This window comes from Neopsephotus bourkii, unplaced genomic scaffold, assembly GCF_033783945.1.
Source record: "Neopsephotus bourkii isolate Nb327-2 ecotype Australia unplaced genomic scaffold, CSIRO-AGI_Nbou_v1 NB_107, whole genome shotgun sequence".
In the NCBI taxonomy this organism is placed as follows: domain Eukaryota; kingdom Metazoa; phylum Chordata; class Aves; order Psittaciformes; family Psittacidae; genus Neopsephotus; species Neopsephotus bourkii.
In genome coordinates, this window is record NW_026900624.1 from 5,498,282 (window position 1) to 5,742,074 (window position 243,793).

Genomic DNA, 243,793 nt, shown 5'->3' on the forward strand with positions numbered 1-243,793 from the left:
GCTCTCTGATCTTAAACTGGCAGGCTTGCAGAGAACTCGTGCTTTTAACTAAAAAATGAAACAATTCACTGGTTTCATCAGTTCTTTGCAGCAAATATTAATACAGCTAACTTAGCAATGCCTGTGCATAAAATAGAATGAAGAAAATCAATTGATGATCTAACAGTCATGCAACTTCTTTGAGCCAATATCCAAATTTTTGAGTGGTCATGTGAATACCCTTCCCTCCACGTCTCAGCTGAAAATGAGACATCTGTCATATGCAATTACATTACCAAACACAAGACAGGACCAAAGAATGTAGGGCACAGCAAATGAAATAACATTAGTCATTTAGTTTGAGTGCAACAGGCAGAAGTATTTGGGTCGGGGATATTAAACACACATGACCAAAATTAACATAAATAATAAAATTATTAAGTAGTATGGCAAATTTTTCAAAATTATAGTTTGAAAATTAAAAAAAAAAAACAACAAAAAAACCCAAAAGGTTTCAAAACATGCAATCATTTGCAGCAGATTCCAGCACTATGTCGCATATAATAAACTAAATATTTTGTAGACTACACTTGGTTTTAAACTCTATAGTCCACAGTCTAAGAAAAACACACACAAGCTGCAAATAAGTTAACACAAAAAAATGCATATTGCATGGAGGTTTTCCTGTTTGTGCGAATATTGCACACCAGGAGTTAGTACTATTATTTCTTATAGAAATAAAATAAAATATACAATCCCAAGAAGCCATTTCACACTAACCATTGTATATCTTTTTCCCTAAGAAACCTCAGAGAGAAAGTAGTGAAACAGTGACTGAAAGATTCCAGGATGCTGGCAGAACTCCCTCATCTCAGAAAGGTCAATTAGACACTTGCTAGTAGGAAAGGCATGCTGTAAATAGAGCGATGATTTGATAAGAGATTGCAGTTAGGTTTGTACAGAAGTGGAAGGCAAAATCCCCAAGGGATATGTTGGCAACTTCAGCCTATCAATCCAAAATTGCTAAAGATCTTTTTTGTCAAAGAGGAAAAGTGATAGCTCATTTCATCTTGGGTTTCTAGGTTTTGAGTGTTGTTAACTATCAGTCTTGATTATGCTTATATACTGTTTGTGATGATTGATATACCATAGTCTCTGCTCTCTGATGTTACGCCAAATTTCAATTTAAAGCTAAAGCAACCGAACACGAGTAAAGACTTCATGGGGATCTCAAACTCTTCAAACAAAAACCTTTGAAGAAAACACAGACGAACTCAAATACCGGGCAAATTGTTCCTTTTTAGTGTTTTCATAATCACAATATTGATTTTATAGATTTATTCAGAAAACTAATATAAATGGTCATGAACACCAAAGCAAATTCTCAGTTTTTACTTAAGCAAATGTTGGTTGATTCTTCATGTCATATTCACCCAGCTGCAATTAGAAATATCTGCAGCAAAGGCCACACCAAATCCCTTGCTGACTAAGTTTTCTCTATAGAGGAATATATATAATAATATTACATATAATCTGCATCTATGGCAATACCCGTCTGTTTATAACAAGCAATATAAAAAGGATTAAGTAGGATCTGTGATAAGGATTTGTTCCAGTTTAGCACTTCTTAGGTGATATGACATCATAGTTAATTCCAAATCTCTTGATGTAGTTAACCTGATTTATAAGAGTATCATATTCCCACTTGGGTACAAGAGAAACAACATACTAAATATGACAGCTGGCACCCCTCCCAAAGAAACCATCAAATATTCCATTCAAGATCTTAAACTGTAATTACCCATTTAAAAAAAAAACCTCACACACGAACATACCCATTTGCTGTTTCAACAAAGCACTTCTAATATTAGAGTTACAGCTCTCCCATACAAATCAATTCCTTGTTTCACTTTGTCATCATGTATGTAATAAGAGATATTAAATTTGAATGTAACAAAAATCAACCATTATTAACAGATTGCATTAATTACCTTAGTAATGACTTTCATTCTGCAAAATAAGGCACACTTAAGATTTTAGGATAGAATCAAACTTTCATTGTGTCAGTGCAGCCAACTCACTCATACATATTGTTCCCTAAGTAAGAACCTAAACCTAAATTATTTCAGAACAATTGGTGCAATTTCTTGTAACTGTTGCAAAATGTAGCCTCTTCTATCAGCTCACTTTATCCCATATTTTCAAGTATTCCTCCACAGAAGCGTCTACCATTGACTGCAGCCTCTAAGTAAAGAAATAAAATTTCCTTCTCTCAATTTGTGCCTCAGTAGAACAGATAGCATGGCCAACCTGCACAAAAATAATAATAATAATCCAGTGAAGCACTGCACTATTGTTTCAGTAGGCATACTGCAGAAGGAAAACTGTATCAGACAAGTTTTACATAAAATCCCAAATGCAAGACATTATAGAAAAAAAAAAAAGTTATTTTAGCTTGTTCAGAATAGAACAGAAAGAATATGAAACATGTCTCTACTCAATACCTAAAAAGCAGACAAAAATATACTTACTAAATTCACTGCATAAACTCTCCATGTACCAGTGCTGTTTCAACACTGCTACACTCCCTTTACACCCAAAACATGAAAACAGAAATAGCTTAGTATTCAGATGTCTGCAACTGTGAGGACTGGAATTCCAGTCACTTGCTCTGTTAAATCTAAGCAAAGCTTGATGATCTTATGCAATACTTGTTTCTTGGATTGCATCAAACATCTATTTTGCGAAAGATTTAGATGATTTTAAGTAGAGATTTTATCTTTCCAGATCCTAGTCAGAATTAGCAGTACAAATGTGCAGGGTGTTTGGCTGCTACTGAACTGGTTTGGTTATGTAACATACTTCTTCAACTGAAAGCAGGGAGTTTGTACTGGTGACACCAATAATGAAATATGATCTTTTTGTTGAGAGGTGTAGGACATAACTAAAGCCATAAATCATTAATCTTTCTGAATGCAAACTCAAAAGCATGCTTTTCTTTCCCTCGGCTTGCCACCAAACATCCATCCTCAGTAGGTCCAAAGCACACAGTTCTTCCAATCGATACTTCCAAAATATCTTTTTCCACAGGATCTGCTGTGGTGATTTAGTGCTGTCCCTGGACCCTATATCATTTTCTCCTTTCACCATTTTTTATTTATTTTTTCCCTTCTCTCTCAACTCAATACCCCCACAGCAGCACTACAATTACACTTCCTCACACTGCAAAATGGGATTTAATCACCTTAATGGACATATGAGAAGGAGAACGTGAAAACTCTATGGAGTAAGATTGTACTGTCTCTAGAAAGATGATTAGGCCCACATAGAATGCACCTTTTGACATACATGACAAATCTTGTTCTTCACGAGACAATCTACACCCCTTAGAAGGCAGACTCATTCAAATTCAACTGTATTATCCCTGAAGAGGCTATAGTGACCTCCACTTCTAGTACCATATTAACACTTTGGATTAAAATATGGAATTTGTGGGAAGTGAGAAATGAATTGCAGGGGTTGGAAGAGAATCCATTCTGTAAATAGAAAGAGGGTCAGGGTAAACACTGTCAGTGAGCTGTCATTAAAACCATTTTTCTGTTGTTATTGATAGCTATTTTTTCGAACAAAAAATTATAAAATTGGGCTGATGTGTGGCAGCACATAAAATGGACATTAATTTTAGTTAGTGCTAAGAGTAGCCTATATCTTCAAGAAATTAGAATTTGTCTTTTTTTTTTTTTCTTAGTATTACTCAAGAAAACCCTTACAAAAATCTGTAACTTGCAGGTGGTATGAATTTCAGAAATTCCAGTAAAATTTGTTTCCTTAGCGACACAGGTTATGGAACCCAGCCATCCACATGTGATCTGGAATGGAACTTGGCACAAACATATTTTAGCAGACAGCATTTTGTCTCTGAAAGAGACACTCCAAAAATTTATTTTAGCAATGTCTACATGGGTGGTTTTCACCAATGAAGTGAGGCAGCAGCATGAACAAAACCCTTTACAGACACCAAAGAAATGTCCAGGAGAAATGATACAGCCACAAGAAAGATTTTTTTGCTGTCTGATAGGGGCTGACCTCACCCATTATGAAGATAACAATGCAAGTTCTTTTGTTTATTCAGACATTCCTTCTTCCAAACTGCTGTTAAAAACTTGGTTAACTAAGCCAAGCTTCTCTTCCCCACAATAAAATATTCCTCGTATACTTCCAATAATCCCTATGCTTCCACCACCACCAATTATTTTTGCCTTGCGTACCTGCTGGGAAAGTGCTGGCCTATGTCATAGCTGTAGAATCATAGAAAAGAATCAAAGAATAGTTAGGGTTGGAAAGGACCTTAAGATCATCACGTTCCAACCTGCCTGCCATGGGCAGGGACACCTCACACTAAACCATATCCTCCCAAGGCCTTGTCCAACCTAGCCTTGAACACTGCCAGGGATGGAGCATTCACAACTTCTCTGGCCAACCCATTCCAGTGCCTCACCACCCTTACAGGAGAGAACTTCCTCCTTATATTCAATCTAAACTTCCCCTCTTTAAGTTTTAATGCGTTACCCCTTGTCCTATCACTACAGTCCCTAATGAAGAGTCCCTCCCCAGCATCCCTATAACACCCCTTCAGATACTGGAAGGCTGCTATGAGGTCTCCATGTAGCCTTCTCTTCTCCAGGCTGAACAGCCCCAGCTTTCTCAGCCTATCTTCATACGACAGATATGCCTTGCACTAACAGGAGGCACTGAATACCCACAACCATGTCCCAGCTGAGGCATTCACTCTATCACCCTCTGGGAAGGAGGTGTGTACCCTCCAGTGGGGTAAGACCTGTGGATTGCCTCGAGATGGTTAGACCATGGGATCTGATTTGCAAAAAAGCAGGTGTGGAATGTGTTCTTTGGAAGTCTTCTGCGTTCATTCAGTTGGGCTGGGTTTCCACATCTCTGACACTAGCAAGGCTGGAAGCCCCAGTCTGAAGCAGGACGTGCTCCTCAACCAAATGGGTCCAAATCTTTTTGAGGTGAGCAATTCAGTTCCCTATGAACCTGGTTTTATTTCCTCGTGCTCGTTTCTAGAAACGCCTGAGCTGTTTCCCTTGGGAAAACATGCTGAAACATGAGAGCCTGAGAACAAGAGCACTCTGTCAGAGAGAAGATCCATCCGGCCCAGTGCTCTTGTCCCCAAAGTGGCCATCCATCAGTGTCTAAAGGAGAGCCTATGAGCAGAGCAGGTCTACTTCTGCCAGGGATCTGGGGGTGTTCTAAGGCCTCAGTGGCTGGGACCCATCTCTTCTGGGACCCCCCCCTCACCACTTCCTGCCAAGGGGCCATAAGATGTGTCTCAGCTCAGACCGTGGCCTTCAGTCCCTGCCTGAGCCATGTTGTAGCTGTGCCTTTCCCTGTCTCCTGAACGGCTCTGGGACCTGCACTGCAGAGAGCTGCTCTCCTGGGTGGATGCCCTAGACCTAGGGCATCACTTGTCATACATAATTGTAGGCATAACAATGTACCAATTCTAGCCCAGTCTAGCCTAGTGTAATCCATTTCATTCTCTTCCATTCCATTCCGTTCCATTCCATTCTATTCCCTACGCTCACCCTGAGCTGAATAACAGTGACACTGATTTCTCTGCAATGGCAGGGATTTCCAGCTCCAAAAACACTTTCAAGAACACAAATCACAAAGCTTTCATGTGGAAACAAGTTTTTATTTTATTATTCCATTTGATTTTGGTTTGGTCTCTTATAGTTTATGTTCTTTTAGAATCATTACATCCTAGAATCAGAGAATAGTTAGGCTTACACAGAACCTCAAGAGCACCTTGTTCCAACCACACTGCCATTTTCAGGGACACCTCACATGAGAAATATGTCGCCCAAGACTGAGTGCAGCCTGGTCTTATAGCATGACAGGCAGTGGTGTTATACGTGGCCATAAGCTGACACCGAAGGGTCTGTACAGCACAGTGGTACTGTACATCGCCATAGGAAGAGCACAAACAGCTTCTTTAGGCAACCTGTTCCAGTGCTCAGCATCCTCACAGCACCCTGACACTTCTTCCTTATATCCAACGTGAAAGTTTGATATTATTATTTAAGAGCATCGTCACCAACCACACACAAATATGTAAGAAGAAGTAGAAGAAGAAGGCATGTGGTAGCACAGGGCATTTCCCAAAGCATGACACCTATTGGTGATAAGCACCCAATTGCCACTCGGTCATTTGTTGTGCTTCCTGGCTAGGGCACATGGAAAGTGCTCTCATGCCTGCCCGGCATTGGTGGTGCACACAGGAAGAGTTGAAGAGTGACAACTGCTGATGCTCTTGAGGTCCTCTCCAAGCAAGGCTGGAGCCCTTCCAAGCACAAGCTGCTGTGCAGAACCCCCAGGGAGATGAAGCTAAGGGAAGAGGAGAGCTCGCTCCCACTCCAAACTTGCACTGAGCAATGGAGCCAAAGAGAGCCAGGGCATCTTGGAGGTGCAAGAGCAGCAGGCAAAAACCAAGTTCAGAGGGGAACCCTGACATGGGGACGTGCTCAAATGCTACAGAGGACAAGCAGCAACTCCCACACAATACCCTGGGAGGCCAGAAAGCTTCCTCCTGCCAGATGCGGGCCACGAGGGCCACCTGCACGGAGCACAAGCAGCAGGCTTTGGGCCACAGTAGCCCAAAGGAGCCCCATGAAGGGGCTGTGTTTGGCTTTGGAGGAGGCAAAAAAACCCTGGGGACACTCTCAGGTTCTCCGTGGGAAAAAAAAAGCCTTCCCCCGCCAGCTGCAGGCCATGAGGGGCCACCTTCATCATGCATGAGCAGCAGGCAGTAACCCAGCAGAATGGACCAGCGGAGCCCTGACAAGTGGTCCTGCTCAATGCTCAGAGGAAGGCAAAAACCCTCGGGGACCAGTGCCAATTTGCCCTGGAGGAAAATTCCTTCCTGACCCCATCACTGGCGATTGGCTACTCCCTGAGCATGTGAGCAGAACCTGCTCCTGGTCCACAGGCTGCTCATGCCTCTCAGGAGATATCCAAGCCCTATTCTTCCTCAACCTGGAGCCACCGCAGGGGCTTCTGACAGAAGTACTGGGATCCCTGAAAACACCTCTGCATCCTATTGCTTACGCCTGCTGCCCCTGGCTCAGTGGGGGATGAGGATGCTGAACTCTATAGTGCTCCTCAAGAAGACGTTCCTATGCTCTGGCCATTGCTACCAAGCTGGAAAGGACCGCTCTTCCTCCCATGAGCTAAGAAGCTGTTCCCACTACAATCTGGCCTTGCTGCTGAGAGCCTCCAGCAGCCTTGACCAGCCACTGCTCTTTCTACCTGAGCCCGCTGTAGCTGACTCCAGAAGTTCAAGGCCTTCCTCTGGGATGTCTTAGGGCTGCCCCATGCCACCTCTGCCAGGGGACACAGCAGGCTGCTCCCTTTTATCCTGTCCTGGGGCATTATGACACGTGCGTTGCCAGGTGATGGCATGGAATGCAACAGAATGCAATAGAATGCAATGGAGCGGGTCATAATGGAATGGAATAGAGTGGAGTGGAATGAAATAGAATAGTCATGGAATGGAATAGAATAGAAATGGAATACCCCAAGAACTCATTATGGGATTCAGGGAGAAGGGAAGAGAACAGTGCAATCAAAGCTCAGATGTGTGGCTATCCCTGAACCGATTCTTCTGAAGAGCTCTCCATCTCTTTGCAAGCCCATTTGTGAGAGACTGATCCAAAATCAGACTCCACTGTCCTCTGTTGCAAAGATTGCTATGAGAAGCTGAGATGGAATTCCAACTATCTCTTTTCTGCAAATTTTGCTTAATGGAAAACTAAAACTGGAAAAAAAGGATGGTTTTCACCTGTAAATTCTAAATCTAAGTGCTAAAATGTACCAATATTAAGAAATATATTGCCTGCATGGAAATGCGCAGAAAAGGTCTCACCAGAAAAGAGTTCCCACCAAACAGAATTACAACTTTAAAAATGAAAAAAATGAGAACTTCAGGTTTTGATTATAAAAATAATCTTAGTTGCTCTAGGGTCCTGGTTTCCTACCTGGATTATATTGCAGGAAAGCATCCAAAAGCAGATACTTTTCATAAAAAGAAAGTTTTAGTGAAAACCTGTTTCACTGCTGAGGAGCAGCTTCCATGGAAAAAAATTTGCCTTGGTCTCTATCAGACACAGAAAACAGAAACCTATTCATGTTTATTCATGAAGCATCCAGAGTTAGGTATTTGATCTTTCTGAAATCATCAATATACATAACTTGAAAGCAGTCAATATAATAGATTTCCTGTACGGAGTCCAATCTGTATGTTAATCTTGGATCTGTTGGATAACCCACAGTGTATTTAATAATAAAGCCTGCCAATTCTGTTCCCCTCTCGGCACATTACCAGATTTATGTTTGATTTCTTGGATCTTTTTGTTAACTTTTTTTGGCAAAGAATTTGCTCTGATTGAACTCACTGGAAAGAAGAAAAAGCTGAAGAATGAGTTTCATGCTCCTCTTTGTCATTAACAGTTATAGTATTCTCTGCTTAAGGCAGTAACGACTGTGCAGTATTGCATTACTTGTACTTAACATCGACTATTCCAGAGGGGGGTGCAGTGTTTCAGAGACCTGGTATGGATGACATAGGACACCAAGCTGTAGTGGGTTCCAACCACAGCAATGCCTTCTCCTTATCTGTTTTTCTAGGTTAAATCCAAGTGTGACGGTAATAATTCTGTCCAAAGAGAATGTGTTATACATTCTTTTAGGTAAAGGGTGAGGTGTCTCAGTAAAAGATAGTGCAGTGAATTATGGCACTAGTGACAGAGTCAGAACTAATAGTGTGCTTACCATTTGGTCTTGAAGTCTTTTCTAGGCTTCCAAACATAAATGACATTTTACATATTATTTCATATTTTTTGTCAAAAAAAATCGAGAGGAGTAATATCTTGCAGTAGACCTGCTAATGAGACTGCAAGGGAGATTTTGGACACACCAGGTTTTTTTTAGGTCTGAAATAGAAGCCGTTGTGTGCTTGAAATATTTCTCTTTTGGGGTTGTATATGTTTGCCTGCTAAGAGCTGTTACAGATCTCTGCAAATTTGTCTATCCTGTGTTGTTAAACCACAGTGGTTACAGTAACCCTATTGCTGTGATATATGCAGTGTGGTCTCCCAAGTAGGCCTGCCTGCATTGTAATTCTACAGGACGTTCCCCCTACCTCCCCCCCCCCTTGCCTTGTTGAATAGAAACCTTTTCTTGTAAACTTAACAACAACAACAACAAGACAAAAGAGGGCTTTTGAGACAATCTGCAGGCCTGTACACTGCAGTCTTCCAGGAGGCGCTTTGCCAGCTATGAGTTGCTCCTTTGTGTTGTCTTTAAAGCAGGGTACACATGCTCTACCAGACTTCAGGTTGGGAAGCAAAAGGATGATTTGTTTCCCTGCCTGCCTTTCCAGTGCCCAAACTAGAGTTTGCTTGTCTGTCTTTGCTATTATAAACAGGAATGGATGAACATGTTTTGCCTGATTTCAAATCCACTTAAAGTTCATGGGTTTGAAATTAAAAACAGAACTCAAATCTTACGAGGTTTGTGTTCTGTTAGGAGCTGGCCTTTTGCCAGTACATGTCTATTCATTTAACTTTTGTCCCTGGAATCGAATACATATCAGTTTGCTATACTAGCTTATTTGTACTTCTTTATAATCTCTTCCTTACCTTTTTTACATCTGTTCCACTGGCATGAATTTATGGTTGTTAGAAAGTTGCTAGCATAAGTATTTGATTTCTCTCTCATAAGACTTTTTCTTTGCCTCTGGATCTTGGGGTTTTTGCTGTTTCAATGTTCATAATGTGTGCCGTCTGGCCTCTTCCTCCATACATCCAAGTTAAGTAAACAAATGAAACCCACTCTGAGAAGACTGTATTTTAGATGCTATATGCTTTGAATATAGAATGAGAGAAAACACTGACAACCCATGCCATGTAGTGAAGTTTGTTTTGCCTGTTATGGTAGTTGCTGTATAGTAGCTTCAACTGAGAGGTGAAATAATCCCAGAAGCTCTACAAAACACTGAGGAACAGGATCCTTCTATTTTTATTTTTGTTTCCTTTAAGACTTTCTTGCCTATAGTGCTGTTCTCATCTGTGCTGACTTGTGTTATGCAGGTGTGTGGAACCCCATGCAGCCCTGATACAGAACATAATAGACAGCCTGCAAATTGTTTTACAGTCAATTACTCTGCAGTATTATATATTACAGGTTAACATAGTAGCAGTCTATTGATTCCATATAGGTTCATTTGCTGATTTTTTTTCCCATTTCTTTTCCTTTCAATATTTATACCTATAAAAAAATTAAACCCGGAGGGGTTTAATTAAACTCCAGGCAGAGTGTGTACAAATAGCACACACATATACATATAATTATTTGTTGTTACCGGCTTATTGTATTTTTGTGTTAGCAGGCGTTCTTAACAGGCAATGTGTGGATTCGGTAAATTATATCCATGCTTTCCTTTGGTGAGCAGAAAAGTGTTTATTTTTCAGTATTTTATACTGTGAGGTGATTATGGGAGCCTGCTGTGATCCGAGTCGTTCACTTAAATAATCTCTTTGATCAAGATTATCTGTGAATCAGATGCAATTTTCTTAAGTTTATTTGTTTTTTACAGGCATCTGATCAAAAGCCTGTAAATAGCTCTTGGTCTGTCACTTCTGATGCTATGTGAAATGGAGGTTATTTGAATTGCAGTGTAAATTTCATGATACATATATGTTCCTTGAGTCTGAGTGCAGGAATAGGATTTTTAACATTGATGCTTGTGATTATGGTCTTTGAATATGTTTCCAGTGTATATTCTGTGCTATTTACTTAGCTATTGCTGCTGGAATTTATAAGCTTGCTATAACTCACTGACACTTTTCAGAAAATATTGCCCAGCACATACATATGAGCTCAACTTTTAAATTAGTATGCTAATTATAAATACATTTTAATGATATATTTCTAGATTTAAAAAAGAGCTCTAATGCTGTTAACTTTTTATACTGTATCCTCACATTAGGCAAGAAGTCTTGTTGATACAATTCTCTTTTTAAAAAGGGATCATAATACACTATTTTACTTCAAACTGAGAAAGTAATGAAAGGCAATTCTGCTTTTAAAAAAAATTACAAAGGGTGTTGTTATACAGTATATATTTCAGCATTAAATGTTTCATTTGAATACCTTTGCTGAAGACTTAAGCAAAACTTTGTCAATTCTGCGTACAACCACTTAAGAGCAGCATCAAAGCATGCTGAAGTTTTAAATAACAGAACTGGTCAATATTCAGATGTTTATTAAGATTTCCACTGGGATTTTCAGTGGCTGCATTAAAGATGAAAAATAAGTGATTGCAGATAATCTTACCAACTTACCTTGATTTTTCTCAAATTTCAATACTTCAGGACAAAGAAACTGTGGTGGCAAGAGGCAGTTTTAGAAAAACTATGTTAACACTTCGTTTTGGAAGGGCAGTGTATTTCTTGAGGGGGTCTGTAATCACAAATTCCACTTTAAATTTTAGAGAGGGGTTAAACTGAGTGTCAAAGTTTATTTTATTGCCTTTCCACCTCACCCCCCTCAATGCTTTAGAATTTCACCATTTTTCCTCTAGGGCCTTTGCATCACAATTTGGATATAGTTACTGAGTTTAAATAGCAGAACACTAATAAGAGCTATTCATCGCTATCCTGCCAGCTGTTCTGTACTGCCATCTGTGCAACTGACTGTAGTCAGTTGATGTTATAAATCATGTTGTTTGTCCTTTGCCAACTTTGCCCCCTTCTCAAGAAAGAAGCTGCCAGTCTGGATCTTAAAAGATCTTCTGTGGAGAGCAGAGAACTTATGGTAGCCTGAAAACAGGCTTCTTTTTCTCTTTTAGGGGTGAGGGGATCAGCAAATAATCTATGAAGGTAGGGGGAGTGAAGAGACACTGGTGAAGTTGGAGGCTTTCAGCAGCTGCTGGTTATTTTGAAAATCGTTCTTGGTTTGATGTGCAAGTATGAGAATGATGGATATGGAACTGGGATGAAGTTCATCTCTTTTTAAATTACAATTAAGCAAGCAATTTTAATCACAAATTATGTGTCAGCCTGGCTATAATCTACCCATTCACTTTACAAAATAAAGGAGGCAGCTGATTAAATTTAGCCAGCATGTTTTTTTGCCTGCTGTCTAGACAATTGGCTTGGTTCCCATTCCTCCAGCCTTAGCTTGCTTTCTTGGTTGTAGGCCCACTAGGCCACTTAACCATTCTGCTGTCATTTGAACAGTGTGTTCAGAAGGTTAATAAAGACTATGCAGGGATGGGCTTTTTTTAACACTTAGGTCTTTAACAGAGAATGCGGTCGTCATAAATAAGCACACAGAGGGTTTCTGCTAATGCTGAATGAGTCCTGTTGATGTGAAAAAAATTCAGCTCTGGATTCAGCTCTCTTTGGTGCTTCTAGAACTTGGATGAGCCCTTTCACCTTGTATTACTGCAGAAGTGGTGCATGTATTATGATATTGTGCTTTCCAGCTGTAGTTTGTATGTATATTAGAAGTCAGTGAAACAAAGGAAAAAAAAACTTGAAAATAACCCCCTAAATGACCCCCACATGAAGCTACAGAGACCTCCAAGTTCTTTGGGTGCAATTGTCCTCTCCATTTACAGATACAAAGTGTATATAGACAGTTCTTACTAGTCTGTATTGCAGCAATATACTCCCACTTTAAAATAGTGTGCATACCACAGTCTTGTGACTGGGTTTATAGTATCCTGAAGATTCAAGCTATTTGTATTGTACTGACTAGTGTATTATTTCCAGGTTAGAGCTGAAGAGTAACATATTTATTCATGGGATAAATTGGAGTTCAGTTTTGAGTAATGTCTGGAATTTAAGCTGAAAATTTATCAAAAAAAGCACTTAAAAATTTCATATGCTCCTATATGCAGTCTTTTGTGAACGGGGTTAGCCTTCTGCCTGGAGACAATTGAATGCAAAATGTTTGAGATTTGCTTCAAAACAGTACATCTTTGTCAGTGCAGCACTAAGCCTGAGCTGCATTAGAACTTGACTTGCACCCAGCCAACCTGGAGAGCAAGCAAGAGTGTGTGCACATTTGCTTGCAGAAGGCTCTATTGATACACATTTAACAACACCTCACAGCTCCTACAGCCACAGCATAGTGAATGATTGTGCTGGCTGGTGCATTTTCATAATGCACTGCTAGACTTCAGCTACAGTTCATTAAGGGATGTTACAGTGCAACCAGGAAGCAGGACTTCCTTTGTAGAATGGATACATGAGAGACTTCAAATTAAATTTTCACAAGATACTGTGATGATTCACATGAAGCAGAGCTTCAAAAGCCTGATTTTCCTTCTGGAAACCTAGGCATCCTAGTGGATATTTTTTACCAGCTATATCATCAGCTTCCATTGTGATCTTTTTTTTAAAGAGCTTTGTCTTTCTTTTGAAAGTCTACATTAGTCCAAAACACTGTATGATCTTTACCCTTGTAACTTCATGTATTCTTTGAGATGGCTTTAGCAAGCTGCATCTCATGCAAATACTTGTGTATTGAGGATCCAAATGGATGATGTAGCGTCCCATCTTTTTAAAATTACAGGGATTTGTTAAATAATCTGTAGCAGCCAACTGTTTCATCCTTTCTGGGTCTACGTGCCTGATTGTCTGTGTGGTGTGTGAAGTTTTTGGGGTTTTTAGTTTTGACTGCTTAGCTGTTTTGTTTTGCGTTGGTTTATTCACATGATCAGCACAAGGCTGATGCCATCTGTTTTGTATCTAAATTTACTGTACCTGCTACATTTTCCTTTCTTAACATGGCAGCCTGAAATGTCAATGTCCTGAAACTTTTCTCAGATTTAGTTTTTTCCTTTTCACCTTTCCCTCATGCCCCTCTGCCTTGTTGTTTCTAGTAGGCTCCTACTATCCTGATGGATGATTTGTATTTTCGCTTGCTCAGACTAGTGTGCCATTTTGCCCCACGTTTCAAAGTGAGTTCATATTGCAGTTCCTGTGAAAACCAGGTGTTTAAGCCCTCAATGATTTGGTGGTATTTTCAGTGTTTTTCCTTACGGTTACCCAGGTTTCTAGCATTTGGCTTCACAAACATTTTTGCACCCTTCCCAAAGTCTACTTTTTTTCTCTAATTGGGATTTAAATTGTTTTTAATTCAAGTGTCAGAGTTATTCTTTAGTTTCTTCAGAAAGTTATTTTTTTCAGTTGCAGTTTGCACTACTTACATGAGATAGATAGCCTCTCTTTTTCCATTTTTTTGTTTCTGAGTTAGGCGTGCTTCTGCATAGGTAGTTCTTTGATTCTTGTTAATAAATAGAAGGCATTGTGTGGATTCTGGATATTTTCTGGAAATTATATAGGTTTATTTTATATGATGGAAAGGAAATACTGAATAGTTAACTTCTAATTCCAAACAAGGATTAATGCAGTAAGGAAGACAATATCCTCTTTAAAAGCTATTTTTGTCTTTCCCTCCACGTTTGCTATACAGCTTCCAGACCTTCCCCCAGACCCATCCTGCCTGGCTTCCTGTTGCAAATGTGAGGAAACATTTGCACGTATCCTTGCAGAGGAGCTTTACTTATTTGTTGGTCACTGCACATCGTTTTCACAGCATTATTTGCAGGTTAGACCCTCCAAAGAAAAAATAAATCAGTTTTGCTGCAATAAAATTTTTTTTTTTAATGAATTGGGACTTTTTTTGACTTAGAGGCGAGCACAGACTTACTTCCAGTGAAAATGTTTAAAACTGTGTATCATGAGGGAGAAGGAAAAAAAGGCTACACTTGAACCAAATTTCATATTGTGTTGTGTGAAAGATTCCACATGTTGTTATTCCATACAAATGTTTTCTCCCAAGAAGCAGAACAAAGTATGATATTCAAAAGAACATAACAATAAAACATATGGATTAGAAAAAAATATCTGACCGCTTAAATGAGCAATATCATTCTTTAGCTCGCCTCCAGTGGGTCTGAGATGTTCATAGGCTGTTTTAAAATATGAGAGGTTCATTCTAGGACAAAGAGAGTTTTCTGTTTTTTACGTTTTCCTGTGTAAATCATTGGGGGGTGGGGGTTGGGGAGAGAGAGAAAAGGGTGGAATTATGCTCTGGCCGCTGATGCCTTTGCATTTTTGGCATTATGCCTTCTTACTGTTTTATTGTCTATTTTGGCTGAACTTGAAGTTCCAACCATGCTCCCTGCCAAAAAGAAAAAAAGAAAAAGTTAGGTCCTTTAAGGATACTGAAAAATGAAGCCAGTTTTTGAATCCGCCACGTCCTGTAAGCAAATAAAAATGAATCTCTATGGAGCTCAGACGTTACTTCCTGTTCTCCTTTGGATTCCAAGCAGGAATGGAGCAATTTTGCTCTGCATCCAAAAAAAAAAAAACAAAAAAAACGGGAGGATGGTGGAATAGAGGACTTCAAAGCAACACCAAGAAATCTTAGAAAGGCTTCTATGCAGCTAACTTTTAAAATACGTGTAAAATGTTTTACACTTTAAGTAATATATGGCTGCACTTGGAAAAATGTGCAGCAACATCCCCTCTTCCCCCCAGCACTCATATTTTGTAAGGCAGTGAACATAATAAGGGTAGAATTTTTTTTTTTTGTGGTATATTTCCCTTTCTACTGGTTTTGTAAATATACTAAGCTTGCAAATGTTTCAGTATTGATAGTATATACTAATTTTTTAAGACATGTGAAAGTGATCAAAAAGATCTTACTTGAGGTTTCCTGAGGAGACCAAAATGAGAGGAGAAGCTAAGAGGGAGGGAGAAAGATGCTTTTCCAGACAAACTAACTAGGATTTTGGTACAGTAACCTGTATATTGTGATAAGTGGTTCCACAGATAAAGTAGAGATTGTAGGTTTAGGTGCTGCTGCTGTCCTAACTTTTGAATGAATGATTACATTTTTTCTGACATAAAAGATAAACTGCTAACACAAAATTGACTTCTGGATTTTTGCCACTGTAAAATTAGGAGTAACTGTAACCCAAGCAGACTAGCCAAGCTTGAAATTCACTGTGGACAAATGTTCTTTGTGCATAATTCTAGAGGAAACTATTTTTGGTAGTGAATGAATATATGTAATCATTAACACATGACGGGGCTGCTGTAAAGGCATAAGGCTAAAGCATGAATGCTTCCAGCACCCAAGAAGTGCTTTTGTATTTTACTTAATAAACTGTCTGGAATGTGCTATTACTTTTACTTTTCTGTTTTCTTGTTTTAAAGTTTACATTAATAAAGTAACTTTAAAATTACTTTTAGGAGAAAATACTTGATTTCTTTTCCTCAAAAGAGGCAAAATGATGTAGCTCAAAAAAAAAGTCAGTTGTTCTGTTGCAAGGAAACAGAGAAAAGAAGACAATCTACTGAGATCCTTGAGCATCCTTCTACAGGCAGTTTTCAGTGTGTATATTTACTTGTGCTTGTCTGGAAAGGGTGAATTACCTGAGAGGCACTTTGGATTTACATGTAATAGTAGAAGCTATTATTACTGGTTTTGCAGAGAGTTAAGTTGTGGAGATCACATCATGCTTCTTGCCTCTCTAAAAGGCTTCATTTGGTTTCTCATCTTGGCATACAAAGCGACACAGAAGATCTGTCAGCATTGTAGACCTGGTTACAGCAGTTTTCTGAAAGTAGCTTTTAAGCACAGCCATGTCTGTTATCTTGCTGAGCTCCTGTCCTGAGTTGCAAGGAAGGTTTAGAAATGGTAAGAAAACCCAGAAATAACTGAATTGATGTCCTAAATATTCCTAGGTGGCATGGAAAGCAATCTACTGTACTGCATGAAACTGAAGGCTAGCTCCACGTTGTGAGCCAGTGAAAGAATGCTGTAGGAAAATCTGCTCTCCTTTTTCTGTTACATGCGCGATTGGGTAAAAGATTTATTCTGTCCCTTTAACGTCTGTGGGCTATTTATTAACAATAGGATGGTAGGTAATGCACAGTGGTATAGACTAAGCATCTAAGAGTGCACTAGTTCCATGGGGCAGTGGAAAGATTCAGGAGATTGTCACTCTATATCCCACACTCCCCTTCTCAGCGGTCCTGATTCAGACTGTCAATAACCTGGATGAGATCCCAACTTCCATGGATGTCAGAGGGAATTTTACCTTACTAAAACGGATGACCTGCATACCTTTATTGATGGTCTAGGTCTGTGTTCCTTTATCTCTGACAGGGAATAAGGAAGTTAATAACTTTGTAATGGATTTGGACTCTTTTTATTTTATTTTTCTTTTTAAAGGTTGAACTCAGAAGGGTTATACAAACAGTAACTAGTGGGAATAAGATTTATTTCTAGGTGGAGTATTAAACATGAGCTATACATCTGGAAGCATTTATTTGATCAGACCCTATCTGGGATTGCAAGTCAACCAAGAAACACAACAGGAAACAAAGAAAATGGCACTAGTAACTCAGAATATTTAATTTTTAAAAAATATTTTTAATAAAGAAAATGAATTATAAATTTCATTCATGTAGTTTAATGCTTGTCATTTTGCACAAAATGCTTATTTTTCCACATTACAGTCTTCACCTGTAATCATTTTAGCTGTTCCGTTGTCTTAAATCTTTTTGGCCAATGTTACTTAACTGCTTTCATAAATGCACAAAACCAGAGTTTAAATATGTCCAATCTTCCATGCACCACAGAAATTTTGTGGTAGTTCTGTCTCTTATTTTAAAACTCAAACTTTCAGACTATAAATTGTAGTGCTGTTGTATTAGATTTCCATCTTAGTTTTGTAATTTCAGAGGAAAACTTCTTTGAAACTAACAGTACCCCAAACTTCTATTTTAACCTGATTTCCTAAGGAGAAAAGGATTAGTTAAGAGTGCCCTGTCTGTCTTCCATGTACCTGTTTAAAAACCTCTGAACTGATACCAGTTTTAACCAGGTTTGACAGAGGGGTTGCTGTTCTGGTACTGCATTTTACACAATATACATTTTGCTCAATATACTAAGGCCTTGTGCAGCCCTGAAACATCAGAAATGCAAACTACTCTGTTTGATCTCACTTTCAGAACAGGTACAACTGTCAGCCACTTTGCAAGCGCAGCCTTAACAACCTTACAGCTTTAAAAGGGTGGTGTCATAGTCAGGGGTTTGGGTGTCTTGAACATGGGACCCAAGTTTGTAGGCCAGGTCTAGCGGCGGCTGGTGGAGCTGAAGAGGTTTTGGTAGGAGGCTTGCCAGACTGGTCATGGAGGCTTTAAACTAGATGTGTTGGGGGAGGGGGGCATCATTCCATCCCAACACACCCAGTCAGTTGCCAGCACCTATAATACATGCTTGGAGCAATGTAGAGATATTCCACCCGCTCCAGCCAATGAGCCGGCTTCATTAGGAACTCGGCTCAGATGCCTCTATACAAATGCCTGTAGCATGGGGAACAAAGAAGAGGAATCAGAGATGTGTGCACGTCTATTGGGGTATGATATAATAGGCATCACAGAAACATGGTGGGATGGCTCCTATGACTGGAGTGTTGGAATGGAAGGTTACAGACTAGAAAAGACAGGCCTGGCAGGCGAGGAGGGGGAGTTGTCCTTTATGTTAGGGATAAGCTGGAGGGTATGGAACTTTGTCTGGGGACAGGTGAGCAGTTAACAGAGAGTTTGTGGGTCAGGGTTAAAGGGAAAACAGCTATGGGAGATATTACTGTAGGGATCTGCTACAGGATGCCGGATCGAGGAGAACCTGTGGATGAAGCACTCTATAGACAGGTATGAAAAGCCTCATGCTCACAGGCCCTTGTTCTCATGGGTGCGTTCAACCACCCTCACATCTGTTGGAATGACGGTCCAGCCCAGCACAAGAAATCCAGGAGGTTCCTTGATTGTGTGGAAGACAACTTCCTTCTGCAAGTAATAGAGGAGCTGACAAGGAGAGGTGCCATGCTTGACCTTGTGCTCACCAACAGGGAAGGGCTCATTGGAAATGTGATGCTCCAGGGCAGCCTTGGATGCAGCAATCATGAGATGGTGGAATTTGAGATCCTTAGGACAGTGAGAAGAGCGTGCAGCAAGCTCACTGCCCTGGACTTCAAAAGAGCAGACTTTGGCCTCTTCAAGAGCCTGCTTAGTAAGGTTCCATGGGATATAGCCCTTGAGGGCAGGGGGGCCCAAGACTCTTGGTTGATATTCAAGGATCACCTGCTACAAGCTCAGGAGTGTTGCATCCCAACTAGAAGGAAGTGCAGCAGGAGGGCCAGGAGACCTCCTTGGATGGGTAAGGAGCTGCTTTCAAGAAGGGGAAAATGGATGACCTGGGGAATTACAGACCAGTCAGTCTCACCTCTGTGCCTGGCAAAATCTTGGAGCCGATTCTCCTGGAATGCATGCTAAGGCACATGGAAAACAACAGGGTGCTTGGTGATAGCCAGCATGGTTTCACTAAGGGGAAATCCTGCCTGACCAATTTGGTGGCCTTCTATGATGGGGCTACGGAACTGAGGGACAGGGGTAGAGCAGTTGATGTCATCTACCTGCACTTGTGTAAAGCGTTCGACACTGTCCCACACATCCTTGTCTCTAAATTGGAGAGACATCAATTTGATGAATGGACCACTTGGTGGATAAAGAACTGGCTGGATGGCCGCACACAAAGAGTTGTGGTCAATGGCTCAATGTCCGGCTGGAGACCAGTAACGAGTGGTGTCCCTCAGGGATCGGTGTTGGGACCAGTCTTGTTCAACATCTTCGTCGCTGACATGGACAGTGGGATTGAGTGCGCCCTCACCAGGTTTGCCGATGACACCAAGCTGTGTAGTTTGGTTGATATGCTGGAGGGAAAGAATGCCATCCAGAGCAACCTCGACACGCTTGTGAGGTGGGCTGATGCCAACTTCATGAAGCTTAACCATGAGAAGTGCAAGGTCCTCCACCTGGATCGGAGCAATCCCAGGCACAGCTACAGATTGGGCAGAGAAGAGATTCAGAGCAGCCCTGCGGAGAAGGACTTGGGGGTGCTGGTGGATGAGAAAATGAACATGAGCCGGCAGTGTGCACTTGCAGCCCAGAAAGCCAACCGTATCCTGGGCTGCATCAAAAGGAGTGTGACCAGCAGGTCGAAGAAGGTGATCCTGCCCCTCTACTCTGCTCTTGTGAGACCTCACTTGGAGTATTGTGTGCAGTTCTGGTGTCCTCAACATAAAAAGGACATGGAACTGTTGGAACAAGTCCAGAGGAGGGCCACGAGGATGATCAGGGGGCTGGAGTACCTCCCGTATGAAGATAGGCTGAGAAAGCTGGGGCTGTTCAGCCTGGAGAAGAGAAGGCTACATGGAGACCTCATAGCAGCCTTCCAGTAGCTGAAGGGGGAGGGTATAGGGATGCTAGGGAGGGACTCTTCATTAGGGACTGCAGCAACAGGACAAGGGGTAACGGGTTAAAACTTAAACAGGGGAAGTTTAGGTTGGATATAAGGAGGAAATTCTTTCCTGTGAGGGTGGTGAGGCACTGGAATGGGTTGCCCAGGGAGGTTGTGAATGCGTCATCCCTGGCAGTGTTCAAGGCCAGGTTGGACAAGGCCTTGGGATGACATGGTTTAGAGTGAGGTGTCCCTGCCCATGGCAGGCGCGTTGGAACTTAATGAATTTGCAGAAAAACACTAATCCCATGACAACCACAATCTGTTCTAACCTTGTTCAGAGCTGAGCATGACAGGTACTTGTGGACTTCCTGCATCAGTCATTGGCCTTCCTGTTCAAATGGAGGTCAGAACACCATGGGTTCTGAATATGGGACCACGCTATCTTCCCCTTACAATTGGCTGCATCTCACTGCACTGTTCTTCTTGAATCAACAAAAACCTGCAGAAAAGGGGCTTTCATTGACAGGGTGACTTAATATTTTTAAACGCTGTTAAACACTGAGGTTGTTTGGCTGGAAGGCCTTAGACTTTTTACCACCAGATGCTTCAAAACTAACACTGACAAACTTCCTCTACAGAAAGTTATCCTGAGCTGGGTGACACCTAAAAGGCAGTTCAGGTGATTCCTCAGCCATGCTTTCCATAATTCTACAACTTGCTCCAACTGACTGTAATGGAAATTGGACAATGACTTCCTATCCTAAACTTTAAAAGTAGTGTTTAAAATTCTTTTTAAAAGTGTTTGAACTATAAAAAGGTCATGTTTGGTTTAATCCCTTGCCAATTAAAATTGGATTATATTTAAAATAAAGAATAAATGTTAATACTGATTAATCTCTCCATTTTCAAAATCAATAAAATCTTAAATTAAGGTCTTTTAACCTGCAAGACTCTTCTGTGTAATTTTGAGAAGCCTCCTTTTTATTATTTTAGCAGGTAACAAGTGCCCCTAGACAGAAACCATGGTACCAATCTGCAATCAGACCTATGTGTTTCTGGGAAAAGTTATAATCCCTGAAAACAACTGTCTGATAAGTGAACTGCTGCCACAAACTGCTTTGTAGCTAGAGGAACAAAATAACTTGGAACCAAGCAAATTGCTATAGACTTGAGAAAAATCGGTGCCTAGAAAATCTACATCTAATAAATAAATTGACTTTTAAACCTTTTACGTAAATATTGCAAGATTCAATGCTAAGAAGCAAGCCATTGTAACAACTGACTTTTCAAAGTAATTTTTTTCTATTTTTTGACATTTTTTATTAAATAAGCAGCCCTTATATGCCAGGCTTTTTGAATTTAATTAATTTCAGAGATATTTTGATTAATTTTCTCCTTTGGAAAATACTTTCAAGATACTGGTCAACAGATTTCTAAGATTAAGTTAAGAGTTACATTAATCATAAGGACTTCGTATCTGTTATGCACAATTATGAAAAATAAATACATGGTGTACAAATATTTTTTTCTTTCTCCCCTCCCTAAACTTTTTAAGATTGTAATCATGACAATTCATGATTCTATGATTCTGTTCTATGATCTTGTTCTGTGAGACGGCACTGATTAATTTTAAAAGGACTCCTTACATGATCAGGTTTATTTGGCTGTGCTACAGAAGCACATACAGTTCCAACAAGCACTATCTATTCAGTTTAACATGCTTCATATATAATTATAAAATAGATAACCACACTGGTTCCATAGTAATAAACTTTTAAAAATGCCTTTTATGTCCCATAAAGCAGATCTATGTGTTTCCAAACCTGCAGCTGAGTACTAAGGGGGATTCACAAGTAGCTTCTTGTTTTGTGACATAATAAACTCTGTTTCATGACATAGTGAGAAAATGGCTCTCAAAGCAGTTTCAATCATGGCATCACAACTCAAAGAGCTTTAGAATAAGTGGCTCCAGCTAATTGTATTCCCCACTTTCTAAACCATCCATATAATGGAATTATCTTCTAGCCATCTCTACCCAGCAACACTGTTAGTTTCTCTGTTATCTCAGGACAAAATTCCACCCATGCAGCCATCTTTTCTTTTTCAGGAATACTGCACTTCTTCCCATCTACAACCTATCCACATCCTTCAAATTTTACAGCCTAGAAAGTATCCCCTGTTTTCACCTTGTTTGTAATGTTCTCCTTCTCTTCCACTCACCAATGATTTTCTTTTCTGTGCCCTTTTCCTCACTATGCTTACACACTTAAAGTCTGGAAAAACTACAAGGACAAAATGATTAGTAGTACAAATAAAAGTGGATCTACAGGATAAAAAAGGTATCAGAACAGATGACAATGTAATCGCTACACCGAAAGACAAAAGAGAAACAGGGTTTGCCCAAGCTGAAAATAGAAACAAATTGCCAGAAAAGTCCACAACTGAAGCGGGAATACAGTCTACACCTTTTAACAGTCAAACCAAGGTCCTACTGCACACCATCTCTTCCAGACGGCATGGGAAATTACTGCAGACACAGAGAACTACAGAATTTAGTTCAGCTTTTCATACTTACTTAGCCATGGGATTTACGTGTAATTAAGCATCATCTTAACTATATACCTACTAATAGAATTGAATGCCATCCTGCATACTGGAGGACTCTTTAGTACATCACTCCTTGGTCATACAACATATATGCAACTAGAACTGTGCAGAAACTGGTGAACTGGAAGAACAGGTAACAACTGTAACTAAATAACAATGTCATACTTAATAATCTCATAAAATCGTCCAAAGTTCCAGCAAAAAACACAAAAACCACAAACATTTTCCTTATGTAAAAACTAGCACTATTCTTTTTTCTGTCATCTCAACCTCCAACATTTTGAAAAAGCACCAATCATAGGCCAACAAGGAGATTAATTTAAATTTGAACAATGCATAGATCAAGTCCTTTTTATAACAGATGATGCCATTCAAATTGGAAAAACAGCCATATTATTTTCCATTAATTTACTTTAATAAAAGTATAATACACTACAAACATCATTTCTGCAACAGCAAAAAATTAGAACAAATATACAAAGGTTTCCTAGGGAAAGGGTGGATGCAGGGGGGATGACCAATACACACAGCTCAAAAGGCAAAGCCATTAAATCCAGCTTACAAGAATCATGTGTCTGGAATTAAAGAGAAAGTATAGGATTTCGGCATGGTTTTCACTAAAGAGAAAAAAAGCCCTTCTCTCAACTCTCCCTCACTTTCCCAAACACTGAAAAAGCACACTATAGAAGACATTTAGAAAATGTGTAGCCCACTGTTTGAATTGCATTCTACACAGCTTGTGATGAACCTGTGTGTCACATTTCTTAGGTGCCACTCAAATATCTCGTTTTGTTGCTTGTGTGCTGCATTCTTCATTACTATACAGAAGTATAATTTGAACCCCAAAACATTCAATATTTTTGAATTTAGAAGAAAAATGTGGATACTGTCAAGTTGAAATGTTTGTTCTTGATTTCATTAAATATCAATGCAGATTGATATTTGATAAAAGGTGTACATTGCAGAAGAAAACACTGCATTTTAACTGTGAACATTTCAGATAAAATTTGCTTTGGATTAAAAATACTTAATTTGGACTAGAAAATGTTGAAGGGAAATGTTCAAATTTATTCTCAGTTGTAAAAGTTCAAAGTCATTGTTATTATTTGCTAAATTGCTTCAAAAATTAAATCTGTCACATCTTAATGTTGCTAAATCTGCATTAATATCACTAAATACTTAGGTGGAAGAATTTTACTTGGAAATAAAAAACAGTATTGAAGCATCTTTCAAATTAAATGAAGTATAGTCTTTGTTGGAAATGTAACAGGTAGCATTTCGAAAAGCTTATGTTTTTGCCCCCATATGGAACAGAATTTGGTTACCTATGGGCTTCCTTTTGTCCTTCTGACTTTCTCCCTTTGTTATTGTGCTCAGAAATGAACTTGGACGTTGGCAGTAGTTACAAATTGCATGTTTGTTACAACACTCCAAATTGATTGAAAGAGACAAGGAATAATACAAGGTAAAATTAAAAACATAGCAAAGCCACATAAAAAGCAAAATCAAATTTGTTTAACCCACGGGACTTCCAGAAGCCAGGAAAATGGGTCAAACTCCCATCCTTTCCAGGTTTGGACTGAAACATGAGCCAATTTTTGGTTTCTGGATGTGATTTATTTTACTAATTTACCTTTTTGTGATTACCTTTCCTCCTTTTATAATGAGCTGGGGGGAGTACCTCTGCTCTTCATGTCCCGTCTTACATGTTCCTGGTGGACCAGATTTCCCCCCCTAACAGCCACCTCTTCAGCTGCATCTGTCTGCAGAAATTTCTGGAATGGGAAATCATGGGCAGGAATTCCTCACACCATTCCTCCAGATAATGGACGGAAGAGTTATAGCTCTTTCCCACTCACGCTTCAGGCAATGGTGAGCGGAGTCACATTTCACCTCCTCACACCCTTCTCCCAGGCAATGGATATTGCAGTCTCAACTCCTCCAATCCATCTCTAAGAAAACAAATAGGTGGAATTCCATCTCAGCTTCTTATAGCAATCTTTGTGACAGTGGACAGTGGAGTTTGATTTTGGATCAGTCTCTCACAAATAGGCTTGCAAAGAGATTGAGAGCTGTTCAAAAGAATCAGCTCAGGGATAGCCACATATCTGAGCATTGATTGCACTGTTCTCTTCCCTTCTCCCTGAATCCCATAATGAGTTCTTGGGGTATTCCATTTCTATTCTATTCCATTCCATGACTATTCTATTTCATTCCACTCCACTCTATTCCATTCCATTATGACCCGCTCCATTGCATTCTATTGCATTCTGTTGCATTCCATGCCATCACCTGGCAATGCACGTGTCATAATGCCTCAGGACAGGATAAAAGGGAGCAGCCTGCTGTGTCCCCTGGCAGAGGTGGCACGGGGCAGCCCTAAGACATCCCAGAGGAAGGCCTTGAACTTCTGGAGTCAGCTACAGCGGGCTCAGGTAGAAAGAGCAGTGGCTGGTCAAGGCTGCTGGAGGCTCTCAGCAGCAAGGCCAGATTGTAGTGGGAACAGCCTCTTAGCTCATGGGAGGAAGAGCGGTCCTTTCCAGCTTGATAGCAATGGCCAGAGCATAGGAATGTCTTCTTGAGGAGCACTATAGAGTTCAGCATCCTCATCCCCCACTGAGCCAGGGGCAGCAGGCGTAAGCAATAGGATGCAGAGGTGTTTTCAGGGATCCCAGTACTTCTGTCAGAAGCCCCTGCGGTGGCTCCAGGTTGAGGAAGAATAGGGCTTGGGTATCTCCTGAGAGGCATGAGCAGCCTGTGGACCAGGAGCAGGTTCTGCTCACATGCTCAGGGAGTAGCCAATCGCCAGTGATGGGGTCAGGAAGGAATTTTCCTCCGGGGCAAATTGGCACTGGTCCCCGAGGTTTTTTGCCTTCCTCTGAGCATTGAGCAGGACCACTTGTCAGGGCTCCTCTGGTCCATTCTGCTGGGTTACTGCCTGCTGCACATGCATGATGAAGGTGGCCCCTCATGGCCTGCAGCTGGCGGGGGAAGGCTTTTTTTTTCCCACGGAGAACCTGAGAGTGTCCCCAGGGTTTTTTTGCCTCCTCCAAAGCCAAACACAGCCCCTTCATGGGGCTCCTTTGGGCTACTGTGGCCCAAAGCCTGCTGCTTCTGCTCCGTGCAGGTGGCCCTCGTGGCCCGCATCTGGCAGGAGGAAGCTTTCTGGCCTCCCAGGGTATTGTGTGGGAGTTGCTGCTTGTCCTCTGTAGCATTTGAGCACGTCCCCATGTCAGGGTTCCCCTCTGAACTTGGTTTTTGCCTGCTGCTCTTGCACCTCCAAGATGCCCTGGCTCTCTTTGGCTCCATTGCTCAGTGCAAGTTTGGAGTGGGAGCCAGCTCTGCTCTTCCCTTAGCTTCATCTCCCTGGGGGTTCTGCACAGCAGCTTGTGCTTGGAAGGGCTCCAGCCTTGCTTGGAGAGGACCTCAAGAGCATCAGCAGTTGTCACTCTTCAACTCTCCCTGTGTGCACCACCAATGCCGGGCAGGCATGAGAGCACTTTCCATGTGCCCTAGCCAGGAAGCACAACAAATGACCGAGTGGCAATTGGATGGTTAACACCAATAGGTGTCATGCTTTGGGAAATGCCCTGTGCTACCACATGCCTTCTTCTTCTACTTCTTCTTACATATTTGTGTGTGGTCGGTGACGATGCTCTTAAATAATAATATCAAACTTTCACGTTGGATATAAGGAAGAAGTGTCAGGGTGCTGTGAGGATGCTGAGCACTGGAACAGGTTGCCTAAAGAAGCTGTTTGTGCTCTTCCTATGGCGATGTATAGCACCACTGTGCTGTACAGACCCTTCGGTGTCAGCTTATGGCCACGTATGACACCACGTTGTACAAAGCCTTAGATGACACTGCCTGGCATGCTATAAGACCAAGGCTGCACTAAGCCTTGGCTGAGATGTTTCTCGTGTGAGGTGTCCCTGAAAATGGCAGTGTGGTTGGAACAAGGTGCTCTTGAGGTTCTGTGTAAGCCTAACTATTCTCTGATTCTAGGATGTAATGATTCTAAAAGAACATAAACTATAAGAGAGCAAATCAAAATCAAATGGAATAATAAAATAAAAACTTGTTTCCACATGAAAGCTTTGTGATTTGTGTTCTTGAAAGAGTTTTGGAGCTGGAAATCCCTGCCATTGCAGAGAAATCAGTGTCACTGTTATTCAGCTCAGGGTGAGCGTAGGGAATAGAATGGAATGGAACGGAATGGAATGGAAGAGAATGAAATAGATTACACTAGGCTAGACTGGGCTAGAATTGGTACAGGTTATGTTATGCCTACAATTATGTATGACAAGTGATGCCCTAGGTCTAGGGCATCCACCCAGGAGAGCAGCTCTCTGCAGTGCAGGTCCCAGAGCCGTTCAGGAGACAGGGAAAGGCACAGCTACAACATGGCTCAGGCAGGGACTGAAGGCCACGGTCTGAGCTGAGACACATCTTATGGCCCCTTGGCAGGAAGTGGTGAGGGGGGGGTCCCAGAAGAGATGGGTCCCAGCCACTGAGGCCTTAGAACACCCCCAGAACCCTGGCAGAAGCAGACCTGCTCTGCTCATAGGCTCTCCTTTAGACACTGATGGATGGCCACTTTGGGGACAAGAGCACTGGGCCGGATGGATCTTCTCTCTGACAGAGTGCTCTTGTTCTCAGGCTCTCATGTTTCAGCATGTTTTCCCAAGGGAAACAGCTCAGGCGTTTCTAGAAACGAGCACGAGGAAATAAAACCAGGTTCATAGGGAACTGAACAGGTATTGCTCACCTCAAAAAGATTTGGACCCATTTGGTTGAGGAGCACGTCCTGCTTCAGACTGGGGCTTCCAGCCTTGCTAGTGTCAGAGATGTGGAAACACAGCCCAACTGAATGAACGCAGAAGACTTCCAAAGAACACGTTCCACACCTGCTTTTTTGCAAATCAGATCCCATGGTCTAACCATCTCGAGGCAATCCACAGGTCTTACCCCACTGGAAGGTACACACCTCCTTCCCAGAGGGTGATAGAGTGAATGCCTCAGCTGGGACATGGTTGTGGGTATTCAGTGCCTCCTGCTAGTGCAAGGCATATCTGCCGTATGAAGATAGGCTGAGAAAGTTGAGGCTGTTTAGCCTGGAGAAGAGAAGGCTGCGTGGAGACCTCCTAGCAGCCTTTCAGTATCTGAAGGGGGGCTATAAGAATGCCGGGGAGGGACTCTTCATTAGGGACTGTAGTGATAGGACAAGGGGTAACGCATTAAAACTTAAAGAGGGGAAGTTTAGATTGAATATAAGGAGGAAGTTCTCTCCTGTAAGGGTGGTGAGGCACTGGAATGGGTTGGCCAGAGAAGATGTGAATGCTCCATCCCTGGTAGTGTCTAAGACCAGGTTGGACAGAGCCTTGTGTGGCATGGTTTAGTGTGAGGTGTCCCTGCTCATGGCAGGGGGGTTGGAACTAGATTATCTTTAGGTCCTTTCGAACCCTAACTGTTCTATGATTGTAAGTGTACAAACAAGGTCATACATAGACATTATCCGACTATAGTAAAAGTTTTGATGCAACATTTGTTGCCCAGGTATGTTCCTGAAAGAGGTTCTGCCACTCCCCCACAGGATTGCATGTCTATTTCATTGATTATTCGAATGACTTATGGCTAGAGACCACTTAAAGGAAATACAGTTTTATCTTTATACACCAGCAAAATAAATAACAGTGCTATCTGCTATTTCAGAATCTTAAAGTTATTCTGAAATGTTACAGAATGAGAACAAAAATATAGAAGCTGCCTTTCTCTATTCACAATGTACTCCTAAGAACTACACTCTCAGCTTCTCTAAACCATTTCAACACTTCAACACTTTTACTGTTGCACAGCAAAAACCGGGCCTGTCAATGGAGAGTATGTACCCACTTTATCTCTCTCTGTATGCTTCCTCACAGTATCACCAGTAGGGTATAGGTAATTCTGCTTCTATCCATGTTATCTAAGCAGAAAACAGCCTTCACTCTAGGCACATTACTCAAATGCAGTGTTTTCATAACCTCATTAGCTTTCATGCTTCTCAAAAGTGAAAAATTTTATATAAATAAGACAACAGGGTGCTGGATTACAGCAGAACTTTGTCAGTATATATTGTTAAGTAATCATTCATCACTAGGCAATGACATTCTTGCTGCAAGAATTTTTTGCTTTAGTTTATTCAAGGCTACACAGAGAAAATGAGAGGAGACAAACACCTGAAATTACCAGCACTGATCTCCACTGAGGATGGGACAATGACTGGTTAACAGAGTCATGCTATACAATATAAGCAACTATTCTAAGCTCATGAGAGTGATGATTCGGAACAGTTTAAAAGAATTTTACATAACCCTGGAATGTAAGAACAACTTTTTCTCGTGTACCATGTAGAAAGCAAGAAGTATTTGTTGCTTGTTTCTACACGTAGAGTGGCTTTGCTAATAATAATGTGGTACCATTTCCACATACAGGTTTTGAATAAACCACATGGGCAGCCAAAGCATGCTTGCTGAACTAGTTCATGTAAAATGTCAATACATTTCTGTCCATAGCTAAAACAAACTTTGATACTAGTTTTTTTTGTTGCACAAGGAAGCAGCAATAAATTAACACATTTCGGTCCCAGAAACACACACACCCCACACCCCCCCCCAATAGCAACAAACACAAGGAAAAAAAAAAAAGAGAAAAGGAACTCCAACAAAGCAAAAAAAAAAAAAAACAACAAATGAACGGCCTCACCCTCCCAAGAAACCCCCAAAACAAACAAACAAAATAAAACAAAAATACAAACACCACAACAAATAAAAACCCAGACAGGATTTGGGCTTAAGAACATGGATTGAACTACTATTCACTATCAAAGTATCGCAAAAAAAGGGCACTGTCTGAGTCTTCATAATTGTATGACTCAGAAAATTAACAGTAGGTGTTAGTCTTATAGAAAGTTTTACTATTAACATTTAAGCTAGCAAAGAGAATTTTAACTTAGCCAGGCCAGAGCAGCTACACCTAAAGGTATGTTAGCAGAACAAAGACTTCAACAAAGCCAAACCAAACCAAACCAGAACAAAATAAGGCAACTAACTGACACTAAGTTAATATACACTTAACTCCAAAAAGAGTTGCAGCCAAGAGCATGCCTGACCATACCTTACATCCCTAAGATACTGGGAGATCTACTGGGAGATCCTTCCTCTTCTCCAGTACTGAAAATGTACTTCTTAGATTTTAAAAGAAATCTGGTGAATGAAGCTTCCCTTTTACTTCTGTCCCAGTACAGAAACTGATATCTGGCTATATTCTGAAGGAAGACAGTGAGAAATCTGAGCAGAAACTACAATACTTACCTGATTTTTCTTAATTTATTAGAAAAATATTCAATTCCATTCTTAATGCATATACAAACATTTTCTTTATGAACTAAAGGAGGTATATGACTAATAAAAAGAGACTAGCAAACTGGTAGCTGGATCTTTAATGCATATTCCATTGTATTCATTTACTCAGATACTGTGTTTTTGTCACAGGCAGCATGATGGACAGCTGCCAGCAAATACAGGTGGCATTAACAGCAATTAGGCTGCTGTTTTGCTGTAGTCATGAATACATGATAGCCAGGTGAATTCTTTTTATTTACAAGCCAACCAACACTCAGTATTGAATTTTTTTTCTCCTAAGCTTCTGTGTGCTATGTTAAAATACCAACAAATGATAAGAAATAAAAAGAGAAACAGTTATGAAAGTAAATTTATTTGTTTGCATTTTTAAATTCAATTTAGAAGTTAGACCTTTCAGCATTCCCTCTTCCATCCTCACTTTAAAATACCTTGGATAAAATTTTTAAGGTTTATTTTACTGGAAGTATCAGGAAGTATTAGCAGATATTAAGAATTATTTACAGAGTCACACAACCTCTAATCTTGTTCGGCTCTGCACTCATCTTTTAGTACTGAACTTGTGAATCAGTTGTTTTACAAAAGACAAGCTATTATGTGGTAGAATAATGCAACAAGCCGCAGTGGATCTTCTGGTAATGATGCCATCTGACCACAAGTTACTTTTTATCATTACTAATATTAATAGAAGTAATGACTTAGACCAGCATTTCTCATACCCGAGTTGCAACTCTCAATGAACTAACAGGAAAATGCAAAGGGTGGGAGGCACAGAAAGGTAGGGGAAAATTTACTAAAAAATTAAGCTATTTAAAAAACAACAAGAAAAACAATAAAACCAAATTACCCTGATTTACAGCTGGAAGTAGCTCTTTTCCTCCAGGGGAGTCAGAAGCAGCTATAATTATCAGCTGCACATATTTACACTAGCTAGGGAACTACCAGCTCTCCTCAACTGCTGGCAACAACTCCAGTTTCTCCCAGGCAGTATAGAGAGTATTTACACCTGCAGCTGATAATTACAGCTGATTTCCATGCCTTTTTCCCCCCAAACACCCTGAGGAACTTAGCTGCTGCCAGCAATTAAAGTAGTACAGTAGTGGTTTTTTACTTGGGGATTGCATAAAAGCAGATGAGCTTAGTGTTCACATTTGCAAGAAAATCTGGGAAACATCTAGCCTTATCCACTATTTCATCAGTGAAGAAAATCTATGTTGGTTAATACAATTAAATATGCCTGAAACTAGGACCATGCTACTTCTCAAGGCTTGTAGAAAAATTTTCCATCTAGATATAACAGTCATACAGTAATTCAGGGCTAGAATTAACACAGATATACAAACACTAACTTCAAACACATACTACAGAAGATTTTTAGTTCTTATTGCTCTAGCTTGTTCTACTTTAGCATTTGATCTAGTAAAACCATTCTGGCTCTCTCCTCAAGCCATGGCTGTTTCCAAGAAACCATCCAAATCACAAAGGTGGTATAATACAACCACACAGTAGGGACATAGGGTATTCCTAGAAGATTTCCCTACAGGCACATGGGTCACAGTATTACAAAAATCATTAAGCTTCTAAAAATGTGCTCTCCATCCACACTTGGCTTAGCTCACTAAAATGGGAAAACATTCTGTGCTGGCTGCTGCCTGCTTTACCAAGCAGAGTGGCAAAATTTCAGATGGTGCCTTTATGTAGGGGGTAATCCTTGTCATTTGTGAATGATAATATTACTACCTTAATATAATAAAAGTACATGCAGCAGTAAGAGACTTTTGGAAGAGTGGACTGTTTTATGCTGCCTAGTAATGCTTTGTGTCCTATTTTTATGCTATGAATCTATCAAGGTGTCTATGTGAATTTAGATTCTTCTTCCTCTCTGCCCACCAGACCAACTCATCATGAAGTTATGTTTGCTCCTTAAGACTGACTTTATATTTTTTAATTAAAATATATATTTCTGATGCATTCTTTTAACTGAAAAAAAAGAGACATTTCCCAGGGGATCGCTTATCATAAAGTGGGCAAAGGTGTATAGCATTGCTGTATGGTCTTAGACTTATTTTTTTGTTTGATTGCTGTTGTTTTTTTCCTGTGAACAGAGAAACACAGTATTAGTCTGACAGTTTTCAGTTCTTCTCTGAATTTATATTATATAATGTAAAGCAGACCATTTAAAAGAATCACCCATGTACAGTCTCAATATGAAAATTCTGAAAGTCTAGTGAAAAAAATAATGGCAGAGTAGTTTTATTTTTTAAAACCATTGGTTATTTTCAGGTAATTTAATTTCATAGCTTCACCAATTCAATATTTGGAAAGCCTATAGATTTCAAAACACATACACCACATCTTCCAGTTTCTATGTACTTACAACTATATTCAACTAGGAATGTGCATCTGTGCCAGAAATAAACCTCCTTCATAATCTAGTATTTCCCCCAACTGATTTTTAAATTAAAATTATTTCATTTCACAATTAAAATAGGCTCTTTGTTATTCTTTTTACATTATAACACACTGAATAGCTTCCAGTGGATAATTGCACAAACATAACTACTCCAGAGTGGACACTGATGTAGCGGAGGCTGTAACTTCACATTCCTCACAAGCAGCCCTGTCCTCCAAGCTGTCATGGCTACATTTGTCATAGCTACATTCCCTTAACCACTGCAGGTCTCTCAGCCCCAAGGACCACCCTCTACCTTCACTGACAGATAGGTGGGGGTGTTTTTTTATAGTCATTTTGTCATAAAATCCTACCTGGATGCAAGGTTTCATTAAACTACCTTCCAGCAGGTACCGTAAGCCTTAAAACTGTCTTGTGAAGGGATACCTAATGTGTACTTTGTTGAAGCAGCTGTACCTTACAGGCTAGAGGACAATCAATTAAAATTAAAGGCCTTACAGACAGTAACATGTTTATCTGTGATCAGGTACTAATTAGAATTCTAGTTAACTGAACTAGGAATGTTTGATCAGGACATATGGAAAATATCTGCAAAGTCTGAGAGTACTTCTGAGTCATATTTAAGGTCCTTAAAAATTTAGCACTACAGCGAAAACGTTTTAAAGTTGTATATACGTAATATATATGTCATTACTACTATTGTAATGCGTATGAACGTATAAGTAATTAAATGTCACTAAGTCCATAGAGTTTTACAAAGTAGTAAGTTGTCATTATTTTGCACTTATTTCTTCATTACATATGACTAAATAAATAAAGACTGGTCACCCATATAGTGCCCATACTCAGGCTAGTTCAGTAATGGGTATTAACAATAGCTTGTGAGAGACATCATTAATGAGCCCTGCAGAACTAAATGAGTGTTTGTCATTACTGAATCTACTTTGTGAGAAGGAAAATCAAAAACAGCCTTCAAATGCAAAGTGAAATCGCATTTGAAGGGAAGGGGGGGAATAAAGAAAATGAAAAGAGGAAAAATTAAAAGAATGAATGAATAAAAAAATAATTACTCCTACACTGCTGGCAGCTACTAGGGATTTACAACTGTGTTTAGATTTATTAATAAGGGCTTCCTGAAGAGGGAGAGATTAAGAAAAGAGTGAAATGTAAACGTCATTGACAGTTAATTCTCTCCTTTTCCCTTTCCACCCCACCTGACCAAGTTAAGTCTCAGAAAGAAGGTCCTACTTATGATCAGCTAGCGTATGACAATCTTAATTTACCCAGGGCAGGTAACCAGGCCATCCAGAAGATGAAAATGACTACTGCCCTTCAACCTTGTCACTCCCCAAATTCCCTAGTGAAGGATGCCACAAACATCTATTTCATCACGTGTGTCAACCAGCCTACACTCCTACATGTACCCACTCTCACCACCACACAGCCACCTTCTAGCACCCTTTCCCCTTCCTTCAAGCAGAGACCCTTCCTCAAGCCTTTCCCACTCTTCTTCCCAGTCACTTTACCCCAATTAATGGGGAGAGAGGACACCTTAGGACAGAGCCTCCCTCCCATCCATCAGGTCTGTCCCACTGCTTGCTTGCTGTTTCCAGCTCCTTTCTTCTGTTAGGCCTCCTGAGCAGCCAGGCTGAGCTGGAGATGTTCCCTTCAGTCGCAGTCATGCCTCTCTAGGGAACAGACACCTTCCTCTTAATACCTTTAGGGTTTTAAGGGCTCGTTGGCCTGAAGGAGAGTACTTTTTTTGCTGGGTTTGGGAATGGTTCTCCGAAATCACTCTAACCCTGTGCCCTCCACACACCACCTCCACAGGCAGCTCCAGCGGGACGCAAAGGACCTTCCCCACCTCAGCTGGGCCCGTTCGCACCCCGCCTCCCCTGCGGCGGGTGGGGAGCTACCGCCACCCCTCTGCCTGCGCCAGCTTCCCTTCCCACCCTCCACAGCGGGCAGGGACCACGACACCTGGACAGACCCCTGAGGGGAAGTACCACCATCCCCGAGCGCCGGAACCCTGAGGGGAAGTGTCGCCATCCCGGACACCCGGACTCCTCAGCCACGGCTCGGGACTCCCCCGCCCAGCCGGTGTGCCAGCGTCCTGACCAAGCTCCCGCAGCCCCATTCACCTCGGGCCCAGCCCTATGCTGGGGAGCAGCGAGCACCGCCGCTGTGCACCTGCTGCTGCTGCCGGCGGCGGGAGACGGTGGTGCAGGGGGGGAGCGGGCGGGATGAGCGCTTGGGAAAGCGAAATTACATCTGAGAGAGCTGAATGCGGCAGCTCAGTGTAAGACCGAGTTTGGCTGCAAGGAACTTCGCACGCCGGTGGAGTGGCTTCCCGCTAGTGGGGACCCCTCACAGCAACCGCAGCCCTCTGGGAGCTGAGGGAGGGCGGGCGGGAGCGCGGCAGGAGCGGTGGTGCGGCTTGCAGCGAGGAACTCGGTGAGGTGATTCAGTCACCACAACACAGTACTCGTTTCGATGGTTTGGGGGGAGTGGGGGGGTGTCGTATTTTGCTGCACACTGAAGAGACAGAATCACAGAATGGTTTGGGTTGGAAGGGACCTTAAAGCTCACCTAGTTCCGATCCCCTGCCATTGGCAGGGACACCTTCCACTCGAGCAGGTTGCTCAAAGCCCCATTCAACCTGGCCTTGAACACTGTCAGGGATGGGGGAAATACTGCCAAGGATGGTCCTCCGCGAGCACCCACCAAGTAGAAAACTCACCATCTTTTGCAGAAATTGTCACAAAAGGAGAGGGTATTAAAGGAAGAGTGAGAAATTCAACACAAACGAGACATAAATATCCATATGACTTTGCAAGGCTGAATTAGCTGGATTAGAGACTGAAGGCTCGTTAATGCATTTCATACTAAATAAAACTCATCTGGAAAATAGTGTATTTATTCCTATGCTACTTTACAAGACATAGCCCTGACTTTGAGCTTCTGAGAAACCCAGCATAGTTCCCACAGTCTTCAGGTATTTACAAGGTCTGAGTTTATGTCACCTCCAAGACAGCCACTCTGGGATAGAGAACAGCAGCACAACAGCGAATGTGGAAAGAAGTGGTTTGGTCAGGGTGCCCTGGTCTAACTTGGAAACACAGAATTTAAGAAAAAACAAGAAAGTATTTCCTACACCAATTCTGAATGTATCATAAAAAGAATGGTCAAATTACTTTATTCGAAGCTGCATAAAGATGTCAAGTGATGGTTATTTTCTTGTGTGTCTCACTTACATTTGCATCCAGAGTCGCAAAGAGGTGAAATTTAGGTGAAGATCCTTATATTTGGAATGAAACCTGTATTTTTTTAAAAAAAGATCTTTTATTTATTCCTAAATTCTAATAATAATAATATATTTAATAATTTGTTTTTACAATTATTTTTTCATATATGCTAAACTTCTAAAAGAATTTATCTGAAATCAGTTAACATAAAGTTAACGAAGTTAAAGTGAAGAAAAACAAAATGTGGATGTCATAGTTTATAAATTGGGGCATAGTTGTAGCTTGCTGGTATGGCATCCTTAAAATAATCTGCAGTCTTCCAAACTATGATGATCTGGGTGAAATGTAGCTCTTGCCTCTTCTAACCAAGCTTTAGTCTCTGTTTTCAGACAGCTTACTTCCTATTTCATTTAGTAAGTATGTAATTTATGCAACGTCTCAGTACTTAATTTGGAGTGATCAAATGCTAGGAGTAAAATCTTCTAGTGTACAGGGAAGACTTAATTCCCAATTCACAAAGGAAAATTGTTCAAGTGGGTTTAGGTTTCCACACATAGAAAAAACTATATAAATGAGGCTTTCACTTATGACTGGGAAATACTGATATACTGAAAAATTTTTAAAGCATGGATATATTGGAAATTCTACAGTCTTTATAAATAAATTATCAATGTTTTGTGTTAACTTTTGTGTCCAGTTTCTGTGGATTAGATGCTCCTGTGCATGTTATGTGTACAGATAAAAGAATTATTCACCACTCGTGTATCAATCTGAAACCCTAAGATATTCATTGTTATACCCTAGGATACTTACTTTATTAAACTTGAAAGCATTAGAGAAAAAGAAAATATAGTAGATCACACTTTTTTTTTTTTTTTTATAAAGAGCCAAGAGAAAGAGGCTTTCACCTTTTAACCCATTTCTACAGATAGCAGAGTATTTTATCATATGCTCATTTATGGTAAAACAGAAGCTGCTCTCTGACCACCAACTAGAACACAGACCTCCCCCTCAGTGCCTTAAACACCATATTATGAGGTCATTCTTAGTCTTGGTTTTTCCATCTGTGGTTCAGGGAGCCCCTAATTCCCTATGTACCTGACAGTGTTTCCAAGGAGACTGAACAAGCGAAATACTGCTAATTTCTGAAGCAGCAATCAGGGCAAGTGCTACATTTGTTTGGAACTTGACCTGGTGTCACCTGACACTGAAAAATGGCCCAGAAAACTCTTGAGTTTCTGCCTTTTTCTTGTTTTGCTGTGTTTCTGTTTTTCCTGACTTGCTGTCTGTTTCAGGACTGAGATGAATTCTCATCTATTCATTTTTGGAAAGGATCAGTCCTTAATCCCCAAAATGAAGCAGAACAGAATGTAGTCTGTTTATACCATTTCCTAACTTCCATAAGAATTTCTGCAAATATATGTATATGTGCTACTCTCTTAGGACCATTGGAAAGCTGAGCCAAGCAGGTGGATTTCTACACCTCTGTGAAAAACCACAGATATCAAGGGGCTTCAGCAGGCTTTGGAGATCCACCTGAGTGGATCTGACTGCACAGCTGGGGGTCATAGCTCCAGCCTATATAGACTTCTGCAGCACTGCTTTCATTCAGCCTCAAAGGGTTGCACCACTTTGAAACCCATTAATGCAAATAACGGCAAAATCTCCATACAAGATCTTGATAGGTTTACAATAAACCCCATGCTCAGGCTTTTTAATCTTCCTTCTGAGTTGGCTATGTAGATTAGCCACAGAGCAAAATATCCCAATTGAGCTCACAATCTATCAAGATTTTTGGAGACAAAACCGGAACTGAAAAACTTCTGTTTAAAATTAAACACCTCCAATTAGAAACAAGTAAATAGAAACGCTAAAAAGAAGTTACCAAAAAAACTTCAAAAAAAATCAAGAAGCATCAGTGTTCTGTGGCTGCTACAGTCATTAACTGCTATGCTTTTGGCATGATTCACAACAGTTAGTGCACTGCTAAACTGGTTATTACTGGATCCATTTCAATGTATAGTGTGTCACAAGAGGGACTAGAATATCGTGACCATAGGAAGATCGTTGTTTGGGAGCACTGAGACTAAGTGTATGCCAAAAGCATTAGATTTTCTAACTGCTGTATTAGTAAAGGTCTGTATTATCTTTGTCAGTGTTGACATGGAATTAAAGGGAACCAGAAGATTAAAACCAAGCATGAGTATGATTAAAAATCTACACACAAAAATTGCTGGTTTATTTTTAATGCAAGAGGACAGTAATATAGTTACTGCTGGCTAATAATTGTACAGCTTACACAAATACTGAAATTCCTGGGTTAATTTAGTATTTTACAGGTCCAACCCAAGCACAGTTTTCAGCTCTTCAGGATATCACTGCTCATTAGGGAAATTATAAAATTACTGCTTAGAGAATAGAATGCCAAAGGCTGCAGCTTGATAAAAAAAGAAACACACAAAAAAAAAAAAATCCAAAAAAAACCCCAACAAACCATTGCTTAACTGCTTAAGCAAATAAAATAATTATACATATTAAAATGGCAATTAATTTTTGCTTCTATATCATGGCTTAAGGCACCACCACAGCAGTTAAGTCAGAACCCAGAACAAAGCATTGTACAATTGGTTAGATGTGATGCAGTAAAAGGTTGCCTCATCAGGTAGTATTTTTCATTTGGTAGACCAAATCTATACCATGTTGTAGCAAATACTGTATTGTCAGTTTCCTAGTTAATGGGCTCCACAATCAAAACCAGCATAAGCACAGGGGTGTGTATTAGATTCTTTAGCATTCTTCCATTTTAACATGCCAAAACAGTGCTACTAATGCATATACAAGAAACTTTACAAACATGGTATTTTTAACCTGGCACTGTCAATTTAATGGCTGAACAACAAGGAGAGGTGGAGAAGGGAATAATTGACTCTACTATGAATTATATAGCACTAATCAACAATATCCACCAAACTGTAACATGAGATGGCCTGCTGCACTAGACTGAAATCTGCTGCAAACATATTCTAGGCACCTGTGGGATATATCTATAATGAGAATGATGGAAACCACAAATTTAACAGGTTTTATTTAGTACTATCATATTTCACTGCACTATAAAGCATGAGTGCTTTGAGCAGGTGACTTTACCAGGTAAGCACATTGTCAAAACTCGTTTCAATAATATATTTGTTTTTAACAATGCATTAGTCTATAATAACTTACAATAGTAACTCAAACTGACATTATCTATAAAGTGTAAGATCCAATATAATTCAATTATATACCAGTCTAACATTTTTTATGCAAATTACTTTACTCCATCTTGTACATTCTTGTATCTCTGGGGATCATTCTCAATTTCCTTTTCTGTAGCTTTTCTAGCGCTACACTGCATTCTGGTAATATCACCACTGAAGCTGAAGACAATATTTCAACTATTAAGCCTACCAGAAAATTATAGTTAGATTTATATCCAGTTTAGTCATACAACTTTACTTTCCAATGATTTTTCAAAGTATGTTTCCATAAAGACTAGAAAGTTCAGACAGGACACCAACATAGTTTTCAGTCTATTCTGACTTTCAAACTAGTTTTCAAGTATATTAATAGCCTTGGTACAAGCATGTTCATTAGAAAGGAGGCTGTTAGCACACCCTAGATTGCCAGACTCTTCCCATTTAAGTCCCAGTTGCTTATAATGTTGCCAAACATTATAAGCTTGGGCTGAAATTTTCCATGCAATGCCTGTGCCTCAAGCTGAGATGTGTTGGAAAATTTCAGCTAAAAAAAATACAACTGTTTCCAAGAATGAGGGTAGGGAAAAAACATTCTGTTTCACTTGTGGAGAAAAAAAAAAAGGGAAAGAAGCAGAGACATTTTCACTGCAAAGCTCACTTGCTGTGATGCACTGCCCTGAAATTGGCAGGAAAGAATAATTTTGTTAAGAATTACACTTTTTTTACTTTCCCCATGAAAATCAACCCAGTATGGGCTACTTACAAGCCTTTGAAAAATTGTGGCCCGTGTGAATTTACTACAAGATGGGATTGGAAGGAACTGCCTAAGGGGCTGAAATCAGTCCCATGCAGTCATGAGAAATGTACAGTAGATGTCCAGGTCCCAGAGCTGCGCAGACAATCTTGGCATGGGCTCCTGCAAGTCCTTGGCCTCAAAACATTCTTATTAGACTCCTCTGTTACAACACACTGAAAACATGAAGCATGAGGCTAAAGCCATTATGCCAGTTGGGTACAGGAAGAAAGCAGCAGAAACTGGAGAAAGAGATGGGAAAGAATTGCTAATACAGTCGCTTGAACTTTCAGGGTGACCTGAGGACCAAACTGCTGAGCAAACTGCAAGGCTACACAGGAGGGCAATTGTCCCTTGCAGCTTGGGGGGGGATTGGGGCAGGGGGGGGAATTCCTTTTGACCCCAGATCTGGACTTCAGTTCCAGTAGCAGCCATAAGTGGCAATTACATGCATGCTGACAAGATTTTCATCTCTGGTCTTAGCATTCCTGGGGTGTATTTGTGAACAAAAAACATGGCATCTCTCTCCAGTACTTTTAGTGACTGACTGCTGCTGACACAGAGGAAGAATATGGTTAATTCAGAAAACAGAACAACAAGACCTAGCCCTGCAGCAGCTGCTGCAATACTTACGAAGGAAGTCAGATGGGAAGAGAAACCTGGATTGGACTGATATTGGTTGAGTCTGTAGGAGCAAAGGAAGACTGCAGTGCCTAACAATCCACATATGGCACACACATGCCATTTTCAACTTTGATATCCAAATCATTTCAAGAGACAAGGCTGTCCTGCCACCAGCTTTTCAAATATACAAGCCAGCACTTTTCTGTAACCACAAAAGAGCAGTTTGCTAAGGCTGTGACTTCTCTAGGATATTCAGCTTCACAAGCCATTACAAAAAGACGGTCAGGATCCACAGCATCTTTATGGGGACCAAACTTCTTATAAGGGCTGGTCATAAAGAAAGAACAAAATTCCAGCTTATCTGATCTTGCTTTTTGAATTGTATAACTTGCAATTGCTTCTTGTTTTGGTATTCTTAGCTGATTCTGCCCTTGTTCCACAAAGCTGTGGTACAGTCATGCTAAAAAAGTACTAAAAAAGTACCTTTCATGGTTTCTTCTGGTTTCTTCATAGAAGCAACACACAATCACTCCAACAGAGTCTAGAACATTACTCTGTTATTTTACAAAAACATCTGATGTGAACAAAAAGTCTTTGTTGTGTCATAAATATCTAGCTGCATCAGCCCAAACTTTGAATTGCAAGCATCAAATGAACTTGCTGGAGATCTAGTGAAGACTGTGAGAACCAGCTCCTAGGTAACGATTATGGCTCATTTACATACCAGCTCAGATATTGCAATAAATGCTGCGGTTCAAGAGATTTGGGATGAGTTTCCATACAAGTTCATGAGAACTTAATTTTTACATGCGGAAATTCTAGAACCTTTGCTGTTCAAAATTAAAAAATTATATAAACCCATTTTCTCCTCATATGCATCCTACAGATATGCCACATGCATTTAAAGAGAGATACAATTATAGTATGGATCACATAAGCCTCATGCTTGTTTTCTCCAGATTCAAAGCTTCACAGCGCTGCTCTGAGTGACGGCCCATCATGAACACTTGTGGTGCAAGAACAAAATGCTCCTCTGATAAATTCACAGCTGTTTCGTTCTGCCACAAATAGATAAAAATGAGTATCCTGTTGAGCCATTGAAGACAGACATTATACCACATATCAGTGCTCATTCACGTTCAACTTTGGATGGCGCTAGGACAACTGGGATATATCCCTGCCTGCTGTAGCATCACTCACATGTATTCAACAACTGAAGATATCTGGTATGTTGTGGTGATAGAAAATGGTGAATGGAGAGGGATAGTTTGTAGGCCTTGAGTTCAGGGCAGAGCCTTCAAGTCTACTTGCTATAGAGGAGTGCTGCAGAAATTACAGAAATCAGAGGATAAAGAGCTACATCTGCTTCTGCTGTGTAGGTCCTATATGGTGGAAATAAAATAATGGTAATCTTCTCCACAGGTTCAAGAACATGATCTGAGGAAATGCAGAACTGTCACAGCTGGAACTAAAGTAATAGAGAATTGCAGCTTAGGCATATAAAGTGCACTAATAAAGCTACGAACCCTTGAAGCTCAGGAACTTTGAATTCAGCATCTGGCATTTGTGAATGCTTTTAGTCTCATAATTCCTATGAAAGACTAGGAAACTGTTTGGCAGACCAAGTAGCTTAAGGATGATTTTGTTGTAAAGGAGGGATACCCTTTGTTACTTATGACTGCCATCCCATTTTATTAATCAGTTGTGTATGGGTATGTATATTTGGACCCCATGTGTGAAAATACATCACAAATTATCACAAGAAAACCCCACAAAATAATAAATTGAAGAAAGGAGAAAAGTTATTGTTCTACATCTTCCACGAAATGCTACCTCAGAAATAATTTGTCCTCCCTTTCTACAAAGGCTATCTTGAATAAAGAAGAATGAGTGCAGGCTTTTTAGTGTGTGGCAACTGTAACAGCGTTTGCATATATCAGAGCATCTTTGAAAATAATCCTACTATTACTTTCCATTATGGGATAGATAGATCCTCTCTGGAGGAACTGCTAGTGAATCATACTGGTAATTCCACTTCTGTTTTATCCATTAAGAGTAGAATCAGAATTTTTTAATTGAAAAAAAAAAAACAATTCTAAGTCTGAATGGACACAAATCAATGTTATATTTTAACACTTGTACCACAAAGCTATCCCTCTAGTAACACATAAAAGTAACATTCCCGTCAGATATCTACATCATGCTACCATATCAATATGATCTCTATGTTTATTAAATCCTTAATGTGATTTTAGTTTAAGAGTCAAGGTGTTTCATTTAGGATGAAAGGGCAATAGACTTCATCACATACGTTGCTGCTCTTCAAGTCCACTTTCTTCTGCATCTTATTTTGCTCCATTCTTACCTGTACTGGACACCTAGAAACAATAAGAGGTCTTTGTTCAGAAAAAAAAAGTTGTAGGATGAGGACCTTAATTTGGTTTGTGAACCTGCTACTGCCTACAGTCTGCATTTCAACCAGAGAACAACTGAAGAGAAATCAAAGCAGAGAACAGTATAAAAATCGTAAGTCCTGCTCTCCTAGGGGTAAGGCCTCAATTCTTTATTTGTTTTTGTTTCTCTCCTTTTGTAAGTGCATGAAATATCTGCACACTTGAGGCATTACAGTCTTTAGTTTTGCATATGGACAATTTGAAAGAAACTTTTATGATTAACTTAACAAACCACCCTAAAATAGAAGAGAAAGATCTCAGAGCCATTGAGCAGTCCGTCCTAACTTAAGTCTCTTTCATCCAAAGGCTTTATTGACCTGTGTAAAAGTTAGCATGTGCTAGTGATTTATCAACACAGAAGAGTTAACTCTGTCATACCTTGAACCACTTGAGGAGGTTTCTGTTCCACAAAGAAAATGTTGCACGCCGTCATCATTCCTGAACTAATTTCAAGGCTAACTTCACTTCTTGAATTTCTTGAGTAAAAGCTTGATCTGTCAAATTCATTTTGCACAGTTCTTTGCATTGATTTTGTTTAGATAGAACTCAAGAAGGAAATCAGGATCAACTACAGGACATGTAAGCTTTGTTAAATATTTAAGGAACCTTAGCACAGTTTTTTTAATGTGGGAAGAAATCTCAACTATGCTAAGGCCCTATAAACACTTAAGTCTCTCTATGAATTTAGAGAAGCCCAGCTACACTAGGACAATGTAAGAGCTTAAAGAAATTTTAATTGGTTAATAAGCCATAAATTCTTAACCAATCTTAAAAGATTTAAGGGCTGTAATCCCAAATGCTTGATTCTTTAACCAGTCAAAACAATCAATGAGGAAAAAACTATAAGCCTCTGAAGTTCAGTATATTTTTCCTTTGTATCACTAGGCCAAAGTCTGCATCCATGCTCAGCCAAACCTTCAGTGATCAGAGAGCTCAGTCTGCTCTGAATTAATTATCTCTTTGCTATTTGAATGAATTTGAACTAAGAGCTCAATCCAAAATACTGGTTACCTGAAATGTTACCACAATCTTGCCCCAAGCTTCCTGAGATACTCACCAGATCTGTTTACTTAGGGTCAACCTAATACACCTGCAGTCAAGCACTGAGTTGTCTGCCAGTCTCTCAGATCCCAAGCCAGTGCCTAACTAGTGATGTGTCCTGTGATCTAGGAAGTCTATGAGTCTTCATTAAAAAGATGTATTTGTTGTATGCCTGAAACCTATTTCTAAATGAAGCTGAATTATCTTGTTGGGAAAACACAAGAAATTATAGCACTTCCTAAGAAAAATGCAGCAAGCAGTTAATGATCACTTTCAAAATGAGTGCTCCACGTATGTTAGTGAGTTGCATATCAAAAGGCTAAAATAAAGTTCCTATGCCCTACATGGTACAGAGTTGTAACTACCATGTTGCTACATATATTTACAATTAAACTATCTATATCCTTGTTCACCCCACCCCCTAATATGCTATTGTTAAATAACACTTATTTAAAAATTTAGGCATAGCCTAATTATTACTTTTTTTAATGGTTGGCTGATGACTTCTTTTTTTTTTTTTTTTTTTCTGATGGTAGTTGATACTAGTAAAATAATTTACTGACCCTTCCTGGTTAAATATTGTTAGGCCAAAACCTCAATTTAAGATCATTTAATAGGGCAGTCACTATAGACAGAAAGCTGTGCAATCAGCAAGCCAAAATGGGTGCAAGGATTAAAGCAATGCTCCAGGAAAATTTATAAAATTACATTAACCAGGTTTATTTAAAATATTATATCAGAGTGTAATGGCTCAGAAAAAGACATATTTTGCAATTTTAATAATTATTTCAGGACAGAGGGAGCTTTTAAAAACACCTAATAAATTTGGGCATATTGATCTTATACATTGCTGCTTATAAGTCCTGCAGATAGAGAAAGATCCCCCCACAAACCTCAACATTTCATTAGTGGTAATGCTATGTGTATGTCTTCTGACTTCTTGCAGAAAACTGGTTTATGACTATTGAGAGAGTCTTATGAATAAGTAGTAAATTCTGGCCACTGTTTGTAAGATGGAATCCTACTGGCTCCTTGATATAGAAGGGCTCGATATACCAAGGTCTTAAACCGGTAGGTTGGAATAACCTCTCAGAAGAGATATGGTTATATTGTGCCAGTGAAAGGTTAAACTGCATTTTTTTCAGCTTTGAAATGAATCAGAGGATGTTACTGAAGAGCAGTTATGCTTCTTATGAACCACTAAATTACATTTGAAGGGGGTTTTTGCTTGTTTTTGTTTGCTGTGGAATCACTTTAAGCAGCAGCAGCTCATAACTAGATGTTATAAAGACTGGCTCAGTTGTTGGGTGTGACATAATGCAGGTGAAAAAACAAACAGCAGGTACCACAGTTTTTGCAGCACTGAATGAAAGTGGAATAGACAAAGCCTTAAAAGAATAAAAGGCCTTAAAAGAATAAAGGCCTTTAAGGCCTAAAAAGAATTAAAAAAAAAAAAAAAGATGAAAGAAATCCTTGCCTGTCTAAGGCAATTATCAGCTGAAAAGTTGTGAGGTACACAGACAGTGAATGAAAGAGTGTGTCCAGAGACAGCAATATGGTTCTGAAGCCACATCGAAGGCTCACAATGAGGAAGAAATACAAGGAGGCCAGGAACTGTACATCCTGGATGAGATATGGTTATAATACATGTGTATTAGGCTTACTGAAGTGGCTCCACGTGTCCTCAGAGTTTTCTGGCGTTACCAACCATAAGTAATCAAAAGTGCAAGTCAGTCTTCAAAATATGGTGACTTAAAAATAACTAGATTTATAAACATAAATGTCTTACCTTTTTTTGATTACTGCCTCTGTTCAGAAACAAAAATTTGTTTCAACTTTTTTCTCTGCAAAACTATAAATCATCATTAAAAATACATTGTTTAAAGAGACAACACTTGTGTCTTCTATTACATAAATTTAAGGGCTGGGACAAATACGCAGCTTCCATACGTATGAGCTAATCTGCCTAGCTTCTTCCTGTATCAGCCAGTTTTACTGGAACAATCTGTAATTATGCCCTTCATTTAATGTTTGCTGTTGCCTCAGTGTAACTCATTTTAATAGTGCAACTGCCATATATCTAACAAATCATTACTGCCCGAACAAAGGCTGGTCCCAGGACTACCTAAAGCAGGAGAAGAATCATTATTACTTTTTATTATTATTCATAACCAGAATATTGCTTCTTTTTATCTAGCAAGTTAATTCCTAAAGCAATTGAGATCTAAGAAACCATTGTGATCTATAAAATACCTACTTATTACAAGTTTTGTGGATTTTGAACAAAAATATTTAGAAATTTTAAAATTGCAAATTAAATGCTATGTTAAATGGGATAAATACATTTGGGAAAAGCTTACTTGTATAAAGGCTAATTCTCTCCAGCTTGTAAAGGTGCATATTTTATCTATCTGTAGATATTTTTGAAGGACAAGTTATGTTTTTAGGTAGGAGGATAGACAAATTTTTCTATCCTTCATTATTGCCATAATCAGATTAAATTGAACTCCAAAACTGAAGTCATTGAAGTTATATATATTATGTATGTAAATGTCACATACACACATAGAGACATTCTATATTTCAAGATTCTCTTGCCTGGCATGAGGAAAAGGGTGGAAGATGGACTGGCAAAACGATTGTAGTGATCTGAGCTATCAGCCACTCAGCCAACCCTCCTACCAAACCCAGGAAGGCTTCTGCTTAGCCTTATTCCAGCCTGTTTGGTTTGAGCATGGCTCAAACTCCTTTTAGCTAATTCTTTCTAGCCAATTTTGCCATGTTCTGGTTTAGCTGCATGCTTGCTTTTCTGAAGCTGGATTAATCCAGGCCACTCAGAAATGTTTTGATATTTATTTTTTTTTATGCTGCTCATGGCATCAATTTGAAGTCATATTTCTGATTACCTTTCTTTCTATATGCTTATTACCACTACAGATCCTAGAGCTATTGGTCTTTTGGACACTTAGCAATTGCAGCTATTATAGTATTTGTCCTACAACTTTGGGGAAAAGATATTGGAGATGAACAGATCCTGCTAGACTGGAATGTTTCCCTTTTCTTCCAGCTTGTATTACCAAAGGAATAGATTCTCCCAGATAAATCAGATACTATATTTTCTGATGTGTTTGGATATTTGTAATTAATAAAAGAAGGTTGTGGCCTGATATTTACTGAATCAGCGTTGATGCCAAATTACTTGTTTAACAGTAAAAGCTACCCAACAGGTGCCAAGGTTGAAACTAGTAAAAGCCTGTGAAGGTTATATTGTTAAAATGAGTTGGTAACTCTGCGTTTAACGATTTCCAATTAAATATCAGAGTGGCTGTTTCTAGAAACCCACTACACATTTAATTTCTGTTTGTGCTCAGTAGGTCTCATTTACATCATTATTGTTGCCTGTGTTCAGTAACAAGAGACAAATAAAGAGCTTCTTTCTTTTCAGAAAGGTCACTGGTTGTGTTTCTACTTCCTATACAAAAGTTTGTACTGTGAATTCTTGATCTGTGTTCATTATTTTGACAGCTTTGATACCTCCCAAAAGCTATTTATAAAATAAAGGTGGGGATTTTTGTCATGGCTTGGTGACTTTTCCCAGCTATTTGCTACTTATCTGATGCCACAAGGAAAATAATTAATAAATAGTCTAGAGATCTAGTGAATTTGAATGCATATTTACATTCTAATGAAGTCCATAGGTCTTAGGCACACAGTTGAGCGCTTGGCTGTGTATCTAAGTAAAAGAAAATCCACAATACAAAAAGAATGCAAGCTTGAAACTTAAATATGCTCACAATACACATTTTCAGAAGTGATCTCTGTAAAGATGTATTTCTTTTCCTGGGATACTGTCTTTACTTAATGGTTATATTTAATTCTGAACTTATCTGCTCGTGAAATATTAGAGAACCAACAACAACATGCCACCTTCTCTCTCCTATTCCATATATGTTTGGAAAGGAAGTTATCTGTTGATAGACCAACATATATAATAAGGTTTGCAATACTTTTCCAACAGTAGACATGCTTTATAGCTTCTGTAACAGGACAACAATGGTAGCCTATTGTATTTTTTTTTTCCAGTAGATTTATGTTAAAGAAACGAATCTCCATTTGTGCAATTTGCACAGGAAAAAGGCAAGTGGAACTAATTATAAAATCTTGTGCAGGTGTTAAAATAACTAAGTAGTATTGCACCTATTCCAAAAATGCTACAGTAAATACATCATAGCAGTACAGTGTAGTACACTGCTGGGTCCACTGGGATGTGCCCCCATTTGCTTGCTGTCACCAGCCAGCCCAGAGAGTTGCCTTTGGGTGGTCAACACTTACACAAATAAAGTTGGAAAAACCTGAAAAGAAATTATGGGGTTTTATATGCAGTGTTGTCTGGACTCTAACCCACTCTTCTGGCTCAACCTGCGGTTGGGACTCCAACCCACTCCTCTGGCTCAACCTGTCCCACTTTGCCCTTCTTCTGTGGTTTGCAGCTGAGAGGCAAGATAGAATGTAGCCCCGATACAGCTCTCATAAAACTGGATTGCTGCAGGCGGCCAGGTCTGTAAATAAATTGGAGTAAGTTCAAATTATGGATAACATGGCCCTTGTTTCTCCTCAGAATGCTTTCCTTGCAACTCCAGTTCCTGCTGTGCTGCTGCCATGCCTCACATATCCACCAAAGGTCAGTGCTCCTACATGCCTGCCTGGCTTCTGTTTGCCCTCAGAGAGCAGGTTGCCTGAAGTTGCTAGTGTGTGTCTTTCTATGCTGGGCAGACAACCCTCAGGCTTGGTGGAGGCTGACCTAGAAGAACCAGAGTCACCCTTCTTCAGTGAAGATTTACAGTTCTGCACCATGATGACAATGAGTTTGTGCTCTGTCTGTGGGCTATTTGGAAAAGCAGCTTTGTAGGCACATCAAGTGTCCGTGCTGCGGGAGAAGAAAGAGTAAGATCCCAGAAATATCCTATAAAACAAAATGGCCATTAAGAATCTTTGTTAATTAAAGATCAGCTATGTTGTACATTATTTATCCATTCTGCTCTATAAGTGCTGTGAAGAGCATGACCAATCAGTTAATTCATATAACGGTGCTTATATAATCTGGTTTGTAAATACAACCAAGCAGAGAGAATGTCATTCCTGGAGCTAGAGTATTTCAGGAATGATGTCAGCCAGTTCTATTTATATTACCCAGCAAAACTATTTTCTCAAAGTACAGCAAGAGGCAGTGAGAGCCACCCAGACATACAAGCCTGAGATGAACATAGACCCCATCTGGAATATTGTGTCCAGTTCTGGGCCCCTCAGTTTAAGAAGGACAGAGACCTGCTGGAGAGAGTCCAGTGCAGGGCAACTAAGATGATTAAGGGAGTGGAGCATCTCCCTTATGAGGAAAGACTGAGGGAGCTGGGTCTCTATAGTTTGGAGGAGACTGAGGGGTGACCTTATTAGTGAATATAAATATATAAAGGGGGAGTGTCACGAGGATGGAGCCAGGCTCTTCTCAGTGGCAAACAATGATAGGACAAGGGGCAATGGGTACAAACTGGAACACAAGAGGTTCCACTTAAACTTGAGAAGAAACTTCTTCTCAGTGAGGGTGACGGAACACTGGAACAGGCTGCCCAGGGAGGTTGTGGAGTCTCCTTCTCTGGAGACATTCAAAACCCGCCTGGACACGTTCCTGTGTAACCTTATCTAGGTGTTCCTGCTCCGGCAGGGGGATTGGACTAGATGATCTTTTGAGGTCCCTTCCAATCTCTAACATACTGTGATACTGTGATATCTGCCCATTAGGTCCTCAGCCTTTAAACTGGTGAAACAGGTTTAGATTGCCTTGCTTAAATTGCATCTTTAACTTTGTTTTCAATATTTGGAGACTACTACAGAAACCATTATCCAGATTAATATGTAACAGAGGGGCTAATCTCAGTTCTCTGAATTTAACACCAATATTGAAGCAATTAGAGTAAGGGAAAACTGTGTCTGGAAAAGAAAAAATTACACATATGAGGACTTCGGGTGTATCAAATATACTAATTTTAATCTAAAGAGGAATTTTATATAATGAAAATTCAAAACCCAATAATAAAACTCTTGTAGCATCTCTGTTAGCTAAATAAACAACATTTTCGCTTCTAAAAGTCCAGTATCATTCCTCTGACTTTACTTAAGTGTATATGTGTATGGCCTTACATCTTTCATTAGTTTTCAGTACGAATATGGAGCTGGAGACAAATGGGGGCGTCACCTTCAGTCAGGGCTGCAAAAAAATCCAACCAAACCACACCACCAACAAAAAAAATACTACCAAAAACTCCACACGACACCAAAACACCTTTTCAAAAGTGAGATTGCATGAATGTGGCAAGTCATCAGACCTTTATAGTCTTTTCAACTGCACTGGAGGTGTGGAAAACAATCCCTTTAAGACAATATCCCAAACAAAGACTTGTGGTGATGTGGGGGTTAATTACAAACAACAGAGGCTCATTATACATTCCACAATGTTGTCCTCTTACACAAAAGGCTCTCTCACTTGTTAAATGTCTAGCCTAGACTATCAGAAATTGCATTACACTGCTGCCCCTCCCCTTATTCCCGGACTTTCTTACCCTGGCCTTTATTCCCCCCCTTCCTCCCATCTCTATTGAAAGATAGTAATTAAACACTAAAGCCTCTCAGTTTCTGCAGCACTGCAGGGGAACTCCTCCCTGTAATAAGCACCAATTACTGGCTGAGACTGCAGCTGATGAAGGATTATCCTCTCACTCGGTTACGGCAAGCTCTAGAGTATAATCTTCAATTAGTTCAATTCATGTAGCACACTGGCAGGCAGGCCACTACGTTTCCCACGACTTACACAAACAGCCTTTCTTTGACACCCCCCATCTCTGCACAGATGGTCCCAGGACTGTCTGTTGCAAAGTTCAGTGCATCTGGCCCCTAAACCCACCTAATGCAGGCAGCAAAACAAAGACTGGGACTCAAGTGCTCTACAGTACCTATTTGTTTCAGTAACAGCAGGCTTTTTTTTTTTTTGCCTTTTTTTTTAAATAAAAGAAAGAGAAATTATTCAAGGAGTCAGAAAACAGGTGGATAAACAAAAAACAACCAACAAATCTTCTGGACCCACGCTATAAATCACTTCTAGTCATTTTCAACTGTGTTTAAATGTTTAAAAATCCGATCGTATATTAATATGAATGATAGGGCTGCAAAAGGCAGAAGTTAAGGAAGGCAAAATTAAAACTACAAGTCTATTTTTAGCTCTTGCTCTTTGTGCTCAGGTATTGCAGATATCCTCTAGAAGTAGTTGGGGGTTTGGGTTTGCTTTTTTTGTATCGTATCTGTTCAGTACTTGTAACAAAGGCTGTTTCGAACTCAGACTTATTCTGGGCTCTGATGTCTTGTTTCTGCATCCTGATATTTTGTACGGTCTACGTATTAACTTTCTTTAATTGCTGACTCTAAAAAGAAATGCAGTGTTACTTGTTTAAAGAAAACATTTAAAAGCAGGTAAAGTTTAATTAGCTGTTGGCCTGCCTTTATCTGTTTGTGATACTGGAAGGTTTTGCTGTCTGACAGCTAACAATAATAATTAAATAGACAAAAATAGATTAGTTCCACTGATGTCATCTCATACACCAACTAATTCTGTTGCCCCTGCCTTCGTTTCGGAGGAGCTGCCAGGACTGTAAGGAAGGCTGCACCTAAAGGCACCCTGCTTGTAACACCTGCTTTTATGACCTAACATTTGCATCCAACAGATGCAATTTCCACTGCTGCCTCCATGCGGCTGCCTACCAGAAAAGGATTTTTTTTCCAAAATGGAGGCTTGTCTTCACCTGCAGTGAGGTTGTGTACTCTTACAGAATTAATTACAGCAGATAGTTAGGCATATTATGAAAAAAAAGGAACAGCAAACCAATACCGTAGTGCTAACTGCATTGATTCTGCATTTCTATATAGACCAGATGCAGAGGCCTCCAGTCCCAAGCCTATCGGTCAAAGAAATGTAGCAATATAAAGACAGTCTTTCAAAAAATCCACCTTACCATAGTAATAAACATCAAATGTGCATTATTAAAATTATTCCTTATCTCAGGACATCCATTTTCAGGAACCTGAAGGGAAGTATCTTACTCCATACCTCATCCCACTCAGCAGAGGAGCTGGAAGCCCTTGGGTAGGGACCCTGTTCAACATGTCAAGTGCTACAGACCACATCATAAGCTGACTGCACCTGTCTGAGTACCCAGACTTCTAGGACAGCTGCAGTACAGTTATATAGAGTAGGACAGAGCTTATGAACACTTAACTTTTCTTCTATTTTTTTTAACCAGAGCACAGTAACTTCTTCTCCAACCTAACAAGTTTTATGCCTTTATGTACTTAAGGTGTATGGGCTCTTATATGTCACCAGACCTGGGAAAGCGCTCCTATGCCTGAAAGTGTATCTGATTTAATTCATTGTTTTGGTGTTTTTTTCCCCAACTACACTCATTGCGATTTAATAAAAGAGATTAATTTGTAAAGCTTGCCTCAGTCACGTCCTTATACTATCATTTACATCATCCTGTTGAGGATACAACCATCTACATTTCAACCTCCCAAAAAAAACCCAAAACAAAATAGACAGACAAAACCCCCAGATTTGTTTTAGCTGGGCTGTTTATTTCAGGTAGTGTGGAAAGAAAGCCAGAAATAAAATGTAGGTCCCCGTTTATGAAATGCCACATACCTCATACAACTTTCAAGTGAACACCTTCTAGCCATTCTTCACTCTACCTCTCTTCTAATTCCTCAAATTATATAGTGCTGAGGTGTTTTCACAGAGAATCAAAATAGAATCAGTCATTTCCCTAAGGAACATCTAGTTTCTAAGTGATAAGATAGAAGTTGTATTTGCAGTAATTCAGACTTCTAGACTTCAAACACCCTAGGTTAGTATTGTGTAAACACATGCACGGCTTCCAGACAGAGGCAGAATACTAATAAAGAGGATATGAAAGAGAATACCTTTGTTATTTTCTATAGGCCTAGAAGTTGAAGGAATCCAAGTTACATATTTCTAATACTGGGGTGGATGATTGAGGCATCCTGCTGCCATGAAAACAAGCTAATGTGAAAGAAAAATATTCTGTAAAGTCAACTTTCCTTTCTGATGGGAGCTCAGAAAGGAAACAAGACAAAAAAAACCCAGCAAACAATGACCCTCACTTACCGTGTGGACAGTTTTTAAGTGTGAGGCCTTACATGCAAGTTTGTATCTCACATCTGGATGTTGAAATGAGTACTTAGTTTTACTCAAATCAGAAGACCGTCTTCAGTGCTGCTATAAACATCCAACTGTTGGAATCTGATCATATTAAAGTGTCATATTTAAAACTGTATTTGTCACAGGACCAAAATGAAAAGCATGGAAGATTTCTTTATTTTATAACTTGGTTGGCTGACAGTGTACTGAGCCCGAGATCCCACCAAGCTTACAAACCTCACATATAAGCAGCTGAATTCCTTCCCTGACTACCTGAGCACTTTAAGTTTAAAGCTAAAATTGCCTGATGAAGCAAAGATGCATGTTGGAGAAGAGCACTTTGCATCTGAGCTTTCCTGAGCTTGGTCGTCCTCTTTCGCCTTCTCCTTCCAATATTTCTCCCACATTGAACAACTTGTTTAGCTCATTACCTAGACAAGCAACATACAGCACAAAATAGGCTCATGCTCTCCTTTTTCCTGGGCATTTTAGTCAGAGAATAACACAGTCTATTACAAATAAGAGAAAAGTATCCCCAAAAAATGCTGTAACCACTGAAATTTGAGGAAATAGAAAAGAAACTAAAGGAAATTAGTGGAAAGAGACAAGTGAGCACCTGATCACTGAGCCTTGGCAGCTATAGCCAGGGGCAGACAGCAGGTCATGACCATCATGCAATGCAAGTATTGCTTCTACTGCATAGTGAAAGGGATCACGGGTATTATACCTCCATCCTTTACGCAGTTTGGAAGAAAAAGTAAATAAGTGAAAATTATCAGGCCCATAAGGATTTAAAAAGTTGTAATGCACTGAATAGATAAATAGACTCTATACAGTACACACAAAACACTGAGGGATAGATCAGAAAGTATCTCAAGTTGGACGGGACCCAACAAGGATCAAGTCCAGTATACTGAGAATGTTAACCTCAGGCCCAAAAAAATGTTTTCAGAATTGGATACATAGTGTTTGTAAAAGACAGAAATCAGAGTATATTCATATGAAAAGAACTGACACCAGTATTTGCTGGAGACCCTTTTTTTAACTGGCATTTTTCTTTGCTCAACCAGAAATAAGGAGTACAAATGTAAGCAATCTTAATGCTGCCTTAACTCAAGAATTCCATCTTAGTAAAATTAATCCAAATGATCTACTTCCTACCTTGGAACCCTACCATTAACTGGTTATTCTTGAATAATACTCTAATCTAGTTTAAACTTCCAGTTTGGGCTCTAGACACTATCAGATGACATTTTCAATTAGCAGTAAGATAGATAATACAGGAACTTAACAGAGAAATCACTTCATCTCAATCAAACCATAGATCTTTTTATACGTATAAATGTGCCTATCTACATATATATCTATCTGCAACCATGCTAAAAGTGAGATCACATGCAGCACTGGGAGCAAACAGGAGCTACTGGAGGTCTGTTCTTCATTGTCGTGCTACAGTCTTACTGCAGTCACAAAGATGTGGTGCAATAGCTCAAACAGTGCAGCAACGGCTGGACACAAGCTCTGTGGGAAGGACAGGCTGGGAAAATGAGGAGGGGGAGTTGCTCAGTATGTGAGAAAGCAGCAGGAATGCGTGGAGCTCTGCCTGGGACAGATATCAAACCAGCTGAGAGCTTAGGGGTCAAGTTTAGAGGGCAGACAAATACTGGAGATGTGAAGGTCGGTGTTAACTATGGTCTGCCTGGTCAAGAAGAAGCCATCTTAAGACTACTGGAAGAAAGAGGGTCATATTCACATGCCTTGGTCCTTATGACAGGCTTGAGCCTCCCCAGTATCTGCTGAAAGGCAGCACAGCAGGACACAAGCAACCCAGAAGGTTGCTGGAGTGCATTAACAACAGCTCCCTGAGACAAGAGCCTCAGGACTCAACAGAGAAGTGCTCTGCTGGGCCTGCTCCTTACAAACAAGGAAGATCAGGTCAGGAAAGAGAAGGTTTGGGGCAGCAAAAAGAGAAGTGTTTATTTTAAGCAGAAACCAGCAAAGAACAGCAAGTTTCAGACACCAATCACCTGCTTAAAGTTAGGTGCATGCTTAAAAGCTTTCCTGGACCAGGGCCATTATTGGCCATTAAGATACACACTGGGAAAAAAAACATGCCAAATCAGTTATAATGCATCTAAAGAGCAAATTGTGTCTTCAGCGCTGCACATACATTATTGCGCTCTGAGTTGATGAAGCATGCATAATTGTAGTGTTTGTGTTAAACAATGTACTATGTTTCATGTAAATACTGTAAATAGGAGGCAAGCTGAACAAAGAATGCTGTCATACCTTTTAATTGAGAGTGGGAGGGTTTAAGTTTAAAATCTTGCTGGACAACACCAATCATGCTCCTTTATAAACTGCTGAAACATTAAAGGACAGCTTTCTCTCTCACACCCTAGGAAACAGAAATAAAGCAAGATATGTTGTTACTGAAAATATTTGTAAGACATTTACAAAGTCTGCAACCAGCATTATTAACTGCACAATAACAGGGGCTTTATTCATCAGGATGTGCATGTGATTTATTCCATGTAAAAATCATTACCACAAATATCGAACATGCAGTGGATAATAAATGACAGGGCAGTAATAAAACAAAAAGAGCTTTGTTTCAGGACACAAAAGCAAGTTGACCCTTTTGATTTATTTGTTTTTCTAAAGGAAGGAAATGCTCATTTAGCAGATTAAAAATGAAATAGGGAACTTGAACGACAAAAATCTTGATGAAGATGGTACTTGTTAGAACTGTATGGAAAGATAACAAGTGATTATAACAGAAAATATGAACAGTCCAATAAAAACCACAAGGATGATCAAAGCTGCGAAAAAAGCAATTAAGCCATTTTGACATCTGACTGATGTGTTGAATGCGTGTGTGGATTTGAGGCATTTAAGCTATGTTCACAAACACTTCTGTTTACGGAGCACCTATTAGCATAGTTTTCTTTCATCTTGCCACATAAAGCAAAATGGAGGATATTTCAAGAAATACAGTGTCACTGGATTAATCAGATTTATTTTGCTGCACATTCATAGAATACATGAATTTTACGTTCCTACAAGACTGACACCAGAAAATTACACAATGGTTGGAAGATTCATTGTAACACAGGGTCTTACAACACAGGGTGTAAGAGCAGCTCCAGAGCTTGTACTATTTCCTTTCGGAGAAACTTCTTTACATAAGCAACTGAGCTATCCAATATGCAAGCATATCAAGATAACTGGAACTTTTTTCTTTCAGGGGTACAGGGAAAAAATGCTAATAGCTTGCTCGGTATCTAAATCCAAATCAAGAATTGAATCTAGAAGGCTGTTTAAAGTCTGATACAGTGTAATATAATAAAACAGATCGAGGTTAGCATCAGATTCAATTGCATTAGGCATTGGTTTGAGATGTAATGTTAAAAACCATAAGATGATAAAGAGAACACAGTTGTTTCTAATTGTTACCACATTTTTGATGTAAGATCCAAACTGACAAAGTCGAAGGCAGTTTTTGCATTGATTTTAGTGAAACTGGAGTTTCCTGCGTATCATCTGTACTCAAATGCTTGATTCTTTCTTTTTAAAGTTACTATATGAGGAGTTTGACAGGAAATAGAAACAAATAGTAGTAAATAAGAGCAAGACGTGACTTTTTCAGTGTTTCTTTGTGGTGTGCAAATACAAGGCAGGGCTTCACCTGTAGACATTTCCAGGGAAACTTTGCACAAAACATCCTGTTCTCCAGCACTGCAAAGTCAGCTCTACTCATCTGAGACCCATTACACTGAACACAGAACAGAAATTCCTCTGTCACCCTGACTAACGGGCAAGTAGAGGTTGCATTAAAGAGGTAAGGTTTCAATACAAGAAATACAAGATTGCTACATGCACTGTCCTGGAGAGGTAGTGCTTTGAAACACAGGAAGATGACAAAAGTTCCAAAAAATAACCCCACCAAACCATCAGCCAGTAAAATCCAGTGGCCCCTATTCTTGTGTGCTTGTTGTTTCTGAAGGCGTGAAATAGTAATAGAAGAAGAGTGTTTCCTTTGTAGAAAGCACTTTGGAAAAGGCTAGGAGAAGGCAGCTGGTATCCTGCCTTTTCACCTACAACAGTGTTGACTGCCTCCTGCTCTCATTGCTCCTTTGCACTTTGGAGTGGTGGAAAAAGACAAACAAATAAAAAGAGATAAATCTCTCTCAGGTTGGTTTGCCCTGATGCCATGCCAAAAAGAGACTGTGAAATGGAGCAGCATGAAAAGTGGGTGACCTTGTTTCTAGACACTCTAGTTTTGAGTGAGGGCTAAAGTTTGATGAACTATGACATGGTAAGATGAACACACTTGTTACATCCAGATTAGTTAAACATATGCTGACAAATATAAATCAAAAGCTTCATGGTTTCAGTTAGAGACTACATTATTACAGCTGAAGTCTCAGATCTTAAGAGTAGTAACTACAGCACACTAAAGATGAAAGAAGCAGGAAAAAATCTAGCCACAAGGAACCACTGATGCAAAAAAGCTTCTATCCCATGCAGCCCCCTATGGACACCTAAAAGACCCCATCATAAGCCTTGGACAATTGTACATAAAAGTGTAGACTTGACAATTTGGCAGGAAACCACTGAATTAGCCCTAGAGAAAGCTGTCAGGCTCTCCCAGCTCATGAAGCCTAAAACACTACAGGGCCTGTTCAGCTGTCATTTATGCCACATACAGCTTGGCTTTGGGTGTCACATACAGCACGAGTCACGACGTCACTCCCAGATCCTGCAGAAAAGAGCAAATCTCACACTATTTCTTAGTGAGGCAAGGAGCAAGTTGCCTCCCAGAGGGGTCTTTTCTCCAAAAGCACTAATTACAGCCATTCTTGCTTTGAAAAGCTTACGTTCTCCCACTCTGTGCAAAACATGTGCCACACTTAACTCAGGGTGCAACTGAGAGTACTGTGAAGAGAGGCTTTACAAGACAAACTTGATCATATTTCTGTGAGTCATATAATTTCACTGGATGAATATAACTCTTCTGAACATCAACCTTGCAGGGTAGAGAGTTGGGTATTGCCATGTTTGCTATCCCCCTCTCTGGCTAATCTAGATAGGCAGCTGTCCAGTTCACTTCTCTCATGCTCTCCCCCTCAATCACTTAATTCATCCCCTGACAGCTCCCCTTCACATTTTCCTTTCTTCAGTTTCTTACACTTCACATTTTCCTTCTGCGCCTTGTCACGTTCTTCTACCTCTTCACATCCTCCAGCATGTATGTGAGTATACACCCCTCCCCTCCAGAAGCATTTCCAAATTTCTTATAACATCCTGGCTAACTTCTCAAAACACTACTTCTACTTACTGCTCCTGCCAGTATCCTAATAACTCCATGTCCACACCACCCTGCGTGGCCTCCCTGTCATGAGTAGCATGCTACCTCATTTCTCATAAGCAGCTCACCTGCATCCTTTTAGAAACAACACAGTCTTGCCAATCCTAGACATTAAGCAATCCTCATAGTAGCTCGAGCTACAGAGATTTTCCAGGAAACAAACAAAAAGCCACTGTAGAATTATTTTTATATTTTTCCAGTTTTTTTGAACTTTTGTCTTGGGTTTTTCAAACTTTCTCCAAAACCACATAAGCATCACAGAGCTTTTTCATTTTAAATTTTTAATTTAAAATGTAATTAGCTTTTTCCAGACAGTGTCATAATTGGCATTGACAATACTAATATGAAAAATAACCAATAATGTTACACCTCCCTAACCTGTCAGGAATAGAAATTGCCTTTTTTGTTCTGTTGGGATGGCACCTGAAGTCCTGCCAAGAGTGTTAGTACAAATGCTAAGAAACACAACGCTGTCACTTGGCTTTGATTTCTTGCAGCATACTTTAAATTGTGGTTAAATTGTCTTGAAGGTTTGAGGAACAGTCCTGTGACTATGACTTCAGCTATAAGCTTGCTAAAAAAAGAGTAGTGAACATTTCAGATTATGCTACTTCAAAAGAACAAAAGTAACAAGTTAGTCTCAAGAACTAACTAGTGCAAAGAACTGGAGAGAATAACTTAGTTGAGGATGCATTGTTTTTTTGATCATCTTTATTGCTACATTACTAAAATGATTATTCTGGCACAAATCATATGGAACTAAAAGTTACTGAGATATAGATAAATAATTTCTTCAAAGTGTGTTTACACTGCTTCCACATCCATTGCAAGATAAATACAAGACCTTAAGATAAAATGTTTGAAACACAGACTAGTAAGAATTTAGCTGTGCCTCTATACATTGATTTCTTTGTCATTTTTTATTTCAGGTAATTTGATATTTTTGAGACTTGTAGCAGTCACGTGGGAGGATACACACAACAAGGATCAAATCTGTTTTGTTTCACTGCCAAATACTGGCAACATGCTGAGAAATATGTAATTACATTTACCATGTGAAAATCCCTTTACATGCTGTATCTATGGTGATATCCTTTCTAATAAAGTCATGCCAAGGGAAGAAACCTATTGTATGAATGAGAAGCCTACAGGAAAATGATGAAGTGCACTGACCAGCTTTCACCCTAATGTCCTTATTATGCTGCTCTTGAAGGAATAATCACACCTGGGGCTAAAGGGATTGCTGTGTGGATATCAGCCACGAGTCACTGCTAAGCTATTCCCTGGATCAGTTCTCTTTCAAGTCAACAGTAAAACTTCCCTGCATGTCAGAGAGCAGATCCGCTCACCTTCAGCTCATAGAAAACAGAAATTAAAGAGAGGTTAGATAGCACTGCTTGCTACTCATATGTGTTGGGCTTGAAAGAAGTGAGAAGGGGCAGCATTAGAAGTGAACCACTTGAGGTTCAAACTGGAAGAGACCTGCAGAAAGTTTCACTGAAATAATGGGATGGATCTGCTACTTCCAGAAGCAGCATAGACAGAAACCTGGGGCTGCATGCATGCAGAAATACATATTATTGTTATTATAGAATTAGGTTACATTAAGAATTGTGTCATTCCAGCCCTTTTGCATTAGACAAAAATAAGAGGAAATACCTGTACTGTAGGTATTTCACCAATACTGTTATTCTAGCTTCTAAATAACAGATGTGTTTGTCAAGAAATCATTGAAACTTCAGAGCTGGCTTTGGTAAACGGCATAGTTGTGATAGAAAAATAACTGCAGAAAGAGTAAATTCAATATTAACAGTGTGACACATAGCTGCACATTTGGGAGGGGAGAAATCAAAGTACACTTCAGGCTGTGTTTGGCAGCATCAGAGAAAGTGGGTGAAATAGAGTGCTATATCATTATAGATAGGGCAGGGAAATGTATTTTGGATTCAAATGGGGGCTCTCAAGGTAGAAATGAGAACAGTCATCTGGTCATTTTAATTGACCACAACTTGACTATGAACTGCTGATATGATGCAGCTATAGAAAGATATATTGGGATTCATTCGTTTCCCTGGAAAAGAATTATGAAACCTATTGCAAAAGCACTCATGAGGCATCATGCAGAATACCTGTGTGCTGTTCTGCGCACACGAAGACAAAAACTAGAAACCCATGTTAGCAGAGGAATAGAAAGTAAACTGTAAAACAGCTTGACTTTCTTAGCCTACTATTAAATAAGACTAAATAGGGGAGTCTAAAAGACTAAATCACTTGAGATCAATAATAGGAAGAAGAAGGATCATTTAAATGAAATAAAATGTTAGCCCAGTAGAAAGTGATGTAAAACAGGAATAAAACTAGTCTCCAAATCAGAAAAAGAAAGAAAGGTTCTGGACCAGCCAACTTCTTGAGACATTAAAAGCAAAGTATCTCTCTACTATTAAGGTATACAACATACTGGCCTTAGGCTTGGAGATCACCTAATCACAGAATTGTGAGGGTTGGAAAGGACCTCTGGAGAACATCTAGTCCAACCCACAGATCTTTGCCAGTCACACGTTCCTAGAAGGAATAAATTTAAAGACAGATTTAATGAGTAATAGGAAATTGGAAAAAAACCCACAGAATTTTAAGGAAGCTACATAATGAAACTGAGACAATATAATACACTTGCCCTTGGCTTTACCATCTCTTAATTTTAAATCCTCTAACCATAAAACTCTGAAGTTTGGTTACAAATTTGAGCATACAGTTGAGTTTATATAGTTTTGCTGAAAGACAGCAATGAACTAACTAAATATCAAAAGCACATGGGTGATGGTTTATCTGATGGACTGAATTTATAGGGTAAATTCAAACAGTGAAACACATTTTTACTGGAGTTTAATAATGTTGTTTTGGAGTAAGACTGAAATTCTTTGTAGTTTCAGTTTCATAACACTGCCCAGCTGGAATTTCCATTTCAAGCTATTATAATACAAAGCTTTACAGTGGTATTTTAACTGTTCATTTTAGATGGTTTTCACACAGAGAAGTTTATTTGAATACCAGATATACTGTAAACATCCCGAACATCTGGTAATTAAGTATAGTGCACAGTAATCTCCATAAAGCCTCTATCTGTGGTGAAATCTTTTTAATAAATAGTTGATAATGGAATGAAGCTATTAAAAGAATTACAACGCACATGGGGAAGTACAGCAATTATTAATTCCACAGCAAATATAAAAGCTTTTAACTGTCCATTTTACCAAGAATTTTTAAGATGGGACTGTTCTGAAATAAGTGTCAGCATAGAAATATCCCTTTTGCAATAGAGAAAAAATAGAGGCCTGTAATTCTGCCAGATTATTTTCATAACTAATCAACTACCCAGTGAACTCTGTAAGTTCTCAAACTGTTCATTCCCCACTTCATGACAGCATAACCTCAAAGGTCTTCTCTAATCCGGCCAGGACACTGTTCTCTTTAAATAGTGGGAAGGAAGGGTAACTTTTATTTCACCCCCTTGTATGAAATACTCCACCATAAAGTAGTTCACGTGCACCATTTGGAGTGCCCATTCTCACCCTCAGCAGCAGCAGAGAAGTTGTCTTCTCTGATCAGTGAGAACTTGCCTGAACGAATGTGAGCACCTACCCCTCCTTGCTGATGATTTCTTCAGAGGACTCTTAATATAGTGACATTGCGTAGATATGGATTTGTTTATTCTATCAGTAAACTGAAGATCCCATTCTTTAAGCTCAATTCACTGACAATTCACAATATCCCAAAGAAGTCATTATACCACCAGCCCTCAAGTTGCATTACCTGATTGCCATCGACACTTTATTTCAAGAAACTCATAAGAAGAAACAGTTAACAGAACCTTTTGTGCATCCCCTTCTACCAGTGTCTGCTTAAAAATAAAAATAATTTTGAACTTTTTTTATAGCAACTTTTCCCCCCTTGTATTTATCAGCAATTCTTATTCTTAAATCCAGTAATCCAAGGCTGAGTTCGTCATCCACTTTAAGATACCAGACTACAGGTTTGAAAGGTTGCAGGCCTCCAAGTTCAGAGAGGCAACCTCTTTATACTACTGGGTGTATTTCAACTTCAGCTTTTTGAATGACTATTTAAGGCCTCCTGTACTTTTTCCAGGACACATTGTTTAAATCACTGGTATGGCTCACTACCTTATTCTGTATTTTAGCCAGTAAAGTTCCTCTGCCTTACACTCCTCTGTATTTCCATTTATTTTTTTCCTTTAAAAAAATCAGTGTCATGACAGCGTATGAACCTGGTTGACAGTTGTCAAGCCAAATGTGAATTTATGCTATCATCAGGTGTCAATGCCACATCCCAAGCTATCCACATCCACCTTCACAGAACTTCGGTGGCACATCACCTTCCTACATACATCCTGTTCTCAGCTGCAAATACTTTCACTTCCATTTTACTTCACATAATGCTGGACAGGAGACTGAATGTAACCAGTGACAGCAATATTCTTCTAACGATGTTTATCAAGACACCCCCTCACTTTCTAAGCAAGTGACATCCCAGCCACAGACCAAGGTAGGGACATTCAGGTGCTTGTGGAAGTTCAGCAGAATTGTTCCTTGTGTTAATTCCTAAAGCTGTCCTACCCATCATGTATGTATACATTCCCGTGTTCAAAAAAGTAGTAATACAGCATTGTTTCTGAGGAGCCTTAAAGCTTGTTTCAATCCTGGAACAATAAAGCAGCTTGAGTCTGTATTTTCAATGCTGACACCTCACAGAAAAGGGCTAAAATATAAGCTAAGTTTTTTGTAGCGAAACAACAAAATTGAACTGTAAGTATATTTTCCCAAAATACTAAATAATACAGCTTCTGATAAATTCACTGAATCTGATGTAAAACAACATGGGAGCCCAAATTTACACATATAGATTCAAAAACACTGGTCTTAATTATCTTTGAACCTCTTTCAGTCTTTCACTCCTACTCTCCTCCAAAAGAAAACCACTCTTTCATGTGGTGATCCATCCAGCTGTACAAACAAAGCACAAGTTGCACAAACGTTGAGTTGTTTGACAAGCAATTTATATCAGCGAGAAAGACAGAAAAGGAGGTATTTCATGAGGACTTCAAACTTCACATTGTCCTGACTGCTATTGCTGTATTATATTGTTAAAGTACGGTTCTCCAATCAGTTCAGGACATCTTTGCCTGTGTTTGACCATGCGTGTCTGGCAAACAGCCTTGGAAGCTTGCAGAAGGTGAAGCAGGTGTTAAGCTCTTAAAATGAACAAGAATTTTAGTGGCTGCATGAGAATAATGCAACATAAAGAGTTATTTCACCACGAGCTCCAGAGCTGTAATGGACTTTTTGGCACAAAAGAAGCCATAGAGGTTCTGTTCAGAGTTGTTTTTACTACTTGGCATGCTCCTCCTTCTTTAACTTTTAGTGGCTTTTCTCCAACAATAAGCAAAAAAGAGGAAAACCTTGAAAGAAAAGAAAAACTGAATAAATTTATTAGAATATAAATGTATTTGGGGAATAATTCCAAAACATTATGAAATGTCAGTGCCAACTTTTATCTTTGATTTTTAAGCTCAATCATAACTCCTGAACAGAAGAAATCTTTTTTCTCTTTTTATTACAGGTATAGTAAAAAAATCATAATAAAAATCTGTATAATCTGGAATTGAAAGGACTCAGATTCAGAAGGCTTCTCAGCAGAAAAATAAACACACATTTTCTGAAAATCTAGGAAAAAAAATAATAACTTTGTAGCCACTGACACCAAATAAAGTTTCATCTGCCTTTTAAATAAAACAAAACAGGATTTGGAGTGCTGCAAGAATTGCTGACTGTATCTGAAAAAGCATGGTTCCAGAAGTCCTTAAAAATATGAATTGTTGTCCATAAAAACCTTGCTGTTCCCTTGAGGACTGCTTATGTGTGCTACACACACAGTACTGGAAACCTAGTAGGTAGCAAGGGAGATTTTGTTTGGTTTGGGGGGGTTTTAATCTTTATTTTCTATTAAAACACTTGCCAGTGCCAAGATGAGTAAGATCTGTCACTTGCACCAAATGATGCTTCTATTATCATACTGGAGAGAAAGGTGTTGGGGCGGGGAGGGTTGTCTCATTTTGCTGTTTGGGTGTTTGGATCGCATATTACATAGTTGATACGACAATCTGATATATTTATGTTTGGAATTATCGGAAAAGAGTTATACAGAGAATGAGTTTTGATTTGTAAACTTACTAGTTCATATTGATTGGAAACCTACCTCATGAAAACAAGCAATGGAAAAAAATACGAGTATGGTAAGTCTTTCATAAGGATATCATACAGATTACCATAGCTTCTGGCCAAGTGTTGAGAAGTGAATTATTAACTTGTATAGTCAACAAGAATCTTCACCAGACTATCTCAGAAGCTTTGAGAGAAAAAAAAAAGATTCAAAATCCCGTGTGAAGCTGCCTTCTTTGAAGAGAAAAGGCAGTTTTCCACTTCTGCTCTTGCCAGCAGAATCTACCAGGAAACACAGATATATGGATTTGTGCACACTCTGGGGGATGCTCACATATTTGTACCTACTCCAGTGTAAGCTCAGTTGTGAACCACCAAGACTCAAGTATGGTGGAACTTGCGCTTCCTGAAATACAATTATGTACCAAGAATGTATTACAATTTTGGCTTTCTACACAAGGAATTTGTGCTGGTACTTGAACACTGGTGACCAGGTCCACCCTTGTAAATGAGAATTCACATGAATTTTCAAGGTGGTAACTATAAAGTCAAGGCATGGTCCAGGCCAGGATCTGATATTAGAGCAACTCTGGCTTTGGGACTCTTTTTGTCAGATAAAATGCCACAGCCCCTGTGACATAGTGCATTTCTCCGCTATGCATGCTTTGCCAGTTCAAACATGTGTCTAAAAAGTTGACATATCAGCTCATCGTTAGTTACCAGATCAGTTACCTGTTCACAGTACTCTGACATTACATTGGACCAGATATCTTCTGTCCTCCTGCATCCAGCACTAAGTGGGCTCAAAAGCCAAAAGCAGCATAACCTCCACATTCTGCTCTCTGTCTAAGTTGATATAAATGTGGTAAGGTGCCCACATTTGACTCAGATTCACTTTGTACCTGTGGCTTGCTGTCAGGCAAAGCTGATTAAACCAGAGTGATCAGAGATACGTGTCATAAGGGACTATTACAAGCAGATCACCCAGTAACTATCCAACCATTTGTGCCCTGAGCTCAAAACATCTCAGCTGAGCTAGAGCACATCCAGCAAGCCTTTATTCTATGATGCTTTGAAGTTTGATACTGTGCTACCAAATGAACTTTTAGATAAAATTACAAAGACTGACCTTAGCTTTCCTTCCCATGTACAGCAAGGCTGCTATCTGACATGCCCGGTTCAGCAGATTTAGCTTACTTAGAATATGGAGGTGGAATGTCTTAAGAAAGTAGTTTGTCTTGATCCAAACTAATTAAGAGTGACTATGACCGAGCAGTTTAGATAGGTTTGCCATCTATAATACTGCTTAAACTTCAAATCCTATGTATTTATACTAATGCTAAACCAGTCTAACTGCAGGTGCTACCCACAGAAACCAAAGAGATGAGCCTGCCTTCCCAGCATTATGCCTTTACTTTAGAAGTACCATCCTATAGTACGACATTCTAGCCACTGTACCATTTCTGAGCTGAAAAGAAAGTCTGCACACTGAACTGCTAGCTTGTATCTAAAAAAAACATCCAAAACAAAAAGAAAACCACAAAAAAAGTTCCACTCATTGTTTACAGTACTCACCATGGCACTTCCATTCTGGTAGGGCTTTTTTAAGGCAATTTCTTCCTTAATTACTCATTAAAGCTTGTTGGGAAACAGACATCTGTATTTCCCTCTATGATACCAGTTCTGTATTACATTGCATTGGCCTTCAATTTGACCTGGGTCTCCCAGGTCCTGAAAAAATTTAATTTCTTTATGATACAGTCAGTAAACAGAATCCAGCACCAGAGCATTAAAACATCCCTTAAAGGGATGTGAAGTAGTAGCTGCATTCCTACAGCAACCACATCACCCTTTGCACGTCAGAGATTGCAAACTGGAAGAGCTAAAACCACAGAGAACTTAAGCAGTTATGTGGGTAACCACATTGCAGGAGGCTTTTCAGGTGAAATACATTCTGCTGTAATAAGGTACTTCACACCTTCTTTACAAAGACAGCTGTCATATATTATACATACATATATTCAGTACATCACTTTTCATATATTAAATTAAAGCTTTAACCAAGCTCCAGGATTTACATGGATACAGAATTGTAAATAGCTACCTACTAGCAGTGAACTAAGGAGAATAATAGAAAAAACAGACACTAAGCATCTAGCCTTGTCTCAAGGGCTACTTGAAAGGCTGCTTCAAGTAACTCTCATTAAAAGGTGCATGGGGTTTATTACATAAGACAGTGACACTATCTCTGAATCGAAAATGTTTCTGAAGAGATCACTAAAACAGTGAGTCAGATTTCATTTACTGTGAATCAGAGTTGCTTGGTTGACTTCGAATCACCTTTTTAACCAATTCAGGCTCTAACCCAGGAGTAACTTTTCTTTCCAAAGATGGCAAGAGTTTATTGCTTGTTGATTTTCTGCCACCACGAAAAGATTGCATGGCGAGAAACTGCACAGGTAAGCCCACATTCTGATCTAAACAACACACTACAGTGCAAAAAAAAAAAAAAACAAAAACCAAAAGGCTTTATCTAGAAATGTGTAGATATTACAAAGGTGCAGGGCAGAGGTAGAATATATGCACTTCGAAATTTGACCCCAGTGGAGAGGTATTTCCTCAGTTTTAAACTGAAATGCTGCCTTTTCACATAAAGGTCTACTGTTATGCATTTTTTCCACTGCAATTTAGCCATGCTTCTGCATAGAAATCTTTGGTTTCAGATATGGGATTTTAAATAAACAAGTCACATGTCTCAAAGTACTGTTAGCACAATTATCATGCCTTCACTCCCTTCCTCTCCTGAGGGGCTTAGGTATTTATACTGAAATAAAATAGCAACAGTGTCCTAAATCCTGAACTAAGATTCTATTCTGCAATGTCTTGTGCAAAAACAGACCAAAAGGCACTCTAAAAGTTTGGGGTTTTTTTAAAGTATACTATTTAAGAAGGTAATCTGAAAGTTTTAGCTTCAATTAAATAAATTAATCCACAGCAAATATGAAGGCATGAGGGTCAAACACATAGAGGTGGAGATCCATCAGGAAGAAGTATCAAGGTCAGTAAATGGAAGAAGTGGGAAAGTACACTTTACACTGTACAGTACAATAGACCTTCATAAGTGGAAACGTTGCGTAGCCTCACATCCCACAGGAAGGAGCTAAATAGGTTGTAACACAGCAATGGGATATTCCCCTCCTTTGTTTTGGGGGCAAAGTGCACATATGACATTGTTTACCTGGTCAGGCAAGTGAGGTCTCAGCCTTACAAGCTGCCTCAAAAGCTTCTTTGTTTAATGTGAATAAAAGAACGTAGTTGCCTTAGGCAAGTTTGACATCTCAATTGACAGACTAACCACAACCACAGAGCTGTACATGATGGTATATCCTTATAAAAAAAGTAACTGCAAGGTCTTCCCTAGGCCACAGCAACAATTTCTTGTCAATTAACTGTAACGTTACAAAATTGAAAGGGAGTTAAGGAAGCCCACTACATTGCAGTGTTACCAGATTCCAGGCTGGGTATTTTTCATGGGTCACATTGAGAAAGTTCAGAGAATAAAATCTGAAAGAAAAACCCTTTTCCTTTCTGGGAATAGCGCAAAGAATATAAAAACAAAATAATAATAGATGCTGTTTGTTCACCTTATATATACACTAGCTAGCCTTCAAAATGAACACCAAAGTATACATGACTTAATTTCTTAAATACAGTCACACCATTCCAGTAAAGTCTTTAAGCATTTTGATCACATACCTCCTAAAATCAGTGCATACTCTTTCTTGTGTCTTGCAATTAAAAACATTAAAAGAAATCTTTCTATACTGGCTTTTTTGTAGTCTGTGCAAAACCAATTAAGTCTGCCATCTCCCAGTACGACAGTACTTTAAGCCCTCAAATAAGGGTTCCACCTTGGATCCTAGCATGATACCACTAGTTGAAACACTTTAGTAGCTGGGTGTTAAGGATCAAGTTTTCAAGGTACTAAACACATGGCTCTGCCCTCCTTGATCCCAAACCACGACACACAAGTTTGGTAATACAAAGTAAGCAGCCCAAGTATAAAAAGTAAAAACTCACCTCAGTCTGTTAGTTGCCATTTGCACTCAAAATAGGTATCATGCTGGCAAAACCCACTAGAGTGCTTGAATAAAGAGCTACTCCAGTTATCTCCCTGCATCTCAAAGTCTGTACTTTCACATAATTATAGCCAATGAATTATTTCATGATACTGACCAAAACACCTACTGATTCAGGGTCTCAGTTGCTCTAGATAGAAGCAGGTATGGGAGAAGAGGGGACTTTTCTGTTTGGTTGTTCGCTTCCCTCCACTTACTCCAAGCCCAAAGTTACACATCTCCAGAGAACCTCTCAAAAAATAATGAGGTCCCTTAAAGAAATTCATCACCAAAGGAAAGATGAACTGTCAGTAAATGAAGCTACAGCTATAGAAGCAGGCATATTCTCCTGATTATTATTGCCAGGTATCCCAAACTATTCAATTCCAGTGACACCTACCCAGTTTTCCTGATCTTTTTTCGAGGCAACACAAGGTGTTTTTCTGTAACAGAATTTTCGAGTGAGCAAAGTGCAAAGAGAGCAATATCCCCATCCCAAATCCAAACAACAACACTCCCCTTCCTTCACATTCACTTGAAGACATGCCATAGTCTCATCCTCATCAATGCCTAACATAACACACTATGCATCAACAACCCTACCCTTGGTCCTCTGCACAAAGTGTATCTGTCTACTGATCATTCACAGTATGCTGGCCTCACCTAAGCTTTAATGGAAGATTATACACTTTATTACTCTTTCTCCATAGTGGCCAGTCATTTAAAGAGCCTATCAAGAGCAACAGCTTAAAAAAGTCTGTAATCACCACAATGAAGAACAGCAAAATATACTTGCCAGGTTTTCTTTTCATCAGTAGTGGCAAAGTATAAAGCAACTGTTCTCCTGCAGGGAAACCTCTGTTTTACATCACCAAACTAACATTTCACAGCTGATGAAATGTTATCTTGCTCATCTGTCACCAAATTGATGAGCCCAGGGAAACTTAAGTTACCACTGCCTTTGTAACATGCCTGTACAGGTGCAGAAATACTCAATTGCACTAACTCAAGAGGCTGTCCACAATTACTGTCTGTTGCTAAGTATTAATTACAATTTGCTTGCAGTCTCCCTGGCCCAGAATATCATGAAACTTGTCATTTACACTTCCTTTTTGACAAGAGCCTCAGGAAATTTAAATAATACCTATTTTCCTTTAAGTTGTTTTTTATGGTACTCTGTATCTGGTTTCATAATTCTATTCTTTTATCATTATTCCATCTGTGAAACAGCCCCTCCTTCATCACATACCCTTGCACCTCCTGAGCTCCTGCTGCTTGGGCATAATACCACCCCATCAATAAAGACAACCTACAAGAACATCTTACCAAAGCATGTATCTCCATAATGCTTTATAGATTCTTTCATACAACCACAGCAACCTTTTGCAGCTCAGCTGTCAAGGCATAGACAACCCTGATGGGGCCATCGCACACCACATTGGGCATTTCTGGTAGGAGACTTATTAAGCCCTTTCCCCCACCATAAGTCTACACCTGTATTTAAGTGATGTCTCTCTGTATAGTTCTCTCTATCCATGGAGGAGATCAAGGGAGAAATTGCTGCTGATGGTTCTGTAACTGTAACTAAGAAATAACTTGAAGATAATTAAACCCAGCCATTTTCTCCTTTTCTTCAAGTGTCTGTGACAGCAAGCCACAGGACTGATGAATTTGCAGCTCCAGGTTTACATTTTGGCCAGGGAAAGGCAAAATAGCTCCCCTCACCCACCCACCCCTTTACTTAGCTAGAACTAACATTATGCATACTCCTCATAAGATTTAGCCTACCACACCATCACATATATAGCACATGAACTGTTCAGTATTGATAGCCCAGTTAATACCTTGCTCTGTGCTCCTCGTTTGCAGGATCTTTGTCTCCTGGGTGGCCTTTCTGCTGATAATTCAAAGCGACTTTTGACAAGGCTGCGCTGAAGTAGGACACACGGCTAAGCAATACAAGATGACAGGCAGTGCATTGTTGGGTGATTACCATATGCCTCAGGTGGCAGCAAGAGGCTAAAGTGCAAGTGACTTCAGCCACCCAGCAAGTAAGGTAATCCCCCTGCCATGCACAGTTTGGAACTGCATCCTGGTGGGAACATCAGGGAAATAAATCAGCCATCTGCATGTAATGGGTACTGTGGGAACAAATACTATTGTTAAAGAGTTCATTCAGAAACAATCCATAAATCAGAGAGGATGTTGAACGATGCCATTTTTTTGTTGTGCTTTTCCACAAACTGTGATTGTCTATTGACACAATTAACAAGAAACACTCCTCTATTTTCCTTGCAGGAAAAAAAAGTCATGTCCCCCCTCAAAATACAATACCTGCAAACCAGGGCCTGCTCTCCTTAGGGACACAACTCATGAAAATGTAGGCATTAACCTACGCATCCAGCCACAGCAGGACTCCCAGGGGGACAAGCCAACTGCTAAGGGTGACCCCTGTGCAGTGCATGCAATGCCCTCACCCCTTGGGGTGTGAGCAGGGCTGGGATATTGGAAGTACCCATATCCACCGATGGTCCCAGGCCAGGTGAGGTAAGGAGCTGACCTGGGCTTCATCCAGAAAGCACAGTCAGGGACAGCACAAAATGAGCTTAGAAACAGGGCTACTTATTACAAATTATCCGGACACAAAAAAAGGACCCAAGATAGGACCAGACACAAAGCTACTGCAATGCACACTTAGGGTCCTTCCAGAAAGACCAGTCATGAGAAAAATAACGGGTAACAGTCATAAAAAGGCTTCTAAATGGATTAGCTGAAGTAACTCATGAAGTTGGTTCTGTTTCAAAGGACAGATGATCAACAGGTGCATTAGAGCAGCACCACAATCAGCTTGACACATCTGAAGACAGCTATCTCTCTTTTATACTTCATAAAGCGCACGCCAGGATTTGGTCTGGGGCTTTTTTTGATGGTATGAATGAGTAATTAGAAAGCGTTTGCAAGGTGCCATAAATGGTGAGGAAGCTACTGAAGTCTTTAAACAGTAGTAAAAATAACATATACTTTGAGGGGTTATTAAAAGAGCTGATGCCTCTATTTCTAGATGTGGAGGACTGTGTATGGGAGTCTGCCACATTACCTACAGAAGTATGTGAAAGCTTTATTAGTGGAGGAGGTTAGCAGATCCCACTTACTAGACGCTGTGTTGCCATGGTATAGGGCAACCCACTAAGACTACCTCCTACCTATCACCACAGCCCCTGGAAAGATTTTCCTGATCAAGAGTTTTGAAAACAGATGCAACAATTTCCCTACTGTGAATGACTGTATAGTTTCAAACCTTTTTGTTTGCACCCTCTACTGAGATTTCTTCCATTTAATTCTGACCACTTGCGCTAGGCTTGGTTTCCTGTCCCTGCAAAGGCCAGCTCAAAGCTAATTTCCCTTGCTGTCTGCTGCATACATAGGTATAGGAACTGAGCACTCAAAAGCCAGATTCATACGTAACGTAACATCTTAAAACACAGCCAAGTCCCCCACCCTCCAGACTTGACAGGGAACAGAGGCCTCAGTATCATCATGGCTGCTTAGTCAAGCAAATAAGCTTGTTGCAAAGAGCTGACAGAAGCTGCTGGAAGCTCAATTAGTTACCTGCTAGGAAGGCTGTCCTGCTGAAGAGATTATGTTAATATTGTTTAAAGCATGGCTTAAGTGACTCCTCTGTTGCAGAATACCTGTATCCTGGGAGAAAAGTCCAGCTAGTTTCTGATGGGCACCCTGCCATCTAAACAGATGGATGTGAATGTGGGCAGCCACAAGTCCTCCAAGAACGTGTATTCTGTGTAGACACCTGGAGCAACATTACTAATGGGAATTCTCTAAATGTCGCTTAACCCCAAATTCATAAACCAAGGTTTATGTATGTGTGTTTAGAGAGTCTACGTCAATGAAATCAGACCACTGTAGACCGACTACAATGAACACATGTATAAAACCTGACCTTTGTGTCTCCCTCATACCAACAAACACACCTTTAGCACGGAGAAGTCAACAGAAAAACATCTGCAGGAGGTAGTACTATTTTATTTTCAATTGCTGATCATGGCTATGTTTGCAACGAGGCAGGTGCTGCCCAACATCTATGTCATCCAGTGTTCAGGACAGAGGGAAGAGTTTGCCCTTTCTATGTAATTCAGGAAAACAGGAGTTCAGGGAATGCAAAGACTTCTCTTGATATCCTGAGCCCTCAGATGTCATTGTGTTAATCTCTGAAGAGCATTTTTGTCTTCAAGGAAGGAATAGCTTCACTCACTGTGATGGGAGGAGAAGGGCTTTCTGTTCTAGGGAATTAAAGAAGTCCTGTAGGACTTTTTGTGTAGTCCTGCTAACTGCATTTATTAGATTTCTGATCACTCAGGTCACATTAGAGCTCCTCTCCTGAAAGTGAAGTTAAAGAAATAGCTTTGATACAACAGATGGGCATCTCAGGCTGTATGGAGAGGGCAATAATGCCTCTTAGCAGATAGGGGATGAATGGGGCTATGCTGCTTTTCTCCACCATGAGACTTCTTGGTGGGTTCATGCAGTGACTGGACCTCCATGAAGCTTCAGGCTGTTCTTCCATTGTGCTCCTGCAAAGATATCCCTAGAGCTTCTTTATCTCCAGTATTCAGGACCATGTGCAACCCTGGATCTACACTAAGGCTAAGCAAACACATACGCATACAGAAAATGAGCTTCCACCTGCATTGGGCCCCATGGAATTTTCCAGGAAACCTGGCCAGAGCTTTGTGTTTCTAATGAAACCAAAACAGTTTTTAAATCCAGCTTCAAGCTTCATTGCAAATATTTCTCACAGCCCTGTATAGCAGGAATAATTACTGTCCTTATTTATCAGGTAGATTATACAAATCCCCTAGTAAGTAAATTGTAGGATTAAGGTTAATGTGCTAGATTAAGCTGACACATTTATTTACTTCCTCCCAGAAGGAAAGACTAAAGGACGGTGATCTATCACGTGTATTAATTCAACATCTAACCCTGCCTCAGCTCCAGTGACTATCTCTGCAAGTGCCAAGTCTTGGCCTAGCGGATTCCAGTGCAATACTTCATACACAGAAGTTCCGTTGTCTCAAATATTTTACCTGTTCTGCTCCTGATTTTTCAGATGGTAATGTGTGGTACTTTTGCAGTGCCTTCCATCTAGAGTTTCAAAGGGCTCACAGTGAATTACATGTGCAATCACCCCACAGAAAGCATCACTTATTCTCTTTACAAGTATTCACTCTAATTCAGAGACTAATGCCAATTTCTTCTATGACTTGTCTGGATGAAGGGAACAATTTGTGCATGATTCAGTGTCACTGGGTGCTTTGGGGGTCCCTTATTGTGATATTTCCTATTGTAAAAGCCACAATCCTGGTTATGACAATATCCCAAACTATACATACTTCAGAGCAAAGAGGCCATCTGGTTCTCCTGCTACTCTGTGTCACTGACACTGCTGTTGCAATCATGTTACCTGTGTTGATGCTGCAGTTGAGGACACTAATGAAAAGACAGATAACCTTGTGTTAGCTCCATAACACCAATGCATGCATGTCTGAATAGGGAATGGGCTGATTTGTTTTTCAAGCAAGTATTCTTCTCATCTGCTTTCCTGTATTTGTTCTCTGTAAGTAACCAAGTTGCACCCAACAGCACTGCCTGAACACATCACATGAGTATCACATGATGGGTAGCACATACTGTCCAGAGTTTCCCAAGCAGGTGATTTCCTGCAAATTAATATTAGAGGTTTTATGTAACTACTGAGATGGAGACTTTCCGCAGCATGTTGTTTGTGCATCCTTGCAAAACCTAACTAGCCAATGAAAGGAGGAGAGAGAAACAGATACTAAATGGAGAAGCAACTTTCCTACAGTCACAAATGATGTGGCAGAAGGGGGACTGGTCTCTGAAAAACTGAACTCCAGTGTCTAAACTATCCTTAAGGTTATGAACTCTTCAATAGTGAGATGTGTTAATGCACTGAAATACAAAACACTGCCTGATTCAGGTATGTCTTTTCTCATCCCCGCACTAGTAACATGCCTTATACACTCTGGTAATCCTTCCAGGATAACTTGGGAAAGCCATCTAGGTGCAAATGCCACATAGGTTTGCACAGCAGGTTAGGAGCAGTGCTGAAATTTACCTGAAACCCAGTGACATGAGTATCTGTCTGTTCTTCCCTTTCAAATAAAAGTTTCATCCCCACATACTGGCCCCAACAAGTTTCTATATTTATCTATCCTTATGTTAGGAGGCCTGCAGGAGAAACGTATAGATCACAGATGTGGTGCTCCTTGTTTTAGCTAAGGTTTCCAATAGGGATAGTTGTTTTGGGACAGAATCCCAGCCGAGAGTCATTTGCTGTTCGCCTGCCAAAGGGGACCACAAGTATTGCCAATGCTCTGCTTGACTTAGATTGAACAGTTCACAGCCTCTGAGGAAGGGGGGGAAATTCCATCATGAAATAGCTGATTTAAAGTGCTGTATCCCACAGTGACAGTAAAGAGTGTTTGCTAATAGTAATGCAGCTTTCAGAAAGAACTTTAAGTTCAACTTTCAAAGGCCCAAATTAAACCTCTCCCCCAGTTCAAAACTTCAGTGAGTTTTGGACAGAAAATCAATTCTGATTTCACAGCTGATGCCAGTTTTGCAAATGTGACTAGTAATAGAGAGGAGGACAAGGAATAAGAGATTCTAGTGACATATCCACCTCCCCTTCTCTAAGCATGGAGCAAGGCATAGCTACAGGCATACAGCCTTTTCCTCAGTCTACATACTTTTACTAGCACTGGACTAGCTGTTCCTTCTCCATTAAAAGCAATGGAAATTTTACTCCTGACTTCAGTTAGGGGAGAACTAAAGCTGTGTGACTTGGTATAATTACACAGATAGTGTTTCAAAAGGAAACAAGGATCAGATGGCTACATGAGTTACATCTGGCTTTGAAAGTGCAACCCTGCGTGAAGTGGAGAAAGATGGAGTATTTCAGGGTTTTTGATACAGAAATCACAAGTATACGCCTACTTTAGCATTCTAACTTTCCTTTCATGAAATTAGATTCATATCAATAAAGATAAATCAATTTTTCCTAGTGATAAGCTAATAGATACAAGGAATATGATGCCTAACATAAATGGTGTGGAATGGCCACAAAAGATACATCAAATATTGACACTTTTTTTTTTCCTAATGAGATGTGGCCAGTCAGCTGTCACATTAGTCAGCTTAGCTCTAGATTGCATCCCTCTATAGTATGACTTAAGTAAGTAGGTTAAAATTTCCCAGTACCCCTGACATGCAGGAAACTTAGATGATAAATTGGACCCAAGTGGCCCATCAATATATACACATGGCTGCACCAAAACCAGAGAATCACAGTAGCAAGAGTCATCAACAACCTGTCATAGCTGAATTTTGTAGAAGACGAGATCTGTGATCAAAGGCTGCAAAAAAACATCCCCCTCAACCCTGCCCCCTTCCAGGGATCTGGCACCACTGGGTCAGACCACATCCCTCCAGGAAACTGGGGGATCAGGAGCTGGGAAAAGGAGGGAAGTCTGTCCATACTGAATAGGAAATCCCAAAAAAAGTGGCCTGCACTATGCTGTATTTGATAAACAGGCTAATTCACAGTTTCCAGTCTCTCATTCATAACTAGCACAGATGGTTAATCTGGAAGGAAGGATGAAAATGCTGTCTTCCATTGACTGCGAGTAACACAAATGGACACATCTAATTGGCATGTTATTGCTCTACGGTGCTTTCTAGGTCTGGCATAAGAGCTTTCACATCTTATGACAGTTTTGGGCTTATGCTTTGTGTTCTTGTAAAATGTCACGTTACATTAGATCAGTAATCTCATATAATACAGTATACGACACTGCCACTGAATTAACATGTAGAAATATTTTTAGTTGTTCTTTTTCCTTGGAAACACCTCCTGGCTCTTATCTTTCTGAAAAATAATCTGTGTTGACATATTGTAAGGTAGAAAGCAGAGTAAGAACAACAATTATGCAAAAAGGTTAAGAAACTTGAAGGACCAGTGAAAACGTATCTTTAGGGATTTGCAGCCCACCCAGGGATTTTTTCATGTTGAATTACCACACTATGCAAAGTATGTATTTTAATCACTGGCTAAAGTGCATACGCGTAAGCCAAACTGTTGAGAGACCAGCTGCAGTAGTGTTACCACAATGATATGTAAGCCACAAATCCTGTTGTTGAAACAGGTTATTCATGAACTGCTTCTGTGACATCCTCTGTCTGTGAAGTTAGTTGGGCTTTGGGGAAAAGAAAGAACATCTGACATTCTGTTTTACCTCTTCAGCATTAACTCACTGACATTAAACAGAGACATTTATTACACTTGTGTTTTTAACATTTTAAATCTGCACGTTTCCTATATATTCATAGCCATTGTGTAGGGATGATGTTGTAAAAAGCCAGCACTTCACTGATACTGCCAGGAACCAAGTGTGCAATCACCTTTAAGGGGAGCCTCAGTGAATCACAGAGGATTTAACCCTGTTTCACAGAATAACTCAGGTTAGAAAGGACCTCAGCCCAACCTCCTGCTCAACACAGGAACAACTCTGAGGCCAGACCAGGCTGCTCAGAGCTCCACCCAGGCAGGTCTTCAAAGCCTCTGAACATGGAGGCTAGATACACAGCCTCTTGTCCAGCCTCTTTCATTGCTTGACTTGCCTCTTGGTGGGTTTTTCATATCCAGCATGATCATCTCTTGCTCCAACCTCCATCCTTTGTTTCTCATCTTCCTAACAAATGCCACTGTGAACAGCCTGGCTCAATCTTCTTGGTAACTTCCTTGTGGGTTGCAGAAGGTCCTCACTTCCCCCTGAAGCCATCTATTCTCCAGACTGAACAAGTCCATTTCCCTCAGGCACTCCTCACCAGACAAGTGCTTTAGCCTCAGACCATCCTGGTGGCCCTCCACTGAACTAACTTCCTTTTATTTATGCCTTTCTTTTATTGGGAGGGATAGGTAAAACAGTATTGTAAGTGTAGTCCAACAAATGCTGGGTAAAAGAGGATTGTAACTTCCCTCAACCTACTGACTGTGATCCTGTTACTACATCCAAGGATGCCATTAGCCATCGTCACTGGCAGGGCACAGGACTGGTTCATGTTCATTGCTGCCTGCCAAGACTCCCTGAACAGAGCTGCTCCCCCAGCCTGTATCACTGCAGGGGAATTCTTCCTTCCAAAGTACAGGACTTTGCATTTATTGCCGTTGAATTTTGTAGGGTTCCTGTTGGCCCATTCCTCCAGCATGTCTAGGTCCCTCTGAGTGGCAGCCCTGCCCTCAGGTGTATCAGTTACTGCCTCCAATTAGGCACCATCTACAAACTTCATAAAGAAGTACTTCATCACCTCCTCCAGGTCACTACTGAACAGGATAGGTCCCCACAGACACCCTTACGGTGCTCCCCTTGTCACTGACCTCCTGTTGGAGTATGACTTATTAATCACTACCATCTGAGCCTGATCATCCAACCATTTTTTTATGCATTTCTTTGTCAACCCATGCAGACCATAAGGTCCTAACTTGGGTACAGCAACATTGTGGAGGACAGTGTTGAAGCAGAATCAGGTACGATTTACATGCCTGGTACTGTCTCTTCTCTGCTCTTCAAAATGAAAGGCAGCTCAGCATGCTTACTATCAGGAACTTCAGACCTTTACACAAAGCTATGCTTTCACCACCACAGAATTTAAGATATGCAATGATTTATATGTAAAATACACCTCAGAGCTCTAGAGACAGCCACCAGCAGTGAAGCAATGACTAATACCAATGAGACCATGACCTTGGCATGCCTAAGAAACAAGGAGCTGGGGAAATCAGTAGCTACATACAGATTAATAAGTTCAGTGCCTGAGTTGCCTGTGTGTCCTGAGGCAGGACTGACTGCGCTGTTAGGACATTCACTGGCACTGTTTGGCCTGGGCCAACTAAAATTCTTCTGAATAATTCCTGGCCACAGTTTGACAGCTGAAACATCCCAGGGACTGCTCCCAGAAGGCAGTTTGCATGCAAATAACCTGGTTTAGGGACCAGGAGTTTACTAACCTAAGTGTGGGCTGTTCCAGACCAAGAGGAACAAGAGACACCCAACTCCCATTAAGGATCTATGACAACTAGCCATCCATTTTCATGCAATGGCTTGCAAGATCTAGAAGTCTGCATCTCTGCCAATATAAAACTCCAAGTGGATGTGTCTAATGCAGGGCTTAACAGGCTGCCCATCTCTAGGTGCATTCATATTTACATACTCACTGGTTCCTGCATCTGACCAGGACACAGCCATGCACCGACAGCCCAAGTTACCTTCAGCAGATGAGTGCTCCTTCCCAGGAGGTAGAAGAGTAGGAAACAGCCTGGAGCTGAAACCTACCTTTAGGAATAACTGAAGGATAACATCCAAGCTGGTGAGAGAAATCCCCAATGAGATCAGAGTTTTTTCACTGCATTAGCTTTGTTGATAGCTAAACAGTCCCACAGATGTGCTGAACCATGAAACACATAAACACACAAGTAAATGTAGCACATATATAAAAACATCAGTAATGGGATATGGCTTAAATGAAAACATTGACAGAACAGCCAGTTTGCTCTAATACCAGACTTTTGTATTAAATAAGTAGCTTTTAATTACACCAATGAAACTTCTCTTTTGACAGGACTGGTGAAATCTCTTCTGTATCTGTATCTGACATGAGGAAGAAAAGGGGATTACTAGCTTTCAGTCATTTATTAGTGTGCCACCAGGAGCTGTGCAGTGAAATTGTGGGGTGCAGAGATCCTCATGCCACTCCTGCCCAGGAGGGGACATTCATGGGAAGAAGCAGAACTCAGCTGTGTCCACAGAGACATTGCAACCTGCAGGAATGGGACAGTTTGTTGTGCTTGGTTTTCTTGTCACTATTCACTTTCTGTGATGGCTCACCCTACCAAAGCAATCAGGATCACAATAAAAAAAGCCATAGCACTTCACTCCAGGGTAGATATGCTGTAGGCCTACAAGTTGGACTAGGCTGTTATCAGTCAAACACAGATCTCTTAAGTACATAACACTTGTGTCTGCATTCAAGAACTTCTCCAAGTCTCTTTGCCTGTCTCATTAGCTTACAATGAGGACCCACTGATTATGTTGAGGGCTACATCAGTTCACTAACAACTAGGAAGCAGCAACTGACTACAGAGGCATTTTCCATCATTTGTTTGTTGACTGATCTGTGTAACGGAGCAGTCGGGTTTGCATTATGGTGTCTGCTTCCATGACAGAAAGCTCAGACTGGGAAGTGTCTGCCTTCCAGGCTTTTAATCAGTCTCCTTGTGATCCCAGGTGTGCCAGGACAGCTGTTTTCGCAACCCCGTCTTGAGGGAGGACTGGGACTTGAGTTTAGCTTTGCCAGAAAAGCTTTTGAGGCTGGACAAGATACTGATTTTATACTAAAATAATTTAGTACAAAGATAGCAGTTGCATCTCTTCTCAGGAGGTAAGCGCTCTCTGAGGTCTGTAACTCCCAGGTTGCAGCTCTTCTTCAGAGGAAGACTGAAAGAGGAAGCACAAGGTCAAAGCTGATTAACTGGACACAGGACAAAAAAAGAATCTCTCTCTGCATTAATGATGGTATACCTTTCATTCCAGTAGTGCAAAAGCCCAAAAGAGAAGCAGGACACTGAACACCTTATTAACGTGGCCAAAATGAAGCTTCAGTTATCTGTAAATGTTCCCACAACCTTATATAACATCTATTTGTAAACAGAAGATCCAGTCATACACACCCAAGAAAGATGTCACCTACCCTGAGTTTCATTTTTATCTATATCTGTTGTATAAATTTTTGCTGGAGTTCCGACAAATTTGTATTTCGGACTGCTCAAAGCACACTGAATTGACTTCGCATTGGCAAAACACAGGAAAAAAAAGTACACCTAGGAAAGAGTGTCTAATTCTATTCCTTACGTTTTGTCATGATACCATTTAAAATAACCTTTTTGAGTTTTTAAATTTGTATATATGTATATACATTTACTTATTTGCAAATGCATATACTAAAATATAATGAAGTGTCTTTGCCCTTCTATTAACTACAAAGGGATTTTAGATGATGAGATCATCTGTCAACATCTATCCCATAAATGTTTAAATACGGACAGATGAGAGTGTTATTGATTATCTGGTTCCTTTATTCTGCAAATTGGAGGCTAGATGAATAGCAGTTTACCAGGAGAAGCATGAACTCAGGCACTAAGCTGTCAGTTGCCTCCAGTCAATGGAGAGGTAGAAAAATGTCTTTACGCTTAGTCAGCAAGAAGCAGGGAAGTTAGGGGTTGGTTCTGGTGGATGCACTACCCTTCTCTTTCTATCCTGAACTGTTGTATTGCACTGTCATCTTTGGATGGACTGTGCAAATTGTTTGTGTGCTTTGAGTTCTCTGAATTTTTAAAACTCTTGTATAAATGACAATTAATAAAAAAACAGTGTGCTCTAAAGCTCACTGAAGCCAGTATGCAGGTGTCATAGGCTTCAGACTGCACTGAATCAGGCCCCATGCTTTTAGTTCTTTTTCAATTGAGAACATAAATCTGAAATGTTTTACAAAAAGAACTTCCTATTCCAATGTAACAAAACTTGTAACATTTGCCTGCTCAGGAAGTTCAACCCTTTGTGGGACCAAATTAACAACTTCTGTGCCTGAATGAGATAAAACTGAGCAGAAACTCTTTGTGGGAGGCTTTTCAACTATTTACTAAAAGCATACAGAGGTGATATAAAATTATTCTGCTCCAATTCATTGCTTCTGTAGTTTACAACACCTTTTTGTTGTGCCAGTGCATTTTCTAGGACTGGCTTTTTCCTTGATTTTTTCTAATGGTGGCATCTTCTGGAGATCTGTTTCCTTCATGCTACAGCACTACACAGCTGCCCTCAGGAACATCACATCTTCCAAATGCCATTTTAAACTACATCAATAAATGACACTAGCCTTCATGGAGTTTAAACTCTTTGGAGACATCAAGATCAATGTGTTGGGCAATTCTATGAATAAGGCCAGATGCCGGCTTCATACTGTACTCATATAAAGTCAGTACTTCCTGGCTTCGGGTGATCTCTCAGTAATAGGACTACAAATGAATGGATAGTATATCTGTGACGTCTCAGAGTTTTATGGTGCCATCATCCACATATAAGATCAAGACTTGCAAGTAAGAGTATTTTGACTGTGTCTAAGAAGGCAGTAACTTAAACCTTACTCGTTCTCTGTTTGCCCATCTGGAATAAAATGTCTGAGGACAAAGAAACTGGAAATTTCATCTGTAGAGACATTGCAAGGACAGAACCTCTACCTCTAAAACAGTCCAGTTTTCATTTTATAAAAATATGCTTTCACTTATCCTTCACTCTCTTGAACTCCATCTATATAATTTTTGCCATATCAGAAATGATTTTTTGACAATGGTTAAAGAAAACCTCTTTCAACTAATACAGTTTTTCTGGCCACCAGATAAAAAGTAATTTTTCTGTTAGCACTTGCCCTGCATTCCCACCCCCACACCTCTAGCCCCAAAACCCACAGTGGGATCACTGTATGTTTAAATGTGGTGTAGCCTATAGACACAGAACAAGTAAGGGCATATAAAAAAGGCAGTAAGGAACAGTTTGAAGAGAAGGAGATCATAAAATCATTGGACCTGAAGCTTAAAGATGTACCAACAGGTTTTGCTGTAGCAACGCAAATCTCCAGGGAGACCTGGAGTACCTGAAGGTATGTGTGGACTAACAGTGATTACTAGTGATTTTTGTGTTCCTGAAAAGGATACAGCACAGGAGCTATGCATTACTACAAAGCTGATGCTGTTGAAGAAGCTGTTTTGATCTCGTATAACTATGCTAAATAATATTTATAAGTATTTGGTTTATTATATTGATTATATTTTATAATTAAGCATTTCAGTATTTCCAGTCCTAAGCATTTACAAAGATCACAGGCTTCTCTAGAAGGAAAAATTAGATTGGTGACTTTGAGAATTGTGATAGTGTTTTTTTAAACAAATCGTTTTGAGGTCTTTTTTGCTGCCTTTTTAAAGAAGTTAGATTTCATATACCAAATTTTTCTCTATCATCAAGTATGGTTAAGTGGTGAATGCTGCAATTCTGCTTTCAGAATAAGGTTTCTTTCACAGGAGATGCAGAAAGCCATTAAGTGTAAGACCATCAGGACCAACAACACTGGGTATTTTTGGCTGCTTTTTTCAAGTGTTCATTGTAGGGATTTCATTCTTCCTTTTATTTTACCCAGCCATGATGTCTGTCCTCTAAAATGTTCCCCAAATGCATGTCATATACTCTATATTCTTAACTTTTACTGGGTTTTCCCAAGTAGAGGGAATCCCTCTGACTACTAGTCCCTCTAGTCTAGAAGACTGCACTAGGTAGCTTCTAAATAAAGGGGATAGTTGACCTGTAGAGAGTTGGGTGGGAATTGTATCATTACATACAAGTAACACGAGGGGAAGAAAGCACACAAACCTGCTTCTCTGCAGCCGTAATTTTGTTGGAAGCCAACCAAGGGAACAACTCCAAATTGCCATCTATCTTTGTCACTGCCTCTGCATCAGAAGTAGATCAAGTATTGCCTGCTGGGGAGAATACACAGCAAAAGGTTTAATCCTACTGCTACTACTACTAATAACAAGATAATTCATGGTACTGTAATGCAGAATAAAAGAGGCTAAAACCAGATCAGCACATGGCAATCACGCTACTTGAAGTTTGGCTTGTTCATGCAGTCACAAGAGCTGAAAACCAGAGGAGAAGGATGTGCTATTATATGCCAATGGATCACCCCAGCCACCGAATCTACTGCAGATTCTTCATTTGCTGCTGCTTTTAGCCATTAACACCTTCCCAGCAGGATGCAATAGGTGAGACAATTTCACCTGCTCAGAATAAACAATCTCTGCAAGCAGAAGCTTGCAATAAATCTTGGGTAATGATCTAAATGATAATTGCTTTGTATAAAGGATTTTTAAAAATAAAATCCACAAAAGTAAATGTAATAGTAGGTGCTTAAAGTTAAGCACCCTTTAAGAAGGAAATAATCATGGCTTCAGTTTTCCTGCCCATAACATGGGGATAATGTTACATAGCCATTTTTTAAATTACTACAGGATGTTTAGATAGGAATTTCTACATCAGGGCACGACAGTGCTATTTTCAGTCTCTCTCCACACAATATTAAGTGCAATGCTTCCAAAAACATGCCCTGCTTACAGTGCCACATAGTCAAGTCTGATTGAAAAAAAATAAAGGAGATTGAATGATCAAGCACACATTACAGCTGTGCCACTGGGTCAGTAAGTGAGAAGTTAAAATAAGAAGTTCATTCAATAAAATATTGATTCTGGAAACAGATTACAGGAAATCATACTGTACCACTAACTTAATTTATGAGTGTTTATATTGCAGGAATTATACCAATATATCAAATACAATGCCTTCAACCTTAGTTCAAAAGAGAATTTTATCTCTAAGCTTTAACAAGAGGGTTGAAAATAATTCAGATTATATGGGCAGCATTTTAGCAACCCATTTTCATCTTCTTTAAAAGCAACACTCTAATGCATGACGGTTAAGGATCAAGTTGGGATTATGTGGAGAATGTTAAACATACACCAAATAATACATCTGTTTTGAATAAAAGATGCTGCATAGAGTTCCAGTTCATTTTTTCCAACTCTGCTGTACGTGTTGTAGCTGCTAAGTGGAACCACACATCAGATAAATACATCACTTCAGCAACAGATTGCTAATCAATTGTCTGACATGTTCTGAAATATGTGGGTTAAAAATGCTTGGGGGCAAAGGCTTTTCTAGCTTGGAAAAGAAAAAAAAAAACAACCCTGTTTTATGTTCTCTTGTGGTTCATTCTTCCATCTCTGAACTTCTTGGAGTGCTACCCTTGCCTCTAAGCTGGTGCTAGACCATTTCTGCCATGGTGAGAAAGCAGCAGACCTTATACCATGTTCTCTACCCACTTAAAAAAGCTAGTGTGATTGCAGTCGTACTTGCTGACCTGTCAGTCTCTGGCCAACAAATAGATTACGCTTAATAAGAGAAGCACTAATATACTCTGGTTTATTGCTGTATCTTATGACTTGAACATTGTTTTGAAGCAATCAGGTTTTTGTAAGATTAATTTGGAAATTCTGGTAGAATCATAGAATCACAGAATCAACCCTGTTGAAAAGGACCGTTAACTTCAACTCCAGCTGTCACCCCATCACTGCCAAGTCCACCACTAACCCATGTCACTGAGGGCCTCATCTACATGGTTTGTGAACACTTCCAGGGACAGTGATTCCACCACTGCCCTGGGCAGCCTGTTCCAATGCCTGAGCACCCTCTCTGTAAATAAATGTTTCCTAATATGCAGTCTAAACCTCCCCTGGTGCAGCTTGAAGCTGTTACCCCTTGACCTATTGCTTGTTACATGGGAGAAGAGACCAACCCTCACCTCACTCAATCCTCCTTTCAGGCAGTTGTAGAGAGTGATAAGGTCCCCCCTGAGCCTTCTTTCTCCAGACTAAACAACGCCAGTTCCCTCAGCTGTTCCTCATCACACCTGTGCTCCAGACCCTTCCCCAGCTTTGTTGCTGTACCTGCTCCAGCACCTCAATGTCTCTCTTGTAGTGAGGAGCCCAGAACTGAACACAGGATTCAAGGTGCAGCCTCACCAGTGCTCAGTACAGGGGGATGCTCACTGCCCTGGCCCTGATGGCCACACTTCTGCTGATACAGGCCAGGATGCCATTAGTCTTCTTGGCTGCCTGGGCACAAGCTGGCTCATGTGCAGCTCTATCAATCAGCACCCCCAGCTCCTTTTCTGCCCAGCAGCTTTCCAGCCACTCTTCCCCCAGCCTGTAACGTTGCATGGGGTTGTTGTGGCTCAAATGCGGGACCAGGCACTTTGCCTTTTTGAACGTCATACCATCCAGCCTGTCCAGACCCCTCTGCAGAGCCTTCCTTATCCTTCTGCTAATCAACACTCCCACCCAACTTGGTGTTGTCTGCAAACTTACTGAAGGTAAATTTACTAGAATTTAATGATCCTGAGGTAAATTTCCTGATACTTGGATTATTATTTTTATTTAAATCTTCAATTATAGTAGGAAACTGGAAACTTTCCATAGTATATAGTTTGTCAAAATTACTGTGGTTTTAATTTTCATTATTTTCATTATTTAAAAGGAAAATATTTTAATAATATCAAAACATTACATGATAATATATTGATGTAAAATATCTACATTATCAAATATGTGCCATAACAATATCAATAATTAGCATGACTAGTTCCTAATATTAAAACAAACATACTTCTAAACTTCAATACTTTCATTGAAACAACCATTTAACACTTTTCCTGGTCCTGAACAGGGGCAACCAAAGAAGCCCCCATGTAGCACCAAAGGGCTGCTCACCATGGGATATCACTTTCTTCACTGTTCCACTGTCAGCTGGCCTTCGCATCCAGACCCACTACCCAGCTCTGTAGGTGCTTCCTGTACAAGGAAGCACAGACCTTCATCTCAGGGCAGATGCGACAAATACAAATCACAGCCCAGCACAGACCCTGAAGAGCTCCTCTGCCTTATGAGCACTATTGTAAACTCCCATGATGCCTGCCCAGTGAACCTCCACACTGTGCCCCAAGGACCGTTGTTCAAGCTCAAACTCCTCTCACTCACTCCCTTTCCCAGCCATTAGACCACAGAGTGGCTGCCTGTGAAGGTGCATATCCCAACACCCTCCTCTGGGCCACTCTACAATCTCAGGAATTCCCATTAGGCCTTGGACCCTGTGTAACGAATTGGCCAGTTAAGCATCCCTTGACCATATAAGGATCTCTTGCATGCCCTGAATGCCCTCCCAGCTTCCAACTGGCTCCCTTGGGGACTAGAGATATTTTCTATGTATTAACTAATTTAAACTATTTAATGCCTTCTACTTCTCCTACTGGAGAAAATGGTGAACAATCACTTCTTCACTCCACTCCTATTGTATCATCATTCAGCAACCTGTTTTCCACGGTGAAGTGCTTTGAACAATTGATTTTGATCAAAGAGCATCACAACCATGTTCCTCTGTCTGCCACTGCTGCAATCAATCCCAGCCTTCCCACATTAATCTTAGGAAGAAAGAGTAACTAAAAAAGTCTACCTACACCAAAGGGCCCTGGAGCTTCTGGCTCCCAGGAACTTGACCATTCCTATATCTATCCCTATATCAGAGACAGAAAGCTTAGTGAAAAAACATTAATCACCTGCCATCCAGCCTGATCCTGGGCTGACCTTTGGATATTTCCTCACTGGTGTAATTCTTTGTGTTTTTCTGATAACCTAAGGCAGATGCATGTGATGACAGAAGAAATATTTTGAACCTGATATGCTGCTAGGTTATAGGTTTGTGCTGTCCTTTTGCTCTGTGAAGCAGGCAGAGGGAATTCTTACTCACTGTAGTATCTGCTAAGCACTAGAGCCATTTACATCCCACTGGGATATGGCTGAAGACCCAGCTCCTTTCTATTACACAGAGCAATCCCCATAAAACAGACTCTTCAGCATAAAAAAGCTGGCAGTGCAAGGGCATAAATACTTGGTGTTCCTGAGGCAAAGAAAACCTAGTCACATCAGCAGATGTTCGTGCAGCCAGTGGAAACTGGCACACACAAGAACTGTAACTTCCAGGGAAGTAAAAAAAATGATTTATGGGGTGGGAAGTTTTCAAAGGGGCTCATGCAATCCAAAGGAACACTTACTACCAGCTCTGCCAATGAGTCTCTCTGTATTCACAGCATTCGTTCTCAGTATCTTTATCTCCTCTTCTCACACAAAGTGCATCTAAACTACTACCCTAAGTAAGTAAGCTTCAGCCTAGGATCTGTCTCCAGTTACAGACACTGCGTGTTACATAAGCACAGCCATAACAACGGTACAAGGTTTGCCAACTGAAGGAGCTTTTGTGCCATTGTAGTTATGCTAAGCTCTGAATCCAGCATCTTAGCTTGGCAGCAGCTTTCTCCTGGCAGCACAGCTGTGTCCACACCAGGAACTTTGCTGGCTGAACTTCACTGTGCAGGTGGGATTTATTCATTTTTATAAACTGTGTGAGCAAAACTTCCTAATGTAGGTCTGGTGCTAAAGGGAACATCTCCAACGTCTCTGATCTAAAAAGCTCCATTACCTCTGCATGTATCAATAAACTGTCTTGTCCCTCAACTCCAACTATAAAACAAATTACCATCCTCCAAAAAAAGGAGGTGAGAAGACTGGTGATGCTGATGGATCACAGGAACGTCATAACTGCTTTACTAGCTTTTCTGTGGTAGCAACACTTGATTCCTGCACTAACAAGGCAATCAGTGAAGCTTCTTATTTCTGCTGGTACGTGAGAGACATGGGATCATGATGCACATTACAGCTGAGTTGGCTTCAGCTTTGGAAAGCGGAGTAAAAACACCCATTTTTTTAGAACCTGTAGGACCACTGCCAGGCAAAGGCTCTTCTAAAAAAGGGGCTTAGTTAATTTGTTTAATTACTAGGCTTACAGATGTCCCACTTTCAATTCTAGTACAGGGATGGGAAAGTTACATGAAATTAATATGTATTTAGAAATGGATCAACACACTGAACATTAATACCAGATTATCTGTTTATTTGTTGATATTTAGTATCTTTTTACTATAGGACCTCATTAGCCTTGCCAGGAAAAAAAAATACCCTCTTTGGAAAGTAAAAAACCCTTCTTTGTATGAAGCTCCTCAGAAAAAGAATGCAAACTGGAGATCTTACACAGTTTGATAAACAGCATTGAGTAGGAAGCAAATTGATATGAAAGCACTTTTCTTCATGTGCCTTCTGTTGGAAATTACAGTTTGCTCTTCACAGTTACATGTGGGTCACTTCAGTATTCCATTTTGAAAAGCCACAGTATATCCAGCATACCTCACTGCAGAGAGTCAGATAAAAAGATTACTCAACAAAATAGACACAAAGAAAAAGCAAGTAATATGTCATCCCTATATACGCATTTGGCTTATACCACTTTATCCATCTCTTTTAAACTGCTGTCACTAAGTGAATCCTCAACTATCTTTAAGCACCTTGTAGCCTTTTACAGATATTTTTTCTGATTCACTTGATTTAAACATGAAAGAACCTTCACTGAGAGAAATTCTGTGACTCGTGTGACAGCACCTTGAACCAAGACCAGTCAGACATCTTAAGTCATGTGCAAAATAAATGAAGAAAAATATTGCTGATGCAATATTAACACTGGTCAATTTATAAATCAGAAAAATGGAAAATATGTGGAAACATAAAATGAAGCTCTTTCTATTTGGGCAGTATATTACATGGCCTTGATTACTAAATATGTGTGTTAACCTGACAATTGTCATTTTAAGTGAAAAATCATTATGTAGATATATATGTAGATATGTAGAGCATAGCTAAAGTCCCACCCCTGTAAAAAGCCTATCTTTTGCATTTCCTGACTTAAAAAGGCACATGAAAACTTGATACCTTCATAAAGTCTTCAATATGGTACTTTAATAATAACTCAAGAGTTATGTAAAGTTAAAATCCACTGCCAAACATTAAAGTTGCCAAGTTAACACTGACTTGCAGATAACCATTATCACAGCAGAGAGTTTTTCTGGGGCAATAACTTATTCACTGAAAATGCTGTTTTCACAAATCAAAGCAATCCTTAACTCATGTCAAATCTGGCAAATACATCTGAACCTTTTTTTTTTCTCTATTAATTCAGTAGTTTAAGAGCATTCAAGAGCATGACCCTACAGGGTAAAGTTTTCCCTCTGAGCTGGGATATCTATCTTGGGTTTTTTTCCCCCAAATTCACTAAAAAGGAGATCTGACCATTTTCTCTTTTAGTTCTTCATGTAACAGCTCACTGGGCTTCTAGTGAAAGGAGAGAGGAAAGGAGCAATAATGAAAATTACCACCTACTCCTATTTATCCACATATATCACTCTACTTTCAGCAAAAAATGGCCAAGAATACTTTATATAAAACAGTTATTTTAATATGTCATTATTGAAATGTTTTACTTTGGGTCTACCTGAACCAGTGTTTAAAACCTCAGCATGGCTGCTGAAACAAAAACATCATTTATTTGCCTGGGTTTTTTTAAATCAGTACATCTAGTAATGCATTTTCATTTGTTGGTAAAAACTCTCTTGCAGAGCCCTGCCATATGCAGAGAAACAGCAAGGGATCAAACACAGCCAGGATGCAAAAATCTCATTGCTGTGCATACACAGAGATGGGAAGCAGAAACAATATTAACAGTCAGCAACTAAGAGAATACAGACCCTAGCTTTTACCGCAAAGCACAGGTTGCAGGCACTGTATCCAACATATTCATCACATACAAAAGCAGATTTTTATCAGTTCAAATGCGTCACTTCCATATGTCATACTGAAAAAAAAGAAATACAGTCAGCATCTGAACTGCCTGGACCAGGTACATGGTGATCGATCAGACTGACCACACGCCTCTGCTGAGATCAGCCTCCCTGAGGCTGCATTTAGAATTAATCCCAGATGATCCAGATTAGAGGGAGTTGAAACCCAGATTAGTTACCACTCCCATTTAAAACACAAACCCAAGAAAATTGTATTAGTATATTTTACAGGCTTCTAAAACAGTCCAAGTCCATTTAACTGACCAAAGAAGGTTAAAAAAATTGCAAAGAAGGGACCTGGCTGGGAACCTGGTTTTGCAGGGTTTGTGGACACCTTATTTTTGTTTCTTTTACAAGTTTCCTCTTTTAGACTTTTTAAAAGAAAAGCTGTCTTTAGGATGTAAAAAAAAAAAAAAAAAAGGGGGGGCGGGAGGAAAAAATATTCTCAAGAATCAGCAAATACTCTCTAGGGGTTGTTTCAGGCAATTCTAATTTTACAGTTTCCTCTTCACATTGGATAAGGATCATGGATAGTGTCAGAGATTTGGCATGTGCACAAGATCTTGGCCTTGGAACATTAAGTTGTCATAGCTACTTTGGATGGTTTCTAAACATGACCAAATCCTCCACAGAATCCTTCCCAAGTTTAAAGGGTTTTTTCTGAAGAAGCTGGTTCTGAGTGTTTCAAAGCAAGTCTCACTGTTTCACCAATATGTATAGATACACCTAAATCAAAGAAAAGCTGTAACTAAATCAATGACAAAGTGAATTTCAAAAAAAATAGTTAAAAAACTTTATATAATAGAAAATATAATATATAAATACAAGGAGTCCAGGTCTGCTTAAAAGTGGCATTCCTCACATTTAAACAGTACATTTTCATTGTCTGCAGGTGAGTTCTCTTTAAAATATAGGAGTTTGCAAGACTCTGTGTGCAACAGAGTTTTTCAGGTAGAGTTTATCAGTTCTTTTGAAAATAAACATTTTTTTTTCAATTATGAATTAGGAAAAGGATGAGAGAAACTACAGGCTAACTAGGGAAAGGCACATCTTCTGAAAATACATGAAAATGGTCCAATTCTTTTATGCAGACTCTACAATAAGTTCTGGCTTGGTTGTAGCAATGTAAAACTGGAATAAATTCATCAATACAAGAGAAACTGAGCTGGAATTATACCAGAACAGCTGAGACCAAAGCTAGGCTTTTAGCTGTACATTTTGTTCAGCTCTCCTATGACTTGAGAAGAATCAGCAGCTCATCATAACTGAAAATACATGAAAAACTACATAATTTTCTTTTGGGCCTAGGTTAGCTTCAAAACTATAATCTTGATTTGAAGGTACAGTTATACTTCAGAATAAACTTTGACACAACAGAAAGAACATTTTCCAGACTCTATTTTACTCTAGATCTTCAGGTTAGTCTCTGTTCTTTTCTGTTGTCAATGAAAGAGGCAAGAGCAGAATAAATCCTGAGCTTCAACTGTTAAAAGAAGTACAGGGATTGTTGGTTGCAAAAGTAACTACAGGTAACTACAGACCAGTCTTCTCTTGCAGAAGAGAAGATAAAACGGGCAATCTCATAAATGGAAGTAGGTTTGGAACAAGGTCTTCAGGGAGAACTATTGCCATAAAATATTCATATTGAAATAAAAAACAAGCAAAAACCAACAAAAAGAAAGTGAGCTTAGTAGGTTAGGTCTGCTTTGAATAGGAGGTTGGACCAGATGACCTCCAAAGTCCCTTTCAACCTAAATCATTCCATGATTCTAAACAAACTGGACTTTTTCTTGTAAACATATTTGTTCAAGAGATTAAAAGAGATTTAAAAATTGATATTGATTGGATAAGTAGTTACCACTGTAGCAAAACTTAGAAACTGTCGCTTACAAATAGCAAAAATATTACTTCCTCAGGTATACAAGAAATAATTACCTTATGGTTTCATCATTCAAGTACAGTCTGTTCTGCTATATAATGCGTAACTTTTAGTATTTCCCCTAAGCTTTCCCACTGATGAAACACATCGTTCTGGTCATGCATATCACTTCTCTCTCAGTTGCAGTCCTCGTGTTCCAAGGAAACAGTGCTGCTGAATAAAAAAGTTTATGAATGTTATATGGTAAAGACCTGTTGGAAAATGTTTCAGTGTATATAACTTCTAGGAAATCTAGTCTTAATGTGGGATATGCATCACTCATGAACTGGGCATGTAATTTTTATTGCCCTGTTCGTTAATTATGTTATAACTGCTAGCAATTTTTCATCAAAACAAGAGGCTGTTTTACCATATTTTTTACCTTCTGCTCCACTGGAGTGTATTGGAAAGTATTACATACATAGACAGAGAAGCATTATTAAATGGTGATATTTGCACTTGTAAGTTCAATCTAAAATAAAGGTGCCATAAACCAACAATAAAATTGAATATAAGGTTGACATTAAGGTAAGGGAGTCGAATTTGCCACAATGAAGTAATGAAAAGTAAAATACCAGCATCTTTAACTTCAGATGTATATTAAGTGTATAACAACTAATATGTAAAATTTATTATCTTTAACCTCTTATTGCATTTCCGTTACTTGACAGTGCTTAGGTTCCAGCTGTGGATATGAACTTGTTTAGGTGAGGCATTAAACAAAAGCCACAAGAGGGTCATGGAGACTGTGTTGATGCTAGTGCAGGTGTACAGGCACAGTCCTGCATTGCTTCCTTACTACTTCCATCCCACTAAACTAATCTGCACAGTGAGAATCCCTTTTTCTGTCAAGAAAAAGACTACAGTCAAAATGGACTATTTTGACTAGTTTGGCTGTCCCACAAATTTGAACAATAAATACAGTATTTCTTCATAGTGCAGTTAGAATACACCCAAAGAGCTATTGGCAAAAATCAGGTCATTTTTCTGCTTAGTTATGTGCAGATCTATAATCCTATGAGCTATTTTGGTATTCATCATATCCATTTCAGTGTTTTGATGTGAAGCTCAGTCTTTATATCTTCATGCAAGTCTGAATCAGCAGTTCAGGTCCAGAAGGTATGGAAGGCACAACTGGCTGTCACACTAGCTGTTAATGCTTAAGCTTACTCCTTTCCCAAACAGTGACTGAACCACTTTCAGTGATTAAAGATATCAGTAAACACTTTCAGGGCACAATTAGCAAGCATTTTCACTCCTCTGACTGAAGGAAGAGAGCTACTGTTAACTTAAAGGGGTTTGAGCTTCTGCTTATGGCTATCCTCTAACACTTGAGACCATTTTTGACCAACAGCATATGGTCTGGTCTATATAGTACCATTACAGTCCTAAAAGAGGCCTGGTTCAGATATTCTTCAAGAACAGGCCCAAAGGAAAGGTCATTCAACTTCTATGAAATCCACAGGTACCGTTATAGAAGTATTTTCTGTTCTCTCTGCTTTCATCATGGCTTTGTTGGTAGGATTTCTTTTTTCTCTGAAGAGGCCAAGATTTAAACCCTCCCACAGAAAGATGCGTTTCCTTCATATAGTTTTATAGCTTGGCATTTTTTACTTTGGTTTCCCTCACAGTATAACCTTAAACACTTTTAGGCCATACACGTCTTACAAGGAGCAGCAGATATTTCCAGAGACAATGAAAGTGCAGACTCCACAGAATCCTCCTGTCTCACCAAGATGTATACATCCCCCTCTCACATCTTTTCTTTTGCTTTGTTTTGATTTGTTTCCTTCCTTCCTTTTTCTCTTTGTTAATCATCATCTACTTGGAAATACGGACTTAAAAGATGAGTCTCTTTCTTCAGATGAGGGCAGCTTTTTGCCAACATTTGTAAACCTAGGCCACTACACAAGATGCTGTAAAGACACCAACTGTAAAGACAGCTCTCCTGACGAGGTAACACTTAAGTGTCTGGCTAAAGACCACAGTCGAATACAATACACACACACAGACAAAAGAAAGAAAAGACAGATTTGTAGTGGTATTTGGCAAAAGTTCAGGTAAATTGTCACTTGGATTGTATTCCCCTATTAGAAGATCGGTGATAAGACCTGAATGACTACATGACCTCTGTTCAGCTGTGCTTACCCAGCCAAGGTAACTGCAGAGGAAAGCAAACAATTAATTCATGGAGATCAGTTTTTCCTCAGTGTGCCCCTAGGTTAGAAAACAGGGTGCTGAGCAGGACACCACAGCAACTCAGGAGCACAGAGAGAATCAGTTTTGAACCCTGGAGTCTCTGTACATCTGCAGAACAAAACCACCCTGACTTTCCCAGAGAACAATTTTTTGAGGCCTTTTTCTGATACTGTTCTCTCACTTAAACCTGCTTAAAGCCACCACCAAGGAGGGAAGAAGACTCAAAGATGAGAACTGAGAGCTCTCTGAGGTCCCACAGGAAGAAGACTTGTCACAGCTGGAGAAGAAAATGTTTCCTGTTTCCCTGTCCATCCTCCCTCTTCCTACCCCTGCCTTACTACACAGTGACTCTGTTCTCTTGGAATATTTTGATTTGAGCTTAACTGTAACCAAACTCTACACTACACTCCATCAAGGCTAAGCTAAAAGGCCTGATGAGGAAATGCTGCTGGGAAACATCTGTGCTTTGTTTTATGCAACCGAAGAGTTAAAATTATTTGCATAAATACCATAATGTATAAAAGCTGTGAACACCCAACTGTAATGTCAGACTTCCAAATTGTATAAATGTATTTGTCTCTCATATTAGTAAATGTTATTTGAACAGAAATAGCACATTGTAACAGCCTAACAAGAAGCAGTCTTTCTGATGACGTTTGAGACTTCTTTGCCCCACTGTATGGAAATATTTAAGACTTAAAAGGTTTATATTACAACATAACATTAAAAAATGGTTCTGTCCGGTTTCCAAAAAAGTCAAAGAGGTTTTTTACTGTCAGCTTCAATGAAAATGGCGTAAGGGCCAATATATATTTTAACATGATTTTTTTTCTTTCTTACTTTGTTCTAAGAGTCAAATGTTTCTCCAAAGGCCCTTCTACCCCACCAAAAAAAAAAAAAAAATCAAGCAAGTTCTCAAGCACCAGTCACTGTCATGGCCAGACATTAACCATTAAGACCTCTGTGCAGGTAACAGGAGGTGGTCTCTGAATGTCAAAGTTCCACCACACATAGCACATTGGGCACAGAGGCACTGCAGTGTATTTCCAGGTTTCTTACTGGAAAGTTTCTATTGCCTTTCAGGATCCTTTCTCACAATATCTAACACACTGTCTAATTTGCTCTGAGACAAACATTCTCACTTTACACAAACTCACTTCAAAGATAAAACTCAACATGAACTAGTAAGTGATAAAATCTGATCCTTGAAAGGGATTTGAGTTTGTGTAAACTCGAACTTTGATCAGTATTTTTTCACGATTGACAGATGCCAAATTAAATAAGACAAATGAAGAGACAGTCACATAATTTTTTTATACCCATGTTTTAAGTTAAATAAAAAACTGAGCTTTTCCACCAGCCTCCAGTATTAAGATGTTTTTATTTGTTGTTTTGTTATCTTTTGTGTTGTTGTTTTTTTTTTTTTGCTAGGTAATATTTTAGATCATGCATTTTGCATTTCTGTTGAGCCTTAAGTGATACGTGAATAGCAAAAGAGTATTTGTTTCTTGATAAAGTTTACAGGAAACATGGAGATTATATGTCCTAATATTTAGTTTATTCTTCCTTCTTCTGTTTTTCTTGGTTGGGCTTTTTTTTTTTTTCCCCTGTATTTCAGATATTTGTCTGCTGTGGTGCCCTAAATACTAATGTAATAGCAGAAGGTTTTCTTTAAAGTATCCTCCACTGCATTTCTTAGCACTCTAGCTTCCAAAAAGCTTGTTTAACATCCCTTAAAATATCAGCTGCATCAGGACATCAGTCCTCAAAAAGTGAGCAATTGTAACCCAGTCCAGCTGCCTATTTGCCCATCTTTTTAACTGCATCCACAGGATTTATCTCACCACAGACATTAGTCCTGAACTGTTGGTTTTCAACTGGTACACAAAGTTGAGGTGAAGGAAAAAAAGAAGGCAAGAAAAAGAATGAAAAATAATGACATTTCTCAGCTCTGTAGAAGCATGTATTTAAAGAAAACTGAAGGAAAATGAAACTTGCAATGAAGCCACTGAGCTGGGATAAAGGCGATCTTTTTTAGTTGCTGGTTTGGTAAAAAAAAATTGTTGAAACTTAAGTATTGGCTAGTATGAAATTCACTTTCCCCAAGATCTGAGATGGGAACAATAATAATAACAAAATTATTATTAATAGTAATTATAATTTATTTATCTTCCTTTTTGTTCTGACCATTTAGTTGGAATTATAAGCTCCATTAGAAGATACTTACTGTGCATATGTCGAGAGCCCATGTCGATAGGTTCTTGATCTAGTTTGGTGTTGCTAAATGTAGCACAAACACATTGGTCAAGAAGAAGACATGTTTATGTGGCTCCTAAAAGTTATACTAAAAAAAAATAGTCTGAGCATTTTTTAATGTGGTAGCATGCATCGTATTAGAACATGAGTTACTCGGTATCAACATTCAGGCCTGCATCTTCTTTTTAATATGTAAGCAGCAAGTAGTTTCTGAAACACTTGCATTGTAGTTTTCAGCTGAGCACATTTGGGCAAGTAAGGGGGAGATGTATAGTATAACCAGCTAAATTGCTTCCTAAATAGTTAAGTGGGAATGAACATTTGAGGAGTCAACTGCTCATCAGAATATGGAGTAAAATGTTTGGAAACAGACTGCTATAAGTAATAACAAAGATTTTCTCATCTGCTCTTCATTATAATTTCTGTTTATTTTTATAGATACAGGTATATATAAACACAGACATACCATGCATGAATAAAACAAGTTACACTGAAAAAAAACCCTTCCAGATTATCTTCCTCATTTTTTTTTCAGTGAATAACCAACCTACATTGCCATGCAAACTGTGCCTCACTGTGCTAGCAACAATATTTACGCATGCAGACAAACACAAGAAGCATTCTTGCTGAAGTTTAGGGTTTCTAATCCCCTATTATTGGTAAAGTCTTCCATAATTTCCTGAAGCATTTGCTGTTTGGACTGAGGTTCCTGATTCCTTTACTACTCTTCAAACTGTGGTGAACGCCTCTAGCATGATACTTCCACCAGTTTAAAAGCAGGCAGGTAGGTACTCAGTGCCAGGCACAATGCAACCTTATGTGCATGCAGTTGTGCATATGCCAGCCTGTCTGAAGAGTAAGGATACGACAATAGCATCAGACAGTCATTAAGACACAGAAACCCATCAGGCACAAATAGAATACTCTTGTAAACATGTCCCTGTTACAGTTCCTATGGGAAAGCTAGCTTTGAATTTCCGTTGGTCTCAGTGTAAAAAAACTCTGACCGTGTAGCATTAATATTTCAGGCACAAAGCTGAATACTACAGGTGTTAAAGTGAAATCATTTTGAGTGTTTTACTTGCTTCTTTTCCTCCGGTGTTGTGCTTCAGTGTTGTTCTGTTTGAAGAGCCCTAAGTGACCCTTTAAGCTTAAACACAGCCAGACAAACTTTTAGCCCAGACAATTACGAGGGAAAACACGGTAATGTCACGCAAACGTGATCCAGTGACTTAATTAGAACCAAGTTAGCAGAGACGGAGAGAAGCTGTAAATCTCCTGAGACTCCTCAGGGGGCTGTTGCGGGAGAGTGAAGCCCTTTGCAGCGCTAGGGAAGGGCAATACAAAGGAGGCAAAAACACCTCCCACAAACCTAAACCAAAAAAGAACACCTCACGTTTTACAAAACAGAAGTGTTAAAATAAGGCTGTATATTTTTAAACGGAAGGGTTTAGTAAGCCTTTAGGGAGAGGCCCCGAAGAGTTAATTTCCAGCAGCCCTGGAACGCAGGCAGCGGCCTGGGAAGGCTCCCGGCGCCCTCTGGTGCGAGGCAGCAGCAGGAGTGGAAATTTCCTTTGGAAACCAGCTTTGTTTCAAAGTTCAGACAGATGAAAATGACACTGAAATGTGCCGACGGGACGAGGGGTGATTTCTCCGAGCGACGAGGCGGGATAAGGGGAACCTTGCTGGGGGGAGCAGCTTAGTTTTGGGGGTGATGGGGGGAAGGGGGAAGGTTGCTTTATTTTTTTATTATTACTATTATTTTGTTTTCTTCCTTTTCCCCCTCTCTCCTCTCCCCCTCCCCCTTTATTTCACACACGCATCCCCCCCCATTTCTGCTTCGGAGTGTCAAGTTGAGCCGGCTGCGATGTGTAGAAAGCAGCCTTGAAAATCGGGCTGTGAATGAAACCATCGCAGGCTCTTCGGAATAATGGTTGCAGCGTTGCAGCGTGACAAACATCTTTCAGAAAAAAACCCAAACCTAACCAACAAAAACCCATGCACGCCTGTTTCCCTCCGGTCTGGAGTTTCCAAGGGAGGGCCAGCCTAAACGAGCACGAAGGAGAAATGTCTTCTTCCTACATTACTTTAATACTAAAAAGGAAGAACGTCAAATAGGAAGAAAAAAAAAAAAAAAAAAAAAAGCCACTCTTGATTTTAAGCACCTCTCCCTTAAAACTGAAGGATGCTGCCTAACTCGAATAGGCACCCTTCTTTGAATTGCCAGGAGAGTGAGAACCTCTCTCTGCTCTCAGGCTGCCAGTTGTTTTTTTTACATCTTTACAGTAAATAACAGCAAGCCATTTACAGCTACTGTGGAGAAACAAAACGCGCAAGTACACACAAAAGCCTACCTCTAAACGAAAAGGGGCCGGCACATTAAGACGGGAGAGCAGAGTTTTTCTTTAGGTACCTGCTGGGGAAATACATTCTGGGCTTAACCCCTAAAAACAAGGGAGGAAAGTGATGGAGGAGTGGACGGGGAGATGCTCCTCTGGGGTGGGCGATGATCCTCGTCGGTACCTGGTTAAAGGGATAATATTAACGGGGTTTTTTAGTTCGCCCCTGCTCGCTTGTCTTCCTTTCGACATCCTTCCCACTGGGGCAACAAGCTCTGGGTTTCCCCTCAGCTTAAGATAAATTTGCCATAAAAAAAATAAAATAAAGTTGGGGGGGTGGGTGTCTGTTTTTATTGCTTGTTTCTTTTTCTTTTCCTTGAAATCTAAAAAAAAAAAAAAAAAATAGGAGGGGGTGGATTTTTTTTTCTTTTTCTTAAATAAGAAAATTCTATTTTATTTTTTTTTTATTACGGGCTTTTAAAATAAATGCTTTCATCTCCCGCCCTAACAACGCTTGAGAAAATTTGGGGAAAAAAGAGGCAAGTTCCTAGCGGCCGCTCTGCTTTTTGGATGCCAACCAGAACACGTTTCATTGGGGAAAAAAATAAAATACAAAAATGAACAGAATCGATTTAATAAAAGCCAGCAGAATTCTGTAGGCAAGGAGCGGGTGAGGCTCTGCAGCTAACCTGGTTTGCAGACATGCACACATGCGACTCTTATACCCCAAGTTCATCATGCAAGTGCTTTAAAAGGGAAAAAGATATTTCTCATATATATATATGTATACATGTATTTATTAAAGGACCCATTTTTTAGCCAGTAACAAGGCAAAGCAAACTGGCGACGAATATTTGTAGGAAGGGTCATATTAGGCGAATTTGTCCTATTTCTAGGACACAGGAAGAGCAAACGCCTGCCCTGACAACGTTGTGTGTTATTTGAAGTAATAGAGTGAGGACAGTCCCTGGAAATCAGTGCTTTGGGGACGCCCAAAAGCGTCGTTAGTTCTCGCTAAATAACATTCTAGAAGAAGCTCCCCCATTCTTTTAGTAGGAGGGATGCGGGTTTATTTGGAAGCAGTAGTAAAATGTGGGGAGAGGGGGAAGAGAAATGAATACAGACGACAGCTCCCTGTTGGGAAGCTAATCGACATTACAGATTATAAAGGTTCAACTACCAAGGGCTGCTTTGCCGCAATTAGCTTTAAAACATAAACATATAAATACAGGAACTTATTAGGAAACCACATCGGAGTTTATCTGGAAATGATTGGAAAGTAAAAGACTATTCCCAAAAACTGCAGGTACCTTCCAGGGAAGCCTGTTGGTGCTGAAGAATTGATAGCAGGTGGCTGAAAAAATAGGGCCGGAGGGGACACAGCAACGTCCCCCTGCTTAGAAGGCAACAGACGATACGTTTCTACAAATCCCGATCACTCACTGTTATTTCTGTAGTTCAAATAATGGCCAAAACCGAAGACGTTAAAGATCTGTAAGCGACAGGCTATTACGGACATTACGGAACATTTAAAATATGACCTCACCATTTTAAGAAGCAAGCATTTTAGGAAAAAAGAATACAATAGCTATCAATTTTCCCTAGTTAGAAATTAATTTTAATCAAGTCTTTTTACAACTGCGACTTCATAAAAAAAAAGAGTTCAGTAATTTTGCTCGTAGGTTGTTATCTTTTATTATTATTATTTTGGGCTTTTACTGTTATGGCTTTGGTTTTAGGTTTGGTTTTGTTTTTTGGTTTTTCATTCCACTTTCTGCCCGTGTTTATTACTATTAATAAGAATTTCCAGAAGAAAAAGAAAGTACATGGATGCGATGAGGAGGGCCTAACTGTACTTCTTTCATGAAATGAAAGACAAAACTTCTACTGCCGTCCCTGGGGACAGAACAAGGCCTTACGAGAATTACTGAAGGGGGTCCCCGGTGCCGGCGCCTGCTTTCTTTTCCTGTCTCACTCCAGCCTTGCGAGCGGAGCTGGACGCCCAGCACCCATTATCCGATTCTCCTGCGATCGCGGCAGGGCTTGTAGCCGTCTGTTCCTTCCCAGGGAAAGGCTCCTCATTCCTGTGGGAGAGCCAGAAAATCACCGGATCTCTCCCCAACTTCCCCCTCTGAATCCCTGCGGGCCGCGGCCACAGCGGGGGAAAGGGACACGCGTGGCAGCTGTCAGCTTTGTCGCCTCTGTTGCAGGGAGCCGTAGCAGGACCTGCGGACAGACAGCAAGACAGACCGACAGACGGGATAGCGGGCTCCCTGCTCTCTCAGGAAGCGAGTGTTCCCACGCAGCAGAAACGAGCCAGTGGCTTTACAAATACTCCTTCCACGGGGAAGAGAAGAGGGCTTAAAGTGAATTAACAAAAACCCTGCAATATTCTGCTTTCATTCACCTTTCAAATAAATTATTTTATTAACGAGCCATTAACTGTTTTAATGACCCGTTTTATTTAATCACCAACCGTCACGAAACTTACTTATTTAAAACTTCACTGCAATTTCCACTATCCACTTACAGTGGGTATAATACGCAATACTAGATGAAAGCGAGGAGGCTCTCAAACAGGAAAACGCAGTTAGTTCCACATGCTGCAAGACGAACACTACATTTAGGCTCCCAGTTCCGTTTTTAATACAAATAGAAGTATTTTCCCACTTGCTAAGCACCTACTGCTCCTGTTGATCTCCCTGGAAGGTGTTTGAAGCTGAAGCCTTAGGAGAAAACAGGCCACCTTTTCTATAAGGGCCTAACTACGGATTTAAATAGCCTAACTTTAAGCACCGACATTAACAAACTGAAAGGCCTGCGACTACATTTCAATCCCCAATTCACTGTACCACTCTCCAAAGATGACAAACAGATGTGAGCACTGCAGAAACGCTGTGTGAAAGTGAAAGCCAAAGGGGGAAAAAAAAAAAAAAAGCTATCATGAACGAAAAATTATTTTAAGTAATGTTAGCACAGTGACAGCCGCACTGTCGAGCACAACCTGTAAACTCGTTCACTCCCTCTGTAAAGAGAGCCAGTCTATTCCTAATAGGAATCGTAGAATTATGGGATGGTTTGTGTTGCAAGGGACCTTAAAGCTCATCTAGTGCCAATCTTCCTGCCATGAGCAGGGGTACCTTCCATTAGACCAGGCTGCTCCAAACCCCATCCAACCTGGCCTTGAACACTGCCAGGGATGGGACAGCCACAGCTTCTCTGGGCAACCTGTTCCAATACACATCGGAATATCAGCAGCGTGACACTCTGTAAATACCCGTTGCACCGGCCCCGGCCCCGGCCCCGACCCGCCGCGGGATGTGTGCGGAGCAAAGGCCACTGACTAGTAACTCTGCAGCAAAACTGCCGGCCAAGGAGAACAGATATACTCCCCGACAGACGTAACTTCTTTTTGTCCGGGTCTGACTTTGCAAATCCATGAGACTTTTGCTCCGAGGGGGGGGCCTACCCTCCCCCCCTAAAAAAAAACCCTCAGTCCCCTAAAACCTAACCGCTTCGGCGGTGCTGCCGAAACCTAACCCGTTGCAGGCTCCTGGTACGCGGAACAGGTCAAGACTACGCCGGAGCGGAGGAAACCACGGCACGATCCGGCGGATAAGGGCGGCAGCTGGGGCCAGGCAAGCCCCATTCCCTTCCTTCCCCGATCCTGACATTGGCAACAGAAATAGTTAAAAGAATCGCCGCAGGCCTGAACTCGAAAGAATGAGAGATCTCACGAAAGCAAAGAAAAATAAATACACCCCATCCCCCCTTCCCTCCGAAAAAAAAAGTCCCCAAATCCGCTGGGGACGGGCGGTCAGCAACATAGCACTACGTGTTCCTAAGAACCGAGCTGCTGCTCGGATTTTCCTCCACGACTTTTCCACCACGGAGGGAATGAACCTTCCTCCCCTTCCCCTGCAATGTCTCTTTTCTGCACTAGGCCTTGTATAACGTCCTGAAATAGCGCAGCCCTAAATAAAGGGGATATCCCAAAACAGATATTCTGATCGACATTTATGTTACTAAAAAAAACACCCAAACCTGCATCTTTAAATGTACCGGGAACAAATTAGACCCGAGGTACTGCAAAGTCTGTAACAGAAGCAGCTTTTCTAGCCAGGCATTGTCTTTATGTCTGGTTTATACAGTGCTTAGTAAAATGGATTAAACAGAATGATCCCTCGGCGAATCTAAGCAGTGTGATAAACCACGGTGATAAAATATGGCCGTACCATTCTCTACCTAATACCTCCGGATTATTTTATAATGGTACATTCCCCGGTTATTACCTCTTCTCATGACTAACGACCGCGGGGTTGGCTGCCAGAATTAAAATGCACAGTCTACCCGGGGAGTTTTAAACCCCAGCACCGACTTTCCTCTTCACAAACAGTAAAAAATGCAGAGTTCAGGAGGTGTAACGATAAACTCCCTTTAAAAAATAAGTGACACGGGAGCAATGCGTGACTTTAAAACATGCGGTGTGACTATTTTTAAAGAACTAGTGCGATTTCTGTAATCTTGTCTTTAAAGTACGCTTCGGCGACCCTGAACGTTATATGTTCAGCTACCTGGGAGGCAAAGGGCAGACCGGGGCACTATGATGCATCCATTTTGGTAATATTTTCTTTCTTTGTATTATTATTTATGGTTAGAAATAAGGCAGTACAAAGCGAAAGGAGACCAGGAGCAGGAACAGGCGGGTCGCTCCACACAACCAGCACAGGCAGCACTCAGGCTTTTTCGCCCTTTTAAAAAGTCACCACGAAGGACCCGGTTCCTGCGCATTAAAAAAGCCAGTGGAGGATAGGAGTACATCAAATAGTAATAACAGTATTAGTCTGGGGAGTGGGAGGGAGTAATCAATCACTTGGTGTGTGTATGATCTCCCTCAACCCCCCGGCTGCAGGGTTACCGCAGACGCTCGGTTATGGGAGAGGTGGGAAAAGAGAGGTCTGACCATCCCTCGGATGGCCACAGCGCCGTTGGGTTCTCACACGGACGGAGAGAAAGTCAAAGCCCCGCCGCGCCCGTTCAGCGAGCGCGCTGCAATTTCAAAGAGCCTAAAAGTTAAAAGAATAATGAAGAAGGAGAAGCGCAACCCCTCTTCTGTATTTTCAGGAAGGGTCCTCCATGAAAATAAACCTGTCACCCGGCAGTCGGAAGGGGAAGGACTGAAAATAAAGATGTCTGTGTGCTACGATCGGAGACGGCAGCGGGGCGGGCACACTCGCCTCGCAACCCCGCAGTCCCGCTGCCCGGCACCTGGCTGGGGACCCATCGCTCTCCCGCGGGATCCCCGGGCCGCGACAGCCCCGACAGCCCGCCCGCCCGCTCCCGTCGTCGGCCCGGAGGAAGAAGGCGGGCTTAGAGCGGCCGGGTCCTGTCAGGGCGTGCGGACGGCCGGGAACGGGGGACGCGGACATTTGCCTCCGGGCGAATGAGCTCTCCGGCACGCACGGCGCGAGGGAGGGGGCAGAGGGGGCTGCGGAGGAAAGCTCAGCGAAGAGAGAAAATGGAGGAAGGCGGGATCCGGCCCCGGCGGCAGAGCCCAGGCGACTGCGGCAGCGCTCTGCAGCTGCATGGCGGCAGGCGGGGCGAGCAGCCGGGCGAGAGGAACGGCGCAGCGTTTCTTTGCCGCCTCCAAAGGCGGGCCGGGCTGGCACCTGAGCGACCCGAGCTCCGTGCCAAGGGGATAGCGAGCGAGCACTAACCCCGCCCGCGTTCGCCTAACGCGGCAGGCTCCGCGCTGCCTTGTACCGCACCGCCGGCCCGAGCCTCCCCCGGCCCGCGCCTGCCCCGCCGTGGTTCAGGGGCTGGGGGGGGAAGGGTGGCAGTAACCACCCGCGTGGGTCACCCAGCGCTCAAACAGAACCTGCTGGGGACAGGGCGATGTGCCCAGGCCCTGCAACGCGACAGTGCCCCAGCGACACAGGGCTCGGCCGCTCACGAAGAGTAAAAGGCCGCGGGAGGGGAAAGCCGTACACAGCCCCTTCCAGAACGTTCTGCGCGCTGACTGACAGACCGGCGCAGCCTGTAGCGACCGGAGGGCGCCCTCTGCTGTCCCGCCCGCGCCGCATCGCATAACCCCCCCCCCGCGGTGGCGAGGAGACGGTTAGTTAAAAACGAGGAAAAAATCAATTATTTCGTGGGAAAAAAATAATCCGACAATGCTGATTTGGCGCCCTACAATACATATTCCTCCTCCCACACCTGCTGCTTGTGTTCAGTTTTGTCAGGATTTTGTTAAAAGTGTTATTTACAGCCTGAGTGCTCTAAAGGAAAAGTGCCGAGTTGCGAAATAAAATTGAAAGTTGAGTTAAACTCAGCTGACGAGCACAATATTGGGTTTTTTTTTCAATTTTTTTTAAAGTACTATTTTGTCACCACTTTATGATAGTTTATAGTTTCATTAAATGGCTCCTGGTATCAGATGGCAAATGCCAAAAAAAATGTAAATCCAGCTTGTCTAATCCAGAGTTTAAAATATTCTTGTGATGTCACAAAATGATGGTTTATAAAATACTTTCATTTAATTAGGAAGCACTAAGAGGATTTCTTCAAGGAGGGAAAAAAAGGCGAGCAGCTCAGTTTGAATTATTTATGCACTGTGAACTATCATGATTGCTGCTGAAGCTTTTCAAGTACGAAAACGTGGGCTTTGCCCACTTTTCACTTTTAGTCCTTAATTCTTTAATTATTCAGGCATGCAAATTCCTGTGAACTGGGATTAATTATGCAGGTAATCAAGGTTTTATTCAAAGTTTAGTTTTAAAAAGCAAAGATTAGGTGATAGTATGGTGGGTGCTGCTGTTGCTGCGCTCATGCACCGAAATACTATTTGCAGGTACTATAACGGCTTCAGATTTCATGGAAGCAGAAAGGGGGGTGGATGGATTCATGCACTGTGCGAAACAAGGAATGCCAGCCATGGCAGCCCGGTGGTGGTTGTCTGGCACAGCTCGCTGTCCAGCAAGAGTGAAGGATGGCCTCCACAGGGATTGAGTGCTAATTGTCCTCTTGCAGGTATGCATACGCAAACATGTACCTCAGTGTGCATGGTGAAGAAGTGGGGAGGTCAGAGGCTGTTTCATGGAATCATAGAATGGTTTGGATTGGGAGGGACATTAAAGATCATCCAGTTCCAACCTCCCTGCCATGGCCAGGGGCACCTTCCACTAGACCAGGTTGCTCAAAGCCCTGGCCTTGAACACTGACAGGAATGGGGCAGCCACAACTTCTCTGGACAACCTGTGCCAGTGTCTCACCAGCCTCACAGTAAAGATTTTTTTTTCACAATAACTAATCTAAATCTCCCCACTGTGAGTTTAAAGCAGAGTGGGACAGTGAGCTTGGAGTGAGAGGCAGGAAGAAGACCCTTAATTCCACCATTTTGTAAAGCTGAGCTGGCCTTCACTGGGGGTGCCACTGGTACCTTCAGGGGTCTGTCTCCAGGAAGGTGCTGCATTCACCACATGATGTTGGGGTGCTGTATTTAGCTGCCCTGCTCTCACTTACTTTGCTAGGGCTCTGACAGTGAAATGCCATTATCTCGGTTTGGGTGCCAAAGCACATGTATCTAGTAATGGCAGACTGTAACAGAGAAGCTCAACTTCTGTACATAAACACTGCACTGTACCTACCATTTATTAAATGATGCTGTCAAAAGTACCACAAAGTAACACCAACAGTGAGCACCATTTATATTTGCGTTAAAAGTTTTTTGCAGCTCTAATCACAGATACTTCACAATCCTTTACTTAAAGCTGATGGTTATACTTGTATAGTTTCCAGATACACAAGTGTTGTGTTTTCAGTATGACTTACTACAGTAGAACTATAATTTTTTATGAAAGACCTTCTCCTGACCTCTCAAACTAATATATTTTAATGTGGAGCTGAGCTTAAGTCCCTGAAAACAGCGAAGCTCGGGGCAGCGAGTGCCGGAGCCTGGCAAAGATGCTTCCATCCACCTTGCTTACGGGTGTTGATCACTTTGGCACTTCTGGCTTTAAGATGCAGAGAGTTAGAAAGTACAGATTTGTTGGTTCTGGGTGTTCTGGATGCTGCTTAATCACAGGTGCCTTTGATTAGTTAAAGAAGTAAAGCTATAACCTACAAAACACTTTTTTGGAGTTGGAGAAGGGAGTTGTTGTATGCCTTTGTCAAGAGGAGCTGGATCTGAAGAGTTAAGGGGTAATGTTACTTTAGTCCAAGGAGAGGAAAATTACGTTTATTTTAAATGCCAGAGTATTATTTTTAAATGTTAGTAGTCAGAGGTCTGTGGAATGGACAGCCCTAGTCCTTTGGAGGCCTCATGACTCTCATCTTCCTCCCCCCCACCCGGAACTCCCATTCCACTCCAATTGTTCAAGTCACCCTCTGGGCAGCAGGGAGGGGTCCACACCATTAAAAGAGCTATTTTATTTCAGACTGACAAAAGTGCAGGACAGCATCTGCCTCCTGCACACAGAGCAACTAATAAAAGCTTTTAGGTTCTCCCTACCAAGGTAGCTTCCTCAAGCCTCCCCCACCAGCCACTCCTTAAAGTAGAAAAAGGAAAACCCAAACCCTAAACAAGTCTTCCCCCACCAACTAATCTGCTGGCAGACATCCAGAAAGAGAAATGAAACTCTTACTTTCCTCAAAGTTTTATTTTTTTAACTCACTGACAAGAGTGGTGATTAAGTAGCATTTACAATGTGGCAGTTCTGACAGTGCTAGAAGGAAAAGACAGCATGAGGGATACCAGTACAGCAGAGAAAAAGCCTACACATTTTATAACCAGTCACATTCAGTTAGGTGAAGATCATAATGCTATTTATTATACAGAAATTTATATGGAAAATATAGTATATATAAATTGACTATTTAGAAATAGTAAATAGCCTTCTCAAAGTATAGGAATAGTAATGCTCATACTAATCAATAATAGCATTAGTATTAGCATAGAGTTTTTCAGCTAGCTTGAGGGAAGACATCCTGTTATAAACAGAACATGCAAGTTCAAGCTCATTCTTTGTTCTGAAGATATCTTCTGCAATCTAAGAAAAACTGCTTAGAAAAGGAACATGATTAAAAGAATTAATGACTAGAGAACATGTATGCTTGCATCTTCTGGTGACATTTACTTGAGATAGCAAAGGGAGAGAAAATGAGAAATAAATCTTACAAAAAAATCTGATTCACCCCCTTATTTTGTCAAAACATGATGAATTATGAAGGGAAAAAAAAAACTCATTGTAAAAATACACACAAAGGAGACAACCATCAGCACTTAGTCATGGTATTATGACATTCTGTTTACTTCACTGTAACAGTAAGGTATGATATATTTTCCTGATTTTGGGGCAATTTACAGATGGTTTACAGAATGCCCACATTCAGGACTTTCAAGTCATAGGGTTGCATGCTGTGCTGTACTTACATCAGCATAGCCATCATAGTGCAAATCCCTTTGTAGATACTGCAGTATTGGTGTGACTTCTGTAGAAACTTCCTGCCTAGGGACAAAAGGGGGTGGAGGGATCAGATGTCTCCTTTTTTCCCTTATGCAGCATTCAGTTTCTCAAAGCATTGTTTCTCCTGCCCCAGGGATGGAAGCCACTTCCGGCTTTGGGTGGCTGGAAGAAGAAGGGCCAAGGAGCTGATCTTCAATTGTATGGAATGAAGAGCAACAGATGGAGAAGTAGGAGACAAATGAATTTTTCCTTCCCTTTCTGTATCTCTCTCTGGATTTAATTATCCAGGGGTTTTGTAGCTGTCAACTGATGGATGTGCAATCTACCAGTGCCTGCTGGCTAATCCACTTTGGGGCTGTATTAGATTGGGTGAAAAATGATTGAATTAAAATAATATTCTGCTGTAAATAAAACAATAGTGGGAGAATAAGGAAGTCTATGGAAAAAGTGTTATTGGTATCAACAGAAGAAACTGAGTTTCAATTTCTGAGGGGTAAATCTGAGCATCAGTTACATTAGTGCATCACGACAGAAAGAGCTGGGCTTGTTCTTACGAGACTGAGAACTACATAAAAGAAAAAAGGAGAGACAGAAAAAATTAGCAAAAAAAAAAAAAGATATATGGTCTTGTGGTTTGGTAGGAATCCAAATAGAGGATATTAAATTTGGTTTGTGTGGCCGGTAGCATCTTGTAAACCCAGATGCAGAACATAGAAAGTGGTAAAGCAATAGCAACTGGAGGAAGAGAAATGGGAAGTTGTAGACCTATCAAAAGAAATAGAAGTGAGTGCCTTTAAAAAATGAATACTTGAGGGTTTGCGTAACTGGAGATCTGTCTTATGCCATGAGAATATTTTCTCTGTGAAGTTTCTATTCAATTAATCGTACTCAAATGTGTATCCCTGTGTATCCATTCTCATGCTCTTACCTCTGAATAATGGTTTACTCTTAGAACAGTGATTTGGAATTGAGCCCAGAATAAAACAAGGTTTTTCCATATATCTTAAGGTCCAAGAAATCTTGTTTAATGTTTGGGGTTCTTTTTAAATATCTTGTGCTTAGTGCAACGAACACACTGGGTCTTTTAGCAGAAGTGTGAAAATTGTTTCTGCATCAACAGTATGCCTTTATCATCTTGAATTGTTTCTTCTTAGATACATCTACATACCAGTTTTGCTGTTATTTTGGCTGAACTGAGTCTGACTCAATCTACTCTTCCATTTTCTCTAAGTAACTGGAAAAAGAAAGTATTTTTTCATACAAACTGCATACTGAGAAACAGAACGGAACAGAACAAAACGTAATAGAATTAATATTATTTGAGTCAGAAGTAACCTCCAAGGATGATCTAGTCGAACTGCTTGACCACTTCAGAGCTGACCAAAAGTTAAAGCATGTCCAAACTTGGACAATTGGGCATTGTCCAAATGCCTCTTGAACACTGACAGGCTTGGGGCATTGGCCATCTCTCTAGGAAGCCAGTTCCAGGTCTCTCAAAAATTCAGTGCTCTTAGGAAAGATAGGTAAATAATTATTTTAGTATCCAGTATTTATGAAGGGAGTAGAAATGGCCACTGAAAACAGAACCAGTGTACTTTCACAGAATTTCCTGAACATGCTAAGTGATTCAGGGAGTATCAGTGTATCTCACAAGATACAAATGGTATCTTCAATAAGATAAGCCTGATCTCCTTGGTTGTTTCTGACCTAGTTTTTCATCCATTATCAGTAATCAAACAAGATAAAGAAAAGAAGGCCTCTTAGGTGAGTATACCAGCAGCAATATTGCGTACAAGAAGGCTCACTATCTATGGATTACTTCTGAAGGAGTGCTGTCCTGGGTTTAGCAGTAGCAGTGCCTTCATTACAAATTGTGCAAGAGTGGCCAATACCCTGTCCTTTATGTAGTAAAGTGTTAACAGTCTTGTCAGTATTAACATCAAAACATCCCTGTTGCTCTTTGCAAGCCATGAATACAAAGGTCTAGCTCACAGTTTTGGCATTTCCCATTCAGCAACACTGGCTCAAACATCCAAAGACAGTGGTATATTTATATCTTTTGGCTTTCTTACTGCCTCTTTTGTATCAGCCAAATCTACTGCCATCCGTTTAGATTTTGCCTCACTAATAATACCACTGCTGTCTTTCATAGAACTACTTATGAGTAGATAGCAAAGCACATAGAGAAGGAATTAGCATGAATATCCCCATATCCTTGCTGAGACAGGAGGCCCAGTGATGGAAATGACTCACATGAAGTCACTCAGTAGGCTGGTGATTCAGTGAAGACTAGCACTAGGTGTGCCAAATTCAGTGTGTACTCAGATTTCCTTTATGTCATGACAAACCCCACGAACAATGAATTGATGAAGTAACCTGTGACAAAGAATTAAAAGACAGAAGGTGCCCACTTGCCAATTGTTTGATTTGATGGGTAAAGGTTGTATTTTGCTACATTCTCAGCAGGATGCCTTGACAGACAAACTATGTAAAGCAATTATAACTGAGTTAGTCTGTCAGCATCTACAAGGAAGACCATCAGAAAAGCCAGGAGTCTGAAGGAGAGGTAACAGATTTTAATTTCAAAAAGGGTGCTATATCCAGGAAATTATTGGCAGACAGAGGGTCTTGTGGATTCCAAAAATACTGCATTTGCTGCGGAATTGTACTCTTGAACCCAGCTTTCATTTTTATTCTCACAGTATAGTTGTTGAGTTACAAATTCTTAGAAATATCAAAGAAATACTGTATTTCCCATATATTTTTAATACATTGTTTCTTTTTACTGAAGTGCTTCTCTTTTGTTTGTTTCCAAAATATTTTCTTTCCTTCACTCCTGTTCCAATTAATAAATCTCTCATCTTTTCATTATCTGCTGATGTTCTTATGCACACCATTTTTCTTTTATCACTGTTCTGTGTGAATTTCTCTGGGAATTGCTACCTTACATTTTCTGTCCTCTTACAGTCTTCTTTTGTCAATGTCTAAGTGGGTATACTAGCCACCCTTAAAGCTCTTTGAATTCTACTGTCCTGTATTGAATTCTTCCACAGCTACAGAAAATTGATTGCTCTGTATTATGACACCCAAAAGTAAGATTTACTGGTAGGGCAATCTTAACAAGAGCTTACACAATGCCATTCTAGCAAATGACAGACAATTAAGGTTTGATTTCCTCATTACAGAAGAAAAATATCCATGCAATGCAGGGAAGTTGAAAAGAACCTTTCTAGAAAATGGCACATCCTAATTTTGGTTGGTTTTTGTTTGTCTGTTTTTTAATTTCCAAAAGTAAATGGACGCCTACAGCTGTCAGCCAAAAGAGGGTTTCCCCCCCCCTACCTTTATGCTCCATTGATTGTGGGAGATGTCTGTGGTTAAAGTGGGACGTTGCCTTTAGAATCAAACTAAGCTGTGACTTTCTAAAAGAAGAAAAAGTAGGCAGTGAAAAAAATATAATAAGGAGACATTTAGCCAAGAAACTGTGTTTGGTAAAAGCAATAAATACGTTCTCAGTTTACAGTTCATGAAGGCTCAGTAGACAATAGCATAACAATCAACTATAGTTTCAAAGATCCCTGTTGTACCAATCAAAGCGCAAAAGCCAAAAGTCTGTATTAGCTCTGGCATGCACACAAACAAGCCCATAATGATTCCGTGAAAAAAGCTATTTATCACTTTAGAAGGAGTAATTTACTCAACATAAAACTCCCGTGCATCCAGAAGCCCTGAAGACACAATAGGAAGTGAGGAATATCCCCCTCACAAGATTTCAGGGCTCTACTCTGGATTTGGGAGGATGTTGAGGACTAATCATTGAAGCTTGATAACCGGCAATTCTATGTTGTGATGCCAGGTTGGGAAGGACGAAGAGGATGTCTCTTGTCTAAACAAGAGGCAATCTAGCAGTCAAGATTCCCAGATTCGTGACCACGTTTATTCTCTACCTAGACCAGACCATAGCCAGTAAAAAAGGAAGAATTATCACTGGCTTACATGCATTGTCATGTGTATAGAGAACATGTGAAAATATTTCCTGGTGAGAACTGTTACATTTATATTGAAGCATTTTCTTCATTCAGGATCCTATGAGTGAACATAGCTACTTCATAGATACTCTTTACATAAAAAATCTCCATTGACAGATTATGTTGTCCCACCATTTCCTACTAGCACAAGTAGCATTCATTATTAATGTTAGCCTCCAATTTGCTAAACCTTGTAGGAAAATGTGGAAAAAAGTCACTGTCTGCACCCAAAGAGGACTGAAAGACTTTAATGTATAGCCTGGTGTAAAACCTGTCCATCCTACAGGAACTGTTTATACTTTTTCCAAAGATGCTCCAGTTCTTCACTTTTTTGGAGGCACAGGTGCAGGTGCACAGGTACAAGCACAATGGCACCTATACTTGTTTCCCTCCTTCTTTTAAAAAGGCAGAAAGATAAACTGATTCTAGAAGCTTCAGAGAATTGAAGATTTTGCACTAAGGCAGGGTCATGGGGACTTCATTTGCCAAAGTCATTAAATAACTGATCTCTGCTCTTTGTTTTAAACATTTTGCCATCATGGATGGTAGGCATCACAGAAGCACAGTACCTGCCAGCCCAGGGTCTTACAGGATTTTTGTATGCTTTCTTGGGTAACCTGTCCTTATGCTTTGCAGCTTTCAGGGAGCACACTGTATGAGGGGAGAGACAAGTGCTGTGGTGGCTGTGTGATGATTTCAGCATAGTCACAGGATCTTAGGATGATTTGGATTGGAAGGAACCTTTAAAGGTCATCAGTACAGGTGTCATGCCAGAAAGGCATACTGGGGAAGGTTCTGCCCTTTTGGGCCCTTGCTCAGTAAGCCTGTGTTTGGTTTGGGAAGAATTTTTTTAACATCTTTTATAATGCAAGTAAGTTTTGGTAGGGCTGCACCCTGAAAAAATGCTGAGAACCTTCAGGTCCAATGAAGGTGGTGAAAGAGCAGCAGCAGTCAGTAACACTTTAAGATTTAGACTCTGGTCTCTACAGAACTCTTGCACTGAGATTAATCAGACACTGGGTTCAGGCAAAGAGTTAAAAGTTACAAAGAGTTACTGAAAAGTAAAGTATGCACTTTTAAACATCTCATAAATTGCTTATAACTGCACAAAATACCACAGGGTGCATGTGAGCACCCCCACATGAAGCTGAATCGCAGCCAGATAAAATATCCTGCAGCTTTCACTGATAATCCTGATGAAAGAGAGGCTTATTGTAATAGAAAGAAAATGTAGGAAAGATTTGTAGATAAGTGCCCGTTATAATTCAGTGACCTGAGGGAGGACATGACACAAACAACATAATTTGATGAATCGCTGAAAACTGTAAAGGAAAGAGGGGCAAACCTTTCTGGATTATTTCCAAAGTCTGGCCATTTCTGTATAACTAAGCTAATATATCCAATGCAACATAGCTAGGTTAGTCAAAACCCGATACACAGAGGCAAAGATTACAATATCACTGTAAAAGAGACAAATGTTTTGTAGAACAGATGAAGTGTGAAAAAAGGTTAAACTTCACTGGACACAGCCTTCTAAAACTACTCACTAGGCATCATCTTCACCTGAAAACCTCTTTAATGGAGCAGTCTTTTTAGATCTAGGACACTAGAAACAGATAAAACTCTTAAGAAGTATGTTGATGAATGGACATGTATCTCAGTACTGTTGTTACTGTACCTTTAAGTGAAATGCTGTCCCTCCAAGGTAAGAGCAGTAGATGGTCCTTGATGATGGCTGGGTGGAAGAGACAGGAAGCTAAACAAACCAATGTCCTTATGTTTGGCTTGGCAACATTAGTATCATCAATCCTGTGCTTTCAAAACCAATGCCTGAACTCTCCCTCCTCCCACTCCCATTATTAGATTTACTTTAAAAACCTGGATAATTTTTTAAAATAGCAATTCTAGATGTGTTTTCTTTTCTTAGAAGGACATAGTTTCTGGGAGGAGGGAAAAAAAAGAAATCGCATTTAGGAGTTATTCTTGGCATCTCACACATATGGAAAAAAAATCCAGAGGTTCTCATCTCATTTATTATTTAAAAACATCAGGCATTGGAAGTCATGCAATTAGCTTTTGAAATCTGGCAATGATGTACGGTCAAGTGTATATCAGAGTATTTTTTAAAAATGCATACAAAAATTTGACAGATTATACTTTGATTCCAAACAGGAGGTCACATATTCATACAGATTTATATCAAAATGGTAAGCAGTATACAATAAAACAAATTAATAACTTCAGTACAAACAAGGCCTATAAAGTCCTGTATTTTTTATGCAGAGATGGTTGTCAAGTCTTTTAACGAGTTATTCTGAGGAAAAAAAAATGTTTAAAAGCTCAATGACAATATACATAGTATGACCCAAACATATTGCTGCTGTTATAGTTTCTTACTGGTTGCTGAAATCTGTTGAATATTTTCTTGATATGTAAGGAAAAAAAGATGCTATTATATGGTTTTCTGAACTTACTCTTCATCTTTCAGGACATTTCCCTAACAGGGGAATGCACCAGATAGCTAGAGATGTTATAGCAAGAGACGGGTATGCACTTTGACTCAAAACCTGAGGTTTCTGGGAAATGTAGTTCAGAAAGCAGAAAGGAAAAAAAAACCCACAGTTGTAGTCTGTGGTTTTTCAATGTCTTCTATAAAACGAGAATAGAAGAGATTAAAGAGATTCCTTTTTAAATAGCACAAAACCAACAGTAGAAGATGGTGCTGATTACAGGTTAAATTTCTAGACTAAATTTATTTTACCTTAATTCCGGTATGAACTTTGCTGAACTCAATATTTAGTTTGCATTCATTTGGGTTACCTTATGCAAGCAGCAGACTTGGGTTCAATGAGATTGTCTCACTGTGTTACCTGAAGGGTGGAATGAAAGCTGTTCACTGTGTTCAGTCTCTGAATTGCTGAACTTTAAAAATGTGCTAAGACTCCTTTTATTAGACATTTGCTTTGTGAGGACCAGTGAGAACACTTGTTACTGCAAGATGAAATGGGTCATTTCATGAAATCATATCTAAAAGGAGCCTTGGTGCTTGTAGCCTGCAGTAGGATCCTGTACTACTAAATTTCTATAGATGTTTATTTAACCTGATCTTAAATCTGAGGAAGATTTTGCTAATTCTTAAACTAATTTTGTCTAAATGCTGCTCAAATTCATTTATCCCCTGTGTCTGTGTAGATCAGTTCCTTACCTTACTATCTTTGGGATGTGTTTTCGCACATTTGAAGACTGTTATCCTCTCTCTGCTCAGTCTATGTTTCTGTAAAATGAACAACTGATTCAACTTTTCTTCATGGATCATGTTTCTACTCAGCTTCCTGTTGTTCACCTCTGGGTTGCCTCTAGTTGATCTATATCCTTCTTGCAGCATACTGCCCAGAAGACACAGTTAATCCATCGTTCTAGATTTCCTACTGCTGCACAGTAAAAGGATTAGTTCTCATACGACATGTACATTCAACGTGCCAATTTATTTGGAGTATTTAACCTTTTTTGCCACTATATTTCTGAGTCATGTTCCATTTTAACTGCTGAACCTTCTTCTGCAGAAAATCTCTCAGACTAACATAGTCAGTTGAATAAGAAGCCAGTTCATGAAGAATGAAGAATTTAAAACTATATTAAGTCCAGTGCAACAAAGCTAGTAAACATCTATTTAGCAAAGGGGGCATTAGTGGGAAAGTCTGTTAATTGCATCTCATGCTGGTGCCGTAGATATGTATAATACATACAATTCTACATTTCTGTGGCTTGAACAATGCCTCTCAGCTTTGATGAAGCAAAGAGTAAACAAAAATTTTCAAACCAGGATTAACCTGAAAAATGTGAAACATGTGAAGCAACTGAGCCTGGACACCTATGTTACTTACTAAACTAATTTGGTGTTAAACTGATGAAATGTTAGCAGGCTTAGGAATTGCAGGAAGACAGATACCCTGAGAAGTAGAAAATACTCCAGGGAATGAGATGTAAAAGAGAGGGGGAAAAAGAGGAAGAGAAACAGGGAGGGAATGAAAAATGGGAAAGGAACTGAAATGAAAGCCAGGGGTAATCAAAGGTGTAGACAAATGCTGTTGTGCATAATACTGGCAATGGAAAGTTCAGTTGCTAAATAAGACCAGATTCAGACCTTGACTTTGGTGCAAAGTTTCTATTGTCATTGATCAGTGCTGTGATGGACACCTTGCTAGATATGTATCTCAAGAACATAATCACCTATGAGATGAGTTTCATGCCCTTCTGCAGAATCACAGCTCAAAGACCAGATGATTGAGAACAGGGTCTGGGATCAGCTCCCTGAAGGACATCACGAGTCTTAAAGCTCTAGAGGCAGAGGGTGGGTTTGATAGTCTCTCAGAAAGAATGGACATCTTAGGCCTAGGAAGCAGCTGGGTAAATGAGAGGAATTAATTTAAGAAAACACTTCATGTGCAAAGGCCTGGTGACATACATACAAAATATTAAAGACTAGTAATAGTGTATATACTTAATATAGACATTTGTTAAGAACACATGTAAATTGTGTATAAGATCCTGGTCAGCTATGAGATACCTCTCTTTGTATGCTTCTTATAGTCATTCTTCTTCTTTTAATTCTTTTCTTTCTTTCTCAGCCACTATTCTCTCCATATTTTCCATGAACATTTTCACACTTTGTGTTAGATGAAGCCTTCGTCTACAATTGCGTGGAGCAACAGTGCCAGACAGTGGCTGGCTGCAGTAAATGCAGCTGGATTTTCCCTATAGTTAAGATTTCTGGGACCTGTAACAAGCCTACTAGTTACCAGTGATTGACCTGAGCAGTACAAAAAGAAGAGAAAGGATTGTAAAGCAGCCTGTGGCAGAGGAATTACCCCTTCTGTCTGTATTCCTCAGAAATTTCACGGGATTTGTTCTGATTTTTAACACTACACTTGGAAATAAGCTCCAGGGAAGATGATATGAGCTGTGACCAACAGTTTAAAATTCCTTTCCCCTTCAGCACTGCTCATACTTCCATTTACAGAGCGTTACACTGAGCTGCAAAACTCTCCTCATACTGTGGGGATTGCTCCTTCTGCTGGGACAGAGTCCCTGGTCTGTAAGACCTTACAAGCTGTAGTAGCTCAGGTCGGACTAACAGCACTGTGTCCCTTGCAGCATGGTATGGGTGACATGCAGTCTGGAATAAAATAATACCCATGCCTTGGCCAGAGAATCTCCTTCCTGGCATCTCCTTTTTTTAAGGAACTGACACCAAAGTTACCCTTGAGTTACTGCACCCAGGAGTTACCTCCTGTTGGCTAAGGTGTCAGAAAAATTCACAGCACACTGGTGACTTCTCAAGGTCTTCTCCTTTGGTGCAGGTAAAACCTCTCCACTTGGAGAGGGAATAAATGCATTTGTGGTGGACTGAGGAAGATCAAGTCCAACAGGCCTTTGAAATATCTTGCCACAGGAGCCATTTTACCAAAAGGTTGTGGGGACCAGGCAGCAGTGTGGTTTAGATTAATTTTCCTTCGTCGGGTTTAGAGGAGTGAATGTTAAGCTTTGTCAACAGAAGGTCAATGGGTGCAAAAATTAATTACTTGAATTTTCAATTGAGTATATCACCTGCCATGACAATTATTTGTGATGAGTAATAAATAATGGTTGTGTACTACAAGAGCATTCAGCAGATGGTTTCAACGCACAATGCTTTTGTATTTATGAATATAAATTACCTTACTTGCAGGAAATTTTGTAGCATTTCTAAGGTAGTATTTGTTTAGAGCAGTTCAACAAGCTTTACATATTTTGCCTATAAAGTGTCTATATGAATTCCTGAACGCTAATGTGAGAATTACATACTTTAATATTCTACAGGTTGGTTTTTTTCTCAAACCACAAAATTATTAAGCTTTGTGAAATCTTCTTATCCTCAGCCTAAGCTTTCAGCAATAGTTAAACCAATATTTGAAGGAAAGAAATTCTCTAATTTTCCCCCAATCCAGCATCTCCAAATCAATTAGCTGCAGATAACAGTGGAGTAGGGGTCAAAACCACAAAAATATTGTGCCCTGTAAACGATGCTATCTCCAAACTAGTTTAGATGCAAATGAGGAATACTCCCTAGTTATAAGAGGCAAGTAGGACACACTGGCATGATGGTTAGCATGCAGTCACATCAGTGGAGGCAATCTGCAGTCCTACTTCCACGGGTTTTGTGAGAAAAAAAGCAAGCAAACAAATACATATAAGTGGTCTTTGGAGAAAAATTCTCACAACTAATAGGTGTGCTGCTGAGCCCCTCACTCTTAATCCCTGTGGCCAGCCAGTGTCCAGTGCCTATACAGAAACCGACACAGCTTCACAGGGAGGAGAAGCGTGCCCCTCCAAGACGGTTTCCACACCGGAAACTGGGTCCAGGCCGGGGCTCGGGAGGTGCGGCTCCATCACAGCCCGGCAGGAAGGGGGACTCCGCCATCGTTTCCTCCCACCCCTCCACCCGGCGCCGTAGCCCCCACGAGTTCTCGCTGCTGCCCCTCGCCCCGGTCGGCGCCGCCGGCCGCCCCTGGGTGGCGGTGTTACCCTGCGGGACGCGGCTGCGCCCAGCGCCGGGGCCGCCCCGACCCCGCTCTCCGCTGCCGTTTGCAGGGCCTACGGCAAAGCCTCCCGCGATCGAATCCGCCTCAGCTCTACCGCCGCCCGCCCGGGCCGGACGGAAGCTGTGACTGCCCCGAGTCCGCCATGACCGCTGGCAGCGCCCGCTCCTGGGCTTCTGGGACTCTCAGGATGGAGAGGGCGTCTTCGCTTTCAAAAGGCTTTAAAGAAGAGGGGAAAACCAAAAGGGAGTGCTGCATCTTGAGGGCACTTCTGGGTGTTGGTCGAAGAGTTTGGATGGCAGCTCTGGGTGAAGTTATGAGGCCCTTGGAAAAATGGTTTTTCAGAAGGGAAACGCGGCCTCATCTCACATGAAAATCCTTCAAATATGGTGGGGTGGAGTGAGGGGGGATTGGAATTGGGTCAGTGGGGGCGAAAGGGAGGTAAAAGGCCATTTAGATATAAGAGTGTGAAGGGAAGCCCAGCATTTTGAAAGGACAGATTGTTCATAGTTAAGTATTAGGGAAAATGTGGCAGCAGCAGTCTGGATAGGGGCTAGCTGCCTGCTGCAAGAGCCAAAGCGTTGGGTATTAAGGAATAAGCCGTGAGGAATGCGGGGGGGAAGGCAGAGTGAACCCCATCAGCAGGGATGGGGTGTGAAGAGGGCGGCGGGAGGAGGGCAGGGTCGGCCGGCTCCCTCCATCCCAGGGGACTCTGCATGTACACTACAGCGGGGCCTTTCTCTGTCCTTCTGCTCCCCCTTTCCAAGGACAGGCTTGGTGCCCCGAGGAGCCCCTGTATTCGGGAGCTGGGTGGGTGATGGCAAGGTGCGGGCAGCGTTGGCTGTGGGAGTCGTCTGAAAATGACTTGCGATTTCACACTGCGTCTCTTCAGCCACGGCAGCCTGGCAGGGCTTTCAAAAATCCTTTGTTTTCTCTCTCAGGGTAGATACTTTACGATGAAGTTCTGTGCTCAGCCTCTTTTGCTTGCCTGTCACTGCCTGCTTTCCTTTCAGCCTTTACTGATGTGTGTTTAGCCGATTCTCTTTGAGAGATGCCTAGAGCTATCTATGCTTACTGTTACTACATGCATATAAATGTATGTGTATGAGAGGGCATAGGTGCACGGGTCTATCCATTCCTATATAACTTACCACAGCCCACAAACCTGTATTTGAGTGCTATTTAAGCGTGCATATGCATGCAGGCATATACCTCCAGACAGGCACACATTGTGTAGTAGAATGAAATAGATAACTCCACAGAATGCGGGAATAAACTGAGCAGCTCAGAAATCAGTAAGAAAGGAAGAAAAGACAGAGAGAAAGAAGTAAAATGCAGAGAGAGAAAGGAAGCCTTACTTGACTTAGTGTCTGAACACAAAGTGAGGTTTTGTCTTGCCGATTAATCTCTCTAAGAGCAGCAAACTGAATGTCCTAAACTCGTGTTAAAAGCCAAGCATATCTGTATCTGAAAGGGGAAAGAATGTTTTCTTGCTGTGGAAAATGAAATCGAATTTATTGACAGGCATTTGTGTACAGCAGCAGGGTCAGGCAGCCAAAGAGCCCGGACACACACCCTCGCCTGTTAGGCTATGGTGCTGTAAGCAAACAGAGGTTAATGCTGCCTCTTTTTTATTAGAAAGAAAGAAAGAAAAAAAAAAAAGAAAAGGGAAAAAATAAGAAGAAAGGGGGGGAAAAGGTTTTAACAATCTCTTTTTCGAAGTCCATACATTGCAAATCCAGCCGCGTTACCATGCTAGAGGAAATGAAAAAATGCTTCGGTTTGAGAGGACGAGTCCTTTATTTCCCTTACTGGATACGTTTCGTGTGTTTTCCCCAACACTCAGGCTTAAGGACATGCCTTCTGAAACCCAAACACACACATAGCTCGCACCCGCACATGCACACGGACAGATAAGATATGTATTAGATCCTGACACATACGGGGTGGGGGGAAGAGCAGGGGAGAGAGAGAGAGAGGGAGAGAGAGAGATCCTCCTACCTGGAGCCATAGATTGCAAGATACGTAGTGTTACCTGGGGAAGTCAGAACAAGTAAAAACACATTGAACTTCAGGGCTCTATGAGGCAGTTGATCAAGATCAGTGCTTGCTCATTTTCTCCCTCAGACTGTCTGTCTTGGGTTTTTGTTTTACAGTTTTGAGCAGCTCTTTCTATTTTTGCCTCCCTGTGGAGCCTTCATATCGGAGCCGGTTTCGCTCACCATGGCTCTGGGAAGAGCTGCTTATCTGCACGGTGTTGATTTTTTACAGTTCGGTCGGCTCTGCTCCCGGGTAGCTTCAGCAATGCTCCTGACTGGGATTTAATCGACAAGATCAGTTCGGCTTTTCGTGCAGTTTTTATGGCTCAGTCCATTCTCTAGATCATGCACAGAAACTTTCGCAAGTGGATTTTCTACGTGTTTCTATGCTTTGGAGTCATCTATGTCAAATTAGGGTAAGTCCTTCTGCACGACAAATCTCCTGGCTTTTGGGTCACGTTATAATGGAGTTGTGGACAAAATATTGCAAAGAGAAGGAAAATCAAAAGAAAGAAAGAAAGGAAGGTTGGAAGGAAAGAGAGAAGGTGACTGTTCCTCTCTGTCTGTCTGTCTCCCCCCTTTCCCGGGTGCCCAGGTGGTGGCAGCCCCCGGAGCTCGGCCGTGCCCCCCACCCGGCCCCGGGGCAGCACGGTGCCCAGCGCCAGGGCTCTCCGGCAGTGCCGAGCCTGGAGAGAGCCGGTGGCGGGTGATGACGGATCCTTTACTTTCGTACTGCTTAAGCGAACTTAAATATTATCTCTGGCGTACAGTGCCCTCCGTTAAAAAGAAAAAATAAAAAACGGCAGCCTGACAGAGTTAACTCAGCCCCTGCTGCTGGGACAATAGAGCAGAGCTTAAGTATTAAAAAGGCGTAAGGGGCGGGAGGAGGGGAATCCCTGCTCTGAACCTGCACTCGGGGATTTGGTTTATGCAGGCCTAGACACAATTTGCGTTTCTATCCATCACGCGGACGTGTTGAAATTAGCTTGACAACTGGTCCGGCTGCCTCCGCGCTGGCGCGCCCGGGAGGCCGGGCGGACTCGCCGAAGGCCTCCCCGCCCCCTGTCCGGGGCCGGCTGGCAGCGGGGCTCCCCGGGAGCCCGCGGCTCTTTCCTCGGCCTTCGATCGCAGCAACCGAGCTCACTGTTATTTCAATTGCCAAGTTTCTCCCTCTGCCTCTCCCCCCGTACCTGTATGCCCTTATTAATATTGCTCGTTGCAGTAGGCTGACTTGAGTTGAATTTCCACATTCCTGAGCCCCAGCCGAGTCCTTACCTGTCGAGCTACAAACTCTTTAAAGCTCTTGTCTTTGCATAGCTGCGGGATTTTTTATTTTTTTTTTTTTTTAATGATCAAGAATGCATAAGGTGAGTTGCAATCCAAAGAAACGCTCCCTTCTCTCCTTGAAATCAATAAGTGGAGGAGGGGGGAGCAGAAGGGCAGCCCTCAAAGGCGGGAGAGCAGGGGGGCAATTCCCAGAGGGACGGGCCAGCCGGCACCACGGCACAGCGTTCCATCCCGTCCCGTCCCGGAGCGGGAGGGCAGCGGCAAGAGAGGAGCTGCCCGCTTGGCCCTGCACGGCCCGCCGCCGCGGCGGGAGCTGCTCCAGGCACGATCGATGCGCGGCGGGGACGGCCTCGGAACAATCCCGTCCCCGCTGTCAGCAGCCCCACCAGAAGGGGCGAGCAGGAGGAGGGGGCTGGAGGGGGACGGAAGCTGTGAGAGGGAGCACGCCAAAGCTCGGGATTAAGGTTACACCGATGGGGGGATTAAATCAGGCTCCTCGGGGATGACCAGAAAGGGTTTGTGCATTCCCCACCCCCGGAGCTCTCCCAGCTGTGGGCAGCAAGGGCAGGGCTACTGCGGTTGCAGGCACCAGTGAAAGCCACGGGCTGCCTAGCGGAGGGTCCGCAGCAGGTTGCTCGGCGGGCAGCAGCCGGGTGCATCCCTGTGCCTGTTTGCCTATTTATTTATTTAATTAATTTGTGGCCCGGATCTCGGTCCGCCCCACTGCCGCAGGTGTCGCCGCGGAGAACCCGCAGAAGATGAGCGGAGGGAGGGCGGGGGACGCCCTCCGCGCTGCCCCCTGCCCTGCCCCGATGAGGGGCCCGACACCACCCTGCCCCTGCCGTCGAGCATGGCCGGGTGTAGCCCCAGATCCTGCCTGCTAGAGACAGGAGGGTGCTCTCCGTGCTCTGATCCCCGCGGGGCCGAATACCTGCACCGCCCTTTGTCGGAGCTGTGGTCCTCAGCGATGGGCTCTGGCGTCTTCTAGGCTCAGACTGACAGGGGTTTAGATGAGAAGTGAATCTGGTGAGGCTGTATATCCATAAACGAAGCGATGACGGGGCACCCCATCTGCTTCAATAGCTGGAGGACTTGGTACAACAGATCCCTCACAGTGAGGCAGGCGAGCTCAAAGAAAACGCTTTCCAAAATCAGGGTAATGATATTGCTATTGGCTTTCAGTGCGGTTTTATTTTCAAAGGGAACAGAAGATTGGGCACATGTTAGAGTCTGGAAGGCAGATCTCTTTTCGAAATTGCTTGTAGCTATTTTAGAAGGGGATTCAGAGCAAAAAATCGCAAGAATGCCGTTGGTCTGAGCCTGGAAGTAAAACTTGAGTGGACAGCAGAAGCAATAAAAGCCCTTACAGAAACCCTATCAGATCCATCACCATGCCTGTAAGGCGATGAGGATACTTCACTTTCTCTGAACAATAGGAGAGAAATCTGCTCGGAGATCCAGGGCTACTTCTAGGCTAGGCATGTGGGATGCAATTATTTCCTCTTTCATCAGCCACTGGAACTACCATTTTGTCGAAACCAGATCCTTTGAATGTAATGATACCTTTTCTAGTGAGCTCTTTGCATGGAAAAGAGAGGGGGGAGATGAAGTCAGATAAAACATAGTTTGTCTTCCAGTGCATTAGGTTTATTTGCAGCGTGAAGGAAAGAGCCGCTGTGCCCGCGGTAGCAAGGAGCTTACACTTGGAAGATCTTTTTTGTTTGGTTTTTTTTTTTTTCTTTGCTGCGGAGCACGTGTTCCTATCTTAATAAAACGTGCTAAAAACTCCACTTCCAGTGGCAAACATGAGACCGAGGGGAGAGAAAATAACGCAGTGCATAAGAATTAACCCATTTGTCGGACGGGGCGGGGGTGACATAGCAGGGGACCATATAGCGGCTTCCTCTATATCCAGTTCGGAGGAGAGAGCAAGATCCCTCTCAGGTAGTCCTTCCTCTCAGGGAATTCCCGTTGTTCCCACTTCTATTTCCTATCCCAAGTTTGCTGGAGAGAGAGGCGTGAGGTGAAGCATCCCTTGATGTTTCTGTCGATGACGTTTTCGTCCAGGCACCGAAGCGTAAAGCGGTTGCAACACTGATAACTCCATGTATTCCCTCGCGAAAATAGATCACATCAAATACTGACCTCGGCTAGCAGCAGGATCGAAACAGAAATGTTCTCTGCAAATATAGCAGAGCCCTCGTCTCCTATTTACTTAATAAATACGTCTGAAGTTAAAAACCACAGCTGTACCACAGATGCAAATCACAGCGGAAGCTCTGAGGATAAGTGATGTGACCTTCGGCAAGACGGAGCCGCTGGCAGTGCCCGGGTCTGGGCTGCTAGGGCAAAACCCACCCTTTTCATCTTTTCTGGAGGGGAAGAAGGGAGACAGCCGGGCCGGGGAGCCGGACTGAGTCCCGTCCCCGTAGGGCGGGAGTTCAAGGTGCGGTTCGAGAGATGCAAGCGGCGGGAGCTGGCCGCTGGCTAAAGAGAGCAAAGAAAGGTGCCGGCACCCCTTTGGGCATTCCGGCCCAGGTTGGCCGCAGCACACTGCTCCCTCCCAGGACTCCCAGGGACGCTGCAACCGGGAACGGCCCAGCCGACCTAGCTTATCTCCCCTACGGCAAAGCTCGCCTTGGCTTTGCAGCGTTTGCAGCAAACGCCAACGAAATCACGCGCTTCTCTCCCATCTCCAGGGCTTTCCAGCCGCAGGGAGCCCGTGAGCTCGTTCCCTCCGGTTACCCCGGCCCAGCGGCTGGCAGCGGCTGGGGCGCAGCCTCGGCGGCGGACACCACGTGCAGCACCAGGAGCTCCGGCGAGGCCCCCGCGAGGAAACCCGCGGGATTTACGCTCGGAGCCCCGTACGGAGCAGCAGAGGTACCAGGGATGCCTGGCACCGTCCCCATAGTGGAACGACATGCTCTCCGGCCCTTCCACGGGCACCCTCCTTTGTCCTGCTACCGGCGTCACTCCTCGCCCTCGCTGCCAAGCAGACCTCCGCTCACGTTAGGAAACTCATCGTTCCCTTCCTTCTTTACCCCGACAGTAGACTTGCTTCTTGGGGAGGTACAAGAAATACCCGATTTAAAGCAGAACGGAGTCCGGTGGGTTGCCAACCGGGCAGACCTTCGAAAGCTCTCACTGGCTTCCGACGTGCTCTTTTGCCGAACACTCTTCAGGTTTGGGGTAAAAAGGAAACCGCAGCTGGGAATGGACAGATAAGAAAGAGAGAAGGGAAAAAAATATATATCTTTATTCGTGCCTGCTCTGCTTCATCTGCCCGACTATGGTGGCAGCAACCATTCTAGTGCCGTTCTGCCCCTATTTTGTCCCAAATACACGTGTTTGTGGAAGAAGGAACGACAGCTGCCGAAACGCCCATATTAGGTGTCATCGACAACACCCCCTCCTCCAGTGCCAGATCATTTTATTGACAGGAATATATTCGGCTTCAATCAACAAAACAAGTGCACTTCTCACTGTCCGCGGCTGACATACATATAGAACCCATTTGAATGGAATTTATCAGGTTATTTCTATCATCATCATCATCATAATTAATAATTTTTCGACGTAATAACTGGCCCGTGGTTTTAGAATGAAATTTAACTTCTAGAAAAGAAACAGCACAATTGGTTTTGTATTTACAGATTTCCTTTCTCTACACAGCTAAGCTGTGGATAAAACCAGCTTCGATCCCAGAACTGTGGAGGAGGGTAAACTGTTTTTGTTTCAACTGGACTGGGTCTAGCTCTGGTAGCACCGGTTCGAAGATTTCCAGCTCCAGAATTTACTTTGCATTTTGACAATTACATTTTTTTTTTGTGTGTGTCTTCTTTCCCCCAGACAGCTGTTTAAAAGCAGATGTATATTTAAATACATATCCGAAGCCGAACAAATGCTAGAAATAAAACATTAAAAGCGGCTACACCTAATTCCCGTTCAGAACTATCCTAGTTCCCTTTCAGAGCAGCTGCCCCAGCCCCAAGCCTGCGTGCCTAAGAAGGAGAATGGGCATTACAGGACATTTCAGTTTACATATACATGCACACACACACTTACAGAAGTAGGAATACAACGATTTTAGAATCTTAAAGATTTATAAGTAAGGCGATTCTGTGATTACAATGATTGTTGAAAGGCTTAATCTGCCGTCCCTTGTTAATCGAGATTAGCAGTTTTCTAAAGGACTTCGACTGCTCCAGGGTCTGTGCTGGACTCGTGGATGAGAGTGGTTAAATGACACCAAACCCCGAGAAGATATTTATCGCATGCTGGGAGGCAGACAACGTTTTTACACCGGTTCTGCAATTCCCGTTCCATCTGAGGGAATATTTCGTTGTGTCACGGAGGCAGCTGCGCTCCTGTGCTGGGACTGGCTAACCGAGGAGGTGTTCCCAGGATATTTGGAAGAGCACTTGGCCAGGAAAACTCCTTCAGTCATTAGGCAATTAACCTGAGACAAAACGCTACGGACCGAGGAAAACTCGGAGCCTGGTTCTTGCTGATGTCGGCTGCATTTGTGTTAAATTATCTGCGGCTCGCGTTTCTCTTGTGGGGTTCGCTTTCAAGCCCTAACGCTGCCCCCCCGCAGCGCACGTTTTTCCACCGTCTCCCCCACCTCTAAACCGTCTACTTTTTGTTTTTCCGCCGAGAAAAAAAAAAATAAGGACAATCGCCCGACGAAGAAAGAGCAAGAGCGACTGTCTCATGCACGGTTGGGCTATACGGGTTGAAGGGCTTCTGGCCGCCGAAGCGAGGGGGGGGGGGGGTAGTGTTTGGTTGAGCATCCCTTGGCCTCGAGGAGCGGCGGGGCGAGGCAACTGACCTGCCGGGAAGCGGCTCTTCGAACAGGCATCTTCTCGGGAAGCAGAGAGGTAGAGGGAAGAGAACAGACGAAAGCTCTTCTTGCGGGAGCAGCGAGAAGTGCGGGGAGCCGGAAGCCCCTCGCTCCCCTCCTACCCCGGCTGCTTCACACCAGTCCTTTCCCTCCCCTTCTCTCACGCGAAATCCAACCTCGCCAGGAAGCTACGAGTGTGCATGTTTTTGTTTCTCAGGCGGAATACGACAACATATGAGCCTTTTGGGTTTTTTTGCCTTTTTTTTTTTTTCATTAACTGATTCCCCCTAAACCGGAATATAATTTTCACCAGCGGGAACAAGGAGAAGCAGATCCCTGCCGAGGCTGAAGGGACGGTGGAACTCTTCAGGGGACCTGGGGCAGCCGCCCATAATAAAATAATTCACCGAGAGCGGAGCTGGGAGGGAGCTGCCAACTCCTTCTGGATATACCCCTCACGGCAGACGCGGGAACGAGCTTAAAAATGCCCTGTGGTGCGGGAGAGGAGAGCCTGGGGAGCGAGGCATGCAGCGAGGGCTTAACCAGGGAGCGTGGACCCATGGCAGCCCGGGCAGGATCAGTGTCTCTCCATTGTCATCCTCCCCTTTAAAAAAAAGGGAGAGGGAGAGAAAAAAGTAGGCGGATTGCAGTGTCTGACTGCCCAATGGCAGCCCCGAGTCTCAGGAGAGTTGCAGAGAGAGGGAGAGAGAGAGAGAGAGAGAGAGGCACTTTCTGCCATCCAAATCCCTTAAACCATCCTCATTCCAACACGAGAACCCACTGTAACAACTTCCAACCACTGAGACATGACAGGCAGGAGCCCAGAGGCAGCAGCAGCAGCGACAGCCGCAGCAGCAGCACACACTCTGCACAGGGAGCAGCATTAGCACCAGGGGAATACTAGACACATCAATACAAACAAACAAACAAACAAACAGACAAAGCCCCCCCAAGCCCAAGGGACTGGATTCCAACTCAGATTCAAGCCACAGCAGACACCAAAAAGGGTGGGGAATTACGACCAGGGGGGGCCCAGGAAGGAATAACCAAGGAAGCGAACTCCAAGAGTGTAAACGGGATTCAGCCATGATCCTTTTTTCATCTCGCAGTGTGTTACTCTCAGTGTATTACCCTCAGATTTTCCTCATCCTTACCAGTGGGAGTTACCTGTAAGTGATCCAGATTTTTTTTTTTTTTTTTTTTTTTTTAACAAAATACTGTTTGCAATGACCCCGCTAGCAGCTACCTAAGGGCAATGCGCAAAGCGAGCAAGAGGGAGCTGGGAGAAGCCAGCACGGGCGGCAGCTCCGTGAAGTGCGTGGTGGTGAGGATGGTGGTGGCTGTGGCGGCGGAGGAGGAGGTGCTGCTGCTGCTGTGCTGGCGGCGGTGCTGGCGCTGCCGGTCGGAGGCTGCCGGGGGAAGGTGCACAGCGCCAGGTAACTCCCGGGGCTGCCCCGCCGGCGCGGCTGGGGCGGCGCACCTTGGAGGGCGGCGGGGCGGCGGGACACGGAGCGGCCGGCGTCTCCCCTGGGGACTCCGACCCCGACTCCTCCTCCTGCCAAACCGGAGATGGGCATCGCTTCGCGCTCGTCGGGGGGAAGTGTGTTTCTGCGCGGAGATCCCGAGGAGCGCGGGGCCGCTGCAGCCGGCGGCGGGCGAGCCCCCGGCCGCGGAGGCTCTTTGCTAGCCGGCTGCTTTCGCTCCGGAGGGATCTCCAGTCCCGCAGTTAGAGCTGGCTCCAGGACCTTTTCCTTGTGAGGAAGGGGGTGGAGGTAGGGGTGGGGGAAATGAGAGTCGGTGGGTGGGACTGCAAGGAGTTTCGCTCTCTTTTTTTTTAATATCTATATCTGTATCTAACGTTGCGGTGGATAAGGAGCGGCTGGGCTAGTCTGTGCGGGCTGCGGAAAGAGTGCCCGCCGCCCTGCTCCTGCCGGTTCTCCGGCATATCTCTGTCTCCGCCGGGCGCCGCGTTAGGGGGTGGAGGGGTAGCGGACCGGGGTCCCCGCCGTCATCCAGCCGCGGTGCCGGGGGAAGCCGGTCCCGGCCGGGGATGCTCGCCGAGGCCCGGAGGGGGTGGCGGGCAGCTTTCCCGGTTTTCTGCTCTTTCTCACCCTGAGAGAGACCTGTCCGAGCCTCGGGACAGGCGTGGGAAGAGGAGGACGAGGGGGGCGACAGGTCCTGCGGCCGATGGAGCCGGTTTAAAATGGAGAACCCTCTACCTCCTTCGGGCATTCCCCCAGCGCCGGGGCACGCCGTGCTCCTCCGGTCAGGGACTCGAGGATCGGGTGAGGGGAAACTCTGGGGGTGGCAGCGGGAGGGTCGGGTCCGGGTCCGGCTGCCCGGGGGCCGTGGCAGAGGGGCTGCCCTCGGCCCGGGAGAGCTTTGGTCGAGGACGAGGAAAACCCGCCTCTGTACCCCCTGCCTCGCATGTCTGGGCCAGGCGGATCTCCCTTGTCCTCCACCCCCGTGCTGAGGTCAGGCTTTATTGCACCCCGGAGGGTGTAAAATTTGAGCTTCTGCCCCTAAACTTCATGTGGATTTATGTATATGTATGTATATTATATTTATAATACCTTTTCCACCTGTATACATGCACGGAGCGCATGCATATAAACAAGCACGTGTGCGTGTGTTCCTGTGTGTGTATTTTCCGTGGGCTACGGAAAAATATATCCCACCGCTATGGAAGAAAGTAGGAATAAACACACCCATGAAAAGAAACTAAAAGCCTGTTTTCACATTCTTAATTCTTAATGAAATGCACATGCCTTGGCTACCGAGTTTTGAAGGCTCTTGGTTTATGGAAGCACGTTAGGTTTAATTCAGCCAGAGCTGTTTCTATTCACAGGCTGGATTATGTCTGCTGGTAGGTGACCAATAGCTTGTAAAAAATTGCAGTGCCTTTTTTTTAACAGGAGAAAGGAGTCGTAATAAATAAATAAATACACCCTTTTAATATAAGCGTAGCCATATTTTTCTCAAACCCGTAGGAAATTACTATCCTACCAAGTTTTCCTTCTATAAATAGTGCAAATCTTAAAACAAAAGTTTTAAACCGCACACCAGATGCTGGGATGCTAGCGGTTTCCCTTGCTGTGTGACATAATTATAAGGTCCGAAAGCAAAAGCTATAGAAGTATAATAATAATACTAAGGCGACTGCTGAGGGGAAATACAAGGGAAGCAATGCCTGCTTTATTTAGAGCGAGCTGCTTGGGGATCTTTTGAGCGCTGCTCCGCTACAATGAGAAGTCGTTGCGGATAAATAACGCTCCCTCGCCTTTCCCGGTGCTATCCCTGGTTCATCATCCCCTCAGCGGCGGGTCACTTGGAGCTGGACCCACGGAGCCGGAGCTGAGGCGGCTATTGCAGTCCAGCAGAGCAGAAGGGAAAGGGATCAGGAGGTGAAACACAACAAAGAGGAGCCCCAAAGCAACGCGCACCTCCCTCTCTCCATCCATCCCTCCCTCCATCCATCACCCCAGAGGGAGGGAGCTGTCTGCCTCCCCGGGGAGAGACTGCCCGGCCTCCCTTTCCCTGCTCCCCGCTCCCCCTCCATGCCACCCCCTGCCCTGCTTGTTGCATCTCAGCCGTGACCCCGCTTTTCTCCCCTGCAAACGGGGAGCAGCTGAAGGGAGAGCCGGGCGCGCCGCGCCGCTTCGCCTCGCTCCCGGTTGAAAGTTAAAAGAGGAGTTATTTCAGTGCTTAATGGATAGTAGCCTAGCGAACTTGTGGTGTTTATCTTGTGGGTAAATATACTTCTCTGGCTTACTAATGCTAGCTTTTGAAGATTAAAGCCTGTTCGAGCATTATCTTCTGGTGTCTGTTTCTGCTACCCGCGCTCTCTCTGGAGGGGAGGATGCTTCCCAAGCTGTTATTTAGTGAGCTCTCGTGGACTGTCAATGGTTATGTTAATTTTGCCCGAGATCTCTATCGTCTTCTGGCTGTGGGAACAAATCCTCGGCTTCGGAGTTGTTGGTCCTTTAGGGATAAAGACGCAACTACCAGGGGCAGTTAAGCAGAGCAGGAGAGAACGGAGAGAGGGGTGTCCGTTTGTGTTCTGTCTCTCCCGATGTGTGCTCGGTGGGGCGAGCACGATGCAGCTCGGCTATTCCACTAGGAAAGCTGGAAAGCTTAAGTCCTCTCGTGCTGAAAAGGGATTTTTAGAGCGAAAAAGACAACGATGAAATGAAATTTCATTTTCAGAATGAAAAAGGCACTGGGGCCTCAGTGTTTTGTGGGGAAGAAAGTCAACTTATTGTAGACTGTATTCAAAATTAGTTTCAAGAACCAACCCCTTTATAAAGTTTATTTCTATATTGTAAGTTTGCTATGTGATGAAGGGGTCTTCTTCAGCTTACCTACTAACATCTGTAAAAATGCAAAAGCTTTTGCAACCAGGAACAATTGATGTCTGACTTTCTGAAACAGAGAACTGATTGCAGCTAGAATAGCTGGTAGTGGGATGACTGATGCATTTTAATGTTCTGGACATATTTTGGTAATCCAATTACATATTTAAAGTATAAAACTGACATTCAATAGTATCAATGTAATTAGTATAAATGTCTAAACCCCCAGATTATATCTAACACTGTCTGGCACCATTTCTTTCAGTGTATCTTTTGAGTATGCATGTGTCTGTACACATAGACATACTTAGTTTCTTCTAAAGAAGATGGTGCTAGTCTAACTTTCCATTTGTGTACTCCTTTCACTGTTCATCTTCTTTAGGGTTAGATATATTCAACAGCAACGTGAGAGTTGGTTCTTAAGAAGCTTATTTCAGGGATTATCTGCGGGTACATAGACAGAGTTAATTCAGTTATTTGCTATCATGCAATTAGGAATAACTCATAAGAGAGTGTGTGTACGTAGGAATAGCAGCATAAATCTTTAAAGCAGCTACATATTCTAACATCATAATGTAGCAAATAATTTGTATTTGTGAGAAGATATTACTGGCTGGTTAGGAAAAGTAGAGGGAGAAAAATCCCATCCGTCCTGTTGATGCTCCCACGTCCTTACAATTCCACATCTTTTACAACAGGTCTTCTTCACACTTATGGGAAATGGCTTAGAAGGAATGCTTGTTTTTCATATGTTTTAGAAAAGTACTTATTCCTAATCCTTCAAGATTAGGACTGCTGGAGACGGTCCCTGAAGTTTGTCTCTTAATCTGTGCAGTGCAGGAGGGAGCTGCACAAGCAGAGAGCAGCCAGACTGCTCTGTGGTGAAGATCCTTCAAGGGGATTGTGGGCACAGCTTCACCGTTAACATCAATGCTTCCACATTAGCTGATACAGTCAGGGCTACAGAGGCTGGCCCACTTTTCCCATCCCAGTTAGATCATCTGCTGTGATAAAACTGTCTGTTATGGGAACAGGATTATCTCTGGCTCAGTCACTGGACTACGACATAAATCCATTGTTTCCCTGCTTTTGCACCTCATTCCTCTTATAAGTGAGACTGTGTAGTCTTTAGGGCAAGCTTACCCTCTTGACCTCTATTTGTACAATGTCCCATGCCTAGGAAGAGCACTGTTAAGATCCTTAGATACTCCTTTTACATGGTACTGTAACGCTAATCATCTATAAGAGGTTTTGGAATAGGACTTCAACTCTACTGTCTCCCAGAGATGTGCTGGCTTAAAGACAGAACAGGTGAACCTCCAAAGGCTTTTCAGGATCATCTAAAGCCAAATGCTTTTCATCAGCAGAAACAAGAAAGATAAAGAATATTTTCATGCTGGGCTACCATAATCACCGTGAACTTGGCTTACCTGCCTGATACAGCCTATTTCCGTATATTGAAGCAGCCACACAAAGATGGGAGAAGGATTGTGATATGACTTTTTGACAGCTCTAGAAGATAAAGTCCAAAATTTATCTGAGAGACCCAGATTAAAATTCCCTGTCTAAGATCAAAGAGTTCTGGTAAATCTCTGACTGGCCACCAGTATCCCTGCCATGCTCTATGTCAAGCACTCAAGTTCTGAATATCCTTCAATCTAAATGCATGTGAGTATAGACAACTCTCTCAATCCTTTGGGGCAAGTAGGCTCTGGGAACTGAATGTCAACTATGCCTTAAAATTGAGAAAAAGTAACAACTTCAGTAATTATAAGGAAAGGTGGCTGCATCCATATTTTGTAGGATGACCACATGATATTATTACATATGTTGCATTACTAACATAATATAACAAGTGACTATAAAGCAACATGAAATATTCAGATGGGTAGGTAAGATTAAATGCAGATATGCTTACCTATTAAACAAAGAACAAGGCTAATCCCTCAGAAGACAATCTTTCAAAGGAGGTGTTAAAGAGCTAAACAAAGTAAGCTGCAATTATACAGTTCGACTGACAAACACATTCTATGTCATGGAAAAAAATGCAGCATATGTACCTGGCAACATAGCATGCTAAAGGTAGAATGGTGCCAAGTGTTTTCTCAGTGTATGAGACTACGCAATTTGGGCTGAAATGCTGCCAGAGATATTCCTAACCCCCTAAACAATGCAGTTTAACACACTAGTCCTCCCAAGCTACCACAAGCAACAGAAAGCTGGGACCAGCTATAGATCAAAGGAGTTCTGCAGACTTGCTGACACCATGCGTTACAGAACTGGTTAATGTTGCAAGCTCAATTTCTTCAGCCCATAATCTTTGTATGGTGTTTACCCTCAGTGGACTTCCACTGGTGCCTTTTATGCATGCTGGCAAAACACCTCTACCTGTTAACTACTGGACAGGTGGCTTTTTGCAACTCTACATTCACCTGTCTGCTCGATTCCTCTCATTATTTTTGCTCTTTCCTCCTTGATGCTTCACTGCCCTCCTGTATGGCATTACCACAACCTGCTTCAGGTTGGTATAGTATTTATATAGTATTACAGCAGCACTCTACATGGGAGAGTTACATGAGGGCCAGCCAGGCCTCTAGTCATGAGAACCATGACCAAAATAGCAATGCACAAAAGCAAAATCTCCATGGGTTCTAGGATTATGCAACACACGTGTGAATAACCTGGCAATGAACTGAACAAACTTGCCACTGAAAGCTTCAGGTTTACAAGCCCAGAATTACTTGGAAGTCTAAGAAAGACAAGGGGCTTGGGCACAGGAGTGCTCTGGAAGAAAAGCCAAAGAAGGCAGGTTCCTGGAGAATGTCTTTCAGTCCTTTAAGGGTTATTTGCACCCTTTCCTTCTCTCTTACTCTCCCTTCAATCCTCCCCCAAAGATAAAAGGATTCATTTTCCCTCCGTTGTGGAGAGCTGCATAGGACTTACTGGCTACTTCTTGCCAAGACAACACCTATATGTTTCTTAATGCATAAGGAACATTGTGCATACTTTGGTGTACAGCAAATGTGAAGTTCTAGATATGGAGATTTGAAGTATTTTCTCAGTAAGTTTTTCTATCTATATGCAATGTATTTCTATGACTTCTCTCTTAATATTGTTAGGACAAACCTGTCACTGAGTTTTCTTTTTCACACTTTCGGGCTTTCTTTTGAAAAGGCAGTTTTCTTGACAGTGCAATGGAGCTGAAAGTTAGCTCTAATGGAGTATAGGCAGCTTTTCTAAAGTTAAGATAGTTAAGGCCAAGTAGTTGTTCTTGTCATAAAAAAAATCTTTCTTCCACGAGGAACTGACAGCAAGATGATTATCACCTATTATTTATTTTACAGTGAATCATGCCTTCTGTAGAAAATACGAAGACAGGCTAAATTAGGGAATTATTGTCTCTTTTGTTGGAAATAATTTTAATAGTGCATACAGTTTGTACCCATGTCAGAGTTATAGTTTTAAACATTTATTTTCTTTTTGGCCTATGCTTGTGGATCAGATTTCCCTCATGGCAGGAACCCACAAAGGATAAAATTCACGTTTATGCAAAAATCCTGCTTAATCATCATGGTGACATAGTCTTTGTTCCAGCTGTTTGTCCAAGGTCAAATTTCACCCTGAGTTCCTAAGTAATAAGAAAAAAAGGACATTCAGTGGTACAGAAAGCGTGCAAATTAAGGCAAAAGCTAGCCTTGGATGTTTAACATGAGGCAGTAGAATTTTCCCCTGTGAAGTAGCATCAAGTCCACTTATCATAGTACTGCATGTCCCCAAATTTTTGCCTGAAGTGGAGCCACCCTGTTGCTAATGAGTGGCACCACTTTCAAAACTGATTGAACTCCAGGGACTTTACTGGCTGATTTGTGGTGCAAAGGTAATGCTGATGAGTTGCATCTTCCACCAGCTCGTACCTGCACTGCACAGCAAAGTCATTTTAAAGCTATAGATCTGTGCAACATTTGGGGAAGCTCCTGTATCTTGTCTTTTTAGCTCTGAGTGCCTAAGGCTTCTCTTCCTTGGAGTTATATCCACAGCTGAATAGGTTAATAAAGCAGGAGAGACTCTGCTGCAGTCAACAAGACTGACTCTGGTACAAGTGAGAGGAGAACCAAACAGAAAGCCAGGACAAGCCTTGCTCTTCCAGTATCCAGTTGAGTACAGACTTGACACAGTCTGCCCTATTATGCAAGTTAAAGGGAATGTGGCCATAGTTCCCAAGAATATATAGCGAAAGCAATATTAATAGGAGGCCATGTTAGACAAAACCCAAAATCAGTTCTATGTGCTATAGAAAGAATCATTACGGCCTCTGGTGCTAGTAAGAGCTGACATAAAACCAAATGTTATTTATTTTTTGAGGGAAAAAGCACTTCAAAAGCACCGTGGCATTTGCTTGTTATATGCAAGGCATATTGGGGCAGACCAGCTTTCAAAGCTGGAAGTAAGCATAAGCTATAAAGATACAAACCACTCTCTCCCTGCAAGTAGGGCCTGGAAAACAATTTGAGGTGTATCTAATTTAAAATTTTGTAAGTAAGTGCTGCGGTATTGGGCCTGGATATCATATCTACCCTCCTAATCTGGCTGAAGTTAGACATAATTATGAAATGTGATTACTATTTAATAATAGTTTCTTTCATTCAAGGATCATAAGTGAATTAATCCTCCCAGCATTCAAGTGAATTGGGCAAGGATCATTTCACTCACCTCTGGGGTGGAATGCAGCAGCTGCAGTGTAGCACCCAGTAGAGCTGTATGGACATGCAGGACTAGCGCTGGTCCTGTCATCCCTGGCAGCAAGTCAAGAAAGCATATGAAAATGTCCCTCTAAAGATTATGCTTTTTCATGACAGGTTTCACTCTATGGTGAAGACAGGCAAGGTCCGAGACTGGACCGATACTTGAGATGCTGAATAGCAGTATCCTGGCTTGTGCCTGCCTCCCTTTCCCACAGCTTTAATAGGCAATAACAATGCTGGCATGGCTTGGAGGTAGGGGAGGGGCAGGAGAGTGAAAGCTGCCACAGCACTTTGAAAACGCAACACGTGGTGTAAATGTCATGTCATTACTTTCAGTGACTCTTTTCAAACCACAAGTACCTGCAACAGCATGATTGTGTCTCATCTGAAACAGGGCAACCCTACCATCTACTTCACCATCATTCCCAGCATGGCCTTGGGGAGAGGGCAGGAAGAAAGCACTGCTTACCAGAGTCATGAGCATTACTTCTGATAATGCCTCCTCCTTCCACAGGAGCAAGGCAGACAGACAGCATGGGCACAGCAGGGCCAAGGACTGCTGCTGGCCTTGGGGTGCGAGGTGGCCTGTGGCAGGCTGGGTAGCAGGCAGGACATAGTTAAGGGAGTGCTGAGGGGAATGGCAGCATCTCTCATGACTCCTTTGGCTGCTTGCCAGGGAGCCATGTGACTCCTTGGTTAAAAGAGTCCTCTCAACCATGAGACACTTCCCCCACTCCCCCCGGTTGTACCTTTTCTTCTCTAAAGTTAAAAGAACACAAAACGTACCCACAAAACTTTCCACATTAAAGTTATATTGTAGTCTGGTGACTCAGGGTGAGAAATTCAAGGGGAATGAAGAGGAAGGGGAACATTTCTGAATCAGACCTGTTGTGCTGAGCCTTAAAGGAGAGGAGAATTCTGCTAGATGGATAGCAGCACTGCTGTACAGCACAGTGAGCAAGGAGCAAAGGATGGGGCTTAAATCTGTTCCCTACATCTGCTAACTCTGACAGAGTCCAAATCCAGTGGACTTTGATGCTATCAAAATGGCTAAGGGTGGCAGTGCAAACAAGTATGGTTTCTTCTGGTTCCTAGCAAATTCCATTTTCTCCACTTCCATGGACTACCTTTACAGTTTTTGGTTGTTTTTCTATTATTGGCACCTCTCATCACAGTAGCTGAGCACTGCCCATAATAATTAGACTTGCACATCCCTAGCAGACTTCCTGGAGTCTTTTGTTCTCCTCCTTTCTCTGTGCCTGGGGAAACTCTGCCCAGGGTAGGTGCTTCTGAGGGGAGGGACGGGGTCAGATTATTGTTGTTAGTGTCACTCTGGTTATGTTGTAAAAGATGTATCAAAGAGGAAGTTCTTGCTCTACGACCTAAAGGTCATCAGAGCCTGGATTAGTCTAATCTCCAAAAGTTTGTTCCCTAGACAGATCCTTTCGACCGAGAGTAACTTACCTCTGGGCTCAGAGCTTTGTCTTGTGTTTTATGATCTTTGTTGTTTCAGATGAGCCCAACATCCCTGGCAGAGGTCTGTTTGGTCTGTCTTTTCTCGCTGGGCAGTGATCCACTAATTTCTGTGTGGAGGTTAGGCTTCACACCTTGAACTGGAGATGAAAGAGAATAGGAGAGGTGAGGAGGACTTGCATGCAGAGGCAATATCCATAGCGTAACCACTCCTGGACACATGCAATCTACTTTGAAGTTGGTGTGCTGTTTTCATGGTCAGAACACTTTGGAAGTCATAAAGCCTGTGTGGCTCACTTTGGCTTTGTCCTGTTTTGGGGAGCAAAAGGGCAAAACATTTTGAAATTGCCAGCCAAGTGGTTTTCCAGGCTCATCTATCTGTTTGGGTCTCTTGTGGGCTGCACTGAGGAGTTGCAAAGGCTGTGGCTGGTTCAGGGATGCCCATTCACCAGTAACTCACAGTGCAAGCTGTGCTAAGGGCAGGGAGGTGGTTCTGGACAGGATTTAGAAACATCCTTTGTACCCTCCAAACACAGATATGCTTCTGAGCAGAAGCAAGGCATCGTCTTAGTGTAAATGCTCATTTTTAAAGAATGTGCTCAAGATAAAAATGTGTGCCTGCCCCTGTGTGCTCTTCTCCCCACCCCAGCCAAGCAGTGTGCCAAAGCCAGTTCCTCAGCAACAGGACTTGGCAGGTGGCACCTGATGAGATAATCATGCCCCTGGGACATTAGGAGGCATGAGGTGCAGCCAGGTGCTCCTAATCTGTCCATGGGTGTGATTTTCTGTGGTAACCACACCTTCAAGTGTTGTCTTACTGCAATTAGGAAATTTGTTCAGTTTAGGTCAAGTACTTCTATTAGGGTGCTCTTCACGTCTAACACGTGTTGGCATGGCAGGAGCGTGGATGTCCAGGGTCACACAATGCATGGCACTGAGTGGTGTTCCTTCAACTAGCAGGGAAAGGATCCTACTTCTCACCACTTTGCTGTCTGCTTATTTCTGAACTCAGACCTTCCCTTCGTGAAGACACACTCATCTGAGCACTAATTAGGTGCATATAAATCCAAATGGAAACTGTTCTAGCGGTCTAGTGGAAGGTGTCCCTGCCCATGGCAGGGCAGTTAGCTGGAACTAGATAATTTTAAGGTCCTTTCCAGCCCTAACCATTCTGTGATTCTATGATTTTATTTCCTATGTGTTGCCAACAAGTAACATTTTAAGAGTTTGTTACTTTCACTGGGATTTCCATTTTGCAAGCAGTTCTTTAAAAACCATAACATATGAGGACCTTAGTGCAGCAAAGATAAAAGGACAGGTCCTTCTTGTAGGTAGAAAATGCCTTGCTTTCAGGGGCTGGCTTGCATTTCAGTCTTACTACAGGTATGGGAGCTAGGTGTTAAATCAGACTCGTAGTGAAAAATACCAGGCAGACACCCATGTTCCTATCTTCTTTTCTAAAGACTTGATGTAATAAGGTCCAACAGACAATGAAGTGCTCTGGTTATCCGAGAGGTGAATAGGAAGGGGAGGCCTCCAGCTGCTTGCAGAATTTGTTCCCCATGTCTCCACTTGGGCAGAGCTGCCATTGCTTGTCATGTCTGCAGCAATACTGTAAGAGGTATGAAATGAAACATACAGAAGTGGCTTCAAATACTGGCAAGGTCTTGGTGTGACTCTGGGGAAGCCATTCCCACCTTTGTGCCATTGTGCCTCTTCCAGCATTGCCTGCTCGGGCTGCAAGCAGAGGAAGATCTTTCTGTGTCTTCACACAGGGAAGCACATGCAATGTCCCAGGAATTGGCCCATCACTCAGATAGCCTAGATGCTGCCTCATTCAAAGTTTAAATTTAAATTTTGGCTCCATCCAAACATTACCTGAATAACTGCAGGATTTAGCTTGCAGTATTTTGGTGGGATAGTGCTGTTTATTGGAAAGAGGGACTGGTGTATTTTACCTCTCTGAAAATGAAAAACACTTTCGGTGCTAACAAAAGTCCTGCTTTTCTTCCTATTGCAGCGGTATGTTTTTTGAGGTGTATCAGGTCTTTGCTTACATGATAGTTGCCATTGTATACCTAATTAGAAATCAGCTTTAGCTTTCTGACAATAGCTGGCACGAGTCATATTTCACTCTAAGACATCTTGTGAGATAATTAAAGCGATGACTGACAACATAGCACAGCAAAAGGAATGTTTCTCAAAAGTAGAGCCACATTACAGGTTGTAACTGTACACATTCTGTTAAATGCAGCCCTGGTAGTAGTATAACTACTCTGATTTTAATGTATTCCCCAGAAGTTAATCTGGACCATTAGTTTTTGAGAGCAAATCCTGAAATTCTCTCAGTTCTGACTTCTTTTTAAATTCATGTTTAAATGCATGGGCATGTATATACTGCTTATGAAGGGTGCCTGAATCACAGCCCAGGAAAATGAATTCCTCTCCTTACCCACAAAACCAGTGCAGCACAAGCAGAGGGTGTGTGAGCTTCCCCACTCCACCCCATCCTTGTGTCTCATCCATGACCTAGAGGGGCAACCTCTAGCTAGGCATAAGCGGGTGGCTCAGTCTCTGTACTTATTTAATCCTTGGCCAACCTGCTAAGGCTGCCAATAAGGGTGCCAATTGTGGTGGTGGTTTCTGTGATGTGGATAGTCGTCCACTGGGAACTGGATTAAGATCATCAACTTATTTCAAATACTCTAGGCCACAAAGCATCTGCCAAACAGTAACCATTTTTTTGGTCACTACTGACTTGGGTCATGTTTGGATCAGCGATGAAAGGCTCCATATCCCAGCATCAATCCCCTGAGCCGTAAAGTTTCCCGGAATATTTTTTTAAAGAGGGAAAACATTATTTATTGTCCTGGATTCTACTTTGATCTGCTGTTCTGTTGTACATATTGACCCTTTAAGGTGCATAATTTTCATTATTTGATTGTAGAGGGTTCAGATGCTAGAAAAGAGTTTGGAAGATGACAAGTGGCAGATCCATGTGGTGTGATCCAAAATGAGCTCCCAGAGGCAGTGGTTACACACTCTGGCACCTCATCTGGTATTGTCTTTGGATCTAAAACGGGTCTTACACCTTCAAACTTACCACACAGTCCCCCAGCAGGGAAACTGCCATTAAATTGAAGATCACATTGCTTCCTTTGCTCTTGTTTTTTTCAGAGATACCTAGACATCCGTGTCAGATCTGTAACATCAACCAGCTTTGCTGGTAGTTCTCCCAGCAACATTATATTGTCAGTGGTCCCTGCTGAACCAACCATAAACTTTTGTGTATGCCCACGAGCAAGCCCATGTTGTTGTTGCGGGATAACTTATTTCACAGATGCTGCAGAACTGTGGGAGGCAGAAACTTAATCATTTGTCTCAAATCACACAGCCCAGCGGGGCAAACAGCTGGAGTGGAATTTTCCTGATCTCAGCCTTGCCCCCACATTATTAGCACACCTGAGAGTGGAGCTAGGGCCAGCTGAAATTCTTAGTTTAGCTGGCAATGAATAATACTACTTCTTGTGGCAGCGTCTCTTTATCAGAAGAGACACAGTCTTAAAGAATGCCTGGGATGAGAAGCACATTGTCAGCAGGCTGAGGGAATGTCTTTCTGGTTTTTCTTGGATAATACAAAGCTGTGCAATATTGCCATCAGCTCTCCCTCCAGCTGATGCAAATGCTAAGAGGTGATTGGATTTTTCTTTCCTAGGGGTAATTTGCATTTACGCCAGCACAAAGGCACTGCTTTGCTTGCAATAGTTCCTCAGAATAGTGAGTCACCTACCTTGTTCTTTATTACACGTGGAAGTGAAGCATGCTGTGATATCAAAGGAGTGACTGTTAAGATGATAGAAAATTCTGAGCAGATCCATTACAGGTATGGATATTCAGAAGCAACAGATAGAGTTAAAAATGATATTGAGTTGATGGTATTTGTGAGGCTGTGGTAGAATCTGCTTTCTATCACACAAGAAAAGGGCCAGCAGCAACTTGCTGGTAGGTACCTCCAGTGGTTTATTGGTGTTAGACTGGGAAACACATATTTTGGATTTCCTTTTATTTTGTTTAAAATAATTTTAAAAAATTTGTTTTATTCAATGTATCTGAAGGGGGGATATAAGGATGCTGGGGAGGGACTCTTCATTAGGGACTGTAGTGATAGGACAAGGGGTAATGGGTTAAAACTTAAACAGGGGAAGTTTAGATTGGATATAATGAGGAAATTCTTTCCTGTTAGGGTGGTGAGGCACTGGAATGGGTTGCCCAAGGAAGTTGTGAATGCTCCATCCCTGGCAGTGTTCAAGTCCAGGTTGGACAGAGCCTTGGGTGACATGGTTTAGTAGGAGGTGTCTTGTTGGTCCGAGTCATTGCTCCATCACTTGGACAGAAATTTAGTCACCTGAGAGCAGCTTTTTTGCAGCTTAGCAAACTCAGCATGAGGACCACAGTCTGGACAGTAGCATAGCCAGGAATCAGGAGACAAGCATGAAAAGAAAGCACAAACAGAGCAACTCAGTAGAGCTCAGCCCAGAGTCCCCTGCTGTGCTGCTGAAGCTTATTTGTCTCCAGAAAGGATGTGACTGACCATTGCTGGTCAGGAAGAGAGACATCAAAGGGCAGAGCACAACGCATAGATGGCTAGTTTCAGCTAGCAGAGGACGATCCCCTGGAGATGCAGGAGAGGGAATGTAAAAGAGGTAAGAGACAAAGAGCAGTTTACATCAATAAGAGAATTTGGCTCTGGAAGAAGATTTTCTGCATGGCTGCTCCACATAAATTGTGCTTAGCTCTACAGCTGCAGGATTTTGGGGTATCTGATGAGGGTCTTTAACTCCTAAAGACAATTTCACTATTTAACTACCATCCATGGAACCAAAAGCCTTATATGGATGTAATTTTAAGTTTAGAGATTTGGAAATGCTGTAATATCAATGGTTAAAAATAACATGAATTAAAGTCTCTGTCTACAGGATATAATCTGTGAATATTGGGGCAAACGTACTCTTTGCCCTGAGAGTCCCCAAATGGAAGGCCTAACTGCAATACATAATATTACAATTCTTCAGTCACAGCAGATGCTGTGTAACACTGGTGTAAGGCTGAACTGAGACAGTCATTACTGAGGGGATGCTCAGCTTTTCCTTCCTGTAGAGCATGAATTCATTTCAAAACCCAAGCTTTCAGGGGCTATGGCATTGTTTGTGTGCAGCCAAACCATGAAGGATTTTCTTCTCAAATTAAATTCAGCTCTTTTCTTCCAAACTCTAGAGCTAACTCTTTATATCAGCTGACTGGGATCCAATTTTTAAAATATATATAGGAGCTATTGCTTGGCACAGAATAGAGTCATTGTTTTTTATAGCATCCATGCACTACCATAGTCTAGTTTATTACTCTGTAAACTATTTTGGGGATATATCTTTGTTTATATAAAACCAGGTCCAGTACCATGCATATTTCACATCTTTTCTGTTGTTTTCTGCATGGACATAAATGTGTATAAAGGGTTTACAAGATTCAGAAAGACTCTGGAGAAGGTCCTCCATGACTGACTATGAGTGGTTTGGGGATCTTCATTTTAGCTTTGTTCAGAGCTCTTTTTCCAAAGTTGCTCACAGTTTTACCTGAAGTTGGTGCCTCACATACACATACACAATTACAGTCTATGTCTCACAAGCCTAATTCTCAAAGTTTCACCCAGCAATTTTCACTAAGGACGTATGTGTGTGCAATTAAGACCAGACAAATGTTAACTTAGTCTGGCTATTGTATCTTACCCTTCTGAGGAGCTCAAATTAGATTCCTTGAGGTGAACAGAGAAAGACTGTAATTTGAAGTAAACTATTTTGTCAACTCTAATATCAGTGTAGCTGTGCCGGTTTCAGTCTTACAATCACAGAACTGTATTTTTCTTTTTCTCCCACACCTCTATTCCCTCCAATATTGTTTCGAAAATAAAATGATTAAGGAAGGAGATAACTGCTATAAAAACACATTAAACTGAAATGAGTCTCAGGAGCCACTCATGGTCTCTGTCGGAGGATTCTGCCCTTTGGAATAAACCTCAAGTCAGCCACTTTTACTTGAGATGTGAACCCCAAAACATGCTTTCCAAAGACCAGGAAGTATGTGGCAAATACCTGGAGAGAGATTTGCTCACATGTTTAGCAACACACCCTGGCATACACGTATAGTCACCCAGGCAGAAGAATAAATGCTAGCTCCAGTGCTTCCAAGTCGAGAACACGTATCTGGGCAAACATAGGTTATTATAGCTCGGGACAGCAAACCACAAAGGCATTCAAAGAATCACCACCACAACATTTTACAGAATATTATTACAACTGTCACCAGCAGTTCTGTCAGAAATCCGAAAATTGCAAGGGACAAAATTTAACTACTGAGGAGCAGGGAATTCTCAAAATTTGTCTGGCAGTATGCTGGCACATTTCAGACCAGATGGAGAAATGGTGGGCTTTCCTGCTATCCATCCTGCAGAGCACAGGGGACAAACGAGTATCGGAATAATACTCAGCTGGACTGTCTCCAAGGACTAACTCAAACACTGTTCTTTATTGAAATTTCATTAGAGCTGTGACTTTGGAAATCATAAGAGAGAAAGAAAATGGAGCTGTGCTCAACTGGCTTATACCTGCATCACCTGCCCCAGGAAAATACGTCACAGTAACACTGCAGTTAAATTAATACCTCCGAGTTCACATAAGTCATCTGGTTGGGCATTACCTTTCTCCATGCCTCCTTGATGCAAGAGGTTGTCAGAGGAGAAGTAGAGATTTGGATATAAGGATCTGGGAGTTGGCACTTCTGGAGCTTGGGAAGCTTCCACAGGAAGGGTTTTGGTGCCTTGAAGCCTTGGGATATCTTCTAGACCTTCCTTCTTCTAGGAAAGGTGCAGAGCTTGAATTCCTTCCTTAAATCCCACAGCCAACAGTGGCTTCATCCATAGAATCATAGAATAGTTAGGGTTGGAAAGGACCTTAAGATCATCAAGTTCCAACCCCCATGGGCAGGGACACCTCACTCTAAACCATATCACCCAAGGCCTCGTCCAACCTGGCCTTGAACACTGCCAGGGATGGAGCATTCACAACTTCCCTGGTCAACCTATTCCAGTGCCTCACCACCCTAACAGGAAAGAATTTCCTCCTTATATCCAGTCTAAACTTCCCCTGTTTAAGTTTTAACCCATTACCCCTTGTCCTATCACTACAGTCCCTAATAAAGTGTCCATCCCCAGCATCCCTATAGGCCCCCTTCAGATACTGGAAGGCTGCTATGAGGTCTCCATGCAGCCTTCTCTTCTCCAGGCTGAACAGCCCCAACTTTCTCAGCCTGTCTTCATATGGGAGGTGCTCCAGTCGCCTGATCATCCTCGTGGCCCTCCTCTGGACTTGTTCCAACAGTTCCATGTCCTTTTTACGTTGAGGACGCCAGAATTGCACACAATACTCCAAGTGAGGTCTCACGAGAGCAGAATAAAGGGGCAGGATCACCTCCTTCGACCTGCTGGTCACACTCCTTTTGATGCAGCCCAGGATACAGTTGGCTTTCTGGGCTGCAAGCGCACACTGCGGGCTCATATTCATTTTCTCATTGACCAACACCCCCAAGTCCTTCTCCACAGGGCTGCTCTGAATCTCTTCTCTGCCCAGCCTGTGGCTGTGTCTGGGATTGCTCCGAACCAGGTTGTAGGACCTTGCACTTGGCATGGTTAAACTTCATGAGGTTGGCATCAGCCCACCTCACAAGTGTGTCAAGGTCCCTCTGGATGGCATTCCTTCCCTCCAGCGTATCAACCCGAACCACACAGCTTGGTGTCATCAGCAAACTTGCTGAGGGCGCACTCAATCCCACTGTCCATGTCAGCGATGAAGATGTTAAACAAGACTGGTCCCAACCCCGATCCCTGAGGGACACCACTCGTTACTGGTCTCCAGCCGGACATTGAGCCATTGATCACAACTCTTTGTGTGTGGCCATCCAGCCAGTTCTTTATCCACTGAGTGGTCCATCCATGCTGCAACCCTTTTAGCTGCTACTTGAGCAAAAAGCTATTTACGAGCACATTGCCTTAAAAGTTCTGGTTACACTACTAGGGGAGAAATGGTTAAGCACACTAACTGCCATTTTTACCAGATTTTTGGAAAAGCAGTTTTATAGCATGATCTGTGCAGCTCACAGTTCTCTCAGAACTGTTTTCAGGCTCCTTGCAAACTGAGTGGAACAGCAAGGTTACAGTATGTTGTATGTTGAAGGGCTAATGAACTAGTGAATAAATTACTCAGGATCAGAATGGTGCTGCAGCTTCCAAATAGCTAACAAAGACACCTTAATGTCATTGGCCCAAATTACTCTGTGTTAGAGCCTGCTAATATATGTGCAAAGTATTGCTGTGTGTGTGTAAACTTCTGCCAGCAAAGCACTGTTGCCTCTATCATTGTATGTTCAAGGATGTTTTCCTGGACACCGACACATGGCACAAACATATGTTGTGAGTGCTCCCCAATGCTGGGATGTGATTGCAGCCAGACAGTGCTCAGAGTGATGCCGGCAGTGCCTACCTTTTGTGTTCTTGTGTGATGCCCTGTATGGAAAAAAGATCTACTGTAGAAATACCTGAGAGAGTTATGAAGCATATTATTTTTGCTACTGGTCATGCCCATTTCCCTCTAAATCCATGTGTTTTTAATATTAAGAATTCAGGGACTTGTCTGTAATACAGTATACACATTGTGGAGTTGTGAAAGTGTCCAGCTGTGCAGAATTCAGCTGGTGCTGCCCTAATAATGTGTCAGTTGGTGTAGATCTGGAAACTGAAGTTCAGCATCATGTCCTCTCATTTTGGTTCCAGTGCTGGATGGGATATTTGGCTATCTAGCATAGTAATTTATAACCAGAACAAAATGCAGTTGTACTTTTATAAGTGTGAAAAGTGTCCTAACCTACAGTCCAGAGGGCGAAGGATATTATGTCATTACAATTACTTTTTTAGGCAACCTAACGGAGCTACCTACAGAAAAGTGTGGATTGCCCCAGAGTCAATAAGTATGATTGTGTAAGGCCTAGAAATGGACAGAAAACAATTCCTAGGTCCTCAGTAGTACAGCACAATCCTTTCCAGTGGTAATGACTTATAAGATATTGCACATGAAGCCTGTCAGTCATCCAAAGCTGACTGCTGCACCTCTGACGTAGGAAATACCAACTGTGGGGAAATATGTTTATTTATGTACTAGTGGTTTTATAACTGCTGCTTAGGTTTGGAGCTTCAGAAGTAGCTCTAGCAAGCCCGGGTTAATGGACTGAGAGGAAGAGAGGTACAGGATAAGTAATGTAGGAGGCATTTCCGCAGCTTACCAGCTGATATCACCACAATGTAAGTGATATCAATGTATGTGCTGAACAAAGCAATCTGTTGTATTGGATTCCCGCCTAGCTCAGTTCAGCAAGAGGCTGACGTTTTGTGGCCTCATCTCACCAAAGCACTTAAGGCTGGGAGTATCCCACTGGCTCTGGTTCGAACACAGTTGGAACATGTATGCATTTAAAACTTTCCACATGCTCTTAAAACCATGTCTAAAGCCCATTCCTGGTGTGCTCAATGGGACGAACACCGAAAGGCTGAGTGTCATCAGTAGGCACTGGTGACGTGTGTGCTTCGGTCACAGCATGCTCCCTCGGGTGGGCAGTTGCTTCACCAGACTGTTTTCAGTTACATATTTTTCCTGACCAAGGTTGTTTAGTTTGTCTCTTTGCTCTCAGAGAGACCTTTGCTTGGACAGTTTGAGTCACTTTTTAAGAGCTGCCTTTAATGCAGGAGCTCAAGCCGATTTGGGAAACCAGCCTGCAATCATCAAAATCAACAAATCTGCGTATTGAACATGCTGAATGTGTAACATCACGTAGATACCTAAAGGAGATATGAGCTCTTTAGGAAATCAGACTGCTCCTGTGCTGGAAACCTGGCTTTCAATTTTTTGGAAAGTCTGGATGCTGGACAGATTTCCTTTTAGTTATGTGTCTCTGCTGTCATCCCTAGCACTCTTAAAATCTTACTAAAAATATATCTTCCTCCCGGAAAGCCTGGAAAGCATTCATTCATTCACTCACACGTGTGCTACTGTCCATACATCCAGCTGAGGATGTACGCATCTCCCAGCACTGGGTCCCCTCCCAGTACCTCTTCTCACAGAGCTGCACCTCCAGCTGCCTCACTATCCTATACGTTGAGATGTGTCATGGCCCTTTATTTTTGGTTTCTCCAGCTCTGCTCCAGGGATGGTCACTCCTCCCCCAGCATTGTCCTTTCCCATTGCCATTCTAACATTTGCTATTTATTTATTTTTAAGCTGGACCTCTGCTCTACAGCTGCCCATACAAAGTAGCTTCTAGCAGGGTCAGTCATCAGCACCAGTGGATTTCCTCATCTACCGCTATCTCCTGGTCTAGCAGGGAAGGAAAGAGAAAAACACGTGCACAGGCAAGGTCCTGTGCAGGACAGCAATGCTAAGGCAACAATAATGAGCTCTGATACTGACTCTGGTTTCCTGTATGCATATTACCACTGAGGACAGTCACTTCTTTGGAGTCCCCAGAGACTCTTGTAGACGTAAAAGGATTTTGGCTCAGGCCACCTTCATCTGATACAGTCATTTGCTTTAATGGGATAAATTAAACTACTTCAGTTCCCTCCCAGATTGAGGAACAGCTGATTGAAGGGGAGGGTGTGGAGGTTGCAGTGGGAGGGAGAAAGAGGGAATAGTCTTCTTTGAAAGGAAATAAATGCTACCACTTCTGCTAATTGCATAAAAGTCAAAAGCTAAGACATAAATGGGAGTGCAATTCTGAGATTACTTGACAGCCCTGTTATTCAAATGCAGAATGCTCTATGAAGCAGGTACAGAAGAGCTTAGTGTTAGAAAAGGCTCTTATCTTGTTAAACCACTCATGTGTTACAAGTCATCCCCAACCTAACAAAGATTAATGCACCACAAGGAGCATTAAAAACTATAGATGCTAGAAACTGTAACAGTGGACCCAAACATCCCCTCGTCTTTGGAGAACTGACACCTCAACCAAGTCATATTTCAGACCCCTTTCTCATGACACATCTGAAACCTACCTGTCTGTGTGCACCTGTGAACATGCAAAGTACTCTTTTTGATGGGAAAACTGACTTTCCAGTCCAATTAATCTAGTGAAAAGACTCCTGCTGTTTTCAATAGGCTTTGGATCAAGCTGAGATGTGGCTGATAATGTACATCGAGCATTAACATGGGGCCCAGAAGGATGGCAGATATTGCATCTTCTGCTTGTATTTTGTAGCTCCTATTAAAGCCAAGGCATACCAGAGTGCCTCATCAGAGACTACTTACTGTGGAATGGCAGAAAATTGGCCTCAGTGATAACATCCAGGGTTGTTTTCAAAGTCAACTGGAATACATATTTGTGTGTAGGATTTTTCCTTTGAAAAATTCAATACCCGGAAACTGCAGTTGCTCCATGATAAGAGGTAAACAAAGAGAAGAACAAAAGGAGCTGTGAAAGGCAGCAGCATGTTGCAATCTACTTGAATGTTTATCTGCAGCAACATGCAGAAGTAGATTCATACAACCAAATTTAGGCAATGAGGAGAGACTTTCAAGTCAGGAGTCGGGTCTCCCTGGGTGCCTCCTATAGTTAATGGAGAAACAGGCAGGTCCATGGGGTAATTCAATCCACCTCCTTTCTGAATCATCCTGGGAGGTGGCTGGCTCTTTTCTTGATGGTAGAGGGAACCTGGGATGTGTGGTTGCCTAACGCAGGCACCTCTGGCAGCACTGCGAATGGCACAGAAAATGGGCCCAAAGAAGCAGGCTACCAAACATCTTGTTTAAACAAGATTAAACATTTGTTTAATTCTTATTAAAATGAATTAGACCTAGTCTGGCTGCCTGAATCATAGAATCACAGAATGGTTTGGGTTGGAAAGGACCTTAAAACTCACCCAGTTCCAACCCCCTGCCATGGGCAGGGACACTTTCCAATAGGCCAGGTTGCTCCAAGCCCCGTCCAAGCTGGACTTGAACACTGCCAAGGATGGGGCAGCCACAGCTTCTCTATGCAACTTAGGCCAGTGCCTCACTACCCTTATAGTGAAGAATTTCTTCCTAATGTCTAATCTAAATCTCTCCTCTGTCATTTTAGAGCCATTCCCCCTTGTCTTGTCACTACATGCCCTTGTAAAAAGTCCCTCTCCAAATTTCTTGTAGGCCCTTTAGGTACTGGAACACTTATAAGGTCTCCCTGGAGCCTTCTCTTCTCCAGGATGAACAAGCCCAACTCTCATCCTGTCTCCATAGGAGAGGTGCTCCAGCCCCCTGATCATCTTTGTAGCCCTCCTCTGGACTGGCTCAAACAGATACACAACCTCTTTTGTTTGGGGCACAAGAGATGGACACAGGACTGCAGGTGGGGACTCATGAGAGTGGAACAGTGGGAGAGAATCACCTCCCTTGACCTGCTGGTTATGCTCCTTTTGATGCAGCCCAAGATACTGAGATGCAAGAGATTTAGAAGACTGCAAATGGGATGCTAAAGAGGCAGAGGACCAAACTCTGCTTTGTCCCCGTGATAACATGGTATGCATGGATCCCAAGTAGTGTAAAGGAAAATGAAGCACTGGCAGTCTTTGTACTCTATGGACTTTCAGATTGATGAATTTGAGCTGTAAAAGCCCCTCATAAATTAAAATGGTCATGAGGTTCTGCAGCAGTAGCATTCTTAAGGCTGTTGGACCAAGTAGGGTGATAGCAACATTTTGTAGAAGGTGGGATAGTGAAGGCTAGTACCAACCCACTGCTGTTCAAGAAACAAAACGAACTTCTTAACCTTTATTATGGGTTATCAATGCCATGGTCAATGTACATGTAGGGAGGAGGCAGAGCAAACCTGTTTTAATTCAGGAAAGGGGCTCAGCAGCAGTTTGAGGAGAGGCAGCACAATCTCTAGAGCTGGTGAAGTGAGCTTGGGACTTCCAGGCAGTGAGGGTGAGTCACAGGGAGGGACAGAGAAAGAGAAGCGAGCTCAAATCTGGGAAGGTAAAGAGTGTGGGTGGAAAGTGAATACCATGAAAGAGCAGAGGGCAGCTTTGTGAGTCAATTGAATCCTATAGACACTAATATTTATCATAAATACCAGAGAGGCTTTAGCAACTGCAAAATCTCAGAAAGTAGTAAATGAAAACTTTTTCCTGTGGTTAGAAGGACCAGAGAAGACGTGAGCAGAGGAAAAAGAGATAACAGGACTGCGAACACAAGGAAAGGGGTATTAGGGAACATGACATAATGGAATAAGGATTAGCAGAAATTATGTGGCATGGACAATGAGATCAGATGATTAGCTTCTCCAGAAAAATGGTGTGTTGTTTTACCCAGTAATCCCTTATTAAAAGGGTGCTAGAATGCATGAACAATACAAGAAAACCCTGTCTTATTTTAGTGGCTTTTCTTTCGGTAACTCCATGAGTTTTGGCCATAAAGCACTGCAAGATATGTTTTGGGTTTTTTAAGTGCTACTTCATTTCAGTTTTATGTGTCTTGCTTGCTTTGATTTTCAGATGGCAACGAACGCAAGGCTTACAATCTATGCAGAAGTATTTTTAACTCTGAAAGTTTCTTTTGGGGAGCACTGTCAATGTGGAGACCACCATTTGATCTTTTAAATTCACAACATGATCTTTAACCTGTGGGGTGCAATAGCCTGTCAATGATTAATTTCTTTCTTCAGAGAATGCACTGCAAGGTGAGGGAAATGCTAATCATTCTAACAATTTTCTTACATAGCTTTTTGATTTTAATAGCAAAACAGACATTGTGAAAAAAAAAAAAAAAGAAAAGAAATGCATCTTTGAAAGTAAGGCAGCAGTATGACGCCTAGGACAACACAGATATTTTGCTCTGGCCCTTTTAGAATGTTACAAAATAAAGCCTAAACTTGGGGCATTCCCAACATACAATCATAGAAAATCACAGAATGGTTAGGGTTGGAAAGGACCTTGAGATAATCTAGTTCCAATCACCTGCCATGTGCAGGGTTGTCTCACATTAGACAATGTCGCCCAAGACTTTGTCCAGCCTAGCCTTGAACACTGTATGTAGAAGTGTTATCCTCCACCTCACCCTCCATTTTCCAAAGGATAGCTTACAGTGAATTTCAAGTATAATTGCCAATGCTGGACTCTAAACCTTCTCATGCGATTCCTGAGGTTAAGTAGAGCACTATTGAGAATGAATGTAAGGGTGACAAATGGCCACAGCTGATATAAGTTAGGACAATACATGCAAGACAAAGCAGGGAAGGGAGATTTTTTATCTGAAATTATAGGAGGGATCATTATGCATTTAATTTGGTGTTGAGACTTTTCTGTGGTTGCCTCACTAATTTCAGACAAGACAGTTCAGAAGACCTTTAGAGATGCTACAGAAAGGGATACTGCCCTGACCTATGTGACTGTTTCTCTCTTAATCTCTAGAGTGCTCTTGAACAGGATTTTGCAGGTCACATCAGAGTTGTGTCTGAATTTGGCATTTGATAGCTCCAAGTCTGGGTTAAAATTTCAGTTTAGAAGTTATTTCTTTTTTTTTTCTGGGAACTGCCAATGTATCCTGAATGTGACTTCTGCCTAAGTGTGCATTGGTGTGTGATCTTTAATTCGTGGTCACATTTTGCTACAGGATCCTTGCCTCAGGAGTGCATGCTCTGGGGCATTTACTTCAAGGGACTTCGGGTTGGTTGGCTTTCCTCCAGGACTGTGATAGTCTGGGGGGAGTGGAAGGAGCCTTAGGTCAAGAGTTTGAGTGTTGCTGTTGGGACTGTCTTCTGTTCTTTCCCTGGCCCAACTGCCTGTGGATTACTAGATGAGTAATTAAAATTTTCTTCTCTCCCCTGCAACCCTTAAAGTTAATAGTAGCAGCTCCTTGTATCTGATTGTTTGATTCAGGTCCCAGGATGTGACTTGCTGTGTTTCAGACAAAAAAAATTATTTTGAAGGCTGGTGTCCTAAGAACTGTCCAACTGAACTCATTGAATCAGTGAATACTTTATAGCTAAATTCTGCTAGATTTCTAAGGTGGGAAGAATCATGTCTTCTCTCCTTAAAGGGATACTATGAAATGATTTTTCTGTCATTCTCTCACACATTGTGTTGATAAGCAATATGTAAAAGCCAAAGACAAGCCCAGAATTCATCAGTAAAATACAGTTTGGAACACTAATAAAGCCTGAGGTGAGCATAGCAAACAAGAAGAAAGCAAGACAGAGTAATTGCTCATCAAGGGAATGCATCCACCCTGTGCACAAAGTGGACAGACCTATGGGAAAAAAGGTTGTGTTGCCATTGAACTGCAGGCTGTATCACTATGCACACACAAAAGACAGATAAATTAAAGTTTTGTTTTCAGTTTTCATTCTGGCATTTACTAACTTATGTGTGCTTGACCTTATGACCTTAACATGTTAGTATAGAGTCACTTTCTATCAGTTAATATTATGCATGCTTACAGTGAGAGAGAGAGACTGATACAATGTACTGGGATATGAAACCCTGATGCAAGTTGTCTTTATTTATTTATCTATCTTATTTTATGGAACAGTTCTTTCCATATTTGATTTTCTGAGGCTTCTTCCATGACATAATATATTGTATCACTCACGTTTATATTAGCAAGTTAATTGAAGCCTGTTAAATCCTAAAATTTAACAGTTTGGGATTTTAGAGGCATTGCCCAAATTCATCTCTCTTATTACTCTAATGACTAATGACTAAGTGGCATTTAGCTTATTGCACACCTTTCATTTTGGAAGGTTAATCCTGCTAGCCTTACTCACAATGAAGAGATACATTGACTTGGCTTATTACACTGGACTCCTTTGTGTCGACAACTCAGTAAACGAAGAGACATATTTGGATGCCTTTGCAGGGAAAAAAAAAAAAAAAAAAAAGAAAAGAACTACTTTGTGCTTGCCAAAGAAACAGAAGCATTCACAGGGCAAATTAAAACTGCCGCAAAGCTTATGGAAAACTGCTAAGCGATAATTTCACATGGCAGTTTGCTGAATGCTGCAACCTGCTTATAAGCTCTTGGTTATATCCACCCTAACTCTTGAATTCTAGGTCTTATTAAAACAAGGTGTATTTTTAGATAAAGATGTTAGAACATACTGTGATTTCTACAGCTGATTACATTTTGCAAGAGAAAGAAAGCAAGGTGAATGGCTGGGTGTGTGTGAGCATAGGTACGTGTGCCTGTGTGTGCAGGTACCTGTAACACAGGTGGAGTTAACTATTATTTGAAAGAAGAAAAAATCAGTCCTGATGATTTGTGGTTTGGCTTTGGTTTTGTCTTATGTTTTATTTTTAAGAAAAAAAGACAACTTGTAAATGTGCAGCCTGCAAAGCAGTTGGCTGCATTAGGCCAGGGTAAATAAAGAAGGGTGGTAGTAAAAGCGGGATATCGTGGAATATATCTGAACAAAAGAGTGCTGTGACCTGAGCTTGACCAAAGCTCATGGAACAGAGGTATCCCAGCTTCAAGGTGATCAGCCCAAATTTTGCCTAGGGCAGTGTTAGTTGGAAGACATAATCATCCAGTGGCTGCTGGGGGCTTGAGGGGAAAATGGATGTTGTGACTTGGCAGCAGCTCCTCCATGGGTCCCACCAGGCCACTTCTGTAACTTGCAGCAATTACGCTGCTGTTTCTGTCATTAGCTCCAAGGCCAAGTGGTAGGACAGGAAAGGTGTCCCTCTGAGAGGCCCTTAGATTGTGGCTGAACTTACAGAGTTTGTGATTTTAGAGGCATTGCCCAAAGTCATCCCTACTTCATCACTCATAGTGAATGTCCTACTCACTGTAGTACCCTCCAGCCTTTGAACACCCAAAGAGAGTAGGCAGCTGGGAAGAATATAAGCCACAAGAAACAATGGGTTAAATTTACTATCTCACCATCCTGAGGAAAAGCACTGAGAATTTTTAGTGAAGAAAGAACAGACAACTATGTCAGTGTCAAAGGGCAAAACTAATTTAATACTGCAGAGGTTTCAGTTTTCTTTTTGGCTGTCATTTACTCTTCTGTGACAAACGTTAGTTTCTGAGTCAATGACTGGAAGCTCAAAACAGAATCACTCAGATTTGTGACAACAAATACTGCAGCAGAAGTCACCTGGGCAAACCACTAAGGGGGGTGATGGGCTGTTCACCTTGGGAAGTGTTAATGTAAAGTCTGGATCCTTTCTGGCATGTGCTTTAGTTCTGGGTTTCTCAGATGAGAAATTTGTGATTTCTTTAAGGATCAAAAGAAGAGTTGGGTGATGCTACAAAATTCTAGATGGCAGCATTCAACCACTTGGTTCTTCCAAGGAGTGAGAGGCAGTGCAGATATGGGTGTCCCATATATGACTAGCTAAGGCACAGTGGTGTGGCTTCAGTTTATTGGTAGGAGCTCAGCTCCTCCACCTCAAAGGGAATGTGCAGCAAGCAAGGAAGGAAATGACAGTGAAGCAAAGGTGTGTTATTGCCAAGTGAAGAGCCAACGTAGTAAGCATTTATAAATTCTCAGAACTTCTACTGAATTTATACTTGGGCTGCATCTATGATAAAAATTTGAGACATAACATACCCCGTATATCCTTGTCTTTAGCAGGAGATAATTGATGCACAAACATTGACATCTTAGGCATGTAGATAACATGTTAGTTAATGTTAGTCTGTTTAATGTAGCCTAATTTGAAAATGATATTTAAGATGGTACTTCTGAGACACCTGAAGGGGACATTTAATATTTGCTATACCTATACTCGTATACCTTATCTGGAGTTGTAAAACACTGACATATGTTTGGCAAAAGTGGAGTGGATGGCTTGTTTTGTAATTACTACTTTGGCAGGAACATCAGCTCAACTAGGAAAAAAACCTGTGTCAAAACCAAAACAAAATCCCAGCCCAACATCTTTCTTCCATGCAAATGAGTAACAGCACCTACTGAAAAACCAATCAGGATCATTTAAAAGAGTTTGAAAAGGATAATTTGGATGGCAGAGGGAAGCTCTAGAAATTATGGTAGTCTTTAATTTTTTAGTGCCTCCCTTCTTTGCTCTCAGCTTGTTTGCTACTGGTGGTACCTATGTGGGAGTCAGTTTGTATGTGCTTCTATTTTTTTCTTTTTAACTAAATTAATGCCTAGCACTGAGTCTGTACCATGGAAGAGATTACAAGAACAGGCAAGTCACTGTCCTGGCCCACATACCGTCTAGGAAGGTAAAATAGATGAATGCAAGGAAGCAGGAAAGAAACACAGGACAATGAAGTGGCTTGCCTGAAGGAACAGAGCAAATCAGCCAAGACTAGGACCAGATTTTATTCTTTTGATTGAGTATCTGAGCCACTGGACAAGTGGCTCTCCACCTCTTTTCTGTGGACGTCCTAGAACAATACCTAAGCAAGGAGAGCAAGCGTATGTTGCTCTTGAGGACCAGGAGACTTGATATCCTGCACTTGTTTGATGCATCCCTCATGCAACCCAACTCAGGTTGTGAACATGGAAGTGAGCTGATACCCTAAATGGGAACAGAGCAGTACGAGATCATAGTCTGGGTTTTTTTTTTCCGATTTTCTATGAGTCTGTGACTCCAGAGGACAATCTCTCAAATTTCCATTTCAAATTTTAAACATATGGGATGACCTGGCTTATTATTTCCCTAGTTTGACATTATAGTGCTAAGGTCTTTCATACAGAAAGACAATATGAATGTGAAAGTGTTAATATTGCACTAAGTATATGCCAGGGAGGCTTCTCATGTCATTTAGAAGCTGTAAGCCTCTAAAACATGGATGATACTGAGGTAAACAACTAAAACCAGCTAAACTTAATCTAGTGTGCAGCAGCTGCTTGGTTTTGATCCTATCTAAAGATGTATGTTTACTGGAAACTATAGCTAAAAATTTTCTACAAACTCCTGTGTGGAGTTTTGGTCCCCTCCTTTTACATTGTGCTATAATAGCTGGAATCCCAAAAGGAAACAGGTAATTCTGCAAGTTTCGATAAGCACTGATGAGCTGAGTAAGAGTTTGCTAGGTACTATCATGCTAGATATTGCATGTGAAAAAGTTAAAATGGTATGGAGCCATTTCAGATATTCTCCACCAGCCTTTCCATTCAAGTTCATGAAAAGCTTTGTGAAGCAGAAGATGTTTTGGTTTAATTGCTACATTCAAATTCAAAACAATCTTTTCTTTTTTTTTTTTTTTTCATAGTTTTGTGCCTCAGTATTCACATTTCTCATTCATTGCTATTCTAGGATTTTTCAGTCCCTGATTTTTTAAGAAAGTTTTTATTTGTTTGACATAGGACAGGTTTGAAAATGATTTGGTTTGCCTGTGCAGTGTTTCACCATGCTCAGAGGAAGGCTCAGAAGGTGTTAGATCCCACCAACAGCTGATGCTAGTTAAGAAAAAGTAATGGAAAATAGCATGTTGAAAAAGATAAGTGTGGAGTAGATGCAGCTACAATTGTTTGATAAAGTTGCTGTACAGAAATTACAGATCTTTGATTCCTGGCTGCAGTAACTCACAAGATCTTCACAGGGACCTACTTCTTCATGTTTTCTTTTTAGTCATCTATACCAGCATCAGGTTACTCTTTGGCTGCTTTCTACACAACCTTCCTTATGATTTAGCACAGGTCAGGACAGCTGTAAGCTTGCAAGTCAACAACTTGCACTCAAACACAAGGATCTCAGCCACCAGGAAGATAGTCTGTCAATAAGACAAGAATAAAGGTACTTAGTATTTTACCATGCTTTGGAGTAAGGAATATTTAAGTCCACGCCTTCTAGCTTGAAGTAACAACAGTTTGAAAATATTAGCTTACTTTTGTGAGTTCACAGAATTAAGTGTGGGTGATATTTGTGCAATTTGCTGTATTTTGTGCAGAATTTGAAACCCATGATAACACAAGGACATTGCCAAGAATGAGTGACCAGGGAGACAAATTGCTGTAGACAAATATAACCAGCTTTTTATTTTTAAACCATTGATTCAGATCATGATGAAACTAGTAGTTCTGTATGACATGAGTTGGACCAACCTTGGCATAATTTCCAGCAGTCCAGAACACCACAGGTGCCATTATCTGCCTTTGCCTCATTGACAGTATTTACACAGAATTCAAAGAGTTAATGGTTATAGAAAAGGAACTACCTCTTCACCCTGAGAGAGGTTTTTTCCATTTAAGTACTGAATACTGTGGTCATTGGGTGTGCATAAGGAAACATGGAAGGGAGAACATAAATTTCTAGAAACTTACCAAAAGAAATGTGCAAGTGGTTTTTTTATCTCATTCTCACATTAAAAAAACACACAAACTTTATTTTGGAAGACCTGAATAAGAACCTCTTCTATAACTGGAAAAAAAAACTATCAGGCAAACACCCACTACTGAATTATCACTTTTTTCTTTTTTTTTTCTGTGTCCATGTAGGGTTTTATTTTCCTCTGTGATCCATGTATTTGTCATGCTGAGTCACCTAAGGTCAAGTAGCATAATTGTCTCTGCCATACTGCACACCTTTTTTGGGGTCACTGTTGCTATTGCAGCTGTTGGTGTCACCAGACTCTGCTTAGCTTGGGTACCAGTAGCAGCACAGTGTGGTGCTTGGCATGAACTAGAAGCCATAGAAAGCACAGATTCTTCACACCAGACTGTTCTCTTCTGGCCCTCTTTACATTGCTCAGTCTCTTGCATAGATCTTCTCATGCTGCTGTCACAGCTATGACCACATTACGGACATAGATGACACTATTAACAATAGCGGGCAGTGGGTTTGGTGTATGAAGTCTCTTTCTTCCAAGACTTCCAATTTTATCTGCTTTTTCCTATCTTATTCCTGGCAACTACTAGCATTTCAGCCAGGTCTTGCTGTAGATTTCAGTCAGTAAAAGTGACTTTAGTAGGCTGCTGTGTGTTAGGACTTCATACCGGAAACTATTTTATTTCCCTTTTGGGCTTACATTTTTCCTTCTGAGTGACTGACTTTTGTCACAAGAAACATTTCTTCTTTTTTTTTTTTTTTTATGAGCTTTTCTCTGTGTTAGAGTTTAAGAAGTGATGTGTATGGATGGATGATAGAGGGTACACTGTGCTGAACATTTGTCAGAACTCAGAATAATGCCTCCATCAAGAAACTGATGTCAATGTTTGTGTCTTTCAGTGAAGTAGTGCAATGGTAGTTTTAAGCTTCATAATGAAGCTGGTTAGGGAACTGATAATGACATCTATGGTTAAAAAATGGTCTATGGCATAAAAATCATTATAACATCAAGCTTTCTGATGTAAGTCTCCAGTTCTCTGAATCACATTTTCCTCTATTAGCAAACTGGAAAAGATCACCCGCTTCTATGCAGTGTGGATTCATTCGTTACCATTACTAGAAAGCCCTAATTTAAGTTCAAAAGTAGTAAACCATGTCTGGCTGTTATGCCACCCACAATGCCTCTGTGATAGGTTATGGGCAAAATCCATCCTGGCTACATTTCTGTTCTCTGGTCAGAGAGCATCCTAACAAAACCACAAAATCATACACCTTTTCGAGTTAAAGACACATCCACCTACACTTTGCATGTGTTGTACATAGCTGACTCATGAATATATGATATTTCTGACTCTCCTGAAGGAGTTCTAAAACAGTCGCAGGCCTCTGAAATGTCTGCTCAATTTTACAACCATGGGATTTTTCCACTGTGATATAGAGTTAAATACCAAACCATGTCTAAATTTCTAGGTAGAGTCATGCAATTCTGAACTGGAAAATATCAGCCATTTAGCAGGAAATTACCAAATTGACTCAAGTAATCAGCAGCTTTCTTGTCCCCAGCTTTACCAGAAATAAACTAGGATTGTCGCTGTACAGACCAAATGCAGAAAAACTGTTTAAACAGAAAAAGGATAATACAATATATGGTTAATACTTTGTGGAATTTTACAGACACAAGTATAGTTATCTCATTTTCCATCAGTTCTCTGATTCAAAGAAAGCCAGAGGATTTTAACACCACAAGAGATCAAGCCCTCTGTTTCATCTCTGGGAGGCAACATCAAACTGTAGGACATGCGTCATCGTTTATCACCATCTATTTTCATTGTGAATTAGGCATTTGATATTTCCAGAGGAACTGGATTTTGGGTTAGCATGAGATCGCATTGTTTTGTTCTACAACAAAGGCTTGCCAGCTTTTGGAAGTTTATTTGCGGTGTTTGGATTTTATTATCAGGATCATGCACCATATGGGTTAGTTATCAGATTCCTCATGAATTTATAGTTTTCCAAACACCAAACAAAAAATGGGTGATTTTCTTACTCTTGTATTTCTGTATGACAGAAATAATGTTTTTTTTTTGTTTTGTTTTGTTTTTTTTTCTGGTGACAGGAATTTTTGAAGCATAACAAACAAGATGCTCAAAAGGGGCCCAAAGTATATTTTAAGACATGGCATTAAGGTCCTATTTTATACCACCTTTTTTTTTTGTGAAAGCATTCAAAACATTCTCCCTATCAAAGTTACCAAACAAATATGTACGGTGGTTGCTCACTGCAACTACTTTTTCCTTTAAAATAAAGATTTTTACAGCCTTCTGGATTTTTTTGAGAACACACCAGAAATCAGAATAAAAACACCCCACTTAGAAAGAACTATCCACCACAAGAAGAGCCTTGGGAGGATGGATTTTGAACAGCATGAAGTGTGATTTTTTTCCTGGATGTCTGTGGGGTGGGCTTCCCCACAGAGAAAGGCAGTTTGTGTCTCATGGTCAAATTTACAAAATAAAAGAGATTTCTGTTGACCCTCCAAATGGGTGGCCAACTCATCACAAAGAATTGTCTGTCAACTGAGTAGATTTGTGATAGGGGTGAGTGGTCCTACTTACAGACTGAACCCATGACCCCCTAATCCTATCTCATGTGTAATGCCTGCTAGACTGTTCAATGGTCATTACACCTGGGTGAACAATTTGGACAAAAAAATAGAGTGATTCTGGGGATTAAAGATCCAAAGAAACCAAAATCCAGCTCTCCAAGTTTCTTTGGGCTTTCAGCTTCCACACAATTTTATATTAAAGTGATGTCTTTCCCATAGTATGTTTGTTTTGCCATGACAGCAAACTTTCATCCTGCATCCTATAGACCGAGCTAGGAAAGCTGAAGAATATGGTACAAATCCCTTGCATCTGAGTTAGAGAAATTGGAGTTTTAGGACTCATTTTGGTGGAATAACACAATGGTAATCCAATAAAATCAGGCACTTTGATTTTTACTAGGGATTAAATGCTCAGAAATTGAATAAAAATGTAAACACTGGCTTAATTCTAGAATTGTTTATTTAAAGTGGCATTGGATAGGAAGCTTTATGCCATATTCTATACAAAACCCATGAATTATAGCAAATGCAGAAGCATCTAATGATTTGGACTCTCAATCTTAACTCCTAGGGCCCCTTGAGCATACAAAGAGACTGCATTTCAGCCTGCAACTGAAAGACACTTTTTGACTAACACATGTCATTCTTTACAACTGAAACTTCTTTGGCTTTGTTTTGAGACATGAGGGAATGACCCGGTAAGGCTGGATGTGATGCCACCTCATTTCTCTTTGCCAATTCACAGATCTCTAATTAGAGCAATTCTTCTGTGCAGTTGTTCCAGTTCTCAGAAGTGCAATGAAACCAAAACAGGTCAAGCCTACTTTGGCTACAGTTTAGTGGTAAACTTGTTTTCTCTGCCATAATTCCACTCAATACTGCACCAAAATTTTGTTGGGATGTATTCAGATTGTGTATCAGTGGGAGATGTCATATGCAATATCTTTAAGACTCTTAAAATAGATGTTTTTATAACATAACCTTTTTGTATTTTAATTATGTAGTGAGGATACTTTTACTTGCCAGAGTTTACCCTGTCTCCGCAATAAAACCTCAAATATCAAGCATAATTTATGCAAATCATGTTTCTACACTTTTTACCTTACTTCCCCTCCATCTGCCCCATGTTTTCAAAGTCAGATGCTGCAACTCCCCTGATTTGCAAATCAAAGGAGTGCTGATAACTGGAGGCTAATTGCACAACTGCTATTCTTCCGCTAATGAGGGGGTGAGACACAAGTTCAAGGAGTCAAAATATTTTTGCAGGGCCCATTTAACACAGCTGCAAGAGAGCCTTAACACTGGGTCTGTGAGCAAACTGAATTAGTCAGAAGCAAGGGAAACTCACTGTAACATTAGGACTAAATAGTCACTTCAGGTCTGAAGTCTGTTTCTTTCCTCCCTCCATATGCACCTATTTTCAGATTTGGCAGTGTTTTGCTTCATTTTCCTCCTATTTCACTACGAAGGATACAGAGGAACACCTCAGGGTTGAGCCAGTATTGATTTTGATACACTTGATAAGGTTACTCTTAATACAAGACCAGTGATTTCTCAAATCAGCTCATTTGCCCTTACCTACAGCTATCCCAGGTGTGGTGGTTAATCTAACATGGGTAGTCAGGGAGCCTCAGCCTTGTAGATGGCCTGAGGTCTCTGGCCCTTAATTAAGTCAGTGGAGTTGTTCATCTCCCCTGTACAGGACAGTTTTCCACTGTACCAAACACAAGAGGATCAGCCCTCCTGCCTTTTCTGCTATGTGTCTTTTCAGACTGTGAAGGAAGAAGGGACGCTTTGGGGTTCGGTTTGGGATGTAATTACATTGGGATGTAATGTTGGTGAGTAAGGAAGGGTAAGAGTATGCTACAGAAGATAGCCATTGATCACAGTTCTATAGAGGTATTGCCTAAATTAGAGCTAAGGGCAGCACACGAGTGGATAGCAAGCAGCATCCAGAATGGCACTAAACGTGCGGGATAGAAAACCAGTTATCTTATTATTGTATCCCTGTGAGGAGGAGAGTGGAGTGTATTTCTTTCAGTGCCAGTCATAATCAGTTTACCTTCTGGTGTGGTGGAGGAAAACATTGACCAGTGAGAGGGAATACTGAAAAGAAAGAACAATAGAAATGATCAGAGGTCTCTTGCCTGAGAGGAACAGTTGAATGACGACTCTTGTGCTCTGCAAAAGATATATAAAAAATGCAAAAAACTGTGCAAGACCTCTGGAGATGAAATATTCTGTTTCTATGGGGAGTCAGAGAAGCAGCACTAAGCTTTAGTTTTAGAAATTTGGGGAAAATTAAGTTAGGGCATTTTTATTAAGTGTACTGAGTATCTGTCAGGAGTGAGAAAGGTGCAGCTGATCCTGCCTCAGGGAAAGTGGAGGGACCACTGTTTCCTCAAGCTTGCTTTCTGTCCTATTTACTCCCTTCTGTCGTTAATACTGTGCCTTCCCATCACCATTCAGACAGAAGTGATTACCACATTGCTTTCTCACAAAACTCTCTCCAGGGAATGCAGCTCATTCAGTCACCAGCATTTGTGGTCTTGTAATATCCTAACAGGAGCCTTTCACTGTAAGTGTCCAGTGGCCAGCTCTGCACACTGCTGTGCATACAGATGCCAGTCCAGCAGAGTACTTTAGCATGTACTTATGGATCCTTCGATGCACACGTTCTGCTAGTAGTTTTAGAAAGAGGCATTTGCTTTATTTTGCTTGGATTGGCTTAACACCATATGCAAAGGCACGTCACATCATCTGGGTAACTGCTGGGACATACTAAGGATGCAGATTGCAGGTTTCATACCTTACAGCATGTCCACAACTATCGTTGGTATAATCACAACCCTTCAGGAGGTAAATGCCATTAGGGCTTAAGGATATTTAAGTTGTAGGTTCTCAGAAAAATTTGATAGTTTCACATCTTAATCGTAGCCTATGGTGCTGTTGTTAGCTTTTCTTCTTTAGAATGGTTAACTCAGACAGAAAGGTTATATTTTATCAATTTCTATTGTACTTAAGGATAAAAAGATTAAAAAAGTCAGTGGAAAAAGGATGACAGCATTGGGATAAAAACAGAGTAAGTTATAAGCAGTGAAGGAAGATTTATCAGAGTGTGAGGCTGGGAGAAGATGAAGACTAGAGTGTGTCTCAGGTGTGGCTATTAAGCCATGCTTAACCTTCCCTCGCTGCTCACTGACTGACACTCCGCGTGCCACACCATCTGCCTGTATACCCTACAGATTTCAGAAGATCCATTTTTCTGCAGCTGTTTTAGTACCACCTCTGCTGGCTCAGCTGTGAATCCCAAACATTTATTATCACTTACTTATTTGAATATGCTTGCTGTTTGGATTACATGGCCATTAAAATGGACTTTTTCAAATTATGAGATTTAGAAAGAGAACTGGAGGAAAAATTACATGCAAGATGCCCACAGCCAACAGAATCTTCAGTTTGAAGGCAAGAAGCGGCTAGATTGAAGTCAACATGAAACATAACAAAAATACAGGGAAATGCTTGCGTGTGTATGATTGCCAGTGTGTGTGTGATCTTCTGAGAGATTTTAGGAGGAGAAGCATTTCCTCCAGCTGCTTTCACAAGCTTGTAGTGATTTGCAAAAAGCCAGAGACACACCCAACATGGGCCACTGGGATAATAACACAGATGCACGATTTTTATGGCTGCCTACCAAATTTAGAAACTCTGGAAAAACAACTCAGAATGGCTTTTGATAATCCTTCTGCACACCTGAAATAAGCTCAACAGGCCGGGGAACTCGGGAAGTTACTGTGTGGTTTACCATGCCTCTTACCTCACTCAAAATGAAAATTTTGAAATAAGCAGCTGAAAGAAACCTTATAAATGCATGGATAGCACTGCTGGGTGTCACATTGTTTTGCACCAGTGTTGACGGTTCAGATTACAAAACACAGTGTTTCTGTTCGCAGAAGGCTCACGTGCTAAATAAAATAACATTTGGAAGTCTATGAGGGAGATGCATTTTTAATAGTCTACAGTTTCTAAGGGGTTTCCCACCTTCGTTTTTTATTTACCCTCAAGGCTTTCTCTGACCACAGTCATTTTATAGCAATGTCCAGCTTCTCAGAACAGATCCGAAGCTCTGGTGCATCTCACGGTGTACTAAGAGCCAGACTGTTTCCTTCTTTTACTAACGTGAATAGCCTCACGTAGGCAAACTGTCTCACAGCTTCAGTGGGATAATTCATGTAAGAAAGCTAAGCATAAATTATCTGACCGATGGATCAGAAATTCTCTTTGCATGATTGTCAAGAGCCACTGGGTGTTTCTCTGGGTGCAAGGAATGAAGGCCTGCTCCACAAAAGCAGCAAGCAGTTTTGCTTGCAGTTGGTTGCGATGGTGCAGAAAGGCTGCAAGTGTTTTTCACACTAGAAAATAGAGTTCACTAGACAGACTGTTAAGAGAAGAGGTGAGACTAGTTAGCACAGTAATAGGCTATTAAAGAAAATATTTTGCAAGAGTGGTTCAGTTTGCTATTTGTTCAAAAATATGCTGTACTTTTTATTCTGCTTTTAGGCAAATGTTTATTAAAAGTACTCAAGACCTATCAAATTCAGCATTTCTGCGCTTTTTTTTAGGTACCTGCCTTAGTTCAAAGCTTCTAGCTTGTTGATTCATTTTGGGATTTGATGTTTACTATGAAATCTTCATGCAGGGGTATATTCTAATACATTTAGTTAGGCTGACTTATAGCTTAATAGCAAATTTCCCACTGAAGAAGATAGGACTGCATGACCAGTAAAGCAAGAAGGGTGTCAACTATGCATCTAGCATATTGAAATCTGTGAGAGATCTCTTGGATTTAATATGCTGGTCCTAACAGCATTTTCTTTCTTTAGATCAAGTCCTTATAAGATCTTATCTGAACTGTGGAGGCTGATGGGGATTCTCAGGGCACGTTTGTCTGAGGAGTATGCTCACCTTGCATCCAGCCTAGTGAGCTCATTTAAAGCTATCTGTCTTGCCATACCACAACCTCCTGGTTGCTATACATGTCCTGGGAGCAGTTCAAGTGCCAGGCAGTCAGCCCATGCCCATCTCGGGCCTATGGTGGTTGCGCTGCAACTTCTGACAAGTTACCTAAAGCTACCCTGGGTATGTCTGCATGAGGCTGAGCTCATGGCTGGGTGATGGTGCAAAATGCCTGGTCTGAGATGCAGGTTGGCTGTGTAACTGCTCTGCATCTTCAATGCCAAGGACAGGATACTGTTGGCTGTATCCGCCATGTCACTTAAACTAAATGGATGTAACCCTGCTGCCTCCATTATTGTGCCTCTATAATTTTCTGTTTACTCTCTTTCTGGTTTTGCCAACCTGACACTTAGTAATGTGACATGGTGTTTTGCTTACTGGTTGCAACATGACAGTACTAACCACAGAATGGGTGCAGGGTTTCTAAATCAATAGACAAATATTAGAAGAGACAAAATATCTTGATTCCAAAAGCAGATCACCTGGAAGAAACAGCTATGTAATTAGCTGCTCTGAAAAAGGGTAAAGAATGCCTGCGTTCCTGCCAGACCTGGAGAGGTCAGTGGTTTCTGCTTCTGGGACTTTGTGTTTCTTTTCCAGTTTTTCCCACATCTCAGGAACAAGGCAAGTGTGTTCACTGTAAATGAGTGTACACCAACTAGTGTAATTTGAGGGAAAGGCAAAAGTGGGCCACTGAGGAGGAAAGGTCAAGGAGCCAACGATTTGCCTGGTACACTTGGGTACTGGCAAGGATGTGCTCAGTCCTCTCACTCACTTCCTTTCCTCCTGCACACTTGCATGGGAGAAGCTGCCCTTCCTCTGACAGTGTGTATCCCAAAGCTTGACCAGTTGTAGAAAAAAAATTCAAGAGAAGACCTTATGCTCTTCATCCTCTCTGTTGGCAGACAACAGCCTTGCATTAAGTGAGATAATTAGACCAGATGAGAACAACAAACTCTGCCACTGGTTTGAGCAATACACGAATTCCAGATGTAGAAACAGGCGAGTAAGTAAACCTGACAGCATCAACCCTGGGGGTTTTGGGTTTAATTTTGTTCGTGGATGTTATTTAATTTCATATTCTGATAGCTCATGGCCTTAGCAAAGATTTACCACTATGAAAACAGTGGTGAGGAAAGGAAAAGAAGAAATAATTAATGACTCAGAGGCTATGGGTGTATTCAGTGTACAAAAATTTGGTATCACTGACAAAATGAATTCATTTTTTCTCTTCTGCTGCTAACTCAAGGCCAGCCAGTCAGCTTGATTTGTGGTCATATATCTATGCATAAATAGCAACCTCCAGTGGTCATTTAGTCCAAATTGCACATTTTGTGTGGGATCAATATGGCCTCTTCACCTTCATCATGTAAAAGGACCTCTTAGCTTTTCAGTGTAGCTTAGAGCTGCATATATGCTTTCATACTCACGATTAACAGCCACTGCAGGGTAGTCTTAAAACTAACACAAGACTGAATTTTCTAACATATTGGATCATTAATAGATTTCCAGAATTTCTCTCATTGACTGCTCAAACCTTGGCTAACAAAAATGAGTTCCTACCTGAACCGTCATAACAGTAAAACCAACTGCTTTCATTTTGGGAAGCAAATATCTTCCTTTCCTGTGGACCCCTTATTATATGTTTTCCTCTTTCGATTTTTGTATCATATTCAAGGAAGCCCTGTGCATGCAAAGCTAGAAAATTAAGATATATTAAGATATACTTAAATGATAAATGGAAAACACAACAAAGCATGTCTTTGAAAATATATTCTACCAACAGTTCATCTTCAAGATTTTAAATCTACAATGCATACCTGCTATTAACGAAATTAAATTATTTATAATATTATTAATATTATTTAGTAATATTTAATAACTAATATTAAATAAAATAGTAAATGAATGACATTTTAGAGAGAGATAACAAGGGATATAAGCATCTGTGCGTGAGAACTGATCTAGCATGATTTCAGGGACACACCATGACTGTGATCAGACCACAGATTTCATCAGATCTCAGAAATTAAGCAGGGTATTGTTTTGCCAAGTCTTGGACTTCACCTGAAGGACTTTCTCTTCCTCTTTTAACCTTTTCACAGGAGAGATCGAACTGCTAATCTTTGGTCAAAGCCAAAATATTCACTATATTCACTCCAGTTATGCTTAATTAAGTCTGGGAATTGAAAAGGTTTGGAAAACATCCATATATATGCATAAATGTGACTAATATTCATTCTTATTTGTTATATGAGAAACATAACAAAAGCATAGGTTTTACATCTTGAAGTATGAAATACTTATTTCTGCACGTTATTAAACTGTTTTTGTGTAGAGACACAGAAAATCTGTGGCTTATCTCTATCAGCCATTTTAGTATTTCATAGTTGTATCCCCCCCCTCCCCGGGGAGCTGCAATATCCCACCACAGTCATTCTGCAAGGTAATTTTGCTTTTCACTGTGGTGGATCTCTATTTAGCAAACAACTCTGTAACTTTCTGTTATATATCAGCATGACTTTTTCTAGGGCTAAAGGAAAACAGAAATGGGGTGGAAGGCAAAAATTAGCACTAGACATGAATACCAACTGCAAGAACTCAGCGGACATCATGGCAGCTAGGAATGGTCATTTTTGCTATTGATGGTGCAAGCTGCTTGGTACGTTGCAGGACATAACCCAGGTGTATGGATGCTTGCAGAACTGAAATGGTAGGTCCTGATAATTTAGTTTATAAAGCCTTAGGGAGAAAAAAGAAAAAAAAGAAACAGAAGTGTTTCAGTTTAATTTCTAAATCAGTTAAAATCCTGGGTTTTAAAAAGCATCAAATAATTTTATATTAACACAACTTTTCATTAAACTGACTTGCATAAATTCAGCTATGCTGTTTGTGTCACCATGCTCATCACTACTAAGACCAAAGCAGGAAAATTCCAGCCTTTCGCTAATTGCCCTGTTCATGCCAGCAGAGCTGTTGCCTTCCTTTGCTTCCAACACAGGCCTATCAGTTTACTCTGGTTTAGAAAACTGAACACTTCTTGAAACCCAGATTGTTTTGGAATCAACATTTCCCACACTTCAGCTATTTTAACATCCTATTTTACTTTTATTGATTTTTATATGTACAAGATGTGAATGTTTTCTACCATATAATAAGAGGTCCCTAAAATGTGATTGCAGACAAGGAAGAAAATGCTTGTTACAGTAGTTTGCTGTGTAAATTCAGAATGTCTGCTGTAAGACAGTAAATGGTCAATGTAAATGCCCAATGCAAATGCCCAATGCAGTAGGACATATGAGGCAGGTGAGGCATTTCTATTTTCCATGAGTCTTCCCTTGGTGTAAAAAAAATGAATACAGGTGAACTAGAGATGTAACAGGTCTTCAAGAAATCCTGCTGTTATATATCAAGTTGTCTCACTGACTGATTAATAAAAATTGGTGTGGTGGACCAGGCATACGCTAAGATGTGTGTCAGCTTAATATCAGATTGGATTGCCATTTGGGGGGGATAATTCTCAGGAGGCATCATGCCAGAAATAGAAATACTATCTGTGACAAAGAGTCACAGATACTTTTGCTTTCTCTTGCTCCGGCATGAACAGGAAGAATTAGTGAAAGGCTGGTACCAAGCACTGACGGATCTGTGACAGCTGGTGAGTAGGAGAGTCAGATTTTGCCTCTAACCACTCGCAGCTCTCCTACTTTGGCATAATGCTATTTAGATAAGGAATAGCTCCTGGGCCTTTGGTTAGAGCTTCAGTTACCTTACACTAGGAAGCCAAAGTGAGTACTGCTCCCCAGCTAGCCTTCATTTCAGGCTCAGGACTGCCAGTATTCCTATGGTTTTGTATAGCAACTAAAGACACAGTGCAAGTAGTGGAAGGTGCTCTGTTGAGTAATGGCGATTTTACCATATTCATTGCGGCTCATAATGTTCACATCTGCACTATTTTTTCTGTTAGTTAGGGTAAGCTTTTCTGTGGTAAACAGTAGAAAACCAGTGGGGTAAATGCCACATCAGCAGAGATTGCATAAACACATCATCTGCAAGGAGCTGAAAAAATGCAGGCCTCAAGGACAACCCTCTTCAGAGCCCATGCATGATGCTGAAGTGTAGCCTGTGAGTTCGGTCCTAGGGGCAGCATGAAGGCCACTGCCACACCAGTGCTGTGACCTGGGGACATCTCTCTGCTAGGCGATGTCTCCCTTCCTTTCCCCTGAAGCCAAATCATTCACTGCTGGTTTCATAGCACTCATCCTGTGTTTCCCAGCTGGCAGGTAGGAAGCGGTGTGAATCCAAGGTTTTGCTGATGATCCCTATATCAATATTGCATACACGGATGGGGTCCTTGTTCCCACTCTGCTTTAAAGCAGGTATTTAGCCTGGGGCATGCTCTGCCCTTGTGTGAATCATCCCTTGATTTTCCTATCCTGTTGCTTCCATTTTGAACATAATCTAACAGGCTCTCTTTTTGGGTGACCTCCTCAGAGAAATATCTACCTTTCATTTGATGGGAGTAAACACGTTGCTGTGCACAGCCCCCACATCCAAAGGCTCTTCTTGGAGCCCCAGCAGATATGAGTGCACCACAGGACAGTACCAAGCAGCCTTATTAAATTTCTGTTTCAATAACACATGCAACTGAACAATGATTTCCCAAAGCCGGCAGTGGAAAACAAAATTGAAAGCCTAAATATATGCAGATGGCATTCAGAGCCCAGGATGCTCCTGCCAATTTCTGCAACTGATACACTCTCAAAATATTTACTTAGGAATTCTTAATTAAGTAAACCATTTGGTAGTGGTGTACTGTTTCAGATGTGTCGCAGTGTCACCACAGAATATCTCAGTGGTTCCTTCTAACAAAGAATCCATTATGGGGATTTTTTTATCAGAGACGGTGGGGTAAGTTTTCTGTACAGTGCGCTGAGGTTTGAGCCATGAAGCTCCTTTGCTGTTAATGGAATTCATGTGGCTAAATCCCTTCACTCCTTGCTGAAAATGAACCCCTTGCCCAACAGCAGCTTCAGGTGAATATCGAGTAGCATGGTTAGGGGTGAGATCACGGTGACCCTACGGCGCCTATTCAAAGTGCTTGCAGTAAGGCTGGCTCAGTGACTCAAGGGGAAAATGTGCACTGTGCTGCTGTGCAGCGAGGAATACAAATGAGTGAGGGTGTCAGAAGAGAAGGTGTAGCTCCCAGGGCCACTCCTATTCAGCAATAAATTTTATTTGCCCACGGAGCAAGGATTGCCAAGAAGGATTTTTAGGGCTTTCTTTTTTCTTAATCAAAAGGTTAAAATCAGCTTGGTTAAGTGTTTTACCTATATGAAACGTGTTGCTGGTTTAATCTCTCTATTTTACATCTTCTTGTTATGTATTTGTCAGAACTGAATTTTAAGATCCTTGGAGAAATCTCAGTACACATCTGTGCCTGTGTTTGGGGAGAACGCTGAAGACAGGTTACCTACTGCCTTTTAGCTATACAACAATCTTATTTCATAATTTTGTCAAAATACAGATTTTTCTAGCAGTAAAAATTAGAATTTTCCTCATGTAGTGCATGTAGTTGCACAACTGCCCATTACAAGGATTTAGTTTATATATTTATCACTTGTGCAAAGACTCTAAGATCCTCTATAAAATACAGCTCAAGTGATGGCCTTTCTATGTGTGAAATTCATCTGAGGTTGCAAGAACATAATAACATTTGAAATCAATGAAATTACTAATATGCTCAAGTTAAGCAAATGCCTACCTTTGCAAATGTAAACTAGACACTCAAGAAAGCAAATATGAAAGAGGAGTACATTTCTGTTCTGTCAAGCAATACTGTATTAAATTTTATATTCTTAAAGCTCACGTGTTTAATTTCTAAAGTGTTTTCAAAGATGTTTGCTTTTATGAACTGCTTGGAATCAATAGTAATTTTCATAGTTATGATCTTTCAATTTTTCTATGTAACTGTGTGAAAAGGAAAGCTGTAGTTGTTTAGGTCCCGGAGAGAAGATACAACCATAAAAGGAAATGCATTTTGAGGGAAAATTTTAACTTTTTGCCACAGTAGTAATTTGTCTTTGGATAATTAAACAAGCATTACTTCAGAAAATAAGCTGAAAATTGTCTCCCACTGCCATTAACTTTTGCTTGCTATGACTGCAGTCATAGTTACTTTTTCAGAGAATGAAAAACTTGATGTTTCAGGATTCTGATGCAGAAACCAGGCCTTTCAAAACACTGCTCACCAGGTTTAGCTTGTTAGAAGTTTGAACTGCATGGTCCTATCTAAGCCTAGTCCAGTGTCTTTTTAATTTGGATGTAATTCTCTTTATAACTATGGGTCAATTTAAGCACTGGTGTTTCCCTTGGATTAATGACTAAGTGATGCAGGAAGCACAAGAGGTTCCACTTAAACCTGAGAAGAAACTTCTTCTCGGTGAGGGTGACGGAACACTGGAACAGGCTGCCCAGGGGGGTTGTGGAATCTCCTTCTTTGGAGACATTCAAAACCCGCCTGGACACGTTCCTGTGTAACCTTATCTAGGTGTTCCTGCTCCGGCAGGGGGATTGGACTAGATGATCTTTTGAGGTCCCTTCCAATCTCTAACATACTGTGATACTGTGATACTGTGAAGGAAGACTTTCCGTATGCCAGGGACTACTGTGAACTGCTTAGGAAATGTAACATTATTGCACTAACACTCTTTAGTTGGATAAAACCATGTGGATGATGTTTAGTTGGGTAACTCATGTGGATGACCCAGCATAAAACTTTGAAGCTTGTGAGGGATGAGGGATGGTTGCAATTACCATAAACTGCACCAGAAATCTGAACAGAACATTGCACTCAAAATTTCCTTGTGATAAGAATCAAGGAAGTTTGCACCGCAGAGAAAGATTAGATGGGAGAAGATGCCAAAATGTGGCATGGGAATCTGCCTTTTTACAGTTCTAAAGTGAAATAATCTCTATCTAGTAGCAAAAAATAATGCAGCCTTCAACCTGCCAAGGGGCAGAAGCACGGCACAGCCCTCCTGAATGTGTGACAGATGCACAAACTGAGGGATGCCACAAGAAATAGTGGAGAGGAAGCTTGAAATGCTGTTGGGTGCATTTCTTTAATATAAATAAAGTTTTCCAAAACCTCAATTTCATGATTCAGCATTTCTTTTGGCACTGAAATTATAGTAACAATTTAAAAGTAGGCTAAACAAGTCTGAGGGAATATGCTGGTAAGGGCAGGCTGGAGAGGGGGAAGTCCCTGGAAGTAATAATAAAAAAATGAAGACCCCCTCCAACTCTAATAATTGTAGTTTAATTCTTTTAATGAGGAATGTATTAAAGAGCTTTACAAATGCATAATAACTGTAACATCCTTACAATACCTTCTGAGGCAGATATGATCATGCTTCTTTTCTGGATGAAAATACAATCCTTTGACCAAGGCCTGCTCCAAAAACAATGGCAGACCAAATAATACACTCCTTAACCTAATTATGAGACAGTAACAATGTATATAGAGAAAGCAACTAAACTGAGAATTATATGTGGGGTAAATACTCTGGCCAACTCTTTCTTGCTGTCTGGTGTCTAAAAAGTCGTAAGTTTTTGCTGCTTAGATTGAGATAATAGTGGAAACTGTGGAGGCTTCGCACTTTAAAAAATATGATGTCAGACTGTTATCTATCTCATACCTTTTATAATAGATTTTATTATTTTTATTTTTGATTAAAAATATTTATGTAATATAAAAATATTTATCTGTAAGTTGGTCACGTGGGCTTAGTAAGTCAGTGACTATTGGGCAGGCAGAAAACAGAGCTATGGGTCTTGTGAATGTGTGCTGAACATCAACTTCAATTTTGCATGATTGTGCATGTCTGTTTCATAGGACCCAACCCTGTATTCCTTCAGGGTTAGGTTTTCCTAGAAGGGTCAGTGTCTGATATAGCAAATATATCCCAGCTGGAGGGGATGGGATAGGGATGCGGCAAAGCCTAAAACGCACAGGAGAACTGCTGCACATGCCATGCCAAGGAGGTGTTGCTGTCGGGGAGCCCTGGCTGTTGCTCTGCTCTGAAGAATGGCTGTAGAAATTCACCCTTTCCCCAGCCGACCTGCTGCCTGTGCATCCCAGCAGAGAGCTAGTGGCCTACTTGGCTTCCCTTCTGCCTACCTTAGGGGGAAGAGCCATGGACTAAGCTGTAATGGCAGAGTCCCCTGTCCCTCTCACATCTTGAAGTTACTTACTCTGTACAAGATATCTTCCCCTTGTCATAACTTTAAAATCACGGAAGGGTCAGACCTGGATCCTAACATTGCAAAGGCCAGAGAATTTTATTATTTCTACATCAACCCCTTAATGTTGCTTTTTTAAAAAATATGGTTATCATGCCTTTAAAAGTCTTGATTTAAAGACATCATCATTTAAATATTTTATTCATTTGTTTAAGTAGAGGTGGTCCAGAAAGAAAACCTTTGATCAAAACTTGCATCCTGGGGACTCAGTGGTTCCAACCAATGCTCCAGCTTTGTTGCTCAGTACCCAGAAGTAATGTGAACTAAAGCTACAGGTCTGAGTACTCCTGCTCCAAATGCTGTGAGTGGTCGGAACTGCAGCTACAGTTTGTTCTTATTTTTTTTAATAGGTAGAGCCACAACACATGCATGCTCTATGTTTGCAATACCTTGTCTCCATATCTATCAACACCCTCGCCAAGCCATAAATAAAAACCCACAATTGGTGAATTTCTCATGGTTTGTTAACTTTGGAAAAGATGCACAAATACCTATTAAAGGCAGAATGAATCACCATGGAATTTCCATTCCACAGTAAACGTGCTATTTCATTTTGGCCAGGGCAAAGTTCTCCATTTCACCCTTTTTGCTCTGGCTTTAGTGTAGTTTATTGGAATGGCAAAATGAAACACACTGATTTCATTGAAATGCAAAATTTATGTGATGTTGCATTTACCTTTGTGATGAACTTGATACATTCCTATAAAATTCTTTGATTTTGTTGTTCAGTCAGCATTTTCCAAATGGAGCATTTCCAGGGGGAAATTTTTAACACTAAGAAGAAAGGCTTAAGTGAGTGTTCAAGATGGAGAGAAAGATAGTGGGGAAGACAGTCTGTATCCTGTTACTAACCTATTTATATATGGTGACTTCTGTTACTGAGAAACTCCACTTAAGACCAAGGTGCTGCGGCATGATCTGAGGAAGTATCTTTACATTACACAGGCAGTCAACAACAGGATTTGATGGGCAAATGAAATTACCCATATGATCTAATACTAGGCTGGAACAAGCTAAAGAGGGGAAAGGGTTTGTGGAACTACTTTCTTGCAGGTGCTGAGAAGCAGTGACATTCTCATCACCCCAGCCAAAAAGCAGGATTGACAGCTGTGCAGCGTGGTAGGGGCTTTTCCAGGATTTGGTTGTGTAGCTGTCTCAGGATCCATTAGATCTTGCTGTGTAAGGCCTGAACACAGCTATACCACTCTGGTCCTGCTAACTTGCTCAGAGCCAGTTGAAGCGTAACAGCATGGGCCTGGCTGGTACTCGGTAGATGTGACATGAGGCATCACTGAATATATAAGCAAGTTGTCTTGTTTTTTTCAAAATATTGCTACTTAAAATGTCACCTGTAAAGATGTAAAAAAACGAGCCTGTAAAGATGTTGAAAAGTGAGCTGGAAAATGAAAAGTAAATACGCTAAAATGAAAACATATGGCAGGTGCAAGTTATATGCAAACTTTATAATGAATTCTGAAAATATACTTGAAGAATGAAAATTACAAATGTTTCTAGCCTGGAGGGCGCATATTAAGGATCACTCCTGTATGCTCAATGATATTTGCCAGATTTAAAAGTACAGTTATGCTGGTGAACTTTCATGAATCGTGACTCAATACCCTGAGTGTAATAATGGGTTGGTATCATCAAGTCATTCTCTAAACTGTGCTTAACAGTTTCAAATGGGGGACGAATGACCTGGCTGTAGTAACTAGAATGTTGAACCTGAATCTATGGAAGCCATTCAAAGCAGACATGAGTTTCAGAGATCCATGGATGATCAAATATCACAATTTTTTGCCTTTAAATGTCTTGCTTTCCACATCTCATCATCTGATGGGTCTGTGTAGGACTGGAAACAAAAGTGCCCAAATTACATTTCTCTGTTGTTTCTGGCACAAATCAGATCGGGAATTATTGCAAGATTTCCAGCCTTTTTTTGCCAGACTGAGAGGTTGGGATAAGTCAGTGTAATTATAGGAACCCAACTTCCAGCCCTTTTGCCCTTTTGCCCAGAGCCTTGCCTGCCACATGGCAGCACTTGGCAAAAGCATTTAACAACCTCAGTTTGGTCATAACATTTCTTTCTGCTCTTTTTCTTCAGAGCTTTGTCATCCGTGGTGGCTTTAGGAGCTAATATCATCTGCAACAAAATCCCAGGCCTGGCCCCTCGGCAGCGAGCAATCTGCCAGAGCCGCCCCGATGCCATCATTGTGATTGGGGAAGGGGCACAAATGGGAATCAATGAGTGCCAGTACCAGTTTCGGTACGGGAGGTGGAACTGCTCTGCGCTTGGAGAGAAAACAGTCTTTGGACAAGAGCTTCGAGTAGGTAAGGGTGTCTCTAATATGGTGCTGAAGTGATGTGTTTGGGCTGGTTTTCTTTTTGGCTTTCTCACTGCAGTCCTGGAAAAGTTTATAACCTCCTGGTATTTGCCTACTGTAGTTCAACAGTGATGCTCCCGGAACAGCTGTGGTCTGTATGTTTTCACTCATTGAAAAGAAACTGGCAAAAAGCACAAAACCTCTAGTGACCTGTAGATGAAGTCATTAATATCTGTTCAACTTCATACCCAGCAATGACCCAGATGCCTGCACAGGCATACACGGACACTGTCATCAGACCTCATGAAAAATATTTCCAATTGTCATCTTGTTAGAGGCTGCCATGATAACTGTGGTACATATTATGACCAATAAAAAGGGAACTAAAATTAACTCTAAAAATCCCTCTGCAGACTTCCCAAAGGCTCAAGCAATGGGAGAGTCCAATTAACTGATGATGGACAAGACACTAGCTTTACAGTACATGGCAGTGATACATACCCATTTTAGCTCTGCTAACATACTGTAAAGAAAATAATGCAAGTGATTTGAGGTAGAAAACCCAATCAAAGAAAATAATACAGGACCCTGGCCTGACAAGCTGTTAGCTGGCAGAAGTTAAGTTGATCCCTTTCCATTTATCCTGTATATGATATTATTTCATAGGGGAGATTATGCAAATTTTTCCAGTACTGAGATAATTTTCCTCATCACCCAGCTGAGTATCCTTAGCTTATTTCTGACCTTTCCTCTCTTTCCCAAGGGATGCCCATTTACCCTTCCCTATACTGTCTGCTGCTCAGTGTCAGGATAACATTTTGTAGTGTGTGGCTTTCACAGGGGTGCTCAGAGTCATATCATCCAGCTTCACAGTGGGGTTGTAGCCTGTTCTTATGTCTGATCCTTCTTAAGGTGACACCTTTTTTCTGAGTTCAATGGTTTGGGTGAGTCTTGTGCCTCCAACACAACTAAATGTGGTCAGACATAAGAATTCATTACAACTGTGTAAAAAAAAGACATAACATTTCATCTCATCTGTGCAAAGAGGAAATGACTTACATGACACTTTGGTTGTTACTGGAGATCAAGGTTTTTTTCTTTCCAACACCCTTGTGAAATGGACATCAAAAGATGAGGTACACTTGACTCAACGATCAAACTAAATATTTTTCAAAGAATGTGCAAGTCTGAGAGTCTGGCTGAGGTCTGGGGTTTTTAAAGGCACAGTGGCCGGGCTGTAAAGTGTTATAATGAAATAAATCCATTAGCATCGGGGAAACTGACCTACACCCGTACAGAATCTGTCATATTCTGTGAGTATTACTCCACACCAAATCACAGAAGTGAAGAGGGTTAAAACTAATAATAAAAAGACTGAGTAAACAAAATCAATTGCAAAAGAAAAGTCTGAACTTTCTGAACTTCAGATAAAAGTTAGGTAGAATTTGGTTTTGATGCTGTAAAGACGTGGTGAGGTATTTGCTCATTACTGTCTCTTCTCACATTTGTCCTAAGATATTTTAAATTCTGTTTAGATAATGCTTCTTGTGTAACTTTTGTTTCTTAAAGAGTGTGAGTGGAACACATCAAACATTCTCAAGACACCATGTACAGGAAATAACCTAACATTTGACTTTCACCTTCAACTTTAAATGAATCAATGAAACATTTAGACGGTTCTCTTGACTATTAGAAGCACAGGTCTGGTCCTCCTTGGTTGGTCTTATGCTTTCTTGTCTTAAGTTGATGTCCAAAATGATGATGTTGTCAGAAAATATATAGCTGCTAAGTAGGCTAGCATTATACTTTTTCATGCTATGTTGTCTTGATCTGCCAAAGCTTGAAGCCATGCTCTGACCCTTGGACAAATAAATCCTCTTAACTTCGGTGATATCACTTATGTCCTTGAAGTGGCACACTCTGAAGGGTTGTACCAGAGTCGGTGTCATCACTAAGCTTCCTGGTGAAAAGGCTTTCACCACTTCTACTCTCCTCTTGAAGCTGAAAATCTTGTGGCCCCTCATCAGCTCTGTCCTTGTACTCATAAGCAATAATCTCTTCCCCAGAGACTCCTTTCAGTCTCAGAAACCTTGAAAGTGAGTGCAGTCCAAATGCCTAAAGAGAACTACAAGTCATGCCTCTGCTGTAATTCTTAGCATTTCTATAGAAAATAAGAGCTACAGGGAGCAAAAATTGTTTGGCATCAGGATGGACTGGCTATCAGGTTGGTCAGAGTATACATAGTTTGAAAAAAAGCAGTGTTTTCTTGAGCCACTTTTCAGGCCTTGTTTGCCAAAATGTTCACCATATTCTTGACCTCTTCACCAAACCTGGGTGGTTTCTTGCAAGTCTGAAATGACTGATGTGAAATTTGGTGGGTTCTTTTATGGCTTAACCCAAACACAGATGAAACTTGGCAGTTGCAGCTGAGTTCAGCTTTGACATTTGTTGGGTGTGAAACCACACATACTGTAGCGGATGGAGGAGGTTTACATGACCCTTGCCAGCTGAGCCAGATGAGTTCCATGAAGGTCTATAAAGGATCCCATAATCCACATGTCTTTATTTGTTTTATTAGTGGAGTAGCACCCAGAGATAATGTGGTCAGTATCTAGGAAAAGGACAGGGTTTAGGAAGTGGTGTTATTACACTGGGGGTGGGGAGGGAATAAAAAAAGGACAGAGCTAAAAAAAAAAAAACCCAAACCCACTTAAAGGTACCAGATACTTGTAAGCATATATATTCACTTGTGTAACAAAACACATCTGCGTCTGACACGTACAGAAATACTAAACCAGACATTTGGTTCTGCCTGAACAAACTGAAGAAAGGATTAACACTAAAAAAAGGCAGGCGTGTTTTTCACTTAATGCCAAAGGGAAGCTCATTTAGATTATTCCCAGAACTGCTTAGGGGTATGAATAATCATAGAATCATATCATAGTTTGGGTTAGAAGGAAACATCTTTATGGGAAAGAGGACCTACTCTTTAGTCACTAGGCCAAGGCTCTACCGCTAGCACTGACAAGTGCAGATTTACAGCTATCCTAATTTGCAACCCCATGCAACACTTCTCCCTCAAAATTCAAAGTAAACCTCCAGACTCACCCAAACATGAGGCTTCTCCAACACCTGTACATCTATTGCCAGCACCGTTTCCTGGGTGCCATTATGCTCCAACCATGCATGTCTTCCAGCCACACTGAGCAGCAGCCAGAAGGCATGACATAAGAGCAAATGTCAATCCTCGTGACTTCTGGGGATCCTACTGTGCCAGAGGAATCCCCTGTGAGTTACCTAAACTGGATTAGTGATGAGCTATTTTTTCAGAGAGGTGCTTCACTGAACTAGGGCTGTACCACCTATATGATACCTGGGAGTCTGTACTAAAAAGAGTTGAAATAAATAGTTTGGAGGAGAGAATAACAACTATAGAAATTATGTTAGGCATCGGGTGTTCATTTTGGTATGAAAGATTTATAGCAGCTAAGACAAAAAGTGACAGACAGATACAAATTAGTAGCATGAACAAAGGATGTAGCATGGGATGAATTAGCCAAGCATTGTGTATAGCTTTTTTTGGTATATTTATAGCTGGGAACTTTTCTGTAGTCTTGCCATCCCCAAAGAAAAGTCATTATTACATTCACTTGACCCATCCTGTTCCTGTACATACTTGTATTCGTCACCTTCCTGCACTCAGTTTTCATGCCAGCTTCTCACATAAGGTCATCTTTTGCACTCTCCACCCATTCCTCTTGTTGTAAGCCTCTTTAAAAAATTACTTCTGTAAAGATAACCTCTTGGGTTCAAAAATAAATTGGTTAGTGATATAGCAATTGTAATTATTGATAAGTTTAGTTGAAAGAAAATTGTCCTAACTTTTTGAAGGCAAGGACTCAGATCTAGAAAGCAAAACCTCTGGTTGTATCAGGTTATTGATGCAAAAGAGCACTAGAGACTGGTGCCTATTCCCACAAATGATGGTTGAAACTATCTATCATGTAAGTAGCTCTGAAAGTTACAGATAAGAACAGTTGGGACCAAATAACTCCACACAAAAAAGTAAGAATTGCAGCTTCTGAAATATGGAGTCAGAATCACTTATGGAACTGAAATTTACTGTTGTTCCTTAACAGTGGATTATGCTGGCTAATTATTTGTGCATTGACAATTTCTGCTGAAAGTCTCCAAACTGATGTGCGTACAAACAGGCTGCTCTCACCAGTGCCAAATCCAGGGCAAAAACGAGGTGTTTTGAGAAATAAAGCTGTCAAGATATAAAAAGTAATTTGTAGATATCTCCTTTTCCGACACATGATGTTGAAAATGATCATGATTTAGTAGTATTCATTTGTCTTTGCCATTGATTTGGCAAATTGTTGAACTGGACACCTGACAGGGAAGAATCAACAGACAGACAAAACCCAAGAGTTCTGATTATTTATTTATTTTTTAAAAATCTCTGATGTTTTATATTGATCTGTATTTTTCTGGCACGTTGAAAGGCTGCATCTGAAGTGACGCTACCAGCCTGCTTGCTGTGTGAAGTTTAGGAGAACAACATCTTAAGCAGCTTCCTGTGACCACACGTTTGTTCAACTTTTGATTCACTTTCCAGGCAGAAAAGATGAGGAGTGGGAGAGAAAAATGCAGATTTAAAGGCTGAAAAAATCTGTTCATGGATTTTATTAACTCACAGGTGAAGAAGACTGCAAGTAATTTTGAGAAACACAATCAGAAAATAGAGTTGGACTTCATGGTTATATACAAGCATGCACTCGTACGCATGCACACATAAAGTGCTAAGAAGACAGCATGCATTTGAACAGAAGACCAAGAAAGGGAGGGGAACATCTTCTCAAAGAAAGATACTCATAAAAAAAATGATTCCATTTATATTAGCATGGGAAGCAGGTAACTAGTCCACACTGGATCCCAGTGTTTTAGCTGCAGGCCTGAAAGTACAAGGGAATTGGGCATGAAAGATACGTAAATGATGGCGTTGTGGAGAAATGGTTGGCATCTTATCATACATGCTGAGGGGGTGTCAGCCAGTAAATTATTCTTGGTTCAGGCCATATATAGGCTTAATTAAATTTGGATTCAGACTCATATGAATCCAGTCATTTTTATTCTGGGCTATAATGGTGGTTTAGCCGAGATGCCAATGTTCATAAAAACTTCCTACCAAAAATGGGAGGAGTAGACAGGCTCATTATTGTCCAAAAATGGAAATTTGCATCCAAGCAGATACATTAATCTAGCACAGTACTGTCTAGCATGGTATGAGTTGGCCAACTTGGAAAGCTTCTCTTTCAGTACGAGCAGAAAACTTCCAATACATGAAGACAGGAGGCATTCTTAGGAATGCTTTACAACCATACTTGTGCTTTAATGCTATCAGCAAATCAATAAGGGGAACTATAAATGAATCCAGACAGTTTGCCTAAAGTAAGTTCATTTCTATCTCAGTTTTTGCCTTTCTTTTCTCCTGCCATTTCTTTTCTGTTACTTTTTGTTCTCATTTTCTAATTTTTTAAATCAATTTATGCTCTTAGTTATGTATTTATTAATACTTAGTAATATTCATATATCAGGTTGACTGTATGTTTATTATTCTAACATATGTGTGTTTGTTATGGGAAAATCTGTCTTTACGGACTTGCGTTATATCCAATAAAAACAATATGGGGGAAAGAAAGGAATCGTACAGCTGGAAACAATTTGGAGGGGGAAAACTAGTCGGAATTAGATTATTTTAAATATGATACAGAGCAGGGTACACACTTCACTGACGGAAAGGCAGTAATTATCTTTGTCATAGCAGTAGGTGCTATGATTGCTTTAGGTATTTGTCAGTTATTGTGAACCTCAATTGCACAGTGGCTTTTGGATCAAACATGGAAAAATTTCTGGGGTTTTGTTGTCACATAGTATGGTCCCAGACAACAATGATGTCCTTTGAGTATTCAAGCAACTGATCAGAAAGAAACTTGTTTTCAGTAATTTGAACTGGATGACTGTGTTGGTACTAGGATATAGTAAAAGCATTCTGGTGTGAGAGGTGGCTTCTCAGGGGATGGCATTGGCTTTCATCTCCTAGTGCAGCAGGCTGCCTGGGATGCCAGGAGAGAAGTGCACAGGATGCATTCAATCAGCTGAAATCTGTATGTGGACAAGGACTGTGTGCAAATTCCATAAGATCACATAGGTTCAATAAAACCTGGGACTTTATTACTCACATGGCTACCTCAGAGTGACTGCTGATGTCCATTTCACAAAGTGTCATGTGAACCCATTGCATTTGCAAGTGTGATTTAGTTAAACTACTAGATGCTATAAATACCATAGCTAATTTAATGAGCTGTGGTTTATGCAAGGGTAGTTTTTAATAGAAGCATACTACTATATCACAGGATGTATAATTCTTCATAACTTAGAGACAGAGTTTTCTCATTATTAGGCTGACTAAAAGTAAAAAAACCCAAGACATGCATAGTGAACCACCACTGATACCAGGCTGGGTAACAGAGGCATCCAGAGGCAACTCGTAGAACCAAATCCCCACCAAATCTGACTATGTGCTAAGTATGCTTATTTTTGCAGGAAAGATTTATCACACTGCAAACACTCATTGCAAAGCCATCTCTTAAAATGTCTCAGAGCATTTCTTTTCACAACTGACATGTTGTTGCTGGAAGGAGAAACAAAAATATCCTTAACCTTAAGGATATGCTGTATATTTGTTCTAGCTTATTAGGTATATATTATTGCAGAAGGATTTCAGTTATGTCAGTGACTATCACACATGTTGCCTTACTAAGGTAGAAAGGCCATTTCTGGAACAAATGGGTATTCCACATAAAGACCCATAGAATCATAGAATAATTTGGGTTGGAAGGGGCCTTCAAAGGTCATCTAGTCCAACCCCCTGCAATGAGCACACCCTTATATTAGATACCCTAGAGACTGTAAGATAAGTACTATGAGGCATCCAAACTGCCTTATGAGGACAGTTTTTTTCAATACAATTCATCTTAATAGAAAGTTAAACAGTGGGAAAAAAGCTGTGATAATCTAGTAGCTACAAGGTAAAGTAAATGAGATTGCTATTTTAGTTTGCTTTATCACCTTTGGAGGAAATTAAGGAGTTGATTCAAAGAGTTCATATTTTCTGACTATTGAATGGTGGATATTATTTTTACTATCACAAGTAGCAAAGCAAGACAGTAACCCAAATCCGAATAAGAAAATAAACTTCCCAGCTGGCAGTAGCTGAGTTTGGAAAGGACTGGTAAAAAAGTTATGAATTAACTACTGTGCTAAAAATTTATATTATTTTGACTAAGGAGACAGCCTCCACAGTGAGAGTGGTAGGTTCACACTCATCTTCGTTTTAGCAGGTTTCTGTTACTTGGAGGTTTTTAGAAAAATAAGAATATATTTCTATTCTAAGGAAGCACTGTTAAAAGAAATAAATACCCTATTTTGAGACGATGGAGGGTTCCCAGCTTAGTGAAACAATTTGAAATTCGTAGATGGAAATTTCTTTGTACTTAAAAAATTTCTTAGATGCCAGAGCCTGATAATTATCTGGTGAGGCTTTCACACTGCTTTCAAAACACTCTGTATATCATAGATGAAGAGACAAATGTGAATGGGCAATATCAATTGTAGTTTATGAGTTGACAGGTATAAATTTTATTTGACTACTAGAAAAGATGTAATTATGCTACATCAATATCATCATCTAGGTCTCTTTGTCTCTCTATATATGCCTAGCATATATAATATGTATCATATAATAATCTCCAATCATGAATAGACAAATTTTTATATTCCCCGATTTATGTTCTCTGCTCTCTGGCCTTTTTGTAAAGTACAACTGTCTAGTTCAAGTGTATCTCAGTTGTGTTTTCTTTTTACTCAAGGGTCATGAGTTGGAAGAAAAATATAAGTTCTCTCAAATTAAAATGTTATTGCTGGCATTTAAATATTTACCTCTTTGGCAGCAGGCTTGCTTTAAAAGGCAGACATCCTTATTCTAAACATAGCACTAATATGTTAATACAATTATTTAACGAATTCTGCATGGCTTGCAACTGGATGAGAAATGGTAGATGTTGACCTGAACAAAATCTGGAATTTCTATCCTGAGGGAAGTGCTACCTTCTAAAACTTCTGTTTCATTCCATTTTAATACAAAAATGAAGATTTTCTTGGAATGGATCCTTTTCTGTAGACATTTTTAAACTAAAAGACACTGACATACTTGACTCTGAACAATATGATTTCTGTTCGTTAAAGCCCTTAATTTTAAATCACTTAAGTGCATTGATGTAAATTGGTGCAGGGAACTGAAACTGGGGAAACTCAAGCCTTTCTATCTATCATCTGTCTCATGATCTCCACTTTTGCATGCTTCCATATATATTCTAATCTATATGGTTTAATAACACATCACATGGCTTAATAAGAGACATCACATAGCACGACATGCTGTCTTCTTGTGACCTTAAACCCCAGGTGTCTCAAAAAACAATAGACTGATGTGGGGATGCAGTTTAATACTGTGTTTCAAGGGTTCCAATCTAAGCCTGTTTTTTATTAAATGAAATAGCTCCATTTAAATGTCAGTATGGAAAAGAAATATTTTGTTGGAAAATAAATATTTTGCTGGAGAAGGGCGGGTACTTTGGGTTTTTGGCATTCTGAGATCATCCTAATAAATATATAATTAGCTGTAGGGGAAAAGGGTACTGTTATGTATAATGGGGCTTTATAGACTGTCTGTAATGACCTGTATCTCTGATCATTTGCTCAGCATTCACTAGAGGAAAAAATCCTCCTTTTCTCTTGCTTTTAACTTTGTCTTTAGCTACTCAGGATAAAATTTTCCATGTTAATTTTCTGGTTTGCCTTGAAATGAGTGAGTCAGAGATACTGTGGAAAAGATAGTATGCCAATTCTATGCTATTAGTTAATTGAATACTGTACCAAAATTTAGATACAACAGGGCTAACTGGCATACCAACATTAATTTGGGCACTTCCTTACTTCCAGCTTCCATACTCGGAACATTAATGTTCTGTTAATGTAATTTTTTTCATGTCACTCTGTAATAAAATTGCTGGCTGTAAATGCTTCGTAGCATGCTTGACTCAGTTACCACCAGTGTCCAGGTCCTGTTGATCAATGACTTAAAATGTAATGCATGCTTAAAACAGGAAGGCAAATAACATTTAAAGTTAAATAAAGTGGTGCTGGGCCTAATCCAAAATGATGGGGGTCAAGTTCTGATCCTATTGCTGTCAGTAGATGTTTTGCCACTGCTTTCACAGAGCCAGGATTTTACAGCCACTAAAAAGGCTCCTGGCTTTTGTGTACAAGCAGAAGTTCAAAGCGGAGCTGCTTCTCATAGGAAGGACTCAGCTAAAACCTAATTAGCTAAATGGAAATCAACTATAAAATGTTTGACTTTTTTAAAGCACAGAGTGACTTTGCAAACAGGCAGGTGCTGCCAAGTCTTGGCACTGAAAGGAAAGTCCTTTATATAAGATGACAGGTACTGTGGGATGGCAGCTAAGCTGCTGGTATGCGATTCTGTGATAACTTGGGGTTCTAATGACTTTGAGATTCCTTGAGCTTTACTACTGCGGTTAGCTATGTTGTCAAAATCTCTTCCCTAGAATTACAGATGATAGGTTTGGTCGTCTAGTTCAACCTCTAGATCAAGCAGGACAGGCTAAACATAACATTAGACTTCAGAGTTACATGTGTAGCAGCATCCCTCCCTTTCCTCCCCTGTTTTTTGGGATACATTGTGTTTGGTAAACCATCTGTTTCTAAATTGAAAAGCTTGAAACGCACAGAGAGGCATTTACAAACATTACGAAAAACACAGCATTTGTTGATCTGTACATTTTGGTTTGCAAGCAAATATATTAGCATTCAGGTTTAGATACCCAATCCGTGCAGTTTGCTGTCTTGCCTCCAGTCATGAGCAATTTCTTTTTCTAATGAAGTAGCTGGAGTATCCCAAAATATTACATCTGACAAATGCCTTATTTTCTAATTGACAAAATTTCCTTCTTGAGTATCATGCATGACTTTTTAACATTGGATTAAATTACCCGTGACTGTAGTGTATTTCTTACTGCAATATTGTATGACCATAACTGTAAAGTACAATATTATTGTTACTGATATGAGTCAAATTAAGATGAAAGAAATAAAACAAGCAAGCAAGAGGACTATATAGTTTATTATTTGGAGGTTTGAATAAAATGAATCTAACGTGGTAGTGGTAAAGTAGTTCTTCTCTCAGGATTCAAACTGGCCAACAACTTTACTCATACTCTCTGCTTAACTTTAAACCCTACATTTTAAACCCTATTAAAGAGGCTTTGAAAGTGGTTTGCTCTAAATGCATGCCTGGATGTTCTGAGAACACAGAAATCATAGCGAAAGCCAGCATGCAAGACTGAGGTGATTATGGGTCCTTCAGCTAGTAAAAACTGTTGCACCTATCCAGTTTTGATCAGATTTAGCTTTAGGATTGAAGTGTATCCACATGACTTTTAGTCACATGTGCAATCTGTTGCTATCTCTAATGCTCTCTTCACTGCAGAGGTTCAATCTCTGTTTCCTGGGATTATGAAAAAAAAGAGGATTCCTAATACTTAACCAGTGTTGCTGTAAAAAGTGGGTTTGGATTGTTGAGGAGTCTTTAAGTAGTCTTCTTTAACCCCAGAAAGCTTACTGGTGCACTGGGAGAAGACACTTTCATTTCTAGATAGAAGTTCAATAGACATGGTCTGAATTGCTGTAGACTGGAAAACTCTATTCAAGCTGTTGTAATGAAAGAAGTTTACTTGTGCATCATGATTTATTTGTACCTGTTCACTGATTTCTTCATGACTACATGGAAACTTGCTTTCTGTCTGATTCAGCTCCCACCCATCCTGTTCAGAAGAGAGAAAGTCCCATTTGACAGGGTCAGTGCAACCTTACAGTTTCTGAAGAGAATGGTACAAGAGGTAACAGTGGTTTCTGTCACTGTTGTTGAACTAAAGGGCTTCAGACAAAGGCAGAAAAATGGGGAGCCCCTTCCTCACTTCTTTACTTTGGCCCAGTTTCATACCACATAGCTCCAGGCATTTACACGAGATGTCTGAGATAGGAACCTAGTCAGCCTGTATTCCTTGTATGGTCAAAGAAGAGAGAGAAGCACTTCCAGAGGACGATTTGGATATTGATTTAACTGCGTGACTGTCCCTGTTGACTACCCTGGGAGCTTAGATTCCCTATTTATGTATCAAGTTTGTTAATATCTAATTTTTGTTTGTTTGTGAAATTTTTCCACCTCTCCATATATGTTTCTTAGGGGAGCATGTGGTCCTCTCATAAAGTCATACCTGCTCTCCCCACATAGCAGACATGGAAACTTGATCTTCATTTAAAGCCCTAGTTATTCTTGGTACTCATTCACCAGTCGTACCTGCAAAATTTGCCTTAGCTGACGACTTTCAGACAGAAACCGGCTAAAAAAAAGAAAAAAAAAGCTGCAACCACAGGCATAACTCCACCAGTGCTATTTGGAAATTTAAGAACAAGTGGGAGTCCAAAATTACCACCAGATGGTGCACCTATTTAGCAAGTGACAGAGACATGTTCCACAAGAAAGGGTAGCCACAGCCTCCAGCAACCCATCAAGTTGCTTCCCCTGCTGTTTATTCTCAGCTAAGATATAAATTGAATGTGTTTGAAACATGGACCTGCAGGTCATACTATTCTGTTACATTTAATATGGAGTATGTTTTCAATCTCCATGATGGAAGCCTTTCAGCTGACTGGCTAGGGACCTGAGGAAGTAGGAAAAGTCTAGCAGATCTGAGACTACACATACAAGGGAGAAGAAAATGAGGGACCAAGAGCAGGAAAAATTGGTGATGGTGAAGGTCAGCGAGCAGGCTCCAAAATTAGAAGTGGTCACCACAGAACATTTATGCATTGCTGTTTCATTAAGTTGGCTAGTTCTGGCTATTAATGGTAGGTAGCTGAGAGAAGGTTGAGGTCAGTGCATTTCCGAAGGATAGTTTTGAAGTCTAAGTATTTTGGAAAACTGCCAGTGCCAGTATCCCAGGAGAAAACACACAGGGTATTCTATTAACTGCATAGCAAAGGTGGTAAACTTTCCTGAACAGTGAAGTGTTATTTATTCTCTAGCTGCTTTTCATTCCTAAGCAATTGGTAGTCCATACCCAGGGAAAGATCAGCAAAAATGGATAAGCGTATATTTTCTACCATATTTCTCACAAGACCGTGTGATTCAGCTGGATTTGCTGTAAATCAATCCATTATCATGTGTAGGGCATGAGTAGGCCTTTCTTCCCATTCCACTGTACTTGTTTTGAAGAAGATTCTAAAGTAATATCTAGGTTCCTGGCAATCCTCTTTCATGAACCTTATAAAACTGATGCAGAAGAAAATACTGTGAGTCTCTCATTCATTTGCATAGGTGTAGCTTTTACTGCTTTTTATTGTTTTGGCATGTTTTAAAGGATGCTGCAAATAGAATTTACCATATTGCTAGAGAATGATTAATTAGAAAGGTTGTACTTTTAATTGCAAATTGATCAGTAAAGAAACATTCAAACTGAAAATTTCCTCCTAGCAAAAATGGAAATATTTGGATATTCTTTAACCTGAGAAGTACTCATTCAGAATGGACAAAATAATTCTTCATTCTCTTTATTCAAGCTGAGAGGAAGGCGTCACCTCAAGAAGCTCAATATAATTCCCTTCCTATCATTTTTCACATATGTTGTGGCTCCTAATTCTATGTGAGAACTATCATTTTATGGTTAAAGCATGGACCAGGAGATAATGAACTTGGACTCTGTTCTCAGCTGTGCTATATACTTTTCTTGTGACCCTAGGAAAATCATTTCATACCTTACTGTCTGGAGACTAAAGATGACTAATTTTAGTGGGGAATTTAAAGGCTTCATTAATGTGGACTAATCTTCCCTTAAGCATTTGTGAAGTACTTTGGGATCCTCAAACATAAATGGTTGCTGTTAAAGTCTTCTTATCCAAACAGGAAGCAAAGAACATAAATGTTGTTTAGGGATCTGGTCTTCTAGAAAGCAAGTCCACGCCTGCAAAAAGACCACACTGAAAAATCTCAGTAGAACATGCCTGGTAAGATTATTAACTTAATTTGCATATGAAGGAAGTTTGGAAATGTCAGGCAGCTATCCACAGAGCCTAAACTCAAATTTCAGATAGAGAAATACTTATGTGTTCAGTACTTACATGCAACGTGGAAAAAGAGAATAAAGCCTACAGGGAGAGTAACTGCTGATTACTTACTGTGTGCTGGCTGTATGTGTACTGTGATTCTTTGAGTAAATCTTCCTGCCCAAGACCCTCTTTTTCTAGATACTGGTGTACAGTGACATCCTGACACCAGTGATGGGGCTTGAATATTTTTTTCCCTCCTTCCCTTTCTTTTTCTCCTTTGCTGTCTCCTGTTTTCTTTCATTTCAGCAGTTCAGTAATGCTGAAATCAAGTTCCCTTCCCTTTTGTTTGTTTTTCCCTTGTCTATTGATCAATCATGTTGCTTTATTACAGACTCTGTAGTATTAACTACAGTATAAACAGAAGCTCTTAGCAGGAGAGCTAGTTGGGATTTCCCTGCCCTCTTACACAACTGAAGTTTCTGCAGCACCACTTTCTTGTTTGTTTTCAGGGATTAGTGGCAATATTCCACATACTGCTGACATAATGAGGCATAAGCTTCACTCAGAGAAGGCGAGGCACCACTGATTTTTAAAAGACCCTAGACTGCTGTGCTACTAAGGATGGGCATGGAAAGTTTGAAAGGCAGCAGACTTTCAGACCACTGACCACTCAGATCTGAGTGGCACTAAGATTGCTGATGGGTTTTTGCACAGCATGAACTGTTTCCATGAATACTGTGTCCTGCTCAAAGTTAAATTCAAAGTGTCTGCATGGAATATCTCATATGCATGTGTGTGTTGTCACTTTGTGTTAGTCAGAGGAACATGACATCATGTGATAGGAGAGAACACTACTTTGTACCATATAGCCTAATTCAAGGCTTTTCACGTGAAACGTTTGTTTTGTTTTGGTTTTAAGACATTTGCTTTTCTAACTGGTCTGTTTTAATTAGAGCTCAACCTGAACCACAAACGATAGATTTGAACTTTCCCAGAGTTCAGTGGTGTTCAGATCTGGCTTTTGGTTTGGCCCATCACAAAGACAGGGGTCAGCTTCAAAGTTCAGATCTGGAAATGGGCTGCTACAAAGCAAGGGGCTGAAAAGATAATTTAATGAGACCCATGTCTCACTTTAATGGTGGATTTGTAGTAGAGACACTTAATGAGTTTTTTAAACATACTTGTATGTAAGCAGCATCTCAAAGACTGTTGTTAATACTCATTTATCTATTTAAATACTCTTGTATTTATACTGCAGAAAGGGACTTTTTCCTTCTTTCCTGGTCACAAGGCCTGGATCCTGGTCTGAAGCTGAAGTACCTTAAAAACCTACATATTTTGCTTCTGATCTCTGTTTAAAACTCATCCTTCAGTTCTAGGTTATCATACTTAAAACCAGTGGAAGCTCTTTGTGGGCTAGAAATGTGATCTTTTTATCCTCATAACATTTAGTGTTTTCAGCTGCAAGGGCAGCTAACTCACAGAACTGGCATCTGCTCATTTGCCAAACTCTTGCAGGCATGGACCAGCTTTTTAGGTGAGCTTGCTTAGTACATGGCAAAACACAAGCTTAGCACAACACAAATAATAAATAACAACCACTGTTTTTATACTGGATAAGATAACTGGACTGGTATGGTTAGCTGGACAGGTTCAGATTAAACACTGATTCAGTATTTAATATGAACATAATTAAGTATCTTTCATGAATCCTAAGACTCATACAATTCTTCCTTGTTAACATGAATCTTGTCACTTCCCAAGTGCTGTGAGGACCAGAAACTCCAGAACTGAAAAAAAGACTTTGCTCTTGTGATGCTTCCAGACTCATTTTGCAAACCAGAGAGGTTTGGACCAGAATCTAAACTTTGTGTATTTATCCAAAACCCTGTGAGCTCTTTACTCTTTTAAATCTCTTTCATATGTGTGATTTTTGCCATGTCTTGTTCACTGGGTTTACAAACTCAGCTAGCAGACCCTACACTAAAAAGCATAGGCATCATTACTTGAACCTAGCTCTCCTCCCTGAAAGATTGTCAGGCAAGATAAATGTGTCAGAAATATGAATGCAACCACACAAGCAGTGTTGGAGCACTTGGAAAATATTTAAGCAAATTTGAAAGCAACTTTCATTCCAGCCCTTCCACAGGAACTTTCTTATTTGCTTTTCACAAAGTCTGAGCTTTGATGAGAGTGACTTATGGGGTTACTGCCCAGCTGTTAGCCCTGTGCCTGGAAGATGTGACCTCTGCAGTGGAATTAGCAGAACAGAACACAGGCTTATACTAAAGATCTACAAACTCAGCCTCTCTGGTGCAACCACCAAAGAAGGGCTAGTTTGGGTTGGATTGTATACTAAAGCCAATGAGGCACAGTCCTTCTGCTGCCATGAGAGATATCAAGAGGGTGATAACATCCTAAACAGCCACATCAAGACTCACCGCGTCTCACCTGCCAAACCCTACTTTGCCAAGAATGTGCCAGAGAAGCACATTAAAGCCCACACACCTAAAGGATGAGTGGTGAATCACCAGTGACAATGCTCATATTATAGAATTGCTTGTGAAATTTGACATGTTGAGTTGGTCCTCTAAGGTATCCTGCCAGGTATTAGAAAACACGCCAGGAACTTTTGTAAGTAACAGATTTGTAGGAAAACCATAATGAGCAACATTCAGAATTATCCTCCAGGAGACAATCCAATGGCAAATCCCAGCAAATGCAACAAGAACCTCTCTATGTTCCTGTGCAGAATTTTACAGAAAAGACAACATCCTGGTATATTATTTGATACAAATTATTTTTCCTGTTTTTTTTGTCAGGCTTGAGAAATATTCTTCTGTCTATGTTTACACAGTTTTGAAGAATATCTTAAGGCCACCTTGAAATGCAGAGTTACTGAACAAGATGAAAGCATAACAATTTCTGTGTCTGGAAAACACTCTCTCAGGCACACAGGAGCTGTTTATCCATGATCAGTAGTCACAAATGCTTTTCAGGGGCCCTAGTCTGGCTGTCATCATTTCTGAGTGGGCAGTACTTCCTCCATATTCATTGCTATTACCACAAAAGGGTGTGTAGATCAAGGTAATTCCAGATGTAATTTAATTCGTAGTTATTTGACATAACAGTCCTCTTGTATTGTTGTTGCAGTGAAAGCTACAATGTGAGGACAGTTATTTCTCTGGATTTAGATTGGAAATCTGACAAATGTTTAAATAAATATTTATTTTTTTGATCTTGTCTCGACCACATGGATGCCTAGTATATGAAGTTCAGTTAAATGAAAGATAATGCTGCTCTGCATAAACCTTATTTTACAAATGTCATGACTAAGCAGAATTAGTACCTTATTTTATATAAAAGGATTCTAATTCTGTACTTGATAGAATCAGGTTAAATGATACTCTGAAAAAAACCATAGAAAAATACACTAGAAGAATTATGTTTAGTAGAATATCTTTATCCTAATCAATGAAACCAAGAAAGTCATCTTCTGTCTTTTAATGTAATGAAATCTTTTTTCCCCAGTCAGAATATAAAACAGGATAATGGACTGATAGTGGAATGTTTTAAGGGTGGGATCTCCTTTTCTAAAACCACCATATACCCTCAGCAATTACACTTTGATGATTGCTGCCAGCACAGTTGGAAAGGCTCACTGTGCAGCAGAATCTGGCTTAACTCTCTGGTGGGATAAGTTTAGACTCTCCCTTTCTTTGCATTTTCTGCTCCCAGTTTTAGGGCTTCCCCACACAGTTTGATGGCTTCTGAAAGTCTTGCTTTTTTGGTATCTGATTCTCTCAGTGTTTGGAAAGTCTGGATTCCTATCCCAGCCACATGGAAAATACTAGGTGGAAGAGTATCTAAAAGACAGGCTTTAGAGCCAACATCCCTTTGCAGATTTAGCTCTTTTTCCCTAGCTCTTGCCCTATAGATGTAATTAATTTTGTATACTATAAAGATTGGCATCTAATCTGAAAACAATACACCTGCAAAATGTCTTGGCCTAGACTCGCTAGCCACTGTAGTTGCTTTCTATATTGCCAAAAGGGTATTTCTAGATTAATACATATATAAAAAAATATATATGAAATAATTGTGCTGGCTAACATAACAAGCAAGTATGAATAAAAAGACCATGCTGACAAATAGAAGAAGCCAGCTTTTAAGATCTTACTTAAAGTTGTACGTATTTTGCTAGTGGTCAAGAAACATCATCAGCTCCAAACTGGGACATGAAAACATTTAGCATCTCTCTGAAACAGAAGCAGATGCAACCTCAGCAAAACTTATGGCAATTAATTATTTTTTCAAATTAAAAGTAAAGATGTGGATCTAATGATATGCAGGTACGGTTTGTGAGTGCAGAATGTTAGGAGTGGACTCTAAATGCTGTGTACTTCTCTGGTAGGCATGGTGATCCTGAGCATTGCTGTATCCAAATCCCTTTACGATTCTGGCAGTAGATGACCAGTTCAATACTATGCTATAACAGAATGTGGAAGAGCAGAGCAGAGAGGTCGCAGTCCCATGAGGTGTTGGTTTTTTCTTTGAGTTCTCTCATCCCACCATGAGGCTGCAAGGACATCCTCCCTGAATTTGTTTCAGCTGTTGGCTGAGAAGTGTACAGCTAAATTCCTCTGTGGTCTTCCCATGAAGAGAATCCAACAAGAGGACAGTTTGTTCTCTTACAGGTCCTTTTGCCATATGCCTTAACCTCCTTGTGCCCCAGTGAAAGAGGGGAAATAGTGTCTTTCTTCTGTTGCCCTGTCTAGTTGAGAGATGCAGCTTCTTAAGACAAGGACTACCTCTTCCATAGACAGATTTATGTCTAACAGCAATTTCAGCTATGTATGATTTAGTACATTTGATTTAATCATTATGGCAAACTGGTACTGTCCCACTAGTAGGGTCTGTGCAATATATTGAAGTAACATTCATGATTTAGCTGAACTGCCTGAAGAAATTCTGAAACAAGAGCTGAAATTTCATCCGCAGCTTACACAGATACACACAGATACCCACCCACAGACACTTTGCCATGCCCAGGTATAGGAGCTTAGTGCTTATAACTACTCATAATTCAGTGAACTCTTTAAAAGGTGTTATTATTTAACATGTCTCTACAGCAAAGCACAGGTGTGTACAGTGATTTACAAAAGAATACAGACATGACCACTGCCCTCAGGGCTTTGTTATCTAGGTTAGAAGTGACATAAGATAATACAGGAAAAGATGACTTCATGCAAATGGCAGCACAGATTTACTTTGAAAGAGATATTTTTCAACGAAGTGTGTTTATGTCAGACCACTGAAATGATTGCAGTGAGCTAATTAAAATACTGACCCAGAATAAAGTCCTCTGAGAAGGTCTGATACTGCAAGGCAATATCTTCTTAATATTCAGAAGCATGGTAGTAGGGACAACAGAGTATTTGTGAAATTGGGCCCATAGCAAAGTCAAATATAATCACAAAATCACAGAATAATGTAGGCTGGAAAAATCCTCTATTGATCTTCAAGGAGAAAATTCATTCTGAACTGATTCATTCACTACATACAGGAAATTCTCAGTGACTAAAATGGTTTGGTAGCAATGGTAGCAACCTATTATGATCTTGCAAGCATATTTTCTCTTTCTTAAATCAGAGTAGTCAATGTTTCCGTTGCTGAGCACCACACCAGTATCTTAGAATATCTTTAAGAGGCCATATATTAGTGCAAAAACACTGTCAAGAGCAAACCTAAAAACAAAAAAGAAAAATATGTGCCCACATAGCTATAGATTCCCTTCCCTTTTTCTTAATTATTGCTTTTATTTCTCTCTGTGTAAGGCCCTTGAACAAAGAGATCATAATGTGCTGGCAAATCCTACATATAAGAGCTGTTACATTGAATAGATTGAGGCAGTTGAATTATTAGATTAGACTAGACTAGACTAGACAAGAACAGATAACAAAATCTGCTCCCTCGTAACCCCATTTAATTTAAGAATGTTAGCATGCTTTAGGACTTAGTTTCTCTGAGACATGTTCAGGAGGCTATGCTTTCCAACAAGGGGTGCAAAGAAACTTTAAAAACCCCAGCATGCTGCAAGATATCTCCAGCTGAGCTTTCACATATTATGATGTATCAAACCACTAGTCAGCACTGAAAAGAAAAAGCATCAAACATTCAGCAGGGAATCATTAAGTCCCACAATGGGACGTCAGTAGGTCCAGAAGAGAACACAGGCAGGAGACAATCTCTCTGCTTCAGCTATTGCTTCCCACACACTACTTTGATAGTATTAGTAGTAGCATTGTGAAAACACAGCCGGCTGTGACACTGCACAGGCTTTTTTCAACGGTACAGTGTATCTGGGAACTACCCCCTCATGTGTACTGTGTGTTTCTCAAGCCATGCTCTTGTGCATTCTTTAAATGAGTGCTTTGCACCATGTTCTGATTAAACCCTAACAAAAAGAAGCAGTGGTGCTTTTGGATCAAGACTTAATTTTCCCATTTTCTGTAAGAATGAAATACAGATTGTTTGTTAGGGCTGAGTTAGTAAAAAATATTGGCTACAACTAATACAGTTTTTTAGGGGAGAGACCAAAAAATTCATATTTCCTTGGGCACATCTAAATATCCTTTCAAAGATCACGGCTAACGCACTAACCTCACAGGAGCTGTCCCAGAAAACTTCACCAAGGGACATGCTGCCAAATGACAGTGAAAAACACAACAGAACTTTAGAACAGAAACGCTGACTATTGTTTACAGTTGCCAGGAGTTAACTGAATATGTTTAGGGGGTAATTAAGTAAAAAAACCCTGCAAATTGCTGGAAGCCTCGTTACAGACATCACTGTGGAAAGTACCACCGAGCCTTTAGAAAATAACCATGAAATTGGAAAAATGCTTGAAAAAATGTGAAAACAGAGGCGTAGTAAGTAGCTCTTTTTAATAGACATGCTTCCAAAAGTATATAAATAGTGACAGCAAGGAGCTGCAAAAGGCAAGTGTGAAATATATCTGGCTCACGCACAGCCCATTCTAAAATAAAATTTGACAAACTCACATGCGCAGCAGAAAACAATCCAGTTGACAGAGTGACTCCAGACTGATGGCCAAAATTCTGGCACCTCTAGCCATAAAAACTTAGTGGGATTCTAGAAATGAAAAATGCTGAATAAGAGAAAAGCCTGTAAATAAACTATTATGCCATAGTACTGCACATTCTTAGCTTTGAAATCAGCTCTCTGTCCCAACCATGTCTGACCAGAAATAGACATCATGAATACATATAGGAAGAAGCAGCTGAAATCACATGCAACTCCTGCTCTAGCTCTAGTCTGACTTAACAACACTATTTTAGCTAGACCATAGTAGAAAACAGGGTTTTAGGAAGGAAACTGGGAATGAACAAATATTATAAAGAGAACATTACTCAACCACCAGAAGACTCCAGCAGGTTTGACCAGAAAGTCCTACCACAGTAAGAGATATTCAATTTGCACCACATTCATCACTCAGAAGTACATCTGAGCACAGGTGCTACAAGAATGACCTTACAACCTTGGGTAGCTATATAGCTATGTGGTCATATATAGCTATATGACCACAGGCTACAGAGTAAACAATCATTCAGTCAGTACTTTGTCAGAAGAAAAAAGCTGGTCCACTTCTCAGTGGAGTGGACTCCTGAGGAAAGCATAAACCAAGAACAGTGTCAAGAAAGCCAAACATTTCTTGCATGAGCATTCACTATAAAGGTCAATGGTTAACTGATGGTTATGGAGGAATATCATAAACAGAGGAATATCACCTCAGCATTAGACAGAAGGAAATATTTGTCCAGGCTGAATGCTTTCCAGTTAGCTGCCTTCTCTCTGGATGTTTAATGAAGCCATTTTAGAGCTGTTTGTCCTCAGAGTTGCTAGTGCTGAAAACGTATGGAGAACCCTAATTAAGAAGAATGAAAAGACAAATGTACTGTCTCTTTCTAAAAGAAAAAAGGAAAGGAATTATAGGACCAATCAATTTAACTTCAGTAAATGAAAAAATATGGGAACAAAACCCCATTTGTAAGCTCATAACTGAGAACAAGGAGATGAGTAATAGTCAACAAGGATCTGTCAAGAACAAATCGTGTTAAACCAATCTAATTTCCTTCTTTTGCCACCCAGGGCCTCAGAGGCAGAAAAGCAGCAGTTTATACCATATATCTTGGACTTAAGTGAAGCTTTTGACACTGCTTTATATGACATTCTCATAAGAAAACTAAGAAAATGCCAAATGGGTACATACCATCTGGAAATCATAATTGAAGGGTATTTATCAAAATAAAAGGATGTGCTAACTATGTTTCCTTCTGATATCTTGGAACTGGTACCAGTCAGTATTATACTTTTCACTTGACCAAGGAAATAAGTGGTACCCATCGAATTTACGAATGATATCCAGCTGGGGATGACTGCAAGGAAATTGGAGGAAGTTTGGGTCAAATTTGAAAATTATCATGGAGAAATGGTCTGGAAAAGAAGAAAAAAGACAAAAAGAAAGAGAAGGCGGATCAGAAAGACAAATACAAAGATCTGTACATGGGAATAATCAGTTACACAAATGCAAAATGGGAAACATCTGGTGTGATAGCAGCTGCACAGAAGACTACTGCAAACTGAGTAAGAGTCAAAAGTGTCCTGCTGCTGTGAAAACACCATGCTGGCATGAGTAAACGGGAGTGTAGCATGTGAGACATATGAAGTGCTCCTTCTGCTCTAACTCCGAGCATGGAAGACCTCAGCTGGAGCACCCTGTCACATCTTCGGCACTGCACTGCAAGGCACAGGCCAGCCAGCTGGGAAAGTAGAAGGAATGATCAGAGCACTTGAAAGTGCTCTGCAAGGACTGACGATGGAACACATCTAGGAACTGGTGGAAGTCTTTAAATATTTAAAGCCTACTGCTAGAAGAAAAGAGTAAACAGTTCTTAGCATCTGTAGAGAAAGAGTCAATGGGTTTGCATTTCAGCTTCATATTAGTAAAACATGTAATAAGGGTCCTGAAGCACTGGAATAGACTGTGGAACCTCTGCTACTGAAGATCTTTAAAAACAGGATAAATAAAAAGCTATTGTGAAGAACGTCTGTGTTGTTAGCCTACATTAGGGTTGAGGGTCAGACTAGAAACCCTCTCGAGGTTCCTGTCAGCCCTGCATTTCTGTGTCTTTTTTTCTGCTTGTACAAATTGATTTCAGTGGTCTATAGCCATGATATGCAGCAGTGGGTATAGTAAAATAGAGGCATAGAAAAATTAAACCAATCCCTGCTTTTAGATTATAAACCAAGAAGCCTAAAATCAATTACACTGAAAATGCAAATAGAGAAAGGATCTGCGTCAGACAGTAAGAAAACTCTCACTGACTACTATTGCTCTTGGATCAAACCCAAAGAGAAGAGCTTGTAATATTTTCCTTGAGAATTGCTAATGAATGTGTTGAATAAAATACAAAATTACAAAGGAACTAAACTTGTCCGTAAGTCTTCATCCAAACCTACTTAGGGTGCTGTTGTTTGAGTTTTAGTTTACTCATCTAGATGCATCTGTTGTCTTTTGCCCATAAAAAATGACCCAGTGTGTCCTCAACTTTCACTTACAAAAGAAGGCTTGCTGAAAAGGATAGGTTTGGCAAAAAAATCAAAATTCTGCCTGTAATATCTTCATTTCTTCTTACCACTGACCTATATTGTACTGTGTCATATAATCAATCTGGTGTCTTGTGTAATTTGTTTTATTTAACAGCAGTGGACTGTCTTTTTTTTTCTGTCATTGTTAATCCAAGATTTAGCAAATTACTGTCTAAACAGAAATAACAGCTAAACAGCTGCAGACATAAGGCATTTCAGAATGATGTGTGGAATAGCAATATTCTCATATAGTTACTCAGAAAAATAGATGCCTTGCTAATACCTATGAAAGAGATAAATTTTAACTCTGTACTTACAGCTGAATGATCAAAATATATATTTAACAAATATGATTCTCTGCTTGTTGTGGTTACATGTTGAAAATACACTGCTGCATATATGTATGTTCATGTACAGTAAACTACAGCAATTATGGAACATGTAATAATTTCCACAGCAGACCATACTAAATTTAGTGCTAACTTAGCAGTCTAAAACGTAGTCTGAGATGACATTTAAATTAGGGGCAAAATACAGGCTGCTCCATGACTCCAACAATGGATAAATAAGCTCCTCTCACCCTATCTGCCAGAAATCACTCGTTAAGGAAGCAATGATCGAGTACCTGTCTCTTTGAGCAGCAATTGCCTGCATTGCTGGATATTAGAGCACTTTTAAAATAGAGCCCTAAGTTACAATGCAAATGAACTGGCAGACCACAGGCAAGACTTTTCTTATGGCCTAGCAGATTGCAGGACCTTGACCAAAGACAAAAGCCTTCATTTTAATTATCACTGGTGGTCATCTCCTATAAGATTTATTAGATCAGCCAGTTATCAGATCAGACAGAGTAATATTCATGTTACTCATGAAAACATTCATTCTATGTTTTGTGAATTAAGACAGAACTGTCGTCTTTGACACCAAAGCAGATACTCTTCACAGTGAAAAGGGTGAATCTAGGGGTTTCAATAAAAACCTAACCAGTTCTTTTCCCCTCAAAGTAAAGCCTTGGCAGAATTATTCTGGTCTATGTGACAGAAAACTTTAAGAAATCAAACAAGAATTTTTCATCTGAGGCACAGATGATGGGCATATACAGTGCCAAATAACAAGATGCCAAGGATGCTCAGTGGAAAAAGACAATTCTAACTTCAAAGTTGGGTCAAAACCCAAATTTGCTGTTATTTATAATATATATATATTTCTTCATTTCATGAACATTTATAGAAAGACTTGTCTCTGTTTCGTTGCAGAACAAGAATATTTTTGAAATCTCAGAAAATTCCATAAAATGAGATTATTGTTCTTCATTCAGGTATCACAGTAATCATTACTTAAATATTTTTAGATGCCTAACAAAGACTTGCTTAGAACTGATTCCAAGTGATGACATGCTAATGGAAAGCTTTGTGTACAGCAGACACATTATTTGAGCACAGAGGTTCCACTCCCTCCCTCCCTCCTTCAGTGTTTTCTGATAGGCTCTACTGATCCCACGACTTTAGAGAACTGCTGAGGTAATGGTTACACTGAAGTTCAAGGGAAGTTTTGGAACATCCTTTAGTTAAAAAACCTAAAGCAACCCCCCCCTTAATACTTAGCAGGACAACTTAGCTTGCAAAAAGAATCTGATTTTCAGCCAGTTCCTATTTCTGAGCCCTACTTATTTTAGAGCTGCATTGAAACAGAATAATCTCTTGAGTCAATATGGTTTCCATTTGATATTATCCCATGAGTTGAGATAATTTCATCACTACTATAGCTCTCTAGTGGGTGAAAGAAAGATGTTTTCCTCTATTCCTGAAGGTAATCAGGGGTATAATGGGAACAAGGGGGGGAGGGGGGGGGGCAAAAGGAAGATAAAGACAGGATGTTCTTTGGTTTTACAAAACTCATCAAGGCAAGCACAGTGTGAAAACTCATTGACAGGTCACAGATACAGTGGGATGATAAAACGGCTTACCTTCTACTGTGGATACATGTGGAATATATTGAGCTGAAACATAAAATGTAACCAACCACTCTCTGGCTAATCTCTGAGTAAATCTACAGAACTGTAGGTCACAGCTGCTACGTTTCCTGACAGGAATATATTTCTGCTTGTTTATAAGCCATTCTACATGTGTTTCAAAGGTGTCTGAACAAAAATTTTCCTGGGTCTGATTTTGCATTCTCGTTTACCCTCATCCTGAAGAAAAGGAAACATATCAGTATGTATAGTTTCTATTACATCTCCTATTTCTGATATTTTGATTTATAGATGAAGAATAGATTAAAAATCAAACCAAACCAAAAAACAAGATGAAGAAAGAAACCCTTCAAGACAACAGGATATACATGTTAAAACATGGGTCCTAGATTTGACTTCAGTTGCTGGGTAAAGAGGAGTCAATATCGATATATGTTTTTAGAGAGCACACTAGAAACTAGAACAGTGGTTCCCAAACTTTTTTGGATTGCTCTCAAGCCTCAGAATTTCTCGTGGACCACCAGACATCATTATCATCAAACTTTTAATTGAAAACACTATTAAAAACAGTGTTTAATATGGCTCTGTGGATTAGCTGTGAACCCTTCACCGTGGCCTCCTGGACCACCAGTGTTCTGCGGACCACGATTTGGGAACCACTGAACCAGACTACACACATCGTACACCCCAACAAAACACTTCTGTGTCTGAAAGCAAAGTCAGTCCTTCTATTGCGTGATGTGCTTAAATAATACACAAGTCAGTTTAACTTTCTTGGTACCTGAAGAACACAGCACCCTTTTGTTTTTCTCTTACCTTAAGTTTAGGTTTTTATTGCTTTGGAGAAACAAGTATATGGTGCCAAAAAACAGTTTATGATTGTTTCTTGTAGGATCGTTCTCATATCCGGCAGGGGTGTAACCTTTCAGGAAGCTATCTATGAAAATAAGAAATATAAACCATAAATATATATATATGAAAAGAATATAAACCCCCAACACTGTGCACTGGTCATTCCAGAATAGTTATGATATCTGTGAATCTTAAAATAAAAAATTAGAAATAGCTTTTGAGTTGTTTTGGTTTATGCTTTTTTTTCCCTCCTCTTGAAAATTTGTTCTTTATTTTCCTTCCCAGATCCATTAATGATGTTAAAGCTCTGTGTGTGGTCATTAAGGCATTTCAGCAATTTTCTCAAATTCTTTACAGTTATTCTTTGGCTCCAGTATTACAAGATTGTCTGTTTATCACCAGATAAACACACAGAGGAAAATGATGATAGCACTGAGAAGGGAACTTGTAGTGAAATGGTATAAATAGGAACAGCAAAACACCAAAGGCCATGATCCAGCCCTGTGTTAAGTCAGTGACAGAGTGTAGTCTCACATGAGGGCAGGAGTGGACTACAGCATCCCTTTCAATTGCTCAGCCTCTGTATCTCCTTGCTTTTGTGCACCCCGCAGGCAACTCGGTCAACCAGTGTCTAGTAAAGAAAGGGGGCTTATTTACCTTCCTTCATATGCTCAGTATCAACCACTATAAAATGGAATTGGGAATGAGTGAGGAAACTTGACAAGTAGTGGATTATAGCGAAAAAAAAAAAAAAAAAAGAAAAAAATCCCTAAAAAGACTAATTTTTTTTTTTTCTAAGACTGTGCTTTCGTGAGAGTATCTCACTTGCTTTGGACAGGAGATAAAGCTGCCACAGGACTTCCATAATTCTTGCATGTTCGATAGCCAAGGTAATGCAGAGGTTTGAGTTAGAGTGGGAGTGGAGAAGGGTCATTACAGCAAAACTAATATGCAAGAGAAGTCAGCAAGGGAAAACAGTAGCCTCTACTGTAGCTTGAAAGAAAACAAAACCTACCCAGCTGTTTTCTTTATAGGCATCTTTTGCAATAATTTTCATACAGCATCATTAATGGATGTTACTGGAGGATTTATAAAGGCGGATTAATAATCTTTCCCTCTGTCCAAGCCCTCTTGCACATTTGAAAGGGTCTGGTCTTTTTTAATGTTGTCTGACTGCTTTTCTTTTTCCATGCAGTGCAAACAGTTAGAGGTACCTCCTGCTTTCCAGTGAGCATTGCCACCAGTGACTCACTTATTATGCATGTGAAATACTTAAGGTTCAGTTTGCAAACCTGACTAGACAGTGTAAAAACAAATCATGTTGCTCCACCTCACCACTGTCCAGACTCATTGCCAAATTCCCCTCTGGCAAAGGGGGTTAGGTGGGACCATCAGGTGGCTTGTGCTTGCCTGTGGTAATATGCCCCAGTTGCACCAAGCATTTTAAATATGTATGCAATTCAGTAAGAATGAAAAATACGCACTTAGTAGTAATGCCCTCTTCACATTACTGCCTGACACCATTGCTGTAGATAATGTGTGTATTGTTTTTTAGTAAGTGCGTGCTGCTTTTCTGCCAACCCATCAGCTTTTGGCTTCTCTCCACAGGAAGCAGGGAAGCTGCGTTCACCTATGCCATTACTGCTGCTGGCGTTGCACATGCTGTCACGGCCGCCTGCAGCCAGGGCAACCTCAGCAATTGTGGCTGTGACCGAGAGAAACAGGGCTACTACAACCAAGAGGAGGGCTGGAAGTGGGGAGGCTGCTCTGCGGATATCAGATATGGCATTGAGTTCTCCCGGAGGTTTGTTGATGCCCGAGAAATCAAAAAGAATGCACGGAGGCTGATGAACTTGCACAACAATGAGGCTGGAAGAAAGGTATTCCAGAAAGGAGAAGGGATGGGGAAACATGTGCTGGAGGATGGGGGGAGGCTGGCTTGGTGGCAGGAGGCAATCCCTCAGAACTTACCCCTCTCTCTGCTGTTATCCCACACCCACATCAAGTTACCTGACGGCATCTAATGTTTACATTCTGTTGCTGTTTTTTTTATTCCAAGCTGGCCATGTATTATAGATGCTGTCCTAAATGATTCTGCTTCCTAAGCCTTCTTTCCAGTCCCACCCATAACAGAGAGTGCTTTGCTGGAGCTGTTTGGCATAATGATAAAACTTTGCTTTTCATCTCGTTTGCAAAAACCTAGCAAGAGAGTGCCAGGGCTTGTGATGTGACAGGACTGTGCCTGCATTGCTGAACTCCCACAGCACTTGAAGCTATTTATTCCATTCAAAACAAAACACTTCTTTGACCACAGCTCTAAAGAAATACACACTTCATAACAAATGCACAACTGTCAAGTTTCTCACTGGCAAGCTACAAATGTCTGCGTAAGTGTCCCTTTGGAAGAAAAAACAGTTCTGTATCTGCAACCATAACTGAGGTGCTTGCAGCGGAAACAATAAACATTGTGGAGCTATGCTGATTTATGTCCATTGGATAACAATCCCCAAAGCTTCCCCTTTAAAAAGTATAGCAAATATTTCTGCCTAATATATACCTACCTCACGAGAGATTTTACTATACCTTTCAAAGTATTTCCCCCCCCCGGTAAATAAATGCTGCTTCTACCCTCCAGTGTTGTAGAAGACTCCCACATACCACTCCTTCACACCTAGCCCCCAAAGTTGGACTGAATTTTTCTTCTCTAAAACAGTGTGTGCTTTCAGTCCTACACTGAGCACTAGCCACTGAGGTGGGCAGAGATGCCTGAAATGGTACAATTCATGGTTGAACTGGTTGAAGTAGTACAAGTATCTTACTGCCTGTATTTTAACACTCAGTCCATGCAACAAAACCTCCTGAGGGGTTCAGTTGGCTCTGCACTGAAACTGAAGGTGATGTATGGACAATTATTCATTGGGATGAAGGTACTACATAAACACAACATGATGAAAGAGACCAGTTATGGGGCATAATCTCAAGTGTAGAGACAGGATTAACACTTGAATGATGGTTGATACCAAGGTCTTCAGACAGCTGACTGAAGAGCCAGACAGAAAAACATCCTTAAGAGAGGCACAATCTTTTTTTTCCAAAGCTTGCTACCACAGGTGTAGTTGGTTGGAAGCAACCAACTTGCTACCACAGTTGGTTGGAAGACCAGAAGCTTGGAAGACCAGCTCCAGGTCTGGCCACTTCTCTTAGCCTAAGTGTTTCACCTCAGCATCATGAATTGTGTTTGGATGCAAAAGAAGATGGAAGCCACATGTTAAACTTGCAAGGCAGCATTTATTACTGCCAGATGCATTATTAATCCTGCTTAAACTTCTGTAGTGGGCATTGTGCCACCCCCACAGAGATGCTGGTGCATATGTCATAGTTGTAATAGGTTACAGTTAAGATGTGAAAGAGGGACAAAAGAGCAAAAGTGCATACACAGATGGAGAACAGTGAAGTCCGTTGCCCAAGGACAGAAGGCAGCTCTCTATGAGCCAGATACTGATCCTAGGTCCCTCCGTTCTAAATATAGCCCAGTAACCACTAGACCACATTGCTGATTCTTATTAAAGAAATTATATTTTTACTTTTCATCAGAATTTCATAAGCAGGGGGACATAAGCAAACCAAAGAAGTGTCTGCTTTTACAGATATTTCTTGTAGCAGCATTAATGCAAATGCATTTCTTTCAACATTTCCAAAAACTTTTTTTTTGACAAGTGCTCTTACAAAACCAAATGATAACACTCTCTTTCATGTTTTTGAGACAGGAGTAAAGAGGTTTGTAAATACTGGCAATATAGGTGGGGGTTTTCCCAATACATTTTTTTTATAGATACCATTAAGGAATTTACCCACTTTTTTTTCGTCGGCATTTTTCAGTAGTTATTTGTCTTGACTATAATCATTGATGCATCCGGTCACTTTCAAAAGCTAAGGATGACTGAAAGAATTTTGTGTAGCTTTTTGTTTTTAAGCACAATCCATCGAATACCAAGGAATGTGCTCACATAAAAGATGGTTTGGGGGTCATGTTTGGAAATAATGTTGGTGTTATGACATACATTCCCATGAAATGAATACGCAAAGTTGTACTGTATATAATACTTAGTGATTTTGGTTCATCTGAGATCATCTGCTATTTGTATAAATAAGACATTCTGAATTTGAAAATGACTGAAAATTAAGGTTAGAACAGAACTCTGGAAGTTAGGATATGTTTTCTCTGTTTCAGAGTTGGACCTTTGCAAAAGCAGCCACAGAGTTTTATGCAATTTCACTGTGAACTCACATGTCCCTCCCAAGAATCCAGGCAAACTTGAAATCTGACCTATGCCCACCTAAATTTGACAGTTTTGAGGGTCCAGGACAAGCATGGTTTGGATTGTGAGCCTGATGCAAAATCTGAAACTAGGAGATTTGCTTGTGTGTGATTGTCATTCTGACACTCAAGTCAGAAATAACTGCGGTTATGTCTGGAGACTTTCTGAATCTCAATACTAAACCTCCATTTTTCTTCCCTTTCCCTTCCAAAAATCCTAAAACACAGCCAGGAAAAGCTTGTACCTCCCTGAGTAAGACTGTAAGTACCATGCTGCTGACCTGCATGCAACTTCTTTTAAAATTTGGAAACAGTTTGGAACCAAGCTTCTGGTTCATAACTGCTATTATTAATGGTAAAAGTAAGGATATTTTTCTCTTGTTATGGTTAAGAATAAAAAATAAGAAGGAAACCATAAGCAACTCAAAATTATTATTTATTTTTTTTTCCATCTTTGTTGCTTCAGAAGTTCTCAACTAATCTTTTCAACATTAAGGCAGGAATGCCAGGACAGTAAAGGAAATATATGCATTTTTTAGCTTCCTAAAGAGATTTCACAGCACTTGAACTACTAAAAAAGAATTACATTTATATCTGTAATGTTAAGGCTCACGGTTCTTATTCAGTCTTACCAAATTGGCTTTTTGATTTAGGGTAAGAACAACAGTAGTTAGCCCATAAATATGCTATCTTTATAATAGCTTTTTCTCTAAATCCCAGAACCTCCTAAGACAAAAACATGAGGAAAAAAGGATACAAAGAACTCCCAAACCCACTTACAGTTATTTTCAGCTAGCTCTGAAGTCAGTGGAAAGCCCTTGATGACCTCACTAGATCTCTACCAGGTGGCCAGAAAATCATTGCTAGGATCATTATCCATGATTCTGGCCACCAGTTTTGCTCCCAGAGCAAAACCTGGTGCATGTGCACCTCTTATGCCATTGCATGGACTTTTGCATGTGCCAGCACAGGAATCTTGCCCACCCTCAATATCCCCCAGCACTTGTCCCAAACATGCCTGGGAGTCAGAGGCATTTGTAACTATAGCAGTGACTATAATGTTTTGCTCTCATATGAATTATTTTAAAAGCTGGCCTGCTGGTACTTCACTGTTGTTAAAAATAGAGTTCTGAGGAATTTGTCTTTGAGGAAAAAAAAGCATACTGAATAAATAATTGCACAAACCTTGCAAACATATGAGGGGGCAAATAGTTCTGGGGGGCCTTTAACTTGATTCTCTGGCTGAGATTCTCAGCACAACACTGATAAAGTACCTTCCTGGAAAAAAAGACAATATTTAGGCTTTTCAGGGAATTTCTGATGACTGTGGAAAGAATGGATCTTTTAATTGCTTTGCATTGCATCCCCTAATGGCTCTGTATTGCATTTCTATAAATTGTTTCAGCTAATGGCAAGTTTGTGAAGTTCGTAATGAATTTGTAATGAATAGCACCAGTAACAAAATAATAAACTTGCCCTTGGTGCCATTTGGAAGAAATTAATGCTTAGTGATTCCTGGTGACATGCGATGCTACTGATGGAAGATTTATGGTTTGTGGCAAAACAGCGCCATGCTGTGTAAAAGACCAAAGCAGCTGACTTCACCACCAGTTTTTAAATGTCCACTACGATTCAGGATGGAAAGTAAAAGTGTGGTAAATGAAAACAAGCCCCCAAAGGGAGACTAGTGTAAGTCTAATGCAAATGTGACTGAAAGAATGGCATGCTGCAAATCTGAATGTTTACAGAGAGACCTGTGGGCAAAACTTTGATAGAGTAATGAAAAATTAAATACCAACAAAACCAAGTAAGCTTTGATGCTGTTTTATGAGACAGCTTTCCACCATGTATTTTTAGAAACAAGCATCTTTATTCTGGGATAAATGAACTTAGAAAGAGTAACATCTGGGAATGCACACCATTAATCTTAACTTTTTGTTGAAAGCTTCAAAACAATGACCAGCTGTCATGGGGAATCTCAATTATAAATAAGGGGTTTTCTGTTTGTTTGTTTGTTTCTAAGAGGGCAGCTAAAAGAACAAGCTGACAAATTGGTAGCAGATCACAGCTTTTACCAAAAAGAAAAAAAAGAAATGTTTCTAACAGATTATCAATCAATTATGCTCTTATGATAGACAATGACTGCGGTTATGCAGAGAAAAATCTGGCCTATTTCTTTCCCTTTCAGAAACACACCCATTACACTGACTGCCAGCAATTCAGACTGGTATCATCCCAATATTTATTTCTTTGTAATGTTGATGGGTTTTTCTTGTTTTTTTGGAATGCCTGGAAGATGATATTTTATTTTACATTTGAAACAATTAAGAGTGTAGGGACAAAAAAAAAAAAAAAAAAAAGAAAATATTCAGAGTCTCTTTGGAAGAGATTATTCAGTTATTTGGGACAACATTTCCATCTAAGCCATGGCTTCTTCTCACAGTTCCTGGTGCCGCAGGACTGTGGTACTGGGAAGGGTTTTTTTGCTGACATGTTTTGGCTGTAGGGCAGGTAATGAGGTGACCTGTTGGTCACTGTTCATTAAACATATATATATATATATACACACCCACACCCACATGCATATATGTAGAGTGTGTGTATATATATATATTTATGCATATTTTACATATTTATACATGCATTGTCTGTGCATAAAATATATAAGAAAGTGTTGGCTCATTTCACTCCCCATAAAATATTTAAATTAATAAAGTCACTTCTGCAAGATGCACAGCATGACCTAATACATTGCAGCCTGGCCTCACTGTCACCCAACAGGTCACAAAGATTGAAAGCGATGTTCATGAAAAGACTGGATAAAATGCTCAAATTCACTGTGGAGGCTGAATCCCAGTTTCAAAAGTAAAAGCCAGCTAAGTTTATGCTCCTAGAAGTCTAAAATATTCTTAAAAATGTGACTTTGTTTCCTAAGTCATTTCAGTGATTTAAAGAATGTGACTTTCCAGGTTTCACAGGCCTAAGTCCATCATTCGCTGAAAGTTTCTTTCTCTGAAAGACAGAAACTAATTCACTGCACATCCCTTGTGAGAGCACTCATGAAAGAAAAGCTTTTGATAGTTCTACTTCATAGCATACTTTCCACTTTCCCACTTAAATTGATTTGCAGACAGATATAAATCCAATTTCAAAAAGTTTGGTGTTACAGCTTGGGTGGGTTAGATGGATAGCTAATGCTTATCCATATGTCCTGAACATGCAAGCTTTGGCTCAAAATCTCATGAGGATAGTTCTCTTGCTTCCAGTTGGGCTGGATTTACTAGCTTATTTTTTTCTTCCAGAAACACACCCTTAACACTGACTGCCAGAAGCTACATCTGGTACTATCCTACTTTTTTAACATTTTGCTTTAAAATTAGAGGAGGGGAATAGCCGAATATTTTAGGACTTGCTAAATGGTTTTATTCTAAAAATGCACATGCCCATGCATACAATGCAATGTGTGCAAGACACATATCATCCACCTAGTAAAAAAATCACTGCACCCTTGCAAACCTGACATCTTTATAAAGGCTGACAGAATAAAACCATCAATGAAATACTTTTAACCCTTTAAGATGATATTTAAACTTTTACCTTCAAGTTTCACAGCAAATTCCCCAGAAAAGACAGTGAAATACTGCAGTCACACTTGTTTTGGGGGTGAAGTGAAGACTGCTTCTCAAGATTTTTGGGTTCTTTGCGATTCACTGCAAAAATATAATTCAGAAAGTTTTAACCAATTGCAGTAGATTATTGGTCAAATTTAGCAGCTATTTTATCTTCTTCTGGAAGATAGGCAGAGGAAAGAGGCACAGATGAGTTAGGCTCTATAGCCCATCTTCATACTAATAAGGAATTTCATCTCAGAAGGATGATTTTATTGCAAGCTGAGAGGAGAACTTAGGTAGAGAGCAGTGGGCATTCTTCAGTTTGTTTTATTTTAATGCATTTAAAGTGTATATTATGGGAAAGAGCGCCTTACTTAGGGAGGCAGGTGAAGGGCAGGAGGAGGTGAACTGATTCCTCTTGTGGCTCAGGGGGTCCACAGCCCTGCTGAGCTCTGGTCAGCGTCAGGAAAAAAAAAATCTCATGCTGTGGATGGATACTGACCTGCTGCAAAGCAGAGGCTCCCTGCTCCCATAAAACTAAATAAAAAACAGGGATGTGAAAAGAGGCTCAGAAAACAGTAACTCAGTTTCTCATCTCCCATCCCACAAAGTATAAATACTGTTTTGATGCTTGATGGAACAACCTCACAGAGGAGCAGAAAGAAAAATATGTCAGCTGAAGCACCCATTTCCTGCTGGCTGCATGTTTTCTCTTTACGGGGCTGGGCACAGCACAAAGAGTCATGGCATGAACTGCTCAATTTTGGGCTCTGTGAGCTGCTATTAATGAAGAATATTTTCAGGACATTTGTATTGGAGTGGCATTGCACCCTGCTAATGTTAGTTATACCCCTGGCTATCGGAGTTAAAAAAACAAACCCAAAAAACCCAACTTTGTTTCCCAAATTGGTCCATGAGCTCAGCATTTTGTCAGCAGTCGTGGACCCTAGTCTGCACTGAGATTAAGGTTACCCAGTGCCTACACATCATCATCGGCAAGCCATCAGCTCTCATGGCTGCAACTGCATGAGTATCTAAGGGGTGGTGACATCCTGTGACCAGGATCCATCTCTTTTGTTATTGTTATTACCCAAAACAAAAATTGATCACTTACATATTTGATGGAGGGAAAATGAAGTTTTCTATTTCTTTTTGATGCTGCAGTCAAAAAGTAATATGGATTTTGTTACATTCAACATCTGGTCCAAAACTGTGCATTTCCACTAAGGAAAACACAAACCAGAAAAGGCAAGCCAAAACACACACACACAAAATGTTACTATTGTTTCTGCATATTTTATCCAGATAGGATTTTTAATATGTACAGAAACTGTATCTGATGTTATGCAGTTGGGTCTAGATATGGAACTTGAAAGGATGAATTTCTTTTCATGAGTATCGTTTTGTTTTATTTCAGCCTTTGCTAGTCTTTTTCTACTTAACTGGCAGTGGACAACCCTCAAATTGCATTTTCAGTGTATGATTTATATAGGTATAAAAATATGTGGGATAAGAAAGCTTTAACATTATATTTCACAATTCATTGAACAAAGTAGCAGTAGTTAGAAAATTTTGCTTGGCAAGATCATACTGGGGTGGGAATGGGCCTGTGTGTGGAAAAGGGACTTAAGGAATGTTCCTACCATTAGTCTGAAGCAGTAGAGTCCAGCGATGGGAATTTGCTCTGGGAGGTAGATCTTGCTGTAAACCTTTCAAGATTAGATATGAGGCACTGACATATGACAAATGAAACCACTGAGAGAGTGAGTTGCATGAGCTAATGATTTTCAATCTTTAATCAGGCACCTACCTTGGCATAAGATATTAGATTTGAGTAAATAAATACCTTTAAGGCTCAGGGTCAAAGCTTTGATGGGAATTTTGCTGAGGAGAATAGAGCAGGAGGGAAGTTGAGGAAGAAAAATGTTATCTGCTCTTCATTCACAGCATTGAGCTAACAGGGACAAACCCTGGCACCTTTGCTAGTTTGAGTGGCACCTCGCTTCAAGTGGGAAGCTGCTCAAGATACCACGCAGACAGACATACCTCTGTGAAAGTCAGACCATGCTGGCTTGTTGGCAACTGGAATACTCCACTGCATCTGGGTGGAAAGAGAGAAAAAAGTTGCTTAGAATCTGCTTAGTTTGGGCCTTGTATTCCCTGACCTCCAAGTTTTTGGGCACAATTTTATACCCACAGCTGACTGTGGGCACACAAATTATAGCATTCAGGAATTTAACTACCTGATGATTGGGCCTGTGCTCAGTGTTGTAACCCCAAGCATTCCACATTCATGAGAGAAGCCTCCAAAAAAATAAAAAAAACCTGAAGAGATCAGCTTCAAGATCATGAATTAATACTTCTTGAAACTTCTGCTTTTTGTGAGACTGTGTGGCTTGCATTTGCAAGTTCTTCCACTATCATAAACAGTGGGAACCTTTGAAAAAATACAGCAGTGAAATCAGATTTCTGTACAGCAAAATCACTCATGAAACTGGACCTTCAGAAAGACAAAACCAAAAAGAGAAATCACGGCTTAGGATAAAGTTGCTGGACATTGTACTACAGAGGATGCCAGGCAGTGCTGTGTATAAATGGCAGCATCTCAACCAAATTCGCACACAGAGACAAACATACACACACACATCCGTATATAAATGTACGTATACAAAGATATCCCTACAACACCAGAATGGTTGATATCTTTGTCTGTCAGGAACAAAGATATTTTCTGTTGTACTAGGGAAGCACATCAATGATAGAGATGAAGGCTCCTTGGAACAGTGTCCAGTGTGTTGAACCCACACAAGAATAAGGAGTCTCACAAGCTTCACCTCCTCCCACTCTCTGAGCAAGTTACTGACTTGGCCTTTTCAACCAAATAACAGACATAAAAAATACACACAGAACATGACAAAACATTACTTTCCACCAAGATTTACTACTTGGGGAAAAGAGGAGCATGAATCAGATGTGGCAAACCTATCCCATTGGGAATGCGTTCCTGGAAGTCCTTAGATCTTAGTACTATTTGGCGAAGGTGTAGAAAATGTTGCCTCCATCTACCTTTTGTTACGGATTTTGCTGCAATTCTTGTGGCTGCAACTGAATGTTGACTAGTGGTTGAGAAAGCTGTAGAAACAGGCTAGTTTAAAAAAAAACATATTTCAGCAATATCAAGCAAATCTTACAAACACTTTTATACCTCTCTACATGCACATCTAAATACCAATAGAATATATTAACCCCGTTTTGTGGAACAGGATTGGAATCTTGTCTGTGGGTCTTTGAAAAATCACGTCCTTTTGCACAGGCAGAAAGTAGAAATAGAGGAGACCATGGAGACACCAAAAAGATGCTGGAGTTTTTCACAGGGCATTCCTCTATTCATTGATACTGAAATGCTGCATTTTCTTTTCTAGAGTAGTTGCAGCTATAGGAACTTCTTTAACCTGGTAAACCTTCCTGGAAATCAAATTTTCTGTCTCTGATAGGTTAACTTGACCTTGACCTGGGAAAAACCTGTGGTTCCAGAAGGTGTAAGGTATTGAAAAGGATGCTCAGTTGTCTTGTACTTGCTAGTGTATGTTGGCAAGGGAGAATTAAAACCAAATATTCTCTTTAATATTGAAACCCCAGAAGCTGGGGAAAAAACAAAATGTACAATTTAAGTGAAACTCGAACAACTCAGGAGGGTGCCCTCTATTTGCAGGGATAACCAGATCTGTACAGCTTTTATTTTAAGGCCAGTTTCTTAAGCAGTAAGCATTTTTTGCTCCCTTCTACTTCATTATGCCATTGTACTCAGATTTCGGCCCTTTTATCCTTTGCCCATTTCAGTCATGTTCTGGGATCTGCAATGAAACCACTGCAGGAGATGGTCTGCAGCATCAGTAATGCTTTAAGACAAGCTCGGTAGCTCATATTTCTTTGTTAGCATCCCATTGCAAAGGGGAAAGATCAGTTTGCTTTGTTCTTAGGCCTTGATTTTCATAAGCTAATGATGACTGTGGATGTAATTATGGTCAGGCTTCAGTGGTAGCACAAGGGCAAAAAACCAGAAAGGCGCTTCCACTAGGCTGGTTTCCCCTCTACCATGCACAGGGAGTGGGAGTGCATCTGCCTGTCTTTCCCCAGGCATACACCCGTGCCCAGGGAAGGAGGGATGCACCAGCCATAACACAGCTTGGCTGAAGCAGAAGCAGGAGGTGGAGCATGATCCTGAGCACCCAACAGTTTGGGTCCCTTCTAGGGAACATCTGATGCTGGATTAACCTCCTTGAGATCAACCTGCTCTATCAATAGCAATAAATGCTCCCATTTCTTTTCAGCTTACAGCTGAGCAGGACCCTTTAGTAGATTTATCCTCTAATGTTGCACAGTCACTGCTTCAGCGTAAAAAATATCTGAACCCTTGCATGATAGTCAGGTAGATGTTGCAAAGAGTGCTGTTTTAAAGGGGATGGTATGCTCTGTGGGTTGAATAGTTAATAGGTATTGCCACTGCCAGTATAGGCAACATTTTTCATTAAGCAGTGAACACAAATGCCTATTCAGTCACACAGTATATGTTAAAGCTGTGATATTAAAACTGCTCAATTTTTTTAAATGCCTTTTGAGCATTACTGAAAGCAATTAAGATTAAATATTCTGAATCACTTAAGAAAACATTTTTTTCCTGTTTTCAAAATGAAAATGGTTTGAAGTGTGTTTTTTTTTTAAGTCACTGCAGTCTTATGAGTTACTTTGGCTGTAAAGACACGTCTTCTGAAATTTAAGTAAACATTGTCCAATGTTTGGAAACAGAATGAAAACGTTTTCTAACAAAATGATAAAACACTGCATTTCCAACCAGGCACCATGTAAAACAAAATGTGTTATAAGCATTCTGCTTGGTGCTGAGAAGATCTGTAAGCATGCATTCAAAAAAATTTCAACCAGCAGTCATGAATATTTATACGAACTAACAGACAGATTTAGGCAAGTTTGCAATATCATTTTCTTGCAGTAACAATATGCAAATGTCTGTACACACAGGTTCTTGAAGAGAGAATGAAATTAGAGTGCAAGTGTCATGGAGTTTCAGGTTCCTGTACAACTAAGACCTGCTGGACCACACTTCCTAAATTCAGGGAGATTGGATACATTTTGAAAGAGAAATACAACGCTGCAGTGCAAGTGGAGGTGGTACGAGCCAGTAGACTAAGACAGCCAACCTTCCTGAAGATCAAGCAGATTAAGAGTTACCAGAAACCCATGGAAACAGATTTAGTGTATATCGAAAAGTCACCCAACTACTGTGAGGAAGATGCTTCCACAGGGAGTGTCGGTACCCAGGGACGACTCTGCAACCGTACCTCACCCAATGCAGATGGGTGTGACATGATGTGCTGTGGAAGAGGGTACAACACACACCAGTACACCAAGGTGTGGCAATGTAATTGCAAATTCCACTGGTGCTGCTTTGTGAAGTGCAACACGTGTAGTGAGCGGACAGAGGTGTTCACCTGCAAATAATGGCGTCATGTGCAAACAGAACCAATCACCATGAGTGAAGAAAGTGGAGTACAACCAACGATGACAGCATCATTTTGCACATCTAATCTTCTTTGGGAAAAGAACCCCAAACACCATCACAACAACCACTCCCTCCCCACTACTTACACTTCAAAGGATGGTGCATTTTTGGTGGCTGGCTGTTGTAACTGCTTTGGAAACAAGGGCAACAGGATTAAGGTGATGTTGACAAACACATGAAACTTTTTTTTAAAACTACAATCTGGGTGTTGCAGATTTTCTTGTGTTTTAAGTTATACATATCAGAGAAGATGATCGCTTTGCAGCTCCCATGAAATATAAAAGAAAAAGACACTTCCTCCTATTTTACAACAACAAAACCACCAAGCCCTGTGCAAATAAAGACTTTTTTTTTTTTTTTAAAGTAAATGAAATCTTCACTGACTAGAACACAGCAGGCTTGCTGCAAAATGCTAAATTTCTATGAAAGCAGGTAAAAAGAAAACAACTGGTAGGGAGACAAAATCTATGGCGGAAATACTCCACTATCAGTTTGGAAAAAATAACATTCACAAAATTACATCAGCTGCCAGTGACACTGGAACTCTTTGAATGAATGTTAGAAATAATTATTTATGTTTTTAATAGTATCAAAAAATTCTAAGCACTAACGGGTAGCTATGTCTTAATTCTGTACTAAATGTAAACTTATTGGAACTCTGACTTTATGACTTTTGTATTTGGTTCTCCCTAAGTTCTTCAATGCTACTGATCTGTTGTCACTCCACTATTAGAGTTCAATTACTGTAGGCCTTAAGCAATTACCAGAATTGAGCAGAAAGATCATGCGAAACTGTGGTTACAAATGCTTGATAAAGACTTTTCCCACTTGCCTCCTGATTAGGAATGACTCTTTTTAGACTCAGGCTTGAGGCATGGAGCACCTGCTCTCACCTCCTTGTAGGGAGTTTTAGGATACAAAGACATGCTTCGACAAATATCAAAGGTTTTGCTTTGCTGTTAAACGCACTGGCAGAATCTTTCAAGCATTGTGTTTTGCCTTTACTGGTTGAAAGTTAATATTACCAGTAGCTTTAAATAACTTATGCTCAGCATGAACTGAGAAGTTAATAAAAATATGGTAGCTAAGCTCTAGGTTGCTGCAACCTGTGAGCTGTGGTGGTTTCATGAACATGAGAAAGCTAAAATATGGGTTAGTCTGTGTTGTCGTTATTCAAAGGTTGGAAATAACATACCCCATGGTAAATACATGAATGTTAAGGAAGAAGCTGACTTTTTACACCAGCACTCAATTCTAATTTACACACCTTTTCCCTATGAGAGATTTAAAGAAAGTCCTCAGATATTTTACTACTGTAAAATCTAGTGTTTGTAAACCCAAGAGTCAGATATGCCCACTTATAACACAGTGCATTTAAGCACATAAATGTTTGCTTGTAGCAAGGGTCCCTACCTGATTTTCTGAAAAATGGGATTAAAAATTTCCTAACATCTGCATATCTGCATTTATAGATTTTGTTTCATTTTATTACTTTTATTCAGGGGCTGCACAGCCATGGGCCCTCCCCACCTGACATGGGAGCACTTGCCACACCACACGGTGCCCTTGGGGCAAGGGGCCGATGGAGCTACTGCTCCACCAGCTCCTATGCTGGATATGTGAATGAGCCAGGATTACCTCCGTATTTTATGGGCCTGCATTATCAAAGGTAACTAAATACTTGGGGACCTTCATTGAAACACTCATGAAGACCTGCCTTTCTGACCCTAAGCACTTACCTGCTGAAAATCAGAGCCCTTTGATGAGCCTGCCATGGAGCAATCCAAAGTTGAAAAGCTCATTTTTTATATTGTGGCTGTTGGTTTCTAAATGCCAACCATGATGTGAACAACCCCATAGAAGTCAACAGGGGCCCTCCAAAATGCTAGATCACTTCATATACTTTAAGTCCCTTTGATTCATGGGTATTGTTGCTGAACAGTAGTGATATCCTGTACTTTCACTACATTCTTGACAGGAAGCAAATAAAGCTCCCAAGCACAGTAATGCACAGTCTTATGGTACTAGATACTGTAAATATATTAGAATAGTATTTGTTAAGTACAATTGAGGAATCCAATTAAGTTATATTATTGTATATCGTTTAAATGTCTATAGAGTATTTTAAATTATTGTGAACTACACTGCGTTAAAAAAAAAAAGGTTATATATTATAACACCAACCACTCCGAAAAGTGGACCAAAGTGACACTTTCTTTTTTTTACATGCCCCTATTTCAAATAGCTTTGTCAGCTACTGAAATACCATGATAACAGTGCTACGATTCAATGAGCTGTCTAGAATATAATGTTTCAGAGCACCCTATACAATTTTTGTTTGTGTGGGTACTGTATGGCACAAAGCAGGGGATGACCATGGGAATGCATGGACTTGAAACTTTGTCCCAGGAAAAAACAGGTTTGGTCAGAAAACACCATTACCACTAATGTACTGAAACATTCCCCCCCAAATGGCAACCTTAATGAAGGTGTCTATGAACAGAAGTGGGTTACACACAACTTTATTTTAAAAGATGTAGTTTGATGTCAAAGAACTGTGACAATACAGGTTTGAATGCAACCAGCAACACAACATGGTTTAACCACATCTTAGCCATGACAAAACTCATAATACTGTACATTATTAAAGAATTTAAGAGCAAAGATCAATTTGTTTACTATGTTAATATTTTATGGGAAACAGAAAACAAAAGATAAAATGTGTGTCCATTAAAACTTACTTTATTCCCCTTCTAGTTCCCTTTCTTTTTGTTTGTCGTTCATTTAGAAAAAAGAAAGAAAACATCAAGGCTCTATGCAAAAGCTGTTTGTGTGGAGGCTTCTCTGGAAGACAAATGATGGGCAGATTTCAAGTCCAAAGCAGTTTTTGTGTTTTGTGAGAAATAATAGTGAACTGTGTTTGGTATCACAGTCCAAAGTCAGCTACCTACACCAGTAGTACTAGAGAAATTGGCACAAGCACCACCAACCTTGCTATTACCAGAGACTTTGGCTGGCTCAAATGAGAAAAACATAAATGTTTTGTGACATAAAATGTGGCATCCAACACCAAAATGGTTCTTGATCCATGAACCTCACATAACAAATTAGTGAACAGAGACGAGTAAGAAAGAGACGTAGAGGAGCAGCTTGAAGACTCTGACTTCAGCACTTGCACATGTTCCAGTTCACTCAAGCAAGTTATGGACACATCTGAAAACCCTACCTGAATCTGTATCTGAAATATTTTACAGCATTTACCTTGATCAGAATAGTAGCAACCTCTTTGATACTGAGAATAGTGTCTTCCTATAAGAAATCTAAAAAAATGTACAACCTTTGTTGTATTTGCCTCAGGGAAGATATCCAACTATAGATAAAGGTATAGCCAAATTCCACATGAACTAAGTCCAAAATAACTTCATTAAAATTAACTGAGTTGGCCTGGGTTTATAGCAGCATAAGTACGTACAGCATTTTATCCATGGATGCCAAAGAAAACACTACACCTTCTTTCTAATTACATCATGGGAAACTTGTTAATAGAGCTGAAGTATTTTTTATAGCAAATGGTACTATTACATTTGTTTCTATAATGATATCTGGAAAATAGATGACATTCATCAAAGGTTTGTAAATGTTTTAACAAACCTAAAGCATGTTGCAAGTAGGTCACTTAAAGTTTTAAACATATTTTCATGGATTTCTTTCTTAGTTTAAGGTCAAAACCCCAAAGTGATACTGAACATAACAAATCAAGACCTTCCCTTGTACCATCTTTCCCATGAAAATAGCACATATGCCTTTCACTATTGAAGGCACAATTGATGTTCAACACAGAAAATGCTTTCTATAAAGCTACAGATAATTTGCATTCATAGTGATTTTCATAACTGGACAGAATGACTACACGTTTCCTTTCCAATCTTCCAGACCTTTTGTTGCAATGACAGTTCCCACAGTATAGTAAAGACCCAATATTCTTCTCTCTGAGTGACTGCCACAATGAGATGCAGGATATACACAGCTAAAACCATGTATAAGGAAAAAAAAATCAAAGTTGGAAAAGCAGGGGAAATTGTAAGCAATTTCAGTTTATGACACTGTGATATTGTAAGAAACCTTCTGCATGCAAAACAAGCATTGTTGTAGGCTGAACCCACAAAAGCTTTTCCCCTCAAATCCAAAGTTCTCATCTGCATCTCTACACATTCCGACTGTTTCATTGGAGAACAAACATGCCCAATGGCTGGCAAGTATTTGTTATTATATTATTATTTTGGTGTTATACTTGCTATTAGGAAATTGTAGGGGATCATTATCTGACAGGGGACATGAAGTTGCAAATTTCAAATCTGCATCTCATTTTTTAAATAAAGATCCAGGGTGTTTTTGCCCTGCACATTCTTGCAGTACAGGCCCATGTGCTTTAAAAGACTTGTTTGGTGAGGAATGAAGACGTCAGTTTACACACAATACATGATTGTTGTTTGCACGGTGTTGCACAGAGCACTGAAGCAGAGGGAATACTACTGCTGTAAATTCAAAATCTTTAGTTGTGCTGTTTTTACTGAAAGCAATAGACTAGGTATTATCTATTTGGACACCCTAGTGCGATTCCATTTCATACAATGGTCCTTTCCATAAGTTGGTACTATGAAATGCCAAAAAATTTGGAACAATAAAGTGCCAGGTCCTCTCATTCACGTTGTAAACAGACCATACGTTCAATACAGAACCAGCTTAATGACAATTAAACTTATTCATAGGTATTAAAAACAATTAACACATTTGTTTCATAGGCGATCCCAAACAAATGACACTGCAACAGACATTGGAAATATTTGCATTGAAAGTTAGCTATATGATTAGCCTCTGCCTTCATTTGCCCAGAAATGTAGGGGAAAGCCAGCATTTTAGATCCCACACAACTAAAAGGAATTCCCAAGGAGATTACAAGATTTTGATCTTATTGTTTAATTCCTGTGGCTGAGAATGAAAAGGAGCATTCCCTCAAGCTTTGGGTAAAAAGAAAACCAAAGGCATTTTGAAGACTATTCACACCACTCAACTCAAAAGACAGGCTAAGTAAGCTGACAGCCTCTCTAGACTTCCTCAATAGGGAGAGCAAACTTGCTCTGGGGGAGGCATTAGATAACCTCTGACAGAACCTCTTTTCCTTCTCAACTGGAGAAAAACCCCAGGGAGACACACCGGATAATTTATCCACTGAAATTAAGTACCAAAAATTGTGTCATGTGAACGAAATCCCATTTCCACTCTACCATCTGCCTCAGCTGCTCTTGGGCACTAATTATATTTTCCTTAGTTATTTTTTTCTCCTTTTTTTAACTGCAAGCTCTATTATTTTATGTATTGTGGAATAGATACTCCATTATGTCAGTGAAATTGGCTTTGCTTTTCCTTTTTACTGCCACCCTGTTCTCGTCTCTTCCAACTGATCTCCAACTCCTGATTTTATGCATGAACTATTTCCCCACAGAAATTATTTCAAAGAGAATTCTAAAAAGCCAGACTATTATCCTGTGATTTGATGAAGCAGTTTCCTACAAAGCAGCTTATTTATGATTTTGACTTCCTCTTAATGTATGCACTGTGCAGAGAAATCTAATCCGAATGGTGAATGTTTAATAGTATTATGATACTGGTTGTGAAGGATCCTAACGGGTGTGCACTGCAATGCTCCCTTAGTTATTTCATTGGAGTGCATCCAGGCTGCTGTTCAGCTCATCAGGCTATGCCGAAAGGCTCTTGCAGCAGCTGAATCCCAATTACCTGCATGGATTGCACCCTGCCATTAAAGCTGAGTTCAGCCTCCAGGTTAGGCTTGCTAAAAGGGCAGTGAAATTTAACTGTCACGCATTTTCTGTAGTGCTAGCCATCACACAGAATATGGTTACTTGTCTCAACACCTTTCTGAGGTATTATATGCTTTAAAGATAAAGAAATATATACTTAGCAGTACTCATAAAAATTAGCATACCAACACAGAAGAAAAAAAAGCACTCCTCAAATTGCATCATATATCCCAAACTGAACACTTATCACACATGTATTTCCACACACATGTAAAAATATATGTAAATATATTTAAAAAAAATATGTGTTGGCATATCTGAAAAATACACACGGCAGATATTCAGAGCAATTTCCCTCCTCAATATTTCCCTTTTCAAAGAGAGTGGATTTTGTGGCCTCTTACCGAAACAGAGGGATACAAATTTTCCACATTTCCTTCCAGATGTACTATGTCAGCAGCACCATAATAACACCTGATAGTACTTCTTTCTTTCATTTGTAGGTCTTTTTGTTTGTAGGTCTCCAAGAAAAGAAGAAAAGTTCTCATTTTGCAATGGGAGAAAGTAGAGATACGTGAAACCTTTTTCCTCCTTCACCTAGTCAGGAATAGGAGGCAGCCTAATTTAGTTCTAAATCACTTGCCAAAGGCCCTAGTAGAAAAAAAAAATCAAGAGTTAGGGCCACAACTCAGATGTTCTGGTTTTCAGTCTGGGGCTGTCATCACTAGCTCTACCCACCCTTGTTACTGCAATGCACAGGAGTGTTGTGATGAATATACATTTATTGGCAAGCACCTCACAAACCTTCTTCCTTATCTCTCTCTTTAAAAGATAAGCTACTTAATATTTGCCCCTGGCTGGTATCAACAAATGTGTCATGATATGCACTTACTTTGCACCCATGTTAACCTTTTGAGCAGACGCAGCACTTTCAGTCAGAAAATCATCACCGGTATGCTCTGTTAGTACATTTACAGTAATGAGTCAGATAAATGCTTTCTGTTTTTAAAAGGGTAGAAGCAATGCAGCAGGACAGGTTTGTCCACCCACTGCATTTTGTTCCAGCAATTCTGGCACAGAGCTGCATCTGGGATCAAATAGTCTTAGGAAGCCAACATGCCAAGCTTGAACAGTAGACTAATGTAAATATATAATGGCGTGGGAAAAAATCTTTTGTTTGTTAATTTTAGGTGATACAGAATATCTGTTGTTCAGGACAAGGAACCGGAGAACTGTTGGATTAGGTTCAGCAATACCCAGCTGTCTTTCTTTTTTTTTTCCCTGGTGCATAGGTTGCTTTCCTCTCTGTGCATTTGTATGTGTGCATACATGCAGAGGGACTTAGGAAGCACTTAACTAGGTCAATGCGTTAATAAACTTTTAATTTTATGGACAAAAGAGAGGGGTAGAAAAAATAAAAAGCATTTAGTGGGAATCTAAGAAAGAAATACCTGGAGATGAGTTGCAGCAGCATGGTAAGAAAATATGTGCTTTGGAAGTTTCAGCTGACTACCTAATCCAAACCACTCCTGGAGGAAGGAGAAGGAATGAGGAAGTCAGTTTGCGGTCACCAGCTTCTCTGCCTATGATATCCAGTACATAATTATTACAGGGCTACAGTTCAGCCAGCTTTTGACAAATGAACTACCAAGAGTTTTCTCTGCATGTTTTCTATTCAAGTGTGTTTAGTCATAAATACTTGGTTCTAATGGCATTTTCTTAGTCAAACAGAGCCACTCCTAAGCATTGATAATACATTTTATTCTTGGTATAAGCCTCTGAACAAGATTCTTTTATTCTGGTTGAAGGTTTTTTACAGAAGTAGAATATCCTGGATTTTTTCCACCCACACCAATTCTGACTACTTATACACCCAGTGCTATTCATCTCCAGACGCTTTGCAACAGTCCATATATTCTGCACTGAAAAGTTTCCATGAAATAGAAATAGCCACTGTGGTAGCCAACAAAATTATCAAATTAATTTTATAAGAAAAAAAAGTAATAGCAAAAGGACACAGGCATCAGGTCAGGACACCAGGTTTCCTGGTTCCCAATGACTTTACTCATACTCAGATTCTCTAGTCTTCAGGTTCATGAAACAGAAAATCCTGAGTGCATGTAATGCACCCATTTGCTCATCTAGAGGCATCTCCATTTTAAAGGTCCCTGTAAATACCAAGTTTTCGTCCCAAAGATATGAAGTAGGAAGCAATGAGCCATAAACAATCCCTGGTAGTGCTACCCTATGATTTGACTGTATTTGCAAACTTAATGCTGAAATTATAATTATGAATTATTGAACCATTTTTGTAGGTTTTTGACTCTGTATGAAAAATTCATGTATACGTAAAACACATCTAGTGAAAGTACCAGCACTGACAATTTTTACTTTCAGGTACTCCTGAAATTTTCTCCCCATCACTAACTGCTCACCAGCAAAGAGAACATATAGAAATCTTTAAAAAAAACCTCAAAACCAAAACCCAGTCAAATAGATGTTTTTCCAAGGACCTGCATTTGCTCTCCTTTAAAACCATTACCGACAGTTTTCTGTTTAAAACCTTTTGCATTCAAGAGATGCCTCTTTTCCCTAGATGGTTCACTTAAGCTTCTTTCTCTACTTCAGCTTTTTAGTTAGCTACACTCCCTCACAGTCTGATGCCTGTTCAAATGTCTACTCAAGCTGAGACAGATCCAAAAAGTGCTTGTAGAGGGTGTTGGCCACAGTCCTGAAAGCCTTTCTGCTGGCGCTTCAGAGCACTGAAGTGTTTGCCTGCTCCCATCGTCTCCAGCTGAAAGAGAAGGGAACTGAGTTTACCCTTCAACCGTGAATGACTGCAGGGTAAGACACATCAATTTAAGGAGCAGTACTCAAGCTCCTGGCCTGAAACTTGTCAAAGGTCGTGGTTTCCACCAAAACTTGAGGATGCTGTGACCTAAATGAGAGGGTTTTCTAAGTCCAGCTTCAAAACTTATTAAATCCCTCTGACTATTGAACACCTCATCTTAAACATCCCATTTCATTTCTGAAAATTCTGAAACATGTTTTGCTTTAAAGCTTTGCTTTTAGCACAATTCCCATGTTTTACCACCCTTCAGTAATTCAGCTATTGAAAATAGACCTCTCAACAAGGGATTTTCAGGATTAGTCTTAAACTGATAACATAGCTCACACACTCAACAGAAGCACCAGGAAGAAGAAAAAAGCCAAACAAACCATAAAAGCAGTCCCATAAAGATTAAAATATTGAAAGAAGTGAAACGATGAAGTCTGTGACAAACCATAATTTTGGCACATGCCCTATTCAGTATGTAATTGTAACAATCACGAGGCTGGCATGGTTGCATACATCCATATTCATGAATAGTTTTCAGGGTTCATTTTTGTGTGCGTGTGTGTGTGATGAGAAAATAATTTTACTCCTAGCTTAAGGAGTATGTTATCTTTTTGAACATTTCTGTTCGAGTAATGCCCATAATCTTTCTTTCCTCCTACCTCAGGTAAAAAACCTGACCATGTGATCATGGTGTTTTGTATTTCAGTTGCAAAAGAAGACGGCTCCTTCTTTTTCGTCTCTCTAAGCCTTCTCAGATGTACACTATATATTGTAAGATGTCATTCTTCCAAGTTCAGACATCTGAAACAAACAAATCTGGAATGTACCATCATCTTCTTCTCAGGTGAATATGTAAAGCCAAAAGGTGTTAAGAGCAATTCTGTAAGACAGTGGAAATATTAAAAAAAAAAAAAAAACCTACACAGAAAAATATGATGTTACTGGGTGGACCTAAGATCTCATTTCTGAAATACTGCCCAATGGCTAGCTAGTCTCCCCTTTTTCTTCATCCAAAAAACCTTCATAAAACTCAATCCTGAGGTCAGGTGTAACAGCAGACGTGTCAGGGAGACCAAATCAAACCTGGGAAGCCATGGAGCATATGCCAGGTGTAGCAATGCACAGACTTAGAAGGCTTTTTAACAACACCACAGCCATTTGCAAAACAGTTATACTTGTACCACTCATCAGATCATAGGCAATTTATGTCTGGAGTTATTTTCAGCCATGAAAAGTGCTTGACTTCACCACACCATTGGGCAGTGACTACTTCTGCATCCTCTGGGGGAGGAGAGGGCAGAAGGCAAATCTCCAGAACTTAACTTTGAGAGCTACATTCAAACAACTGGAAAACGAGCACTGTGGCACTGGTGTGCTCATTTCTCCTTATCATGTCACCAGCTCAGGAGAACACCTGGGGGCAAGCAATGGAGAAATTATTTAAGAGAGATGCAGTTGGTGCTGAAGCACATTCTCAGGTAACACTGCTCGCTACTGAATCCCACAATATTTAGCCTCTGTTATTTGGAAAGCCTGGTGTCATAGTTGATTTCCTGATGCTTTATCAAAAGCCATTGGTGTCTTTCTTTCCAAGACCAGCAACAAACCTGTGCAAAATAAACACACTTCCATGACAGTGTGCTGTTACACATCTTCAGCATGGGTTGTGGAGTCACAACAAGAGGCGAACAAATAAACACCCACCCCCCCCCCACCTGATAAAGAAATTATTCCACTTGTGTCATTTTGGCGATGGCATGTGTCAGGAAATCAAAGGCAGATCCCATCCACCCTGGGGACTGGACTGGGATTGCTGCCCTGGGTAGGCTGCTCTGCAACTAGCAAACAGCCATGGCATGGGCTGAGGAGCCAGAGAGGCATAAGCCCAACCTTCAGCACACCTCACTGCCTTGCTTGCAACTCACGCTGAGGAGATCATGTTTGCATACTCAGGGCATGAATAAAGGCGAATTTTTCCAAACTATTTTAATGTAAATACAGGGGCGTCCACAGCTAACCAGCATGGCAGTTTGACTGGGATGGCTGCCAAGGAACAAATTTAATGCAGTGTATTTCATTTACTCCCAAACAATGGGTAAATGGCACTCTTTTGCTGTTTAAATGGCATACCCACCACTGTCTACGTGTCTGCCCACAGGTGTTATGCAGTACGAACACTTACCGTCTGTTAACATAAAATTGTTCACTTGTGTTTGCTTCCCTCTTCCAGCCTGGCTGCTAAGCCTATCAAAGGTCCCAAGCTAAACAAGTACAAACACCACTCGCAAAGTGTGTAGGCAGCAATTAAAGCACACCGAGGTAGGGTGCAGCGTTTTAATCACACTGGCTGATGGCCAAGGAGCTGCAGAAGTGAACCGTGCTTCCCCAGCCATGAAGAAGGAAGGAGGAGGAATTCCCTTCGTGCCTCTAACATGTTGCTATCTACACTACTCCTTCACTTCAGAGCTGCACCCTTGTCTGCACCTTTTTACCTGCTGGGACATTTACATTCTGGGACAAAACCCCAGTAGACTAATGATGATGGGCAGAAAAAAAAAATCTGTTAATTCTCTAAGGCTTTCTCTCTAGTACATGTATACATTACAATAAGGAAATAAATTCAGCTCATGTAGTTTTCCCTTTGGATGTAAATGTGGACTTTCAGCTTTCTGCTTGCTGTTTGAATGCTGTGAAATAACTAGAAGTGCATCCTGGATATTAGCATACAAACAGTATGTATAATTCAGTCTAAATGAAATTGTTTATAAACATCAAAACATTATTTATGGCTCTCTCTCATACACACACGTCACCATGGAAACAAGGTAATTGCTATACTATTAGGATGCAATTTCTCTGTGCAGTGAGGGAGAATGGCAATTTATCTGCATCTGGGTGGTTTCACGTTACTCTTTGTGGTCACAGATCTCCCCTCCAAAGCTTCTTTGGGATGTGAAATTAGTTTTGATTACTGAAGAAAAGATTAGATCAATATAAGAGTGAGACGATTTGAAACAGAAAAGCACATGTGAAAACACTGCAATTATTGCACAGGAGTGACATGAGCTATTCAGTGATGGGGATTCAAAGACAAACCGAGGAATTTCAAGCCCAGTTGAAGGTCACTGTAGGCCAGCATTTCCCATCTCGCCTTTGCCGATGGTCAGTGGTTGCTGCCATCTGCTTGCCAGCCTAAATGATTACTGATTACAGATTCAAAAGGTAAAAAAAAAAAAGGCATGAAGAGTTATCCTTGTTTATAACCTTTCTAGTAAGGTCAGGGATTAAATGGACCAGAGATTTTTTTTTTCCTCTTGAAACAAAACAGAGAATACACAGTACCAATACTTAAAGATAATGAGAGCTTTATTAGAAGAATATAGGAGAAGAGTTTCTAAAGGACAGATATGCCTGCATATAGAGATAGGCATCTACTGAGATTTTTTAAAAATATAAGTAAGAATGCGAGGTGTTAAGACCACTGCTTTCTATCTTGCACTTGAAATGGAGGCTGTGATGCAAAGAAACATATTTTTAGCCTTAATAATGTTAATGGCAAGATTGTCACACATTGGCAAAAACAGTTTCCTACTTGATCATCCCTGCATAAAAAGAGCACTTTAAGAGAGCTAACAGAGAACCGATGATAATTCATCACACCATCATATCATAATCAATTTCTCAGCTGAAATTATCGGTCTTCTCAACTAAAACATTCACGGAGGAGCTGACAGAATCTTTGTAATTTTGATGACAGATTCACACCAAGGTTAATTTTGCAATATTACTGCAGGCAAAACTCCCAGAGATGTTAAGTCAGACTTGCAAGTTTACTCCAAAAAGATTGCATGTAGAAAGTCCCATTAATGCATGAATTGAGTTTATTCCCCAGCTAGATTTCCTAGGAACTGACCTGCATTCTGTCTCATTAAAAAGTGCTCCTGAATTCAGAATGGAAGATTCCTTTGTGCAATCTGTCTAATAACAGTGAAACCAGAATGGCTTCTGTATTTCTGACAGAGGCTCTTTCTCAAAAGGAGAAAAAAAGAGACTTCTCTCTCCTTGCAGATGTAAATGCTGAAAAGTACTTTGGGAGCCTTTAGAATAAAAACCTCTGCTCAAGTAAACACAGGGTATAATTATCATCATCTGTCATCTCTGCAAATCCATACATTTTATATTCCACTTAAAACAGAAAAAAAAATCCTCGGTGGGATGTCTTCCAGCGAACCAATTTAGCTAATGAGAGTGAATATCAATGACTGCTGGCTAATCAGAATGGTATTAGCATAAATTTTACTTAATGAGGACATATTTGCCTGCTGCCAGGAGCAAAATGGTACTGAGCTAGAGTGTAAAATGCAACGGATGGGTAAGTCTCATCTGGAAGAAAAATAGCAGAGCAAACAAACAAAACTGTATCTGAGCTTACTGCTGCACTAGCACTTTTTATGCAACCTGGGATTTTAACCTCACATGAAGCTTTTCAAACTTTTTCATTATTACAGAATCTTATCCACCCTTTAACTGTGATGAATTAAACACCCTGGGGAACAGCTTGACAAGAGATTCAATTGAACTCCTTTAACCTCATGATAGTAGGTGGATCACTGAAGGAACTTTCTTTCTTTCTAAATTAAAGCACACAATACATGCACTCTGCTGCACAACAAAAGTATGTTTTCCCTTTGTGCATTGTATAAGTCTCGCTTCTGAAAAATGCTCAAATATTATGCTTAGCTTCAAAACCAGCAATGTTACATTGCCCTCTGTCTGCCTGTGAGCGATCTCAGGCAGAAAATTCCCTTCGGCCACTATTGTCTTGAAGGAGTTAAGTCCCAGCAGCATCCCAGTGCTGTTGTGCACACTGGGTTTCTTCCTCTTACACAGGCTCCATATTAGACAGTCTGAGAAGTCTTGACGAGCAGTAAGAAAGATTTTTGTCTATAGTAACATAAAGGGGTTAGAGTTCAATTCTCACAAAATATTTAATCTTGTGAAATGTTATTTGTAGTGTCATTCTTGTATATACCTGCTTTGAAATTCTTAACCTTAGATTCTTCTATGTAAAGGAATATAGGGCACAAGTGTTCTTACCTTTGATATACTATAGGATCTAACAATATTTAACTGGTGAAGTCATTTTTGTTTCCAAACCTGTGTCTCAAATATGCTTGGGAACGTGGAAACTCACAATGCCCTTATTCATGACATCAAAATCAGTTCCATGGTAACACATTGTGATGACAAAATACACAGATTGCAAGGTCACAAGTCACACTTAAGGACAGGCAGGGGAGAAATTGTTAGTTTAATGAATAACACTAGCCAATTCCAATCAGAATAAAAATAAAGAAAAAAATAAAGTGCCTAAAGTAAACACCCTTAAATGCACTTCAGAACCATTTCTTCTTAAGTAGTTCTTCAAAGGCAGAAGGCTTCCACAGCTTTCGCCTCTGTGGCAAATAGAAGCCTACATTAAAAATTAAAACAAGACGCTGTACGCTAATGATGGCAATAGCAATGCTTTCCCTCTATATGCACAGAGAGAAACAGCAACTGCGGGGAAGAAGCTTTAGAAGAAAAGAAATCATGTTCATTTCAGGCTAAATCCCCCAAAGGAACTCATGATTCTTATGCTTAGCAAAGGCTGGGTTTTCACATACGGTGACGAGCCCACTTTTGAAGCTTACATTTCTTTGGTCTATAGCCAGGTATTTGAAATATTCCTGTCACAGAAGTCAGCAACGGCAACCGTGGTACAGATATTTCTAATGATTTTGAAGTGATTCCTCCATTCCTTATTTACTGAACAGTGTCACAAGAAAGCAATTCAGATTTACAAGATTCTAATGTACACAGGCCTCCTCTGAAATTTAAGCTGCAAGAACCCTAATATACGTAGGTATGAAAAATCACTGCAACTAGATCATCACCTGCAGAAGGAGAGGAAGGAAAAACACAAATGAGAAAATTGCCAGCCCAGTACCCAAACAAATGCCAGACACCTCTAAGACTTTGACATCGCCATCAGATTTGCTTGTGACTTCTCAGGGTAACGACAGGAAAAATTTGGAGTACTTCAAGGAAATGAACCAGAAAACTCCGTGGTTAAGGGAATGTTCTTGCATATGGCATGTCTTAGGCATTAGGTGGTTGGTCCATGAAGTTACTGTTCCCTTCTGACTCTTACATCAAAACCTTCTTTGAAATTGTAACTAAAATATATCACATACAATTTGTTTGACGTGACTGTGTCATAAAATTGGCACTGTATGTTCTCTGCTTACCACAGTCTGAAAGGTCAATGGAGAGGATAGATTTCATTTAACCTCTTGTTTAAATAGCATCTTATTTTTATTAGAAAAGATGTTTTTTTTTTTTTTACCATATCATGGCAAACAGCCCTATCCCTATACATCCTTATATAAACAGCGACTGAATAGCCAAAAAACAAATTGCAGCTTAAACTCTACAAGGAGAACCTCAGATTACTTTTCTTTCCATATATCAGAGCAAAAGATTTGATAGATTAGAGCATTTCAAAATAGATCGGGGAGCAGCATCTTTGATTCTATTTAAATGACATAAAATCACTGGATTATTAAAAAAATTGAAGCATGCTCTGGTAAGACATTAATGTTTTTAACGTATTCTTGCACTCTGGCAGCAAAAGGGATGTTGAAGTTCCCTCTATATTAAATAAAACGGCTTGACAGTTGCATACACACTTAACCACAGGTGGGGGGTTCTTCTTAATCTGGTGTCTATCATGTGATGCTTCATAAGCAAAGAATAGCAGGCCATGCTGCTTTATTCAATTGGGTTATGCTTTTACTCTTTCTTCCTGCATGTGAAAAGCATAACAGAGAACTAGCAGAGCAGAAGTAAGATGTGTTTTGTTAGTTGTCTGAAGCCCTGGGGCCCGGAACCGGATAAGTCCTGATATTATACCCTGGATTGAGCAGAATAAATCCATTTTGTTTCCTCCAAACATTTAGCCATTAAAAAAATATGAGATAGAAAAACAGACTTTGCTGTCTGCATGCCTTCTTGTAAAGCTTGTATTGTGGAAATGTCAGAATCATTAGGTCATTGGCATATATTTTGCAAGCTAATGCTTCTACTTTAATTCTCACTGGGGACTGCATGTCTGCTTTTCAAATAAAACCCAGACTGAAGAAGGTGAAGAGAGCTTAAAATGATGCTGGTAACACTCTGTGATGGCTGATAATACTTCTAGGTATGAATAATTAGGAAATATCAGCCAAGGTTGATACAACCACAGCTATTAAAGCACCAAGCCCGACAAAAGTAATTGCTAAATGTTAAAATTGCCTTGTAAATATCTGTGGCTCCTTTTAAATGCACACAGTGACATGTGACTGAATAAAGTTTTAAAATAAACACAACACAAGAAATAAATTTAATATGTGAAATTGTGCACATAATAGAAGAAGCATGGAGGGTCAGACTTCAGAGAAGACAAGTGGATGAATTCCCTCCTGAATCACCAAAGACAGATGCAGAAGAAGTGGTTACGGAAACGCAAGCCCCATTCCAAAAATAGCTACTCGCCTGTCAAAACATATATCGCTGATAAAATCTGGCATGAGTTGAAGAAAGAGGTTAATACTAGTAGACATAATAAAGCAAGTAGAAACACTCTCAACTCACAACTGGATAAATAAGTCTTGAACTTGCAGCGGTTACTCTTCTGCCTGAATGCATACTCCCCCTTTACGACACACGAACTTGCTTTCTTCTGTGATAGAGCACAGAAGCGCCTCTAACCCCGAGAAAAGACAGATTCCTCCACTTATAGTCCTGCCCTTGCAGAAGCCAACATGGCTCCCGCAGTGTTGGCACCTCTAGACTTTCTACCTTCAGTTTGGGGCTCTAATGAACTCAAAATAGCCATTCAAAACCCAGCCAAAACCACCGAAAGCTACCTTGTTTTTATAGCATGGCCAGTTTAAACCGTACGAAACCACAAGTTTAGTGTGATTTTTGATACCAGCTTATAAATCAACCCAGGTTTATCTAAAAATTAATTTAGAGTTAGCAGGCAAGTTAGTGGACTTGAACAAACTTTTGGACAAATAGTTTGTCAAAAGACAAAACAGTTTTTAATCTGAGTTTTAAGCAAATCCTTAAACTAAACAAATCTCATGCAAGTTTCTGTTTTCATTGTGGACATCTTGCACAGCCCTAACTAGTTGCAGATTTCTGGGTCCATTTTTATGTTTCTGATCCATATTTTGTGGTTGCATGCTCCATAACAAACCTACAGGATATATCCTGACTGACTTTCACAGGAACTTCATGTGCTGTGACACACTGGCTTAAAGTTACATTGCTCCAAAACATAGGAAAATCAGTGGGAACACTGAAAGATGCTATTTCACCTGGCTATCCCTTTCAAGCTATACGTTTAACTTGTGAGCACTTTAATAAATCAAAACTTTCCTGCAAGCTTCTTTAAAGTGTAAATGCAAGACCTAAACAGATCATGGGCAATGAACAAGCATAACTGTAGCTATCAGATCAGAGATCTGTAAAAACTAAATCATGCTCTGGTGTAGAAAACTTATCAAGTTTTGCTGATCTCTTTCTTCAAACTGTTCTCTTGTGTATTATTGTAATTAAAATCAGTCAGGCTGTACAACCTATGCTATGTTTTACAAACAAATAAAACTTGTTCTGTGTTGTTCCTCTGAAACTGTGACAGTTGCATTATCCTATGCAAAAAAATTAAGAGAAGTTTACAGCCCCTCAGCTTTTACCTGTAAGCGCCTTCTTCAACTGCAAAGGAGGGTGAGATGATCAGTAGAAAATCAGAAACGCAAAATTAAGTTTTACTCAATTCTGTTGCTGATTCACTCTTGTCCTTCAACTAATATTTGAGCAGTTCAAAGCCAATTGGGAAAAGGTGGATTTCCAAAAGCTTGAATGCTGGAATAAAATAATTTTCAAAATGTATGTCCCCAAATCATTAAAAGTAGAATCTATGCAATGTAAACAGGCCTGTTAAAGCAGCAGTCTCTCACAAAGAGTGGAATGTCATCTTAAGTATAAGCACCTTCAGTGAATGTCTGTGGACTGTTCAGAGAGAAAGATGGTTCACAGAAAAAAATGGAGAAATCTGAATTAACACAGTTTCTTTGAAATATTGTGGAAGGCAAGTAAGTTTGAAAACATTTTCAAAAAACAAATACATATTTTCACAATCCACTTTGCATATAAGATTTGTCTGATTATTAGCTCAGTGGTACATCTATTTATTCTTAACTGCTATACGAAAAGGGTTTGCCAAGTATTGGCCTCATGCATTTTCCTTTCTAGATCAAGCACAAAAGAAACTGGAACACGATTAAAATGAAGACCATATTATTGTTCCTGTGAGAATGATGGCAAAGTTTCTGTGGGTTAGAGCAGAAGACACATTAGTGGATCACAGAGCTAAAACTGAAGAGGAAGACTGATCTAAGTACTAAAAAAGAAGTCCACAGAAGGTGGAAGCAGAGGCAAACAGCCCAGGAGGAACAGAGACACTGCTTGCCCTGGCAGGGATGGAGCTGGGAAAGCCAAAACTCAGCTGGAGCTGGCACTAGCAAGGGATGTGAAATACAAGTAGGATTTTTTAAAGTATGTTGCCAGCAAACAGCATGGGCCTATTGCTCATTGGATCTAATGACAAAGAACATCTAAAAGGCTGTTATACAATGCCTTTTTGCCTCAGTTTTTGCTGGTAGGCTTTGCCCCCCCAGACTTCCCAGGTCCATAAGCCTCACAGCTGAGTCCATGGGTATGAAGCACATGAAGTACTCACAGGAGAGGAAGTTGAAGTTAGGGATCACTTAACCCGCTTGGATATACAGACCTCCATGGGCCAGAGCAGATGTGTCTGAGGGTGCTGAAGGAGCAGCCCAACATCATTGTGAGGCTACTCTTTGTCCTCTTCAAAAGGCCATGGCAGTCAGTGGAGATTCGCGATCACTGGAAGGTACATACTGCACCACTCTGCAAGAAGGAGGCAAGGAGGATGGTCCATGTCAATTAGCTTACTTTGGTCCCTAGGAAAGTTACGGAGCAAGTCCTCATAGAAGCCATTTCCAGGCATGTGAAGAGCAATAAAGTGACCTGGAGCAGCCAGCATAGATTTACCAAAGGGAAAAGACGATGAGCAACCTTCTCTGGCAAGGTGACCAGCCCTGTGGAGAAAAGAAGTGGGAAGGCAATGGATGCTGTATACCTTGGGTTTATCAAGGCTTTGGCATAATCAAACCCCAGAACAACAGCAGAACCCCTCCCGATTGCGCATGCCCATACTGTGAAAAGGAAAACAGGAAAATGTTGAGGGACTTTTCATATACATCTAGAACCAATACCCAAAATACTATGTTTTTACAGGTTAGATTTTGGTGCGTAAGTTATTCTCACACTCAGAGTGTGTATAGGCTACTAGTTAGCTGATGTTGCAGAAATGGTTTTGAAAAGAAAACCTGTTTATAGGAAAAAGATTGATAAAAGCTTTCTTTGATGACACTAGAATAAAATCAAAACTTTACGTGTGGATACGAACTCCATGTGAAAGTATAACAAAATCTTGAAGAACTAACATTTATAATTGTTTTCTTATAAAACATTTTCAGGAAAGGGAGTACTTACTCAAGGGGTGAAAATGCCAGATATTAGGTTGTTAAGAACGTGAATACAGTAGGAGGACAGAAGCCATTAAAAGGTAGAAATTATATTCTCAGATGTTTTTAATGGCATAGAAGAGCTATCAATGGAATACAAAATACCGTTAACAGAACTCAATTTCCCTGTTATACATGAGCCAACACATACTTAGAAGTGTACTTGGATGAAAACTTAAGGAAGAAATTAGACTTCTTGCTCTGAGTCTAGCAGAGGGCACTGATGTACCTTTTAGAAGGGGTCTTTACCAGCTCCAGGAAAGAAAATGGAAAATCTTTACCTACACCTGCCTCCCATGGGGCTGAGCCAAAGTCTTTCTACAGAACTCCACATATCTACCAGGAAAGGCATTTCTTAATAAACGTATTTTGCCTCCCTCCCTATCATCTCACCCTAAGTATTTCATATGGCTTGTGGAAAATTTCTTTAGAAGAGGAAATTGTGTCTGTGAAATTTTAACTTATGCTCTCTGAACACAGTGCTTTACCATAATTTTTAGGCTATGCTCTGCACCCATATAATTCACAAAAGGATATCCAAGCATGGGAAGGTACTGAAGTTTACTGATGGTATTTTGCTGCAAGTATAAATAATGGAACTCTATCATGGGCATGGACTCAGTAGTGTAAGGCTGGAACTTAACAGACAGCGAAGTGAATGTAGGGGTGAATAATTAACTTACGTAGGAAAACTAGAACTGATCTAGGGGCCCTGCTAGGCCTTGGGGGGTTATAGATGGTTATCAGTATTTCTCTACTTAAAAAAGAGGAAAGTACACAGGAATGATAAATTTGGCTGAAAAAAATCTATCCAATCTGGCTGTTGTAACTGTTGATCTAAAAACTTTATTCTGAAAAAAGGGACAGTGTATGAAAGACATTAATCACAACAATTAGCCTAAGCACAATTTATAAAGATGCCCTTCCTTTGATTTTCTGCTATACAAAATTGGCAACTGAGTTTGCTGAGACCTCACAACAACATTTTTGTGACAATGGGAATCACCAGACACTAGTTAATGCTGCAGGAAACCTGACTTAAGCTGGATGATAGTGAATATGGACAGGAAAATTAAAAGTCTCTGGTGCTTATGCATGCACAAAAACCCCAGCTCCTCATTTGCAGAAGCAGACCGCAAACCGCTTATGACAATGGTGGAGCAAAGTGTTTCACAAAAACAACTTTCCTTGAAAAGGTTATTCTATCGATTGCAGATGGATGATTTATAGCTAGAATATAAACCTGAGAAAGACCTTGTGTCAGCAGACATTCTGTCTGAGCTTTTAATGAAAGAGAGGTAGTACAAACAGCAGAATCTGTTGTTGTTCATGTAAATAGGCTCGAGAAAATGTCCTCGGTCTCAGGCAGGATGCGGCCTGTCACTGCAAGAGACCATAACGCAAAATTGAGACTTTGTGAAAGGTAATACCAGTGATTAAGCTTGGCTGGCCTTCCAAACGTAAACCTACTGCCTTTTACAGCTTGGAATGAGAAATTCATGTTGCAAATGGTACTTTACTCAAAGTGTCTAGATCAGTAGCATGTAAAGTTTGAACGTAGGGAATAACAAAAATAAGTACATGAAAGGTGCGTGGACACCGGAAGATGAGAAGACTAGTTGAAAATACATGGTATTTGCCTCAAAATTAATGCGGATATAGGGACATTCCCCCCCCCCCCCCCAACAAACAAACAAATGCCAAAAATAGGAATATTCAGAAACTGGGGGAGAGGGAAGAAACCCTGATTGTAATTCTAAACAAAGTTAGACCTATAGGCCACATTTGGTGTGTATAGGTTTATGCACATAAATTAATAACCACTAATGGTTTTGTTGTGGATTATTATTCTTAATTTCCAAAAACATCACCATTAGAGTATGCAACCATGAAATATGTGATATCATTTACAAAATCTCTGCATAGAACTTACCTGCCTTGAAAAACCAATGATGCTATGAATGCATTTTTGCAAATTTTAATAAACATATTCAAACAAATTGAAGCAGCAGACACACTGTGACAGTGTGCCACATGACCTAAAGTCTTTATAGTCACAAAACAGCACACACAAGGTACCTGACAGAAAATGGTGCTGTAAAAATCACTTGTTTCCTGTAAAACAAGTTTATTAATTTCTCTGAGAAGAGTACTAAGAATGTCCACACAAATAGCGCCCATCTAGAAACTCTGCAAAAGAAAGAGGAAAGACAAACATCCTGAGGCTCCAAGATTCGAACTAGAGCAGGCAAGAAAAGAGAGAGGATGTCAGCCAACATTGATTTAAGGGGCTGAACAAAATACTTTGGAGAGCTACAAGCAAATGAGCACCAGCTCAGAGCCTGATGGAAAGCTATGCAGATTTAGCAGCATTGTCACTTAATTTTTCCCCCCTCCTTCATGGAGAAATGAAAGTCGTTTGTGAGATCCAGCACCTTATTTTGCCTAGTTAGCTTAGAGCTATTAAGGTAAGCAGCCTGCCTTTGATGAGGGATCTATCTCCCTTTTTCCCAAACTCTTCCTTTGAACAGTCATTAGCTTACATTGTAAATGCTAGGTGTTTTGTTGGCTACCACTTGTAGACATAAGATGAGCTTCACAGAACTTACAGTTAAGGTAGACAACTATGATGATGGCAGATGGCAAAAGGGAAGAAACTGAAGCTGAATATTTAGAAAGAGACAAGCAGAGGGAAAGAGACATACTAATTCATTTATTATTTTGTTACCAAAAAATTCTCTTTCCATCTCCTCTAGCATCTTCTTTCAAGACAGTTTAAAGAAACAGGACATCTTCTGGGCAAAGTGAATTTTGAAAAAGAGAAGGTAAAAGACAGGCAAGATTCATAGTGCATATATTAACTTGCTCCAAGGAAAATTGCCTTGAAACTATGGGGTGCAGACATCCTGCAATGTGTGCTCCTGTTTAGCTGCATTACTTATCCAGAATTGGTGAACAGTGGTAGTTCAAAATCACTGAAGTAAATTTCTAGATTTGCAAGCAGGGACCTGTGGTTTCATTATAGCCATTTGGCCTGTTTTGACCTCTCCCTAGACCTCTGCCTCATTTTGTGCATTCAGACCTCAATGAAGGAAAATAATTTATAAATGTACTTAACTTTAAAGAGGTGATTTAAGTCTACAGACATCAATAGCAGGTAAGCACATAATTACTTATGTCTAAAATAAAGATGAGATTTGTATACTTTAAGTGCATTCCTGAAAGGATTTCTTATGGGAGATTTTTAGATCTTGTTTTGCTCACCTGAAAAGAGTCTAGCACAAAGATTTCTGTAACGAAAAAAAAGCAGAATAGTTTCCTTGGCAGGGATGATTAAGAAAGAAACAACAGTTTGATTCACTTGGAACACAGGGTATTTTATTGTATTTTACTTTCTTCAAGCATTTTTAGTATCTATGAGAAGAGGTTTTCAAGTCAATGTAATCTACTTTTTTTTTTTCAAATATAATGTGTGTGCCTCCACTTTTGGTTCAGCCACAGTAAGAGAGCTTCCTTCCCTTTTTGTAAGGCCTGTTTGATGCTGTTTCTTGATCTTGAGTTAGTTGTTGACTCATATCAAATGCAAATCAAGCCCTTTTACAGTATGAATCATAGCTGCCCTTGGTTAAGGGGGTAAGAAGAGATGAGAAGGGAAACATTACATTTCTGGACAATGCTGATGACTGAGGGCTGGTGTGACTCATACATAAGAGGGCCGATACGCACTTTCAAGTCAACAATTTAGGAGATTAAGAAGCAAACTTCAAACGGGGTTTTCAAAGGGAGAAGAAAACAGGAACTGGAATAAGCAACAAAGTAATGCACACAGCCACATCCTGAAGTCCTCACTGATGCAAGATTCCCATTTACACTAACTCTATGGTTTGCAAACACTAACCTTAGAGTTCATGGTTTAAGACTAATCATTAGTTAGCTGGGAGTTTCAAATAGCTGCGAGTCCACTCAGTAGAGTTTTAAAGTAATTAATTTTTGGTCAGATTTTGTTACAAGCAGAAATCCACAGAGCTGGATGTCATTTTCACCAAAAAAAAAAAAAAAAAAAAAAGAAAGTTTCTTTCTCATATACATGGCATTATTAGAAACACTGTGGACATATCTGTGGTACAAAGAAGAGAATATGGAGGGGGACCTTTCCATTTGCTGAAAATTAGATGTGAAGGACAACTCACAAAGAAGGAGCAAACAAATTATTTTTGTTCCCAACCTAGTTTTCCTGTATATGGGAAATGATTGTGGAATTAGAAAAATGGCCACACATGCAGCAAAACACCTCTCTGCTGATGAGAGAGACGGAAACATTATAAAATCAGGAAGCTAGAAGTGCACCCACTTTTGCTATTTATCATAGAGATAACTATTTCTTCACAAACACAGGGCATAATTTTTCCTCAGTTCACTAAACACTGAAAGATATTTTTTGCTATTCCTTTAAAGACTGTTTTAGGGAGGGTGTTGTTTTAATCAAAGCTTGCTCCATGCATTACACTCCAACCTACCACATACGTTACTGCACATGAGCTCCTTTTGTGTTTGGTTACACCAGATTAAATTGCAGAGCGTATGCTACTCACTTCAGAAGACAAGGAACCAACATGTCTTTTGTGTATGAGCAAGATTCTGTCTTAATCCCATAATAATTTTCTAATTCCTTTCATATTCTTGTCAGTGGTGCTTAAGACAAAAACTTGGCAAAAGGGCTTTGAAACAAAGTCAAGGTATTGCTCAACTAGTTAAAAAGAGCAAGGAAGAAGAGATTCACTTATTTTTAGAGCTGCAACAGAGCAAATACTTCTATTTTAAAGAGTTCAGATGACTTGGTTAAGAACATTTTGGATTAAAGAACAAACACAATTAGGATTACTTGGCAATTACACTGTGGTAATCAGCCAACAATCCTGCACAGAGATATCCTACTTCTATCACTTTTACCCAAAGGAGGGCATTGTACTGAATACTGATGATCCAACCAGTGCCTGCTATCAACCCTTCTCCAAAATCTCTGGCTGAAACTTCACCCTCCTTGTCTTCGTCAGGCTTTCCAGAAGGTGGGGATCCACAGAGGGTCTTGAGGTTGCACCATCTCTGGGCTTCACCTGCCATCCTTCCCACTCCTCTAGACAGCACCAACCAACTCTACTAAGCCACATGTTCTGATATGACAGATTAAATACCAAGAATGAGGAAATCAAACAGCACATGAAATCCACCAGGCAAGTTTGCTGGATAAATATTTCCAATTAACTCTGCAGCTGGGGCCAAGTTCACTCTGAAGCTGGCTCTGCAACCAGAAACCTTGCAGTTGGCCAGACGGGTTTCATGTGGTTGTGCTGTGCTGCATGCAGTCTGGCGGTGGAGAAGCTAGTCTTGGGGAAAGGACATGGTGGGAGGCTCATAAAACTGGGGGTAGTGTGTGCTTCAGGGCTGGCACTCATCTTTTTTTGGTTGCTGTTTTAGCAGGCAAGGCAATGGGATTCAGGTGCCATGCTCCCCTGGGCACCTCTGGAAATGCAGGTGGTACCCAGGGATCATAACACAGATATGCCCCTGTTGCTTCCTAGTCTGAGCAGACCTTCTGCCTCAGCCCAGTGTTTCTAGAACAGTTTCATATTCACTGAGCATGGACAACACAGGAGCTAAACCATCTGCCTGACTTACAATGTTAATAAGCTTAAAATCTTCTGTCTGTCAGAACCACTCTCAAAGACAAGTCAAGCACTCACAACGCATTGTTCCTTTAAACCAACGTCAGATTTCTGTGTTGCCAGACCTTCAGTAAGTGCAGCTTTCAGGTTTTGGCTAGCACTGAAGCAATTTCTGTAAAATATACCACAGACAGATAGCTTCACATTTGAAAATATTAGCATGAATAACAATATTTTTGTTTGATATGCACTCAACCAGTTATTCATTGGTTAAAAGAGTAAAGCCTCTAAGAAATATTTGAGAGAATATGCCCACAGAAGGGACCAGTTTGCATTTGTGGTGTTTATTCTTGTCTGCTTGAAAAGAAAATAGAAAATTGGGTTGACTAGGTTTTCCATTCTAATGCAGCTTTCTAGCTATCATGATTTCAAGCTGCTGATTACACACCGGTGGTGTGATAGTCAAGTGATGAAAATTTGAGGCTTGTGATACAGAATACTTAGTTTTGCACAGATAGCAACAGTTTCCAATGAGCAGTGCTATGCCAGATTTACAATGAGATTTACAAAAAAGAACCATAAAGTTAGGACCCCAGATTCCCTCTTCCAAAGAAACAGGCACAAAGAACAGCACTCCCGCTACCCAGTATCTCCTGTGCTCCTCAGATCAACTTCTGATGGAACTGACATGTACTCATTGCTCATTTAAGTAAACTCACGTATCGGGATTTCTGCTATAAATTCCTCTTTTAAAACACTGATTCAAATATTTTAATATGTACATGGAAATGCTGAAGGAATAAACTCCGCAGCAAAGCTTACCTTAAAAAAAAAAAAAAGTATTTTGGCATATTTTACATAGCAGTGTTTTCTATTTCTTCAACCAAAATAAGATTAAAAAACTCCCCTGCACTAGCACACAGTCCTTCCTTCCTACCTACCTTCCTTTCTTGTACTTTCTTCTACCTTCCTCTGCCCTTCCTCCCCCTTCTTTATATCACAGTTGGGTAGATATTTATTAAGGGCATCTAATGGCTCTTTACTCTTCCCTTCCTCCACCTGCAACAGCTGCTGCAATGCATTGCATTGGTTCTTGGATCTGGCTCTTGGTTTGCTGTGTGGCCAGATCCAGGCTTTAGATGCAATTGGGCGTATGACATCTGCAAGCCCTGACAAGCAGCCACTGCCCTGCCCATGTGGGTTGGACATATCCACAACTCATGGGCTCACTACAGGATCCTGGTTACTCCATGTTCACTATTTGTGACCCACGCCTTCAGATGCAAACTCATGAATGTTAAACAGGGCTGCTTGCAGCCATATTCAGGCAGCCATATGCAACTGATTAACAGAGAAGAACATTTAATATCAACATGCCCTGCTCAGGTCATTCCAGCCTAGATTTCAGATTCATTCACAGTGAGCTCCAGTACAGTCCTGTATTTGTCCACCTGAGATGCCATCACTGTTACTTGAGACAGGGATCCCACTGCCTCAGGCCAAGGGCACATACACAGAAACAGCAGCAAGAAGCAGCAGTGCTCCAAAAAGATGGCAGCCTGAACATTAGGAGGAGAGGTGGGAAGACAAACAGACAACACAGACAGAATAATGCTCTGAAAGGCTGCAGTAGCTTAGGAGCAGAAGTCTCACTTTCAGCAGTGCTTCTGAAAACTGCATCCAAATTGACTTCTCCAAGATCACATAGGAAGTCAGCAGAGAAGCTGATAAAGAGTCCAGTACCCACAGGACCCCAAAGCTCCTGCAGAAAGGACTGGAGACAGACTTCAGACAGTATAGATAACCAAACTGAGATTAGATTCAAGTCAGGAAAAAAGTTAAATAGTCCAGCAGTGCTGCTGAAAGCAAGCAATATGGCACTGGCGCAAATGCTAGCCTCAGCATCCAAACCACTGAAAAGAAAACCATGGCAGCAAGGCTTGCAGAAGAAAGGGCTCAAAACCTCACAAACAGCTATGAGGGAGGGGGAAAAGGATCTGCAAAGTCTGCAATCATCCATACAAAACTGCATCAAGATGTATGGGTAGTGAGGTCCTCATGGTGTGATGAACAGTATGCACCCCTGGCTCATGACTTAGCGCAGGCTTAACATGAGAGAACTGAAACTGGAAAAGAAAATGAATGTAACCAGAAGAAATTGGAAAATGGACGAAGGGCTAAGGGGGAGGGAACCAACCCAAGTCCGTCATTTCCCTCATGCAAGCAATAGTATGTCCCAAATTTAAGCAGCAACTTTGAATTCTGGTTTGAGTTTGGCTTTTCTGTTTATGGGGGCATTTTTATTTTTTTTTTTTTTAGTATTTTTTATTCTAATACTTTGCCAGCAATAGCACACCATTGGCTGCAAGAGATGGCTGTCCAGGTAAGTAATGAGGTGGTAAAACAAGAATTCCTAATGTCTCAGACACCTACCCTGCCAAAGGGGAGGCCTGGCTCTAAAGTGCTGAAGAACAAACCAATGTGGAGGCAAATCAGTTCGAGCCTTCATCAGTCAGTGGGTTAAGCACAGTCCAGTGAAGCTATAAAGACTTTTCTAGACACCCCCAAAAGATCACACAGCAGAAAGTTTCATGCTGTGCTTGGAGAAGGAACCCAGTGCTGCTGACAAGATCCAATTTGCTGCCCAGGTACACCACACACC

At 40.7% G+C, this 243,793-nt stretch overlaps 1 protein-coding gene and 2 long non-coding RNA genes across 7 annotated transcripts; 1 reads left to right on the forward strand and 2 right to left on the reverse strand.

Annotated features, from left to right (window-relative positions):
* Positions 1-121,235: 121,235 nt before the first annotated feature.
* Positions 121,236-218,863, forward strand: WNT7B (Wnt family member 7B). 5 transcript variants are annotated; one of them, XM_061358419.1, is made up of 4 exons: positions 121,236-121,952; positions 176,634-176,860; positions 204,209-204,480; positions 215,567-218,863. In XM_061358419.1, the coding sequence occupies exons 1-4, from the start codon at positions 121,882-121,884 to the stop codon at positions 216,044-216,046; spliced, it is 1,050 nt and encodes a 349-aa protein (XP_061214403.1). In that variant the 5' UTR covers positions 121,236-121,881; the 3' UTR covers positions 216,047-218,863. The 5 variants fall into 5 exon arrangements, with proteins under 5 accessions (XP_061214403.1, XP_061214394.1, XP_061214418.1 ...); XM_061358410.1 differs by lacking the exon at positions 121,236-121,952 and adding an exon at positions 128,196-128,835; XM_061358434.1 differs by lacking the exon at positions 121,236-121,952 and adding an exon at positions 128,906-129,102.
* LOC133214961 (uncharacterized) lies at positions 131,695-157,971 on the reverse strand. The gene is made up of 4 exons (XR_009726284.1): positions 157,867-157,971; positions 138,225-138,373; positions 137,230-137,355; positions 131,695-131,791 (listed from the first exon to the last, which is right to left on the reverse strand). It is a non-coding gene; the product is annotated as an uncharacterized LOC133214961 (long non-coding RNA).
* Positions 218,864-229,467: 10,604 nt separating the features above from the next.
* On the reverse strand, positions 229,468-242,898 carry LOC133214963 (uncharacterized). Its single transcript, XR_009726287.1, has 3 exons — positions 242,785-242,898; positions 242,583-242,690; positions 229,468-234,788 (listed from the first exon to the last, which is right to left on the reverse strand). It is a non-coding gene; the product is annotated as an uncharacterized LOC133214963 (long non-coding RNA).
* Positions 242,899-243,793: the final 895 nt, after the last annotated feature.

Excerpts from the sequence above, each read along its gene's own strand:
- WNT7B (XM_061358410.1), top strand. The coding sequence starts at position 128,753 with ATGATCCTTTTTTCATCTCGCAGTGTGTTACTCTCAGTGTATTACCCT. Across the intron at positions 128,836-176,633 it reads CTTACCAGTGGGAGTTACCT|AGCTTTGTCATCCGTGGTGG; the intron begins GTAAGTGATCCA and ends CTTTTTCTTCAG. Across the intron at positions 176,861-204,208 it reads TGGACAAGAGCTTCGAGTAG|GAAGCAGGGAAGCTGCGTTC; the intron begins GTAAGGGTGTCT and ends TTCTCTCCACAG.